At 42.5% G+C, this 245,224-nt stretch overlaps 2 protein-coding genes across 8 annotated transcripts; both read left to right on the plus strand.

The window, feature by feature from the left end:
- The first annotated feature begins 35,240 nt into the window (after positions 1 to 35,240).
- On the plus strand, positions 35,241 to 174,986 carry KLHL3 (kelch like family member 3). 7 transcript variants are annotated; one of them, XM_084884530.1, is made up of 17 exons: positions 35,241 to 35,341; positions 43,337 to 43,456; positions 90,255 to 90,374; positions 96,884 to 96,990; positions 104,643 to 104,764; positions 111,062 to 111,224; positions 123,990 to 124,099; positions 135,658 to 135,774; positions 139,288 to 139,437; positions 155,408 to 155,525; positions 155,785 to 155,982; positions 157,729 to 157,830; positions 160,944 to 161,072; positions 165,086 to 165,226; positions 167,166 to 167,309; positions 170,563 to 170,619; positions 173,967 to 174,986. In XM_084884530.1, exons 1-16 carry the CDS (start codon positions 35,244 to 35,246, stop codon positions 170,589 to 170,591), a joined length of 1,968 nt encoding a protein of 655 aa, XP_084740656.1. In that variant the 5' UTR covers positions 35,241 to 35,243; the 3' UTR covers positions 170,592 to 170,619; positions 173,967 to 174,986. The 7 variants fall into 7 exon arrangements, with proteins under 7 accessions (XP_084740656.1, XP_084740657.1, XP_084740658.1 ...); XM_084884531.1 differs by lacking the exons at positions 35,241 to 35,341; positions 43,337 to 43,456 and adding an exon at positions 75,484 to 75,929 and having other exon boundaries at positions 170,563 to 174,980; XM_084884535.1 differs by lacking the exons at positions 35,241 to 35,341; positions 43,337 to 43,456 and adding an exon at positions 76,441 to 76,490 and having other exon boundaries at positions 170,563 to 174,980.
- Positions 54,965 to 57,942, plus strand: HNRNPA0 (heterogeneous nuclear ribonucleoprotein A0). Its single transcript, XM_084884658.1, has one exon. The coding sequence runs from the start codon at positions 55,487 to 55,489 to the stop codon at positions 56,387 to 56,389; it is 903 nt and encodes a 300-aa protein (XP_084740784.1). The 5' UTR covers positions 54,965 to 55,486; the 3' UTR covers positions 56,390 to 57,942.
- Positions 174,987 to 245,224: the final 70,238 nt, after the last annotated feature.

The raw sequence follows: 245,224 nt of genomic DNA on the forward strand, positions 1-245,224 counted from the left end.
GATTCATTCTAATGGAAACTCAACCACTAACTGAATAATGTGGGAAAATGTCAGGGAGAGTAAGTACTAGGAATAGAATATTCCTGAGAAAATCCATCTGATTAAATTTTTGTCTTTGAACTCATGAAGAGAAATCTTAAAAATATAACCCAAATTAGTACTAGCTCAACCCCAATCACCTGCCTCTTAGACATATCTGTTTTCTGTACTAGATTATGTGTTCCTTGAAAGCAGAGATTACACTTTATTTCTTGACTTCTAGATTTCTGTAGCTTTAGTGCTTAGCATAAAAGTTCTATATAGAAAGATTTTATGAACTGACATAAAAATTATCATTGCCATGGTAGTTAGATTTAATGTTAATACAGTGATGGCCACTGTGTGATAGGCACATTTCCTTCTTGGACAGTCGACAATTTGGATATTTGATGTCAGGATACCTCCTTACTGCCTCTGTTGCATAGTTCACGAGTCACAAATACTATGCCAACCAGAATTAGAAGAATTCATGCTCTATGACGTTCAGACACAATGGCCAAGAAAGGAACCTGCCCATAGTCTCTAGTCAGGAATTATATGTTGAGTGAATGAGTAGATGAATAAATGCACTTAAATAGTCTAGTTATCTTGCTTCTTCTGTGTGTCAGTTCAAGAGTTGGCACAGGGTAGCTTCAAAACTGCTCATGAAGGCAAAAGTAATTTAGGACACAATGTGTTCTTAGATACTAATTTTGGCTTAGTCACTTATCAAGATGTTGGAAATTTGTACTTACCAGGAATGGGTGATAAACAAGCTTCTGAAAGATAAAACAAGAGAATAGAGAGAAAATTTAAATGGTGACAATTAATTTATTTGGGAAAAGGGGCCATATGTATATGAGAAAAAACTTGAAGCAGTAATCTGGAATCAGAGACTATAAACTCTGGAGAGACTCATAAAAAGTGCATAAAGGAACAGACACTTTGCAGGGTGCTGGAAGAATTTTATTTTATCCTGTTCTGCCACGAAATTGCTCTGTCACTCTGTGAAAATTACGTTACTTCTTTGGACCTTTGTTCTTTATTTCTACCGTGAAGGTAAGACCAGGTAATATCTTTTCGCTGAATGTGAACCATTGTTAAAACATTAATTCTGAGGTGCTCTCCTTTTCTCCCAAGAAAACCCTTTTCTTTTAATATCTTTAAAGTTAAACACATTATAAAAATACTGTAGTAGCATTGTAGAAAAATACAATACATAAAAGTTAGTTTTCTCTGGATGGTGAGAAAATGAGTAGTGTCTTTTTTATGTTATTATAGGTTTTTTACATTTATTGTAATAAATTTGTGCCCTGGCTGGTGTGACTCAGCTGGTTGAGCATTGTCCTGTGTATTAAGAGGTTGCAGGTTCAGTTTCCTTTCAGGGGCACATATCCGGGTTGCTGGCTCGGTCCTCAGTAGAGGGCTTGTAGAAAGCAAAATGTCATATTGTGTCATACAGATGTTTCTTAAATATGATATGCAAATGTTCAGTTATTTTGACTTAACCTTTTAAATGCATATATTTCCTTCACTTGGTTCAAGAACTATTTTGACTAAACCCTGGCTGTACCATTTACTAGCTTTGCGACCTTGGACAAGGTGTTTAACATTTCTGATGTTAGTTGTTGTTTTTTTAACTTATAAAGTGGCAGTAATAGCACATACCTCAAAATGTTGATGTGAAGATTAAATGAGAAATTGTTTATAAAGTACAAACTTAGTGTTTAGCATGAGTGATATTGTCATGTCTTCACCCTTCCCTAAGTTAATTATTCTATAGAACACTTCATAATAAAGTATTTAGAAGTTTATATATCAGTTTTCATTTGTCTTATTCTTTTAAAGAATATTTTTATTCTCACATTTTTAAAATTGTTTTTATGCCAAGAACTCATTGGCAAGATAGTTAAGATTAATTTATGAAAATCAGTTCTTTCATAGCTATTAAAATTATAGTTTCATCAATTTGCTATCTTCTTTCCTCCTTCTTTATATTAAAGCTGGGGACAGTGAAACAAGGAAGGGCCTAGGATAGAAGAAGCAACAGGAGAGAGATTAGACAGGGAAATGAGTTTAGATTTGGCTTCTCTAGCTCACTAAGAAGTCAGAGAAAAGGGGGCATTGAGGATAGGTTCAGGGATGCTCCTTGTTTTCTGGTTGCAAGTCTCATAGAGTCCCTTACAGTTTAGGAGATGCATGCCCATGGGGGGAGAAAGAGAGGAAGGGAAAGGTGTAGGCATGCTCCTGGGAGTGAGAGCACGCCTTCTTGTCTTTTTTGGATGTTTCTGTTGAGGAAACATTTGTATATAAAATAACAATTAACAATAGAAATCTCTGAGTCTATAATAAATCAGCTGTTAAACTTTTAAACATGAATTAGACTTCAGGGTTAATTGGAATAAAAAGAAAATTGAAAATCTTATTACGATACTTTTCCTTAGAATCCGAAAGTCATCTGAGTTTGCTATCTTCTCTTTCTCTCTGTACCAGTGAACTTGTACTGTGGCTGTGGCCTGGATTTGGCATTCAAACACAACAAATTGACCTCTGGTTGTAGAGATGTCTTGAAGATGCTGAAGAACACAGAATCACAGAATGGAAAGAACTTGTACTATATTCAATGATTTGGGATATAAGTTACAGTAAGTGTGCATACTTTTTCATTGTAATTATTGACAACTGACTACTTTAATCAAAACAAGGAGCTTCTGGGCATTCTTTTGTACTTTATAGTATGCTTTATAGTCAGGTATAAATTATTTTTATCTTAGTTTTATAGAGTTGTTTTAATAAGAAAATTGTTATTCATGTCCCAAGAGCCATTTTTTAAAATAGAAAAAAGAGTAGTTGAAAAGTCTTTATTGCCCTGCCCAAGTTGGTTAGAATGTTGTTTGATAAACCAAAGTTGTGGGTTCGATCCCCGGTTAGGGCATATACAAGAATCAGCCAATGAATGCATAAAAATAAGTGGAACAACAAATCAATGTCTCTCTCTAAAAATAAATTTTAAAAAAATGTCAAAAAAGAAAAGTCTTTACTCCATTGTGGCAGCAACATGGGCTGGGATCTCAGGCCTATATGGCTGGGCACCCCCTCTGTGCGATCACCCAATCAGCGGCGGCAGCCTGGGCTGAGGTCTCAGGCAGGCAGGGCCTAGCATCCAAGCTGATGGATACCCTGGCCAGGGTGGCAGCCTCAGCTGGGATCTCAGGCCAGCAGGGCCATGCATCCACGTGGCACAATCTTTAGGCCAGCTGCAGCAGCCGCGCACCAGCACTGCGCTATCAGCACTGCGCTATCCCCTGGCCGAGGGGACAGCTTGGGCTAGGTCTCAGACCAGCACTGGGCCTCTAATATATATATTTTCATAGATTTAATCTTTATTTACTGGTCAAGTAATTTAATCTTATTTACTGGTCAAGTAGCTTGGGCAGTTTTATAATTTGTTAAGGATTCTGAACTTAGAAGACTTGAGCCAAAATCTCAACTCTGCCTCCGTCTGGTTGAAGCTGCTTCTAGAAACTTGGAAGACTCTTAATCTCTGTGGCACTCACCTTTTTTGTTTGTTTGGCCCCTTGAGTGTGGCTTGGCGTTAGAACCACTTCTTCAAAATAGACTCGCCCAGACCAAAAACCCACTTCTGGGCATGGGCCACAAAGTTTCAATTGCATGTGGTATTTTGTGAAAGAGACACACTCAAGGGGCCAAAGAGCCACATGTGGCTTGCAAGCCACGGTTTGCCGACCACTGGGCTAGGGCAGTACTTATTAATGGCATTACTTTCTATGTCTCTCATCCTGTATGTGGTACAGGTTAAGTCCCTAACCATGCTTCTCATACTTTGGGCCAGCAATGGGCAGAAAAATGTTCCAGTTCTGTCAGGTTTGGAAATTGGAAGAGGATTTCAAACTTAGTTTGGTTTGACCTAGCTGATTAAATTTTGCTGTTTTCAGTAGGTGATAGAGGAATCTTCTCAATCCTGATTTCAGACTGTGACCAAAGCAGGAAATAGATACTGCTTTGCATATTGACTTCTTCATAAGGGTGTCTTATAGCTAGTTAGGAGAACCTGATAAACCTGGAGGAGAGAGGATTGCTTGGAGAAAGGATTGCCTTCCAGAGCTGGAGGATTGACAGAGCAAAAGCCTAAGAGCACAGGATAAACCTTGAGTTGCTCTGTAAAAGTTCACCCATTCTGGAACTCAGATTTTTCATATACAAAATAATAATAATCTCTGAGGTCCTTTCTAGTTCAAATTTCCTTCTTTTTACCTCTTTGATAATACCTACAATTTATCTATAAAATCCAAACTCTATCCTGCAGTATGGATAAGTTACCTTGGTAAACACTGGGGCCACAACACACGTGGGTTCTGAAAGGCTGCTGCAGGGACTCTGCATCTGGTTTAAGAAATAGAAGAGACACTATCATCCATATCATCAAGGCCCTGAAACTGAGGTGCTTGGTGGCTGTGAACTAATTGCATCAGTTTTAGCTGCTACTAACCACACCCTAAGATTACTTTTGAAAAGGATGCTTCTTTTTAAAAAATATATTTTTGTTGATTTCAGAGAGGAAGAGAGAGGGAGAGATAGAAAACATTAATGATTACAGAAAACCATTGATTTGCTACTTCCTGCACACCTCCTACTAGGATCAGTCCACAACCTAGGCATATGCCCTGACCGGGAATTGAACCTTGACCTCTGGTTCATTGGTCGGCATTCAACTACTAAGCCACATCAGAAAGGGTGGCTCATGCTTCTAATTTAGTCACTTTGGATGTCTGATCCAATGCCACCTTTTTATCTCTCTCCTCCAGCATTCCATTAGATGAGATGGTGAAATAGAACACTGGGCAATTATATATGATAAATGAATATTGGTAATTATTTAGAGGCTGTATATTAAAAGTTTCTAAATTTTACTGATTAGATTTTTTCCCTTCCTCCATACAGTTGTTCTTTTATTTTTGAAGTTTTTAAAAAAGCATCTCCTCCCACCCCTATTTTTTTAAATAGGGAATTCATTCCTCAGATAGTTAGAATACTCTTTATGGTACTGAGCTCCTAAAAACCAACTGTCCCTTTTGGTCTGGCACGCAGACAAATGGCCAAACCACAGAACCACCATGGAGTTATTTCTGAGACCCATGGATTTCTTTATTGTTGTTTCTGAGATCATGCAGCTGGATGTTCTCCTCATGTCTACTACTTTTCAAGAAAGTTGCATTGATCCATGCAACTTCTCCTCTGGGCCTTGGTCTCCATTACTAGAACTCCTTAGAAGGCTTTTAAAACCATACCTACCCTCTGAGGGTCAATACACAATGGTTGAACTAAGGTAGAATAACTTGATCTGATGTTGGAGGTTTCATTAATCTGGGAACTGATGGTAAGAGAAACTCTAGTGGTTTTCTTCTTTATCCTGTAGAAGAAAGCAAACCAAACACAATCTAGTGAATGAAAGATTAGAGGTGGCTTTGATAGAAATGCCTAATTGTATACATTTGAATGCATATCATTTTTTTTGCCTAATAATCTTTATTTTTCTTTTGCATAATAATTTTAAGTTTTTTTCTTTTTGACCAATTATTAGGGGAATATGTCTCCTAAAGTTTTGTTTTAAACTTCCTTTTTCTTAGTTCAGTAGTGAGTGGGCTGTTACTAACACTTAATTTATGCACACGAAATAATGTATAAAGCAAATAAAAATTTCAAAGTTTGGTAGTTTTTGGTGTATTTTTTTAAGAAGCAGAAATCCTCTTATATTCATATGCAATAAATGCTCATTCGTACTTACTCTGACATTCCTGCATATTCCAAACACCATCCCAGAGATAAATGTTTTCTTACTTCCCTGGGTACCTACACGAAAGAGAAAAATACTCCTGTCTAAATTTCACTGGAATTTAATAAAATTTAGTTCAACTGACTGTATTCACTCTAGGACCAGCAAGTTGTTAGTTACAGGCAGTATGTCGATCCAGAACATCTGCATTCTTAACTAAGTTGGAACTACTTTAATATTTTCAGTTTAAAAAAATCCAGATGTTTACCTTTATAGAACTATAGCACTTGCACTCAGAAAAGATACTGAGTTATTTCCAAAAAACATCATTTCAGAGGGTGTCTGTGAATTCGTGTTTTGGTCTAAAGTCTTTAGAATATTTGATGTAATAAGAAATTGAATAAAACAAATTGCTGCGTCTATTTTAAGGAAGGATAATGTCAATGTTTGTATTATCTCTATGAGGACTTAGTAGAGAAATAGATCTCAGTTCTTAGTATCATGAATAATTGGGCTTCTCTGAAGTGAAGCCCAATTATTGTAGGTACCCAGGGAAGTAAGAAAATGAACTGCTAGTTTAGTTTTTCCTCACAGATACTCTGAACCTTAATATTGGTTGTATTTCTTGTTGTGTTAGCTACTTGAAAGTTTAAAGCTCACTTTATAGCCAATGATTAAACAGAGTCTGGAGTCAGTATCTTCTACATTTATAACCTGATACTTAAAAACAACAACTATATCTGGGATGGTTTATTTACCCAATCCAACATTTAGGACACATGACTCCACAAAGGTGTATATTGCTTTATGCTGTTTCCCTCAACCCCATCCCACAAATAAAAGCAATTGATACAGAAGGATTCCTCTTTTTCTAACCTTGGCAGTAAGTCCTTACACTACACTGGCCATCTTAGGTGAAGTTAAGCAATCACAGCATTGCAGACTAAGGGAAGATATGAGAAATTTTGTCTAACATCTTCAGACAACAAAAATAAGGGACATAGCGGTTATAATATTTGTTCAAGGTCATGTAATCTATTGGTAGAATCAGAATTAGAATCCAAATCTCTGTCTTCTAGTGCTATCCAATAGGCCTCTTGCAAATGAACTCTGTATTATTATATACATTTAATAATTAAAAAATTTGTTTGAATAGAGACTATAGTGATTATTTTTCCTTTTAATGTGCATTTATGGTTCTGAATTCATTGGGTGATGGAATAGTCCTTTTTGTATGTAAGCTCCGTGATGGCAGAGACAATGTTTGTTTTGTTCACTCTGATATCCACCATGTGTAGAATAGTGTCAGGCACATAGAAGATACTCAGTAAATAGTTGTTGAATGAATTAATTTGCTTTATTGGCACTATTGTCTATAAGACTTTAGTGGAGAATGTTTGTGGTTTCTAGAGATTCTAACCTTTAAGTATTAGACTCTGGAGAGAAACCCTATAAACAGCAGGGAAACTCTGACTGTAACGGGAAGATAAAAATGAAATGCTTCCCCTCATGGGAAGAGAAGGATTAAATGAGAGAGTATGCATGAAACTTCTTGGAAGAAACATAGCTTATAAATAAATACAAGGCCAGTTGGTTCAAGAGGCTAGAATTTCCTCTAAGCCCCTTGGCATGTCTCAAAGGAGAAACTAGAAAACAGCAGAATTGTTATGGTGGTGGATGAAATTCAGGTTTCCCCCCACATTTAAATTGTTCTATGTCCCTAGGCTAATAAGAAGGAAAAGAGAAAATCCAAGCCTTATAAAGGGAAGGTCATACTGGGACCTCCTAACATTCCAGATGCTTTCTAAGTATGAACAATCAAACTTCATAGGCAAGATTTCCAGTCAGGGCACAGTGCTAGCATTTAAGCCATGGGGTAAGGAGGATAGGCAGGACTTCCCATCTCCTGTGACTTACCTTCCAACCAATGAAAGGAGACAGTGATAACTAATGGAACCAACAAGTGCTCTGAATTTTACTTTGGCATACGCCGCTGGTTAGCATGAGTTAAAACAGTCCGTGTCTGAGGATTGTATAGGAATGGACAGAAATATAGAGAGGACAGGTAGTGTGAAAAGTGGATAATTAGCTCAGGATTGAAGAAATCTAGATTTTGTTTCTAGGTCTGTCATTAATTAGTTATATGATCTTGAGCAAGACCCTTTGGGATCTTAGTTATCTGTGAAAAGTGGAATGGTCCCTAAGGTTTCTTCTAGGTCTTGCTATTTTTAAAAAAAATATTTTCCACATTTTAGGGTCGGATCATACTTTAAAAATCTCTGATTTACATAATTACTACAATAGATGAAATTCCATGAGAGGATAAGGTGAAGATAAACATTGGGCTAAAAGCAAAAGCAGTCATTATTTAGGGCTGTGGCTTAGATTGCCACTCTGGAATGTAGAAAAATGAGCTCAGTTTTATTTTTATTTTTATTTTTATTTTTTAGCTTGATTTTAGACTTACTTAAACAATTTAAAATGCTATTTATTTATGAAAACAAACCTTTCAAAACTCATTGGGTAAGTGATAAAACATGAGAACCACCTCATTTCCAGAAAAGGAATAATTTATAAAAAGAAAATTACCTCTTAAATATTGAGTTCTTTTGCTAAAGCCACTCTAGTTTTTACATTTGATTCTCATATATCTTCCTCTAGGGGTTAGAAAAGGACGTTTAGAAAAATAAATAATAAAAATCCTTTTGCTTGACTGCTATGAAAAAATACCATACTTCAGAGTATTAAAATGAAAATGTGGGTTCAGAATACATGTGACTGTCCTGAAGTGTTCCTTCTTGATTTTAGGTAGCACTGGGTATGTCCTTGAGAGAAAAAAATAGCTAGGGATTTTACTTTGGGGATGAGTTATGCTAGCAGGCAGGCTTCATGTCTCACGTAAATGGTAACCTTTGCTGAGTGTAACCCTAGCTCTTTGTAAAGAGAACAGAATTAGACTCCACCAAATGAAGAGTCCAAGATCTTGGCAATCTTACTCTGGAAAGATGACAGGATACACAGAAATCATACATATGAACAATGATGATGCCCTTATAACATTGCCCGAATAGCTAGGATGTGTGCAGAGTTATGCTAGCTTAATGTATATAATATAGGTTCAGTGGTCTGAAAAGTAGAACACTAGATCTTTTTATTTTATTTTATTTTATTTATTTATTTTATATTTTATTGATTTTGTACAGAGAGGAAGGGAGAGAGATAGAAAGCTAGAAACATCGATGAGAGAGAGTCATCGATCAGCTGCCTCTTGCACACCCCCTACTGGGGATATGCCCGCAACCAAGGTACATGCCCTTGACCGGAATCGAACCCAGGTCCCTTCAGTCCCCAAGCCGACGCTCTATCCATTGAGCCAAACCGGTCTTGGCTAGATCTTTTTATTTTTTAAGTTATTATTATTTAAAATATTTTTATTGATTTCAGAGGGAGAGGAAGAAATAGGGAGACACATCAATAATGACAAAGAATGATTGATCAGCTGCTTCCTGCATGCCCAATAATGGGGATCAAGCCCACAACCTGGGCCTTGTACCCCGACTGGAAATCAAACAATGACCTTCCAGTTCATAGGTTGATGCTAAACCACTGAGTCATGACGGCTGGGTGGACCCTAATTCTTTATAAAAGTGAACAACTGAAGAATCTGATAGTAGCTACATTAAGCAAAAATTAGGGAAAGAGAAGTGAAGTAAGGCAGATTAGCAACATACATTTCAAATGTCTAAATGTCAAATGATTTTGTCTGTTTTAGATTTATTTAAAATATTTATTTACTATTTGTTAAAAAATGCCATACTAAGTAACCATCATTCACAGAAAAAGATAATTAATTTGAAGTGTCCACAGAGCAACAGATATTATGGAAGACATTTGTTTTTATTTTGTATTATACCCAGCAGCAAGAAGAGAGAGAAAAATAGTTGAGGAAAGAGGTACAAGAATTAAGTCAGAAAAAGAGTTGTGAGTTATGTGCATGTATGATGATTTTCATCACTTTTTGAAAAAGTCGAGAGTTTCTGCTTTCTATGGCACAGGGGTATCAGTTTGCAAAAATGAATGAATTTGACTTGTAAACATATTCAAGGGGTTTGAAGAGAAGATGATATTTGACATCAACTGAGTATTTTGATGATGGTTTTGAAAAATTCTTAAGGAAGTTTTGGTACATGAGAAATTCTAAACATGCACCTCACTATTTCTTCCCCAGTTTATCTAGAACATTTTTTTTTTTTTTAAGCAACAGTAGATTTTTAGTTTTTCAGATCACTTGATTTTTATTTTATTTTATTTTTTTTACCATAGTGCCTTCATGTTTGACTCTTTCTTTTGTTCTTTCTCTCTTGCTTTTCAGAAAACAAATCACCTTTTTATTTTAACACATTAAGCTAATGTCAAGGGTGAGCTTTTGTTTTCTAGGTAACTAGAAATTTTATCTGATCAACTGGAGATTGAACCTGCAACCTAGTTATGTGCTCTGACCGAGAATCAAACCACAACCTTTTGGTGTATGGGACAATGCTCCACCAACTGTACCACCTGGCCAGGGCAATATCATGCTGCTTTAATGATCATTACGCTACAGTCTAATTTAAAGTCCAGTGGTGTGATACTTCCGGCTTTGTTCTTTTTCCTAAGGATTGCTTTGGCTATTGAGGGTCTTTTGTGGTTCCATACAGATCTGATGATTTTCTGTTCTATTTAGCTAAAAAATATCAGTGGGATTAAATCTGTATATGGCTTAGCCGGGACCGGTTCAGTGGATAGAGTGTCGGCTTGGGGACTGAAGGGCCCTGGGTTCGATTCCGGTCAAGGGCATGTACCTTGGCTGCGGGCATATCCCCGGTGGGGGGTGTGCAGGAGGCAGCTGATAGATGACTCTCTCTCATTGATGTTTCTAACTCTCTATCTCTCTCTCTTCCACTCTGTACAAAAATCAATAAAATGTATTTAAATAAATAAATAAATAAATAAATAAATAAATAAATAAGGCTTAGGTACCAGAAGAGACTGATATTTAACCATAAAGCTATTATTTCCATTGGTATTTAACCTAAAATAGAAGAAGAGACTGGCTGGTGTAGTTCAGTGGTTAAGCATCAACCTATGAACCAAGAGGTTATGGTTTGATTCCTGGTCATGGCACATGCCCAGGTGGCGGGCTCGATCTCCATTGTGGAGCATGCAGGAGACAACCAATCAATGGTTCTCTCTCATCATTGATGTTTCTATGTATATTTCTCTCTCTCACTTCCTCTTTGAAACCAATAAAATATGTATATTTAAATTTTAAAAAATAGAAGAGGAAATTTGTCCTTTTTGATGCCACTGGCTTGAATATATGTTTTTATATATTGATGATGGCATCATCAATGTGCATGGCATCATTTTACAAGATGATGCCATGCACACATATGCAGAGTTATTACCAAGAGGAATACTGTGTGCACAGGACATCTAGGACCGCATACTGTCATTAGCTGGGAGTCAGGTTACCCACCACATGGACAGCAACATGTACTAGAGCTATAATATATGTAACTAGACGAATCCTAGAGAGGAGACTCCGTAGCATTAAGCTGGCATTACAAATTAAAAATAAAATAAAATAGCATGCACAATCTTCTCTGATCTTGATTTTTAGCAATTGTAAAGTGAGATTAATTCCCTACATACTAACTACTTTATATGCATTTTCTCATTCTCAAAAATCCAAGATGTAGAGATACTCTTTCTTTTACAAGAGAGGTTACACAAGGTGGAGCCAGGAGTAAATCCACACAGTTCATCTCTAGAGCAGAGAATTCTAACCTCTGTTATAAGAAATATACTTTCTTGACCTTTGCCCTTCTTGGGAATTAGGAGGAAAGGGGACCTGGGTTCTGAAAAAAAAAAAGCCTGAAGTTCTACTTCATATCTAGCCTTTGGTTTTAGAAGGGGCCTTATAAGGATATCGATATGAATGGAAATCTCCACCAGTAATCTTCTTATATACAGGACCCTGGGTCAGAAACTTAACTTTGACAGTGGTCTCTGCTACTTCTCAGATGTATAAGTAAATATATGTGGTGTTGAGGTACTAGTAAGTAGAACTGGACAGTGTGCAAAAAGCTTCTGCAGAATGTGAGAGATGTGTGGTCACTATTGATTCGTTTTGAGAAGTGAAATAGCTCTAGGTAAAAGCCCCACAGACCCACATCAGAGGTCTTGGCAGAAGTGGAACTGAAAGTGTGGTTAGTAAATAAAATATTTTAGACCCCAAAGGCGAATTCCACTAGGTCCAGCACCTTCACTATAGAATGTGATGAATAAAAGAGTAGGGGAAGACAGTGATTAGGGCAGGCTAGTGGGACATCTTTTTCTCCTAACTTCCTTCTTCTAACACGGTTTAGTTTAATTCACTGTCACCTTGGCAGTGTTTAGCTGTGTGAGAGATTGAGAAGATGAGTATACTAATATAGTAGGGGAGAGAGGTGACAAGCTCATGGAGGCCAAGGGCAGTTTGAAATGCCAGGAGACTGTGGGGGAGGTGTAACGATAGTAGATACATGCAGAGCAGGCTTTTCAGGGAGGTTATGGAGAAGTTGGGATTTAGAGAGAACTAAGAGAGGAACTCAGGCTTTGCAGCTTCAGACTTAATCTCAGGGCTGTCCCTACAGCTACAAGTGGGGGAGAGGGGAGGGAGCAGGGGGAGAGCCAGTGCAGAAGTGATATCACCTAGAATCATACACTTATTTACTATTAGAACCCAAAATGACCTTAGAGCCCATCAAGTAAACCTATTCCCTCAGTTTTAGTGTAAAGGGAATTTAGAGCGATTGTTTACTTGCTTCAGAAACAGTTTGGATATTCATGGCAGGCTTTAACTTATTGTTCTTTTGCAATTGTGTTTCTTATTAAAAATCCTATTTATAAATGACCCTGTATGTATATCTGTTTATGTTTGTGTAAGTATGATGTCTATGTTGGGTCTGGTTTTTCAGACAATGGAGTGAAGGATGGTGATTTTAGTTACCATTTTAGCTGCAAAACTGAAACCAACCTAATCTGTAGATTTTGGAATATACACTCAAAGTATTTCTTTGTTTCTGAGGGCTGGACAACATACTTTAGGCACATAATTTAGATAGCCTTTTGCTTTCTAGGCACTCATACCTTCTGTAGAGAGATAAATTAATGATAACAGGAGCCTCTCAAGCACCATGGAAATGCATTGGATAGTTTTAAGTAGTTCTCAAAATTTAACCTGCTTAAGCATACCTGAATATCTTGTTAAAATACAGATCTCCTTTAATAAGTCTAGGTTGGGGCCCGAGATCCTGCATTTCTCACAAGCTCCTAGATAAAACTGCTGCTGCTGGTCCACAGAGCACACTTTGACAAATAGCATGAGCAAAGTCTTAACATTGTTAAAGTGTGAGGCATGCAAAGGGAAAGCAAGTAAGTCGGTGTAATAGGAAAGAGGTTAGTTAGTATCAGATCTCAAAGATCGTTAAGTACCATGGTAAAGATTTACTAGTAGATATTATATGTTGAGGAATTGTTGCAGGATTCTGTACTGGTAATACAGTGACATGATAGGTCCTTACTTAAGGGAGATTTACTTGTCATCATGTATAGGACAGAGGGGGTAGAGGTTTCATATTAGGTATCAAGTAGCAGAGACTCAACTCCTGGCCCTTAATGCCAAATGAGACAACTTGCACAAAGGAGAGAGGAGAGGACTGGAAACAAGGAAGTTACCTGCTTTTCAGAGTGGCCTGGGAGGATGTGTGGTGAGGGCGTTGATGGGACGTTGTTTTGATCATAAATCTCTGTATTCTGACCAAATTCCAAGTGATCCATGCTAATCCCCAGTCTACTTAAGGAAGCAACCATAAACTATATACTTGGTATATTTTTCTGCTAGATCCAATTCAAAAAAAATGTGTTAAGTGCCAGGTATAGTGCTTTGCTATATCAGGTATCTATATATCTCACAAAGTGTCCAATGCAGGGTCCTGCCCTTAATCAAATTAATTGTAATGTTAATGGACGAATGAAAAAATTCATTATTTTAACCTTCCTATTTTAACTTAAGATTCAATAGTATATCCTTGATAAGACTTATTTAAAAAGTAAGGACACATCTCAAAGGGAAGGTGGAGGTGGGTGGGTGGGAAGAGATCAACCAAGAACTTATATGCGTATATGCATAACACATGGACACCGACAATAGGGTGGTGAAGATGAGGGGTGGAGGCAGGCTAGAAGGGGTCAATGGGGGGGAGGGAAGGAACATATGTAATACATTCAACATTAAAGAATTATTAAAAAAGAAAAAGTAATAAAATAAAGCAGAATATAAAATAAAATAGAAAAGTGGCATGAATGTTAATTTATAATTTGCTTCAAAATATGAATTATTATATATGTTATGCACCTGAGTTCATTTATAAAAAACTACATCTATATCCTCAAAAGTAACATCATGGAGAATCCATCCTATTTACAGTGTCTGCCAAAAGTAAGAGAAGGAAATTAAAATTGCCACCTTAGCCTTTATCTGTGGAGTACACCTTTTTGTGCAGTATACCAAAATGTAGATAATTTGAGTAGTTATGTCTAACCTGAGGCTTGGTGAGATCAGGTAAGGCAGTAATCCCAACAAAATATACTAATGTTTTACTATCTAAGTTTCTGTTTCATTTAATAACTTATAGAGTGCTTTCCTACATCAGATCATGCTTGCCTGCCATTTACTCAATGTTACATTTTTGGATTCTTGAACTTGAGGTCAGAGGTCCCATAATAAATTTAATGTCCTCAAAGTATTGTCATACTTAATATCCTTCTGACATTAGATATTATGACATTAAATCTTTTGTAGTCATTAAAATGACACTAAAGTATGAAGAAATATATCCTGGTAGGTCAAATCCATCCTATATAATAAAAGCCTAATATGCTAAGTGTCCAGTCGACCAGTCTGCTGTTCAACCAATCAAAGCATAATATGCTAATGATATGCTAAGGCCACTCAACTGCTCGCTATGATGTGTACTGATCACCAACAGGCAGACGCTCCAACCAGTAAATTAACTTGCTGCTGGGGTTCAGCCGATTGGGACTGAATGTGATGGGCTGGACATGCCCTGTTGCCCTCCTGTGGTCCCACCCTGGCTGGCCAACCTCCAGCATCCCTCCCCGGCCCTTATCTTGCACCAGTTGGGTCCCTCAGCCTGGCCTGCGCCCTCTCACAATCCAGGACCCCTTGGGAGATGTCAGAGAGCTGGTTTTGGCCCAATCCCACAGGCCAGATTGAGGGACAATTCGTGCACCAGGTCTTTAGCCTATATAATAAAAGCCCAAGCAACTGATTTGGTGGAATGATTGGAACGACCAGTTGGTATGATGCACACTGACCACTAGGGGGCAGATGTTCAATGCAGGAGCTGCCTCCTGGTGATCAGTGTGCTCCCACAGGGGGAACACTGCTCAGCCAGAAGCCAGGCTCATTGCTGGTGAGTGCAGCTGCTACTGCGGGAGCCTCTCCTGATTCCGTGGCAGCAGGCGCAGTGGGCCGGGATGAGCATGAGTGGCACTTGGCCCCAGTTCAGGCTCTTCCCTGGCAGCCTGCTGCTTGGCACACTGCTACATCCCCCGAGGGGTCCCGGACTGTGAGAGGGCACAAGCTGGGCTGAGGGACTCCCCACCCCCAGTGCATGAATTTTGTGCACTGGGCCTCTAGTTTTCATAATAAAAGTGATATATAAAAACAGTTCCTATTGTTATCTTGCCTAGTAAATAAAAGGAATTCTGGCCAATTCTGCTGAACTATAGGAATTACCAATTAGAATACAGTAAAATATAGTTAATAATAAAACTACTCTGAGTATAATTTAATTTTTTTGATTTGTAAGGGACTTGGGATGTTCCATACAAAAGAATTTTCCAGAAAATTGAAACAAACTTATGAGTGCCAAAAGATTTTTAAAAATAAAAGTAGTAGCTCAGCTGGTTAGAGCATGATATGCCAAAGTTTTGGGTTTGATCCCCAGTCAGGGCACATACAGGAATCAACCAATCTAAAATAATAAAAGCATAATATGCTAATTAGACAAGATGTCTTTCTGGACATACTTCCTTCAGTACAAAGCCACAGTGGGTGGGGGCTGTGACAGAAGCAGCAGAGGCCCATGGCAGTGGTAGGCGGGGGCCAGGGCTAAGGCCCTTGCACAAATTTCGTGCATCAGGCCTCTAGTGAGTACACAAATGGGTAGAACAATAAATCAATGTTTCTTTTTCTCTCAAATCAATAAATTAAAATTTTAAAAGTAGTAGATTCTTAGGGCAAAATTCTAAAAATTCAGAAAGTACAGAAGGTATAAAGGGAAAAGTAAAAGTTGACCCTTTTCAGTCTCCAATTTCTACTATTAACAGTTTCTTAATATCCTTCCAGATATATAATTATACATACTCATGTAATTATGTATATGACTTTATTTTTCATACATGTAGCCATACTATATATAATATTGTATACCTTACTTTTTCATGTAATATATCTGGGTCATCATTTGATAAACAATACACAAAAATCTAATTTATTCTTCTAAATTCCTACAAAGAATTTTAAAATTGTTTATAATAGTTTACTTAGTTATCTGTTGAAGAATATGTGAGCTGTTAAAAACAATACATAAGTGAGCATCTTTACAAATAGATCTTTGCATACTGTTATAAGTATACCTATAGCAGTGGAATTTCAGGCAGGGGGTGGAAGGAGCACATGCATTTAAAATTTTAATAGTCATGGCCAGATTGTCTTTCTCTAAAATGGTACATTCTCAGTATTTGAGGATAACTTCCTTATAATCCTCAAAATATGATATTTTATTGTTTTGTAGACTTACATGCCTTTAATCATAAATGAGGTGCATCTTTTGTGTGCTTATTGGTCACTTTTGCTTTCTTCTCTTTTAAATTTCCTATTAAGAAATATGGTCTTTCAAACTGAACATAAAACATTCACAATGTATTTTTTTATAGCTCTAATTACACTTAGACTTTATTGAGATTTAGAATTTTGAGATTATTCTTTGTTAGTATTATATTTTTATACAATACATTGTCCACCAAGTATCTAATATCAAGATGATGGCATTTGATCTTTTCTGTTTGAAATAATGAACAGTTGAATCTTATCCAGACTTTAGTCTAATTTGAGCCTCATATAAGTTTGGAAAATTCCTGAAGAGGAAAACTCAAAAAAAACTGGGGAAGGATTGTGATAGTTGATATCACTCCCTCCTTTTTCTGTCAAAACAGTACATACTTTCTTCCCATTTTGGTGAAAGATAACCTTGGCAATAATTTTGTACCCAGGAGTATAATTCTCTGAGTTTAGGGCTTATGCTTTGTTTTGGTTATCTATACAGTTCCTACCACATTGTGGCTGCTTAGGAGATGTCTAAGAAAAAAAACAATAATGCCAGTATTTCGTCTGTCAGTTATGGCTCAGGGCATCGTTGGGAGATACAGCAGAATTGTTGCTGAGGAATATGATCCTCACTTGATTCTAATTTTGTCTTTGTGGTGCAGCTTTTAAACAAGAGGACAGCTGGTGTTGGATAAATCTGTCCTGACAAGCTATATAAGATTGAAATAAAATTTAATATTTGGGGATAAATTCAAATGCAAAAATGTAGAAATTACTAGTTAATCGTTTGATACGTTACTTTTTGCATCTTAGTGAAAAGGCTCTGACTATTCATTGTGAACTCTTGGCAATAGTCCAGCTTGAAGCTTAAAATGAACAGAATGTATGCCCTCACACATTAAGGTCTCACATTTCATGAAAGGTAAAGCAGAATTCTTGCTTTATACCCCATCCTCCACGCTGCTGACAAAAATGATAGGCTATATATAATTGTTTTTGTTAGCAACCTCTCTTTCTTTGTCTTTCTCCCTTGAATAAAAGGTTATTATCAAAATTGTGAGACCCAACTTCTACTTGGGTTGGGATAATTATCCTATGTGGCCTCTAAAAGTTTGCAAATGATGGGACCTCACACTCCTAGTAAATTTTCTTCTCAGTGACTAAATGTCTTGCTGATTGCTAAGGGACAAATAAGGGTAGTGAGCTCAGAGAACATCAGGTTGCTGGCTTTTCTTCAGCTGACTGGATTACTAAGGTAGAAAAGTACTAAAAATAAATCAGGGCACAGATTCTCCTGCCAGGGTTGAGTATTGAGATAACCTGTCTTCTCGGCTGGTGTTGACATCATCCATTCTTCTAATGCACTGTGCAAACAGGAGCAAGAATGAGAAAGAGATTTGGCCATGGACTAGTGTCAGTAAAAGTCTGTAGCTCTGTCTGGATATACTTGTTGGTGCTTCTTGTCAGGCTCAATTAATTAGTCCCTCCAAGTCCTCTGGGGCATAAATACATCAAGGTGACTACTCCAAACCAAACTCAGGGTTAATCTCAGGGAAAAGCACTTGATCTGTTCTAATTTCAAAAACATTTTTGCTAAAGCTCTTCCATGTCAGTTGGGTTTCAGAGTTTCCTCCAAGGGATCAGATTCAGAGTTGGAAAGGTGAAAAGAGCTCTCAGGAACTCAGTTCTAGGACCTGAAGATTTCACAGAGATCCAAGTCACCTGACATGGAGTAAAGGTTTTTATTGCTGAATTTCTGTTTCTGTATTTGGTTCAGATGTCCTGAGCAAAGAGCCTTTGTCATTCAGATTTAATCTATGTATCTCATTTGAACTAAAGTCTTCGTGATGGTGGTGGTGGTAGGAAAATCTATGTAAATCCCTACCCTAGTTTAGTTTTATAGGAAATTGCCTTTAACTGGAACAATACTAGATTAAGTGCTTGACATTCATAAAACGCTTTAACATATTTATCTTGTGACCCTCAGGCAAGTCTGTAAGGAAAGCTGAAATCCCCTTGTTAAGTGCTAGATTCAGAAAATCCAACAGAGCCCTGGCTGGTGTGGCTCAGTTGGTTGAGCATCCTCCTATGAACTGAGAGGTCACTGGTTTGATTCCTGATCAGGGCACATGCCCGGGTTTTGGGCTTGATCCTCAGTAGGGGGTGTGCAGGGGGCAGCTGAGCAATGTTTTTCACATCACTGTTTCACTCTCCCTCTCCCTTCCTCTCTCGATAAAGTCAATAAAAACATACTTTTAAAAATTAAAAAAAAGAAAAAAGAAAAGCCAACAGATCCAGACCTTGGCAGGAATTAGTGTTAAGAGCCCTGGAGCTCTGGGATTTCTAGGTCCACTCAGCAATGCCTAGTCTGACCCAGGGCCCTCTCTCCAAGTCTGGAGGTTTAAAATTTTTAATAAAATAATGTATTTAAATGTTTCTGTAAAAATGCATTATAGAAAACTTGGAACATATGGCAGAGAGGTGAGAGAAATAAAAATCAACTACAGACCCAGTACACAAAAACAAATACATTGGATTTCCTTAGGTTTTTGACTGAATGTGTATGATGAAAGGAAAGATCAAATGGGAATTCAGTAGTGCTTTTCTGTCTCTGCCTTTTCCCCTGTATTTAGCATAATATACATGATAGTTGTTTTAATCCAGCCATCAGGGATCCTTCACAGATAGTTATTGGCTTCAGACCTTCTGAGTTGAGTTCTACAAGGTGAGCCAAAATCCCACTGCCATCTCTGGCAGAGATAAGCTATTTACTATTAGAGATAAGCTATTTACTATTCTTTCATGCCTTCACTTTTTCTATACATCCTTTTCCCTTTCCTTCTGGCTATGCTAATACAATTTATCTTTATTTTTCCTGTCATTTTCAGTCTTACAGTCACCAGCAGCTGATTTGCAGAACTTTTTTTCAAATTATGCCTGGCTTTCCCAGTGCACAGAGTCAAGGGCCCAGGTACATTGAAGAGAGTGAGAGGGTTGCTCTTTCTCTGGCCTCCCACACACCCAGCTTGGCATTTAGAAGGTCTGTCTGACCGACGAGAGGAGTGCTGGGAAGTGCAGGCGCTTTTATAGCTCCAAATATTTGGAGCCAGGAAATATTGAGTTGCAGTATATCTTTGAATTTCCTCCTGTATTTTGCTTAGTGTTAATAAGTGTTTATTGATAAGTGAGTACATTTATTTACTCCTGAGAGGAGTAGAGGTATTGTAGGAAGCCACTATACTAGCTACTTAAAAATTAAACTCATCAGGCTTGTATTATTAGGAATATTTGTTATCATTTGTAGGATATGAGAAAACCCAGCCAACCAGTAGCCTTGGTTTCAAAGGTACTCACAGCCTCCACGTTGTCTGTCTGCTTTTCTGCTCCTGTTGTCCCCACAGAAAGAGCCCCTCAAGACTGGGTTTGTTTGAGGTAGATCCCTGCTGTCTGGCAAGGAGGGACATAAAACTGGAATGACAGCTGTGTGGAAAAAGAGTAGGGTATCAGCTGGAAGGGTTGGGGAAGGGTCTCCCGATTCCTCTCTGGTGCAGCCCCAACTTTCAATTAGCCACACGGCAGGACAAAAATATGTAACCTTGAGTTAACCAGTAATAATTACACATCAAATCTAAATGAAAACTAAGTGATAAAAGGCATGGTAGAAGCCAAAGTCTCATGGTGATCAAAGCATTTTTGTCTGGAATGTAAAGAATTTTGGTATTGGCATTTTGAGGAAATTCAAGCTGCTCTTTTAGTACAGAAGACAGGAGATAGCTACAGTTGCTTGGGTCAGCATTACTACTTGACCGATTTCAGAAATCTAATCTTAGCATTGGATTTGGAGGAGAATATATGCAGGGTTGTAGAATGTTATGGAGAGGAATGTGGAACAAGCCTATTTTTTCTTGGAAGCTTAAGACTTCTGTTTTACACACTTTTGGCAGATGTGCTTTTGATTGTCCTGGTCGATCAGTATACCCTAAATACAATAAGAGAATTTAGGTCTAATAAATAAAGAAACTTCATGTTATCATGAAAACACTGAAAATCTGTGATAAGTATAGCTTCTTACTCTCTGTACCAGCAGATTATATGATAAACAGCAAGCTTTGATTGAAGACTTACCTACTGTGTGCCCAGTGCTGAGCAGCTGGAGAGTGCTATGAAAGAACTAACAAAAGGAAGAAATGAAAATGCCATAATACATTTACAGTAAACTAAGTGTATCCTAAATACAACCTTAGCAATCCTTCATTTCCTTGAGTAAGTAATCCCTAAGTAAGATAGGATTACAGTAATATGGTAAACTAAGTGGAATTGCTCATCCCCACATTATAAAAGTTTTGAAAGCCATTCAACTCAGCCAGTTTTTGTTGTTGTTGTTTGTTTGTTTGTTTATGAGCTGTTATGTAGGCCAACTTTTTTTTTTTTTGCTTCATAGTTGTAGATTACTTCTCTATCTAGATTCAGTCAGTTGTTTAAAAATTAAATGATGCTTGTTGATCATGACAGAAGCTGGGGAAATTCAGTATAATCCTATTTCCAATAGTAATGCAAAAAGGCTAATTGTCCTGAAATGATTCATTAAAAATATGGTCTCTCTTATCAAGGCATGGCATGTTTCATCAGAAAAGAAGTAATTTATGCGATATGATCATGAGTGCAGATGACTGGAAGGTCTCTGTTACTGTAGGAATCTGTGACTCAGCATCTGGCCCCTGGATGCTATTCTTACCAGGCTGTCAAAGATAAAGGCAGCTTTAGGTCATCCAAGCCAACTCCTCCTTGAAACCCTTGACATTACTAGTGGGAATGTAAAATTAGTTCAGTCTCTGGGGAAAACAATTTGATAGAGTGTGGAAAAGTTAAACATGAGAATTGTCATATGATGCTGCAATTCCATTCTTAGATATATAACCAAAAGAATTGTATGTCCATGCATTCTCACAGCAACACTATGCACAATAGCCAAAAGGTAGAAATAGCCCAAATGTTCATCAATAGATGAACAGATAAGGAAATTGTCATATATACATACAGTGAAATATTACTCAGCCATAAGAAGGAATTGTTTACTAATATATACCACAACATGGATATATCTCCAAAATATTATGCTAAGTGAAAAAAACTAATATGAAAGATCACATATTATGATATTTATAGATAACCAGAATAGATAAATCCATAGACACAGAATGCAGATTGGTAGTTGCCAGGGGTTACGGGGAGGGAGGAATAGGGAGAAACTTTTAACCAATAAGGGATTTTACTTTGGAATGATGGAAACATTTTGGAATTAGGCAGAGGTTGTACAATATTGGGAAAGGACTAAATGCCTCTGAATGCCTTTAAAATGGTTAGTTTATAACAAATATTCTTTTTAAAGCCCTGCCCACCATTGCTCAGTGGTTAGAGTGTCAGTCTGTGCACCAGAGGGTCACTAGTACAATTCCGGATCAAGGGCACCTACCTGGGTTTCAGGTTTGGGTTTGGGTTCAGGTTCCTTTCCCACTCTCTATCCTCCAAACCATTGGTTGTATTCGGAAGGCAACTAATCAACATGTGTTTCTCTCACATCAATGTTTCTTTCTGTCTCTACGTTCTCTCTCTCTCCCCTCCCTTCCACTCTCTCTAAAAATCAATAGGAAACATATCCTTGGATTAGGACTAACAAAATAAATAAGTAAACAAAATAAAATGGGTTAATTTTATGCTATATGTGTTTTTTAACTTAATATTTTATACATTAAGTTTTGTTAAAGGATTCTATAATAGAGTTGTCATTTTGGGATATAAACTGGTGAGGATTTGCTCTACCCCCTACATGCCACTCTTTACAAGGTGTTTTCACAGAATATTCCTGAACCTTTCACAGTATCAATCTAGTCCTTGTAAGGTACTCAGAAAAATGTTGCCATAGTGATAATATCTGTGCTTGTGAAACACTGTTATGTGAGCTGTTTAATGCCCCAAAATATTCCTTTTGTAAGATTTGCTTTTTAAATGTAGATATAGCGTACATTTTAAATAACAACAACTAACATTTATTGAACATTTATTAGGTGCCAGACTCTCTATTAGGCATTTTATATGAATTACATCCTTTAATCATAGTATAATGTTAGCTCCTAAGGGTAGGATCTTGTTTTTCTTCTCCATTGTTGTATTCCCAGCATCTAACACAGTACATGCTGCAGAATAGGTATTCAACAAATGTTATTAAATAGCCATTTGATGTAGTTTCTGTTATTATGTTCATTTTACAGTTGAGGAAGCTGAGGCTAAAATATGTAAAATTTCCTAAGTTCATACAGATGGGCAGTGGTAGAGACCACATCAGAACTCAGGCAGCTTGCTCTAGAGTCTGTGCCAAATTGCTTTATAAGCCATAATATTCAGAACAGCACTTTCACCTCTTCCTTCTACATTCTATAGGGTTGTCAGATAGTTTAGTAAAACAAAGAAGCAATTAACTTCATTTCAGTCAATAAAATATTTTTTAATGGCCATCTGTATGTCCAGACATTTTTTGGATATAATGTTGAGAACTAGGAGTTAGGAAAAATAATTCTGTTACAGGATCTGACACTAGCTGGGTGACCTTGAACAAACAGTATATTTTCTTTAGACTTTGGACTCCTCATGTATAAAATGGAAAAGTTGGGTTAGATGATCTAAATGTGCTCCAATAGTCAAATATGATAACTTTAAGAAATGACACTGAGAAGGACACAATGAACTGATTGCTGGGCATAGGAGTGGTAGGAAAATGCCATTGGTTTATATACCTTAATTTTTAATCTAGAAGGAATGAACACAGAGGAAAGGGTAATGAAGTGGTAAATATCTGATGACAATGGTATCTAGACACAGGTGTGGGGAACATCCGACCCTCGGGCCATATAAGGTCTGAGAAATTGGTCTGGCCCTGCCAAGACATTGGGGGTGAGTTAAATGTTTGACCAAATATAGCAGGCTAATTTTTAAGTTTATAACTTTGTATGGCCCTTGAATGATGTTATAAATGTCCAAATGACCCTTGTCAGAGAAAAGGTTCCCCACCCCTGATCTAGAGTATGTCATCTAGACAAGAAAATAAGCAATTATCCAAGTAACAAGGAAGCTTCAGTTCACTCTTAATTTCAAGAAAAGAGATTTACTTCTATTCTAGACCTTACCTTTGAGAAGTATAATAGCCTAAAGTATAATAATTTAACTTTTTAAATGGTTCATCTTTTCCTTTGTGCCCTATTTCTATGATGAGAAGTAGGAAAAAACCAAGGGCTTGGCCAAGGTGTGTAGTTGTCTAGTGATTCTCAATCTTGATTTTTGATACCCGCCGTTTTAGTCTGGAATTTGAAGAATATGTGAAATTATTACTTTTAATGAAATTCATACAAGGGGCTTGGCCCTTGCAGCTGTGGTGGCTTGCCTCGGCCCTCACAGCCCCAGCTTCGTCTGGAAGGTCCTCTGGAAGGACGTTTGGAAGGATGTTCGGCTGTCCAGTCTAATTAGCATATTATGCTTTTATTGTTATAGATTGGTATAGGTAGACTAGAGGCCCTGTGCATGAAATTTGTGCATGGGGGTGGAAGGGTCCCCCCTCATCCCAGCTTGCACCTTCTCCAATCTGGGACCCTTTGGGGAATGTCCAACTGCTGGTTTAGGCCCAATCATGGGGAATGGGTAGGGGGAACAAATGTTTCACAATTTGGGACCATTGGCTCCTAACTGCTCACCTGCCTGCCTGGCTGATTGCCCCTAACTGCCTCCTTGCCAGCCTAGTTACCCCAACTGCCCCCCGTCCCCCCGTCAGCCTGGTCACCCCATGCAGCCTGCTTGTTCAGTCGTTTGGTTGCCCCTCACTAACCCCCTGCCGGCCTGGTTGCCTTACGCAGTCTGTTCAGTTGTCCATTCGGTTGTGATGGTCGCTTAGGCTTTTATTATTATAGATGTTGTGAAATTTTTTTTGGTCATGAGTTATTTTATATAAATGTCAAAGAAATGGGGAACCTGCAAACATTTAGGTAACAGAAAAAATAATAATACTCTAAAAGAAGCTTTTATCATGCAAAATGCCTAATACAACCACACATAGTATGTCCTCAAGAAAAATACAGGGACTCTCTTACTTTGGCCTTTACCTAAATGGACCTTATATATCAAGGCAGAATATGTGTAACTTCCAAACCTGTGTGCCTGATTCTTTTCCTCAGAGATGAATGTATTAGGATGGTGCTCACTTATAAAAAAAATATTTTGATTGTTGCTAGCATTACAGATGTCTCCCATTTCCTCCCTCCTCACTCCCACCCCCATCCTGGTGAATTTTTCTTTCTTTCTTTTAAAAAAAAATATATTTTATTGATTTTTTTACAGAGAGGAAGAGAGAGGGATAGAAAAGCTAGAAACATCGATCAGCTGCCTCTTTCACACCCCTACTGGGGATGTGCCCACAACCAAGGTACATGCCCTTGATCGGAATTGAACCTGGGACCTTTCAGTCCACAGGCCCACGCTCTATCCACTGAGCCAAACCAGTTTCGGCTGAATTTTTCTTTTAAATTCAACTCGAATGAAAAAAAAATGTCAGTTTTTGTTAAGTTTTTAAGAATAAAAGATATTACTTAATAATACAGAAAATAAGAGTGGCAAAACTTCCAAAACAGTGTATCAACTTTTAAGAGAAAAGATCTTACGAATAAAACATTACTGAAGGCTCACTTGTTTTATACTTTAAATTGGGTTGAATGATTATATTTTTTATTTTACAAAGTTTAGCCAATGAATGTGAATGCTCTGAACACTCATCAGATGACTGGTGTGTACAAAGCACTATGCGGATACCTAAGAAAATCAAGATGACCCTAGCCCTTAATGTTGTAAAAATTATGAAACTTATACAACTAATCACAATATACTAGAATATTATGAATGCTTCAATATATCCAAAGTGTTATAGGAAATCAAGAAGATATCCTTTTCCACTATAGTGGTTGAGAAAAGCTTCATGGAAGAGGAGGCACTGGAGCCAAGTTTTGAAGGATGTATATGGGGGTGGTGGTGGAGGGAAGGCAGGAGGGAAGGAGAGAGACAGAGGGGTGGGGGAGAAAGGGGGAGAGGAGAAGAGAGGAGAGAGGAGAGAGGAGAGAGGGAGAAAGGGAGAGAGGGAGGGAGGGAGGGAGAGAGAGAGAGAGATTGAAACTTGTGAACAAGTTTGTACTCTCTGACAAGAATTATTAAAAGATTCCCCCAACAATTGGTTCTTTATATGACTATCAATGTTCCTTTTCTGTTTGTGCTCTACTCCAAATAAAACAAAGAACAAGCAATTAATTCTTTTATTGAACAAATATTTATTGAGTACCTGCTCTTTCCTCAGTGATTTGCTAGGAGCTTAAATTATAAAGATAAACTAGATAAAGGTTTTGCCTTCAAGGAACTTACAGTCTGGTGGGGAAGACCAATTCTTGGTTAGAAAAGGGGTACAAAGTGCCCATTTATTTCTAATGGGGCCACCTTGAAAAAGAATGATCTTGGCTCCACTGGACTGATTGCCTGAGCTCTGTTTTTAGCTCTTGGTAGCAACTTCAGGATGTGTGGCATAGCAGAAGAACAGCTGCATGCTATATTCTGAAATGATGAAAGAGGCTCCTCTGTTTTTTCCAGATCCACAGCAATGACTCTCACCGAGTAGGAGAGCTAAGCTCTTTCTCTCCTGGCTTCTGCTGTTGGGTACATTGTTCCATAGGCTTTTAGAGGGAAAGTTTCAGATTTTTCTGTCTTTGTCCTGAAGAAAGGTGATATGGAGAAGGAAGGGATAGGGAATAATGAATTATAGAGTCCTTTCATTTTAAAAATGTACAGAATTCACATTTTTTTTCTTATGGGCATTTCTTAGATGCAACAAGAGATGATAATAATTATCTCTATATATTAAAAGGTAGCTACTGTAATGGCCATAACGACCTAACAACTAGTTGCTATGACACTCACTGTGGCCAGCAAACTTGCCTGATCGGAGTGTGGGGTCAGCGGCCAATCTCTTGGCCTTTCCCTGCTGCTGGCCTTTCCCTGTTTGACTCTCCCACCTCGATCAAAAGTGGGGTCTGCCAGCCGAATGCCCCCTCCCTTCCCCTCCCAACAGCCATGCCCCCATCAGCCTGCCCCACCATGATAGGTCCACAGCTCCTCCTGCCGGCCTGCCCGTTTCTGATCACCCCCCCCCCCAATAGGGGGCGTGGCTGGGTGGCCAAACTCCTGCAGCTCCTCCTCCTGGCTGTCTCACCCCTGATTGCCCCCCCCCCCCCATCCGGGGCAGGGCCAGCTGGCCAACCACCCATGGCCCCTCCCCCAGGCTGCTGGTTCCTGATTCTCTCTCATCATTGATGTTTCTATCTCTCTCTCCTTCTCCCTACTTCTCTGAAATAAGTAAAAATATATTTAAAAAATAAAAATAAAGGAAAAATAGGTGTAAAACAGTTTGGGAAGGTGAAAGGAATCTCAGGCAAAGAAAACAACATGATCAAAGGCACAGAGAAATGATCAGTTAGTATTTACTATGTATTTCCTAGATGTCAGGCACAAAACTATATGCTTTGCATACATTATATCACTTGACTCTCATAAAAGCCTTTAAAAATAAAATTACTATAATATTCACTTTATAGATTAGGAAATTAAAGCTTGAGGAAATCTCATAATTTACCCAAGGTTGTCTAAAGTGTTAGAGCTGGGATTAGAACAAATATCTATCTGATTCCAAAACCTACGCTTTTATCCTTAAATTACTGAAGAAAACTTATATTCAGAATATGGTAGGGCATCCTGGCTGGGTAGCTCAGTTGATTAAAGCGTTGTTCTGATATGCCATGGTTGTAGGTTCGATGTCAGGGCACATACAAGAATCAACCAATGAATGCATAAATAAGTGGATTAACAAATTGATGTTTCTCTTTAAAATCAATATAATAAAAAGGCATATAAAAGATAAAAGAAAACAAAACAAAAAAACAGGAAAGAAGGAAAAAAGAGCATATGGTAGGGTGAGAGCAAAGTAGTGACAGGAGAGAGGCAGGGAGGGTTTGAAAAGGCCAAGCTGTGAAAGGTTTTATGTATTATACTAGAGGCCCAATGAACAAAATTTGTGCACGGGGTTGGAGGGGTGTCCCTCAGCCCAGCCTGTGCCCTCTCACAATCTGGGATCCCCTCGGGTAGTGTACCTGGCCAGCCATCAGGGCCTATCAGGACTTTCTTTCCTCCCCTTCCGACCCCCCCTCCCCCCTCCAGCTGCTGGCAGCTGTCCCACCTCTGTTGCTGCCACTGCTTGTCATCTGTGTAGCACTGTCCCCTGCCACTGGTCGCCTCCCTCTGCAGGCAGCAGGTTTTGGGTGTGATCGCTTGGCTCTCTGTGGGGCGATGGATCGCAGGGGATGGGGAGGGGGGGGCAGATCCATCGCCTAGTGGAGGGAGGCCCTGCCCACCCACCGTAGCACCACCAGCTGGATAGCCTGGGCCTCTCTCTTTGGGGTGATCAATCACAGAGCACTGCATTGATCGCCCCCACAGAGGGTGGCCATGGGGTGATGGCGGGGCCCCCTGACCAATCGCATTGCACCTGCCTTGGCTGGCCTGGCGCCTGTGCATGTCATAGTGTCATCTGGAAGGTTGTCTGAGTGGTCATTCTGCTGTTTGTTCGTTCAGTTGATTTGCATATTATGCTTTTGTTATTACAGATATCTGTGAAATCATTCTTCATCCACTTCTTTCCCTAGCCATTGACCTATGAAGCAGGAGGCCACGGTTCATAGGTCAAGGAATTTTTTTTCCCTTCTCATCCAATTAATATTTATATCTTACACTTACAACTATATTTTTTTGCTTGTTTTCTGCTATTCACTACTAGGCAACAGTCTTTCATTAGAGGGATTATTACAGTATTCTATTCATTTAGTGAATGTCTATTCAGTGAATGACTGAATGACTGAATGACTGAATGAAATGAAAGGACTACTATGCTAGTGGAAAGTTTAGGTATTAGGCTTTGTAAATTTTTTTCTTTGTAATTCCACAGGAAAAAGGTTATGGTTGCTTTTGACAAATTGGAAATTCTCAGATTAATTTTACTAGTAAGTCATTTCTATATGCCAGTTAGTAAATCATATAACCCAGACATTGCCCCTTCGATTTTGGTGAGCTTGACATCATTATGGCACAAGCCAACTAGTCTTCTCATCAAAATTTATTAGAAAACTTGGGCTGATCCACAGATATTATGAACTATAGCCCAAGGACAGAGCAGTGATCGAAGTAGTTTTTGCTTATTTCTGGATGCTTTGGCTCCCTTGCCTGAGATCCATTTGGTCAGCATTTAGTTACAAATGTCTTCAGCCCTGATAGGTAGGCTGGGGTTGGGGAACAGAGGGAGGGAGAGCAACTGCAGAGACCTGTAGATGTTAACCAAGAATGTGCAAATCAGGAAGGAAGGCAGGAATCCAGGCTTATCTGTATGTCTTTTTCTGCAACCTGATTGTGGCCTGTTGAGTCTGCAGAAGAAATTGAGCATTTCTCTTTAAGCCTCCCTCACAAATTCCTAGAACATACCTAACCCTGTTTTATCCCTGCCCCTACACGGTAGAGTGAATGAATTGTCTGATTTAGAGTCAGGAGATGACTGTGAGTTACTAACTGTGTGACTTAGACAGGTCACATAGTCTTTCTAAGTTTTGGTTCTTTCTCTGGCAAAGAGGTATACCTTCTTCCTGCCGCTTCACAGAGTTGCTTTGAGAATGAAATGAGATAATGGGGTTGAAAGTGTTTTTTGAATTATTAAGCTCTGTGTGACTGTAAGGCCTAGGAGGATGTGGTCTCCTAAGGGAGATTTAGACTGGGGACCCAGATGAAGTAAACCCTTCTTTCTAAGCTGCGCAGTTTGCCACAAGGTGGCAGCAAGATCATATCTTTGCTCTTGTTTTTAGCTTAGGAAAGAAATGTTGCTTTGCTTTATTCTGCAAAGGTGAAGAGGATTTATTCCTTTACCACTATCTACATTTCTCCCCTAAATACTTCAACTCCATATTAAATAATTTCTCAAAGGATTCACATTCTTAAATCAGAACCCCAGGGTACTTCCCCTCTGTGAAATTAAAGCAGCCATGGCAGGTTTCAGTTAATGGTTGGTTACCAACCTATTCTGAGTTTTGGGTATTCACAAACTATTGCCCTCTTGGAATTTTACTGCCAGGGACTCCAAATCCATTTCATCCCCCATCTCCAATCCATTATTTATGTTTTAAAAAGATGTTTGTTTTTAATTGATTTTAGAGAGAGGGGAAGGGAGGAGAGAGGTAGAAACGTTGATAAGAGAAATATCGTTTGGTTGCCTCCTGCACACCCCTTATTGCGGATTGAGCCTGAAACCTGGGCATGTGCTCTGACCAGGAATAGAACAGGCAACCTCTTGTTACTTGGATGATGTTCAACCAACTGAACCACACTGATGAGCTCACTTTCATTTTTATCCTTTAATGAGAGCTCAGTGGACCTGAAAAACCATCTAATTTAACCCCCTATTTTACAGAAGAAGAAACGAAGATGTAGAGAAGAAAACTAATTTGTCCTAGACTATACAATAAATTTATTCAAGAATTAATACTTCAACCAGGTTTCTTCCTGGGCGTTTGGTCCATTTGCAAATGTGAGTATTTTCAAGGTGTTTTTGGAGGCTTGAAGCAGTTTTGTTTCTCCCAGCAGTGAGCATTTTTAGGGCTTTCTGTGGCAGGGGGAAATAGGAGACTGTTGCACACATTTGGAAAATATTTTGAAGCAGCATTGCCAGAAGCACCTGATTAGGAATCCCAAGTATCCAAAAGGAAGGCTTTAGATTAGAAACTCTCAGGTGTGCACATAGAAGAATTGCAACAGTAATGCCCCAGGAGAGAAAATGAGGCCTTATTTTATTTACTAAGAGGTCCAACAGTATGCCATATTGGTGTGAACCATCCTCAAATATTGCAAAAACAGGAAATAAGATTGACTTTCCTGAAAATTTTCCTTGTTTTCTCTCAAAAATTAGTTTTACCCCCACTGGGCCCTTACAACACTTTGTTTATATTTACATTATACCTTCTCAAATAGCTACTTACTGACTTGTGCTCTACTATCTGTCAGAACATAAGTCCTTTAAGGATAAAGACATTCATTAAAAAGTAGATTTAATTCATTTTTTGAGATAAAAATAAACATAAGAAAGACTGTGATTGATAGTTATATCATTAATGACTTTTGTTTCATTAGAACTCGAGAAAAGTTTAGAAAAAAAGATAAAACAGTATTGTAGGAGAATAAAAAATCTTCTCATGAAGCCAGAAAGAATACCATAATATTTAATCATAGTTGGAGATTTCTTTTTTTAAATTTCTTTATTGATTAAGGTATCACACATTTGTCCTCATCCCTCCCATTCCCATCCCAAACCCCTCCCCATTCATGCCCCCTCCTCCCTGTTGTCTGTGACCACTGATTAGGCTCATATGCATGCACACAAGTCCTTTGTTTGATCTCTCCCCATTATCCCCACCCTCCCCTACCTTCCCTCTGAGGTTCTACAGTCTGACCTATGCTTCCTTGTCTCTGGGTCTGTTCTTGTTCATCAGTCTATGTTGTTCATCATTTCCTCTAGATGAGTGAGATCATGTGCTACTAGAAATACACTTATAAGAACCGAAAATGAGACAAGCAATAATGGTTATGCTGAGAGGCAAATGGATCAGTCTGTAGTGAGTTTCTTTCTGGGCAGTTCTTTTGAGTCCCAATTTCAATGTCAAACAGTTCCTTACGTGTACATGTCAGCAATATTTCAGTTCTGGATGGTGGACAAATGGTGGTAATGCAGGTCTGACCCTCTCTGGTTTGGTCCTGGGCAACCTGCAGTGACGCACAGCTGCTGACTGCTAGTATGGCAAGGCGTTGTCAGCATCTTCCATCTCTGGACTGTTTCTCATCTGTCTTCATGGTTAGAGTAGTTAGTCCTGTCAATTCCTCTCTGTTGCAGGAATCCACATGGTCTTGGAGTTGTTTTCTGAAAATATACAAACATATTCTCGACCAAAAGTTAATAAAGGAATCTTTTCTATAAATTTGATTTGCGATCCTTTTTCATTTTTTTGCCCAAATGATTTTCCTTTGGCTTGTTTTGACACCATGTATGCTGTTAGCATTACAAATGAAAGTTAATTTTCTAAAATAAAAATTTTCTAGATGTAATTTACTTTCAGGCTATTTTTCCTTATATGATATTCTTCTACTATCCCCCCTTTTTTGATTTAAATATTAGGAGGCTTTTGGAAATTTTATAATGTAATCTTGATTGCTTGTAAATTTAAATTTTTGCACTAAAATAAGACTGCTTTAGGTTTATTACATGTTACACAATTTTACCATGAGATGAACTACCAATAAAAATTTTAGACAGCTTTTTGTCCAGTACAATTAAATTTTCTAGAATATTCGCTTATTTCAATTAGCCAATTTAAATTAGCCTGAAGACTACTATTTTACTATCAAATTTAATACTCTAACAACAGTCTTATTTTACCCTGTAAATATTAGTGGAAAGGATTATTTGCCTTCTTGAGCAGGCCCTGAGCATTCCTAGAGATTTCTTCTTAATGATATTGAAGGGATCAGGGTTAGAGGATACTGGGTATATGTGTAAGGGGTCAGGAGAGGTGGTAGTAGCAGAGTTTGATGAAAGCTCTTTCCTGCTTTCAGTGGCTTGATCAGAATCATTTTAGTAATGGAAACTAGAATCAATAAATCTTTATCAAGGAAGTAAAATATTCCATTAGTCTTAACTATAGTACTAATCATTGTCTGTCAGAAGAGTTAGAAAACATATCTAGGGAGAGTTGACTGCTTTCTGGTCTAAGTGACTACAGTCCTGTTCCTTTAAGATTCTAAGTTGACACCATTTGAAATTGGTTTTTAGATAAGAGTTTCTATTTGCAGCTAATTTTGTGAGACTGTTACATTTTATTTCATTTTAGTGTCTTGTGATGCTTTTGCTGTTAATTTTCCCCAAAGTGATATAACAGAGAATAGAAATCATGAAGAGAAGAAAAAGACAGATGCCGAAACCGGTTTGGCTCAATGGATAGAAGAAAAAGACAGAGAGAGTAGGGAGGGAGGAGGGGAGGAGAAGAGGAGAGCAAAAAGAGAGAGAGGGAGTGCTCAGCCAGTGTGGCTCAGTGATTGAGCACTGACCAATGAATCAGGAGGTTGGTTGATAGGGACACATACTTGGGTGGGTTGTGGGCTCCATCCCCAGCGCAGGGGAGTTCAAGGGGCGGCTGATCAATGATTTTATCTCATTATTGATGTTTCTATCTCTCTCCCTCCCTCCCTTCCTCTCTGAAATAAATAAAAATAAATCTTTAAAAAATAAGTTTTTAAAAATGGAGGGAGAGAGGGAGAGAAAGAGAGAGATCCTTCAGGAGTGGAAAACATGTAGGCTAATGTGTAAGAAAAAAATCACAATAGAAAATCATAGGTATTCAGAGAAACATTACTTTTTATTCAAAAGAAAAAAAGAAAATACTGTTACATTTTAAACATACAGTAAGCTGCATCTCAAATGTAACAGTATAAGGGATAGTCATCAAAAGATATACTAGTAAAGCTGGTCATGGTTTAGTGGAAGTCACTGAGCCAATGGCTATTTGAACAGTAGCTTAGTATCCTTTTTGAAAACAATATAGCTAATTCTCCAAAATAAGTGACTCTGTGGGGATGAGGAATTTTAAATCTTTGTTACAAAATTTAGCTTAAACTGGTTTGGCTCAGTGGATAGAGCATCAGCCTGCGGACTGAGAGGTCCCAGGTTCGATTCCAGTAAAGGACATGTGCCTTGGTTGCGGGCACATCCCCGGTGGGAGGTGTGCAAGAGGCAGCTGGTCGATGTTTCTAGCTCTCCATCCCTCTCCCTTCCTCTCTGTGAAAAATCAATAAAATATTTTTTAAAAATTTACAAGAGATTTAAAATATTTGGTGCTAATTATAGAAGTGCTACTGGTGACTTCCCTCAAGCCCAATGATAGAATCATAATGACCTCTACTTAATATACATAAAGAATTAAGGGTGGGGATTGGTAAGGTATATACACATATAATATCTTAATAAAAAAAATTTTAAAAAGCCATTCTGAAATAAAGGTTCTATCTACATTGACCATTAATAAATTAGTCAATGTGATTTTTAGTATAATTGGTATCTAAAAGAGTTTGTGGCCAGTTCTAGTGGTGCTAATAGCATTGTTACTGAAGAAAATATGGTGTTATCATAAACTAAAGAATCTGATTTAGTTACTGGGATAAGTGTTAAATTATAATACTTAGGTTAAATATTAAGTTCAAACCATTCCTTTAATTTTCAATCTATACTTATTTTGTTAGCTAATTAATAAATTATTATGGGGGCTTTCTGGGTTTGCTGATTACATGGTTGAAAGTTATAATTTCCATATCTATAAGAAATTGCTTCAACACTAAAGCATTATTTTTACTAGATATATCATTAGTAATGACTCTGGATATTCCATTGAACAATAGTATCTGGGAACTTTGTTCTCCAGCAATTAGTACTGCTTACCTCTTTTGCATTTTCACTTTCATTCTTTCCTATAAATGATGGCAGCTAAATTGCTTGAGTTATTCTCCTAAGACAAAAGGGGTATGGTGTGTGTATGAGAAGGGGTGGGGGGAGGAGGGAGGGAGGAAGGGAGGGAGAGAGGGAAAGAGAAGGAAAGAAAGAGAGAGAGAGAGAGAGAGAGAGAGAGAGAGAGAGAGAGAGAGAGAGAGAGAGAGAGAGAGAGAGAGAGAGAGAGATATGACAGATAGGTAGGTTTGGCCTAAAACAAAACTGGGTAGTATAAAGTTGCTTTTTTTATTATTTGCTTTTGGATTATTCTTTATGAATCTTGCCCTATCCTCATCTATTACCTCTTCATCTCCCATTCAAGAAGGGCTTTAGTATTAAGTGTTAACAATTTTTATATACCTGTTGATGTAGGAGCCAATCTTAATGATCCCTTAGATTCATCTGTGTGCACAGTGGAGATGGCAATATTTTCATATCTTTCCTGAGGTGTAAAGCACCAGCAGTGGTGAATAAGCACCACCAGGTCCTTTTGGAAATTTTTGTTGAGAAAACCATAAAAGAGAGGGTTTATGCATGTAGAAACCATAGCAACCAAGTGGCAAACCACAAACACCACATCATGGTGGCAGCTCATCAACACCTCATGATTCCAGTCAAAGATGACATTGAAGATGTTCAAGGGCAACCAGCAGGCCCCAAATGTCACCACGATGGAGATCAACATTGTGTTAATCCTCTTGTTCTCATTGAGCCGACTCTCATTTTCTCTCTTCCTGTCTACCTTTCCATTTCTCTTATGGAGGCAGATAATAATCTTCATGTAGCAGATGAGGATGAAGCTCAGAGGGAAACAATACTGGAGCATAAACATGGAGGTAGTAAAGAGGAGCTGGTTCATTTTGGAGGGCCAGTTCTCTACACAGGCAACATGGTGAGTATAGAGGTCAGTGGGTAGAGAGAGGTTGTGAAAAGGCATATCAGTGAGGTGGTAGGACAGGAAGAAGGGAATAGACAACAGAAGGGAAAATAGCCAAATCAAGGTGATACCCCAGTAGGCATGAGATACATTGGGCTTCCAACCACGGGGGTTCACAATCAGCTGATATCTTTCAACAGCAATTAACACAAGTGAGAATATGGATACAGAAATGGAGACACTCTGTACATAGGAAGTGAGTTTGCACATGGTATCTCCAAATATCCAATGGTCCATCAGAGTATAGATGACAGTAAAAGGGATGCACATAACACATACCAAGATGTCAGAGAGAGAGAGATTGGTAATCAGTATGTTGGTGACATTCTGAGCTTCTCTCTGCTTCTTGAAGATGATAATGATGAGAGAGAGGTTTCCAGAAAGGCCCACAATTAAGACCACAGTATAGGCTATTAGTAATAGGAGCAAGACTAGAAAAGGGGGTTGACAGGAGTCAAAGTAGAAAAATGTAGAGTTGTTGCTCTTTATATTGGTTTTATTAGGTGCTGAATGGTTTAAAGAAAATTCCATTTTGTCAGGGTTATGAGAAAGCTTTTCTAAGCTTACTTGTTTTGTTGGTGAATACTTTGACCACCAGTTCTTGGGAAGTACTTGCTCTGAGACTTGCAAGGAGTAATTAGGATGATTTAATCTTCTTTGATCTTTATCTGTGCTTGATGAAAATGTATGAATGACTTGAGTATGCTCTGTAAATCCTAAAATATTAAACACAATGCAGAATATTAATGTAAGTTCTTTACAAACTAGACAGTTCTATAGGTGGAACAGTTTCCCTGAGAGGATACAGGTAGATATCCAGAGTGTCTCTCTATATCCTGGCCTTCCTCTCATCTCAGAGTGCTTTATTTTTGTTCTACCAGCATAGTTTTTAGAGCTAATGAATATAAAGATATGTGACAGGATTCTGTCAACTGTATAAGGCAGCCCAAATATACATCCCGATCCCTGTCACCTTCAGTCTTGTGTGTGTGTGTGTTGTGGAGGCCAGAAGCAATATGTTTGGAGTTGAGTTCCAGTTGGAGCATCACAACTTGGTGTCTGTATGACTTTGCCATAAATTAATTAGCCTTTCTGCTCCGTTTTACTATCTGTAAAATGGGGATAAAAATGTCTGTTTGGTCATTGTAAGGATTAAATGAAAACACACAACTGAATTTGTCCCCCACATAGTACATTTATAAAGGAAGCTGACCAATAGTAATGAAAGAGAACAGACTTTTATATGCTGTTTGAAATTACCCTGGCTTGCTTTCACATTCTCTCTTGAGTTCAAAAGCTTAGCAGATTCTTATTGAAAAGAAATAACCTTAAGAATACCTATGTCTATAATGGTTTTATCAATGGATACTACAATGAGGAACACTAAAAATACCACAGATGAAAAGAAACTGTTGATAAAATAATATATTTTATAAAGAAAGACCCAAGGAAATGATCTATGACTCAGATATGGCACAGTGGTAAGTATTTTATTTAAAATAAAAAACAGTGGTTTTTGAAGTGAAGGTTTAGGGTTTGGATGATTCAGGGGTTCAGCAGCCTTAGAGTTTACAGGTATTGGCTGAAGGGGAATGTCAAGACAGATTTAAGTTCTTTATGACAGTGAGTGGACCAGAAATACAAATGAGAAGTAGAAAGCTTTAATTGTTTATTGGATACCTTCTACCAAGCAAGCTTAACTTGGAAGAAAAAAGGAATGAAAAGGAAATAGGAAATAGGAAATAACTACATGTACAGATTGGTAGGCTAGAATGAGCTGGCAGAGGAGTAGTTAGGAATCAATCAGGCTGGCAGGGGAGTGGCTAGGAGGTGATCGGGCTGGCAGGCAGAAACAGTTAGGGGCAACCAGGAAGGCAAGCAGGTGAGCAGTTGAGAGCCAGCAATCCTGGATTGTGAGAGGGATGTCTGACTGCCTGTTTAGGTCCAATCCCAGTGGGTCCCAGATTGGAGAGGGTGCTGGGCTGAGGGACACGCCCCAACCTCCCATGCACGAATTTCATGCACCTGGCGTCTAGTCTTACCTAATTATAGATAAACATATAAATTGACTGTACCTCTGCCACACCCACAGCCAATCAGAGTGGGTATGCAAATTAACCCTAACCCTAAACCTAACCCTAACCCTTTACATGTTTATCTAGGGGAGTGGACCTAAACCATCAGTAGGACATCCCCTGAGGGCTCCCAATATGTGAGAGGGGGCAGGCTGGGCTGAGGGACCCCTCCCTAATGCACGAATTTCATGCACCGGGCCCCTAGTTAAGTTATAATATTGAATACTGCCTATCTGGAAGCAAAATGTTGGGATATGTTTCTATTTTAGGAAAGTTCATCTTTGGTTTATTTGGTTGGAAATGACCAGGACTGTGAGATCTCAAATTACCAAGTGATATTTTACCCAAAAATATGTTTATCATATGGTAGAGGTTGATAATCTTCAACTTTCCACTTCATTGTATGTAGCTCATGAGGCAGATGCCTTGAACTGGCTATTGTACTTTTGTGTAAATGTACAATATTACATTACACATTTTTTGGTATGCTTTGTTTCAAAGTTTTAAGATGACCAAAACTTATATACTCCACCATAGTATAAATAAATAGATGCATATTTATTTTTGTTTCTGAATGTCATCTTGTTAGTGTGTGTCCTTTCTTATGCCTCTATTCCAATAACTCTTTTTGGGGGAGTGTGTAGGGTTAAGGATAGAGTTCATGTATGTCTGTCCTTTGGTTTCTCTGAGTTTAGTTTTTGTTTGTTTTTTTACCTCTCATTGTTTTCTTCTCTTTTTATCTGTTATCTCTTTTCTATTTCACCTTTTCCCTTAATTATCCATAACCCAGAAAAACTAAAGTATATGTTAGATTATGTATTATATTTCATTTGGTGCTGTGGTGTTTTGACCTGGAAGACTACAAGAAATTTCTGTATTTCTTTCTCTTAATATTAAAAGCAAGTGAGTAGCCTGGCCGGTGTGATTCGGTAGTTATGCGTTGACCTATGAACCAGGAGGTCACGGTTTGATTCCAATAGGGGCATATGTCCAGTTTGTTGGCTTAATCCCCAGTGTGGGGGGTGCAGGAGGCAGCCAATGGATGATTCTCTGTCATCATTGATGTTTTTATCTCTCTCTTCCTTTCCCTTCCTCTCTGAAATCAATAAAAATATATTAAAAAAATAAAAGCAGGTGAGTAGGACATTTATATTAAAAAATTCTTTACATAACTTCAGGGAGTCTGTGGCTTTGTGCAAAGTGAAATTTTTTATATTCCCACTCCCCAAGTATGTATGTAAGGGTCCTATACTGCTAGCATCTCCCCCCCCCGCCCCACCAATAGAACTCTTTCTCCTTTTTATAAAACCTCTAAGAATACAGATTCTAAGGTTGTGTTGGTACAAATAACACCTCATACTTGTTTAGAGCTTAATGATTTTTTAAAAATTCTTTATTGTTGAAAATATTACAAAATATAATGTTGAAAATATGTCTCCCCCCCCAATTGTAAAACTTAATTATTTTAAAAATACTACCCCATTTATTAATTCACTCAAGAATTTAAGTACTGACAAGGTGCTCTGTCTTACTTGATCTCTAAGTGGTCCTTTACTTTTGATAGGAATGATACTTTAATTCTATCTGGAGTAGACTAAGTCACTAGCAACTAAGACCCAGCAACTTTCTCATGGTTATGTAGTTAGTAGCACATGCTACTTTTTAAACCACATGCAAAGTAATATTGCTAGTTTATATGATCATTTCATATTAAAAAACAATTAAATTAATATTTTATCCCCCATGAAAACAAATATAACTAGAATCTCTGTAAAGATACATCTTAGAGCCTTCCCTAAGAACAAAGGACTAAATTAACTAACCACAAGAAGCATCAAGAAACAAATGCCTACTCTCTTTCAGCCTTATTAAAAGTAATAGGCCTCATTATTCCACATCATGCAAACTCCTTATCCTATTCAATTGTTCACCCATTCCAAAAAATACAATTTCATGTTTATCTATTGCAGCAGTGTGTGCTGCACACTTGAGATTTGGGGATAACATTAACTCATCTGTTCTTTTATTACATGTACTTTGATTTTCTCTGCTGGAGATAGTTTATCCATTTTTTCCTTGAATTTGACAATTGCCTGAGTTCACAAAAAGTGTTAGTGAAAAATGTATACTTTTCATCTTCCAAAGTCTAATAGTTACTTTTAAAATCAAGCCAACACAGATTGTCTGAATTGGCTTTAATTTTCTAGATTAATGACTGAGCTTACCATTACAGAAATGTTAAGGGTTTTTAATTCTTTAAAAATAATAACACATTAAATGTATCAAGAAGAAGAACTAAATTCTGTCAATGGAAAAAACAACAACAAACCCACGTTTTTAAGTTTACTTAAAAACAGACAAAACAGAAAGTAATTAAAACCCCATTGTGCTAATACTAGCATTTGGTGATTTCCTTTAGAAATAGTGTACTCCAAAGCTATGGCATTGCTTTTCAGATCACATAAATAAGAAGACAGCTGATATAAACAGGCCTGAAAATAGGATAGTTCTAATTTTTAATAATCTTCACATATTTTATTTTATTATTTTAAATCTTTGCATATTTTAAAATGGGGTTGTTTTAATATAAATAAACATTTGAAAAACACATTAGCAAGATTTTTCTTTAGCATTGAAGAGGTTTGTTTCCCAGTTTCTTACCTGTTGGAAATTTCTCTCTCATGCTATTCTTTTCATCTTCTACATGTTTTCTTTCTTCATTTCCATGATTATTTTTCTAAGTTTATTTCTCTTCAAAAGATGACATGCTCGCCACGTCTCCAAGTCACAACATGCCCCTCTTTCTTCTTGGCTTATCTGTCCACCAAATAACATATAGCTTCATCTCAGATGCTGCCTCTTGGGGTTGAAATCATCACACACAGCTCTGGAATCCAGTAGGATCTGAGACCAATGAAAAACAGAAGGGAGGAGTCAGAATCTCAGCCCAATATATTAGATGGAGCTGTTTAAAAGATGTGTCAAAATATAATTTTCAATCATCTTGTAGAGATGATAGAGAGCATTTTGAAAATCTGTGGGATTTTCTGGCATATACAGGATTGGGCAAAAATAGGTTTATAGTTCATATGGAAAATAATATAATAAGAATATAAGAATAAACTCTGTTTCATATACACTGAGTGGCCAGATTATTATTATCTCTGAATATATATATTAGAAGCCCAGTGCATGAATTCATGCATGGGTGGGGTCCGGCCAGCCTGGTCAGGGGGAGGGGACATGGCAATTGGCTGGCCTGCCTGCTGGTCTCAGTTATCTATGTGTTACAGCTGATAGATTATACCAGCGCTTGGTGAAAAAAATCTTCCTTTTTTTTCTCACCCTGCTATAGCTATCCTTACCTCTGTCAAGGACTCTCGCTCTCAAAATCATTTTTAAAATCTTTAAAAATAAATAAATAAAATGAAGAGAAAATATTTGAAAAGGGATCAAAAAGAATTTTCTAGAAATGATGAATAAATTAATAAAAATTCAGTTGAAGGGTTTGAGAGAATATTGAGCAAAGCTAAAGAGAATTAGTGAACTATAGGGTAGATCAGAAGATATCCAGGATACTTTGAAGAGAGATAAAAATATGGAAAATATGGAAGAGTGATTAAGATGTATGGTGAATTCTGGCTGGTGTAGCTAGGTTTGTTGAGCATTATCCTATGCACTTAAAGGTTATGGGTTCAATTCCTGGACAGGGCACATACCTGGGTATCAGACTGTATCCTCATGCAGTAGAGGGCATGCAGGAGGCAGCCAATCTATGCTTCTCTCTCATCCATGTTTCTCTTTCTCACTCTCCCTCACTCTTTCTAAAGTCAATAAAATCATTTTTCTTAAAAGATGTGTGGTGAGTAGGATAAGGGGATTTAGCATTCATTTAATTGGGGTGACATAAGAAAAGAAGAGAAAGAATGGGACAGAGGCATTGCTTGAATATGAAATGACTATTTTAGAATGAATTAAAGAAGCTCAACAATTGGATAGGGTAAATAAAAAGAAACCCACCCATAAAAAAAAGTTGTGGTACATTTACACAATGGAATACTATGTGGCTGTGAAAAAGAAGGATCTCTTACCCTTTGTGACAGAATAGATGAATTTGGAGGTTATTATTATGCTAAGTGAAATAAGCCAGTCAGCGAAAGAGAAATATCATATGATCTCACTTACATGTGGAATCTAATGAACAAAATAAACTGAAGAATAAAATAGGTCCAGTGGCATGGATACATGGAACAAAAATAACAGATTTCAGAGAGGAGGGAGAAGGAGGGAACAGGAAGAGATTAACCAAAGAACACATATGCAGAGCCCATGGACACAATAGTGTTGTGAAGGCCTGGGATGAAGTGGGGACTGGGTGGAAGGAAACAAAGGGGAAGAAAATGGGGGACATTGTAATACTGTCAACAATTAAAAAAAAAAAAGAATTTCACTGAAGACACATCATAGAAACTACATCAAATAATAGGCAATGAAAAATATATATCAGAAGCACCAGAAGAAGCCCAAGAGTTTGGCAAGCCTGAGTAGGGCCAGTGAAGGATGAAGAAAAGACAAAGAATAAGCTGGGTCTAGGTGAATTTTCTGTGCCTGGCTGAGACCACAGAAAAGATCCAGACTGCAAGCTGAGGCTTTATTTTATAGTCAGAGGTAAACAAGGTAATTTACAATGCTCTTATAAGTTTCACTTGTTTTGGCAGCACTTGCTGCACCTCCCACAGCCCATCAGCTATCCAGAAAGATCTAGGGAGTGTCATAAGATCAAGCTTAATTATGTTAAGAGGCTGTGCCCTCTAAACTGGGACTTGTTGGTGGCTTTGCCAACAGGTCAGTCCGAGGCTTAACCCTATAATGGCTCCCTACAGTAGAGTACTTTTAAAGAGAAATAGTTGGATTAGTAGTTGACTTCATAACAGCAACAAGAATGAAGAAAAGAGATTTTTTTTTTTTATCAGTCAGATATTGAAACAACAAGGATGACCTGACGATTTCTGGATTTGGCAACCAGGTTGATGATAGTATTTTTTTAAAGCCTTACTTGAGGATATGTTTTTATTGATTTTAAAGAGAGGGGAGAAGGGAGGAAGAGAGAGGGGGGGAACAGAGGAGGGGGGAGGAAGAGAGGAGAGAGGAGAGAGGAGGGGGGGGAGAGAGAGAGAGAGAGAGAGAGAGAGAGAGAGAGAGAGAGAGAGAGAGAGAGAGAGAGAGAAATTGAGAAAGAAACATCAATTGGTTGCCTTTGTACATGCTTCAACTGGGACTGAACCCAAAACCTAGGTATGTGTCCTGACTGGAAATTGAATCGACCTTTTGGTATTCAGAATGATACTACAACCGAGTCACACTAGCCAGGGAGATGAAAGTATTCTTTTTATATATTTTATTGATTTCAGAGATTAAGAGAAAGATAGAAATATCAATGATGAGAGAGAACCATTGAATGGCTGCCTCCTGCAGGCCCCACAATGGGTATAGACCCAAAACCTGAGCACGTACCCCAACCAGGAATCTAACCGTGACCTCCTGGTTCATAGGTTGACACTCAGTCATTGAGCTGTGCCTGATGGGCAATAGAATTCTTAACTAGAATAGGAACACAAAGAAGAGAGTGTGGAAGATGACAAATTTAGTGTGGGACAAGTTGAATTTGAGATGCTTGAGGGACAGGCAAGTAGGGATGACCAGGAAGCAGCCATTAAGTTTCCTCAGAGACATCAGGACCCAGGCATTTAAAAAAATTTTTTCTTTGTTTTTGGTAGTTTTTAAAGCCAACGTTATTCTTAATTCTTTCTGAACTTTAATTTCCCTATTTGAGCTCATCTTGGCTATATTGTCTTGATATAAATTTTTTTAACAGGTTTCCCAAATATCAGAGGAAAGTTGTGACATTGAAGCCTTTAAAAATGAGATACTTTTCTAAGATGTTTGGATTTGTCCTCTATCCAGAGAGCTGGACTTCTTCAGGTAAAAGAAAAAGGTGTGTGTTTTGTTTTATGTTTTTGCTATTTAGGAATGTGTTCTCTGCTCTTCTCTGCCATCTTGTGGCATGTAAATGGAATATCACATTTGAAAGGAAAAGAATGAATTTGAACTATTTTGAGATAGGTAACTTACCAAAGAGAAGCAATATATGGTTGTGTGTGGTTATGATTCCAAACTTTGAAACTACCAAATCATAGCAATAGTTATAGTACATAGAAGCTTGTCTTTCTGTGGTATTTTCTGGATTTTTACCCATTCTTCTCTTAACTCTTTTGCCTTGTTTAAAAAAAAATCTGGCATTTTCAGTCTTATATGTAGTGCTAAGTAAACTGAATAATCAGTTAAAAATTTACTTCACCACTTCTCTTAATCAACTCATTGTTGGATTTATAACCTGTATGAATGTGTCTTCTCCTTTAGTCCCACTTATACAGTATCCCTAACTATAGTAGCCATGCTGTACACTACATCCCCAAGACTTATTTATTCTTTAAAAAATATTTTTATTGATTTCAGAGAGATAAAGGGAGAGGAATAAGGAGGGAGGGAGGGAGGGAGGAGAGCAGGGAGGGAGAGAGAAAGAGAGAAATATCAATGATGAAAGAGAATTCACCAATTAGCTGCCTCCTGCACACACTGCACTGGGGATCTAGCCTACAACCTGGGCATGTGCCCTGACTGGTAATCAAACCCTGACCTCCACCCAGGACTCAATTATTCTAAAACTGGAAGTTTGTACCTTTTGACCATCCTCACCTACTTGCTGGCCTCTGTCTGGAAACCATTAAAATGTTCTCTGTATCTATGAGTTATGGTTTTTTCTTAGATTCCACATATAAGTGATATGTATACAGTATTTTTATCTGATTAATTTCACTTAATATAATGCCTTAAATTTCATCTATATTGTCTCAAATGGCACAACTTCCTTCTTTTTAATAACTGAAAAATATTTCACTTTTTATATATGTACCACATTTCCTTTATCCATTGACCAACACTTATTAGTAGGTTGTTTTCCATAGCGGTTGGTTGGACTAATTTACATTCCCTCCAACAGTGCACAGAGGTTCCTTTTTCTCCATATTCTCATCAACACTTGTTATTTCTTGTCTTCTTTGTAATAGCCATTCTAACAGGTATGGTTTTGACTTGCATTTCCCTGATGATTAGTTATGTTGAGCACCTTTTCCTGTACTTGTTGGCAATTTGTATGTCTATGCAGATCCTCTTCCCATCAGATTGTGGGAACATTTGAGATCTTGCTCTCTGGTATGTGTCAGAAGTTTACTCAAATAAAGTCTTACAAAAAAATTTTTTTTTGTTTTTTGTTTAAAGTATTACATTCACTGATTGGCCACCCCTGGCCACTCCCACCTTCCCAATATTTGTGTCCATTGGTTATGCTAATATGCATGCATACAAGTCTTTTGGTTGATCTTCAACCCTCCCCCTCCCCTGCCTTCTCTCTGAGGTTGGATGGTCTGTTTAGTGCTACCTTGTCTCTGGATCTATTTTTGCCCGTCAGTTTATGTTAATCATTATATCCCACATATGAGCGAGATTGTGTGATATTTATCTTTCTCTGAATGGCTAATTTTGCTTAGCATAATGCTCTCCAGTTCCATCCATGCTGTTGCAAATGGTAAAAGTTACTTCTTTTTTTACAGCAGCGTAGTATTCCATTGTGTAGCTGTACCACAGTTTTTTAATCCACTCATCTGCTGATGGGCACTTATGCTGTTTCCAAATCTTAACTATAGTGAATTGTGCTGCTATGAACATAGGGGTCCATATATCCTTTCTGATTGGTATTTCTAGTTTCTTGGATATATTCCTAGAAGTGAGATTACTGGGTCAAATGGGAGTTCCATTTTCAGTTTTTTGAGGAAACTCCATACTGTTCTCCACAGTGGCTGCACCAGTCTGCATTCCTATCAGCAGAGCATGAGGGTTCCTTTTTCTCCACATCTTCGCCATCACTTGTCATTTGTTGATTTGTTGATGATAGCCATTCTGAAAGGTGTGATATGGTACCTCGTTGTTGTTTTGATTTGCATCTCTCAGACAATTAGTGACTTTGAGAGTGTTTTCATATGTCTCTTGTCCTTCTGTATGTCCTCTTTCAACATGTGTCTATTTATGTCCTTTGCCCATGTTTTGATCAGATTATTTATCTTTCTTTTGTTAAGTTGTATGAGTTCCCTGTAAATTTTGGAGATTAAACCCTTATCTGAAATAGCATTGGCAAATATGTTCTCCCGTGCAGTGGACTTTCTTGTTGTTTTGTTGATGGTTTCTTTTGCTGTGCAGAAGCTTTTTATTTTGATGTAATCCCATTTATTTATTTTCTCCTTAGTCTCCATTGCCCTAGGAGCTGTATCAGTAAAGATATTGCTACTACATATAAACTGATGAACAAAAAGATAGATACAGAGACAGTAAAGCAACAAACAGACTGTCAAATTATAGCGGGAAGGGTAGGGAGATATGGGGGAGATAAGAGATCAACCGAAGGACTTGTATGCATGCATATAAGCATAACCAATGGACGCAAAACTCTGGGGGGTGAGGGCATCTATGGGAGTGTGGGGGGACAATGGTAAGATATGTACACATATAATACCTTAATAAAAAAATAAAAATAAAGTCAGTGAATATGAAAGAGGGGGGGAAGTTGTTGATATTTTAAGATTGTAAGTTTGCAAAGACTATATAGTTAGCTTCTGGATGTAAAACTTTTATGCACTGTTCCAAAGATGTGAATAAAGAGGACCACAGCTTTGAGGGGAAAAAAAAAAAAAAAAAGATATTGCTACAGCATGTCTGATATTTTGCTGCCTATGGAGTCTTCCCACTTTACATTTAGGTCCTTTAACCATTTTGAGTTTGTTTTTATGTATGGAGTAAGTTGGTGATCTGGTTTCTTTTTTTTTTTTTTTTTTTTTTTTTTTTTTGCATGTATCGGACTAAGTTTCCCAGCACCATTTATTAAAGAAACTGTCTTGACTCCATTTTATGCTCTTGCCTCCTTTTTCAAATATTAATTGAGCATAATGGCTTGGGTCTATTTCTGGGTTCTCTATTCTGTTCCATTGGTCTACTGATGTATGTCTGTTCTTGTGCCAGTACCAGGCAGTTTTGAGAACTGTAGCTTTTTAATGTAGCTTGATATCTGGTATTGTGATCCCTCCAACTTTGTTCTTTTTCAGGATTGCTGTGGCTATTCAGGGCTCCCCTTTTTTATTATTCCAGATGAATTTTTGGACAGCTTGTTCTAGGTCTGTGAAATATGCCATTGGTATTTTATTTTTTATTTTTATTTTTTAAAATATATTTTATTGATGTTTTACAGAGAGGAAGGGAGAGAGATAGAGAGCCAGAAACGTTGATGAGAGAGAAACATCGACCAGCCGCCTCCTGCACACCCCCTACCGGGGATGTGCCCACAACCAATGTACATGCCCTTGACCTGAATCGAACCTGGGACCTTTTGGTTCGCAGACTGATGCTCTACCACTGAGCCAAACCGGTTTTGGCTGCCATTGGTATTTTAATGGGGAGTGCATTGAATCTATAAATTGCTTTGGGTAGTATGGACATTTTAATGATGCTGATTCTACCAATCCATGAACACAGTATGTTCTTCCATTTGTTTATTCTTCCTCTATCTCTTTTTTCAATGTCCTATAGTTTTCCAAGTACAGGTCTTTTACCTCCTTAGTTTATTCCTAGGTATCTTAATTTTTTTTGGTGCAACAGTAAGTGGGATTTTTATTTTTTATTTTATTTATTTATTTATTTACTTATTTATTTATTTTTAGTTTCTGTTTCTGTAAGTTCATTGTTGGTATATAAAAAAGCCATAGATTTCTGGGTGTTAATTTTGTATCCTGCTACAATGCCGAATTCATTGACTAAGTTTAGTAGGTTTTTTTTATGGAGTCTTCGGTGTTTTCTATGTACAGTGTTATGTCATCTGCAAATATGATATAATACATCCAATTTAGATGCCTTTTATTTCTTCATGTTGTCTGATTGCTATGGCTAACACTTCCAGTAATGTATCAAACAAGAGTGGTGAAAGTAGGCATTTCTGTCTTGTTCCTGTCCTTAGGGAAAAAGGATTTAGTTTTTGCCCACTGAGTATGATGTTGGCTGTAGGTTTGTCATATAGGCTTTTATTATGTTGAGGTATGATTCCCCTATTCCCACTTTGCTGAGAGTTTTTATCAAGAAAGGATGTTGGATTTTGTCAAATGCTTTTTTTTTTTTTTTGCATCAGTTGATATGATTATGTGATTTTTGTCTCTCAATTTGTTTATGTGATGTATCACATTTATTGATTTGTGGATATTGTAATATCCTTGCATCCTTGAAATAAATCCCACTTGGTCATGGTATATGGTCTTTCTAATATAATGCTGGATAAGATTAGCTAGAATTTTGTTGAGGATTTTAGCATCTTTGTTCATCAAGGTATAGTTCTCTTTCTTTGTGGTGTCTTTATCTGGGTTTGGAATTAGGGTAATGCTGGCTTCATAGAAAGAGCTTAGAAGTGTGCCTTCCTCTTGAATTTTTTTGAATAGTCTGAGGAGGATAGGTTTTGGTTCTTTGAAAGCTTGGTAGAACTCCCTTGTAAAGTTGTCCAGACAAGAGCTTTTGTTTGCTGGAAGATTTTTGATTACTGCTTCAATTTCTTCAGTAGTTATTGGCCTATTCAGGTTGTTTTATTCTTCCTGATAGAATTTTGGAAGCTTGTATTTTTCTAAGAATATGTCTATTTCATCTAGGTTCAGTTTGTTGGAATAGAGTTATTCATAGTATTTTTTCATAATCCTTTGTATTTCTGTGCGGTCGGTTGTTACTTCACCTCTTTCATTTCTGATTTTGTTTATTTGAGTCCTCGCTTTTTGCTTCTTGGTGAGCCTGGCTAGAGGTTCATCAATCTTGTTTATCCTCTCAAAGAACCAGCTCTCAGTTTTATTGATCTTTTGTATTATTTTGTTTTGTTTTGTTTTTTTGGTCTCTATGTTATTTCATCTCTAATCTTTATTATTTCCTTCCTTTTGCTTGCTCTGGGTTTTTCTTGTTGCCCTTTTGATCAAGATTTTTAAGGATAATCTCTTAAATTTTTAACATTTACCATCCTCAGGAAATTTTATTCATGCTTAGGTAGACTGAGCTAATGAGTAAATGTATTTAGAATAATGGCAACCAGGTTTTTGACTGTCAGAAAAAAAAGATATAAATATGGAAATAGAAATAAACTAGAATGAATTCTGTGGTATTGGATTGGAATTGGAGGTAGTGGTGTGAACCAGGGGTTTGATTGATAGGTAGATAGATGTAAAAATAAATGTAGATGTAAATGTGTAGATTATATACATGTAATATACATGTATACATAATGTACTGTATAAATGTGTACATACATATATTCTCTTTCTCTGCCTGGGAGCAGCAACAAATAGTAATGAACACATAACTTGGTTTCTAAGTACCATTATTCACTAAAAAGAACCAAGACTCCTTGGAAAAATAACTGATTCCAGGGCAGGGAAGGTCCAAGATGAACATGAAATATCTTGTTAGGCCAGCAAGCAAAAAGTGCTCAGTGAATTACAGGGACATATCAAAAGAACAGAGAAGTCAGCTTGCATGGCCAAATCTGGGCTACTTAGAGCATCAAAATAACGATAATAGCAAATTACAACCCACTAAAAAAGTAGAAATCCATGAGTCCATATTGATATAAAAAATGCACAAATAATTGGGGGAAAGATAATAAAGATAGAAGGGATAATTGATTTAGAAATTTTTACTATTTCAAAAACATAATAGTAATAATTCAGCCAAGAAACGTCAATGAATACTAAAAACTAGTGGATGAAAAATTGATGAGGAAAGAGGTATTATGTAATCTCAAAATACTCCGACAAAACAGTAATGAAACAAATAGAAATTATGTGTCATCTGATAGAATATAATATCATCCAAAGATACAGATTTACAGAAATTATACAAAATAACTGGTTTTATAATCTTCAAAAGAGTCAAGTTCATCTGAGTCAAGGAAAGATTGACATACTATTATAGTTCAAGAAAACTAAAGAGACAAGACAACTAAATTTAACATGTTATCCTGAACTAGATTCTTTTGTATTCTTGGGGCCATTATCAAACTTGAATAGGGCTAGTGTATTAGTTGATAATAATGCATCAATTTTCTGGTTGTGATGGTGGTATTATGGTTATGTCCTTACTTATAGTACTTATTGACTAAAGTTTTAGTATGGGCACTGGGGCATCATATGGCAATTTACTTACAACTTTTCAGGAAAAAAAGTTATTTGTACTAGTGTTTAATAGTACAGAATTCTGGCAGCAAAATAAAATAGATTTCAGGTAAATTAGGGTGCGTATATAGCCAATCCCTAACCACTTCTATATACACTGAGTGATTCCAGCCAGTGATTATCATATAGAATAGGTTTCTCAAAAAGCATGTGATTCTTGGTTTCATAGCTGATAATCTCATCATTATACTTGCTCATATAAATCTTGGCTAATTTTTCTATTGTTTTCCTACTTTTAGTTGGAAAAAAGATGTGCATAATTTTCTTTCTCATTAATATGCTAAAATTACAGTAAATATAATTTAACTTAAAATGTTTAGATCCTATGTAATTCAGAAAGGCTTTGTACATAATCTGAACTTCCTGAACAACTACAACTAAGTATTACTCTTGAAACTTATAGAATAAGACTAACCTATTCTTTCCTCTGTTTGGTATGTAATTAGAAATGAAGAAGGACCAGATTCCTGAGCACTCAAGATGTATATGGTAGTAAGAATGTAGCTTCACTCACAGATAGGAGTATAGAACACTTTACAAATTAAATCTTACTTTGAGTTGCTATTTTTTTAGGTTGATGGATACTTGATCTCAATCAATGTAAATTTTTTCTCTTTTCTGTTGTAAGCTTTGTAAATTGTAACTCACATGCCCAACTAAACTATAGTCTGAAACAAGAAATTAAAAATGGATTTAACAGGTAAAACAAGATGAAAAACTTGATTTTCACATTGATTTGCTAAAGGAAATACTCAAAAAAGTTGAAGTTCTTATTGAACTAAGTAAAAACAATGCACTGAAAACAAACAAACAAAAAACAAATGAAAGCCATAAAATTCAAAACCAAAAGTTAATTTATGTAATTTAAATGAAAAAAAAATCCTTATTGTTTAAAGTAGTATTACATTAATTTATGTAACTTTAAGGAATGTAATTCTGTCACTCTGTTATGAAATTCATAGATAAAATCTGGTGTAATCTTGCCTAAAGAAATCCAATGAAGTCTCATACCTCTGAATATAGATACTGAAAGCACTTTTTTTCTAGGTGGAATTAATAGCTTGCCAGCACTATCATAACAAAGTACCACAGACTGGTGGCTTAAACAATATAAGTTAATTTTCTCACAGTTCTGGAGGTTCAAAGTTTAAGATAAAAAGTGCTAGCAGGGCTGGATTCTTCTGAGACCTCTGTCCTGGGCCTGCAAGTGACCAAACCTCTTGCTGTCTCTTCACATAGTCATCCCTCTTGTGCACATGTGGCGCTGATGTCTTATCCTCCTCTTCTACTTCTTCTTCTTCTACTACTACTACTACTACTACTACTACTACTACTACTACTGTTTTCCGGAAAATAAGACATCCTCCAAAAATAAGACCTACTTACAGGTTTCCTTCTGAGTGAAATATAAGGCATCCCCCTGAAAATAAGGCTCCCCCCCCAGGCTAAACATGAGAGATTTGGTCCACTGATTCTGAAAGAAATGGAGTCACAAGAAATTCACCAGGAAATTCAGGAATTAGATTGTTATGATGATGTTCCAGAAGATGATGACATGATTGTCATTGAATAAATGAGTAAATTCTTGATACTGTAGGATTCACAGTTTGTCTAGTTTGTGTTGACAACTACCGTACTACCGTACCGTATACAGGTAATAAATTTCCTTTATTTTCATTTAACAATAAATGTGTACCGTATTCTTCTTCATGGAAAAATAAGACATCACCTGAAAATAAGACCTAGCGCATCTTTGGGAGCAAAAATTAATATAAGACACTGTCTTATTTTCAGGGAAACAGGGTACTACTACTACTACACGGGAGCTTATTTAAAAATTTTTTTAAAAAAAAATATTTTATTGATTTTTCACAGAGAGGAAGAGAGAGATAGAAAGTTAGAAACATCAATGAGAGAGAATCATTGATCAGCTGCCTCTTGCACACCCCCTACTGGGGATGTACCCGCAACCAAGGTACATGCCCTTCCCCGGAATCGAACCCCGGACCTTTCAGTCCGCAGCCGATGCTCTATCCACTGAGCCAAACCGGTCCCGGTTAAAAATTTTTTTCAATTGCAGTTTACATTCAATATTATATTGTATTAGTTTCATCCTTTTCTTATAAGGACACCAGTCCTATTGGATTCAGGTCATACCTCAATGGTCTCTTCAGATACTTTATCTTCAATTACAGTTACATTAATTAGAATTTAGGGGAAAGGGAAACACAGTTCAGTCCATAACAGGGCCTTAAATGCAAAAACAAAACATTCTTGGATGTTATGAAGCATTGATTAAAAAAATAATTGTTTCTTTCTGGAAATATTGATGGCCATAGTTTTCCTTTTCTCCCTCAATTATTTTTTTCTCCAGTTCTTTCTTTTTTTAAGTATAATTTAGGAACATTAAAATACAACCTTTTAGTGTGAAGTTCTGTGAGTTTGTAACCACCACATTTAAGGAGGTTTTTGTAATCAATCTTGCAGGAAGGATGAAAACCAAATGTTGTCTAAATGTCAGTTGATTTTTACATTTGTGTGTGTGTGTTGGAAGGCTGACACACCTATAAGCAAAGTCAAGTCAAGAAACAAACTCAGGCAATGATTTAAAAGGTAAAGTAGGTAAAAACAAGTTTGTCTCCCTGAGTGATCTGAGGGGAAGAAAACTGACTTCATTAAGTGTCCCTACCTTTACCAATCTAATCTCTGAAAAGAATTTAACATTCAATTATCTTATATTTATCGTGGCTTCCTGAATATCTCTTCTATATGGAAGGCTTATACCAGACATACACCTCTGTGAAGCTTTCCTACTCAAGATAAATTAACTCATAATGGATCCCCAATTAGGTGATGTGGAAGATTATTTTTAAACAATGTGGGAGAAACTGTTACTTTATCTTTATTTATTTGTTATATATATATTTTATTCATTTCAGAGGAAGGGAGAGGGAGAGATAGACATAGATGACGTGAATCATTGATCGGCTGCCCCCTACTGGGGATTGAGACCTCAATCCAGGCATGTGCCCTTGACCGGAATCAAACCTGGGACTCTTCAGGTCAGCAGGCCAATGCTGTTACTTTAGAATTTACAGATTACATAGGAAAATAAGTTATGGCCTTATTTTCTTTTCTTCAGAATTCATCTTTTATTGCTTTAACATTTTTTGGATGATTCTAAAATGTATTCTCTCATCTGTAAGGCATCCCAGAAAACATTGCACCATGAATATCAGTGTCCCCTTAAACATTTATAACTATGCTCATCATCTTCCCCACTTCCTCCAAAATAGTTTATTGTCTTAGATTTTTTAGTTCTACCATTGCTGTATTTTAGGCTTCCAGATTCCAATCACTGGAATGGTTTTATTTCCCTCATCCTTTATCATTATCATTTAGCAATCCTGACATATATCTTTTTTTTAAACAAGGTAATAGTTTCCTATTGTCCTTCTCTTTTTTCTAGTGACACAATTTTTTAACATGCTATATACCATTCTCACCGAAACCGGTTTGGCTCAGTGGATAGAGTGTCGGTCTGCGGACCGAAGGGTCCCAGGTTTGATTCCAGTCAAGGGCATGTACCTTGGTTGCAGGCACATCCCCAGTAGGGGGTGTGCAAGAGGCAGCTGATAGGTGATTCCCATCAATGTTTCTAACTCTTTATCCCTCTCTCTTCCTCTCGGTAAAAAATCAATAAAAATATATTTAAAAAAAAGAAATATATACCATTCTTTATTGTCTGACTCTTCCTGATAGAACTTAAACTTCTTGATGGCAGATTTTTGTCTATTGTTTACTGCAACATTCTCAACACCTGGCATATTATTTGTTACAGAGCCCTTACTATGAACCAGGCAGGCATTGGGCTCTTTGCCCCCAAACCTTATTATCCCAAATGTAGATAGCCTTTTTATATACACTTGGAATAATATTTAAACTCAATATAAAATTCCAGACATTCATAATATCAAGAGCCCTCTATCTTGTATCAAAACCTGCTCCAAACTGGTCCCTTTGAAACTTACGTAGCTTTGTCTCCTCCGGAATTTGTTCAAACTCCCTATAGAAATCTTTAGTCGTTGACTCTGGAATTCAATGCAACTTCCACCTCTTTCACAAATCATTCCTCTTCAGTATTTACCACATGGTTTGGGGAGCTCTTGGTCACATAACGCCTCATCTTATGTCCCACTCAATGTATCTTGTTTGGCACACAAAGGTTCAATAAATAGAAGCCATTATAATTTTCTTGCATTCCCATCTTAGTGAGGATCTGTAAGGCCAAGTATCAGGGGTGCGTGATATTTGTATGTAATGTTCATGTGTTCAACTCCCTCAGCTTTCAGTCTGGTATTAAACACCTTTAAGAAGGTAACGTTTTAAAAAGAAAGCAACGTATATATAACGTAAACTAAACATATAAAACGTCTTCACTTAAAGTGAAACGTCTTCTGTGGGAGTGCGCGAAGGAAGGCAGCGAAGGGCGTCGCAGAAGGGCTTCACGGACTGCCAAGGGTGGCCTGGGCGGTACAGGCTGAAGCCCTTTGGCACGTCGCTCTCCTCCTCAGCGCCTCAGGCTCGCTTCCGCGCAGGGCCACGTGCCAATGTTTAGTTTAACTGCGCGTCGGGCCACTGTAAACGGCCAATAACCGCCTTTCCCGACCAGGCCTCTACCTCCCATCTTTGTGCGGATGGGAGGGGCGAGGGCGCCAGGTGTAGCGCGAATACATCCAGGCCCCCAAGTCCCAACAGTCAAGTTTTCAAAAAACCCGCGCGTGGCGCCCCAGGCCGCATCCGTTGGGAACGGCCCCCAGAGTGCCTCCGCGCATCGCCCCTCCCAACCCCCTGCCAGCCCGGGGCGGAGGAGGTGTGAGGCTGCTGCAGGCTCCGCACGTCGGGGGCGTCGGGGCCGGCGCGCTCCGGGGAGCGCGCCCGTCCAGCGGCTGCAGAAAACGGAAGTGGGTGGAAGCGGATTACGGTGATTGGCTGAATTGACTTGTCTCTCAAGGGGCTGGCGCGAACGCCACTGCGGAGTTGGGCGAGGGGACACGGCAAGGGGAGGGGTAAAATCACTGGGAACAGCCGCGGTGCTGGGTGCAAATGAATCGCGGAGGTGCGGGGAGTGCAGGGGGAGTCTCTCGTCAGGGCACAGTGGAGAGCTCGGAAGTAAAAGCGGGCCGGTAGAGGCAAGGCAGGAACGGGGCAGGCCGTGAGCTGGGATAGATCGCGGAGGGCGGGGAGTCTGCGATCCAGAGCGGCGCTGCGGCGCGGTAGGCGGGACTAAGGAGAACCAGGCGGGGATTGGCGGGTAGCCCTGGGCTGCCGTACGTCGGCGGTGACGCACGTCTCGGGGAGGGTGCGCGCGCGTTCAGCGGCCTCTTTGTGTGGTGCCCTGATAGGGGATCGGAGGTGGCGGTAGCTGCGGCCTTGGTTGTCTTCCAGTTTCCTCGGCTCGCCCTCTAGCCGGCATCTCTCCCCTTCCCTCCCCCTTCCTTTTCTCCTCCTTCCCTCCCCTTCCCTCCTTCCCTTCCCCGTCGGCGATCGGCGGCGGCGGCTCCGGCAACGGCTGGGCCCGGTCTGTGAAGAGGCCTTAGCCAACGATAACGGCGACGGCGAAACCTCGGAGCTCGCAGGGCGGGGGGAAGGCCCGGGCCTTGGAGATGGAGAATTCCCAGCTGTGTAAGCTGTTCATCGGCGGCCTCAACGTGCAGACGAGTGAGTCGGGCCTGCGCGGCCACTTTGAGGCCTTTGGGACCCTGACGGACTGCGTGGTGGTGGTGAACCCCCAGACCAAGCGCTCCCGCTGCTTCGGCTTCGTGACCTACTCCAATGTGGAGGAGGCCGACGCCGCCATGGCCGCGTCTCCCCATGCCGTGGACGGCAACACGGTGGAGCTGAAGCGGGCGGTGTCCCGGGAGGATTCGGCGCGGCCCGGTGCCCACGCCAAGGTTAAGAAGCTCTTTGTCGGCGGCCTGAAAGGAGACGTGGCCGAGGGCGACCTGATCGAGCACTTCTCGCAGTTCGGCACGGTGGAGAAGGCCGAGATCATCGCCGACAAGCAGTCTGGCAAAAAGCGAGGCTTCGGCTTCGTGTATTTCCAGAATCACGACGCGGCAGACAAGGCCGCGGTGGTCAAGTTCCATCCGATCCAGGGCCATCGCGTGGAGGTGAAGAAGGCCGTCCCCAAGGAGGATATCCACTCCGGCGGGGGCGGCGGCGGCTCGCGGTCGGGCCGGGGCGGCCGGGGCGGCCGGGGCCGCGGCGGTGGTCGCGACCAGAACGGCCTGTCCAAGGGCGGCGGCGGCGGTTACAACAGCTACGGTGGTTACGGCGGCGGCTACAATGCCTACGGCGGCGGCGGCGGCGGCTCGTCCTACGGTGGCAGCGACTACGGGAACGGCTTCGGCGGCTTCGGCAGCTACAGCCAGCACCAGTCCTCCTACGGGCCCATGAAGAGCGGCGGCGGCGGCGGCGGCGGCAGCAGCTGGGGCGGCCGCAGTAACAGTGGACCTTACAGAGGTGGCTATGGCGGTGGGGGTGGTTACGGAGGCAGTTCCTTCTAAAAAAAAAAAATTTAATGTCTGGGATTGACTTTAGGGGTAGCTGTTTTCAATAACCCTAGGGTCAACTCCTGAGTTCCGTTCCCTCCCACCGCCTTCCCCGTTTTGCCCTTGGGGGAGCCGCTTCTAAGGCTGCTTACCGTTAGGGGTATCGCCCTGTTTGCCTGCCACCTCTCGTCTCTCCCTTGGAAGATGACTCTGCCCCACATACACATTTTTGTGTTAGTTATTGATGGACTCTATTTTTTTATTATTACTTGGACCTTGGTCGTTTTTATACTAGCAAAATGTCTTGTTTTAATTTGTGTTTTTTGGGGAGGGAGGGAGTGAACTTGCTGATTCTGTAGCAACACCTGGGTGGGTGGGGGTTGGGGTGGGGGGTTAGTTTACTTTGTTGTAAGGACTTGATACCTGGCTACAGCGTTTTCTATGAAATCTACTTGGATCCCATGCCTGAAATTTGGAAGCATATGTACAAAAATCATTTTTACGTTTTATTTTTAATAAATCATTGTGTTTGACCGTACATGTCTAACATTTTTTTTCTAGGATCCATTCCGTACCGTTTTAAGGGATACTAGTTGAAAAATTTTCGTGTTAATTCTTAATTTTGATGTGTACTTAGACAAACTTTTAAAAGGTCCTGTGGTTTTTATTTTTTTCTGTTGCCCTGCTAGTGACGTGTTGAATTTTATCCCTTTACAGGCAAAACTTTTGAAATGGTGGATGCGGCTTTTTAGGATCTTTAAAATTTCTGTGCATCCATCTCTTGTACCTAAAGGATTTGCATATCATCTTGACATGATTGGTTACTTCTTTCTATGAGAATTTACTTCAAAGTATGTACTGTGCAGTTCTAAAATATTGTGTTAAGCATGTGTTTTCATTCATATAAACTGTTTAAAAATTTTCAGATGGCCTAGTTTCATCCCTCTTATTGGTTTGTCTGAAATGAATGGTTACAATAAGGGTTATATTTTACCCTCTAAAAATGCATTTTTGTATTTTCAGTGCAGGTTTAAATGTTTTTATCCTGTAGCTGCTGGCCTCATGGAAATCCTTTCCCCAGTGTTTGTAGCGCCATCTACTGACAGGATGGCATTATGTGGGCAAAATTTGTTTAAAAACTTGAGTTTAGGACAATTGCATCAGATTTAGAAGTTTTGCCATCAAAAATCTGTGCAGACTTGGTTACACATTTACTTGTAACTAAGGTGGGCTTTATAGGAATGTAGTTATGAGTCCATATTACAATTGCCCTTTTTACATGAGATTTGAAAATGTAAACTGCTATGCATAGCTTGGGCAATGGCCCCAAATTGCTATGACAACTAATGAACCAGCTACTGTACTGGTATCTTAGATGCAAGTTGTAAAGCAAAATATCTGTATTCTGCTTGGTTAACAAATGTATATTTGTAGCCCTTGCAATAGATTTCAAGTTGTTGTTTATAAAAAAACAAAACAACGATATAGGAGAAAATTATCTTCCTGGATAGAAATATAGAATAGTAGCAACGTTTATGGATATAACAAATAAAGAATTCTTTACACGATGGAGTGAGAGTATGTATAACCTGGTGGGTGGGTTCAGAATACCTGTTAATCTAGTACATTTAATTTAATGTTATAAAGTACTTGGCTTCAATTTTGCTGCCAAAAGCCCAGCTAAGAAGCTTTGTGAAGGAGATTATTGGACTTAAAAGGATATTTTAACATCTGACCCCTTTTCTCTTCTAGTTCTTGTCACTATATATATTTTTAAGATGCTTGCCAAAATTTCCCCCCCTTAATTATCAGTGCTCTACTCTCAAGGGGAAGAAAGGTCAAGATTGCTAAGATAGGTTATGGCTGTTCGGTTGTCACTTTAACAAAGGGTAGCTGATACTTGGTATAAATATCTAAGTGTATTTCTATGGCAAATAGGATAGATGTTTTTGTACATGGAGTAAACAAACACAAGGTATTTTGCTCTCAAATGTTTCTACAGGGTGGTTTTTTTTTCTCTTCACTTTCAGTGAATCCCTACATGTGGGCTTTATTTAGTTATTTGGTCTAGTGTTTTAGAGTTCTGTAGGGTACAGAGAATGATATGCTTAAATTGTTTCGATTGTCACTGTTCATCTTTACTCAGTTTTAGTGGAAGATCTATTTTTTTCTGGGAAAGACCATCTTTTGGAGGGTTTTCAAAAGTGATAAGATTGTTGTCATTTTGAATTCCAATATAGTGACTTCTAAAATTGAATTATGTTAAAGTAACTTCTGTTTGCTAGGAAAGCGACTTAGTGTTCTGTTTAAGGTATATTAATAGTTAGCTATATTGTCATGTGTGTGCCTTTACAAATTCTGACTGGTATTTACTCTTCAGAATTCCTTTTGTCAATTTTTATGCAAGCATTTTTGGCATGTGGGACTTTTATTGGGAGAAGGGGCAACCAGTTGTATGTTTTGATTTCTTTGAGTACAATTTGTTTTCCTATTGTGGAAAACTTGTGTATACAGTATTTTTAGTATAAATTCAGTGGTAGTCATTAGTTAAAAGTGGTTTAAAAGGTCTTTAAAAATTGGTAGTAATTTCAAATTTTAAGCTTGCATTTGGTATTATTCATAGTGGTAACTATCAAATTAGAATGATAATGGATTGTTTCCTATAAATTAGTGATTTGGGAAAAGATTTCATATTGAAATATTTCACCATACATTTTTGTTTTTAAGCAAGGTTAAAAGATTGAGGATACTTGAGAATTTGGTATTTATGATTATTTAAAGACCAGAAGTAATTAGTTATTACTTAATTTGTAGCCTTATTTACTTTTAACTGCTAAATTTTCTGAAATTTAGGAATTTGCATTTAAAAATGCCTGTGTTTTTGCTGATTGAAAATGCATGTTTGGATGTTGGGTTGATTTGAACAGAACTGCATCTAGACATTATGCATATTACCCAAAAAAGCAGCATTTGTACTTTGGGTAAGTCTCTTCCATTTTAACTAGTTTTCTGAGTCGGAGAAGATTTTGATCACTAGGAAAAATTGCTTCTATTTCCGTTTCAAATGCCCTATTTTGTTTTCTTCTGAAACAGCCACGAAGATCATCTCTAAACCAAGGGAGGACTAGGCTTTTTTTCTCTTCTTAGTATTTTACTAAAGGTTAATTTTTTTAATGTTTTTAAAAATATATATTTTATTGATTTTTCACAGAGAGGAAGGGAGAGGAATAGAGAGCTAGAAACATCGATCAGCTGCCTCCCCCTGGGGATGTACCCGCAATCAAAGTACATGCCCTTGACCGGAATTGAACCTGGGACCCTTCAGTCTGTAGGCTGACGCTCTATCCACTGAGCCAAACCGGTTTCAGCTAAAGGTTAGTTTAATGTCCCTTTATCTCATACTTTTTATTAAAAGTGGATATAAAAAAATTACATTTTTTTTCCAATTAAAAAGTCCCATGAAATAATAAAGCTAAAAAATATACTTTCTGCTATATGCTACAAAAGTGTTGCATAACATTTGGATTATACTTAAAGTCACAGAAAATACCAGCATTACAAGGAAATAGGGAATCCAAAAATCTTACTGAATCTTGGGGCTCTGGTATATTTTTGAAAATAACTTAGAATTAGCTGCTTATAAACCAAACTAAAGTGAATAAAAATCCTATCTATGTGAGCAAACCTTCTCAAGGATAATTTTTGTTAATAGATACATATATTCAGCTAGATCTTTAATCCTCCTCACCTAAAGATGTGTTTTTATTTTTTAGAGAGGAAGGGAGAGAAAAACAGTGATCAGTTGTCCCCTTACATACCCTTCGAACCCACAACTTAAGTACAGGTATGTGTTTTGACTCTGAACCCACAACCAGCCACCTGGCCAGGCCAGCTAGATATTTTTGTGTGCACTGAGGTTAATTTAAAAATAAGTTTATATAGTCCAGTTTATGTGTATTCTCCCATATATGTCTGTATACTGTTGCATAATATAGTTAAAACACAACTTAGAACATTCCTTTATTGATGAATAAGAGTTTTCTTCCATTGCTGCTAGGAATAATGCAGTGATTATCATCAAATATATACTTGGTTGATGAAATAGCTACTTCAGAGTTAAATGTGCTAGATAATGCAGCAGTTGTCTGGTGTAAGTATTTTTCAGTTCTCAGTATACATATAGAAAAAGGTACATACTCATTTTTTAAAGCTTTAGGGTAAATTCAATGAGAACATTTTACTGAAAATTGTAAAAGCAGATTATATATGATAACACAGTCAATGACTTTTGTCTTCCCTTTTTGTATTCACCAATGGTTTTACTGCAGAGATACTTCCCAGTTTTTCCATATGATGTCTGCACATAAGACTTAGATAGCATTATTTACTGTGTTGGCTATATGCTTTGCACTGTTAAGCACTTTGCAAAGCATCATTTCATTTATCTTAGAATAATTCTATGATGAGATCCTAATATCTGTATGTTGCATAGTAGCTACAGGCTTACCTAATTGAAATAATTTGTGTGAGATCATGTAGCTATTGAGAACAAGAAATGGGCATCTGTGCTTGCATTTAAAAAGCACATTGTAAGGTAAAAAACAAAACCTTGTTTTCTCCCAGTACCCTATAACCTCTATTAAGTTATCTCTGCGTACTTCTAGATCTTTTTATTGGCACCAATACCATAATTTATTAATTAACACATTTCCAGTTTTTCCTCTCATAATTTAAAACTTCTGCAGGTCTTGTTTTGCCATTTATAACGTCAAAGAGGAACAAAAGTATAGGAGCCTGGCTAAAGACATTGGTTATATAGATAACCAGCTAGTCCTCTTAAATCTGCTAGGGCCCTGCAAGGATTTGTTGGATATTTTACAGTTAAAATACCAATTTTGCTTTGACTTTTTTTTCTTCTGATTTTTGTTTTAGTTTCTTATGAGAAATACTTGATTAAAAAATAAGTAATTCATCTTTTAAAAACAAGGCTGCCCTAGCCAGTCTGGTCAGCAGCCTGCGGACCAAAGGGTCCAGGGTTTGATCCTATCAAGGGCACGTATAGGCTCCTCCCTGGCCCTGGCCCTGGCTCTGATCAGGACTCCTGTAGGAGGCAATGAATAGATGTGTTTCTCTCACATTGATGTTTCTATCTTTCCCTCTCCCACTATTTTTCCCTAAAAATCACTGGAAAAATATCCCCTGGTAAGGATTAACAAAACCAAAACCAAAACACCAAACAAACAATAAAAAGCCTAAGTGCCCTTTATTCTGAAGGTGCTATATACATTGAGTTTTGGGATTATTTTGTAGCAATAAATACGCTGTTTATTGCTCTTTGGTTTATCCTACTTAAAACTTACAGCATATTTCAGTTGTGTGTTAATAGAGGATTTTTACTATAGAAATCGTCTTTAGTTGAATTTTAAGTGATTTACCAAATACTTAAGCTAAAGAGGAGAAAATAACGGAAAGTGTATCCTGGGGAAGGTTTGCTCTGGATCCTTGCTGGGCAATAATCCAATTGAAATGTGAATTCAGAGCTTACTATTTAACCTTGGTAAATTAAGTTATTCGGACTTCCTATGTGCATGAAGACTATAGTCACTTGAATTCTAATTTGAAAATGTTACTCTTTTCATCATATTTGGTTATTATTCAGTAACAGCCTTTAAGAGGAACCCTTAGATTAGCTCTGATTTGAATACTTGAAAATTTATTGAGCATGACCTAGCTAAACAATCAATAAGGAGCAGTCCTTGCTCACAAGGCACCCACAGTTTCGTTGGTGTGGTGGAATTTAAGGAATTGTGATAGAGTGGGCATTTCAGTCAGAGAGAGATGAGCCATAGTGGGGACCTTCTATGTGGGTCAAGGAAGATGTTAGACATTAGGACTAGCTTTGAAATTTGAATGGAAGGGCATTCATCCCACAGCTTATGGCAAAGTTCATAGCATAATGTATTGGACTCCTTTATTTTTAATTGTTATATCACAAAGACCCTTAAAAGTACATCATCCATTTTTATTTTGCTTTATTTCATGATTCGTGATTTTTGGTAAGTATTAACAAAAATCACCTTAAGGGAGACAACTTAATCAGTTGAGATCCTAAATTGAAAAATGATAATCATTATCTATGTACATATAAAAGGCTAATACATGAAGTGTCCCCTTGGGAGCCTGGCCAGGAGACCAGGAGTTCAATCACTCCCTAAGATGTGACCACCAGGAGGCAGTGTGGAATGAAGGCAGGCCCCGGCTGGTAACTGGGGAAGGGAGACACCAACTGGCAGCCAGGGAAGGAAGGCTGGCCAGGCCTAGGGACCCCTGAGCACAAACTTCATGCACTGGGCCTCTAATATATTAATTATATAGTAGGCCACTGTTAGCATTGTGCTCACCATCTTTGCATTGTCTTACGTCTTTGCTATATTTTGACTTATTAGCTGACTTTAAAATACAAATTTTTTCTTAAAATACAGTTTTGTTAGGAAATAACTTTTGCAATCATTAACACAGTTTTTGAAGAAAAAGTAACTGCATTTGCTATAATTGAAAGGTTTATATGTGTCCTAAATTTTACTTTAAAAATAAAGTTTATAGCCTTAGGTGGGTTGGCTCAGTGGATGGAGTCTCCCTAAGGACTGAAGGGTTCCTGGTTCGATTCTGGTCAAGGTCATGTACCTTAGTTGCAGGATCCTCCCTGGTCCAGGTCCTGGTTGGCATGTGCAGGAGGCAACCCATCGATGTGTTTCTCTCACACTGGTATTTCTGTCTTTCCCTCTTTTGTTCTCTAAGAAATCAGTGGAAAAATATCCTTGGGTGAGGATTTTAAAAATAAAGTTAACAGTTGTATAGTTTTGGGGGAGGTGGGGTTAGTTTGAAAAATTAGTGGACATGAATCAGCCTCAAGTTAATTTGAATTTAGCACATTATGAATGTTCTTGATGCTTAAATTTAGTTTTTTACTAAATATGTGTGGAAGTGTCTTACTTGGGAAATAGAATTTATTATTCATTTCAAAGAGAAGCACACAACTGGTTTTGGAAAATTAGTCTTTGGCATTGGAACTGGCTTTGGGTGAATGAATCCTGCCTAAATTATAATATAAATGTTGCAGATAAAACATTTATCTGAAAAAGGAAATAATTGAAAACTGCTTTTAAAAAGGACCCCCAACCCCCAAATAAAAAGGAATCCCAAAGTTGGACGGCTAGAAAGGAAATTGAGTCATGTACTGCTTCCACCTACTTTTTTACTTGCACTGGAGCTGGAAGATTTGAATATTCAGAGAGGGAAAGGATTTAAAAAGATACTTTGCCAGGCATTCTACTCATAGTTGTGTGCTTTCTTTTCTACTCAAGCAGATTTTCTTTGGCTCCATTAATTTTTCTACCATTTTATATGGTTTGCTTAAAAAAAAAAATACCTGAAATAGGTTTGTGTCCATATCCTGCTCTAAAATTCTCTGATATGAACTTATACCGTTTAAATAGTATGCCTATTTCCCAGTGGTTACCATCTATTTTATCAGGTATTGATTACCTTCTTTTTGCAAAACACATCTGGGATCCAGACATACATAGCAGTGGGTTCCTGTCTTAAAATAGCTTGCATTCTGGTTGGGATTCTATTTCTTTTGAAATTATGTATCCATTCTTTTTCAGCGTTGTAGCACCATCTCATATTGTCACATCATGCAGACAAATTAGAGTTAGTCTTGTTGTTTAGTGTACATTTTCTGATTACTTGTTCAGTTAACATAAATGATGCATTTTTTTTTCTTTGACGCATATATTGTGAAGAAATTTGCCTCAGAGTAGGCATCTGATTTAATATTTTATAATTCTTAAGGACATACATCTTAGCATCAATAGACCAAGTTCCACCTTGACCGGTGTGGTGGTGTGGCTCAATTGGAGCCTTGTCCCATATAGGGAAAGGTTATGGGTTTGGCTCCTAGTCAGGGAACATACTTAGGTTGTGGGTTTGATCCTTGGTTGGGGCACATATGGGAAGCTACCAATTGCTGTTTCTCTCTCCCTTCCTCTTTAAAATCAATGAATGTTATTGGTTGAGGATTAAAAAAAAAAAAGGACCAGGTTCCATTCCTGACCCTGTCACTTTCTAGCTCTATAATCTTGAACAAATTAGCCTGAATCTGTTTTCTTTCTTTAAAAAGGAGAGACTACTAATAATGTCTGTGTCACAGGGTTGAACAGATTCAGTGAAAATTCATTTAAAGTAAAAGGTCTTACTATTGTCACTGATGCATAGTATTGCTAATATTAGAACCTCCAATAAGAGGTGTGATTGACTAGCACACCTCATCCTCATCCCATCACATAGTATTTGAATAACTCTTGAAAAGAGTAGTGATATAAGCATATGTAGTCCATATAGCAGTCTTAGTAACTGAGATTTGGTTTTTAATCTAAGCTTTACTAAACCCTGAAGACTTGCTGGGTTAGCTTGGATGTGGGGACACCATACCTCTACTGCTTCAACTTTAGTGGAGATATCAACCATTTAGCTCTCTGTGTTTAAGTACTTGCTACTATAAGGAAGATAAAAATAATGTGAAGGTTGAGGACTGGTGACTTCCAGGTAGTAAGAAAGATTAAGAGAAGCACTGTGGATAGATAGAGCATTTGACCTAAAAAAATTGGCCACAAAAAGGGGGGTGGGGAAGAGGTAATTTTAAGTAGATGGACAAAAAGGCAGAGACATGGAATATGTACAGAGAAGTATGTCTCCTATGTGCTAAACACTCCTAAGTACATTTACAAATGTTCTCATTGGTTCCATTCAGTAATCCTCTTTTCATAGATTAGGTACCCGAAGCTTATCTCAGAAAGGGGAGGTAACTTTCCCAAGGCCACTTGCTGGTGACGTGATTGAGCTGGGGAGGAGAATCCAAGTCTGACCAATTTCAATGGTGTACACTTTCCAGTAACCTTCATTTGCTTCCAAATACAAGTGGCTAATCTGTACTAAAGTTAAAGGAGAGTTGTGGGAAATAAATTGGGAAAAGCTGAAACTGCATACTTAAGTCTTTGAGTAGTACGCTAATCTGGCAGGCAGTGGAAGTCACTAAAGGGTTTTTTCAAGTTTCTTTTTAAAATATATTTTTATTGATTTCAGAGAAGAAGGGAGAGGGAGAGATAGAAACATCAACGATGATTGGCTGCTTCCTGCACCATCTCCCCTCCCTCTACCCCCGCCCCCATTCCCACCCCAGGAGAACAAGCCCACAACCTGAGCGTGAGCACTGACGGGGGAATTGAATCATAACCTCCTGGTTCATAGGTCAATGCTCAACCACTGAGCTATAGCAGGTGTCACTAAAGGTTTTTGAGCAACAATAGTGGTAGTGAAACTAATTTAGAAAGATTAATCCAGTAGCATAGGTGTCATTTGAATGTTTTAGGTGGCAAGACGGCTAAGTTAAACTAACAACTGATATTAACCAGTAAGAAAATGAAAGCATGTACAAACAGGCAGAACTGGAAATGGACTGAAAGGGAATTTGAGGGAAGCTGTGAAAGTATAATTGGCAAATGATTGGATATGTGGGGAATAGAGGAGGAGGAGTTGAATCAATTATTGTGTGAACAGAAGGAAGGGGATGCCATGGAGAATGGGAAGAGATTTAGAAGGAAGTTTGGACATAGTTGACAATGCTGGTAAGCACATTGAAGCATTGTTTCTTTAAATCCTCATCCAAGAATATGTTTATTGATTTTGAGAGAGAGAGACATGGATGTGAGAGAGAAATATTGATCAGTTGCCTTCAGTACATACCCCAACTGGGCATTGAACCAAACCTAGGTCTGTGCCCTGACCGGGATTGAACCTGCCGCCTTTTGTTTCGTGGGATGATGCTCCAACTGGGTCACCCGGCCAGGTCCAAAGCATTATTTCTTTTGGAGATAGCTTTACAAAGTGGTTTCTATGATGAAGATTATCTTTTTTCTTCCTGAGCTATTCTCCACTTTCCTATTCCTTGCTCTGTGTTAATAACTGGGCACTATTTTCTCTGGCTTCATTTTGGGTTTGGACAGTGGGAGCAACTAGCAGGAGATTTGGAGAGGGAGAAAGGTAACATCAAGGTATTTGTTTCCTGTCCCCAAATATATTCAGCAAACAGGTTATCAGTGGCCACATTTTTGCTCCAGTGGCTGTCACAGCTCTGTCTTTTGGTAACTACTCCCTTTTGCTACTTTAGGCTCCCTGTTGCTGGCCCCCAGATGGTTCTCCAAACAGTGTTTCCTTGACTGTGCCCACACTCTTGTAAATAGTTACTTTTATTAAGATTTCAGCAATCCTTTTGAATGTGCCAAAAGTTATCATCTCTTCAGTGCAAAAAATTTTAATCCCCTCCACAATTTTCTAATGACTTGATCTCCCAGGCACCACCATGCCTGAAGAAGACCTATTTTCACCCTAGCCAGCTTGACTCAGTGGATAGAGCATCAGCCTTCAGACTAAAGGGTCCCAGGTTCAATTCAGGCCAAGGGCACATGCCTGGGTTTTGGGCTTGATCCCCAGTAGGGGGCATGCAGGAGGCAGCCGTTCAGTGATTCGCTCTCATCATTGATGTTTCTCTCATCCCTTCCTCTCTGAAATCATTAAAGAAATATATTTAATATATATATATATCCTCTGCTTTAAAAAAATTATATATATATATATATATATATATATATATATATATATATATATATATATATTATTGATTTTTCACAGAGAGGAAGGGAGAGGGATAGAGAGCTAGAAACATCCATTGAGAGAAAAACATCGACCAGCTGCCTCCTGCACACCCCCCACCGGAGATGTGCCCGCAACCAATGTACATGCCCTTGACTGGAATCTAACCTGGGACTCTTCAGTCCGCAGACCGACACTCTATCCATTGAGCCAAACCGGTTTTGGCTATCCTCTGCTTTTAATAATAAAAAAAAGACCTATTTGCACTATGTTACTCTCCTCACCTATCATAAATTTTCTCATTTGAAATTGTCTCCCTGTTTTCCTATGATGTCAGGTTAAGTTTATGACTCTTATGCTTGATGATTCAGCTGGAAATAGAGCAGTGCCCTGGCCACCTGGTCGGGGTGTGTATGGGAGGCAGCTGATTTATGTTTCTCCCTTATATCAATGTTTCTCCATCTCCTTCTCTCTCTAAAGTCAATAAAAACACATTTTAAAACATATATAAAAACATATATAAAACATGAACGTATATTTAAAAAGTCCCTGCCGTCAATGGAGCTGATATTTATTTATTATGAATTTATTGGGGTGACATTGATTAATAAAATTGTTTCAAATGTACAGTTCTACAACACATCACTTATATATTCTAGTGTGTTCACCACCCAAAGTGAAGTCTCCTTCCATCACCATTTATACCCCTTGGCCCTCTCCTACCTCCCTTTCCCTCTGGTAATCACCATACTGTTGTCTGTATCTATGAGTTATTGTTTTTTTCTTAATCCCTTCACCTTTTTTAGCTAGTCCCTAATCCCCTTCCCTCTGACAGCTGTCTATTCTTTGTATCTATGAGTCTCTTTTTTAAAAAAAATTTGTTCATTCCACATACAAGTGAAATCATATGATATTTGCATTTTTCTGACTAGCTTATTTCACTTAGCAAAATAATCCTCAGGTCCATCTTTGCTGTCATAAAAGAGAAACATTGATGCGAGAGAGCCACATTTATTGGTTGCCTCCCACACATGTCCCAACCAGGGCTGGGGATTGAGCCTGCAATTGAGGTCCTTGGGCTGACGCTCTATCCACTGAGCCAAACTCTTGTAATAGAGTTTGGTACAGAGAAGATGAGACTTGGGTTACATAGAAGAGAGATTGTGACTAAAATGCCCATTTGACATCTCAATTTCTTTACTCCTAACATCAGAGTCACAGAAAGTTCCCCTCAAATCTCTCGGTCCATATATCCATGAACTTGAAGCTTTTATTTTCAATTGGTGGAATTGTTTGTACCTTCCAATTGATTCTAATCAAAGTTTTATACTTTTATATCAAATTACAGATACTAATTTCATCATCAGGCTGGGAAAGATGATGAACGAGGAGGATAAATATGAATCTATTTAGTGCGAATCAATAAAGTATTCATATCCTTTGACTCTAGGACTTGAGTACTAGGAATTTAACCCAAAAAACACAATTTAATAAAAGGAAAACAGAGTTTGCACAAAGGCAATCATAACATTATCTGTAGCAAGAGATTGGAACCTGTAAATGTCAAACATCAGGGAAATGTTTACTAAATTGTGCTCTGTGAAAAGGTAAAGTATAAAAAAATGTTTTCTATCAACAGATGGCTGGATAAACAAAATGTGATATATACATACAATGGAATATTATTCAGCCACAAAAAATTAAATTTCATTGCCAATGTGTAGACCTTTGGGGATGAAAAGCCTTACGGAATGTGAGAAGGGCGGCAGGCACTCTACTCATATTCATAAAAATTGAGGTTGGCCCTGGCCGGTGGGGCTCAATTGGTTAGAGCATTGTCTCGTGCACCAGAAAATCACAGGTCCGATTCCTGATCAGGGCACATACCTATGTCAGGACATGATGGGAGACAATTGCGCGCTCTCTCTCCCTCCCTCCCCTCCCCCCCTCCTTAAAATAATATTTTAAAATTTGAGATTGGTCAGGTCTAAATTCATTGCCGACATTGGCAGTAGAGAAAGTGAGTCTGACTAGAAGTCAGCAAGTTAACATTACTCAAGGTAAGTAATGGGAATTGAGGTGCTTTTGATCCTCGTCCCACTGGGCTTAGATTTCTCCCAAACTCTACTAGAAACAGGGACTTCCCAAAGGAACCTGCATTGGTCATCATCACTCACTGGAAGTTGTATAAATAAAGTAGAAGTATTAAAAAATAAAAGACATCTCTTGGATGATTAGTGGGAAAAAAATGAAATTTTGATACACGCTACAACGCGGATGAACCTTAAAAACATTAGGCTATGCCCTAGCCGGTTTGGCTCAGGGGATAGAGCATTGGCCTGCGGACTGAAGGGTCCAGGGTTTGATTCTGGTCATGGGCACTTGGCGGGCTTGATCCCCAGTAGGGGGTGTGCAGAAGGCAGCCAATTAATGATTCTCTCACATCATTGATGTTTCAGTCTCTCTCTCCCTCTCCTTTCCTCTCTGAAATAAAAAATAAAAACAAAACATAATGCTTAGTGAAATAGGCCTGACACCAAAAAATGACAAATATTGTATGATTGTCCTTACACGAGGTACTTAGGCAAGTTCATAGAGACAGAAAGTAGAATTAGAGGTTACCAGGGGTTTGGAAGAGGGGAGAATGAAAAATTACTATTTAATTACTATTTACTATTCTTTGGGGATGATGAAAATATTCTGGAGATGGATATGGTGATGGTGCACAACATTGTTAATGTACTTAATGTCACTTCTTTGTGCACTTAAAAATAATTAAAATAGTAAATTTTATGTGTATTCTACACAATAAAAATTATCCTCTCCAATAAAAGAGAAACATGCAAATTAACCATACCTTCGCTACACCCACAAGCCACAACCACCAGCCAATCAGGGTGAGTATGCAAATTGCCCCAACTAAGATGGTGGTTAATTTGCATACCCAGGCCAGAGTGAAGACTGAAGACACGTAGAAAGAAGCCAAGCACTGCAGAAAGGAGCGAAGCTGCAGAGAAGCAAGCAAGCGGGGCAGAGGAGGGAGAGAAACATTGATGTGAGAGAGGCACATGGATTGGTCATATTACTCTAAGAACCTCAGTTTTCTCACATTTATTTTTGTTCAGATGGAGCTGCACCAGTCTTATGTTAAGTCTTAATAAAAATTTTTTAACATCTGGGTTATGGAATGGTTGTTGGGGTTACGCATAGAGATCTAGTCTCTTGATACAACTCTATGTTCGAGGTTTGTGGCCTGGGCTCCAGGTTGGCCTTCTCGGCCCCACCATGAATGTCTGAGCCCTGGATATAGGTCTGAGTGCTCGAGGAAGGTGTGGTCACTGGCTTCCAGTATGTTTCCCAGGTATGGCCTTCTGGCCCTCGCCATAATGGTCTGTGACCAGGATGTAGGTCTGAGCCCCGGATGGAAGTTGGGTCCTGGGAGGGCCTTTGGGGCCAGGGAGGGACATCTGGGCTCCTGGGGGTGGTCTGGTATCTCACCGGGACTTCTGGGTTATGGAAATGGTGGTCTGGGTTACAAATTGAGAAGTACACCCCTGATACAAGTCTGGATTCTGTGTTTGAGACCTGGGCCCCGAAATAATCTTCTTGGCCCCGCCATGATAGTCTGGGTCCCGGATGTAGTTCTGATCCCTGGATGGAGGTCTGGGTCCTGTGAGGGCAGTTCAAGCCCGGGAGGGAGGACTAAGGCCCAGGGGGTGGTCTGGTACCTCACCTGGAAATCTGGGTTAGTTTGCATTTCGCATTGAGATCTAGTCTCCTGATACATCAGTGTTCAGTGTTTGTAACCTGGGCCCCGGGTTGGCCTTCTTGGCCCCCGCCATGAAGATCTGGAACTGGGATGTAGGTCTTGGACCAGGATATAGGTCTGGGTGCCGGGAGAGACGTGTGGTCACTAGGGGGCGCTATGTGCCCACAAAGGAGTTTTGGGTAAAGGGCAAGACATTGGGATTATGAATTGGTCGTCAAGAATTGCCTAGATATTTAAATTCCAATAAAGGAATAGGCAGTGGGTTCAAGTCTGTGTCCCCGGAATGGCCTTGTGATCCTCACCAATAATGGTCTAGGACCTGATTGTAGGTTCTGAGTCCCTGATGGAGGTCTGGGTCCTGGGAAGGCAGTTCGAGCCACGAAGGGACTTCTGGGCTCAGGGTCTGGCCTGGTATCTCACTTGGACATCTGGGTTATCGAATGGTGTTCTCACAAATGGAGAACTATACCCCTGATATAAGACTGGATTCTGTGTTTCAGACCTGAGCTTCTCGGACCTGCCATGATAGTCTTGGACCCCGATGGAGATCTGGCTGTCTGAGGGCAGTTCGGGCCCAGAGAGAAGGATGAGCCCCAGGGTCAGTCTGGTACCTCACCTGAACATCTGCGTTATGGAATGGTTGTTGGGGTTACACATAGAGATCTAGTTCCCGGTTACAAGTTTGTGTTCGAGGTTTTTTACCTGGGTCCAGGGTTGGCCTCTCGGCCCCGCCATCATCAAGGTCTGGGACCCGGATATAGGTCTGAGCCCTGATATAGGTCTGGGTGCTCGAGCAAGGTGTGGCCAGGGGGCACTATGGACCCAGGTGGGAGGTTTGGGGCAAGTGCAAGCCTGGGATAATGAAATGGTGGCCAGGACTATCCTGGATATTTAGATTCCAATCAAGGGAACAGGCACTGGCTTCCAGTAGGGTTCCCTGGAATGCCCTTCTGGTCCTCACCCATAACGGTCTGTGACAAATAGGTAGGTCTGAGTCCTGGATGGAGGTCTGGGTTCAGGGAGGGCCATCTGGGCCCCTGGGGGCGGTCTGATACCTCACCTGGACATCTGTTGAGGTTCCAGGTACGTATGTATACAAATACATATCTATCAACACAATGAATCTAAAAATCAGGTGAGGGGGAGGATCCAAGATGGCTGCACAGGAAGTGGCCAACAGTGGTTGAGCTGTCCTGATCTTCCTCAGTTTCTGCTTTCAAAGTTGCCCCAAATAAAACACAATCTTTTTATTAAATAAATAAACAAACAAACATAAATAAATAAATAATAAAAATAAGAATCAGGTGAATAAAAAAATCTGATAAACAGAATAAATTAGTGAATATAATAGAATCATGGCTATAGAAAGGGAGTGGATTGACAATTCTCGGGAGGAAACGGTTGTAGGGGGTGTCGGGGTGTCCAGAGACTGGACAAAAATCGTACACTTTAGTTGAGGACAGTGGGCAGGGAGTGGGGGAGGAGGTAAGGGCAGAAGGTGCGGTGGGAACCAGGTGAAGGGAAGATATAGGGGAAAAAAGAGGAACAATTATAATAATCTGAACAACAAAGATTTATTCAATTAAAAAAAAAGTTTCTTGTGCCTTTTGATTCTCTGATGCCTATAATATTTGTCAGCTGGTTCTGCTGCATAGTTAGGTGTGGGATCACTATACCACATTAAGGTGCCTGCACATGTAGGGAACTGAAGTCCTGGAGAAAGATAAAAGCAAAAAAAGAAGAAGAAAATATACTTAAAAGGAAGAATGAGACCAGGAGAGTATTATGCTAAGTGAAATAAGCCAGCCAGAAAAAGACAACTATATGATTTCACTTATATGTAGAATTTACTGAATAAAATGAACTAACAATCAAAAGAGAAACAGACTCATAGATAACAAATTGACAGCCGTCAGAGGGGAGGGATTGGAGGACTGGGTGGAAAGGTGAAGGGATTAAGCAAAAACAAACAAACAAACACACAACAAAAAACCTCAAAAACAACAACAGTATGGTGATTACCAGAGGGAATGGGGTGGGGAGGTAGAAGAGGGTAAAGAGGGGATAAATCCTGATGGAAAGACTTAACTTGGGGTGGTGGACACACAATACAATAGGCAGATGATGTGTTATAGAATTGTACCCACGAAACCTACATAATTTTATTAACCAATTTCATCCAAATACATTCAATTAAAAAACTTAAGAATGTTTGGTCTTCTCATTCTCTCCAGATAAACTATGCTGCACTGACTACTTGTGGTGAGATAGAGTGTATAGCAGAGAACTTTCTAGACCAAATCCACAACAACAAAATTTCTTCTAACATGGTTCTTCCTGAGCTGCATAGAGCTGAAGGATCCTGAGCAAAGCTGCTTTGGATGGAAAGGTGAGGCCACTATTGGTAAGCCGGGGGAGGAGGCTTGACTATGGGAAGGTGAGCTGAGAAAGGGGTAAGGCACTATTGCGAGGCCTCTTCCTTTAGGCAGACACTACTTTGGTGCTTTTATCTTTCCTCCACTGCAGGAATTCATTAGCAACTTTTCTTAATCCGAAGTCCATTCCGGAAGGCTACCCTGGAGCAAACAGGTTCAGGTTGTGGCCCAGAAAACATTTGGATAATGAGGTAGAAAATGTAAACCCTAGCCCACACTGGAGACGATTAGGGCAGGAACTTTGTGCCAGCAGTCTGGAGACTAATTCTTGACTTAGCTTTGGCCCTGGTTTTACTAGATAGTTTTTTCTTGATTGCCTTCTCAGAATTGTGTGTGTCCTGTGTACTTCTTGTAGATAGAGTGAGCGGTGTAGATGGTAGTGGTATGGTTTCAACACATACATTGTAGTGAGTTAGCATGGCAAAAGTGGATTGCAAAGAAAATTCTGTCAAGTTTTAAACTGCCCCTCAATAGCTGTAATATTGAAACATGAATATGTTCAGCCCTTGTATATTTCCTTTCCTGGCCTTTTTCTTTTCTTTTCTTTTCTTTTCTTTTCTTTTCTTTTCTTTTCTTTTCTTTTCTTCTCTTCTCTTCTCTTCTCTTCTCTTCTCTTCTCTTTTCTTTTCTTTTCTTTTCTTTTCTTTTCTTTTCTTTTCTTTATTTCTCTCTGGTTTGTTAGATGTGATGTTTCCCTCTTTTCCTGAATGGTGAAGTTGTGAATGAGGGCATGAAGTTGTAAAAGAGAGACTCCTCTTATTTTCATATCTTTTTATTTTTATTTTTATGAATCACCCATTTGTCTTCCTGGTGGATGTCTGCACTTCAGTTTCCTTATTTGTGATGCTAGCTACTCCTGGTCTGTGTGCTTTACTTCAAGAGGAAATATCTGGAGTAGAGCCATAAGACTGATTAGAGGAGGAAGAGACATACGGGCAAAAGATGAGAGGAGTGTTGTGAGACGAAGTGGTGAAACAGGGCTGATGGGTGTAAATAAGACCAACTAGGTTTCTTCTTATTTGAGAAAGAATGAATTTGGGTTATGGCCTAATCTAAGAAGGCCCTGACATATCAGAGATAACCTTTGAAAATAACATCCTAGCCAGTTTGAGTTCAACAGACTAAATTAAGTTTAAGTTACTCTTCGTTTGTATTACCTCAATGCCCCTCCCTCCTGCCTTGGTTTTAAGCTTTTAGCAGTGAAAAAATGCCTAAATTATAACAATAATAGATTTATTGAGCATCTCTCATACTTTTCCTGGAGCATCCTACAAAAAATTAGAGTCCAATAAGATTTTCTCCTTAAAATAATCTCATGGGTTACTCTAATGAGGAAAAAAAAAAAATAGAACATTAAGACATTTTTTACACTTATTGTGATTTTAGAGGTGAAAGGGACTCTTGAGATTGTCTGGTCTCATTCTGAGATGAGAGACTGAGGTCCACAGTGAAGAAAAGACTTGCTGAAAGTCACTCAGATAGCTAGTGGTCTTGCGGATCCTGAGAAGAACAGGTGTGACATGGGGAAGGGGTGTCCAGAATAGAGATGCCCATGTGTGATTTCCTGAGGCATCAGGGAAGCTTCTAAACCCATTTTTGTGCAGAGTCAATCATCAGTGGCTGCCTTAGTTACCTCTAAGCCTCTAGGCTGTGGCTAGGACACAGACTGGCCTCCTGCCTCCCCAAGATTATGTTTTAGAGTTTAGTCAGTGAGTCCCAACAGCTGGAGTGAACAAGGGTGTGAGATGCTTATGCTGGAGGTGGGGAGTCAGTGGGAGACACAGCTTAGTCAAATTTCAATACGACAGACTCTGGGAAGCTATTTTAGGTTTGTGCTATGAAATTTGGCCTCTTGCAGTAAAATGGGGTTTGTTTCATTTTCACCTATATATCTGCCAGTTTCCTTTCCTAATTTCTCTGTGCATTCTTCTCGATTCTATCAGGCTCTCTCCCACTAACTATTCCTTATCTATCAGACTCCCAGAGCTACCGTAGGTTTTAGGAGAAGGAATTGGAACATGAGCTGTGACCTACAAGTCAATTTCCCCAGGTGGATAAACTCCACTGCAAGCCTCAGAGGGAGGGGCCTCCTCATTCCAGCAATCTGGCCGGGCTGCCAGACTCGTAGCTTATGGGGGCAGGGGAGTGGGTGGGGGCCGGTATTTCTTGGGCTTGTGAATAACTGCCCGAGTCGTTGCAGTCTAGGCAGATAAGACGCGAGTCCTTGGGGTGGGCAGGTCGCCTGGGCTGGGGATGCCTGGGCAGATGTGGAGGCAGTGGGGAAGGTGGCACCGCAGTTGGGTTGCTGGAGCTACGCTGTTCCTAGGAGACGGAGGAGCGGCAAGCCTGCGGGGGAGGGGGAGCAAGTGGGTTGCTGCTTTTAGCTGCTGAAAGGACTGCAGGGAGCTCTGGGTAAGACATTTTCTGTTGCTGCTGCTTCTGCGGTAGAAGCTGCCGCTAGTAAGTCAGAGGAAGGAGGATCGAGAGGGAGGAGGTTTCATTTGCAGCCATGCTGAATCACTGTTGCTGATCAGATCTGCTGGCTGGCTGCGAGAACTGATAACAGAGCTAGGATCTCTGGGTGCATGCACAATTCAGCAGCTGCCACCCCCGCTGGGCCTCGCACAATGGAGGCTGAAAGGTATGTATGTGCAAGTGTGTGGTGTGTGTGTGTAAGTGAACGTGTGCTCGTGCGGCAGCCACCAGCTTTTGTGTTTGCATTAGCTAGGCAGGGTCGGAAGGAAGACCTGGCCATTGATGGATCCCAGCGGGAGGCCGGATAGAGCAGGGAAGCCCTTTCTCCAGAGATTAGCTTCCATAAAGGCAGGTCTGGATTTGCTGGGCAGCGGAGCACCCTGAGAGAGGACTTCCTGGCTGGTGTTTGGGAATAGTTTCAGCATGGGCTGGATCAGGATTGCCTTTCTCATGGCATTTCCCTTTTCTGGCCACTTTCCCCGCGGTGTTTTTTATTTTTTTAATGTGATAGCAGGGCTGGCCAGACATAGAGTGATTGCATTTTTACACTTACATGCTCAAATCTTCAGCAACCATGTTATGGTAATGTCGTTCCAGAAAGTGTGTGTGTGTGTGTGTGTGTGTGTGTGAGAGAGAGAGAGAGAGAGAGCGAGAGCAGAGAGAGCGAGAGAGCTTGTCTGCCTGCCTGCCTGCCTGCCTGTGTGCCTGTATACGAACACAAATTCAGGTAAGGAGAGAAACCTATCAGATGACACTCACTCTGATCTGACTTTCATTTGCATTGAAAAGTTTATAAATGATACTGGAAGGTGTGTTCTTAAGAGGAACAGTTCCTTGCTTCTTTCACCAGGGGTTTCTTATGAAATAGGAATCAGCAATTTGTCGAGCAGGATCTAACTAGTAAGGGTTTATTTCCTGGCAAGCACATGTTTGTAAATTTTAAACTATTATCTGGGGATCTGACTCTTTCACTGTGAAGGTGCCCAGTGCAGTGCACGGCGGGTCATTCCTCTGTGTGCCAGAACATCTCGTTGTGCCAGCCTCTTTCTGTGCATCTGCAGCTGGTGGAGAACAAGGCTTGTCATTTTCCTCTAGGTGAGACGGCAGCAGGGAGGGGTCAGGCCATGCAAGTGCACCACTGAGGGAGGGCTGCTGCTTTGAGTTGCCAGTTTGATGCAGATGGTAAGCTGCTGGTTAAATGATAACAGGTTTAATTAAACCCACACTGTCTGGAGAGTAAACACTTCCTGTGCACTTCCTTGAGGTACAAGATTGCCCCAACTCTTGTACCTCAAGGTGCAGAGTGATGTCATTAAACATCTCTAGACCTCATCAGGCCTGACAGGATTGCTGGGTGTCCTCTTTTCTGAACAGGCCTCAGGGGTTCTTGTTCTTTTTCTCTTCTCTTCTCTTTTCTTTTCTTCTTCTTCTTCTTCTTCTTCTTCTTCTTCTTCTTCTTCTTCTTCTTCTCTCTCTCTCTCTCTCTCTCTCTCTCTCTCTCTCTGTCTGTCTCTGTTTTTTTTTTTTGTTTTTTTTTGTTAATCCTCACCTGAGAATATTTTTCCCATTGATTTTTGGAGACAGTGAAGGGAGAGAGGGAGGGGAGGAAGACAGAGGGAGGGAGGGAGTGAGGGAGGAAAAAAGGGAGGGAGAGAGAAACATTAATATGAGAGAGATACATTGATTAGTTGCCTCTTGCACGGTCCCCAACCAGGGCTGGGATTTGAACCTCCAACCCAGGTACATGCCTTTGACTGGGAATTGAACCCATGACCCTTCAGTACATGGCTGGAGTTCCAATCACTGAGCCACATCTGCCAGGGCAGGACTGTGTTTCTTGATGTGACTTCACGAGTCTGGGACTTTTTGGACGGAGTATGCTGCTGATCTATCCCTGGATGCTTTTTGCAGCAGAAGCATCGTGTTGGACTCCATGTAGCCTGTTTCCTACACTTGGGGCCCAGGTGGCAGTGTCTTTACCTTTCCATTGTATGGTATCCAGCAGTAGGGTGCGGTGATGTGAATGGAGGTTAGGGGTTCTGGACCAGGCCTCTTTTCTTGACTCACGGTATAATGGGCTGAAAGGTCCACCTGAAACTAGCAGCAGCAGATCACAGGACTGCTTCCCAAGCATGTTTGGGCACCTAATGTGTCCCAGGATTGTATTAGGAAATGTAAGGGGTTCGTGCCCTCAAGGAACTCTCTTGTACTTCAATATTCAGTGCCTTTCAGCCGGCATGGCTGATGTCATTTGCTTTATAACACCTGGTTTTTGCATATGTTCTTGTGCTTTTCCCGTACTGGAGACAGAGAGTAGCGAGAAATACAAACTGAGCATCTTCCAACATTCTTCAGGTCATTCAGCTCATTATATTTTGTTTCTACTCCAGGACCGACTTACCATGCCAGGCATTTGTCTTCTGAAACCTGGTTCCAGTCTCCATTTCTATTGCTCACCGTATGCCCAAGGGATCTATTGGTGTCTCTTGTGATTGCTCATCCTGTATTCCATCCAGACTCAGATCCTTACCTTCAGGCATTACTTTTGCCTAGAATACTTTCCCTTTCCTTTTCTCAAGAAGTTTTAAAATCCCACTCTATCCGGGAAACCTCAGCTTTTCTGGTCCCAGTAATGCTCTTATGAATTCCAGTATCTCTAGGTATCTCATAGTTGGGCACTGAACAATAGATCCAGCCACCAGAATTTTTGTGTTTTTGTTTTTTATATCTGATAACTCCCCAAGTTTGGAGACAGGTCCTCAAGGACAAGGATGGTGCCTATACCTCGGAAAAGTCCTCAGTGACTGCTCTGTGCCTGCGTGTATAGCAGGTCCTGGATAATAATTTACTGATTAGTTGATTACTTTTGTGGGAAGCTCTGATAATTAAAAAGCAAATTGGTTAGAGAGGAGATTTAAAACTTTTGGCCAATAGGTTCATCCTTGGATATCGGCCTTATTATCTCAGTACGGGTAATTGACCCTGTGGAATGCTTTGAGGTAGGGGAGAAGCGGGGAATTGGTCTTGTTTTACAAGTTCCCTGAGAAACTCAGGGTCAGAGAAGCTGAGTGACTGGTCCAGTATCACATGTCAAACCTCCAGAGACTGGTGGAATCCTGAATGTGGGGCTTGTTCCACACTTAACCCGATGAAGCTTAATTGGGGCTATTTTTAAGCATTAAACATTTTCAGCCACGAGATTTTTAATGAACAATTTTCTTTCTTTGCCATAAGGGTATGAAAATAACTCTACCTTTAAAGGCCACTAATTGAAAACATGGGCTTTGGAGTAACAGAGATCTTGCAGTAAATCTACTTCATAAACTGTGTGACCTTGAGTGTGTCACATTTCTTTAGAAATAATTTTTCTTTTTGGTGCAAAAGGAGTACAATAGTATTTATGCCTCATGGAATTGTTGTGAAGATCAAATGAGAAAAGATGTAGAAAGCACCTAGTCAAGTTTTTCTGGCACAGAGGGAAGTACTCAGTAAATGGTAGTTGCTGTTATCATTGGTATTCATTTATTGCCCTGTTGAACCCCATGACACTAACATTGCTTATTTTAGGGCCTTCCTATATTTGTCATCCAAAGCAGATTATGTGGGACCATTCCCATGAGAAAATTAGGGAGAGCTTATCAGGCCAGGATTTTTTACCTAAACTATCTTCTCGTAGTCAAATACAGGGGTTGGCATTTTTTCTTCTAGTTTCAACAAGACCTACCTCAGTCTTCTTTTTTATAGACACCCTGAGATTTGGAACCACCGAATACACCTTTGTTCAGGCCAAAATATTAAGAAGAACCTGTGAATTAAAAAAAAAAATATATATATTTTATTGATTTTTTACAGAGAGGAAGAGAGAGGGATAGAGAGTTAGAAACATCGATGAGAGAGAATCATCGATCAGCTGCCTCTTGCACACCCCCCACTGGGGATGTGCCCGCAACCAAGGTACATGCCCTTGACCAGAATCGAACCCAGGACCTTTCAGTCCACAGGCCAACGCTCTATGCACTGAGCCAAACCGGTTTCGGTGAAGAACCTGTGAATTTACACTCATTTTTGTTGCATCCTGCCAGCTCTTCAGCTGTATGTCCTTCTGAAGCTGTTTCCCATCTCTCTGTGTGAAGAATCTCTGTGACTTGGTTTGTCAGAGGAAGATGATTCTGTTTTCTATTTTGCAAAGGAAAAGGCTCTCAGTTACTACAGTGATAGTGTGTGTGTGTGTGTGTGTGTGTGTGTGTGTGTATGCGCGCGCGTAGAGCAGATGGACATTGAAAATGGCAGTTGCTCTTGCTATTGGGATTTTATTTCAGTTCTGGAAATCAGGCTTATAGATGAATTAAAATAAATTTCTAACATATGAAATTCCTAGAGTAGTCAAATTAATAGACAGAAAGTATAACGGTGGTTGCTAATGGTTGGGGAGAGGGAGGAATGGAGAGTTATGGGTAGAGTTTCAGTTTGAGAAAATGAAAATGTTCTGGAGATGGATGGTGGTGATGGTTGCACAATTAAATGTACTTAATTGTCGGGGTTCTTTTCTCAGCCTTACAAAGGGTTCAGCATTCTGGAAAAAGGGGCTTCACATAGTTGATTAAGGAGTCCAGAGATGAAAGATAATTTTGAAAGGCATTGGGGGGTCGAGGATTTTCAGCTGAAGGAGCTAAAGACTCCCTCTTTGACCAAGGACCCTGTGCTTTTATTCAACAGAATTTGTCCCAAGGCAAGGCAGAGATATACACTTCAAAGGGCAAGGTATCAAAAGGTACAGAAGCATTGTCAGTTTGGGGAATAGCCTACAGCTGTTCAGGTGTTTGGCCAAAAGGAGGCAATAAAATGCCCTGAGCTGTGTCTGGCAGTTAACAATCCTATTCAGGTTTGGGGGAAGTGCCATTTAGCAGTTTCAACAAGTAAACTACAAATGTGGTTCACCCTTGTTGAGCCGTCCAAGTTTCACCAACTTTTTTGGTGAAACTCTTGTGATTATTACATGCTGGTATTGGTTCCCAGCACTTAATGCTGCTGAAATGTACAGTAAAAGATGGTTAAAATAGTACATTTCATGTTACATATATTTTGCCATAATTAAAATTTTATTTTCAGACCTAGTCTCTGGCATATCTGCAAGAGTTGCAGAGAACCACAACTTTTGAAAGGAACATCATAAAAAGGGGAAGTTGGTTGTCCATTTTTCCTAAAATTGTGTTTTTTTTTTGTTGTTGTTTTTTTTTTTTTTATCAGAAGTATCAGGATGCTCCTGCTTAAGGTGGGCCTCAGGCACCCAAGATTATGCCATGAATTTATGTGAACAGTCCTCATAGGGAGAATAGCTCATCTTTACTAAGGAGAGCCTGCTCCTGGACCTTGGGGAGCTTTAGAACTGGATGGAGCATGTCTCTTTGCCCTTGATCCAAGAACAGATAGACCATGTTTTCTGAGAAGACACCATTTAGAGAACTGATGCTTTCTCAAGGCTGGGTTTTGTGATGCCAGGTAAAAAATGCTGTCAAGATCCAGGGAAGAACAAGTGTTGAGTGCAGTGCTTTAGCTTTTTCTCTCTTCCCACGGCACATTGCTGAGTCCTCACCTGCCTCAGAAGTCATGGGTAGGAGCTTTTAAATACATTTTTGGACATCACTGTTGCCTGAAGCAGATGTGCATTTCATCCATGATAATTGAGATACAATTTTCCATTTTGGAAAAACTTTTTGGTGAAGTAAGGTTTCAACTACAAACCCCACCCCCACCCCCCTCCCCCAAAACACACACACACACACACACACACACACACACACACCACACAAACCACAAACAAACAAACAAACAACAACAAAAAAACACAAAAAAATAATCAATGACAGAAACCACTTTGTTTCCCCATACTCAGGTTTGGGTTTTTAGGATTTTGCTTGCTAGGTTTTAGATTGTTATTCCAGATCCAGACAAAAACATTGTTGGATTACTTTTCCAAAGCAAGTTCTTTATTTGATGAAATTTGCCATTATAAAACTGACCTACTTTTTTTTTTTTTTCCCCCCAATTGCTAGATGAACCCTAGAACTAGGTTAGCCTGAAAAGAACTTTAATAAAGTATTAAAAAATAACTTGAACATTCTTTGTTCTCAGATCCACCTCCCCCCCGCCCCCCACCCCCTTAAATAAGTTCAGTGGTTCTCAAGCTAGGTATCTGTAACTTTTTTTTTTCTTTAAATTTATTTTTTTATCATTTATAAGGATTTTTAGAGTCTCAGCACAAATTTCCTGGACTTTTCTTTTTAACTTATGAATATCTGTTGTAGCCTTTATCAAAACTATACACATGGAAAAGCTCAGTTTTCCTATTCAAACCAAACAGAAGTTTGACTTCCAAAATACCACATAACAAGGGGTGTGCTTTCTTTTAGTCTTCCTTGCTCCTTGTCTAATTCTGTCTGAACTCAAGCGTTTCTCTTGTGTTTCACATTTTTACACAGCACACTTAAGAGATTTTTTACCCCTGGGTTTTGAAGGAAGTGGTCTGTGAATCGGACCCTTAGGAATGTGATTAATAACATACCTGTTCTTGAGCCTGATTATAAGAATGGCAACAGCTGCTGGTTGGCTTTGATGAATTATGATGGCCTTGTGTGAAAATTCCAAATTCAATACAATGAATAATACTGTCTCCAGTAAGCGCTGCCGTTTCCCGCAGTCCGTGGGGTGAAGTAGCGCTGTGTCACAGGTCCTAGAGGATCCAGACTTCTTTCATTTGGGCTGGTTTGGCCACACAGTGAAGAACCTCAGAGAGTAGGACATAACTAATGAGCCCCCTTGGCCTTTTAAGCTGTGCACATTATCCCAAGTCAGTGGGCATTCCTTGAACTTTAGGATTGGGAAACATGCCAGATCTGCAGTTTGCCCAGAGCCCCGTAGGTTCCCAAATCCTATCTTGTCAGCGTTCTGTGGCTGCCCAGACTTGGAGAAGCAGAGTTAAGCTGATGAACTCGCAAGAACCTGGTGTACAACAGTTTGTTAATTTGCTGTGAAAACAGTTCCTGGCAAGATGCTTCTGAGGGCCTGCCACCACGTTTCTTGCTTCCTGAAGGAGAACCATGGGGGAGGCTAATTTGGTCAAAAGGCTGCACAGTAAACGGGGAGCTAAGTTATGGCACTTAAGCTTCACAACAGGGATCTGACCTGAGGCTGAACCAAATGACTATGTCTGATAATTAAATCATTTTCCTTCCTGGATAATGTGGGATGAGTGGGACCGAGGGCTTTCTCCCTCTGATTCTTATTTTTTGGTTTCCGTTTCTAAAGAGTACATTTATTTTATTTTATTTAAAAAAATATATATTTTATTGATTTTTTACAGAGATACAGAGTAGAGAATTAGAAACATCGGTGAGAGTCATCGATCAACTGCCTCTTGCACACCCCCTGCTGGGGATGTGCCTGCAACCAAGGTACATGCCCTTGACCGGAATCGAACCTGGGACTTTTCAGTCCGCAGGCCGACGCTCTATCCATTGAGCCAAACCGGTTTCGGCAAAGAGTACATTTTTTTTTTTTTAAATGAGGGATTTTTAATGATTTGGCACAGTTTTATTTTTTCAAAAATATATTTTTATTGATTTTATAGGGAGGAAGAGAGAAGGGGAAAGAGAAAGAAGTATCAATGATGAGAGTAAATCATTGATTGGCTGCTTCCTGCACATCCCCTACTGGGGACTGAGCCCATAACCCAGGCATGTACCCTGACTGGGAATTGAATCATGACCTCCAGTCGACTGGTTCATGGGTCGACTTTCAACTACTAGTGATACCATGCAGGCTATTTTCCCCCTTCTCTAAGCGACTTTGCCATTTTTCTGTCTCATCTGTAGCCTGAATATAATGTGCCTGGGCTCTGTGTATGTTGCCCAGTATCAGCACACTCTCCCTAAACTGTATTTGCACCTCTTGAAGCCTTTTACCGGCTATGTAGTTCCTAGCCTCAGCAGCATTTCTAAGGCTACCCTTTCCTCTCCTCCTCTTTCACACCCTGCATGCTCTGGAGCTCCTCATCTGACAGATCCCCCAAATACCTCTGCACAGTCAGCCTGCTCAGAGGCTTTTCTGTTTTCTACTTTGCTGACATGCTATCCAGTGTCTTTTTCTTTCAATTCATTGCCTGAATTTTCCTCAGCGATGGAAAGAGCCTAAGAATGAATGCAGTAAGCAACAACACCAACCATTCTTGCTGTTTCCCTTTTCTCTAGTTGATGCTGGCTTTCTCTGCCCCCCATTCTCCTGATTCTGTATCACCAATGCAGGGAACTAGACAGCTAAGAAATAATTCCTCAAATCCCCCAAGGGGAAAGAAGGAGGGGAAGTTAGAGGAATAAAGCCATAATTATTTTTATAAGGGGAAGTGAAGAAAGATGGAATAGTTGGTAGTTATACCTCATTTACTTACCCATTCCTTCATTTACTCAAATAATCACTTATTGAGCACCTGTCATGTGCCAGAGGCTAAAAATAGAGAGGGAAATAAGACACCATCCTGTATTCCATGGAGCTCAAAGTTGGGTGAGCAGGGTTGTGCTTGAGCCAACAATCATCCACTTGCAAAAGCTGCTTAATTTTAGGAATTTTATGAGTCAATTTTTTAAATACAACTTTTATTAAAAATTAAATTATGTAACCTAATTATATTAAAAACAAGTGTAAGAAACACTCAAAACTCATCATTTCCCATTTATTTTACTATGATCTTTGTCTCCTAGACCAGCGGTCACCAACCAATGGTCCGAGGACCACTGGTGGTCCACGAGGTCTGAAAGATTGGCGACCATTGCCCTAGACTATGTCTCTTATATCTGTATAGTGGAAATACTATATGGTGATATAATAATGTGCTTGCTGCACATTTCTTCCCACCTCCATATACTCAGTGACATTGTGTTGGTAGATTGAATATGCTGTGGTGGGAGTATTTACACCATGGAAATTGGCAAATGTTAAAAATCAGGGCTCCGTTCCTTGAAACCAACTGTTAAACATTTCCAGCACATATTGTGCAGGGGAGATAGAGAAGTAAGAGGTAATTACATTATTATAAAGAGGGAGGCATAGAGTACCAAGGGAGCAAATAGGAAGGGAAATCAATCTAGTGGATAGTGGAGGATGATAGGAAGATTCCAGTAAGAGGCTTGAAGGGCTGAAAGGAATGAGCTAGACATCAGGGAGAAGGAGGATAGGGCAAAAGAGCCTGGTATACTAGTATTTAGGCAGTTGCAAGTAACAAGAAGTCTTTAGGGAAATGATGGATTATGAAGGGCCAGGCTAAGTCTTTGAGACTTGTTGAAGATAGAACATGCCATGCTTACACTGACATTCTGTGAAGAACATTCTGGAGTCTGGGAGGACTTTACCATAGTAATAAAACAAGAGATCATGATGGCTCAGGCTGAGGTTGTAATAATAATGACTGTGAGAAGGGAATGGTGTGGAAAGATATTAAAGGACATAGAGTTGATAGAACTATGGCTGTATGTGAGGGGTGTGCAAGAGAGAGAGAGAGGGAGGTGAAATCAAGGATGACATCCCAGTTTCTGCCTTGGATAGGTGAGTGGGTTGTTGATTATGCCTTGGTGATAGAAAACATAGAAAGAAGAATAGGCTTGAGGGAAAGAAAGTAAGGAGTAGGCTGAGTTTGCACAAAGAAGTGTAGTGTGTGTGTGTGTGTGTGTGTGTGTGTGTGTGTATGTGTGATTTTGGCTGGGTCTGGATAAAGTGAAAAGTATGGGCAAGAGAGGAGAATATACATCAATATGGTTGTGCTTCACAGGTGGAGAAGGGGAATGCACCAGACTTGTCTGGTATCAAGAACTGAGCATGCTGGAGATTGGGCCTTGAGAAAGTGGAATTGGGCTGTTGGGGATTAATTAGTTAAAATCTGTATGAATGGAGGGAGAAAGGTATAAGGGAGGGAATGGTAGGATCTAGCAACTCTGTCTGAGCATGTGATTCTGGGCTGAGGCATGTGTGTGTGTGTGTGTGTGTGTGTGTGTGTGTGTGTGTGTGTGTATATAAGCGTGTGCACATACTTATGTACTATATTGCTGGAGGGCATGAGTTGTAGTGGAAATAACTTGGGCTGATTCAAGTCAAGGACACCTGAGCTCAGATCCCATCTCTGCCACTTATTATCTGTGATCTTGTGCAAGATTTTTAACTCCTCTGAGTCCTTAGGTCATCTCTTTACTTAAGAAGTTACTTAACTTCCTACTCTCTGGAAGACCAGTGAGTTGCCAAGAATCTTGTGTTTTCCACAAATGAGAGATACCACTCTAGACTTCCTGTGTCTTCATACCCAAGGGGAGAAAGGAGTGATAGAGACCAAGGGATGATTTGGTTCCTTCTGATGTCAAGACTTGCTTTGGCATCAAGGGTTGAATGGGGAAACCAGATGTCATTTCCTTAGCCAGCCCTGCAGCCATCAAGTTGTTCTTTTAGGGAAGCTTCAGTGTGAAATGCATTTTGTTGAAATTAAGTCCTCTGATAAGAGAATCTATGTTTGAGAACTTTGGTAAATACAATATTATTTTTAAAAGAGATATATCATTATTAGGCTATTCTGGAAGGCTGGAAAGTATAAAGAGCAACAGAAAAAGGAAGAGTGAGCCATCTTTGTCTCTATTTGGTCTACACCCACTCCATGTGTGTGAAATAGAACTAAAATGTTTGTCCACTGGGCTTTTATTATCATAGTTCCTGTTAAAAACCTTCAATGGTTCCCTGATTGATACCAAATGATAATTTCTCTTCCTGGCTTTTAAGTCTCTCTACAATTTGAAAATTATAATGAATATTTGTGTAGTGTTTTATAGTTTTTAGATTTATCCCAGGAATTTAAGTATGGTTTAGTATTAGAAAATATATTACCACATTAAAAGAATAAAAGGAAAAATCCATATAATCATTTCATTAGATTTACAAAAACATTTGATAAAATCCAATATATCTTATGACTCAAGAACTGTAATATACATGGACATTTTCTTAATTTGATTAAGAAAGGGTATCTACAAAAATCCTACAGCAAACATACACAATAGGGAAACATTAGAAGCATCTTTAATATCAGGAGGATGAGAAAAATATTCATTAGCACACTTTCTATTCAACATTGTGTGACCATCCTAGCCAGTGGAGAATTTCTTGCAAAAAGAAACTAAAGCCCTCAGAATTGGAAAGGAGGAAAAAATCTCTTGCATTATATGCAGGCAATGAGGTTGTTAAAATAGATCACCTAATTAAATCTTTAGACAAATAGATAGAAATAATAGAAACAGTTGGTAAGGTGGCTAGATATAAGATCAATTTGCAAAAATCAGTTGCATTTTATAAGCCATAATAATCAGAAAATATACTTTAAAATGAAACACAATTTCCATTATAAAATAGCAATAAAAATTATTAGGTGAATAAGTATAATTATATAAGGTTCCCCATGCAGAAAAATATAAAAGTTGGAATGACATTAAAGAGGAGCTAAATAAATGGAAAGATATGGAATCTCTAATAAAGATGATATTCTAGCCGGGACCGGTTTGGCTCAATGGATAGAGCGTCGGCTTGGGGACTGAAGGGCCCCGGGTTCGATTCCGGTCAAGGGCATGTACCTTAGTTGCGGGCATATCCCCAGTGGGGGGTGTGCAGGAGGCAGCTGATCGATGACTCTCTCTCATTGATGTTTCTAACTCTCTATCTCTCTCCCTTCCTCTCTGTACAAAAATCAATAAAATATTAAAAAAAGATGATATTCTATCTTCCATGTTCATTGAATAGAAGATACAATATCAGAAAGATGTCAGTTCTATTCAAGTTGATCTATAAATTCAATGCAGTTTTTTATCAAAATCCCATCAGAGTCTTTCATAAAACTTGACAAACGATACTAAAATTTGTATGAACGAGTAAAGAGACTGGAATGATCAAAACACATCTTAAACATAATAATAGGATTAGGGACTTGCTCTATCAAATATCAGGCCTTATTATGGAGCTACAGAAATAATGTATTACGGGTACAGAGGCAGGTACACTGACCAATGGAATAGGCTAGTGTCAAGAAATAGATTCCTGTATGTTTGGAACTTTGATATCGACCTAAGGTGGCATGACAATGACAGGCGAGTGGGAAAAATAAGAAGTAATAAGTGGAACTTATGGGAAAAATTAGATCCCCTTTTCACATCATGACCCAAAAATCAACATCAGATAATATAAGGTATTAAATATCAAAAGTAAAAATGTTAGTAGAAAATAAAAACGATCTTTCTGGCCTTGGAGTGGGGAAGTGAGGACACTAACAATCAATTATACTTGTGGGTTTTCTTACATGAAGTTTTTTTTTTTTAATCTTTACTGGGTACTCCCTCTTCCTGATCACATTTTCAGCTTTGAGATTTTCTTTATCTCTTTAAACACATGACTCTGATCATCTGCCTCTGTGCATCTCTCTATATTTATTGTCCTGGGCTCAGCTCAGTTAATTTCTTTGCACTCAGAATCCAAACAGTCTCACAGTTCAGGTGCCTGTGGCTTACATTTACATGCTGAACTGAAGGTAGGGAAAGAAGCCAAAGGAGGAGTCAGATGAGCTACGGGTCTGGGGCATGTTTGATTGTATTTGAATGTTAACAAATCCCAGTGTGAGATCTATGGATTCTCAGGTCTCTGGAACATTCTCTTAACCACAGCATTCCCTTTCTCAAGAATTTTCAGAGCTGGGAAGTAGCGTGGACAGAGGCAAAGGGAAAGGCAAAAGAAAGTACTGCTGTCCTGGAGTTGGAGTAAACTGTGGGTCCCTAAATCTACTCAAGTGGAAAAGGTCCTGTTTTCCTACTAGCAAAGCAAAGCTTAGCCTTGTCCAAACAGAGGTAACTCCGAGGTTCCAGACTTGACCGTGGAGCTAAGTAGTTTCTTTAATCTGGGGAGAGTGCTTTCCTTACTCACTCTTTTGGTTCTTTCTCAGCCGCCATAAAGTTTTGACATGTTGCTTAGAAGTTGTTGGGATTCTGAGTGGGATTTCACAAGGATTTAAGTGTTTTGTCTTTGGGACAGGAGTTTTGAAACTATGAGTGACTTGCTACAACCACCTGCTCATTTAGCTCACATAGATAGCATTTCTTTTCATAACAAATTACAATCTCTTGTCTTTGTTTGGGATTATGGTTTCCCCAAAACTTCCACTTGTGTCACCATTCTCTATACTGTAGCCAATGTGATCTTTCTGAAGCACAAATGTGTTCACCAGCTTCCTGCTCCGCTTCTCTGCTTAAAACCTTTTGATGGCTTCTCATGGTTAAAGAATGAAATCCAAACTCTTTAGCTTTGCTTATATGACACAATATTGTTCAGTCTAATAGCCTGAAGTTTTACTGAACACACTTGAATTTTTCTCCAGATCTCTGTGCATACTGCCCTCTGAATTCTTTCCACCTTCCTTTTTTACCTGGTTAATGGATGCTCTTGCTCAGCTTCTAGGAAGTTTTCTCCTTATCATACCAGCATTGGGATTGTTGCCCATCCTTTGTGTTTCTCTAACCGTTTCTTTTTATTGTTTAAAGTATTACATTTGTCTCCTTTCCCACAACTGTGTTTCTGTAACTCTTACCCCATATAATAAAAGGCTAATATGCAAATTGACTAAATGGCAGAATGACTGGTTGCTATGACGCACACTGAACACCAGGGGGCAGATGCTCCATGCGGGAGTTGTCTCCTGGTGGTCAGTGCACTCCCACAGGGGGAATGCCGCTCAGCCAGAAGCCCAGAACTGGGTTCATGACTGGCAAGTACAATGGCGATGGCGGGAGCCTATCCTCCTCCGTAGCAGCACTAAGGATGTCTGTCAGTTGGACATCCCCTAAGGACTCAGGCCTGGCTGAGGGATCCACCTCCCCCCCGCCCCCCCTCGCCCCCCAGTGCACCAGCCTCTAGTTGAACTATAATACTTAAGATACAATAGTTAAATGTTTACTTGGCTTTCTCCTCCACTGAACTCAAAATTTTGTAAGAGCAGGGTCTGTTTCTTGTTTATTGTTGTGTTTCCCTTAAATTTCATTACAGTGCCTGACACATAGTAGGCTCCATTAGATGTTTATTGAATGAACAAACATCCCTATGAATTGAATGGTATAGTGCTTAGTTTCCCCTCACTTTCCCCATCTGGAGAGATGGAAGTTAAGCACTCCCACAAAGTCACAAAAGTGCTCAGTGGAATAAGCTGAGATAGGATCCATCTTCCATCAGAGGAATGCACTTTGTATTGGGAGATTCTGCAGAAATGCCTGACCCAATGCATTCTTTCCCTGTTGGGTTTGTGGTTAAGAGAACAGGCTGACAGGGATGCCCCTGGTGGGTGGGCAAATGCATGCATTTGTGCAGTTGGGTGAATGGGTTTATCAACATGTGATCCTCTTTTTCCTCCCTCCCACTTCCTTCCTGTTCACAGCACCAAGCTGAGCTCCCAGTCCTCGATTCAGGCTGGGGATGATGAGAAGAACCAGAGGACTATCACTGTCAATCCTGCCCACATGGGGAAGGCGTTCAAGGTTATGAATGAACTGAGGAGGTACATTTCCTATTTTGCCTGTGCCCTTTTGGAAGCAACTTGCCTGGTGAGCGTTATCAGGTTCTATTAAGTTAGGACACCACCTCCTAATGAATTCTGACTCTTCCCCACCCACTCTCAGTCACGTGGCTTCCCCTTTCAAACTCTGATTGAGAGAGATGTCTTTCAGAAATTTCTCTCTTTCCTTTGTATTTAACACCTATCATTTTAGTACTTAATCACAGTGGAGAAATCCTGTATGGTTACAGAAGTTCTGTTCATGGACTTGGTTTCCAACTGAACCAGCTGCTTGAAGTCCAATAATAGAATGATTACAACACCTACACACAATTGCAGATTAAAGATTGTGGATGCCATGCATTTTCTTTTGGCCTCCCTCTCATTCCTTGGTTTGAACTTAGCTTGTTAGACAGCCATATGAATGGAAAAATACCTAGCTTCTAAATGCAATTTAACTCCATAAAGAAATAAATGAAATGCAAATGCACTCATCCTCATTTAGCTAAATGATGATGGGCGTGCAGGCTACTTGTAAAGCCAGTGTGCATGTTTGATGAGCTTGTTGCCAGACAGGTTCAGGACACTGAACATGCTTTTCTGTACAAAGCTTGTGCACATAATCTCTTCCTTTCTAGAGAACTCAGAAGCTTTTTTTGCCCATGCCATTATTCATCCTGTTGTGAGCTGTAATTGTTTATTTCCTCTTTTCTATGTAGCTCATGAGTTTCCTGAGGCAGGGGCAACTTCTGAATTGTTTTGATGTCTAGCACCTAGTTCTTCGTAGGAAATGAGGCAGTAGCTAGACTCTGGGATGGGTGAGTTGGTGTAAAAAGTTAAATAAATAAATAAGTCAATGAAAATTATATTCTGTAATACAAATAGGTATTTTGTGAGGGTGCTAAGGAAGCAAGTATGCCAAACTACAAATTTGGAGAACACTTCTTAAAAGGGATGATGCTTGAGGTAAATTTTGAAGGACAAGTAAAAGTTAAAGAATGATAAATGGATAGGAAAAAGTCTTCCAAGCAGAGAAAATGGCATGAGCATAAGCATATATAGCTGAAGATATGTTTGTTGAGTAAGGGGTTGAACTACTTTTTAAAAAAAGTTCTACCTGATTTTATATTTATTTCTTCATTTTTCCTTTTTGCAGGGTCCAGTCTTTGGCATAAAAACCAAGTTAAATTAAATTTATCTTATGCCCTATTGCTCAATTTTTATTAGGCCTCCTGCCAAATTTCCTGGAAGCTCTGTTCATGTTTGTCTTTGGCAGTCGGCGTTGCTGATGTTTGTGCCTGTGTGCATGGTTCTCTTGTCACTGAAGAATTTGTGTTGTGTTCCTTAGACTCTATTGAAGTTCTTCGTATAGTTCCCTAAGTTGGCTAATTTAAGACTCCTATAAACCGACAGTAGGACATTGTTTGAGGGTTCCCAGATGGAGAGGGTGCCAGCCAGGCTGAGGAACACTCTCCACCCCCCAACCCCTGCATGAATTTTGTGCACTGGGCCACTAGTATCTCAATAAAACTGAAAAAAGAAAAAGAAATTTCAGGTCTTTCATTAGACCCTATGTTGCCAGATGTAGCCAACTCCAGTCACTGCTGAAAGGGAGAGCTCAGGGAATAGATATGTACATAGACTCCCCCCTCACCTTTCATTACTAGTATTTAAAAATTTTTTAAAATAACTTAAGAAACTCATCTTGCTATGTTCTTATTACTTCTTTTGCAAGTTACCACGATTTTGCATCTTTCCCTAAATGCATCTACTTGGATTTAATATCCTCCAACAGTCCTGCTTCCTGTCCTCTTGTATATTTTAGCATTTTCCAGTGAACATTTTCTCAAGATGCTCTGTGGGGGAAAAAGAGCTCGGAACTCAAATAAGTTTGAAAAATGAGATATGAAACTGCTGTGCCCCACTCTGAAATTCATAATGCATACAGGCTTTGAGAAGTCCTATAAAAAATTTGTCTAAGTAAGGGTTTCCCACATGTGTTTGACTACAGAACCCACTTTGATGATTGTTATTATGTATAAACTGACTGTTTAATGAAATTTGTTTTGGAAAACACTAGTGTTTTACTGAAATTTAAGTGAATAATCTTTGTATTTAAATGGCTCATTTTAAGAACTAGAGTGGAATGGGGAGGCTGACAGAAGGGCCTGGATAGACTTTATTGATCTGTGGATCTGTGAGAGTTTTATGGGAACTGGAGTTCCTGACTATTTTTCCCTATTGGAGTTAACCTATTTCTATCTTTTATCTTGATGAAACCTGGGTAAAGCATCTTAACCATTCAGGGATTTAGCTAAGGAAAAGTTACACAATGCTCCAGGGGTCTAGGGTTATTTCTGCATTGTTTTCACATTCCCCTCCCTCAATTTTAAGTTATTTTAGTTCAAGCACAAATGTTCTTTGCCATTCATGAATCACACAGTTCATGAGTTTCCTGTTCTTTTTACTTCCATAGTGGAGAATGGACTTTTGGCATAGTAACCCTCCAGTCTTCCTCTTTCATAGCTCTGTTCTGGTCAGACCAGCAGCTGCTTCTGGAGCACTAATGGCTCTTTGGGTCCTGACCATCCAGCTAGCAAGAGGGGATGTAGTCTTTATTGGAATAGCACACCCTGACCAGATCTGAAAAGGAGATCTAGGTCATCTCGACAATTCTAACCTCTCATTTCACCATTGCAAACAGTTCTCTGTCCTCATCTTTTTTTTTTTTTTTTTTTTTAATCTGCCACTATGCCTTTAGAACTTGTAATAACCATCTTAGCACATTGATTTCTTTCTTCTTTTTGGTACCAGTTTTAGCAAGATATAATTTATATGCCATACAATTCACACATTTAAAGTGCACAATTTAATGGATTTTAGTATATTCACTGTCATGCATCTAACAATCAATTTTAGAACTTTTTTTTATCACCCCCTAAAATTCTATGTAATATCCCCATTTTCTCCTTCCCATCTCCCCCAACCTTAGGCAATTGCTAACCTACTTTCTGTCTATAGATTTGCCCATTTTGGAATCATACAATATATGGGTTTTGGTGACTGGCTTCTTTCACTTAGCATAATCTTTTTAAGGCTTATTATGTTATCATATGTCTTAGTATTTCATTCCTTTTTATTGCTCCATAAGATTTGATTATATGGATAGACCACATTTGGCTTTTGACAATTATGAATAATACTGCTGTGAAAGCTCATGTACAAGTTTTTGTGTGGATGTATGTTTTCATTTCTCTTGGTTATATACCTAGGAGTGAGATTTCTGGATCATATAACTATATGTATAACCTTTTGAGGAACTATCAGACTGTTTTCCAAAGCAGTTGCACCATTTTACAATTCTACCAGTGGTATAGGAAAGTTTCGATTTCTCTATCCTCACTAACACTTGTTATTTTGATTATAGCCATCTAGTATGTGTGAGGTAGTATCTCATTGTGGTTTTGATTTGCATTTTTCTGATGACTAATGTTGAGCATCTTTTCATGTGATCATTGGCATTTCTATATCTTATTTAGAGAAATGCCTCTTTAGATCCATTGCCCATTTAAAATTATATGTTTACTTGTTATTGAGTTATAGTGTTCAACTTATTTATATGTTTTATATACAAGACTCTTATCTGATACATGATTTGAATTTTTTTTTCTTTCATTTTGTGGGTTGTCTTTTCACTTTCTTTTCTTTTTTTCTTTTAATATAACCAGCTTTTAAAAAAATATATATTTTATTGGTTTTTCACAGAGAGGAAGAGAGAGGGATAGACAGTTAGAAACATCAATGAGAGAGAAACACTGATCAGCTGCCTCCTGCACACGCCCCACCAGGGATGTGCCCGCAACCAAGGTACATGCCCTTGACCAGAATCAAACCCGGACCCTTGAGTCCCCAGGCCGACGCTCTATCCACTGAGCCAAACCGGTTTTGGCTCTTTTCACTTTATTTTTTAAAAAAATATATATTTTATTGATTTTTTACAGAGAGGAAGAGAGAGGGATAGAGAGTTAGAAACATCGATGAGAGAGATACATCGACCAGCTGCCTCTTGTATACCCCCTACTGGGGATGTACCTGCATCCAAGGTACATGCCTTTGACCAGAATCGAACCTTGGACCTTTCAGTCCGCAGGCCAACACTCTATCCACTGAGCCAAACCGGCTTTGGCTCTTTTCACTTTCTTGATGTCTTATTTGTGTCATTTGGAGCACAAAGTTGTTAATTTTGATGTCTAATTTATCTGTTTTTTGTTGTGCTTTTGATGTCTTATTCAAAGTCATGAGTATCCCTATGTTTTCTAAGAGTTTTATATTTTAGCTCTTAAATTTAGATCTTTGGTCCATTATGAATTAATTTCTACATGTGGTGTGAGGTAGAGGTGTGCAGACCACTTCAGGGTGAGGTCCTGCCCCCAGGTTTTGCCTCTTGGTGCTCACTGATACACTATTTCATATGTTAAACCTTCCCAGAATCCCCCTCATTGATATACTATTTTGTTTGTTAAACCTTTCCTGACCACTTTTCCTTATTGGAATTAACCTATTTATGTCTTTTTCCATACAAGTGTCACCCAGTCATGAGACATTGTGGTATTGTACCTGGATTTAAGATTTGTAGCTTTGGGCCACTTCTCTAAGCCAATTTGCAGCTGCAACCTTTTCAGGCTTTATGATTCTATTACTCTGATAAGTGAACCTGGACTAATGTCCTAGAGGTTGTCAATGGTTTAATATGATACACCAGGGATGACAAGTATGTGCCTTCTCTTCCATTTATCAACCATGGCAAATTCACTACATTCATCACTCTCACATGGGACCCAGTCATGACAGATTTCTCAATCCACTATAGTGTTCTAATTAACTGTGACCAATGGATCACAGTTGAAATATGTTTGCCCTGCCTGTCTTTCCTCCCACCTTTACACCTAGTGCTTCGGTGTAAAGGAGGGACTAGTGGTGACGGAGGCCATAGATGTTAGGAGCATGGGTTCTGGGGCTCAGCAGCCTGCGTTCAAAGCCTATCTCCACTGCTCTCTTTCTGTGTGAATTTGGGAAAGTTTCTTACTTTCCCTGGGCCTCAGTTTTGTTGTTTACAATGTGGAGCATAACAATAGTCCTACCTCATATGGTTGTAGAGGACTAAATAAAGCAATACATCCAAAAAAGTGCTTAGAACAGTGTCTGGTACCTATAACTCCATTATTGTTAACCATTATATTAATAACTAGAGGCCCGTTGCACAAAGAGATTCATGTAATAGGCCTTCCTTTCCTTGGATTCCAGCACCAGTTTTCCTCCAGCACCCGGGACCCAGGCCTTCGCTCTGGCCAGTCTGCCTTCTTTGTCTTTGCTGCAGACTCCAGCTGGAGCCTGCCATCTTTGTCTTCACTGCAGACCCCGGAGCCTGCAGTTTTGTCTTTAATGTGGCACTCCACTTCTTTAGATCCCTTCACCCCCACCCGCCCTCTCATAGCAGGTGTCCTGCTCCATCTGGCCACTCCCTGCCTGGAGCAGCTGGGTGGCTGCCATCTTTGGTCTTAGAATTTTCATACTCATTCTGATTGGCTATGGGTGTAGCGGAGGTATGGTCAATTTACATGTTTGTCTATTATTAGGTAAGATAGGCATGGTAAGAAATCGGAAGGCTGGTAGAAGAAAAATTCTTCAGTTGACAGGGCTTTGTGGTACCCTTTTAGCCTCCAAAGTAGCCAAACATCTATTCTATCTATGAATGTGGATTGATCCCATTTCAAAATTCATTCATTTATTTGGTAAAAATTTAGGACCTACTGTGGGCTAGGGATTCAGCCAGGTGTCTAAGAGTTACTAAGACATATCCCTTTCAGAGTCCATAGTGTAGTGGGAGTGACAAATAAATAAAAAGGTAGTTACAGTAGTCTTAATTGCAATGATTAGCATTTGCAAAGGGTCTTTAGGGAGCATAGTATGCAGGTAGAGTCTTCTTGGTGATAGTGTTGAATCTGAGTGGGAGGAGAAATATGTGAGTCCTCTAGATCTGGCTGGCCTCTTAACAGTATTACTGAGGCAGTGGATTTCTTGGTGAATTGTTAATACTTGTTCTCGCTGGTGGCACACCACAGAGGCATGCTATGCCCCTCCGCATTCACGCAGTCACTTGACTGACAGCCCCAGACTTTTCCCACTGCTCCCTGAGCTGCTGTACTCCTGTCTCAGTCCAGGCTGATGGAGTGGGGAACAGAGAAGTGAAGACACATGAAAGAACTCTGAATTTGCAGCCCCAGACTAGTTGGATCACTCTGTGTACCTTCAGAATGCATGAATGCCAGGCTTATTGGGGACTTGGAAAAGTTGATGAGTCCATCCCGCTGCTTAACTCAAGATAGGGCAGGTCTCAATGACAACCTTATATGGTGATAGCATGGAAAAGGGTGAAAGGAAAAATACTCTTGTATGAGAGGGGTGGGTGTTGGTGCTGTGATTCATCTTGTCCTCTCACTGGTATCTTACAGTAAGAAGCTGTTGTGTGATGTGATGATTGTGGCAGAAGATGTCGAGATAGAAGCCCACCGAGTGGTCCTGGCAGCCTGCAGCCCCTACTTCTGTGCAATGTTCACAGGTATGGTGAAGGGAAACAATAACAGTGATTGGGACAAAATTGAGGGTGATGGCATGAGGGGAGGGAGGAAAGAGAAGGCTGCGACACTCACCATGAACTTCTTTGTGCCAGATACTGTGCTTTGCACCATGGAGGACTTGTTGAAAACATAATCTCTGCCAGGCCAGTAGAACATGCAGCCCCTTGTCACCAGGAGGCAAAGAGAGTAGAATTCCTGTAGTCCATTAATTCTCAAACTGTGGCATGAATCATAATCATGGGAAGCTTGTGAAAAACATAAACTTATGGGCTCATCTCTAGGCCTTCTGATCTCTCATTTTGCAGATGGGGAACCCTGAGGCAGAAAGAAGGGGAGGGACTTGCCCAAGGTTACCCAGAGAATGAGTGCGACTTGGCTTCTTGATGGCTGGCCCAATGCTGTCATGGGCCTCCTTTGGGAGAGGTGATAGTGGGACCTGGGGAGAGTAAGACAGGAATATTCACTATTGGTCATTCATTCTCAGCATCTTTGCCAACTTTCCAGGGAGTGCCTCTTCCCTGAGCATGCCAAGTTGCCTTGCCCAACTGTTCACATGTGTTTCTTCTGAAATAGAATTCCTTTTTTTTTTTTTTTTAATATATTTTATTGATTTTTTACAGAGAGGAAGGGAGAGAGATAGAGAGCTAGAAACATCGATGAGAGAAACATCGACCAGCTGCCTCCTGCACACCCCCTACCGGGGATATGCCTGCAACCAACGTACATGCCCCTGACCGGAATCGAACCTGGGACCTTTCAGTCCGCAGACCGACGCTCTACCACTGAGCCAAACCGGTTTCGGCTGAAATAGAATTCCTTGAACCCATGTGTAGAGCTTCTGGTGTGTAGAGATACACCGTACCTTCCCTGAACTAGGAAGGGTAGTGCTCTGTAGGTAACTGCTGACTGAAGGCCCACGGGGCTGGGTGAGACAGAGACTGGATCAGTGTCCCTCCCCGACGCTCGCCAAGTACTCTGTGCTTCCTCTGAGTGCGTCTGTTTCCTGGTGTCTGCAGTGCCTGTGCTCTGGCATCTTGTATGTTGGCTGCTCCTCATCCTCCAGTTTACAGGTCTCTGCTTCCTGGAGGTCTCCTCTGACTACCCTAGCTATAGTTCCCCATTAAGTCTCTTTTCTATCCCATAACTTAACTCTATTTTTTTTTATAACATTTATAACTATTTGAAAATCATATTGGTTAGTTGTTTATAGTTTTTCACCACTCTTTCCTCATTAGACTATAAACTCCACAAAGTAAGGGATCTTGTTGGACTTGTTACTATATCCTGAGTACCTGGTACACAATAGGACTTATGTTTTTTAAATGAATGAATGAAATATCTCTCACATTTGATTGTGAGCTTTGTACACTTGGGGACCATGTCTTGTCACTGTTGAATCCTCCGTGTCAACCATAGGGCCTGATATAGTTCATAAGTAATGACCAAAAGAATGAAAGATTTGCTAAGAATAGGTGCGTGCAGGCACATTTTTGCTTGAATAGGCTCTGACCTTTCCCTAATACAGTACACAGCCTCTCCTGGGCATGAGTGGTTCCTGTTGGGGAAAACTTGGCCCTTAACATTTTGAGAGTTCCTCACATGTGTGTTCCCCATGGCTGATCATGTGAAGGAGCTGGTCTCAGCTCAGAGCTATCTCTGCTAAGTGGACCAAGCCACTCACACCTCACTTTGAACCTTAGGCTATGAATTTCACACTGTAGCCTGAAAAACCAGATAATTTCATTACTTGGACATTTTGAGCCACATTCCTTTTAGAGTAATCTTAAACCCTAGTAGTAATGTTATAATTTTTCCCTTCTCTTTCATCAGTCTCCTTTTAAAAATATAATTCATTTTGTCTGCAATAAATACTTTGCCAAAATTTTAATAAGTATGTCAGTCATTCTGTGTGTGTGTGTGTGTGTGTGTGTGTGTGTGTGGTTTGGAAAGTCCAGTGTTGTGATAAGAATCTTTTGGGAATTGCATAACTTTAGAATTGGCTCCACTTTTTGCTAATGAACTTGCTCTCGGGTAGTGAAAGTGCCTAAGCAAAATTAAAATGATTTTAGAACTGGACAGGAAAGATACTTTTGGGGTAGTCTTAGATTCTAATAATTGAATGGGAGGAAAGACTCAGAGAAGAAAGCAATTGCCCTGGCTGGCATGACTCAGTTGGTTAGAGAATTGTCCTATACACCGAAGGATTGTGGGTTCAGTTCTAGGTCAGGGTGTGTGCAGGAGGCAACCAATCGATTGATGTTGATTGATGTTTCACTCTCATCTCTCTCTCTCTCTCTCTCTCTCTCTCTCTCTCTCTCTCTCTCTCTCTCTCTCTCTCTTTCCCTTTTTACTTTCTTCTCTCTCTTCCTCCCTCCCTCCCTCTCTCCCTCCCTTTTTTCCCCTCTCTCTTTCAAATCAATGGAAGCATGTCCTTGGGTGAGGATTTAAAAATAATAACAACAAAGAGAAGAAAGTAATCTAATGCCAGCCAAAGCCTTTCATTGAATCTGGTTGCCATCCATCTATTCATTTATCTATCCACCCAATAATCACATATGTTCATTGAAGAAAAAAAATAGAAAATGTGAGCAAGTAAAATGATAAAAAATTACATGTAATGCCACATCTAGATAAGATTATATTTTATATTCTTTAAGGTTTTATATTTATAAATATATATGTATTTATGAATATAGATATGAAATATATTTTATGAGTTCATTTTATATATACAGAGTTGAATAGCCTTTCTTGATGTGTATTCACCTTCCTGAAATGTTCTTCCTCCCCGCCTCTTTGCCTGCCTAACTCCTATTCATCCTTCATTACCACTTAAGCATCATTTCCTCAGGAAGGCTTTCCATGATCCCCTTGGATTAGGTTAAATCCCTTTGGTTTACTTGTGGTGCCCTATGCTTCTCTTTAGTATTCTAATCTCATTATTTCTTCAATATTTGACTTCCCAGTTCAGTTATAAGCTTTATGAGGGTAAGAACTGTACCTTTTAAATGTACTGCTATAGCCTCCCTGCCTAGCACAATCTTCTATATAGCAAGCGCTCAATGAAAATTTGCTTAATTGAACTTAACAGAATTTTGTGAATTTTTTTTATAGTTAAATCACATCTATCTCATAATTTTAATGGCATCTTAAAATTCCATCATAAGTACCCTATTGAAAATGCATTTCCTTACTGGTTGGAAATTATAATTCTTTCTAATGTTTTGCTGCTGTAAATATCATAATGGGTATCCTTGCATCTTAATGTTTATTTGTATTCCTGATTATTTCCTTAGAATGTATTCTAAGAATAAGAAATATTTGGTTGAAGGGTATCCACATTTGGAAGACTTGTGAGACATTCTGCAGCTCTACAACTCTAGGACAGTTGAACCAGCTTATGCTTCATCAGCAAAAATAATATTTGTGTATTTTTTGAGGCTGGTTTTGCTTAAAGTTTGGTAAACAGGTACAAAAAAAGTAACATTGCAACATTTTGTTGTAATTGTCAAGTTCAACTTTAAAATGCATAAAATTAGTAATGAAAAGGCCCAGCTGACTCATGCAGAGTCCATTTCTGTCATCATCTTTAAGGCCAAAAAGAAAAGAAAATACGTGTGACTTTCTTCTGATTTGATTGATGTAATTATAATCTTTTGTTCAGGCTTAAAGTTTTTTATTTTATTTTTTGTCCTCTGAGTTTATATTGCCCAACTGTCCTGTGGTAGTTCCAATACTAACTCTACTACTTGACCATGTCCTGCTCACAATAATCTACATTAATAATAGCTTGGTAAACAGGTAAAAAAATATGCAAATTGACCATACCTTTGTGATGCCCACCAGCCAATCAGGAGCAAGTATGCAAATTAACCCAACAAAGATGCCAGGCTAGTTTGCATATACAGGCGCCCAATGGCAGAGGGAGGGGCCAGGATACTTGCATTCTGCACTACCCCAGCTGCTCCAGGCCTCTGTACAGTGTGGGAAGGCAGAAAGGAGGCTCAGGCGGAGCGAAAGGCGGTGCGGGCAGCCAGGGGAAAGAAGGCCCATTCTTGCATGAATTTTCATGCATCAGGCCTCTAGTTTTGCATAAATGTGAAACAGGTCTGAATGCCCACAGAGTGTCCAAAGGCAGCCAGTCTGTGGAAAGATCTGGGATGGGAAGCTTAATGGTCCTCTACTTCTTTTGCATAGTGTGATTGGAGAGGCCAGTAGTGATGTGTTCTGCCCATCTTTTCCCTGTGAGTATGGAATCTTTAAGATCTGTGCCTGTCCATCCACCTCCCCATCTAGGACCTCTATCCCAGGGGAAGTTCATTTCCCCAAAACAGCCTAGTTAGTTTTTACCCCTCTTTTTATCATGCCCTTTATTATGGGTTCTGTTGACTATAGATATTTGTACTCCATATAATCATCTAAATACTTTAAAAACAACTCCATTTTACGGTGTTAAAGGACATGAGATCTAAAGACCTCAGGCTTAGGGTCTTACATCCATCATCAGAGGTGCAAATATGTTACAGCTCCCATCCCAAATGAAGCCCCTTGAGTAAGCTGTCCTGTCCTGGTTTTATATGCAGAAGCTGATTAGAGATTATTTTTGTTATATATATATATGTATTCTAATTGATTTTAGAGAGGAAGGAAGAGGGAGAAAAAGATAGAAACATTAATCATAAGAGAGATCATTGATTGAGTGCCTCCTGCATGCCCCACACTGGGGATCGAGCCCCTAACGTAGGCATGTGCCCTGACCAGGAATCAAATCGTGACCTCCTGGTTCATAGGCCCATGCTTAACCTCTGAGCCACGCCAGCTGAGCTGATTTTGTTTTTTAAAGGAGTTGCCATCCAGTTTTTACTAGATGTAGGCTGATGTGTAGCTAGTATCTTTAGTGAGTATAATAGAAATAGGGAGGAGAGACAGGAATGTGCTGGGGTAAGAGGCAAGGGCTTAGACATTGAGTGGACACAGACCATCACAAAGCAGAACAATGATGGCCCAGCTTCCTTACTCACCTCCCAGGTATGCACACAATCCACAGAACCTCTGTTTCCATCCTTTCATCTGCCAGACCCTGACAGCCCTGACCCTTGTCGGTGTTCTGTTTGCATGATGTAGCAATGTCTTTGAAGATCTTTATGGTAACTTGCAGCTTAACAAGATTTAATCCAAGGCAATGCGGCTAGGAGGGAGGGAGCACTAGAGAATCCTTCCCTTGGACTAAGAAGACTCAGTGAAGTTGTAGAGGAGGAGGAGGAGGAGGAGTAGTAGTAGAAGGGTCTGTTCCTGAGGGTTTTGCCCCTGAGGAGTCAGGGATTAGGTGCCATAGCTCAGAAAAAAAAGATTGGAGGCTGCTTGGGATTAAGGAGGAATGGCCTTATCTTCCATGTGACCTGTCTTTTAGTCTGGGCTGAAGCTTACAGTGACACAGGGTTTCTTCTTCCTGTCCTTAACAAATCACATCAAGTCCAGGCATCATCTTCTGGCTAAGAGACCCAGATTTGAGGATGAGGGGTACAATAGTCTTGTCTAAAAATAGGTTGCTCTTGGCCTGGCTTGCCCTGGCTTGTTTTGCTCAGTGGTTAGAGCATCAGCTCATGGACCGAAGGGCTGAGGTTTGATTCCTAGTCAAGGGCACGTATCTTGGGTGCAGGTTCATCCTTGCCCCCAGTCAAGTCTTGTGCAGTAGTAAACTCAAGAGAGATTGTGAGCACCTATCTTATGGGTAGAGGAAAAAGCCATAATCTTTTCTGTTTCCTCATTGCCTCTTTGCCCTGCCTCAAGGTTCTTGGTGCTGAGGCCTTTTGACTGGCTTCCACAAGCAGTCAGAGAGAAGAAAGATCAACGTGGAGGGTCTCCCGTCTGCCTGATCTGGTATGAAGAGAGCAGGCAGGGTTTAGAATGGTTCCTCCCTTCCCTCCCTGTTCCAGAGTCATTCATATCTAGAACTCTGTCAGGGTGGGAACTGCACTGGGGGAGGAATCCTGTGCAGCCTATGCAGCCTGGAGGTAGGTGTCACTACCCACACGCTGTACTGTACTTGTTGTCTTGGCTCCGATGTCCAAATCCCACGGAGAAAAAACAACCTCCCAGCTCTGTTTCCACACTCTCATGACAGCTTCTGAATCCCAGTTTCTTGCAGTCAGGTTGCCCTTTATTTTATTCTACAAAGACACACGTCTTGCCTGCCTTTTCTTTCTGAAACCGGCAGCCCTTGTGGGATGACCCTGGCTCTAGACTGACCTCTGTGCTGTATAGAGAGGGCAGGCCGAAGTAAAGGGCCTCAAGACTGTGCAAATGTGGTGCTGCTGCTGCCCTCGTTCACAGGCCTAGGTCCTCCCTTGTGGATTATTATGAGGGTCTTCCAGCGGTCCTCCCTGCCTCTGATCCAGCTTCAATAATGCATCCCAAGTTTCATTCAGAAACACCCCTCCTTAAAACCTTTTAATGGCACTACTGTTAGCATAAAGTCAAAATTCATTTGCATTGCTTACAGGGTTCTGTAAGTTACAAGTCCTGGCTCCTACCTAGTTCTCCAGCTTCCTTCCTCACTGTTACCCTAGGTACAAGTCATACCGGCCTCTCACTGCTCCCAATATTTTCCTTTGGCATTTTCCTATCTTTACACTTATAGTTGCTGCATCCAGCTCGTCTTTCCTCATGAAAGGTGTCTTTGGTGCCTGTGGAACACTCTATTCTCTAATACCCAGCTCAGTAGTGACCTACTTGGATGCCTTCCTGAATTCCCTGGGCAGGGTTTCTTCTATCTTCTGCATTCTTGGGATTTAATATAGTATATTGATTACAAGAATAGGCTCTAGTGTCAGAATCCTTGGTTTCAACCCCAGCCTGGCCCCTTTCTAGAGTTGCCTCAGTTTCTTCATCTGTAAAATGGGGTTAATATTAATAAACATCATAATAAAAGTACCTAAGACAGTGCTTGGCCATAGTTAGCAGTAAATGTTACTTCTTTAAATTGTTGTTATGGTTACTTTGCTAAACCTCTGCTTGTTCTTACCACCTCTGTTTAGATGTATTTTTTTAAAATATATTTTATTGATTTTTTTTTTTGTACAGAGAGGAAGGGAGAGAGATAGCAAGTTAGAAACATCGATGAGAGAGAGTCATCGATCAGTTGCCTCTTGCACAACCCTTACTAGGGATGTGCCCGCAACCAAGGTACATGCCCTTGACCAGAATCGAACCCGGGACCCGTCAGTCCCAAGCCGACGCTCTATCCACTGAGCAAAACCGGTTTTGGCTGTTTAGATGTATTTTTATAAGTCTCTACTAGACTAGAACATGTGTTCTTTGAGGACAGGTGCATACTTTTTTCACTTCTTCTGGTCTACTCTGTAGAAGTTTACAGTAAATGTTGGTTGAATGAATTATTGCGCACAGATTTGCTTTCAAAATGGAAATGGGCAACAGATAGAGTGGGGGATGCTTAAAGAATTAAAAGCCTGGGTGACTCTGCTTTGTGGATGTGACCTGATGTCAGCTGGGTGACCTTCCAGAGTGCAGGCAAGTGCTTTATGTTACCCATATGGGGCAGGAGGCATGTGAGAAAGTTAAGCATACTCTTGGTGCCAAGTTCATGTTCATTTTGTTTTGTTTTGAACTGTAGGTGACATGTCTGAGAGTAAAGCCAAGAAAATTGAAATCAAGGACGTGGATGGGCAAACACTGAGTAAGCTGATTGACTATATCTATACGGCTGAAATTGAGGTGACTGAAGAGAACGTCCAGGTAAACTCAGACCCAGCTACTAGCTCACTCCAGGCCCACCATTCCATAGCATCCTTTCATTTAACCCTCACAACAACTTAGTTGGTAACTGGAGAGGAAACCAAAGTTCCAAAGAGGTTAGGCGATTTGCCTAAGTCACAAGGCCAGTAGGTGGATGAATGACCCTCAAACTCATGCCTGCCTGACCACAGCACCCACACTCTTCACCATGAGGCCATAAGACCTCAGAGCAGAAAGTCTTTAACTCCTGTTGGTTCAAAGGAAGAATTAAAAGCCTGGGTGACTCTGCTTCTTCCCAGTCATCATCTCATCGCAGGGATTTTGAGTATTGGATTGTAAGGTTGTTAAAAATGTCTTCCTGTTTCAACATTAGTCAATTGAATGCCTCTGCACATGTAGGGTGTCAAGCATCAGGGCCAACTCTCAGCAGGGTTGTTGGCTGTGATATGTGTTGCCTGTGCCTTTTCCTCCTTTCACTGCACTGCCCTCATCCTCAGCATCTGGATTTGGAAAAAAGGAATCAGAGAACTTGTGCCAGGAGACAATATAGAAGTCCTTTTACCAAGGAGCACATGGTCTGAAGCTGGACCATGGTTGAGCATAGGTGTCCTATAGACTGGTAGGGGCGAGGGCGGAGGTACCCAGTAAGCAGGCAATGGTCATCGCCACCTTGAAGAGGATGGTAAGAGTAGGCCTCTCTGAAGAAACATTGTTTGGGCCAGATGTTGAAGGAAGACTGGGAGGTCAGGCCTGCGTCCTCTGCCCACCAGTCTGCATCCTCACTGGTGTGTGTGTCCTAGATGGGCCTGCTATTCATCTCTCGTGTGTAGGGTGGGAGGGGCCAGCCTGTGCAAGGGCTCCCCTGGGAAGCACAATGTGGAACCCCAGGGAACTTCATTGTTTGGAATCAATGAGATATACTGTTTCCCTTTTCCTCTCCACTTTAAATTGTGGTTTCTCCTTGGGGGAAAACAAAACAAAACAAAAAAGGTTGAAAAAAGAAAGTTTGGATCAAAATGTGGCTGCTTCTTCATGCTGTTACGAATCTTCTGAGGCTGTTGCTCACAGCTGTCTATGACATCAATATTTGAAGATTTGGTGCAGTGAGAAGGTGAGCATGGAAGCATTGGGACTCTCCTGAAAGTCTTAGAAACAAGGGTCAGAAATTTGGGGCTTGGTGAGCTATACCCCTAATCTCTTCCCAGCCACACATACTTTGAAGATACTGAGTTGCCCTCCTGTGGTAGAGGTAACAATTGTTATAACTTGCATATAATGCTCACAATAAGCCAAATAGGTGTTGATCATTTCACATGCATTATTTCATTTAGTTCTTGTAAACACCAATGGGATGTTCACCTATGATCCTTCTTTTATAGTTGAAGAAACTGATGCCCAAAGGGGTTGCATGAGTCATACCCACAGTCAATTATGTAGTGAAAGATAGAGTTGGGATTTGAAACCAGCTCTCTCCAACTCATTGTGCTTTGTTGATGTGGTGAACTTGAGTTTCTTATTAAATGATCAGAATCTTGACTTCAGATCAGAATTAATAATTATAAAAACTAATTTAACTGAGCACTGTTAACCGCTTTAAAAGTACTATCTCATTTGACCCTCATAACAAGTCTTTAAGGCAGGACCATTATTATCTTCCTTTTATTGTTGAGACAGAGACACAGAGCGCTTAAGTAATTTGCCTTTAGCCACATAGCTGGTAAGTGAAGTCAAATCCAAGCGAGACTTTTAATCACAGTGCTATTCTGCTAGCTCTCTTGTTCACCTATACCCACTTCCCCTCCCTCCCTCCCTTTTCTTTTCCTCTTTTCCCTTTCAAGTTTCTTCTTTTTCTCAACAGATTTTTAATTTAACACTTTCTCTGCTAGGTTTCATGCCTGGTGCTGGGAGGGACAGACCCACAGTGTCACCTGGCCCTCTGGCTGGTGCCCTCCTTTACCCATGGCCCTGCCTCCCTGAAATTCCAGGAGTAGGTGCTTTCTGAGGCAGGGCACTTCCTTTTGTTTTTGTTAAAGGAAGTAAACTCTGTGACGGGATATCCTCTGCTGTGTTTTCATGTTATCCGAGGGTGAGGAAACACAAAACAAGCCTCACGTAAAAAATGGAGGAGGCATCCGCAAGCTGGAGGGGAGCCTGTAACTCTTAGCTGAAGGTCAGGTGGAGAGAAGCTAAGGCTTTCAACTTGGGGTCACCTTCCATCCCTGTGGTGGTTCCAGCCAGCCACCACTTCTCCCGTCTCGGCCTCCTCCGTCCAGGGGCCATCAGAAGTGCCCTAGTGATTCCACCAGGACAATCCTGCTTCAAAGCTGAGGATCCAGGCCTGGCCTCTTGTTCACAATCTTGTTACTGCTGCCACCTGAGGGAGTCGAGTTGCAGGCAAGATAAGAGAAGAGGAAATCCTCTGAAAGCTCTTGCTGATGTGGTGAGGGAGGCGAAGACAGCCCTTCCTGGATGTGTGCTCTCTTTTCTTTCACAGGGTCTGGGGATGTTTGTTCTCATGTGTACCCCCTGAACCCCATTGGACTGGGGCCCAGCTTATCCCTGAGACTCAGAGGCTAAGCAGTGATACATCTCCTAGTCTCCAACCCCCCTCAGAATTCTGACTTCCTTTCCTCTCCTTCACGCCTTCCTGTAGAAAGCAAATAGTGGGAAGAAAAGGGCCTTTGACTCAGAGCTAATCTCAGTGTAACATCAAAGAGAGGGAAGGAGCAATTAGAGAAGCCACCAGCCCCATTTATTTTAGGAAGTCAGTTTGAGAATGCTTTTCAGCAGGAGAGGACCCAAACAGGATGGGGGGTAGGGGGTGGGAGGTGGGGTGGGGAGAGACGCGCGGAGAGGTGAAAAGCCTTATAATTTTTGCTTACTATGTGGGTTTTGTGAACAGTAGGGAAGTTGAATACTATGTAGGTAGCTCTGTCCAGGGAGGTTTTAAAAACTGAAATTTATAACCTAAGGAGTGTGTTCAGGAAATATTTACTATCTTATATTTTTGGCTGGTTGTCATGATCTTGAGAATTTAAGCACCAAATTGTGCTGCTGCCCTCTTGGTGAAGAAGAGGGCAAGGGGGGGCGGGGCGCGCGGCAGGACCAGGTGAGTGTCCCTGGCATGATCTCATTTTGGTTTGGCTGGGAATGCAATCTTGGGGGCAGATAGCACTTCTCAGAAATCCTTGTCTTTGTAGCTAAAGGGCTGCTATCCCATTCCTGCCTCTGGTCACCCCTGACTCTTGAGGCTTGCCACAGCATTTGATTGCTCCTCTGCACCAGGGCTGCTTAGGGTTAGAAGTTCCCCTGCACAGGTGGACACCTGACCCTGGGACATAGGACTTTTAGTGCTAAAGCTGACACATTCACAGCAAACCAGGATGGCTGGTCAACCTCTGGCCCTAACTGCAGGGTTTGCAGCTGGTGCTGGTAGGGGTTGTCATGGAGGTCATTTGGGAATTTGGAGCAGAGCCTTCCATTCCTGGTATGTATTCAACAAGAATGGTTAATGGTTCTCTCCTTAACTAGCAGGCAGAGACTAATCTGGTTTGGAATCTGTTTGGCCAGGCTGAGCAAGCCCACAGCTTAATTGAGTTTCTCAGTTTATGGCTGCTTAGTGGGGACAGTGGCTGCCTGGTGAGAATGGAGCTTAAGCGGTCAGATTTGGAGCCTGGCTGTGTCCGCTTACGATCTAAAACTCAGCAGTGGGTGATCGCCCCCCACCCCCTCCCTCCCTTGGGAGTGGGTGATTTTTATCTTTTTCCTTCTCTGGAATGAACCAGGGTTTGGGAAATGCCAAGGACACAATGCTAATTTACTGCTGTCCTGCTAGGGACATGGGAGAGGGGAAGAGAGGGGAAGGGGAGAGGAATATGTTTTCGAGAACTCAGCCTTGTGAAGAGGATGTTAATGAGCTTGTACCCGGAAGGGCTTTCCTTGCTGAGAGCAAGCGGGGAGCTTGGGAGCGGAGGCTCTTGGTGGTTTCCGCATGTGGACAGGGATGAGAAAGGGCGACCCACTGTCCCAGTGTAAACATAGAAAGCCTTGTGTCCTGGAAACCCTTGGTCCTCGGCGAACCTGGATGACTGGGTGCCCTAGTGGAGGGAGAGGCCCAAGGCAATGGGCCGAGTGGGGCCTGTGCACAGGCTGGTGGAGAGCTGGAGCTAAGGCCCAGGACTGTTTTGGGAGATGGTCAGGGGGAGAAAAAGACTTTTGTAGAGGCCCGAGTCAAGAAAAGAAATGTGCCCACAGCCCTTGGCTTCCTGGGCACACCCTCGCGGATGGGAGCAGCTGGAATCTGGCCGGCCCAGACATTCCCTGCGAGCCGGGGGAGCAGCTGAGAGCAAGCCCAGGACGTGGCGGTTGTGTGGGGTGAAATGGATGCCGTGGGTCCTGAGCTAAGCAGCCTCAAATCAAACTGTATTTTTTATTTCTTTCTTAATTCTTTTTTGAAGGACATGCTCACACTGTTGACCTCCTCCACAGGGCAGGGGGGAAAGAGAAGCAGAGCTGGGGTCAGGTAGGACTCTGGCCACGGGTCCAGGATATTTGATCCAGAGGGCAGGCTGGCCAGTGTGGGAAAGGCCTAGGGAACTCGAGCGGGGTTGGCAGTCTGAGCACCCATCTGGCCTGCTCAAGCCAGTTTTTCCTGGCCTTTAGGAAAAACACATGCAGCACACCTGAGCAGGAAATTTTTCTGTCTTCCAGGAAATAGTGTGAATACTCATGTGTCCTGAGACCTTTTAAAAGGGAACTCAGCTCTCCTTTCTCTGAGAACGTAGCTAACATGTTCTCTTTATCTGTTGGAAGAATAAAGTGTGTTTATCTGAGCCCTGAGGGACCTGGGGGTGACTCCCTTATTCCAGTAGATTACATTCTCCATTAGAGCAGGGTCTGGCTTATCATGCTTACCACTAAATCTTAGAGTCGAGACCAGAGCCCGGCACACCGACATTCAGTAACTGAGCGGTGAATCAGCTAGTGAACAATTCAGCAAGCACCTTTCTGTGTGAAGGCAGTGTGCTAACTGCTGGAGGGCAGTGATTCTCCAACGTGATTGTTTGTTAGAGGTAACCGGGGACTGTAGAAGCACCTCACCGTCCAGGCCACACTTCATTCCTCTTAGGTTAGAATCTTTGGGGTGAGACCCAGGCACCAATAATTTAAAAATCCTCCAGGTGATGTTAATGTGTAGCCAAGAATCAATCTATCTCACTCCGCTTGGGATGCCATAACACAACACTGCAGATCGGGGGCTTAAATTTATGGAGTCACAGTTTTGGAAGTTAGGGTTCCAAAAGCGAGATTCCAGCTGATTCAGTTCCTGGCTTGCAGAAGGCCTCCTTCTCCCTGTGCCCTTACTTTGGGGAGGGGGGGGAAAGGGGGAGGAGAGAGAGAGAGAGAAAGAGAGAGAAAGGGAGGGGGGGAGGGAGGAAGGGAGGGAGGGAGAGAGAGAGAGAGAGAGAGAGAGAGAGAGAGAGAGAGAGAGAGAGAGAGAGAGAGAGAGAGGGAGAGAAACACTGAAATTTCTTCCTCTTCTTGCAAGGACACCTTAGGGCCCCATTCTTATGATCTCCTTTAACCATGTTACTTCTTCACAGGCCCTGTCTCCAAATAAGTCACATTGGGGGTTGGGATTTTGACATATAAATTGTGGAGGTGGGGCACAGACATTCAGTTCTTAAGGTTCTTTTTAAAAAATATATATTTTTTTTATTGATTTCAGAGAGGAAGGAGGTGCGGGGGAGAGAAACATCAATGATGAGAGAAAATTATTGATTGGCTGCCTTCTCCATGTTCCCACTGGGGATCGATCCCACAACCGAGTATGTGTCCTTGATGGGAATCGAACCTGGGGCCCTTTAGTCAGTAGGCCGAAGCTCTACCCACCAAGCCAATCCAGCTAGGGCTCTTAAGGGTCTTGATACTCAAAGTGCAGCCTGTTAGAAATTCAGGCTCTCAGGTTCCACCCTAGACCTGTTGTATCAGAATCTGCATTTTAATAAGACCCCTAGGGAATTCATCCAGACATTAGCGATTGGAAAGCACTGCTGTAGGCTAAGGGAAACAGAGAACAGGCTAGTGCTGAGACTCCATGAGGTGCAGAGTGGGGGGAAATGAGGCTTGAGCTGCCCTGACAGCCAGACCAGGTGGTTTGTTTGGACTGACCTGAGCAGGCAGTGGAGAGCCATGAAGGATCTCGAGCATGGGAGTGGTATGATTAGAACAGCGTGGTAGGGAGGAGAGGCCCTGCTGGAGGGATCCAGTGTCTCAGAATGTCCCCTTCTCCTGCAGGTGCTGCTCCCAGCAGCCAGTTTGCTGCAGCTCATGGATGTTCGGCAGAACTGCTGTGACTTCCTTCAGTCTCAGTTGCATCCCACCAATTGCCTGGGCATCCGCGCATTTGCAGATGTGCACACCTGCACCGACCTTCTGCAGCAGGCCAATGCTTATGCAGGTAATGGGGACTGGGCTGCCACACCTCCTCCAACTTTGTGGATTGAATAACCTGGTCACCTGTGGACACCTCAAAGATTGTGAGAAGTGCACTCTGCTGTGAAGCAGCTATAATTCAGTCAGGGTCACAAGACACAGATGGGAAGATCATTAGCAATAGAAGAATTTAGCTCATTGCCAAGTATAATATGATTAATTGTCAGACGGATATCAGAGACAGTAATTTTCACAAGAGAAGAGGAAAGAGATCTGAGAAAACTTCATGGGGAAAGAGTAATTTGAGCTAGGTTTGAAATAAATCGTTTCTGTTGTTTAAGATGATTTCTATTTTTAAAAAAATATATATTTTATTGACTATTTTACAGAGAGGAAGGGAGAGGGATAGAGAGTTAGAAACATTGATCAGCTGCCTCCTGCACACAGCCTACTGGGGATGTGACTACAACCAAGGTACATGCCCTTGACCAAAATTGAACTTGGGACCCTTCAGTCTGCAGGCCAATGCTCTATCCACTGAGCCAACCTGGTTAGGGCAAGATGATTTCTGTTTTGATCAGTGTTCTTTTAACAGGAGCTTAACAGGCAAATACTACTGTAAGGCCTGTGATGATAAAGAAGAGTCCCCAGCTCTGCCTTTCCACAAGTCTTGCTCTCTAGAGCCACTCACTTCAATTCTAAAAAGAATGAAAATGCAGGCTCTGATTCAGCTAAAAGCGGTTCCATCTACTCTTTATCTCCACTTATCAAAAACAATATGTTTACATCACTTTGGTTGGAATAGTTTTAGATATTATCTGCTGACTTCTCACAGAAGAATAAGATTGAAATTTCATAGACTTTCCCCGCATATACATACATCCTTCCCCTCTCTTTATTCCTACAATCTTATTTCTATAGCTGAACTAAGTTATGTATTATAATCATAGTTTCTTAAATATGAAAACTTTTCTTTTTTAATCAGAAAGGCAGTAATAATTATGTTACTATTTTTGAGATACAAATGGGACCAGTTAAGATGATCCTGATGATGATGATTTTTGTGAAGGACATTCTCCAGATGCCCCAATTCTGAATTCTGCTGACTCTTCCTGGCTCTGAACCTCGACTCTCCTGTTTCTCTGCTGTGTTTCCTTTGCCCTCTTTTCTCTACACATTCCCCCATACCTTGCTGCTTTTTCTCAGGAGCCTTTCCTCTGTGGAGAGGGCTCCCCAGCCCAGTCCTTGTAGAGACCACTTTCTTAAGGCTTTGCTTCAGCAGGAGCCAAGAGCTTGGCAAGACCCAGGTGAGCTCATGAACATCTGCTGGTGCAGTGACAAAGGAAGAGCGCTTAGATGCCAGGAATTCCCTGACTCCCTTCCTGGTGTCCCTCCCCAGCCCCTTCCTTCCACACTGTGTGTGCCTGCATGCCTGCACGCCTGCACACACAGCACATATCCCAGCCTATTGTACTCGGCTGAGAGGATCATCTCAGGTTTGGGGAGTGTACTGAACCCTCACCTTTAACAAAGGCTCTCAGGCCCTTCTGGCTGGCTTTTCTCCACTTTCAAAATCTGTGTTTTCTCCCTTTGCCCTTTTCATTGTCTGATGGGGTAGGAGACTGGGGAGGATGCATTTGGGAGTACAGTGTTGTGTTGGTGCTCCATGGTCCTCATGTTGTCACAGTGATTGGGACCTGCCAGCATTGTGTGAGTGTGTGTGTGTGTGTGTGTGTGTGTGTGTGTGTGTGTGTGTATGGGAGGGTGTGCACACACATGTGAATGCAGAAATCCTGGTGAATTATTTCTAGCTAGTATTTATTGAGCTCTCACTTTGGGTCATGCTCTATGCTAACCATTTTATGTGTCTTCTTATTTAGTGTGTACAACAGCTAAGGAGTCTAAGGCATGGGCAGGTGAAGTTATTTGTTGGAGTCACACAGCTGGTAAGGACAGAGGCAGGTTTCAAACCCGACAGTTTGACTCCAGAGCCAGTGATTATAACTACTGCATACTATGCTTGCCGGCCCTATCTGGACATAAGGCAGCCCTGTGGATCGCTAACTGAGGAGTATGGGTGGCTAGAGCTGGCATTTTCCATCAGAAGTGTGAACCTGGAAGCCTGTGCCACATAGACAGATGCCAACAACCAGACAGTGTAGACAGACGACCAGCTGTCTCTGCTGGACACGGGCTGTTCAGCCATCTTCGTGTGGGAAGTGAGACGCGGCTGTCTTCTCTTCCATGCTGGGAGGTGGCCCCCTCACTGCATGCGTGAGCCCTCTCTTTTCCCTGCTCAGTCAGTGTGACGTCAGGCTGAGAGCCTTCCCTGTCTACAGGCCTTCCCGGGAGCCTGTGGCCATGTCCTGGCTACAGGTTTCCTTGCAGCCCGCAGGGCAGTCATGGAAATGCAGAGGTGGTAAGCCCGTGATGAAGACATTAGAAGAAGCAGTGTGAAGGTAGATCGTACAGTGTTAGAGAAGGAAGTGTATAAGGGTTATCTTTGCTTGCTCCCTCAGTGGTTTGCACCCACCCACTGATGTGGGCTGCTGTGTGTCTTTGAACTTGCACTTCCTCACTTGAGGTGGAACCTGGCACTCTCTCCCCTCACTGCCTCTCGAGAGCTGCCGCCTCGTCCCACTGTAAGGGTGCAGGTGTGGGTCACATAAAAGGGGCAGTGTCGGCCCTTGGAGTCACCGGCTTCTCTGGCCCCCTGCCTCACATTAGTGGGGGTTTAAGCCAACCAACTACACGGAGACCCTCCAGATCAGAAGTAGGGGTCAGATCAGCCAACACTGGAGCAACCCCTACGCCTGTTTTCTCCATATAATGGGGGAAATACATCCTGCTCTGTTTTCAGGATGGTTTGGGATTGGGCAGGAGAGCCTCCTGCAGTAGTAGGCACCACCCAAGGCCTTCCTGCCAGCCTCACCCTCCGCAGTGAGAGAGCCCCGGAGCTGGGTCTTGGCAGAGAGAGGGACTCCCTGGGTCATCGCCGCTGCTGTTGCTGTGGACATCATGCACTTTGGGGAGAGGACCATCTCCAGAGCTTCTGATTTTGGTTTCTCTGTATCAGGTGCACAGGTATATCCTGCTTTCCCACCTTGCCTAGTCTCTGGTTAGCTGGCCTCTGCCCTCACTTGTTCATGGTCCCAGCTTTGCCTCTGAATTCTGTTCCTTTTACTTCTCCAAGACAAACTTTCTTTTGCTGTTATAATTATTATTGCTATTGTTATTGTTATTGCTAGCTAATAAAAAAAGAACACACACCCATACTTATTACAGAAAATGCAGACAGGCAGAAAGAGCAGGAAAAGCACCACAATCCTACCCAGAGAGATCCATGGGCAGCACCTAGTATATAGCTTCCTCAGCCTTTTTTTACCTGTTGTATCATGTGGATGAACTATAATTTATGTAACTCCATTCCTTGATTAATGGGCATTAATGTTAACTTCTTTCTTTTATATAAAATATTGAGTGATAATTTATTTTACATAATATTCTGGAGTACACTTGCTAATATGTAAGTAATGGTAAGATTATACCTGTAGATTACCTTCTTAGTGGCATAAAGTAGCTCAAAGGGAGTATGCATTAATTTTTTTTATAGATATTGCCAAATTGTTCTTTAAAAATTGTAACCATTTTAAAGGCAGCTCTTGCCTTCTGGTGGTTAGTCCTTAGTTCCTAGGTGAAGGCATCGAGAGACAGACAGCAGTGGGACTCTGAGGGGCAGGAGCGCCACCTCTCCACCCAGAGTTCGCTTTCCTGTTTGGAATGGCCTTGGCTTTTCCCGGGTCTGGTTTTCCCTTCAAGGTTATGCTCCCAAGTGTTTGCTGTGATACATTATTCTGGGGTGGGGAGGGTGGCCTGGGTTTAGAAGCTGACCACCCAGACTCTTGTCCCCAGCTGATGGTATCAGAGTTCTCCTGGGTAGCAAGTACCGTAGCTGGGAAAGGGACCTGAGTATTTTGCACAGCTTGTTTCTTAAAACTCATTATTGTTTCGAGGGACAGCTTAATCTTTAACCTCAGAGGCCAGGACAGGTTTATGGGGATGTTGTTGTTTGGTAATTGGACGGCCATACACTGGGCCATCAGCAGAGCTGGTTGGGAGGGATGTTAATGAGACCCCGTTAATGAAACGGCAATAAAAATTCCTTGGGCATGTTGTTTACATCAGTCTGCCCAAGCTGAGCTGAAACCCTCCAGCCATGGGATTGAACACGTTTGTGGAAAGAAATGGCCTTTTTTTTGATTGATTGATTGAGTCTTTTGAGATCATGGGATGAAGTGATTAAACTAAGGGCAGCAAAAAACTTTGACAAATCATTTAAAAAACACAAACCTCTGACTCAGTGAGGGTTTTCTAAATGAAATTGCTGCCTTCAACTTGGCATCATAAAATGATGATGATGATGATGATGATGATGATGATGATGATGATGGTGGTGGTGGTGGTAGGAGTTTCTGCCATTTCTGAACACTTGGCTAGGTTGTCATTGAGTGCTGTGAGTTAATAGGCACAGAACTATGAGAGAAACTAGTTCTTATTTTCCCAATTTAAGAAACAGGAACTCCAGAATGTTTAGTAACTTGTCCAAGATCACCTAGTTTGTAAGTGGCAATGGCAGGATTCATGATGAGGCTGTCTGAGGCAGAGCCTGTTCTCCAAGCCCACTACTTACTGTCACATCCACCAGGCCAGTTCAGCCTCATTCCTGCTCCCCCTGATTTTCTGCCTCTAACTTGAAGGTGGCAAATGAAGCCTTAGAGCAGACACAGGCAGTCTGTGTTGTAGGTTGGTCTCCTTGTTGGGATTTTAGGAAGCTTCCCTTATCTTCCTATTGTCTGGGTAACAGGGAACTCTGGTGTTGAATCAATAACACTGATGACTAGGCAGTTTTGATTCAGCCCTTTGCGCGTGCTTGCGCTCGCTCGCGCTCTCTCTCTCTCTCTCTCTCTCTCTCTCTCTCTCTCTTTCTCTCTCTCTCTCCCCACGTGAGTTATAGAGAAAGGAACAGGGACCACATATAGATATATTTCTGGAATTAAGTCAGTATGGTAAAGAGCTCATGTCTCATTATCCTCAGGGAGGGTGGACGGAGTTTACTTACAGGATATTTCTCCACTATTCCCCCTTTTTTGTTTTAACATGCAAGGAGCACACTTTTTGCTTGCTGTACAATATTTTGGCTTTTGGAAATCCTGCAATGCAGCCTTGATAGGTTTTTAATTTAATTCTTTACACAGAAGTATGACTGGTCTGGATGACTTGGTCTGAATTCATTACATGATAAACAGCTTTACTGTGAGATGAATCATCAATATACAATAGTGAATGTTCCAGGAATAGGTTCCTGCGTGGTACAACTAAGTTCCCCTGCATATTCACTTATTTCAATTTGCCAATTTAAATCAGTCTGAAATAAGGCTTATTTTCTAACTTTATTTGTCTTTGGGTGTGGACAGTAAATGACACTAATTGGATTTCTGCTATCAATCTTTGAGTATATTAACATAAGCTTTGCTTAAGGAGGCAAAATGAAAATTATTTACTTTCCTTTTTGAGGCCTAACACATTGATTCTTTTTGTTTTGTTTTAGTTTTCTAGATATTTGAAGGGAATTTCCCTTTATTATTTCTCTCAGAGTAATTTCTAGGCCTCATTTAGAGAGTCTTTTAAAAAACCTTTTTTTCCCCTTTAAATAGAGCAACAAACTTGATTGCCTTTCAGAAGCTGGTCAATACTGTAATGCACATGTGTCAAACACAAGGCCCGCGGGCCAAATCCAGCCCGCCAGGCCTTGCAATGTGGCCCGAACCGCGCTGTCATCACTGCACTCCGCTGTCAGTTTATGACATTGTCAGTTTATGACTGTTCAGTAAACCATTCGGCCCTCGATTTAGGCTGGATTTTAGATTTTGGCCCCTTCTCTGATTGAGTTCGACACCCCTACTGTAATGGATACATATCAAGTAAAAGTAACTCTCTTTTTATTTATGATGTCTCATTAATGGTGAGATTTAATGCTTGAATAATAACTTTTAATTTACTTTGTAAATAGTAGTGGAAGAGATTTTAAAATTTCTCCTTTTCATTAAGCTTAGAATTTACTTTTAAACAGCATTTTTTTTTTTCTGGCTAGTGCTCATTTGCATACATATGCAAATATTTTACTCTGGCCTTTGTTAAGATCCAATTACTTAAAAATATTGGTTTCTCATATAACTGAGTTTATATGAGACCTTGGTTATATTGTAAAAAGATAATTTATTAAGTAACTAAAGTAGGCATCTTTATTGAAAAAATAAAGTAAGCAAACTTATACATTTGGCCTTTGAAATACAAATGCGATCCCCTCCCCTAGCCTATTTAAAGAGCAGGCTATCTGAGGCTTTTTGTCTTAAAATTCCATTGCTGAATAATCTGGTTTTGCTTAAGAAGTATTTAGCAACTTTGGCCTGCTAAGTTTAGAGGTTGAAATCTTCATAATATTTAAAATATATGTATATAAATAAAATATAGTTATTAATTTTTATTTGATAAAGCTTCCCACATGATTACAAGTATATTAGATTGGCCTAATTTAGTTCAAAAATATTTTTTTTAAGAGAGTAAATCCTCAAATCACTTCAGGGCCCTTGAAATGTCCCAAGGCTATCTCTCTGTTCAAGTCTTGACATTTAACTTGGAAAGACCATCAAATGTACATAACCCAAAGATTATATTATATACTCTTTGTAATTATCCTAAAAGATATTAATTACATTTAAACTGGTTTTAATATTAAAAATTCGGTTCAGACTACATAATTAATTCTTTTTTATTTTTTTATTTTTATTATTTTTAAAAAATATATTTTATTGATTTTGTACAGAGAGGAAGGGAGAGAGATAGAGAGTTAGAAACATCGATGAGAGAGAGTCATCGATCAGCTGCCTCTTGCACACCCCCCACTGGGGATATGCCCGCAACCAAAGGTACATGCCCTTGACCGGAATCGAACCCGGGTCCCTTCAGTCCCCAAGCCGACGCTCTATCCATTGAGCCAAACCGGTTTCGGCTAATTCTTCTTTTTTAATTAGACCATATAAAATATTATATTCTAGGTTGAAATTGTACCACATGTAGTACACATAAGGACCGTAATATATTTTGTACTACTAATTTCTCTAGAGAAAATACAAGAATTATTTTTCTCAAAAATAAATTTCTATACTTTATGCATTTTGTTATCCCAACTATATAATTTCTCCCAACTTAATTTGAACTTTAAACTCTTTTTTTATGAGCAGAAAATTACAGTATATTTATTATATTTTATTTATTTATTTAAATTTATTTATTGATTAAGGTGTTACATATGTGTCCTTATTCTCTCATTACCTCCCCTCCCAATACCCTCCACTCATGCCCTCACCCCCTGTTGCCTGTGTCCATTGGTTAAGCTTATATGCATACATATAAGTCCTTTGGTTGATCTCTCTCCCTTACCCCCACTCTCCCCTACCGTCCCTCTGAAGTCTGATGGTCTGATCAATGTTTCTCTGTCTCTGGATCTGTTTTTGTTCATCAGTTTATGTTGTTCATTATATTCCACAAATGAATGAGATCATGTGATATTTATCTTCTTTGACTGGCTTATTTCACTTGGCATAATGCTCTCCAGTTCTATCCATGCTGTTTAAAATGCTAAGAATTCCTTCTTTTTTATCGCAGCATAGTATTCCATTGTGTAGATGTACCACAGTTTTTTAATCCACTCATCTGCTGATGGGCACTTAAGCTGTTTCCAAATCTTAGCTATTGTAAATTATGCTGCTATGAACATAGGGGTACATATATCTTTTCTGATTGGTGTTTCTAGTTTCTTGGGATATATTCCTAGAAGTGGGATCACTGGGTCAAATGGGAATTCCATGTTTAGTTTTTTGAGGAAACTGCATACTGTTCTCCACAGTGGCTGTACCAGTCTGCATTCCCACCAGCAGTGCACGAGGGTTCCTTTTTCTCTTCATCTTTGCTAGCACTTGTCATTTGTTGATTTGTTGACGATTGCCATTCTGACAGGTGTGAGATGGTACTACATTGTCATTTTGATTTGCATCTCTTGGATGATTAGTGACTTTGAGCATGTTTTCAGATGCTTCTTGGTCTTCCTTTTGTCTTCTTTCAAGAAGTATCTATTTAGGTCCATTGCCCATTTTTTGATTGGGTTGTTTTTCTTCCTTTTGTTAAGTTGTATGAGTTCCCTGTAAATGTTGGCGATTAAGCTCTTATGAGTGATAACATTGGCAAATATGTTCTCCCATGCAGTGGGCTTTCTCATTGTTTTGTTGATGATTTCTTTTGCTGTACAGAAGCTTTTTATCCTTAAGCATACAAGCTAACACTTTACAATGATATGTTGCCTTTTACTCAAATTCTTCCCCATTATAGCCAGGCTTGAAATAAGAAGCTGCCGGCGGTGGTGGTGGTGGGTGTGTGTGTCGCTGAGTGAGGGAAAGTTTATAGGTCTTTTACCTGCTTATACACGTTAATCTCTTAGAAGACTTAAATTTTAGGTGTGAAGTTAAGTACTTAGCAATTCTTATATTAATACTACCTTCACTTTTTAAAGGATATATATAAAATAAAATATAAGACATATATAACTAATAGATTCAAATCTATCCTCTAGATTTTCATACGAGGCAAACTCAGATTAATATTTCAGTATTTTGTCATTTTAAAATACCTAGATATTTAATAATTTTGTATTATCTAATTAGTAAACTGCAGAGCTTTAAGTTGTCAAAGAGTTTGGAAGCAGGCTTATAGCCATTTGAAATTTAAAACCACCACATTCTTCCTTGGGGATAACATCTAAGGTTGCTGCTGAGGGAAACGTGGCTGGTCTCCACTGGATGACTGGACCCTCACCATCAATATACCTATAATTATTACTGAAAAGCTCTGCTACATCCATCCATCTATGTTTCAACAATTTTGAGATTCTAAAGCCAATTATTATTATCCAAGGCATTTTCTTTGGAAAATTCTGTAACAGAGATAACTTACTTTCAGTAGCTTTAATGTTAACCTTGGAATGCGGTCCATTATTACTTAAGAATGACCCTTGCCGAAGCCGGTTTGGCTCAGTGGTAGAGCGTCGGTCTGCGGACTGAAAGGCCCCAGGTTAGATTCCGGTCAAGGGCATATACATTGGTTGCGGGCACATCCCTGGTAGGGGGTGTACAAGAAGCAACTGGTCAATGTTTCTCTCTCATTGATGTTTCTAGCTCTCTATCCTTCTCCCTTCCTCTCTATAAGAAAAATCAATAAAATATATTTAAAAAAAAAAAGAATGACCCTTTATTATGAAAACACTGCTCTTGTTGCCTAAACCCAACCTGTATATTTCCCTTGTGTCATTTTTGCTATCAAAGAAAAATGGTCTTGGGTAAAAATGCCGGGACCGGTTTGGCTCAGTGGATAGAGTGTTGGCCTGCAGACTGAAAGGTCCTGGGTTTGATTCCGGTCAAGGGCATTTATCTTGGTTGTGGGCACATCTCCAGTAGGGGGTGTGCAAGAGGCAGCTGATCAATGATTCTCTCTCATTGATGTTTCTAACTCTCTATCCCTCTCTCTTCCTCTCTGTGAAAAATCAATAAAATATATTAAAAAAAAAAAAAAAGAAAAGAAAGGAAAAAAAAGAAAGAAAGAAAAATGGTCTTGGATATATTCTATAACATCCATAAAGAGATGGAGCTCAAGAGGCCACCCAAAATTGGGTGGGGCGCGGCTTCTCTTAAGCTAGCCTTTTTCTCTTTATGGGTAGAGAAATCCCAGACGTATCCCTTAAATTGTGAGAAATGTCTCATCTATCTAAATTTCAAATGATGGACTGGGAAATAAAAACATGGTGAAAATGAGACTTTTAATAGCACTCTCGAGAGTGGGCATCCATTTTACAGGATCAGTAAAGACTTAGTAATTAATGGGCAGGGGCCTTTTTAGTTATCTCTGCCTTCTTTTGTCTCCTAGGACATGTACCATCGGCCACATGTCTCCCTACCCCCACATCCTGTTTGCTCTGGGGAAATTCAGTAAATGGCCTGACCACCTAGGTATCTTTTCTTATTAAATTAAATTAAAGGCATACTTAATAGACTAACAATAAACAACAAAGACAGATAAAACAACAATCAACAGACAAGCACCCATAACATATAGACAAGACTTAATAAATCAGAGTTCTTTTCATGAATTTTTTTCAGATGTTTTACATTTGCCTGGGACTTATAGCCAGAATGCAGCCTAGATGTTAGTCCATTGTTTACAGGTCTTATTCTATTCTGCTTTTCATTACATTGACTGGTGTCTAAATATTTTTAGCTAAAATCTGCCTGTCCCAAGGCATCATATGTAATTTTCAGAAAAGCATTAAGGAGTCCTTTTGTGAGAGGACTGATAGCCCCATTTTTTCTAGCTGTTGAGCCTTTCCACATTAGAGGTGGAGGTTCTGGGGCCTTAGGTATTATAGACTGTGGATCCCCAATATGAATTAGGCCTAATGCAGTTTGAACAAGAGCCAAGAGTACCTCTTGACATTTTAATTTTTTTATCCTTAAGCATACAAGCTAACACTTTACAATGATATGTTGCCTTTTACTCAAATTCTTCCCCATTATAGCCAGGCTTGAAATAAAAAGACGTTCCTGCCCACTTATGGATCACAACTTCCAAAGCTGGTACAGGCTTTGTGTGCAGTGAATCTCTCCACCTTTCTGGTGATCCAACCTTTCCAGTGAATTTCCTTTTTTCCCCCTGCTCCGGCGAATCTTTTTCTTCAGATCCCTGTTTCGAGGTGCCAGATATGAATGCCACATCCATTTGCTGCTAAAGTTCAAGGTCTGGAGAAGGGGCTACATTAGACAAGAAATATAAATCTAAAAGGCATGGGGGAGCCAGGTGGAGGCTTCACTCTAGTGGAGAAATTCCTTGAATCTCCGGACCCTTCAGTTTTTTATTTACTAGAATACACATTTGCCCTTTGGCAAAGCAAACAGGTATATCAATGGTAAAGTTTGGCAAACAATAAAAGGATTATTAGGTTAGGGCAGTGGTCGGCAAACAGTGGCTCACAAGCCACATACCCCTTTAGCCCTTTGAGTGTGGTTCGGCATTAGAACCACTTCTTCAAAATAGACTCGCCCAGGCCGAAAACCGACTTCTGTGCATGGGCCACAAAGTTTCAATCGCACTGTACGTGTGCACCTGCACGTGGTATTTTGTGGAAGAGCCACACTCAAGGGACCAAAGAGCCGCATGTGGCTCTCGAGATGTGGTTTGCTGACCAAGAGTTAGGGGATTGCCTTCAGTCATTCAGCCAGCAGCAGTGTAATACAATGCTGATTTTTAGCCCTTGATGAATATCAAAGACTACCAACTTTCTAATGGACTTCTTGCATAATTATGCTAACTACTTATTGGTCTTAGCCTGCAGTATCTTTGGACTTCAAAACAACTATGAGACCTAGGTCAGGTATTATGGTCCCATTTTATCCACAATGAAGCCAAAGTCTGTAAAGAAGTAACTGTAAGAGATGGAGCTAGGACTTGAGCCCAGGTCTTCTGACTCTTAGCCAAAGCTCTTCACTACATTTTCCTTTGGTACAATAACAACAAAGCAAAACAAACAAACAAAAATCCCCAAACAACCAACCAGCCAGTGTGAAAGGTAGAAGCTGATTCTCAGGGAGGTGTATATTCTGGGAGCAGAGGGGTTCTTTCTGGGAAGCAGCTGGGAAGAGGGCTGACTTGAGTGCAAAGTCTTCTGGGGAGCTCATGTTTTCCAGGAGAGGGAGTTGGTCAGAGCATCCTTGTCCTGTTTTTGTTTGTTTGTTTTTTTCTATTTTGTTGTTTCTTGAGTGTTGCTATCAGAAAGAGGACTCTAGTTCCCCAACTCTGGGGCTTAGCCCTGTCTAGCTTCCTTCTTTCTGAAATATACGCTCTTTCACTGACATTTCACTGCCTCTGTAATAGCAGGATGGTGGCCCAGCAAGTGTCAGGGTAGGAGTTGTACTTGGCATTTTCTTTGTGTGGACCTTAAGCCTGACTTGTTCTAGCTGTCCCCAAGTTTCCCTCCATTTTAATGGCCTCCACCAACTGGATTGTTCCCAATGGCAGTGGGACCAGCTGTGTTGCCACCACCCTGGAATGGATTCTTAGTTGGGCCTCCCTGTGAACCAGAGGTTCACTATAATAGACTTGACATTGGACGATAAAGGATGACTTCCTCGGCCAACCTTTCTAATGTTGACTTTCTACCAGAACCCTGGAGACTTCCAGCCACACAGCAGTTCTGACCCACTTTAGTTTGAATGAGCTGCTGGGGGCACTGTCTGCAACTCTGCCAGCTTTAGCCTTGAGGGGAAATGAGCTCAGTCAAGTAGGCAGGTCCCAGTGAGGCTTTTCTGAAACACCAGGACTAACCTTGTGGCGCATGGAAAAAATATAGCCTCATATCTCTCTGCCCCATTTTCATCTCTGTCGGTGTTCTGGACAGAGGATCACAGGGGGATGCTTTTGCTGCTGAGTTAAAAGGCTAGTTTCCCTCCAGCCAGGATGTGCTGTCTTTCTCACTGCCTCTCTGTCTCACCCTCTGCTTCCATCCTCCCCTCAGGGCCCCTAGGACTCCAATCTAAATCCTAGATATTGTCATGGAAGGGCAGGAGTGTTTTATAACTTTATTTTCTGAACTTCTGCTATCCTTCTTTTTCTTTTTCTTTTTTTGGAACAGAGCAGCACTTTCCAGAGGTGATGCTGGGGGAAGAATTTCTTAGCCTAAGTCTGGACCAGGTGTGCAGCTTGATATCCAGTGACAAGCTGACTGTTTCTTCAGAAGAGAAGGTATGGTGTGGCCCCTTGGTGCAATAGGAGTCTCATGTGTGAGGTAGTCATGGGAGGGACTTATGGTTCAGTGAGAGCTTATTTTTGTCACTTTTTTTAAAAAAAGGTCTCCTGATCCTTGACCACTAACATCACTTTCTAGACCCTTTAAAGAAGAGATAGGTGGTGGTGACCAAACTGCCTTCATTAGCCGAACATTTACAGTTTGCCAAGCACTTTGCTAAGTGCTTTATAATCTTCTTTCCACTCATCCTTCACCACAGCCCTGTGAAGCAGGCATTGCTGATGTGCCCACATTACAGATGAGGAAGAGTGAGACTCTGGAATTAATTAGCTTATCCAAGGTCACTGTAGAGCTAGCATCTACCTGTTACCTGGTCTTAATCACTGTGCCACATGGCCTCTTGTGAATGTCATTGAGTATTCATGCCAGAGCAGACTCTGGGAATATCTATTCCAATAGGGGTTTGGAATTCTCTCTGATGATGAAACTGAAGCCCAGATAGGGGACAGGAATTGCTGATGGCCACACAGTTAGTCAGTGGCCATGCAAGGACTGGAACCCAGGGCTCTTGACACCCCGTCCCCTAACTCATTGACCACACACATCCTTTGTGTTGGAAGCTTGACTTCTTCCCAGTGCTCTAGCTCACCTGTGACTGATCATTATTCCTATTATACTTCAAGGCCTTGCCCATTACTGACCCTCTGATTGGAGTATTCTCCCCATCCATCTTTACTTGGTTAAATTCCAAGCCAGTTCAGATTCTGCTATTACCAGGGAGAATTTCTTTATTCCAGGAGATGTAGTCTTTTGCACTGAAAGGAACATAAGCTTTGATGTTGGCCACCTGGGTTCAAATCTCATCTCTGGTATTTACAAATTACTTGTGTTACCTTGGGTAAGATATGTTGTTTCTATATATGTTTCCTCATTTATAAAGTAAAGATACTAATAGAATGTATTCCAGAGGATGGTTGTGGAAATGGTATAAGGTTTGTAAAATGTCAGGTATCATATCTGGTACCTAGTAAGTGTTCCATCAGTGTTAGCTGAGTTTATTATTGATCTTGCTTCTGGAATTAAGTCCTTTCTATTCTATGTTCCAAGATAGCACTCACCTTGTTCTGCTTTTTATTGTACTTAGTTCTGACCTGGTCTTTCCTCCTTTCCTCAACTGAGTTTTTTGATGATAGGGGCCACATTTTATTTATCTCTATATCCTCAGAGATGTGCAATACATGTCTCTCGAATTGTCCTAGTCCCACTCTTAGTGTCTAAACTTGAGGTCCTTTCCGAGGGAATATTTAAGGAAAAGCCCTCGAAAAGGATTTTACATTGGAGATAAAACTTAGTCCAAAAGCTTATGTCCAGAGAATGGGGTGAAATTCACAAGCCCCTGCCTGCCATTTTGCAGAAGTTTGATCAAGGAGAAAAGGAGTTCAGGACTTTAGAGAAGGTGGCTGGCACAGTAATCTAGATGCTTCCTTAGGTTCAAAAAGCCCTCTGCTTCCATTAACTGGTGTGAAATAGCACCTTTGGGGAAAAAGAATGCCTCCTACCAGGCCAAAGACTCCTTCTTGCCCCAGCCTCAGCTACAGAGTTGACTCTCTCTTTTCTTGCTGTTTAATGTCTTCTCTGGATTGTGCTACCAAACTGTCATAGTTGAAGGAGGGAACTACTTAATCAATTGGCTGTGTGAAAGTTGGGGCAGTTGGTCAATTTGTGGCCTGCTTGAGCATGTTCTCAAGCGTAGTTTGAAAAAAAATGGAAGCAGTCATAAAACAGCAGGATTTAAATAAACAGGGTTATTTGGGCTGAGAAGGGGGGACACTGCTACTTTGAATTCATACTGGCTCCTCCTGCCCTGGGCCCTGGGATCATAGTAAGTTTTTTTCAGGTGAGGACTTATCTGCTTGCTGTACCAGGGCAGGGGTGGAGCAGGGTTGCTAGTAGGGAAAGACAACTGATTCCATGCTTGGCTTGATGCTCACTGGTTTTGACCTTGAGAAGTCACTGGGCTCTTTGAACCTTAGTTTCCTTACGTGTAAAATGGAAATATAAAATTGTCATGAGGATTAGACATAATGGGTATAAAATAGCAAATAGCAAATACAGTGTTTGGCAGGTGCTCAATAAGTGGCATTTGTCATTGTGATTACCATAATTTTGAGGCACCATTCAGAATGGTAAAATAAGCCACGAAGTTAATTGCATATTCCCAGAAACAAAGAAGCATGACATTCAGTCTGACACATTAAAGTTTGTCAGTAGCAGCTCTTATTGATTCATATGCTTACATATGAGTTTCTCATTCTGTATAACCTGAGTTTGGAGTGTAGGAATGGTTCACATTAATGAAGTTGTGTATCATTACTGGGTTCTCTGAAGTTTTGTGTAACTCCTGAGTTATGTGCTGCTTTTCAGAAAGCAGGTTACTCTGATCTTTATTCCTTAGATACCTGTAAGGCTGGCAGTATAATTTTGAGGCGTATCAAAGTATAGAGGGATTTGGCTTGCATTTTCTCTTTGGCAAAACCTATGGTTTTATTTCTCCTGAATAGAGCACATGTTGCTGGAAGTTAAATGACTGGAAGCCTTTGACAATTAGATGTTCATCATTTGATTAGGTTCTGAAAATTCTGTCATCTGTTCTAGGAGGTTTGCTCATTTCTACTCCTTTTCATTATATTGCATACAACAGACAATCTATGGCACGCACAGTAGCTTTTTCTTTCAATATTGCATTATAGGGACCCTATTGGAGTGCATTTGAAGTAATATCAAGGATCTTAATTTAAGCTAAAATTCAATTGCATTTAATGTTAACATTTGTGCAAAACCCAGCTGAGTCAGTAATCAAATAACCTGTATTCAGTGAAATCCACACTTGAACAGCAATATTTAGCTGTACCATGACTTTCCTCTTTGTCTACAAGCATACAGGTTTCTTTCAATGTTTATTATAAAATACAGCCATATTTCAGACATTAAAATGTGAAGAAACTGTGTGTCTTATAATAGAGGAAATGCGGTATTTTAGTGTTGATGGTTAGAAATGATAATCCCTGGGCCCAGGCAGTTTGGGATTTTGGAAGTATAGGTTCTACAAGTCAGAGTGGCTGAGTTGGAGTCCTGGCTCCATTGCTTTGGCAAGCTTTTTATCTCCCACCAGAATATATGCACCAAATATGGCCGAGTCATGGATCTTGTCTGTCTTAAGGTCACTGCTAGAGTGGTATTGGGTCCATAGTATATACATACAAAAATATTTGTTTGCTTTGACTGGGAATCGAACAGTGGCCTCCTGGTTCATGGGTTAATGCTCAACCACTGAGCAACACTGGCCTGGCTTAGCAATACTGTTTCCTTTTCTCCTTTCGGGAGAGAAATTCAATAAGCACCGAGGAGGAGAATACCACAACATTATGATCCAAAAGCTACCTTGAATGCTCACTGTTCTCCGGGTACATTTCACACATCATTAAAAAAAAAATGTGTTTGTATTGAAGTAAGTACATATACATGAACAAATAAAAAGTGCACAGCTCACCTTTTTACAAAACTACATAACTAGCACCCAAATCAAGAAACAGAACCTTAGAACTCCCAGTCACTACCCACCCCAAGAAGCAAAACCACTATTTTGGCTTCTCATAGATTAGTTTTGCAGTTTTTAACTTTATACAAATGGAACCCTGGTGTATACTAGTATCTGTGTTTGTGCTGACTTCTTCTGCCCAGCATACTGTTTCACATGTCATTTCTAATTCTTACAAGAACTCACAAGGCAGAGGAGAAACTAAGGCATGTTAATAATAGATAACTTCATGGATTGAAGCTGATGGTGTCTGCTTCCCAGGTCCCAGCTCTTTATTAATGCACACCACCCTGATGGGGAGGCAGAGGTGAGTGACACTTCGTCATTACTATTTAAGAGTCTGGTGGTCAGACAGACCCAAGACATATATCCCTAATGGCTAAGAGAAGTGGCTAAGAGAAATAGTTGCCTATAATCAGAGTTCTAGGAAAGCAGCTGGAGTATGTTATTCCAGATGATTGTGTGGGGAAGAACTTAGAGAGAATATTTGAGTTGTGTGGGGAAGAACTTAGAGAGAATATTTGAGTTAAACCTTGGGGAGTGAAAGTAGGATTTTTGGAAAGCTATTCAGGTTGAAGGATTGAAGGAAGTTGGAAAAACATTGTACTTTGGGGGAAAGTAACCTGTGTGATGAGAATCAAGGGTCTTTGAGGGAGGCTGTTGGAAGGTGAGGCTGAGAATGAAGGAGGGGTCTGTGGAGAGGGTTAGGAGTGAGGACTTTATTCTCTAGGTCAGTGTTTACTGAACTGTGTGCTGCCAAACTACATTGCTGTGAGATATTTATTGGTGTTGAGGTTAAAAAAAGTTTTCAGGTTAGACACGACAGATAGTGGCTAAACAGAGGAACCAGGTTAAAAAACTGCAGGACTTGTCAGAACTTTTATATGGTAAGGAACTTGGTAATCTCTAAAGAGGATTTGGGGATATGTATGCATGTATATGCATGAAGTATTCCCCAGGCTCATTTGGTGCAAGGACCCCTTTACTGCAGAATGCCTCCTGTCCCTAGTATTCTCAGGAACACGTTAAGAAGAAAAGTCTTGAGGTCGCCTTTCTTTGGTTGTCCAAATATTCTACAATGTACTGCACCTGTTGATTTTCCTTTGACAGTTTGTTTCATTACTGATCCATAATTTTTTACTGCGATGCCATCTTCAGAGGGTGTTAGAATCATGGGAGTCTGGGTTGCTCTGGGCTGTGGAAGTGCCCCTATAGCACAGGTTTACTGGTTTAGAAATAAGTGTTGTTGGGATTTTTTGTATTATTATTTTTTTGTCTTGAGTATCCCCTTTTCCACCGAATAATGTCAGTTCAAATCCCACACCTGTATGTGGCTTGAGCCTGGGATTCTGATTTCTTGAAGATGGAATTTCTTACCCCCAAGGCCACAGGAGATGGCAAGCTTCCTTCCCCCTTCCCATAGCAGATGGATGGACCTCCAGTTCCAGTGCTACAGCTGGGGCAGCTCGCAACCTGATGGCACACCAGTTTGGACATCAAAGCCATGTCTGCATTGTACGAGCCTGTGGGCCATTTTGGTCTCAGCTTCCACTCAGCTCCCAGACTTGAATTCCTTTTGATTTAAAGCACTTGGGCATTTCTCTTTTGCTTTGGAGTGTGGCTCAACTCTTCATATTTTGGTAAGAAGTCCAGTTTCATGTGTTTGGAGCTTTGTGGAAGATTCTTTCCATGTCAGCTCTCTCTGTCAGATTGACTGGAAGGCATTCTCCATCTCTGTGCCGTGCTCCCGCCGTGATAGGATTAGTTGCCCTGAAGTAATATCTCAGCTTGTGGGCATTTCTGTCAAACCAGCACTTCAGTGTCATGTGCTGGCTACAGGCAGCCATGGAAACCTGAAGAGCAATTTCCAGGCAAAAAATGCTATTGTTTTTGTTTTGTCATCATTTTTGTTGTTTCTGTGAAGTCAGATATTGGCAGTGTGCTATTGTAGGAAGAGAACCATGCACATTCCTACTTTGGTTAACCTACTCATCCTCTCAATAAATATTTATTGAGTGCTTTCTATGTGGCAGATAGTGTTTAGTCACAGGAGAGACATTGGTAAACAGATAAACACAAGGTCCCTGTCTTCGTGGAACTCATAGTGTCACGAGGGAGACATATTTTATCCACTATGTACACAAATAAACAATAGCTACAAACTGGGAATTGCACTATGGAGGAAGCGCACAGGGTGCTGTGAAAGTGTGGACTGGAAGCCAGTGGTTCTAATTGCTGCCCTGTCACCCATTTGCTGGGTAACGCTGGGCAGACCACTTTCTCACTCTCCGCCTCACTTTCCCCTTTGTGAGGGCCTCTGGCGGCTTCACAGGGCCCTCGTGAGTCTGAAATGAAGCAACTCTAAGAAAGAGCTCTTCGGTGCCCTATAAAAACTCCAGATGCTGATGCTGTCAGAGCCAAGAGTGCAACTAGCTAGGTTTTCTAGAATCCGGGAGTCTTCCGACCAGGAAATCTAGCCAACGGTGGGCTGGTAAATAACAACTGCCGCTCCAGAAAAATGCTAGAAGCCCTGATTTGTTTGTGGATTCATTTGCTAATTTCCATGTTGTAAATATTTCCGCCAAGACTCGTTCCAGATGACCAGTGTGATGCCACTAAATGCTGGGCCGGGAAGAAACACACAGGACGAGCTCCAGCGCAGCACATCACTGCTGCCAGCTGTCCCCGTGTTGTATGTGACAGGGGGTGGGGATGTGATTAACATAACTCTTGTTAAGCTTTAGTTTAAGAAACAACAGAAATCCGACAGAATCATTCTTGTGTCTAGAAGTGCTGTCTTCTTGATTTAAAATCACATCAGTGGGTGTGGCAGATGCTACTGGCTCAGTGCCTCGGAAAGAAAAGATTACCTAGAGGGGGTGTCCTGGGAGGGCGGAGAGGGTGTGATTAGGATTATGGGTTTAGGAATGTAGTTTCTCAACTCAGCAAACAGTCTGCCTAGGTTTTTCAACTAATTGTGCCTTTGGGATGCAAAACTACATAATGTTAGAATTTGGATTTTGGAAGTAGAGGTGAATTCACATCCCAGATTCACTATTTCTTGGCAGTGTGACCTTGGACAAGTTGTCAACCTCTCTGAGGCTATTTCTTCATCTATAAAATGTGAACAACAATACCCATGTCACTGGGTTTTGGTGGATTAAATGTGATCATGCATGTAAAATGCCTAGCACTGTGCCTGTTAATGGTCAAGTTAGTCCTTCTCAAATCTGAGTAACAAATGAGGTGCATGTGTAGAACCCAGTTTTTTCTCTGATGTTGTCACAACTAGCTTCTTTCCCCCTGTTTTGTGTTTTGCCAAGTCACTCCCCTGCCTATTTTAACTTGAGTTCCCCTTCTTGATTCCCAGAATGCATTTTGAAAGCAGGGGTAAGTGCCCAGGCTCCCTGCTTTACTTGCAGGGTGCAGGTACCGTCCGGTGTGACTGGGGCAGGGGGCAGTAGGAAGATAGCTCATCCGGTGCTCTCTGGCCAGGCTTGTGTGCTTACTTAGCGGTGTAGTGAGCAGCGGATGACAAAATCCGATTTTCTCCATGTCTTCCCACAATGCAGTCTTGTAACACTTAATTAATTGGCTTTGAATACAAAGCAGGGAGGAAATGATGCTATTTCATTGTTTAAAAGTGAAACCCTAAGCTTGCCTTGTGGCATCTTATTTCATCATGGGACCATGGAAAGTATTTTCATCTGAGCACATATCACCCTGTTCCATGACTGAAGCCACAGATTTCTCTATAAAGAGCCAGAAAGTAGATATTTTAGGCTTTGTGGGCCATAGAGTCTCAATTTAGCTCTGCTGTCGTAGTGCGAAAGCAGCCACAGACAGAACACAAACAAATGAGTGTGGCTGTGTTCCAGCAAAATCTTATTTACGCAAACAGGTGGCAGGCTGGCAGGCTGAATGGGCCTGTTGGCTTTTGTCTGCCAACCGCTGTTGTAGATGGAGAGGCAGCGAGAACAATGGTGAGAGCGTGAGCACTGGAGCTGGGTACGTGCGGACCCCGGCCCTGCTGCTTCCGGGCTCTGCACTTGGGCGAATTCCTTAATAAGGGGCAGGAGCATTGGCTCATCGGACTCTCATGAGAGTCCAGGAGACGGTGTCTCTGAAGAATGGGGCACAGGGCTGGCACTTGGTGAATATCGGCTGCCCTTACTGGTTCCCCCTTGACTTGGCTAGTCCCCTGATTTTTTTTTTTTTTTTGGAGGGGGAGGGGCTGTTGGGAATAATTTTAGGCACATTGAAGGCTAATGCTAATTGGAAGTTTATTTGCTTGTTTATGTTTCTAGCATGAAGTCTAAATGAAAAAAAAAAAAATGTGGCCTTCTCAAGCTGCTGAAAAGGTCATTGGTGTTGCCCAGTGCTGTACCTTTCACAGCTGAGTAGGTAAACAGTGCAGCTAAGTGGAACCAGTTGGACAAGTGAAGCCAAAAATAAAGATAAAGTTAAATATCGACTTCATCAGACTAGCTTGCTTTTCAGCTTTTATAACAAAGACTGAGCTAGTTGATGGGGAAGGGCATGGCCGGTAAATGCCACCTACTCAAGGACTTGCAGTTCATTCTTTAGCAAAGCTTTCTCAAGCAGCCACCTGTTCTGTGCCTGGCAGGGCGCTAGGCTCACTCTCCTCCTGCCAGAGCTCACAGTCTGGTAAAGGGGAGTAGAAGGATAATCCCCACACAGGCAGAGGGGGACTGTGGCTGCTCACTACCTAACCCAGCAATGCCAGATTTCGCCAGCATTCTTTGGTCTGTGTCCTGGCCCTGCCTTCTCCACCAAGATTCCCTCCCCCACCTCCCAGTCCTGGGCAGGTTCCACAGCCTCCTTACATTCTGAACTCATTTGTCTGTTCATCCATTAACAAAGTATTTGTGTGTGTGTATTATGTGCCAGCAAGTAACACAAAGTCCCTGTTCTCATAGATCTTAAGGCTTAGTTGGAGAAATACAATTATTCATAAAATAATGCTATGGTGGTGAGCAATGTTGCTCTATGACAGTTAATAATTTTTAAAAATGAACTAGACAAGGAGGATTCCCATGGGTGTATCTGTGTGAGTTTGTGCATATGTGGGTTATTTATACATATCTGGGAGCAAAATGTACATACATACTGCTCCTTCTGTTCCATTTCTCTTCCTTGTCCATTCTGATTCCTTGATCAGTTCAATATGCCCAGCCTGACTTAAGTAGTAATTATGTGGAAAATATCAACATATAGGTACATACAAAAAATATAGTTAGGTTAAGAAAAAGTAGAGTCCCCTCTTGCTCCCCCTCCCCCACAACCCGGGGAAATACAGTTTTCATTACAGCTTCATGTCACATTGTAAATTTTGTTGCAGTGTTTTCCCCTTTCCCTTAGAATTTATTTTCTTCCATCCACTTTAAAAAAAGTATTTCAAACTTATTGTAAAGTTTGAAAGAATGAACATTCATATGCTCTTTACCTGAATTCACCAGTTGTTAACATTCTTTTTTATTTGCTTTCTTTTTCTCTCTTTACATATTTAATTTTTTATTTTGTTGAACCATTTGACAATAAATTGCAGACATCATGACACTTTACCCCTAAATATTTTATCATGCACATTCTAAGAACATGCTAAATAGAAACTTTCTTTTCTAGCCATAAAACCATTACCATACTAAAGAAATTTAACACCGATACATCATAGTATCTAATATGTAGTATGTATTCAAATTTCCTAATAGTCTCAAAAAAGTCCTTTATGATGGTTTCTTTTAAATCCATGATCCAATCAAGGATTGTGCACTGCATCTAGTTCTCCTGTCTCCGGTCTCTAAATTCCTTAATCTAGAACTCTTTTCCTCTCCCCTTTCATAATATTAGCAGTTTTGAAGAATCCAAGCCAGCTGTCTTATAGGATGTTCCAAATACAGAATTGTCCAATTGTTTGATTGCTATTAGATTCAGGTTAAACATGTTAGGGAGAATATGACTTAGGGCAGTGGTTGGCAAACTCATTAGTCAACAGAGCCAAACAGTGCAACGATTGAAATTTCTTTTGAGAGCCAAATTTTTTAAACTTAAACTTCTTCTAACGCCACTTCTTCAAAATAGACTCGCCCAGGCAGTGGTATTTTGTGGAAGAGCCACACTCAAGGGGCCAAAGAGCTGAATGTGGCTCGAGAGCTGCAGTTTGCTGACCATGGACTTAGGGAATACTGTGTCCTTCCCATTAAATCACAATCAGGAATATAATTAGTTTGTCCTACTATTGGTAGTGGTAACTTTGATCTCTTGTTAAAGGTGGTATTGGTCAGCTCTCCTCATTTGAGGTTCTCCTCCTCCACCCCATATAATTAATCAATAATCTCCAAGGTGCTACTTTGATAACTGTGAATATATTTTGTTCCTTAACAACTCTTCACACAATGATTTCAGCATCCATGGATGACCTTTGCTGAATCAAATATCACACTGATGGTTGCAAGATGATGTTTTTCTAATTCTATCATTCCACCTATTGATACTTTTATTAGCTGGCATTTTTCTGTGAAGATGAGCCGTTCCCACATTTTTTGTTTGTTTTGTTTTTAGCATTCTTATGGACTCATGAATTCTTTCTTTATTCATTATCATCCATTTACTATCGTTTGAACTAAGAATATTTTAAATTGAGGCATGATTTAAGCATAGTGAAATGTGTAGCATTAGTGTACAATTGATTAGTTTTGACAGATGCACATGTTTGTATAACTGCCACCCTGTCAAGATATAGGACATATCTATCACTACAAAAAGTTTCCTTCAGCCTCTTCCCAGTCATCACCTTCACCTCATTCTTGCCCAAGCAGCACTGATCTGATTTCTTCATTTTTCTCTTTTATGTTTAAATTTCTCCAAATGTTGGCAGTGAAAACCACATCTAGTTAGGCGTTGTCTATGTCCATCTGTCATGTCCCCCTTAATCTTTGATCACTTTCAACATGGTGTTTTGTTTTATTCTTTCTAACAGCTGAAAATACCCCATGGCATGGTTACTAGTTTAATAATTTCTCCACTAATAAACGTTGTGTTATTCCTTCTTTATCCTATTAAGAAAATGTGCAGCAAACATCTTGGAACACATTCTTGCACCACTTTTGTGTTTTTGTAGGCTAGAGCTTTATTTTTTTGGTCAAAGAATATGAACATTTAAATTTTTTGTTGATATTGCCAAATTCTTCTCTTCCTTTAAAAAGTCTTGTTAATTAAGTTTCCACAAACGGTTCTGGTTTCCCCACAGTCTTACCAACATTGATTTTTATCTGTTTGTGTGGTGCAGAGTTTGAATTTGGACTTCTCCTTGAATAAGGCAAACACCCAAACCATAGTCTCCTTCTTGGTTCCAAGTCTAGTTTTGATTTGTGTAGAAATGCAATCTCTCTTCATAGAAGCGGTCAAACCAAAGGAGAAATGTTTGCTATCCAGTGTCAGAAATTCTCTGTCATTCAATGTCACATTCACTATTACCACCAACTTTTGGCAGAGGGTCTTCTTATTGTTTTTATTCTGTCTTAACCGAGGAGAGATTAATGAGGGAGGGTGTGTGTGAATGGGGTGATGGATGACAATGCCTTCAGGGCTTTTAGTCCTCTTGCGTAGTCTTTATAAAACTTTGTTCAGAGTGACTGCTTTTTATGTCTACTCTTAAATAATGATTGGAACTGATTTTTATTTTGCAGTGAACTTGATGATTCTACATTTGGGATAACAGTTTATAATAACTTACGTGTGTATGTGTGATCACTCTCTTACATCAGCTAGTAAACAGAGACTTTCTACTTTTGTTTTATTTTAAATATTGAACTTTAAGTCAAACACATTTGTGGATGACTTTTAACTCCCCCCCCCCCTTTTTTTCAGGTTGAGGAAGTTGTTTGAAAGCTATTATCTTTCTGGTAAAGTTATCTATGCTGACTTTCTTTATAGGTATTTGAAGCTGTGATTTCGTGGATCAATTATGAGAAAGATACTCGTTTAGAGCACATGGCAAAGCTGATGGAACATGTCCGTCTCCCTCTTCTACCTAGAGATTACCTAGTCCAGGTGAGTCCTGTGTGAAGAATAAACCTCTAGGGTTAGCATGGGTTACCCTGATTGTCTGGAGTGGTTGAGGAGTTTTCTGTACTGGTTGAGGACATTAACCCATTGAGTTAAGTGTGAGGTGTGGTAGCATAAGAGCATTGGTTTGAAAATAAGACAATTAGGTTCCAGTCCCTGCTCTACTATTTGTTAGCTTGGAGTTTTTATTTAACCTCTTAAAGTCTTGATTTCTTCTTCCATAGAAGGGAAATTATAGCAAGAGCCCAAAGGGTTGCTGTGGGACCAACGGAGTTGTAGATATGTAAGTTAGGTGGTTAGCATGGAGCAGGGCCAAACAAATGTTCAATAAATTAGCCACTTTTATTGTAGAGGATCAATCAGAAGGGTTATTCCCATAACATTGTTTTGTTCCCTTTTGCCTTAGCTTTAGGCCACTTGAGGCCCAATTTGGGATTGATAAATCAACTCTCACAGGTGCCTGGAATGCATATTGCATCTACCTCCTCTAAAAACAGGGTGCCAAATGTTTTCTCATTTAATTCTTACAATAACCCCTGAGCAGAGATTATAACCCCCTTTGTTACAAAATCTGGCTCTAACGCACACACCTTGCACGAAGCGGACCACCATCTTTAATGCTCTCTATTCTGTTAATCTATTACATGACTTATTTTGTACAGCAAATGACATTACATTCTCTTACAAGTAGGAGAGTTTAAAACTTAAATATATGAATGAAACGAAACTCCAAGGCATTAAGCCAGCCCTCAGCTATCCCTGACAAGTCTCTGGAAGGAATGGAAAGAGTGAAGGAAAGATAAGAGGTTGCTCAGTAGCCCAGGAACCTAGCTCTATCAGATCTCAGCTATCTCAAGCCGGAGAAGTACTCAACTTTTCTCAACCTCAGTGTTCTCTCCTCTGGTAAAAATGGCAACCGCCTGTGCAGGATTATTTGGGGTTTGAATGAGACCATCCATGTGAAGCCTGCGGCTGTGCTGAGTGAATCCAGCTGAAATATGTCCTCACAAATGTAAAGTCCTCAGCTCATGACACTGTAGTCGATAGGCCTCATAACAGGGAAATGCGGTCTGAACTCTTAACTTCAGCCCTCTTCTCAGGTGCTGAGCCCTGAATTTTGCACGTTGAATGGTACCACTGCCATCTGGTGGCAGCATATCCTTCCAGTAGAAAAGGTCCCCTAATCAGAGGGACTGAACTGCCAGAGCTTGCAGTGTCAATCAAACCTCCCAGTGTCCTGGGGGAAACTTATCAAAGATAGAAATGGACATTTAGCCTCCAGCACAGTCTTGCTTCCATAGGGAGGAAAGACAGTCTGTGGACCTGGGTTCCAGAGAAAGCTCAAGGGGCCTTAGAGACCCCTAGTCACATCCTCCAGCAAGTGTCCACAACCAACACTTAACAAAGACATTAAGACATAGTTCCCAGGATATTATGGCAGAGTAGGGTTCAGATCTGGAGAAGAAGCGGTCAGAGGCAATGAGAACTGTTGTGTAAGATCCCCTTTTACAAAGGGCTCTTTGCAGAACACCTCTGGAAGAAGAGGATATTTCAGTAACACTCATTTGACCTTGAAACTTCAAACTGGTGTTTCCCATTGGGGATGGATGATCGTTGAAGAGGAGGAGGAGGAGGAGAAGGAGGAGGAGGAGGAGGAGGAGGAGGAGGAGGGGGAGGAGGAGGAGGAGAAAGGGAAAGCCCTGGGAAGACCTGCAGCAACACTGTCGGACTTCTCTGGGAGGTGTTTCCTTGTTTGTTTGTTTTCAATAGGTAACATTTATTAGGCTTTCATTAAATATTTAAAAATATTGTTCTAAGTCTGTAACATGCTATATCTCTAAAATAAGTTTTTATTGTGATTAAATATATAACATAAAATTCATCACTTTAACCATTTTAAGTAGATCATTTAGTGGTATAAATTTCATTCATCATGCCATACAACCATCAGCATATCCATTTCTACAACTTTTCCATCATCCAAAATTGAAACTCTGTGCCCACGAAGCACTAACTCTCTAGGGGAGCTTTTCATGCAAGCTGAATGAGTTCTTTGGGATAAATGCTTTTTATGCGTTTCTCTTTCCCCCCAAGGTTTTTTGGAGCTCCTCTCTCAACCTTTTACTTTTTTTAACTGACCCCAAAAGTTTATTATCTGTCTCAACCTGGTTCAGCCCCTCAGTGGGAGGGTGAAAAAAAACCTTCCCAGAAGACAGTGTTTTTGGAAGTATTCTTGGGATTCATCCCTGGGGAAGGAAGTTCCCAGATGTGACAGAGGCCCTTTCTTACCCATCCTTCTTTCCCTGCCAGATCCAATGCTGCCCAGCAGGTGATGGCTCTGGCCACATTTCCACTCCTAGTTACAGGTGGGGACCTAGGAGAGGCTCAGCCAGGCCTTGTGCATGATCAGCTTGAGGTGAAGATAACTAAGGTGGGGAGGCCCTTCTCATTCTCCAACTGGGCTTGAGCACCTCAGGGTCGGAAACCTTATGTTGTTCATTATTGCTGGGCTGCCCAACTAGAATCGTTCAATCAGTTAGCTGTTGAATGGAATTAACCTATCCCAACAGATTCCAAGCACCTCAGCAAAAAAAAAAAAAAAAAAAGAAGTGGCCTCCAGAGACCACACTGCCCCTTTCAGATATGCCACATAGCAGTCTGATCTGGACCAAAACGGTAGAGGTTTGAAAGAGCACTAGGCTGATTGCATCCTTGGTCTTGCTCAGGAAACATTTAGGATCATTTTTGCTGGGCACCTGCTTAGGCCCATAACTCTGGAATCAGAGGCGAAGAAGCGATTATCCCAGCTTAGATGGGGTCCAAGGTGAGGTCAGTAGGTGGGACTTTTGTGCAGGACATTTTTTCTACTCATATCTCTGCTCCGTGAGAGGGTGTCTCATTGGCCAGTTTTATGCTTATGATTTCACTGAACACTATGGATATGAATTCTTCTCATAGTCACATTATTTTATTTCATGATTCCAAAGGTTGGCTGGTGGATCCCACCCTCTTCCTCTTCCTCACTTTCCTCTTATCAAATGTTTGACCATTTATCATAAACTTTGTGATACATTCAAACAAGGTGGAATGTGGAAAAAGGCTTTCAGGACCACTAATTGTCGTTGTTTTACATAGTCTCATTTTAAGCTTCAAAACAAACAAATGAAGACACAATTAGGTTGTGGGTAATTTTAATATGCTGATTTTATAGATGAGAAAACTGAGAAAACTGAGGCTAAGAAAAATTAAGTGGTAGAGCTGGAATTTTTTTATCCTTGTTGGTTTGATGCCTGAGTTGAATCACTTATTCCACAGTACTCTTGAAATGCAAGAGGTGACCACCAAGTTATAACTATGTGGACCTATCTCTCGAGGTCTGAGATGCGGTGCTGTGAGAATGAATGAGTGTGGGAGTGCAGAATGACTCAGTCTGGAGTGACCACGTGGCAGATGTGGCCAGGCTCTGCTCCTGGATCACCTGTGCTTTATTACCTCTAGACAGTCGAAGAAGAAGCTTTGATAAAGAATAATAATACCTGTAAGGACTTCCTCATTGAAGCCATGAAATATCATCTGCTCCCTTTGGATCAGAGACTCTTGATTAAGAATCCCAGGACCAAGCCCAGGACTCCAGTCAGTTTACCCAAGGTAAGCCCCAGCCTAGTCACTGCCAAGAGTTGGGACTATGCCCAGGGAAGGTGGCCTTCTGTTTTTTTTACAGAGAGAAAGGGAGAGAAACAGAGAGCTAGAAACATCGATGAGAGAGAAACATCAACCAGCTGCCTCCTGCCGGGGATGTGCCCACAACCAAGGTACATGCCCTTGACCGGAATCGAACCTGGGACCTTTCAGTCTGCAGACCGATGCTCTATCCACTGAGCCAAACCGGTTTCGGCTTGCCTCCAAGTCTTTCCTCAGCCATGGCTGCCCTGCACCTTGGTTGTATTAGGATCAAAGAGATGGAGCCTGCTGGTTCCTCTTGAATCTGCTGGTACCTCTCTTTTTGGGGCTCTTCCTGTCTTAAGAGTTTCAAGGTAATCTCCAATGTCACCAGGACGATTGAGAATACCTCAGAGCCCTTCCCTCTACTCTTCTCTTGTTTCACACCACGGTTTGGGCTACATTGCTTTGGAAAGCAGAAGAATGTCTGTATTGGTTTTGACTTAGTGATGGCCATAGCAATCCTCTTTCTAGGCCCTTCCTTGAGTCAGAACAATTCTAGTATGGTTCCTTCCATTACCACAGAGCCATAAAGGACAGTTAGGACCAGAGGGGAGAAGGCACTTAAGAAGTCTGATAGGTAATGAAACAGGGAATAGAAATGGGAAATGAGACATTGTGAGGGGCAGGAGGGGGCAGCCAGAGGAAGGAAAGGGTGAGCATAGGAGGGGACCCCATGATCAAGAGTCTGGACAGGGTTCTAGATGCTTTGCCTCCCTGCAAGTCTCCTCCCTTCTCTAGTTCTCAGGGTCCTCATTTGCCGAACGAAAGATGATGCACTAGATGGTCTCTAACATTCTTTCTGGCTTGGCATCGAGTAGCCTTCCTAGGATGCTGACATGGGCTGGCTGGAACCCATGGGCTGGAGGTCCCTTAGCATTTAGGAGATGTGTGCCTGTGGGGGAAGAGAGGGGAAAGAGCATGGTATGGGCTACTCCCCAGAGGAGAGAAGGAGTTGGGTCCTTTGTCTTGAGGCTTTTATCTCTCATGTAGGCAGGAGTGTCAGGGGAGGTTTCAGGGGAGGGCTTAAGCAGAATATTTATCAGTTTTTAGGTGTGCTCCCTTAGGGTCATGGTCTCCACTGATGGGTCAGGGTCAGGGCAGGGGGTCATTGGTCATTGTAGCTGGTCCTGGTGTCGCCCACCTGGTTTTGCTGCCTTTCTGGGTCTGGAGCTGAACTACAACTGAGACCTAAATGTTCTCTCTAGGAGGTGGCCTGCATCTGCTGTAGAGTGCTCTGCCAGCTTGTTCAGCTCTGTCTCAGCTTCCCTGTTCCCCTTGTCTGGCCCACTGGCCTGTCGCAAACAGCTAATACGGTGAAACCAGTGTTTGACTTGAGTCTTTCTCACCCTCCAAAGCTGTTCTCTGAACCCATGACAACCTGCACCTCAGTTCACCATTGTAAACCTGAGATTATGTTTGTGCCTGTCTTCCTCCTGCTGTCTTGTGCTGGTTACAAAGGGCAGCCATAGGGCAAGGGCCTTGGTCTGAGTGACCATTTGCCTTACTGCATATTGACAATCTTTTGTTTTATTTTGTTGAAATTGGTCATTCAGGGTTCTTCAGATTTTTCAAAATGAAAATAACTTAGTTTTCTTTAATGATAGGAATATGTGCTCATTTTAGATTATTAAAAGGATACTGCAATTTTGAAATAAATTTTAAAAATCTCCCGAAAACCCTCCACTCAGAGGCAATCACTGTGATCATTTTGATGAATTTTCTTTCAGACATATCTCTGTGCACTTATCACAAATAGATAAAAATGTACACTTTTAGATAAATGGAATCTTGCTACATAGATTAAAATCTTTTTTCCTCCTACTCAACCATATTTTACAGACTGCTTTAAATGTGTTATCAGTAGAGGTAAAATCAGCATTTAAATTGTGATAAGTACATGGTATTTAATTATATATATATATATGTACCATTATTTAACTGTCCTGTATTGATGGATTTGCAGATATTTCTATTTTTAAATGTTATAAACATTTCTGTGTCAAACATCTTTTAAAAGCTGGAATCTTGTTTTGGTTTGCATTTCTTTAATGGTAAGATTAATCTTGGTTGCATATGATTATTGGCATTTGTATTTCTTTTCTTTTTTTAAATTCTCTATTCATGTCCTTTGTCCATTTTCCTATTAAACTGTATGTTTGTTTGTTTTTTTTATCAATGGGTTTAAGGACTCTTTTTTTTTTGTTAAAGAGATTAGGCCTTTGTATATATTTAAAACATATTTTTTTCTTAGTATGGAGTTTGCCTCTAAACTTATTTATAATGTTTTTGAATCCTCCAAAACAGTTTTTTTTTTTTTAAATATATTTTTGATTGGCTGCCTCCAGCATGTTGGACTGAGCCCGCAACTCATGCATGTGCCCTTGACTGGAATCGAACCTGGGACCCTTCAGCTGATGCTCTATCCACTGAGCCAAACCCGCTAGGGCCAAAACAGTTTTTAAGTAGTCAAATTGATCTAATTTTTACTTTATAGCTTAGGTTTTGTATTAAGCTTATGAATGCTTTTTCTACTCTGAGATTAACATGAATATTCCCATGTTTTCTTTAAGTACTTTTATGATTTTTGTTTTATATTTGATGCACTTGATTAATGCACTTACAGTTTATTTGTGTTAAGGAGTGAGGGTAGGAATACAGCTTTCTTTATATTGCAAATAATGAGCCAGATGCTCCAAGTTATTTTAATTAACCAATCTCCCTCTCTCCCATCGATTGGAATACTGCCTTCATTTTGATGTAAATTTCCACAGGCTTTGTGTCTTGAGGTTATTGATTCTTTTTTTAATTAAAATTTTTTAAAAATTTTATTTTATTTTATTGATTTTTTACAGAGAGGAAGGGAGAGGGAGAGAGAGTTAGAAACGTCGATGAGAGAGAAACATCGACCAGCTGCCTCTTGCACACCCCCTACCAGCAACCAATGTACATGCCCTTGACCGGAATCGAACCTGGGACCTTTCAGTCCGCAGACTGACGCTCTACCACTGAGCCAAACCGGTTTTGGCTGAGGTTATTGATTCTAAGGTGCACTGTTGTTTTACATGGAGGAGGGTTTTTCCATCCTGGGTTTTTAGCAGGCCTTGTTGCGATGTTCCTTGTTTGTGATGTTTCTCTTTGGAAACTGAGGTTCTCATGCTATGTAATCAGTGTAATGGTATCTTTTCCTGGGTAGGGTATTCTGGAGCTAAGGAAATGCTGCAGAGCTGGTCCAGTTTCTTCTTGTGGAGGATATACCAAATGACCTCTCCTTTCCTAGACCTTGCATCTAACTTTTGCCACAATACCCATAAGAAGATGGATTAAAAAAATCAAAGCCAATTTTGTGTCTGAACCTGGACTCAGCGAGCTGAGCCCCCCACCCCTCCCCACTCCCCACTTTCCCAGAGTCTGTAGTTGAGAAGAGTCTGCCCCTTGTTTCATGAGCTCAACGTTCCCCCCTGTGGCCTGTGCTCCCCACTGTGAACCATTTATTTTCAGAATGAAAATGTTTAGATTCCTGGGCACATAGCCTTCTGCAACTTGAAGTAGGACTTCCTTTGAATCTGTTGAAGGAATTAAAAAAAACACACAAAAAACCTTGCTGCTCTTTGCCCCATTGTTCCCAGACTTTAGTCCATGAATGATTTAAGGTCAGACTGTTCAACCTGCTTCTCAAACTCTATTCCTGTCACCATTGTTTGAGCTCTTAAATTAATGAGGGGGATCCCCATTGTGGGTTTGAGGAATGGAGTATGCGAGGAAAACTCTCAGATTGTCATTAAATCATCACAATAATCTGCATATCCAGGTTACATTATTTGCCCAGTTACGTACTAGTAATTGCAGGGCTGGGAGTTGAACCAATGTCTGTTCCACTCCAAAATCTGTGTGCTTTTCCTTGTACCAAACTGTCTTCCAGGGACAAGTTTTGAGGTTTTGGTGGCAGATGAAAAGGATTCTTTCTTTTTAATTATAAAAATCTCCTTTAATTAAAACATTTCATTCATCTAATTAATAGATGCATTGCCAATACATTTGCTTCTTTTTAAAAATTAAGATTGCTTTTCGAGCAGTTTTAGGTTCACAGCAAGATTTTCCATGCACCTCTGCCTGATACATGCATATCTTACCCTTATTCTGAACAGCCCAGGCTGTTCTCTATTAAATGCAGATTTATGAGGAATAGTAATTTTATACATGTTTAAAGTCACTCTTTTTAAGGGTGTAGTTTGATGAATTTTGATAAATGCATACAGTCATGTAATCACCATTCTAATAAAAACAGAGAGTATTTTAATCACTCCAAAAAGTTTCCTTGTGCTATTTTGTAGTCAAGCCCTTTTTTCCACCCCCAACCCCCTGGCAACTATTTCTGATTTCTGTCCTTGTACTTTTGTCTTTTCTAGAATGTCATATAAATGGAATCATGCTGTAGATAGCCTTTTGAGCTTGCCTTCTTTCTCTTAGCATAATGCTGTGAGATTCATCCATGTTGTTGCATTTATCAGGAGTTCATTCCTTTTTATTGCTAAGTAATGTTCCATTATATGGATGTACTCTAATTTATTTATCCGTTCACTAGTTGATGGACATTTGGGTGTCCAGTTTTGGGCTATTACAAATAAAGCTGATTTGAACTCATACTTCCAGATTCATTTATAGATCTTTGTGTGGACATATATTGTAATTTCTCTTGGGAAAATACCCAGGAGTAGGATTGCCCAGGTTGTATGGTAAGTATATGTTTAACTTTATAAGAAGTTGCTAAACATTTTTTAAAAGATGGCTGTACTATTATGTATTTCCATCAGCAATGGTCGAGAGTTCCAATTAATTTATAGTTCCCCCACTACTTGTATTATCTATTTTAAAAAATTTTAGCCATTCTAGTAGATATGTAGTGATATCTCACTGTGGTTTTAATTTGCATTTCTTTAATGACTAATGAGATTGAGCATCTTTTCATGTGCTTATTTGCCATCCGTATATCTTCTTTAGTAAAGTCTCTGTTCAGATCTTTCCCCTTTAAAAAATTGGGTTTTCTTATTGATTTGTAAGAATTCTTTATATATTATAGATATGTCTTTTATCATATACACTCAGTGGCCAGATTATTATGATCTCTGAACGCATAATAATCTGGCCACTAAGTGTATATCCTATATAATAAAAGGCTAATATGCAAATTATCCCCTCGACCAGGAGTTTGACCAGCAGGCAGGCTGGCCAACCGCTCATGTCCCCTCCCATGGCCAGGCTGGCCAGACCCAACCCATGCATGAATTTATGCATTGGTCCTCTAATATATATATTAGAGAGAGAGATAGAGAGAGAGAGAGAGAGAGAGAGAGAGAGAGAGAGAGGCCAGATTATTATATATATATTGAGTGGCCAGATTATTATGTGTTCAGAGATCATAATAATCTGGCCACTCATTGTGTGTGTGTGTGTCTATATATATATATATATATATATATATATATATATATATATATATAGCAAATATATGTCTTGTCTTTTCATTTTCTTAGCAGAGTCTTTGGGAGAGCTGAAGTTTATAATTTTATGAAGTTTTTTTATGTTATAATTTATGTATTTTGTGTTCTATCTAAAAAATCTTTGTATAATCTAAGATCACAATGATTTTCTTCTATTCTTCTAAAAATTTCAAAGTGTTAGGTTTTATATTTAGGTCTATGACCTATTTTGAGATAAAAATGGTATGTGAAGGGGTCACGATTCATTTATTTTGCATTTGAATGTCCAGTTTTTCCCCACAGCATTTACTGGAAACATTCTCCTTTCTCCACCGAATTACATTGACAACTTTGTTGTAAATAATTGACAATATATGTGTTGGTCTATTTATGTGCTCTATTCTGTTCTTTGTACCTATTTGTCTATCTTTATAGTAATACCATGTTGTCCGAATTACTAACTTTACTGTAAGTCTTTAAATCAGGTAGTGTGAGTCCTCCAATTTTGTTCTTCAGTGTTGTTTTGGCTGTTGTAAGTTATTTGCATACCCATGTAAGTTTTAGAATCAGCTTATCTATTTCTACAGAAAAGCTTGTGGGGACTGGTGGGGATTATGTTGAATTTTTAGATCAATTGGGGGAATTGATATATTAGCAATACTAAATCTGATTCATGAGCACAGTATTTAGCTCCATTTGTTCATGCCTTCTTTAATTTCTTAGCAATGTTTTATAGTTTTCAGTGTATAGGTCTTGCTAGGTTTAACCCTAGGTATTTCATAGTTTTTTGATGCTGTTGTAAATGTTTTCTTTTAAAATTTAAATTTCTGATATTTATTGTTAATATGTAGAAATATAATTGGTGGGAAACCTTATTTAATGGAGAAAGAGCAGTCAGCTTAATGATGGCATCATTCTTTTCTGGAAAACGTGCAGATGACTGAGGGCCCCAGGCTGACACTTCAGGGAGGTGTTTAGGGTTCCCCTCCAAGGTGTTAGCTTCTCCACTAAACTGGCTCCATGATTTCAGGCATTATTCATCTGTGTCCTTGGCACAGAGCCTGTATGTGGCACAGAGTAGGTGAGAGTAAAAGTTTTCATGAATGAGAAATATTTTTAAAGAAGAAATAACCTTGTGGAGATTTAATACTGACCATTTCTATTACCCATAGTTGTTTCCAATGCTTTCAGCATTTAGACATGTGGCTTTGCATGATTGTTGTGAGGATATGTCCTACATCATATCCTGTTTTGATCACTAATGTAGATCGACCCTAGAACATTTAGTGCAACCCACAAGTCCAATATTGATTAATCCTGTTGTCATTCTAGAGAGATAGATGTTGTAAACCACTTAGATTAAAAAAAGCAACACTGGTATTTAACCATTAACTATCATGCATGCATTAACTCATTAATTTATTAATCCATTTATCCAACACACTTCCATTGAGCTACTAATTGCCAGCCACTGGGTTAGGTACTAGAGCCCCAAAGACTAACATGAGCCGGTCCCTTCCCCAGGGTGCTCCATACTAGGTGGAGGGGCGTTAGATGTTACAGTGGACTCTGTAAGTACCACGTGGAGGAATGGGCAAGACACTTTATGAACATGGAAAGGGGTAAGGGGCTGGGGAAAACTTTCTGCAGGAGCTGAGGCCTGAGCTGTCTCCAAGGTCAAATGCAAGTTGTCCATGGGAGTGAACAGCCAGAAACTGGTTTAGATGCCTGCAGGGGAGAACTGGCTCACACCATCTGACAGCCCTTAGAGTAATTTGTACTGTGCTTCCCTGGGTCGTTGTCGTTATCACCAAAGGCATTAATAATGATATAAGCAAGATTGTCTAAATCCATCTTCCTTGTGTTTTAGACAAAGCACTTTATATATGTTATCCTGTCTTTTAAAAAAATTTAAAAATATTTAATATATTTTTATTGATTTCAGAGAGGAAGGGAGAGGGTGAGAGATAGAAACATCAATAATGAGAAAGAGTCACTGATTAGCTGCCTCCTACACATCTCCTATTGGGGATCAAGCGCACAACTTGGGCATGTGCCCTTGACCAGAACTGAACCCAGGACCCTTCAGTCCGCAGGCCAATGCTCTATCCACAGAGCAAAACCAGCTAGGGCTACATTATCTTATCTTGATAACAACTTGGGAGGTTCTAATGTTGGGGAAAAAGCAAGATTCAGTGAGATTGAATGGCTTGCCCAGCTAAGAGGCAGCATGAGGGCTTGGATCTAGGTCTGGCCAACTCAAAGCTTATGCTTTTGAGCCCAGTGATGATAATAGCAGATCCCAGATGCTGAGCACTTAGCATGTACCAAACATTGGGCTAAGCAATTTACATTTATTATCTCATAGGATTTTCAAAATTGTAATTACCCTCATTTACACATGAGGAAATTGGATCTTGGGTTATGTCACCTATTCATTATGTTTTAGTTACAAATTTCTGCATCACAAATTACCCACAGCAAATGTTTGTTATCTCATAGTTTCTGTGGGCAGGCATCCCAGAGTGGCTTAGCTGGGTTTGTCCTGGACAAAGGCCTCTTATAAAGGTGCATTGAGCTATTGGTTAGCGCTACAGTTACCTCCAGGCTTGTTTGGGGAGGATCTGACTTTAAGTTCACTCTTATGGTTACTTGTAGGCCTTAGTTCCTCACCCTGTGGCCTCTCAGTAAGCTGCTTGCATGCCCTCCTGGCATGGGAGCTGGCTTCCCACATAGGAAGTAATTCTACCACAGGAAGAGGTTGAGAGAGCATGCCTGAGACAGCAGCTGTAGTCTTTTCGTATCCTACTCTCAAAGGGATGCCCCATCACGGCTGCTGTGTTTTATTTGCTAGATATGAGTCACTAAGTCCAGCTCACACATGGGGAGGGGAATTAAGTTATATGTCTTGAATGGAAGAGTATCAAAGAATTTGTGATGTATCTTTAAAGCACAGCTAGTAAATAGCTGAGCTGAGATTTAAGCTAAGGATGACAGACTACAGACCTTGTGCTTTTTAACTGTACTATTATATTACTTCCACATTTCAACAAAGCATTTTAGCTGGATGCTGTTTGGAAAGAAACCCAATTCCTGCCCTCTGGGGACTTGATTTTAAGAGGTCCCCCTGAGAGAGTAAGGTAGAAATATATAAGTAGCCAAATAGGTGGAGAAAGAGGGGTTAGGAGATAATTGGGCTAGTTGGCAGAGCAGCCACAGGAATTCCAAGGGCTGCCTAGGTTGGGCTTTCCCAAATTCAGTCCAGATAGGCTTGCTGACAGAGCTGACTGAGAAACAAGGTGGTGGCGAGGTGGTGCATTGTTCTCAGCAGTGAACCTGTTTGCCAAACCCTCTCCCTTAAAGGAGAAGGATTCTGCCTTGAGATAGCCGCAGAGGCTACTAAGGATGTTTTCTTCTGAGCCATAAACACCCCATCATACTGACACATTCAAGCCGGAACAGCTAATGGCATCATCTGGGCTCCCACACATTCATTCTCTGCCCAGCACTTTCCCTGAAGCTAGGTTGCTATGGGCAACCAGAGGCTGTCTCCCCGCTGCTTGAAACACTCCTACTCTGCCTTGTTCCACACATTGCAGTGGAGAAATGAAATTCCAGGAAGGTGCAAATGTACCCTTTGGAGATGTACTGAGCTTGGCACTTTTCACTGTAATTTCAGTTCAACTGGCATCTCTATTTAAAATGACGCCATGCCCTGGCCAGTGTGGCTCGGTTGGAGCATCGTCTGGTACACCGAAAGGCTGTGGGGTCAATTCCTGGTCAGGGCACATACTTTTGTGGTTTTGGTCCCTGGCTGGGCATGTATGAGAGACAACCAATTGATGTTTCTCTCTCTCCCTGTCTCTCTCGTTCTCTCTCCCTCCCTTCCTACCCCTTCCTCTCTCTCTCAAAAAATAAAATAAATAAATAAAAATAAAGATAAAATTAATAAACACCCTCTGGTGAGGATTGAAAAAAACAAAAGACACCAAAAAGCTATTGGGGCTGAAAGTGGGTGTGAGCTGTCCTCTTTCAGTAGATGGCATTGGGAATGAGGCTGCTGGCAGGTGGCTGGGATGATGTCTCACCTGGCCAGGCCCCTGGGTTGGCCCTGCGGCTCTTCCCTATTGACCCTTTAAATGGACTCAGGCCACACCTGGAAAGCACACTGAGGTCTTGAAAAAGCCCCATCATCCGCCCTGAAATCAGTGGTGATGCTCATTCTCCCATTTATAGATCATGCGTCCTCTTCTACCGTGTATTGGGAGCTGTTCTTTAGCAATTGCTTTAACAGTAGCGGCAACGGAAATGATTTCGGTGTTGATGTGATAAAGCTGACAGTGTGTGCCATCTACCAAGCACTGTGCTAAGTACTTTATACCATTTAAGCCTTTTGACACTCACAGGAGAGACATTCTATTATCCTGATATTATAGGTAATGAAAGTGAGACTCAGCAAGGGTAATGCCTTGCCCATGGTCACACAGCTATTGGGCTGTTGGGCTGATATATGACGCCAGATGTGTCTGACTCCAAAGCCCATTTCCCATCCGCTCTTCCCCTGTTTTGTTCTCCCCTATTGCTGGTTCTCTTCCCTACTGTCTCTGCACCTTGGCTGTCCATCCTTACCTGGAGCACCTGTTGCTCAGGAACCTGCTGGGACAAGTCTTCTGCCTCCACCTCGACATGCTCCTTCGGATGAATTTTTGGTGTTAGCCCTGCGGCCCCACGCACCAGGGTAAGAGAGAGTCTCATTTCCTGCCCTGGCCCGAGGGACCGACTGGCTGGGCCTGCCTTCTGCCCAGCTCACCGGTCATGGAAGAGAGTTTGGACACACATTCTACTCTTGCCTGATGAAAAAGTGTGCAGAGCCCAGGTGGTTATGCTCATCTTAGTGGAGTGTTTAATGACTGTGGGATTAGGGTTAGGGTCTTGGTCCACAATGGGGTGGAAAGCTCTGCTCTTTACCTAGTGCTCCTTTCCCTGACTGGTCTCTGGTAACTAATGGCTCTTAGACACAGAGTCGCTGTCATATCATGAGGAAGGACCAACATGCCTTCACTCCCACAGTCTTACTGGTAAAGTCAGAATCATCCATGTGAAAGGGAGCATTTTATATTTATTTAAAAACCATCGTGTTATGCTGGGAGTGAAATGTCCTTCCTGAGGAATCAGGTAGTCTTTCCATGGTCTCACTCGCTAATCTCCCTAAAGTAAATGGCCATTTGACTTCCTAAAATGAGCTGTTTTCCTTGGGAATTGTCCAGTAACCACCGCGCCCCCCCACCCTCCCAATGCACAGATGAGTCGGCTTACCCATATTCTGTCAATCAGAACTCTCCATTCACCAAAACCTCTGCAGCCTTCAACACAGTGTCAGCTGAGACCTGGGAGGGTGAGGGGGGGGGGGTTAGGGGGGGCTGGGTGCCCTGAGAGACCCCCAAGTGCATTGCAATTCTTGAGCATGATTAAATCATAATCACTAGCCTGGAACCGGTTCTTTAGTTTATTGTGATTCCCATATGGCCACTGGTAGTTCTTAACTCAGGGTTACCTTGGAAGATAAATGTTAAAAGTAGGGATCATTAAATAGGCTGATTTGAATCAGTAATTGCTATTAAAGGCATTACAAATATTCAGTAAATTGGGATTTAGGGGTGTTGGGGAAAGAAACAAACATATCTATGAACTCCTTGGGACTGAGATTTTCTGAAAATGTAAAATGAAAGTTTGCAATTAGAGAATGGTTCAGGGCTCTTCTCGCCCTGCTATCTCATGGTCTTAAATCATTAGAGGTTTGCCGAAACCGGTTTGGCTCAGTGGATAGAGTGTTGGCCTGCGGACTAAAAGGTCCCAGGTTCGATTCCGGTCAAGGGCATGTACTTTGGTTGCGGGCACATCCCGGGTAGGGGGTGTGCAAGAGGCAGCTGATCGATGATTCTCTCTCATCGATGTTTCTAGCTCTCTATCCCTCTCCCTCTCTGTAAAAAATCAATAAACTATATATATATAAAAAAATCACTAGAGGTTTATAGTTTCAGAGATGTAATGCGTATAGATCTTGGTGAGTACTCCTTTTTGTCTAATTGGTTGCTAAGATCAGGTATCTATGGAAACAATCACTCATTATTATTTTAGACATTTCAAAAATTCAGGAAATTTTTTCTTTTTTAAAAAAAAATATATTTTATTTATTTTTTACAGAGAGGAAGGGAGAGGGATAGAGAGCTAGAAACATCTATGAGAGAGAAACATTGACCAGCTGCCTACTGGGGATGTGCCTGCAACCAAGGTACATGCCCTTGATCGGAATCAAACCTGGGACCCTTCAGCCTCAGACCAACGCACTATCTACTGAGCCAAACCGGTTTTGGCTGGAAATTTTTTCTTTTTATTGTGCACAATTACATGATGATGAGTGTAGTGTTCCTTGTATGATGGCTTTTTTTTTGTAAGAGCTGCCATAGAAACTGGATTTTTTAGGAGACAAGCAGAAAGATACTTCTCTCTGCTTTGGGCTACCTCCACATTTTCAGAAACTGATGGCCTATTCCACAAAACCCCATAATTACTCTTTCCAGATCATTGCACAAGTTTTGGATATTAAAAATCTTCTCTCACCAGTGGTTGTTATGAGCTCAAAGGCAAGTTTATTTTGAAAACCTTGTCCTGTATTATTTTTGTCTTTCTACTCATGTTTGATTGGCACATTGTATTTTCTATAATTCTGTTTCTCTGTACTATGAAAACTCTCAGAGATGGATGCTGGATTTTCTTCAATGTGAATGTACCACCTGGTACCCCTGGGGGAAAGTGGTTTCTGGGGATGGTCAGCTTTCCTGAAAGCTTTGCCTTTTTAATTTACAGCTTGTACAAAGAATGAGACATTTCTTCTGATAATTGAGTCAAAAGATGGAAAAAGCTCTCTTTCTCTTTTTATTTGTTTTTCCTCAGCGTCCCCAAAATTGTAATCAGGTGCTTAATATGTCTTAACCCAAGAAAATGACTTTCTGGCCTGTGTATTTTCCCCCTTTAACTGTGTATGTCTTCCATTAAACTCTTTGCATGTGCTATTTGCTATTCATTCGTTCTCTATTCTAAATAAATATTTGAGTTCTCTCTTTGACATAGCACCATAAGACCCTAGGATTATCTTGGTGACTGAGGTGATAAATTTCCTGTCCTGGCAGGACTCACTTCTAGGAGGGAGACAAGGTCGCCAGACAGTTCAAGTACAATGATGGGCAGGGTTTTTTTTTTTTTTTTTTTTTTTTTTTTTTAAATATATTTTATTGATTTTTTTAACAGAGAGGAAGGGAGAGAGAGAGAGAGCTAGAAACGTCGATGAGAGAGAAATATCGGCCAGCTGCCTCTTGCACACCCCCTACTGGGGATGTGCCCACAACCAATGTACATGCCCTTGACCTGAATCGAACCTGGGACCTTTCAGTCCACAGACCGATGCTCTACCATTGAGCCAAACCGGCTTCGGCCAATGATGGGCAGTTTTAATGGAAGAGCACAGGGCATGTGTGATCTCAAAGAAGGGACATATAACTCAGATTTGGAAGTCAGAGAGACCCTTTTGGAAGAAGTGACTTATAAACTGAGACCCAGAAGAAGTGTGTGGAAGCAGAGGGATCAGAAGGGAAGAGGAATGTTTCAAAGAGTGGAAACAGCACATATGAGTGTGTTGGGTGCCTGAGGTCACTGGGGGGAAAGATCTTAACACTGGTCTGATTCTCACTGAACTCCCCAAATTAGATTTCAAAGAAAATCTTTGCAATGATTTGACTTCATGTTAGCTTTATCAACTCAAATCTAGAAGGACAAATGCAAGTTCTAGGTATGTTTATGAATGCAGGGCAAGTCATTTGGCCCTGGATGGTTTGGGTATTGTCTGAAGTTTGTGGAGAGGCTTTGTTCATTAACACCCCCTTAAACTGTTCATGCATGCCTTTCTAAGAGAACAATGGCAGGTGGGAAGCAGTGTTGAATTCAGCTTCCCTCTGAGAAAGGGCTGCTCTTGACAGAGAGCATGGGCCCTTTGTGCCTAGGCACGAAGGAAAGTCACGTGAAGAATGTTTATTTCCAGAAGCAGCTGCAAATCTAAGCCTGAACTGTGTTCTGGGTTCCTTTGGGATGTTCCAGAAGTCAGAACTAAATTCCGAGTTGTTGAACATAGGTCATCCATTTGGCCCCAGACATCTGTGGACTAACTCTTATGACCAGTGATGGACTACACAGGCAGTGGGTGAGCCTGAATCTGGAATCTTGGGGGAAACAGGCTTGATATTTTGGGCAATGGTTGTCTGCCTCCTCGTATTGCAGATACTGTTCACCTGAGGGATGCATCCTACTTCTGTGAACTCACACAGATTTTGGTGATACTTCTCTCCCCAAAAATAAATTGTGGAAGAAGTAAAGAGCACTACAATAATTCATAATGGCAAAAATTGTTACTGGCACATCACCAGGAAATCCCTGTGGTTTATGGGTTAAAACAATGGTTATCAAAGTATGAATCTTGGAACAGCAGCAGCATCAACTGGAACTTGTTAGAAATGCAGACTCTCTGTCTTACTCCAGACCTACTGAGTTATAAACTCTGGCAGGACCCAACGATTAGTGTTTTAACAAACCCTCAAGGTGATTCTGATGGGCCTTGAAGTTGAAGAACCACTGGAATAAATAAGACATGCTATAGGTAATGAGAAAATTCTATGACTTATATTGATTAGTTGCTTATGACTTCCACCCCATTTTCTCCTCTTATGAAAGTTTCTTGGAGCCCAGCTGATGTGGCTCAGTGATTAAACATCGACCCATGAACCAGTAGGTTATTGGTTTGTTAAGATCAGGGTACCTGCCTGGATTGTGGGCTCGATCCCCAGTACGGGGCGTGCAGGAGGCAGTCAATTGATGTTTCTATCTCTCTTACTCTTCTGTAAAATCAACAAAAAATGTTTTTTTTGTTTTTGTTTTTTTTTAAAGAAAGTATTTTGTGAATGAGAGTGATGTCATTATGAAGACAGCCATGAATTTGCACAAATTTATTAAAATATTTAACATATTATTAACTTTGATACCTTAATTTTTCTTATTAATAACATGTAACAAAAGTCACAACAGGGATACCACAGTTAAGTACTGCAGTTCTATTACTGTGGCCAGAAGAATGGCATTTATTTATTTATTTATTTATTTATTATTTATTTATATTATACCTTACACCAGGGGTGGGGAACCTCTGGCCCAAGAGCTGTATAAGGCCAGAGAAAATAATTTGGTGTGGCCCTACCAAGGCATTGGGGGTGAGTTAATGAAATGTTTGACCAAATACAGCAGGCTAATTGTTAAGTTGATAATTTTGAATGACCCGGAAATGATGTTACAAATATCCAAATGGCCCTTGGCAGAAAAAAGTTTCCCCACCCCTGCACTACACTAAGAAATATGCTTGAATTGCTCTCCAAGACACATATGTGTGTATAACCAGGACAAATATTTCATGCAATAATACCCTTACTATATTTTATGTACTGTTTATTAAAAGTATGCTTGTTGCAATCCACTAAATTGATCCCATGGCCCACTGTTGAACCATGACCTGCAGTTTGAAAAACATGGATGTGGTGAGCTATCTTTGCATGGACCCTGTCTGTAGAGCAGGAGAGGGATGGGGCTGGCCTTACCTCTGTGTCAGGTAGACTTGACTTTTAGTCCCTGTTCTGCCACTCTTAGCTCTGTGACCTTGGGCAATGTACAGTAGTTCTCTGAGCTTTACTTTTCTCACCTGTCAATGCAGTTGATAATATCTACCTCACAGAGTTGTGACAAGGGAATGACAACATATTTCATACAATGGCTGGCAGTGGTAGCTACCACCTTACTTTGAAATGGTACTGTTAGCACTGATTTTCAGATCATCATCAGTTACATACATTTTTGTGCTAACCACCACAAAGCAGTGTTTCACAAATATTTTCCATACTGCAATGAATAAGTACTCCCTGTAGTCTATGCATTCAGAAATATTGTAAAGACAATGTTGTCTTAAAAATGCACCCGAATTCTGCACTCTATTCTAAAATATACTCAAATTTTGATATGTATATTTTAGAATATTTTGTTTTAATATAAGATTTAGTACTCTGAATATAGATAGCCCTGCCAGTGGCATCTGGGAAACAGAGACCTTATGGTTGTATTTCTGTGGGAAGACACTCATTAGGCTTTTTTGAATAGTCATGCCTGTTGGTGATTAGAGGCGGCATCTTCATATATGTGGCTCTATAAACTGGCATCTCAGGTTACCCATGGACCCCGGGCACTTAGCACGTGAAAGCACCAGGGACTGATCACCCTTGAATCCGATGTTGGGGAGACCCAGCTAATGTTCACCTGTCTCTCCGGAGGTCATGATTGTGGTCGGTGGCCAGGCGCCTAAGGCGATCCGCAGCGTGGAGTGCTATGATTTCGAGGAGGACCGATGGGACCAGATTGCCGAGCTTCCTTCCAGGAGGTGCAGAGCAGGTGAGCAGCACCGCCTCCCGCCTGCCCAGTTTCTAGCTATCCCTTCTGGGGTCAGTTCTTAATGTGTTTAGGGACTTCAGCTAAAATTCAAGTATTTGCTTGAATTAAACAAAATTAGCAAAGCAAAAATGAAAAAAAAAAAAAAATCCAATGAGTTCCATAAGGACTTCCAAATGTCTAAGGTTGGAGATCATCTTCTGTGGCGAGTTATTCACATGCCTGAGACGATCTCAGTGTGTCTTGGTTTCCCGTGCCTCAGGTGTGGTGTTCATGGCTGGCCACGTGTATGCTGTGGGCGGGTTTAACGGCTCTCTGCGTGTGCGGACAGTGGATGTGTATGACGGTGTGAAGGACCAGTGGACGTCCATTGCCAGCATGCAGGAGCGCCGGAGCACACTGGGGGCAGCCGTGCTCAATGACCTGCTCTACGCCGTGGGGGGCTTTGATGGCAGTACTGGTAGGTCCTGGACATGGTCCCCCCCTGCCCCAGCCTGGGACACACCCTCCACAACCCTGGTTTGCTCAGCCAGTTCTTGGGCCAACCCTTCTGTCCATCCATATTTTCTTCCCTAAGAACCTACCCATCCTTTCTCCAGCTTGGGTGCCAGATTCAGGTCTGGAATATGTAAAGAACATGTAACTGCCATGTGCTGTCATTTCTAGGGCTCCAGGAAGGACCCCATAGTCAGAAGAGGGCCCATTCTCCTTTCCAGTGGCTGGGAACCATTTATTCAGAAGATGAGACTTAGAAAGAGGTTGTGCTTACCTAGAAGGCATCTCGGCACTGTAGTCTGAACCCACTCTTGGACAGATGAGGGAGCTAAGGTTCACCCATAGCAAGAGACCTGGCTCAGGACACAGCCTGAAGCCCCACTGAATCTTTGCGAGTTATGCCACTGCAGGAATGTCCCCTTGCTCCTGGTTGTCATCTAGCTTCAAAGTTAGAATCAGACATGGACTTGGAGAAATTATCTCATTTCTCCTCATGTCTCCAGGTGGAGTCTCTGCAGACAATACCTCTATTAAAATAAAATGTTATCTTTGGCCCCAGGATTTGAAAACAATATTTTTCACTTCTCTAAATTTTCATGTGTGTCTTTACAAGTTGGTGACCTTTACCAGCCTTCTCTTAGCCTCACTCATGTAACTTCAGGGTTTGTAGTGCTCATAGTAACAGGACCTGGGAATAAAGAGAACAAAAGGGTGTAGGACATTGTGTGTGTGTGTGTTTTTCAGAATTCTTTTAGGATTTTCTTTTGGTTGTAATTAGAAAAACTGAGTAAACTGTGGCTTTAAAAAAATGAGAGATTTAAAAAAAAATTTCTTTATTGATTAAGGTATTATATTCCCCCATCACCCTCCTTTATCCCCCCACTCATGACCTTACCCCCCTGTTGTCTGTGTCCATTGGTTAGGCTTATATGCATGCATACAAGTCCTTTGGTTAATCTCTTCCCCTTACCCCGACCCTCCCCTACCTTCTCTCTGAGATTAGACAGTCTGATCCATGATTCTCTGTCTCTGGATCTGTTTTTGTTCATCAGTTTAGGTTGTTCATTATATTCCATAAATGAGTGAGATCATGTGACATTGTTCTTTCTCTGACTGACTTATTTCACTTAGCATAATGCTCTCGAGTTCCATCAATGCTGTGAGATTTTGTTTTCCTCATGAAACAAGAAGTCTAGAGATTGGCAGTTACTGACTTGATCCAGTTGCTCAACAATATTGGTGCCAAGTTCTGTAAGAGACTCTTGGCCTTATCCTCATGATCACAAGATGGCCATTACAGCCAATATGTGTGTGTTCCAGGTACAAAAAAGCAGGAGGGCTATTTCAGAAATCCCCATCAGACTTCTGGGTAGGTCATATTGATTTGGTTACCCCTAGTTGCAAGGGAGTCTGGGAAGGCAAGTGTTCAGCTTTTCAGCCTCTAAGGTAGAAGGGAATAGGAGTGTTGGAATTGGTATGTGTTCAGTGAAGCAGCCTCTGGTATTTATTCTATTCTGTAGATTTAACAATTTATGTTTGCAAAGCAGTACAGTTATAACCCCTGCCCTTGCAGATGTCTTTTGGCAGGTGCTATGGGCCGAGGCAGTGCTGAGCCATACACTCAGGTCTGTACTCTTCCCCACCTCAGTTTCCCAGCACGGCAGGGTGAGGCTTGGTACCATGGAAATCTCACAAATCTCTCATCTCCCAGGCCTAGCATCGGTGGAAGCCTACAGCTACAAGACCAACGAGTGGTTCTTCGTGGCCCCAATGAATACACGGCGGAGCAGTGTGGGTGTGGGTGTCGTGGAGGGTAAGGAGCAGCAGTGGGTATGGCCTGGCCCGGCCCGGCCTGGGCCTTCTCCTGGTTCTCTGGTTCTATTCCTTTCACTACTGCTTTGAGTCAGGTACTGGAGTCCTATTTTAACAGAGGAGAAAAGGGAGACTCAGAAGTGAAGCTACTGGCCCAAGCAAATAAGTCAGTAAACTAGGAGGAGCCGAGAAGGGAAATGCCTACTTTGGCCACTTGTTAATAGCGCTGCTACATGTTGGGAAGGGACAGGAATCCAGAGTCAATATGTAGAGGGGGTGAGAGTTAACTCTTTAATTAATTTTGTCCTCATGGTGAACATTAAAAACCTGAGTGTGGTGGGCACCTCTTCCCAGGTCTGATTAGTCCCTGCAGGGCAGGTTGGTGGCAGACGCCTGCTCCAGTCAGGAAAGGTGTGTGGGGTGGTGTGGGAGGGAGTGGGCAGATATGGAGCTTAGTTAGACAGCACATTGAAATTTGTAAATGGCTTTCACATCCAATTACTGCCCTCCCGCCCCCCCCCCCCCAACCCTTCTGAAGGAGATAGGTAAGATTTAGATTTCCTCCATTCTGGCCAACCGAGTCCCAGAGAGGGGGTAAGTGATTTGCCTCTTGTAAGCAAATAGCACAGGGAGTCCTTGAACTCAGGTCTAACTTCTTAACCCAGAGCTCTTTCCACTGTGCTACTCCTTCAGACCATTAGAAAATGCTAATGGGGGTTTTTACAAATCTGTGTGAATTAAAGCATAGCATATTATTTGGGCTAAAACGTTATACTTTGCAGAACAACACTGATTTATTAGCTGTCCCGAGGTGGATTGAGCTGTGATATCTGGGCATTCAGATATGTGCATTTTCTCTCTCTCTCACAGACACACACAGACCACTCTGTGCAGAGTGTAATGTGCAGTGAATTAGACATCAATAGAAGGATTCTCTTTTCTCATTGCATTTCTCACCCTGTACAGTATTGTGTAGTTTAAATTTTCATATTATTCTAAGACCTGGACAGGTCATCTTAGTGAGCGCAAGTATTTTGTCCTCTGCAAAGATAAATTATTTCTTGCAATCTCATCCTCCTGGTGGAACAGAAATTGATTTGTCTGCCAAATCTAAGTGCTTTGTCTAGCCACCTTCCCATTTCACCCCTCGTTCCTTAGCCAGGAGTACCAAACAATCAAGTAGGGGTTTAAATAGCATATCCCTGTTAATGGATTCAAGGAGAACTTTGAGAGGGTATTTTCCAGCTGACACAGGGTCGGAATGGTTGATGGGGATTACAGGAGGCACCTCCATGGCTGTCATTTCAAATACTCCCTTTGACAGGGGCTTTCGGGAGCACGTTGTGTTATGTGGAAGAAGGCTGTCTTGTCTCATGCCCTGTGGGCATTTGTCCACCTTGTCCATCCTGAGTCAGAAGCTCTTTTGGCCGTGACTGATCCTGGGCAGCAGAGTCCTTAAAGGGAGGATCTGTAGTGGACTCGGCTTCCCGGTGGCCTTGTCGATGCAGCTCTCCACATGGTCTCCACGTGGCTCCTCCCTCTCATCATCCCCTGACCATGGCTATGCAGGCTGAATGACACCAGAAAAAAACAAAGAGTGGAGATCAGGATCATTTGCTACTGGCTGCTTAGAAGAATTCCTCCTTAGGAAAAGGGACAGTGAGGCTCAGAGATTAGGCAGAAGCTCCAACGGAGCGGAGGTCACGTGTTTTGGAGAAGTAGGTTTCTAGGAGATCACCTGGGCCCCTCCTGCCTCTCACCTGGGGTTGCCCTCCAGAGCTTCTCGTCTCCCTCACACCCAGGCCTTTCTCCTCCCTGACATTAGGCTTTGACGAGCGGCGGGCAGCTGGGTGAGCAGGTGGTTGTGTCCGAGCCAGCACACACTGAGAGCGTGGCCTGGACCCGGAGGAGCTGCTGACTCAGTTTTCTCTCTCTTGGGCAGAACTGGGGAGGAGGTGCTCCTTTTATAGAAGGGCCAGTTGGGAGGACTGTGGGGCAGAAAACAACACCAGGCCCAAGGACAGAAGAAAAAGCAATTGAACAGATTTGAGTCCCTGCAGGGCAGTTGGTGGTAGAATCCTGATATGGCAAGAGTCCTGATGCTAGAGCATCGTTTTGAGCCTGAGAATCTTTTTCTAGCGTAAAATAACGGCAGATTTTCACACACTGCAGAAGTTGTACTCTTGGTATTTCTCTATTAAGGAAGCACAAGTTGACAAAAATATTTTAAATAACTCTGTTAAGTAGATTTTCATCTGGTGGTGGTTACTTAGTCTACAGTGTTTAAGATCTTTGTTATAACTCCATGGTCCCCCTTAGGTTTGGGGTCTATGGGTAAGCTGGGATTCCAGGTAAGCCCCCATCACACACACACACACACACACACACACACACACACACGAAACCCTCCTATTATACTTTATTCTAAGACTACATGTTTAGCCCAAAATGTTTCAACCCCTGCTCTGGGAGAAGTCAAATAATGTCCTTTTCCCAACCTCATCCCCATCTCAGGCAGAAATGATGCTCTTAGCTAACAGCTTGTGGTATTTTTATTTTACAAGTCAGTGATTTTGCTTCAGGGCTCAGAGATCACAAGGGAGTGTGCAGACTCATTCTAGCCACGTCAGCCCGGCATGCGCACCGAGCCCTCCACTCACATGCTCCACCCGTGAGAGTTGGGGACAGAGCACAAACCATGGCTAAGACAGAGTTTGGGTTCTTACCAAAGAATATTTCCCCGTATTTGTTCTGTCTGCCAGTGTGAGCATTTAGCCAGAGAACCAGCCTGCCTGCCTGTAGCTGGGGCCCTCTTGCTTTCTACCTCTCAGTACCTCATTCTGGAGAACACCTGACATGGTTCACCAGTAAGAATATGCTAGGCCCCAGCAGTGCTGAGCCATACACACCTCTGAGCTGTGAGGAGCAAGGTACACAGGAAGAAGTCGAAGTCTGAGAAGTGTGTGAAGGAGGCTTATCCTGGCCGGGAAGTGAAGGGGTCCTGAGCTCTGATGCAGATGAGGGTGTCCAGTGGGTTAAAGGTGGAGTTGCAGCCACTCTCTGGTTTCATGCCACTGTCCCGGGCACCATCCTCAGCTACTCTGTCTGTTCCAGGAAAGCTCTATGCTGTTGGCGGTTACGATGGGGCTTCCCGCCAGTGCCTGAGCACCGTGGAGCAGTACAACCCGGCGACCAACGAGTGGACGTACGTGGCGGACATGAGCACCCGCCGCAGCGGCGCAGGTACGGGGGGAGCCTCAGGGCGCAGGCTCTGACTGATCTGCTCACAGGTGGGTCTGGAGATCAGCAACTTAGCATCCTATCTGTTAACCCCCCTCTTCCTTCCTTTCAGTGTACATAACCCCCGTTAACCTTTCCCTGGGGATCACTTTGCTAGAAAATAGATGAGGCAGTATTCTCTTCATCATCATCCCTCCATCCCATTTCTGTTGGGATGCCTGCCTCTCCTGAAAGCAGGGCTTGGTATGTGCCAGGCTCTGTCCTAATGACTTTCTATGACTCAATTTATTTAATCCACTCCACAGTCCTATGAGGTAGACACAATATTAATTTCACTTAACGGATTAAAAACGTAAGCCAGCCGGGGACTGAGTAATTTGCTCAAGGTTATATGTCCTTAGGAACTGGCAGAGTCAGGATTCCCACTCAGACCTATCTTACTTCAAAGTGAGCCTTTTGGCTTCCAAATTATTAGCATCCCAATCTTACAAAGTAGTAGGACAAGCACTATCCTGTCTTCAGTGGAAAAGCTAAAGCTTGCCTGTCCTGTGTCTGTCTCGAGGACTGAAAAACAACCTGTGAGATTCATACTTGGAGATAAACTTGGGTCGCCCCTGCTCGCTTTCCCCACTTCACGCCTCCCCCACATGGGAAGAGAAGGGCTTCCCACTTCCACTTCCTGCGGGAAGACCAGGAGCTGCGTGGCCCTTCAGGATTTTTCAGGAAGTGGAACAGCGTTCCCTTCTTCCCGTTTTGTCTACCTCATCATCTTAGAGGCTCCAAGGAGGGGACTTGAGAGGCCTGGGGCGTGGGCACTGATTTCTGTCCCAGTTCCTGTGGGGAATGGGGACCGATGACCAACCTGGGCCTGGTGGGAAGGTGGTGTGCCTTCTGGGAATAGCAGCAATGAGTGGGCATTTCCCCCACAATGCTAAGCCTTTCTCTTTTTTGAATTTATGAAGATTGATTTGTGATCTCATTTTATAGTATTAAACATATGACCACTTCCTCAGCATTCTTTAAAAATGATGCTATGTTAATATCTGTTTGCTGGTTAGCAGAGAAAAGCTGTGCGATTCCCCTCGGGACGCGCTATGGTTGACATGCAGTTTTCAGGGAGCTTTGCTCTGCTGATCCCCACGGCTGACACTTCCCAAACATGCAGCAAACGATGGGAGTCAGCAGGCCCGGGCTGGGTCTGCCCGGTCTGCTCCTGCTGGCTGCGGACCTCAGGCCAGGTCCTCTTCTCTTCTGGCCTCCGGTTCCTGAGATGGGAAATGAGTGGGCTGTAATGGATGTTCCCTTGGGGCCACATCAGTTCACCAGTCCCATGGTTCTTCTGCCTCATAGAGCTCTTTTAGTAATTTTGGAGTCTTTTGTGTACTTCCTAAAAATCCTCTAAGAGACTTGAGGGTGAGAGCAAGTGTTTAAGCCCAAGGAAGTAGGGACAGCTCAGCAGGAGTGAGCAGCACCCACCGAAACATGTGGCTGCTTTTAGAAACGTCCCGAGCAGGAAGTGAAGAAGGGCCGCCCCGTGTGGAGCGGAGGACGCAGACCTGCCCTAGGATGCAGGCTCAGCTGTGCACAGAGCTGCCTTGGAGGCCTCGCTGCTCCCCTGCCGGGCTGCTCAGGGCTGTCGCTGAGTGGCGATCACTCGGCCGCTCCTGCCTCTCGCCTGGTTGGGAGTCCTGGACGGTTACAACGCTGCTGTTCTGGGGAAGCAGGGACCGTGATTTAGGCACTGGTCTCCCCTCTGGCGTTGGGAACCCCCCGTGTGGGTGTGGGTAGTCTTTGGTGGCTGAGGACCCGGAGGCCTGGCCTCTGGCCGCCTGAGGCCCTCTGTGGTGCCAGGAGCTCCCGTGGCTGTAGGTCCAGGAAGCCTCTGTGTGAATGTTTACGGAGGCGGTGGCACAAGGGCAGTGGTGCCCCGAGCCTGGGAGGCTGCCTGCTCCCTCAGCGGGCATGGGCGACTGCCAGCAGATGGCTGTGGGAAAAAGGCCATTTTGGTCCTGGTGTGTGGAGGGGAAGGTGAGGCAGCTTTGGGATACTGAATTTTATTATCCTGAGCCAGTTTCCACCGTTTCATCTCACCACACACAAACTAATCACTAAGATTCTATGGCACACCAAAATTATGTTTTTTGCTAATCCGCAAAAAAAAAAAAAAAAGGTATAATTTTGATTCATTCACACTAGATGGCTATTGTTGTGTTGGCTCTTGTCATTTTTTTATTTCACAATCTAAGGGGAAAGAAATCAGTGCCTCTAAATAGTCAAATAATGCGCGTCTTCCAATTATTGCTGCACACCAGTTGAAAAATCCCTGTCCTAAGCCCATTAGATTAGTCATTGCTGATACAACACTACCATCTGCTGTTAGGTTAGGGCAACTGCAAGGAGCCACTAGCCAACCAGCATAATTGCTGAAGGAAATTTTATGTATTCTGTCACTCAAACAATATTTGTTAAAAACCTACCTTCAGGCACAGGGAGACACGTGAAAGACCTGGGTCTGTGCGTCTAAAACCTGGCTGCACTCCCCATCACCTGAGGCACTGACTCCCAGCCAGGCTCTCCGGGAGGGAAGCCTGCAGCCCTCTGGTTCAGTGCAGCTTGTGGGCTGGAGTCTGTGGGGCACTAGCCCAGTGGTCGGCAAACTCATTAGTCGACAGAGTCAAATATCAATAGTACAACGATTGAGATTTCTTTTGCGAGCCAAATTTTTTAAACTTAAACCATATAGGTAGGTATCTTGTTATTAGTTAGGGTACTCCTAAGCTGGCCTTTGCTAAAAACTCAAGGGGCCAAAGAGCCACATGTGACTCACGAGCTGCAGTTTGCTGATCACTGCACTAGCCCATGATCTAGTCCTACCCCCTTACAATGGGATCCCCATCCCAGGAAAGGGACGTTGGAGACCTGGCCAGGACCAGGTGTCCTAGCCACCAGGTTGTTCTTTCTAGACTACTGCACCACCCTCCTCCTCTCTGGCTTTGATTTTCTTGACTTTTTAAAAAGATTTTTGTTTTGTTTCGATAATCTGCTCCTGAGGATTCCTCCGCCCCCACTGTTTTTTAGAGAGTGGAAGGAGGAGGAGATTCAGAAATATCAATGTGAGAGAGACGCATGGATTGGTTACCTCGCCCACGTGATCATGTGCCCGCACGTGGGGGGCAGGTGGGGGGGTGAGGCGGAAGGAGAGTTAATCCTGCAACCAAGGTACAAGTTCTTGACCAGAATTGAACCCAGAACCCTTCAGTCTGCAGGCCACTGCTCTAGCCACCCACCCAAACTGGCCAGGGCTATATTAAAGGATTTTTAACGGTTATATTAAAACTTGTGAAGAATGCAATTCTAGCCCTCAGCTGAGGCCTGTCAACACTGTGAGTGATTCGATGCCCTTCTCTGCCATCTAGAGGAGAACGGGGGTGGAGGGAAGGGGTGGGGGGTGGGGGGTAAGGAGTAGAGAAGGGCTTCTGCTGGCAGACTGGCTTGGAGATCTGCAGTAATGACCTCAGCACTCCTGCTGTGTGACTGTTTCCGTCTTTAACTCTTTCTGTCCGACGGCTAAGAGGCTGAGTAATGAAAGTGATACCACAGTGAAGGAAAACTAAGTGAGGGGAGAAGAAATACAGTTTTACCACTCAGAAATAGCCACTTTTAATGTTGTGGAGTTCTTTCAGTCCCTCCCCCCCCCCCCTTTTTTTTTTATATGAACCTCCATTTATTTACACATGCATACACATATTATGCATATGCACATATAAAATATATTTTTGTTTTTTTAAGTAGAAGTGGGGTCATATTCGCTTTTTATTTCGATGTTTAAAGGCTGACAACCATACGAGGCGGCAGGGTATTGCATTTGTCTCCCAGATGAGAATACGGAGGGACCAGGGGATAAACCAGCACTCCCACGCCACCTGCTGGTGGTAGCTGTCAGCACCGGATGCCAGGCCTCCTGGGTTCTGGTCCCTGCAGCCAGCCTGAGGGGGGCACTGTGCTCTGCCTTTCAGGGGTCGGGGTCCTCAGCGGACAGCTGTATGCCACGGGAGGGCACGACGGGCCCTTGGTGAGGAAGAGCGTTGAGGTTTATGATCCCGGAACAAACACCTGGAAGCAGGTGGCCGACATGAACATGTGCCGGCGCAATGCAGGTAATGCGGCCGCGCTCTCTGCCTCCCTCCGGGTGTGGGTCTTTTCTCCGCAAACCCTGGCTCTAAGGCTCCCAGGCTGGGCCTGAGCTGTCTCATGGACAGGGAGTGTCCACTTGCTGGTAGGCTCTGGGCTACTGGAGGGAGAGCTTGGAACCCCAAAAGCTAGCCACAGGGTCCCCTCTGAGGTGCAGAGGGTGCCTTCCTCTCAGTGAAAGGTGCTGACTTTCAGCCCACAGAGATGGACAGCGGAAGAGCCCTCTGGGTGCCATCGATGCTCCGAGGACATGACTGGACAGCAGCACTTAGTTTTATATTTTCTATGCCAGGACGTGGCTCTGAGAACCTCCCACTTCCCGCCTGAAACCAGTCAGCTTCCTTTCAGGGGCACCTGTGAGCGGATTTATGATTCATTCTCCAAGAGAACCACTTCCCGTACTCCCTTCTTCCTATTTCTGTCCCTTCCCTACCCTTTCCCTTTCGTACAGAAATGACTTTCCTTCGAGTGTTTGGGTTTTTCTTCCTGGAGCCTAATACCCCCATTAAACTGTTATTAGAACTTTGCCCTTTGGGCCATGGCCTGTGTGGGCATGTCTGCTTTAAGCCTCCTTACTCTATGAAGGTTGGCTTAACCCAGCTTCTCAGGTTAGAAAGACAAACAGGTGACTTCCAGGCAGGTTTATTTCCTTTAATTCAAATCACCTGTTGGTTAAACCCATTTGTAGCTGACTTGTTGAAACTGTAAACAGAGTTCATTAATTTGCTCATGGTCTAAGCCTGCTGTGATATAACTTGTCCTTTAAGCCACCTGAGTGAGGAATTACAGAACCCGCAAGACAGCTAGTGTATCTGCAGTCTGAGGATTAATTTAGATGGAAACGCATATATGTACACACATTCACATATAGACATTTCTATTTTTTATGACAGAAATTGAATCACTCTAATAGTGTTTGTTAACCAATCTTTTAAATTCACTTTATAATCTTTTATGAATATCTTATAAATATATTGACATGAAATTACTTAAATGCCCATATAATAATTTAACAAATTCCCTAGGGGACATTTTAGATTATTTCCACCCTTTCTGTAAGTAATGCTTTGGTTATTATAAATTGTCCTTCTAGTTAACCGATGCATACATATGAAATTATTTTTTAGAATAAAAGGCCAGAAGTGCATTTTTGAGTCCGAAGGGGCACATGTGCTTTCGACACCACCCGGGAAGTGGGTGCAGTATTTTAGAGGATCTTCACCAATATGGAGAGTTACTATTTTTTGAGCATCATCAATCGCCTATTCTAATTTTAAAAACACACAGTATATTAGACTATGGCTTTTTAAAGACTGGATGAGCAAGGATTATTTTGTCTTACATTGAATTCCCGCTCATGACACCCTGCTCCCAAACCAGCTCCCTGTGAGATGAGGGTGGGTGAAGCGCCACCTCCCTGGGAGCCGTGTGTGGACTCAGACCCAGTGATGTGAAGGGATCAGAGACACCGTCCTGAGCTCCACACGGTGCGAGTCTAATAGGGTGTCTCAGGGAGAAGCTTCCGAGAAGCGCAGGAGCGGGGTGCATGAAATTCCTTGAGTTGTCACCCTGCAGCTCAGGCTGGGCATGGGAGGTGGGTGCACCGGTGGGCAACACTCCGGAAGACGGGCCTGTCCCCTTAGTGCTCTACCTGTTTATAGAGTCGGGGACAGGGAACGATTGCAAGACCATGTAGTCTGAAAGCTCCCCAGTCAGAGCAGTGACCTGGTAGAAAGGGGATCCCAGAGCCAGTGGCTGCTTTCAGTATGTGCTTTTGCCAGCTCTCTTTTTTGCTGTCATGAAGTGGAGAAAGAGCCTCCAGGGCAATCCAGATTTGTCGCGTGTGTATTCCGATCCCTTGTGCTCCCGCTGTCACATTTCCCATGGTTTCTGTTTGACATCCAGGGGTCTGTGCGGTGAACGGGCTCCTGTATGTGGTTGGAGGGGATGATGGATCCTGCAACCTGGCTTCGGTGGAGTACTACAATCCCGCCACTGACAAATGGACGCTGCTGCCAACCAACATGAGCACTGGGCGGAGCTATGCAGGTCGGTGTGCCCCACCCCACGCTAGGGGTTCAGAGGGGCAGGGGGTAAGCTTGCTGACTTAGAACTGAGAGCCTCTTCCAGGGATGGCCACGCCTTCATTCTGTGCTCATCACAGATGCCCACAATTAGCACTTGTTTCCCCAGCAAACCTGAATGTAAGTTCCCAAGTCTTTCCTTTTTCTTTCTTTTTGCCCCCCTTTGTATCTGTAACTAAACTTATCCCTAGGCCCAGCAGAGGCGGTCAGGGCCCATGAGTCAGTGTGTCTATGGCAGCCTCCTGGGCCAGTACCTGCCATGATTGGGCGGGCACTGAATTTCACACGGCTGTGCAGAAGTCTTAACATAGGCTCTAGGGCAGTGTTTCCCAACCTTCTCTCATGATGAGAATCACCTGGTGGAGTTGTTAAAACACAGATTCCTGAATCCCAACTAAGAAGTGCTAAACTAGGATTTTTGGGAACATATAGGTAAAATTGTATACTTAACTAGTGCTCTAAGACAGATGTTATATACAGAGCACTAAGTTAGGTATGCAATTTTACCTATATGTTCTCAAAAATTCTAGTTTAGCACTTCTTAGTTGGGATTCAGGAATCTGTGTTTTAACAACTCCACCAGGTGATTCTCATCATGAGAGAAGGTTGGGAAACACTGTTCTAGGGAGCCTCTTCCGATTGATGGAAGTCATTAGAAGAGGCTTTGGAATGTTATTGCCATTCCTGGTTTGTTTTGTGCTGGTCTTCTAGGTGGAATAAGATGCAGTTCTTGCTTTCCAGAAATTGGAAGTTAAGATCTGCCTACACAAAACAGGACACACAAGTGATGCACACATAAATTCCGAGAGGAATGCTCTGTACAGGCGTTAGGACCCGGCAGGTGAGAGCTGGCAGTCGGAATAACTGCTGAGGAGATGGAGCTGATTGAACTTTGAGGGCAGATCAGTCACGCAGGAAGCTGCCCTTTGCCGGTGCCTCCTCTCCTCCCTGTGCCCTGTTAGTGCAGCGTAGATGTTTTCAACAGCCCTCTGGCCAAATGTTACATGATGAAATAGATTTAGAGGGCTTGAGTAACCTGCTCAAGACCACGCAGCTAAAAAATGGCAAAGTCAGAATTCAAACCAGATCTGACTTTCAAACCATGCCCCTTGTACGACCCCAGCTCCGAGTTGGGGGGAAAAAGCATTCCAGGCAAAACACTGGGGGAAGGAATACATGAGGTTATTCCTGGGAAGTGTGTGATGGGTTTGGTGCAGGGGCAGGATCAGAGTTGGTGTTGCTGAGGTCAGGGGTCAATAGATAGACAAGCAAACATGTTTCCATCATGTAGCCCAGTGCCTTGTATCTGGTTCTCCAGAAACTGGAATAATTAGAGCTAACATGTGCTTATTGAGCACATACAATGTGCCAGGCATCATCCTAAGTATTGGAGGACCCTTATCTCATTTAGTCCACTTAAGGACGACGCTGGTGGTATTCCCATTTCCTTTCTCTGTTAGAAAGTCCGTTCATTCACTCCTCCTTGTTTGGATTTCAGGGCAAAGGAAGATTGGGTGTGCCAGGCTCACCTCTCACATGCTGTCCACATAGGGCTTTAATTGCAGTGAACTTACTTTACTCTCATTCACTCATTTAGGATTTTTCTCTACTCAGTACAAGAGATTTTAGAGGTATTTTTGTTCTAGAGTGATTCTCTTCCCAGGGTTAATTATTAAAACTAGGGTGTCGTTTTCTTCTTGAAGTCACAGTGGGACAGGGAGGGCATTTTCCAGCAGGAGGCAGTGGGGCCCGCGAGGGACACTCCGTGGCTCCACGCATGCCTTAACCAGAGTGGAAGGCTCAGGTGTGAGTGCTTAGAATTACCTAGCCCTGGGACTCTGGGCAAGGTAATCAATCTGGCTGAACCTCTGTTTCCTCATTTGTAAAATGAGAACAAAATTATACCAAGCCTCTTAGGGCTGTTGTGAGAATGAAATGTGATTATTGTTGGAAAGTGCTTAGCACATGGAAACCACTCAGAAAATTATTGTGATTATATTAGAAGCCAGGAAATATTCCAAAAAGGTAATGGTGATTCTCTTTGTAAGAAGGGACTCAAGTTCTTTTATGTTGTATTTGTCTGTACTTTCCAAATTTTCCATAATGGGAATACTTTACTTGTATAATAAAAAGAGAAAGTTTATATTTAAAAAACAATACAGGAACATGCTTTTAAAAAAAGCTACCTTGTGAATGAGAATTGAGAATGGGGTGCAGCGAGATGTCCTCAAGGTCAGGCAGCATATCGGGTCTGAAGACTCTGGTTCTGATACAGCAAAGCTTTTATGACTGTACCTTTGTCTAGAAATGACCATGAAATGGATTTCTTAGCAGAATCTCACCATTGGGGTATTCTTTTTTTTTTTTTTTAAGCAATGCTTTATTAATTTCACCTTCAACCAGGAGATTTTATAGTCATGGGAATATATTAAAATAAGGATCCAGGTATCATCATTTCTGTACACCCTACACGTAAGTTAGGGCTTTGTTCAGCTGCAAGTACCAGAAAAGTTTACAGATACCTGTAGAAGTATGAAAGGATTGTGTTTGTCTCGGGGAAGAAAGAAGTTAAGGGCAGGTCTGGAGGTTCAGACTGTGATTGAAGAGCCAGGACTTCCTCTTTTCTGTCCTGCTAGCTTCATTAGTAGCTTCTGCTGCAGCCTTGGGCCTTGGGTGAGCAATTGAAGCAGGACAAGGGACAAAGCCAAGGTGATAGCACGGGCAGACTTGCATTCACAATGGTGTTGGCCAGGACTGGGTCACATAGCCCTTCCAGCTGAAAGAGAGTCTGGGAAGCTGGGCTCCTAATTGCTGGCCTCTGTATAGAGGACAGAAACTTGGGGGATGTTGGCTGAACCAACCTGCACAGTATCTGCTATGTGGCTTCATCCATTGCAGAGGGGTGCAGGGTCATACACAGATTTACAAAGTTTGCTCTTGAGAGTGTGGTTCAACTTGGCTAAAACTGCACCACATATGGACATTCTGGAGTGTTTATCCAAGGATAGAACTTAGCACTGGGGGAAGGGCATTCAGTTAGATGACACTGAGTAATATTGGAATGGAGTCTAAAGAGGTCAGGAGGTGACAGTGTAGCTTGACCCAGTGGCAGAGGTAGGATTGCAATTTAGTTTTCCCTTGCTGCAGTTTAGGATGTCTTATATTCATGGACTCTTTGGAGGGACTGAGATGATAATGTTCTCCTCCTTTTATCTTAGGTGTTGCTGTGATTCACAAGCCCTTGTGACCCCTACCTCCCACTTCCAGGACGTGGGGTAAGGGAGGGGTGCTGCCTGGGACTCAAAAGAGAGGGGTCACGTTAGCTGGATCACACTCGCGGGGAGAGTCTGCAGCGGAGTGAGAACCGTCCTCCTCTGACTTGGCAGAGTGGAGTCTGGAATGAAGACTGGGGCCCCACCTCCTGCACCTCTGAGGGTGTTTGGCCTCTGCCCGAGCCAGGGGTTCTGACAGCTCTGGGCTACAGGGAGAGCGTGTGTATGAGGATGTGTGTGTATGTGTGTGTGCCTCAGAGAGAGTGTTGTGTGTGTGTGTGTTTAGAACAGGATATCTCACTAAGTTGGGGGCGGGGTGTGACAGTCTACTGGATTTCTGTACTACTGATCCTTCCGCTGTGCTAAAAATCAAATCTCAGAAACTCTCTTCCTGTGGGCACCTTAAGACTATGGCTGCCTCTGCCTCCAGGAGGTCCAGTTGGACAGGGATGTCAAGAAATGACTGGCAAGGAGGCAGTGCTCTGATGCCCACATGCTGGCTTGACCCTGGCTCTGAAGAGATGAGCATTCTCAAACTGCACCGTGACCTCTCTGTGCTAGAGCTAGGAGCAAACGGGCTCTTCCTTGGTCTCTTCTGCAGGAAACACACAAGAGCTGCTGTCTTTGGACCACTGGTTTTTGATGTCATGAATCCCAGGTTTGGGAAGTTTGTGTCTCTTCAGCTAGCTCTTCAGAGAAGCCCCAAGTAACACACTAGGAAAAAATACATGAAAAACAAAAACAAAAACACCAAAGTGGAAAGGCTTCAGTCCCTGGCCACAAAGGTCTCAGAGAGAAGCCTACTTCTGGATTTCTCCAGGATATGCAAGTCCCCATTATATTTATTATCCAGAAGTAATTATTCCCAACATCCTTTTTACCATCGAAAGTGTTCTGATATGGAGGATAAGTAAGAGGTCACTCTACCTCCCACCCACAGCCTGGTTTGTCCTGCATCGGATGGGGTCGCATGTGCTTCAGACGTCGTGGATGGAAGGAATATACCAGCTGGGCTGCTCGTTGGCACTTCATGATGGTGGTCAAGTCTGTTTCAGGTCCTTGTCTTCCTTTCCTTGTGCTCTGTACCCTCTCTCCAGCCCTCAGAACACTCCCCTCCTCCTCACTTCCCCTGTGGAGATGGAGATGGTAGGCTCTGGATGTGTGCTCTCTCTCAGGGGGACCTGCATTTTAAGAGAGGAGCTAAAGAGAATTTTGCTAGTTCACAGGTAAAAGTTATTAAAGACAATTTCAAGAGTCTGCAGGGAGGTATTTGAGGGTGCATAGAGTCATTTGCATTAAAAATAACCTTAAAGCTATGCTGTTCCTAAATTAGCAAGTTGCTAACATTGGGATTTCTGGCATAAGGAGGGGAGGTCTTGTGTCTGGGGTTTAACCTTCCATGATGTCAGGGTCCCCGCAGAGGGAGCCGAGGGGCTTATGAGCCTGACACTGGACTTCTGATCCATCTGGGCTCCTTCCAAGTGGATGCTGAAGGAGACCAGCATTCCCTCCCCCTCACGCTCACAGTCGGAAACCCAGGATCTTCCCCGGCTAGTTGGCCACTTTGTGTATTTACAGTATATTGTGCACTAACCACTGGACTCTCTCGAAGATGAAACTTCTCATGTTGAGCAGATGTCATTTCAATGAGAGATCTGGAGAGGACCAAGGCACCCAGAATTTCTAGATTTGGGAAGAGGCCAGAATACCAGCTTTGGTGGGACCGTGAGAAATGCCTTCAGGGGAGTCGGGGCACACTTCCAGTTGGTGCTCTGCTCTCACCAGCACGGAGACACAGAGACACGGAGACATGGAGACATGGAGACATGGAGATGGCTAGTTTTAGAGCCCTGTTGGCGCTGGGTTGGAAGCTGATGGAATGAGCTTTTTGTTCCTAATGTTCTTCCTCCCTCTCTGCGGAAGGTTTTGGACTTAGTTTTGGGGTGTGTGTGTGTGTGTGTGTGTGTGTGTGTGTGTGTGTTGGGGATGAGGGTGAGATTGGGTCTGATGTGTGCTGTTCCCACAGCTGGTTTCAGATCCCATCCCCTCCCCTCCATGTAGCAGCTGGACTTCCACGCTTGTGTGGGAGAGGCTGCTGTTTGTATGTCGTCTTCCCAGCGGGTCCCTTCCCTGAAAGCTAGCCATCTTTCTTGCTTTTGGGCTTTTGCTATTAGCTCCCCCTCATGCCTCTCCTCCAAGGAAGCACCGCCCCCTACTGGTGGTGCCACTCAGGCCACGTTCATTTTCTCCTTGTGCCCTTTCTCCCCGGGACTGGGACACTGGTATGTCATCACTAAAAAGCCAAACTGCTCTAACTGCCCACAGATGCCATAAAAACTAGATGCCTCTTTGTCACCAGGTACTATTCTCTCTCCACTGTGGACAAGCATACTTATTTTCAAGTCCATGCTGGTCACGTGGTAGACGAACCCCCAACCCCCATGCAGGTGGCCACAACTACTTGTGAATGCAGCTTTTTGCCAGTGATGTGTCTGAAATCCCATCACAGTCATGAAATAGAATTGTGGCCCAAGGTAAGAAGCAGCTTAGATGCCACTTGGATATTGATTTGGACTACACAGAAGCCAGACTCTGAATTCCAAAGTAATTTCTCATACATACCCAATGGCATCTCTCCACCTAAAAGTTGCAGTATTATGCAAATGAAAGTGACCTCATTTTCTCTATGCAATAAGAACACTCCATTTTGTTTCATGGCACACCAGTTGCAACATCCCTTAAAATGCTTTTTGAGCTGTCTTACTTTTGATATTTGTTGTGTGATGTTCGTATATTCCTGAGCCAGATCCTTTCAGAGACTGCCTTTTTATAAAATCAAAGCTATAGCTTTCAGGCAAAAACTTAATGTAGGTATTTTTATAAGATAATTTTTCAGGATATTTGAATTGCTTTTTGTTGTCCATGATAATGAAATGTTTTGTTCTGTCCGTCAGTCACTCTTAGTCCATGCCTATAGCAATCTTCCCTACGTTTCTCATGTTCCCAAAATGGATTTTCAGAAGATTAATTCTCATATGTCTTCAGATGATAAGTGTTTTCTTTTTAAGATCTCCTGGATAGGATCTGGGTTCCTTTGGTCTCTGTTCTCTGGCTCCAGGTAGAAAACACAGTCACCACCGGTGTTTCCTGAAACCCTTGGGACTAACGTTAAGCCTCCTCAGCACTCATCCACCTGCGTCTGCTCTTTTGGAGCTTGCTTCCTGCAGTGGTGAGGCTGGTTGGTCACTGTGGCTTAGGGAAGCCCCAGAAAAAGGCCTGCCCCCCCAGGACCTGCTCCCAGGGGAGTCCTAGGTCCAGTAGACCCATCCTCATCTCTTCTGTTTCCTCAGTCTTCTGAAGCTTCCAGCAGCTGAAGGCCCTTGCAGCCAGGTGATGCCCCTTTGGAAGCCTGTTGCCTGTGATCTTACAGAGGGTCACTCTCATGACCCCAGGAAGAATGTGCCAAGCATGTGCTTCCTGGCTGCTCACACTACACTTACAAAAGTACTTGTTTCTTGGGCTGTGTCTACACTCTAGGTCTCTTTTGTGTATTTATCTGCCGTTAGCCTCATTAAAAATACTTTATTTTTATTACTATTGGGACAGGTGCCATTTGAATTGCCTCCATGCTCCCCATTTGCACCTTGTCGGGTCAAGTTGGGAGGCTGAGCAAACTCATTCCAGCCAGCTGGAGTTTTCAAGTGTTTGCCTAGAGAAGCAAGGAGGTTGGAATGTATTTTCTTTAAGTGTTTGCACTATTCAGAGTTCTAAGCCCTCATGCCCAGCTGTGCTGGGCACCTACTGACCATCAGGGGAGCTGGCAGTTCTGCCAGCATCGGGGATGGAGGATCACACCTCGCAGCCTGTGCAGCCTCGTCACGGGACTCACATGGACCAGCCACGGCAGGAGCACATGGGACTGTGGCGTTTGGAGAAACAAATCGCTCTAGTGCTATGTTCTTGCCTTTGGTTATGAATTTAAAATTATCCCCCCCCCTTTCAGTGGCAATAAAGGACCCTCATTGGACTTAATTTGTATATGATATGTAAAATACTTTCTTTGAAAGGAAACTCAAGACACTGAATGTGTATGTCTGTGTGGGCACTCTGTCTGTGATTGTCCATAGGCAGGCAGACTTGACCACTGACCCGTCCAATATATTGCATAGGAAAGACCCTTGTCTGGTGGTTTCTGCTCGGACAGTGGGGACTGTCTATGTTGTAAACCAACACTCATCACATGCTGGATCAGTTACAGTGCTCTCCGAAGAAACAGTTCCTTGGGTGTGTCATTTTAACAGGAATCATGTTCTAGTTTCCCACACTTTGTTACTTCCATTTTAATAAAAGCTGAACTGTGAGAACCTTTCTCTGTCTTGTATTTCATTTCTGTAGTCCAGCCTCTTCTGTGTCTCAGATGTGGAAAAGATGGATTAATTCCTACATGGCTTCAGATTAAAAGTGTTTTCTCTTTAAGATCTCCTGGATAGGGTCTGGGTTCCTTTGGTCTCAGTTCTCTGGCCCAAGGTGCAGGGCCAGACCCACAAAGACCTTCTTTAATCAGGCCCAGCGAGGCCCCTCCCTCCAGTAGGTGCTTGGTGGTGTGGGCGACCGCCCGCTGATCATTGTGAGATGGGTGTGCTGGTCTCAGGCACAGGGAGGAGGAAACAGAGATTCAGCGATCAGCATTGATTTTTAAAAGTTTGTTATACTTAGAGGTTTTTATAAGTATTATGTTTTATTATTAAATATGCAAATATTATTAAATATACAAATATATTTTATTAAAATATACAACTATTAACTACGTTGGCTTATAAGATATCAACACATATGAAATAATAATAGCTAAATTTATTGAGCACTTCCTATGTGTCAGGCATTTTTCCAAGTGCTTTACTTATTAACGATGTATTTAGTTCCCATCACAGTCTACTGAGTTACTATTATCTTTTTACAGATGAAGATATGAAATGCGGAGAGGTTAACCAACTTGCCTCAGGTAGCAATGGCTACACAAGGAGGAAGCCACTCCAGAGTCTGTTTAATCCTGTCACTCAGCCTTGAGGTGAGGGGAGAAGGGTGTTCTGAGGAGCACCCAGGAGAGGAAGGCACCAAGGGCCCCGGGGAAGTGAAAGCATGGTGGGAAACAACAACAACACTGAAGCTCAAGTTTTCAGACCCAAAAGGTCCCATCTTCTGTGGCTGGTAAAATCATTTGTTGCTGTGATGATAGTAGCAGTAGCCTCTGTCATCATTCATTGATTATGTACTTATTTGTGCCAGACATCCTGCTAATGCTGTGTACCTTAGCCTTTAATCCATAGCCTCCTGGGGAGGTGGCACCCCTTTGGAGCTAGATGCATACAAGTTCCTTGATTGATCTCTTCCCACCCCTCCCTTCCCCTGACTTCCCTCTGAGGTTCAACAGTCTGCTCATGCTTCTAGGTCTGTGAGTCTATTTTTGATCATCAGTTTATTTTGTTCATTAGATTCCACATGTGAGTGAGATCATGTGATACTTATCTTTCTCTGACTGGCTAAATTCGCTCAGCATAATACTCTCCAGGTCTATCCATCCTGTTGCAAATCAGGAATGAAAGAGGTGAAGTAACAACTGACCCCACAGAAATACAAGAATGACTTTATTCTGACAAACAGGACAACCTGGATGAAATTGACATATTCCTAGAAAAATACAACCTTCTAAAACTCAATCAGGAAGAACCAGAAAACCTGACTAGGCTGATAACTACTCATGAAATTGAAGCAGTAAAAACAAAACAAAACAAAACAAAAAAAACCTCCCAACAAACAAAAGCCCTGGTCCAGCCAGGATTACAGAAGAATTTTACCAAATATTCAAATAAGAACTAACACCTATTCTCCTCAAACTATTCAAAAAAATATAAGAGGAAGGAATACTTCCAAACCCTTTCTATAAGGCCAGGATTACCCTAATTCCAAATCAGATAAAGACAGGTCAAAGAAAGAGAACTACAGGCCAGTATCTCCAGGGCTTATTCTTGCTTCCACTTGACTGGTGAGAAGATAAGGCTCAGGCCAAGTGAGAGTGGGAGCAGGGTCTGAACCCACATCTTCCGTGGAATTAGTTTTTGATGACTATGCCACATATTTAAGCTCTTAGGTCACTGAGCCCTGTCAGTAAACATGCATAATATAGATGATCTGGTGAATCCTCTAATCGTATGCTCTGTGAGGACTGGAAAATTGCCTTTTTCGTCCATTGCTTCCCTTCCCTTTCTATTCCCAGTTCCCAGCTGCCTCTGAGAGTGACTGCACTGTCTCCCAGTGTTGGAAAGCTTTCATTTCCCTTCACAGTATGTTCAACAAGAAGCTATTCATCCAACAAGAATACATTTTGCTTCTACCCTGTAGATTGTGCTAAGTACTCAAGATGTAACTGCCAGCAAAGCAGATGGTCCCTGAGGACCTGGGGGTTAGAGTATGGTAAGGGACACAGTTGGCAAACAGCGGGTGCACTAGGTGTGCCAGTGTGCCTGGGGTGGGTGAGGAGAGGGAAGCACCCACCCAGAGAGAGAGGGAGCAACCTGCCAGAGATCTGGGAAAAGGGTGTGAGCTTCAAACAAAGCAAGAGAGAGACCAAGAGAAAGTGACTGAGACACAGAGAGAAACAGAGGGAGACATATACATAATTAGAAGGATATATATATATATATATATATATATATATATATATATATATATATATACCATGTGCACACACACACAGCCAGGGGCGAGATACCACTTATGCAGAAATACAGAGGCAGAGACCAGAGACCCAGAGCCAGAATAATTTTTTAGGGTGGCAGGAAACAGGTCAGCCTAGGGCTCCCGGCCAGAGGTTCCGGTCCGGAGGCGGGCTCATGGCTGAGTTCCAGGAAGGTGATCGTATGGCTTTGAGCCGGTAAACTCTGGATGATAACACCAGTCTGGTGAGCTGGTGGAGATGACATGAGAAGGCCCTAAGACATAGAAGGCAGCCACCCTAGACCCCAGGTATGCGGGGTGGGACAGGGCAGCCCCCAGCGTGAGAGGCCTGGTCTCCTGCAGGGCCAGTCAGCCTGAGGACACCCTGACTACACGCAGGTCTCCCAGAGCCAGGAGTGTGAGTGAGGGAAGGACACAGACAGGAGACGAATTCTCTGTCCAGCAACTTGTCTGGGCTGGGGATACATCTAGAATTTAATTTCTGAAAGAGGCCCCTAAGCGGACCAGCACAGATGGACCTGGTTTCCCCAGCAGCCACTTGCCATCTTTCTATTTGGCACAACTGTGTTCAAATCACTTTTGTTTTCTCCTTCCCTCGGTGTGGGATGAGGACATCTTTCTGACCTCACCCCTATTGACTTCAGGGAGCGTGGGATTCAGTAGGCACCTGGGTAGCTCTTACACAACAGCCATATTTGGTTCTCAAAAAGCCCAGTGAGGTGGCCAAGACAGGTATTATTTTGTTCAGTGGTCTCTATAGACCTATGATGTGTGACGGTCACTTTCTCAATGCAGTGGGGATGGTGCCTGCACATAGTGGGTGATTTACTAATGGTAGCGAGTATTACTCTCATCATCCCTTCATACAGATGGGGAGACTGAGGCTAGAAACAGGTTAAGCAGCTCACTGAGATCCACAGAGTCAGTAAGAGCTTGGACTCTATCACCCAGGGCTGTGTTTGGCTTCTTATGACAGCAGCACGACAGGAGTGGATTAACCTAAGGGGGGGCTCTTTTTCCCACATAACCACGAGTCCAGAGGTGGACATTCCACATTGGCAAAGAAGTTCCCTGATGTCATTGGAATCCCAGTTCCTCCTGTCTTTCTCCTCTTCCATCCTTAGCATGTTGCAGGATAGATGCTCCACAGCTCTTCACATCTTCAAAAAGGCATGAAAGAGAAGGGGGGGAAGGTAGAAGAGGCAGGGCCTGAAGCAGGAAGGTAAAACACCCCCAGAAATCCCTAGGAGAATACCACTGACACGTCTTGTAGCATCCCCAGCTGCAAGGGAGTTGTGAGGGCACATTACTGCTTTTTATTGGGCACATTACTGCTTCAGGAGTTCTGCCTGTGAGAGGGGAGGGAGAGTGGGCTTTGGGTGGTAACTAGTGATGCTGGGCAATCGCGGTTCCTGTTAGCCTCCTGCCTCTGGTGCCATGTGGCTCCCTCTCTCCCAGTCAGCTTGGACATGGCCTTCTTGGATCCAAAGACGACATCCTTTTGGTCCATCGTCCAGCACATGCCCCTGCAGTTAACTTGGCTGTCCTTGAGGCTAATGATGCTCCCTGTGTACTTGGCATCTGCTGAGGGGACACAGAGCGGGGGCCTGGGGCAGGGCTTCGCTCAGTCATATTTCTTCCTGTATTGGCACCCAGGGTGGCTGTCCCTCTTGCAGGATGAGTGAGATATCCTAAGCAATGGAGACCTTTTGGAGCCTGTCTTTGAAGCTTTAGGGGCAGCTCATTTATCAGCTGTGAAAGTTTTCCTGAAGCACTGATTGAGGAGGCCTGTCAGCTGCGAGATCTATAACCTTATCTCAAGAATGACCCATGTGTGCAGCACCATAAATCTTCCCAAGCTGAGAACTGGGAGGTGGAGGCGGGTAAGATTTGGCGTTGGCCTTTTGAAGGCAATTTCCCCAACCCCCTTGTCCTCCAGGAGGTCCTCATTTCATGGTGGCCCACCGAGGAGCATCTGTGCTGTGTTGAGCGGGCGGAGGTCATGAAAGGGAGATATGCAGTCTGGTGGCCACAGGGCTGTGCTAGGTGAGGCTCCGACTCCAGCTTTGGCTATGGACAGGAGGGAGAATGTCTGAGCTGGGGAGGTCCGGGTGTTCCTGCCCCGGGTGAGGAGGAGTGCAGCAGCGTGGAGAGGGTGGGGGGAGAACCACCAGAAGATCTAATATTCTCAAAGTGTGGTGTGACAATACTGCATAACAATCAAGACTCCAGCTCTGAGTTGGACAGTGTGGGTTTAAAGCCCTGCCCACTAGTTGCTGCCAGTGTGACCCTGGCAATAAAGCCAGGTCCTCCCCCAGTCAGCATGGCACTGCACAGGGAGGGCATCTGCTTGTCCAGACTTCTTGAGGGCCTGCTCTGGCTCTCGGCCTGACCTCCACCTTCCACTACAGCCCAGATCTGAGGTGAGGGGACCCACAGCGGGAAGGCAAGGCTACAGAGCGTACTCCAAATGTGTTTTTCAGCCACAGATCCATCATTTCAATGTAGCCTGACTTCTTATTTGAATGATTAGCTAAGGAATAGTCTGACTTCATGCCTGTGACTTCTGCAGAGCCCTCATAAGGAAACTCATAATACCATCCCCGGGAAGCCAAAATAAGCTTGCACATGTCCCAGAAAGGGTGATTTGATCTCCAGCAGCTTCTAGAAGAAATTATCTGCTGAGACCTGGGAAACTGCTAGGTATCAGGATCATGTGAGTGCATGAGGATTAGCCCTGGGCTCAGGGAGCCCAGGAGGAGATGGTGGGGTGAGTGAGAGGGCTGGGCTTTGCTGTGGTGCTGACAACACGACACGGGGTGCTGAAGTGGAATCCAGACTCTGGGGCGGCATCAGTGGAGCCCTCCCTGCCGGCCTGGGGCTCCGTACACAGGAAGCCCTGTGCAGGAGCTCACTCTCCTGAGGCCGTCCCTAGTTAGTCACTGGCTTCTCTGGGATGCTTCTGCACTTTGCATAAATTCAATGCATATCAACTCATTCCTCACATATTTATTGAGCTCTTTCTAGATGTCAGGCTCTGAGCAAATCCTCATGGGGTTTGTGCTGAGTTGTGCGAAGTAATGAAGGAATTCTAATTCAGTATGGTCACCGTAAGCATAGGAAAGTAAAGGGGCCTGTGGATGCACACAGAAGGGTCAGGGAAGGGTCCTGGTAGAAGTGATGCTAAGCTAAGACTCTACTTTACTGAGTGATGGATATGAGCTGGGTGAAGAGGTAGAAGGAGACATTGAGGAGAAAGTGTAACAAGTGCAGAGGCCCAGAGGCTAGAGAGAAGGCCTTTTTGAGGAAGTTTAGGGTGGCTGGGTGGTAGACTATAACGGAATGTACAGAGATGAGGCTGCAGAGGTGTGCAGGAGCCATATCACCAAAGGACTTGAAACCATGGGGATGGTCATTCTCTTTTTTTGAGGTCAATGGGAGAGCATTGGAAGTGCCTTGTGTTGGATTCTCCACGCCACCTCCCCCACAAATCCTAAACACTCTGAGAAGCTATGATGCTTATTACTAGTGAGTGCTCTAAGCAATAATACCCATGGAGGAGAGATGGAAACAGGGAGCAGAAGGAAATGTTGACCTACAATGCAGTTGCAGCAGAGGCCTCGGCCAATCACTGGGGAGCTCTGGAGCTGGGGTGGCTTTTCATACTGTCCTGAGTTGACACAAAGGAGTATTAGCTTTTGTAGCTGAAAAAAAAAAAAAAAAAAAGTAAATTGAACTTCATCAAAATTAAAAACTGGTGTACTTCAAATGATACCATCAAGTGAAAGACAACCCACAGAAAAAGAGAACATATTTGCAAATTATATATCTGATAAAGATCTAGCATTCAGAATACATAAAGACTTTTTACAACTGAACAATAAAAAGATAAATGGCCCAATTTAAAAATGAGCGCAGGATTTGAATAGATAGTTCTTCAAAAAGTTATACAAATTACTAATAAGCACATGAAAAGATGCTCACCATCCTTAGCCATCAGGGAAATATAAATAAAAACTATTGATATGAGATATCACTTCACACCCATGAGCATATTAAAAAAGACAGTAACAGGTATTGGCCAGGATGTGGAGAAATTAGGACCCTCATACATTCTATGTGGAATGTATAACCTCTTTGGTAGTTCTTTAAAAAGTTAACCACAGAATTACTATATGTTCCAGTAATCTCACTTCTTGGGATATACCCCCCAAAATTGAAAACATATGTCTGAACAAAAACTTGTACATGGATGTTCATAGCAGCATTACGCCTGCTAGCCCCAAAGCAGAAGCCTCAATGTGCATTAGCTGACGAATGAATAACCATTTAAAAAACGAAGTTCTGATACATGCTACAACACGAATGAACATTGAAAACATTATGCTGAGGAAAGAAACCAGACACAAAGACCACAGTAGGTATAGTTTCATTTATATGAAATCCATGTTTAGGCAATTGCATAGGGACATACAGTAGATTAGTGTTTGCAAGAGTTTGGGGGGGAGGGGATCAGGGAGTGCCTGCGAAGGGGATGAGGTGTCTGGAGTATATTTTGGGTTGATGAAATGTTCTGGAATTGGATAGTGATGATGGCTTTACATCTTTATGAATATATTAAACTCCACAGAATTGTACTTTAAAAGGTGAGCTTTTATGGAATGTGAATTATCACTTTAGAAAAAGGTCATTTTATATGCATGCCCTCACCTTCTCCCATATGGGTCATATAACCTTTTAGGTGCACCAGCTCCCTTTGGTAGACAGAAACTTCTGGAGAGGGGCTCCGCTGTGAGCTGTTAGCAGAAGGCCCCCCGGAGGCTGGGGGTGAGAGCCCCCAGGGCCCCGGGTGACACACCACAGCCTCCAGTACAGAGGGCTTTAAGGGTTTTACCCTGGAGGTGGCACAGGGTTTTACCCCGGAGTTCAACCTTCATGAGAACCCCAAGGCAGGCATTATTACCCCCTTTCCACACACGTGAACTGAAGCTCAGAGGGGGCTCAATAACTTTTCAGGGTCTTGGTAGCAGTGGAAATTGAAAAGGAGCGTGAGCTCATATCTATCAGGGGTGGGCAGCCATGATCTTTGCTGATTCTGTGCTGTTTTGTGCTCATTCACTTACAGATTTGTTTCCCCTGAAAAATTAATTGGTTTGAAAGTAGAGACCATGTCTGAATGGATCCTTAGTACCTAGTACATGGCCTAAAGAAGGTGTTTAGAAATGTTTGTTAAAAAGTCCCCTTTTTTCTAAGAAGTTCCCTTTCTAACTCCCAAGGACACCGTGCCCCTGCTCACATTCAGCAAGGGCCTTTTCCTCCAAGTCACGGCAAAAAACTAATGCAGGGAACGGAATGTTCTCCTTTTAAAACCTGTGCTTGTTGTTTTTAAATACAAATTTTTGCTTATACGTTGACAACGTGTTTGTACTAAAATTGTGTATCAGAAGGCATCTTATTTATCAAAAATGTGAAGACTTTTATCTTTACTAATATTTCAGTGTTCTGTCAGATGCTTCCATACCTACTAAACACATTCCCTTGAAGACACGGGGAGTTATGGATTTCAAGAAAATTGAAGTCAGAGCTGATGGAGATGCAGTTTGACTGATGTTCCTCCCCCATCCCCACCCCCACCCAGGCTTCCCCATGAATCTGCCTCCTCGAGGCTGATGGAGGATCAGGGACATTATCCTTGACGTGTATGCCGCCCACACCTCCAGTCAGCGCTATTTCAAGGCCCTGGTGGCTGCCCCTTGCGTGCACCCTGACTGGAGGAGGAGGGGGTGGTTCCCTTTGGTAGACTTCCCTCCCTGTGGGGAGGCTGGGAGGAGGGGCAGGGGTGGGGCGGCTAGCTGGCAGACAGAGCCCCTGAAAAGGCACTTTTCAGACTGGGTGGCTGTGGGTGATTTTCCAGAACCCAAGAGGACCCTGGGTGCACATGTCACTCTGCTTACTGTAGTCTGAAGTTTCATCCTTAGAGGATTTTGATGCTGTTAAAGTGACAGCACCTCTGCCTGTCAAAGTCAGCAGCCTCGGTGGTTGTGCCTGTTGGAGGGAGAATGCCCGAACAAAGGGCACCGGGGCCCTCAGGAGTGCTGAATAGAGGCGTGTTGAAGAGTGAGGCTCCAGGGCCACGCTGTCTGGGTCACAGTCCTGGCTCTGCTGCTTCTAGGCCATGGACCTTGGCACCATCTCTCCGAGTTTGTTGGCTCATCCTTGAAATGGGGGTAATAGTGATTCTCAACCATATGGTTGTTGGAAGGAATAAACGAAGCGGTGCTTTGTGGCAGGCATCCATGGAGACACAGTCATTTGAACACAGACAGTGCAGCCTCAGTTTCTCTAACAGGGCTCTGATTTTCCTTGCGAGTCTCCCACTTGCTGGCTAAAATTCAGGGGAACCCCTCCAATTTTAGTTGAATCTGGTAAATGTAGTCTTGCCTAAAAATGTAAACAATTCCTTTAGTGAGTTCCCAACCTCACACATCTGGTTTCCTACACCCACCCAGCAAGGCATCTAAGGTGTACGGGGTCCTCGTGGCACTGGAGATGTGGTCCTTGACGAGTCGGCCTTCAGTTGCAGAGAGAGGGACCCACAACAGGACAGGGAGTGGCTTATGCGGGTGCTGGGGATGAGGCGAAGAAACACTCCATGCTGCCGTGGCTCTCAGAGCTGTGCTGCGAGCTCGGCTGTCTCCGGCCCAGGCAGGAAGCTGCAGAATCAGAAATAGCCGTCCCAGCTCCAGGCCAGACAACGCCCGCTCTGCCATAATCCACACAGGAACATGGGCCCCCGCCTCTCGCCCCAGGCCCTTAGAACCCAATCCCTGTTTTGCTTCGGTGCATCTTATTAGCAGAACCTAAATCACACGCAAAATCCCAGCTGCAAATCAGTTCGGGAAATGTGTTTTTCGCCTTTCAGCCCCTGCACTACAGAAGGGGGGTTAGGATGCCCGTTGAGTTACCAGTCCTCATTATTTGTGGCATCCCTTTCATTTGTCTACTCACCATCCATATGTACCCTTCTTTCCATATGTTTAAACAACTACAGCAACAGCTTGCTCCTTTTTAACCTGCAGAAATTAAAACATGCCTACCTTCTGTCCCTGCAGGGGAAGTCCCAGATTTCCTCAGTCATTGCAACTCTAGGTGACGTATTCCTCTTCCAGTTCAGTGACAATTCTGCCTTGATATCATAGAACCTGAAGCCCCAACAGTTAACCACAGGATGTAGGAAAGGCTATATGAAGTGGTAAAAAGGAGAGAAAAGGGATGCTTGGGGTGTGCGTGCTTGCTTTTATGCAGATATGTATGTATGTATGTATGTAGTGTATGTCATGTAGTATTCACATGCACACACATATACTTTAGTTTTTTCTGCATAACAAAGTACTTCAAAACTTAATGGGTTAAAACAATCAGCATCCCCCCCCCCATTCTGTGGGTTCCTCGGCAGGTGTAGTCTGGGGGGGTTGGCAGGTCTCTGCGGGGATGCTCAGTCACCTGGCAGGCCAGCTGGTGGCCGGGTGATCTAGGATGGCATCATTTGGATCGCTGGTGGCTGGCAGGTTGGGGGGATGTCCTATTTCCAGCAGGTTACTGCCTCCTTGATCCCATGGTATTCTCAGAGTTTCAGGCACAGTAAGAGGTCAAGCCCAAGTGGCAAACACTCTCAAGTCTTTGTTTACGTCGCGTTTGCTAATATCCCATTGGCCAACGCAAGCCACATGCTTTGTGACTCAAGGGATAGAGAAATAGACTCCACCCTTTGTTGGGAAATGCTTGCCATGTGTTTCAACATATATGTTCACCAAGACAGACCCTCTGCAGGCCATAAAACAAGCCTCAAGAAATTTAAAAGGATTGAAATCATAGGGTACATTCTCTGACTGTCATGGAAATCAATAATAATAGCATACCTGGACATCGGGGAACAAATATGTGGAAATTAAATCCAAGTCCTTATGGGGCTTAGAGGAGGCTGACAGGGGCCTGTCTCACTTTTCTTCAGGTACAACCTGTTGCCACATTTGCAGATCCCCGCCCCCCCCCCGCAAAAAAAAAAAAAATTCAAAGGACAACTGTGATCAAAACTATTTGTTAAGATGTTATATTAGCATTTTCCAGAGAAACAGAATGAAGGGATATATGTATCTCATATAAACTGGTTTATGTGGCTATGGTACCTGAGAAATCCAGCCATTTGCTGATGTTACTTAGTCCTAGTCCTGCAGTATGAGAATTAGGAGGCCGGAGGTGTACGAGTAAGTCCCAGGCTGAGCCCAAAAGTTGAAAACCTGGAATGCCTGAGCCAAAGGTAGGAGAAGATGGATGTCTTAGCTCAAACAGAGAATGTAGCTACCCCACCCCCTGCCTTCTTGTTTCATTCAGGTCTCAATGGACTGGATGACACCGCCCACACACATTGTTGAGGGTGACCTCCTTTACTGGGTTCAGCCTTCTGGGCATCCCTTAGCCCAGTGAGGCTAGCACAGAATTAACCATCACAGAGGCCGCTCATCATGTCCTGATTGTCCGAGCTTGCTTCCTCCACTTCCTCCCAAACCGTTCCTTTTCACTGAGCACTACACATGGGGGCCTCCTCCCCCTGAGCAGGGCCTCCTCCCCCTGAGCAGGGCCTCCCTCCTCCTGAGCAGAGACTCCTTCCCCTGAGCAGAGTCTCCTCCTCCCTGAGCAAGGCCTCTTCCTCCTGAGCAGAGACTCCTCCCCCTGAGCAGAGTCTCCTCCCCCCTGAGCAGAGACTCCTCCTCCTGAGCAGAGACTCCTCCCCCCTGAGCAGAGACTCCTCCCCCTGAGCAGAGACTCCTTCCCCTGAGCAGAGTCTCCTCCCCCCTGAGCAGAGACTCCTCCTCCTGAGCAGAGACTCCTCCCCCCTGAGCAGGGCCTCCTCCCCCTGAGCAGAGACTCCTCCCCCTGAGCAGAGACTCCTCCCCCCTGAGCAGGGCCTCCTCCCCTTGAGCAGGGCCTCCCTCCTCCTGAGCAGAGACTCCTCCCCCTGAGCAGGGCCTCCTCCCCCTGGGCAGGGTCTCCTCCCCCCTGAGCAGGGCCTCCTCCCCCTGAGCAGAGACTCCTCCCCCTGAGCAGAGTCTCCTCCCCCCTGAGCAGAGACTCCTCCTCCTGAGCAGAGACTCCTCCCCCCTGAGCAGAGACTCCTCCCCCTGAGCAAGGTCTCCTCCCCCTGAGCAGAGACTCCTCCCCCTGAGCAGAGACTCCTCCCCCCTGAGCAGGGCCTCCTCCCCTTGAGCAGGGCCTCCCTCCTCCTGAGCAGGGCCTCCCTCCTCCTGAGCAGAGACTCCTCCCCCTGAGCAGGGCCTCCTCCCCCTGGGCAGGGCCTCCTCCCCCTGGGCAGGGTCTCCTCCCCCTGAGCAGGGACTCCTCCCCCTGAGCAGGGCCTCCTCCCCCTGAGCAGGGACTCCTCCTCCTGAGCAGAGACTCCTCCCCCTGAGCAGGGCCTCCTCCCCCCTGAGCAGGGCCTCTCCTCCGGAGCAGGGTCTGTTCTCAGGCCACCCCTTCTTGCTTCAGCAACGTTGAGCAGAATCTGCTCATTATTCTTGGTCTTCCTAAGTAGCTGGAAAATTAGCACAGAATCTAGTGATATCAAAAGCATATCACGAGAACCCTTAGGTATCCTATTCTGAGCCCAAGGCAGGCAGCACTGATCAATTATGACGCCGCTCACTGGCCCCTGCAGGGCACGGTACAGGCAGCCCCTGCTAATCAGTCTGTGTTGGCACCAGCGAGGAACCTGATTTTTTATCACATTTTTAAGCCCGTGCCCTGCGTTCCTCTGCCTGGGGCAACCCTAATATATTGTTCTGATACTCCAGCTAAGAGGTGCAGGGCAGAAAATGCTATGTCTTAGAAAGATGCTATAATTGTCAAAAGAACATAATAAGAACAAGCCCTGGGTCCTCCCCCAGTAGTGTGAAATTTGCGATGTTTCTCAAGTTGGAAGAATTTTTAAAAATTACCATAAGCAGTGTTACGTGGGGGAGACTTAATATCAAACTGTCTGTGCCCTCCCCAAAGCATTTTTTTCCACGTAAAAAGCTGTCTTCCAGCCTTATTGCCACATCCTAGAGAGATCCTAGAAGCTTTCCCTTTGCCTGTGGAAGGAATTTCAAAGATTTTAAAAGTCACTTCTGTCCCATGACTTGAGAAAATACCTTGCTTGCACACCAGAGGCCCCTCTTTATTTAGAAATACAAATAGTTCCATAGCTACCAGCTGTTGAATCTCTCCTGCATGCCCGCCACTCCCTGGATGATTTGCCTCCATCAGCTCACTTATCCCTCACAACAGTCCCCTGGGCCTGGTATTAGCGTCCCCATCTCACTGGTGATGAAATGGCCCAGAGCGGCCAAGTAATTTGTCCGAAACCCACAGCTAGGAAATGGCAGCATTAGGATTTGAATCCAGGTTTGTCTGACACCAAAGACTTAACTAACGTGTTCTCTGGCCTCCCTCTCAGGGAGCATCGGCTCTTGGTTTTGGGGGCCAATAGGGCCCTCTGCCATTCTTCTTGCTTTTCACCCACCTTTTGCTGAAGCTAAGTCATATGCTTTTTAATTAATCTTCCTCTTTCCCTCCCTCCCTCCCTCCCTCCCTCTTTCTCTCCCTCCCTCCCTCCCTCCCTCTTTCCCTTCATCCTTCCCTCCCTCCCTCCCTCTTTCCCTTCATCCTTCCCTCCCTCCCTCTCTCTTTCCCTTCATCCCTCCCTCCCTCTCCTGCTAGGATGCAAAGGCTGGACTTGCCTCAAATAGGGACGGAGCCTTTCACCACAGGGACCCAGCTTAAAATGCAGGAGTCCCAGGGCCGAGAAAACGGCTGAGAGCTAAGTAAGCCGGGGCATCAGGTCCTTCGGGGAGGGCAGGATTGAGAGAGGCAGGAGGAAAGGCGGTCGGGCGGGAGGGATGGGGATGGAGGAGGTGGAGCGGCGATGTCAAGCCTCTTCCTGTTGGCCTCACGGACTTCAGGCCTCAGACTAGAGATTTACTCATTGTTTATCCGGTCATCAGGCCCTACCTTGAGCACCGACTGTGTCCTACCTCCCGCTGAACTCTGGACACCCCCAGGTGGCCAGGCCCTGACGCCAGGAAGTCGCATTCAGAGAGCACAGGGGCTGCTGCTGGGCAGTGCGGGGAGGCCGGGCAGGGGGCACCGGGGGAGAGAACCTCTCACCACGCCATGCCCATGCCGGAGTTCAGGCCTCATTCGCTGTCTTTCCTCTGCTCTCTGGCGAGCTGTGAAGGCCAGCCAGTCTCCTTTCTGAGGCTCACATGAATCATTGAGCGCCAGGAAGTAAGGGAATTTCTGGTGCTATTCACTGCCTGGTAAGAAACCGCCCGTCACAGGCAACTCCTGCAGGCCGGGCAGTCCCCGTTGGAGACTTGGTTTGGGCCTCACGTTGAACAGTCCTATTTGATTCCTAGGCCTGCAGTGCCTTCATGTGCATGTAAATGCTCACCCCAGGGCTTGTGTCAATAGTTGCACTTTGGTCTCAGCTGCTTTGGGGGAAGAGGAGGGAAACTGAACATATCCTCTTGGCGCTGTCAGGTGACTAGCGTGTCCCTGTGTTTAAGGAATGCTGTCTCACACAGACCCCAACCATAAACACACCTGCAGCCTTTTTGCTGTGCTAAGACAGAGACTTAATTTTCTCTAGAGGCAGACCTCGTCTTTCTTTTTTTGCTTTGCTTTATTGGCGCTTCACAGATTTTACTTTTTTTTTCTCTTACAAATTGAAGGCAAGGTCCTCCGCCAGCATAGAGATTACAGCTCTCTTTATTGTGCTGGTCTGAGCGGAACCCACATTGCAGGTATGGCCGTGTGTCCACACGGAAAGGCATCCTCTGCCCAGTTTCTTGGACTTGAGCTTGTGGAGGAGACGTGCAAACGGCTCACTCACAGGCTGGTTCCAGTGGAATTCGATTCTGGAGGCACCTTGTGGGCTGCCTTCCCGTCCCCCATCTCCTGCCTTTTTCTGCTTTCAGCCCATCGGGGTCCAATCACACGAAGCTTTGCCTCTGGGCCCGTTCTATGCACGGACCCCAAATCAAACGGGAAGGTTCCACCCACCGAACAGAACCGGCTGGAAAGGAGAGAGCAGCGGCTGCCATTCCTGGTAACACGGGTTGCCCTGCACTCCCCCAGGGCTGACAGCCTGGTTTGACTCCCTCGGTGCTGGTCAGGCTCTCCCTGTCCCCCTGTGTGCTCACGCACTCGGCACCTAACGATAGACCTGGTTCTGTGTTATCCGGCAGAGAAGACGGTTGGCAGGACTGGGCAGTGTGGGTGTCTGCATTCCCCCAGCTGCCGCCTCCCCCGTAAACCTGTGCTGACAATCTAGCAGATCCTTCCTTCCTTCCTTCCTTCCTTCCGTCCGTCCGTCTTCTCTTCCTCCAGAAACACTGTCTCTGCACGGCAGGAGCGAGGAAGAGTGCTCCCAGGGTCTCAGCACAGTTTGGTTTTATAACATGGGTTTTCGTTTTGATGGCAACATTATTCTTTTCATGGAAGAAATTATCTTCAAATTATTTAATCTTCCTCTCTTATCTCTGGGGATACGTGGGTATATGGCTGCGGTCTTTACAGATTGCCGGGAAGTAGCGGCCTGTCTATCGTTTCCTCGTCACCACAGACCCACGTTTGGAGAGGGCGAGGGGAGCTCGTTACCACAGAGACGATTGTTCCCTGGAATCACCCTGGACTATCTGTGCTTTCCGGGGGAGAAGCACTCAGCTTCTTTATCTCTCCAAAGGGAAGTATCACCAGCCTCAAGGAGCTGCAGGTTCCTGTCGGGGAGGTTCTGAGGGAGACAGACTCAATTGTCTTCTTGGCACAGCACGTGTTAGCAGGAGCTGCAGGTCCTGGGCAGAGCATTCATTTTTACGGAAAAGAAAGTTTTCTCTTTCGTCCTGGAATGTAAGAAGCTTTAGAAACAGTAGTGGCTGTTGTTGCTGGGAACAAAGCTGAGTAAGCAGGCTGGGTGAAGCTGGGAGGACCTGGAGCAGGAGGGGGCTCCTCAGGGGCAGGTGGAAGGACTCAGACTGGCCTTGCCACACAGGTGGCCCCAGGGCCCCAGATCCCACCCAGGAGCAGCCCTGGAGGAAGATACAAGGGTTTCACATGGACCTGAGACCAAGGCTGCCTGAGCTTCAATGGCTTTTCCGGCCAGAGTCAGGAGCTGAGCATGCGAGGACCACTGTGGCCTGCTGGAGGACAGCATCTTGTGGGACGCCACGCTCACCTTACATCTCTGTTCACTTCCAGCCTCCAGCTGGGCCACGCTGGTTCCCGGAGCTGTATGTGGTCCTCCTGCCCATCGATCGCAGCTCTGCTTGCAGCATGTCCGTCCGTAGACACGTGCGAGCTTCCTCTCAGAGCTCAGGCTCTCCTCCCTGAAGGGCTCCCTGTCCTTCCACCAGATGGACGTGCTCCCTTTACAGCAGGCACTTGGTGAGCACAGGCTCTAGGCCAGGCCCCGTGGGAAGCCACTGAGAATGCAAGCTGTCGGGTCAGAAAGGCGAGACTAGACTCCACAGTCCCTTCCCCCGCCTTCCCACCCCCCATTCCTAGCACTGCGTCTTCAGGCCAGTTACCTCACCTCTGAGCCTCGGATTTCTCACCTGTAAAACAGGGGTCACGGCGCGGCCCGCAGCAGAGACGGGAAGGAAGGACTGGCTATGGAGGGCCAGGAAAGCACTGGGGGCCGTGCATGGCGTGAGGCGAGGGTGTGCAGATGGCAGTGGCTGCTGCTGTCATTAATATCAGGAACGGGAAGCTAACCTTGGTTGGGCCAACATTTCCTTAAATCCCCTCCGCAGAGTGGCTGGTCTTCCTGCTGGGAGGCGTGGAGAGCCGAGGCAGGTGGCCTGCAGAAAGCTGGTGCCTCCGGGGACTCAGGAAGTTTGTTCTGGTTGAGTGTATGGGGCCTCCCACTCAGCATACGGGGCTGCCCAGCTGGGTGCCACATTTCCATGGGGATCTGCAGGCTAGTGGGTTCTGGCCGTTTGGAGAACTGCAGGGATATTTCACCCGGGACAAAAGAAACTTCTGGTTGGTCTGTTGCTTCTCAGAAGACACTTCTCCCTTTTTGGCATGGGAGGGCTTCAGATGATGGGGTTGGACTCGCACCCTGAGGAGAGAGCTGGTGAAAATGGTGGTGGAGGTGATCACGGAGGATGAGACTCGGTGTTCCTCCACTGCATGGTGGAGGCAGCTGCTTTGCTGATCTCGAAATCACAGGTTCCAAGGTGGAAGAGACCTTAGAGATGGTCAAGTACAATCCTACAGCTTTGTGGATGGGGAAACTGAAGCTTATGCAAGTCATTTTGCTTCACTGTGACCCAGTTTCCTCATCTATAAAATGGGGACAGTAACATCTCCTTTGCAGAGCTGGAGTGAGGACGTGCTGTATGCGGTAGGCCCAGCATAGTACTTGCTTACAAGTCAAGCAGGTTCTCAGCAAACTTAATTCCCTTAACTCTGTGCACGGCCCTCTGCTGGATTTCTCTTACTGAACTGAGGTGACAGGGAGTTTTCTGGGGCTGGGATTTCTAATATAATTGTGTGTGTGTGCCTGTGTAAATGTGTAATAAAGAGCTTTCGTACTAGAAACACAAAACCCACATTTGAATCTTTGCTGTTACTATTGGGAATAAAAACCCAAACTTAGATCAGTCACAGAACTTCCTGGGAACTCAGCCTCCTCATCTGTAATCTGGGAATGTCTGTTCTCTGACCTCCTCGGGCTAGTACAAAATTTAAGTAGAATCTTGTACACCAAAACGTGCACAAAATGCCCAAGTGCCTGGCCCCATCTCTCCCTCTTCTCTGTGTTGTCTCCTGTATGCTCTACAGTGGATTTTCTGCAAGAGGAATGAGTTCCTAGGGAATAAGTGATGAGTGGGAGTATGAGTTGGAGTTCAGTCTGGTCCTTGGAATGAATTTCAATATGCAAAGGCCATGCATTGGCCTAATTGATCCCTAGCTGCAGGTTTCCCCACACCTCCTCTTCCCTTTCCCTTGATTTGTGTGAAAGCTGGTCCTTCTCTCCTATTTTTCAGTTCTGGCAATGATCCATATAGCCAAGAGTGAGAAGCTTCTGAATTGGCCAGAGAAATTTCAGGCTTATCGAGTAAGAATCTGATTCCGGTTCATGAGAACCAGGGGTTGAATCCCCTCACACTGGAGATGAGCTTCTGGTTTATTTGCAGAAAAAGGAGGAATTTAATCTGATGCAGGTGATGAGGTTCTTAAAAACAACAACAACAACAACAACAAAAAACACAGCTGTGATAATTGCATCTTTATCATGCACAAGTTAATCACATCTTTTAATATGTTTTCCTGTAACGGAATTTGGTCTTATACTTTCCAGGCATCCTTGGTAAATCCATCTCTTCTTTCCCATTAACATGTTCATTAATCCTCAAACATTTATTGTGCTTTATTCATCAGGTTAGAGAATTAACAAAAGTTGGGATTTGGGGCAATTAGAGTTACAGGCAGGTCAGAATCATAAAGTATAGAATTTCAGTCTGCTGATGGCTTCATTGCCCAGTGTGAGCTTTGAAAATGAGGAAGCTGGAAATGCAGGGCAACTCGAGTCCCACTTTCTTGCTGGCCAGTGAAGCTCTCAGCCCGCCCCTCGGGCACAGGGGGTATTGGTGGTACATTTTTGCTGGCTTCAAACACGTTTGTCTTAGGATACATGTTCCTGAGAGTAATCATCTCAGAGTCCATGTTAGGCTCTAGAATTCAAAAGCAATTACATATTTAAAAATTTGGTTATCTCATCAAGCCTTCTTGAGATTCTAATACTTAGTTTCTTCACATGTAAGATGGAAATGTTAATAATGACATTAGTAATTATAATGAGAGTTCTCATTTATTAAACATTTACTATGAGCTAGAGTCTGAGCTCGGCATTTCCCATGAATTATCTCATTTGATCCCCATACGAACTCAAAAAGAGAGGTGCAAATTCTGTCCCTGCTCAACAGATGAGAACACGGGGCACAGAGAAGGTTATTAGCTTACCCATGGACACGTAGACAGTGAGTGGTGAGCCAGAGTTGCCACAGTGTAATAGGACAGGCACTGCATTGGCTTCAGAGCCATGGATGCCAGCCATGATTATGCACCAATTCTGTGACCTTGGAAATTATGCAACCTTTCTGGGTTTCAGAGCTTTATTGTTGTTTGATTGGAAAACATGGATTATTTAATTCCTCTCTATCTATAACATTCTGGAACACTGAGAAATTATATTGAGAATAAAAAAGACGGAATAGAAGGATCTCTCATGCGGAATGCTCCCGCCGGCCTTGATTTCTCTTCATGACCCCTCTGTGCAGGGAAGTCCTTACCAGGCTCCAAGCAGTTCTCAGCCATTGCACACCCCAAACCCCTTAAACGCTGCCCTCAATTTTTCAGTTTATCCTCATGCATCCTAAAGCTCAGACGGCATGTAAAAACCAGACCCAGAACATTAATTCTGCTTCTTGATATTGAGGAGTGTATCAGTTTTCTGTAATTCCTTGTTACAGAGTGAGCATACATTATAGAGTTCAAGTGTTTTTGAAAATAAGCCATGAAGAATTATTATCTGTGGAAAGAGCTGGCAGTTTGTCAACTTTCAGCGGCCGAGTGGCTGAATATACTCTGTGTGGTGCGGGCTGACAGTGCTGGTCTCAGAGAGGAATGGGCAGGGGAGGAGGAGAACCAGCGGGGAGTGCCCCCCAACCTCTTAGAGAGAAAAGTAATTTAGTTTTTGGATTTGTGAGAGGATTTTCACAAGAACTTGAAGAAAGCTATGTAAATGGTGACACAGAGGTCTCAGTTTGCATCAAGATGGAAAATAAAAACAAAGAAAACTTTGGTACACACAACTCAATCATGCTATCATATCATACTATCCAGCCCAAGAACTTATTTACTTGTATCTACACCAGCCTATCTCGGCATCACTTGGCACTTGATAAATTTCCTACTTTGTTTCAGTAATTTAGAAATTCATGTTTCAGCTATGACTGTTCATGGCTTTTTGGTAGCTACAATTCTTTGAAAAACAAAACCTCCCTTTATCTGTTGGTTAATTAATCTTTCACAGTGATCTCTGCTTTGACAATTGTCTTTGTTTCCCCCTCTCTTTTTCTCCCTCTCACCTTTCTCCCCCCTTCTCTTCTCTCTCACCACTGCCTTTTCCCTTATTTATCAATATATAAAAGTTTTTGGAAGAGATTGTTCAGTGACCACCACAGTCCCAGGTTAGGTGAAAACATTTCATCTTGGCAAACGGGATCAGAACCATGGACAGCACCTGCCCATGCATAGGCTTCTCCGGGGTCCAGTTCCTCCCTCCCTTCCTTAATTTTTTTTTTTTTAAACGAACCAACCAACCAAACAAACAAACAAACAAACAAGCAAAACAAAACAAAACAGTATCATCTTAGGGAAGGATTGAAATTTGTAGAAAAAAAATTATATTCATTTAGAAACCACAGAGCTGAAAGTGGACTACTCTGTCTCCTGATGTTCTGGAAATATAATGTTTTTATTTTGGCCATAGACAAAAATTTTTTTTGCTAGCTTTGAGCAGGAAGGGAGGATGTAATGCCTGGTGAGATAGAAAAAGAAGAAAAAGCCAGAGTTGACTTTGACCAGAAGTTATGAGACTGGAGTTGGGGCTGTGTATTCCTTAGTGGAGAGCAGCTAGTGGTTTGTCTGTGGGCCTTGATCAGCCTGCCTAGGAGACAAGTGAGCATTCATAGAAGTAATAAGAAACTAGTATACATTTTGTTATCATAGGAATGGGGCATCAAATGATATGCAAATCACATGCAAATTGGCTGCCATTCTTTTGCTGCCATTAGCCCATGTAGTTTACAGAGTGTCATGGAGTTAGGAGTGCAATAATCTAAGTATAAAGAGCCTCATCCATAAGTAAGGCAGAATCCAGTGGGATGGAGAATCTTTTTCCAAGTAGCCAAGAATAGGGGAGGTCCTCTGTTGAGGGGCTAAGGCTGAGATGCATTGCTTCCCAGAGGAACTTGTCCAAATATGGATGGTAAAGTAGTGAGAGACACAGGGGTATTATAAGGACCATGGGATAGCATAGATTAAAAAATTATTAATTATTTTACTAATATTTTGAACAGATGGTACATGCAGAAGATGTTGTGATGTTTTCATTGTCATGCAGGATCATTTAACTTTTGGATATTTGACTTTGTCAATCTTATTTAATGGTATCTGGGGTTTGTGCCATAATTTTTGGCTTTAATATTATAAAATTTATAAAATTAAAGTTATAAAAATATGGCCATATATTTTGTCAAGTGATTTAAAAAATATTTTTACTGATTTCAGAGGGGAAGAAAGTGGGAGAAAGAGAGAAACATCAATGATGAGAGAGAATCATTGATTGGCTGCCTTCTGCACACACCCACTGGGGATTGAGCCCACAACCTGAGCATGCGCCCTGACCAGGAATTGAATGGTAACCTCCTGGTTCATAGGTCAATGCTCAACCACTGGGCCATGCTGGCTAGGCATTAAGTAATTTTTTTTTTATAGTTTTATCTTTTTAAATTTATGAAAATTTCAAGTAAGTCTATTTTTCCTGTCTCTGAGCCATCCAGTGTTCCTATCCAAAGTATGATGTTAACTGTGGATATTTTATAAATGTCCTTTATAATGTTGAGGAAATTACCTTCTATTCCTAGTTTGTTGAGATTTTTACTTAAAAGATTGTCTTTCACTATAAAAGTGCCTTTTTTGGTATATGTTGAGATACTGTTTTTTTTTTTTTATTCTCTTAATATGGTTTATTACATTCATTGATTTTCAGATGTTAAAATATCCTGTTTGTCTCTCTGCTATGTTTTAACCTTATTATAACACATTTTGTTATACTCTGTGTTTTCCCACTAGACTATGAGCCTGATGCAGGTAGAGACTGCATTTTACAATAGGTTATTGACATTCAGGAGGAACGCTGAAATATCTGATACCCCCATCCCACCCCTGAAAATACCACTGCAGAAAGGAGAGAAAAATGAAGTTGAATCAAGGTGTATATTCTGGGTAGTCTCTGGGGCCCAATCACCGGGCAAATGCCTCTTTCTTACATACCAGGCTTCAAGCAAGTAATTCAAATTTGTGCATCAGCAAAACAAAAAACCACAGGCCTTCAGGGTCACTCTTGAGTAGCATAAACATCAAATGCTACATTATCCAAGGCCGTAGACCACTGGTGTTCATCTCTGTAGTAACTGGCATGTAGTAGGAAGACAAAAGAAATGTTTATTCACTTTATTATGATTTTGTATCCTGTGCTAGGCATTGGATTAGGGAATGAGGTTAGAGAAATGCATGAAATGCTATATTATAAATACATCATAATTATAACTAATAACTATTGCTTATTGAGTGCTCCCCCCTCTGCCATGCTCAGTGCTAGGAGCTTTATAATATTCTCCCTTATAATCATCTGAGACAGTAACTGATGTCATTTCCATTTTGCAGATTAAGAAGAACATGTGCTCAAAAAAGTTCCTAACTGCCCAGGGCCATGTGGCTGGTAAGTGGCTGAGCCAGTAAATTTTCATTACAATCTGTTGGAATCTAAACCCATGTTCTTGGCCACACTGTATATGCCCAGATCTGTATTTTGCCTCTGAGAGTTAGAACACATCCCCCAGTTCCCTACTCTTCTGCTTTCGGAAATGAGGTTTGGAATGTTCTAGAAGCTGCAGGTGTGTGTCCATCCAATAGCTTTGCTGGAACAGAGCAGGAGGAGTGCAGGCCTGGACACTGCTCCAACTGTACTTGTCATGATTTAACACACACTATTCTCAAAACTCAATTAGGAAAGTCATTGGGAGTGCAAAGGTCAAGGCAGATTAAGAAAGCATTGCTTTAAAGTATTACATATGTCTCTTTCCCCCACACCCCATTGACCTCTCCCCGGCCAATAAAGAATTAAAAAAACAAAACCAAAAAACAAAGACCACCCTTTTCCTCTGCATTTCAGTGTCACCTTTATCACCAATCAGGTGGCCGTCTTTGTTTGGGTATGTTTCTGGACTCTCAGTTGGTCCCTTTGTCTATCATTGTACCATTACCTCACTGTTTTAATTCTTCTAACTTTATAATAAATATCCTTATTTTGCAGTATGAAAAAGGAGAAAGCATTGCTTATTAGAATAAATAAATTCTTGCCTAGAAAATGTATATTCTACAATAATTTTGGGAGTCCTGTTTTCATAAGTTTTTTGAGAGGAGCCATATATAGTTGGGAAAGAGTTTGGAATAGTACAAGTTCCCTTAGGGCAGGGGCAGGGAGGTTTGTATTGAAATGCGATTGAGTTTTCTATAATTCTTCTAGAGAGAATTAGGGGGCTAGATAGGAGGATGTGACCTGCAGAAAAAGGAATGTAGACCACAAGTGCTTGTAGGTTCTTTCCAAGGCCCACAGACATTGTTTGAAGGTCAGATAATAATGGGGTTTTCCTTTGCGAGGGCAGGGGGGCTGCTGGTTCTTTTCATGGGCAGCTGGTAATGGGGGCTCGAGCCACAAAGATGGTTCTTGGGGTTAAGGAACCAGGTATTTTCAGAAGAAGCACTGGTGCAGAGTTGAGATTCAATCACAGGCAATGTTGAGACATCCCTGGATCATGTCAAGGGACAGTGCTGTGACCCCCTGGATTACATCATGGGCGGTGCTGTGAGAACCCCTGCTTTTTGGCACATTAAGGAGAACCGTGGAAAGAGTTGCGGCATATAAAGTTAGAGAAACCATTCATGGGGGTGGAGATGGCTAGCATGTCTTAGACCTAGTGTAAAGCCCTCCCTGAATATTATCCTGTGATAACATCCACCTCATAGGGTGGTCCTCAGAGTCTTGGCTGAGGTTGGGGGAATCCTGGGAAAGCTACAAAACTGTCCAGCCTTCACGGAGCTGCCTCTAAGCCTCGTTAAGGGAAGAAAGGTGCTCAGGATTGTCATGAGGCTAAAATGAGTTTTGTAGTCTATTAAGTCAGTTGTCAACAAGTTCAACAAAGTGGAGGGGGTGTGAAGAGAGGCATGATATTTTGGTCTTTGTTTCAGATTCTTATCCTTTTCTCTTGTGCTGGAGCTGTGCCCAGCCAGTCATGCAAAATTCAGGAGAGTCTGAGTCTGGCCAGCTCAGGCTCATTAGCTTAATCAGGAACATGTTTTCTGGGATGAATTTGGTGTGTGTGTGTGTGTGTGTGTGTGTGTGTGTGTGTTTAGAAGGCAGTTGGAAGGTGTCAAGGCCCATGAGATTCTGTGAGGCTACTGTACTGCCTCCACATGGCATAGGCATCTTCACAACAGGGGACCTCTGTCTTAATTCTGAGCTGCTGGCCTTAAAACCCTCACCCCATCGCACACCCCAGACCTGGATGGCTACCTTCTAGACCAGAGGTTCCCAAACTTGTTTGTGCCGTAGACCCCTTGCCATGTTTTTTGGTTTTGGGTAGACCCCCTACTTACCTGATATTGATTTTTTTGTAAATTTCTAACTGTAGTGAAGTTTAGTGTTAAAATTTAATAAAAAATAATGTACCTACTTTTCTCCGGCATTCTCAAACAAAATAACACTGATTCACTATAATTTGTATGATAAACTACCAGTTTATATTTTTTTAAATATTTTCTCAGCACTTTCCTATTCAAGATTCAGGAAACGAATGAACGTATTTTTCTCACATTCATATTTATAGAGTGACGAATTGAACAAGTCGGTGCAAGTTCAAGAAGCTTTGAGACAAAAATTGGCAAGAATGTTTACTGCGCGTATGCTTGTAACAAGATGATACTGGTATATCATTATGTGCAGGTTTTTATCCTACAACTTACACAATTTTATAAACATATATAATAAATTTTTTACTTCATAGGTACTTTTATAAATAATTTATATGTTTTTATATTATAAGATAATATGATGTAAGTAAATAGGTACTATCAGTGTATGTTGAGATCCACTATCGTGGACCCCCATTTTCATTTCATGGACCCCCCAATTTTTTTTCCGCTGACGTAGACCCCTTGCAGGTTGTCATAGACCCCTGGGGGTCGATATAGACCACTTTGGGAATCACTGTTCTAGACTCATCTTTACATATTCCTTTATTGGGGATTTGGTTCCTCCAATCAATATCTTTAATTCCTCATGAATGATTTTATTTCTTTTTTTATTGTTTAAGGTATTTCAAATAGTAGTACATATGTCTCCTTTTTTTCTCATTGACCTCCCCTCAGCTTCCCCTCCCCCCCGCCCTTGCCCTCATATGCCACCGCCTCCACCAACACCAGTGTATTGCGCCTGTTGGTTGTGCTTATATGCATGCATATAAGTTCTTCAGTTGATCTCTTACCCCCCTAAATGCCCATCAGCAGATTTTCTTATTTCATTGGAATTTGCTAGCTCTCAAAGAAAGCTTATCTGGCATGCCTTTAATACTGTTTAATACTCTAACAGAATGCTACCAACAGGGTCATTATGGAGACATGGTCTTATCCATGGGATAACTCTAAAGATGGCTACTATTGTCACTGGTCAGGCCAGTGGTTCCTTGATAGGAATATCTGGCTGGAGGAGCCATGGGAATAGGAGAGAGGAAGTGGGAGAGAGGAAAACTCCATTATGTGGAGAGTTGTGGGGACGACTGGAGAGAGTGCTGTTGGGTAGGAGATGTTGGCATTTGTGTATGTATCACAGCTAATTAGGAAAACAGATTATGCTACTTTGCTGTCAAAATAGCTGTAAGGAAAACAACCTTAATAGCAGGTTGTGGATGAAAGAAAATGAAATAGGAAAGAAATGAGGACCATTTAAAAGAAAACAATTAGGCTGGAGGTATGGACAGAGGAGGATAAAGCAGAACATGTAAAAAACTTGACAAAACCGGTTTGGCTCAGTGGATAGAGCGTCGGCTTGGGGACTGAGAGGTCCCAGGTTCGATTCCGGTCAAGGGCATGTACCTTGGTTTCGGGCATATCCCCAGTGGGGGGGGGAGGGGGAGTGCAAGTGGCAGCTGATCGATGACTCTCTCTCATCGATGTTTCTAATTCTCTATGTCTCTTCCTTCCTCCCTGTAAAAATCAATAAAATATATTAAAAAAAAAAAAAACTAAAGAAGTGGGCATTGGGTGGCATAAACAATTCTGATGAGCCACAGGGTGAGAGAGCCTAGTTCCATGTCTCTTCAGCCTCACTGTTTTTCATGTTCAAAGCACCAAGGTTCCTAGGGGACAGGAGGAAAGGGGAGGTGATAGGCAACTTTGGGGGTACCCAGGAGGGGCAACTTCAGGTGGCCAGGCTGTGCACTGTCTATGGCCAATTTTGACTTTGCTACTCCCTGGTCTTCTGTACTTTGTTTTCCTCTTTTTATTCTTCAAAGTGAGATTCCTGGTCTTTTCATCCCTCTTAGGGGCTTCCTTCACCATCCCTTAGTGGATGGCTCTCAAATTTGGGTCTTCACCAGATGTGTCCCCTGAGTTCTCTAGCCACTACTCACCCCACCCTGTATTATCTCACCTACTGTGTCTAAAATGGACTCAGTTCTCTCCTAAGGCTGCCCAGACATGCTTCTCCTCCATACTCTCCCCATCTCAGCACCTGGTACCACCATTCATTTAGTTACATGAGCTGGAGAACTGGGAATCTTCCTTGATTCTCCTCTCTCCAGTCAGTCACTGCATTCTGTTGACTCTACCTTCTACATATATCTCAAATCAGCTGAGCATATCTCTTTATCTCATTGGCACTGCCTTGGTCATCACTTACTATACAATTGCAGTGGACCTAGAGTTGCTCTGCTTTATTCTCCACACTTTCCAATCCGTTCCCTATGCAGCAGCCCCAGTGCTCCATCCAGAACACTAATCATGCCACTCTCCTTCCTACAAACTTCAATGTTTCTTTGCTGTCCTGATTGTCTATTACTGCATAAAGTACTACTCCAAAACCTAGTGGTTTAGAAAACAATCATTTTATTATATCTCATAAATTGTAGGTCAGGAATTCAGGCAGGGCTCAGCTGGGTGATTCTTCTGTTCTATGGAGTATCAACAGAGCTTGATGGGCTGCTATAAAGTCATTCATATATCTGGCACTTTGGTGGAGAGGGCCAGAAGGATGAGCTTCGCTGGACTGTCAGTTGGAGCACCTATCTGTGGCCGCTCCAGCATGGTGGCCCTGGGGAGTTGGGGTTCTTAGTAAGAATACATGTTGGCTCATGGCTCCATGGGTGAGAATTCCAGTGAACGAGGTGGAGCTGTATGGTGTTTCATGGCTTTGCCTGATTTCCACAATACTATGTTGATTGAAGCAGTTGTAGGTTTTAAGGAGAGGGGACAAAGATCCTACCTCTTAGTGGGAAGAGTGCAGCCATGTCTTCAAACTACCACCAGGGTGAGAATGGTTTTTGTAGTATGGTATGTGTGATTCTATATATATATATATATATATATATATATATATATATATATATATATATATATATATTTTATTGATTTTGTACAGAGAGGAAGGGAGAGAGATAGTTAGAAACATCGATGAGAGAGAGTCATCGATCAGCTGCCTCTTGCACACCCCCTACTGGGGATATGTCCGCAACCAAGGTACATGCCCTTGACCGGAATCGAACCCGGGACCCTTCAGTCCCCAAGCCGACGCTCTATCCATTGAGCCAAACTGATCTTGGCAGGGTATGTGTGATTCTTTGAGGTTTAGCCCCTGCTGGCCTCTCTGCTCACCATTCCCTAACTAATTGCATTTTATGCTTCAAAGCTCCAGGCATCCTTGTGACTTATAACTCCTTGAGTAGTGTGAGCTGTCTGGCACTGTTGGATTCCTTTCTTTGTTTAGAATGGTCCTTTTCACCCCTTCTTCATCTGACAAACTCTTATTTCCATCCAAATCTTAGCTTAAGTGCTTCTTCCTGCAGGAGTCCTTCCATGAATGTTAGTCTAGGTTAGGCGGTTTCCATGTGGCCAAATAATATTCAGTACACAGTATTGTAATTGCTTGTTAAACAGTCCACATCTCTCACTAAACTGAAAGTCATTAGGGCACAAGACTAGGTCTTGGTCATCTTTTACCTGTGGGATCTAACAAAAGGCTTGGTATATATTAATTACTCAACAGATGTTTACTAGATCTGTTTCCTTATTTGTAAATTGGGAAGGTTGATTAACATAGAGTTTTATCCAAGGTACCATGTCTTAATTGCTTCCTCAGCTTAGAATTGAAAAGGATTCTGAAGCTACCACTAGGCTCAGCAAGAAAGCGGATTGTGATCCATTAGTGATACCTACCCTGGGCATAGTATAGGGAAGAGGCAACCTATATGCCATGCATTTGACATACCTAGATGAGATCACCTCCAGGGCTTCTTCAACTCTTCATGTCTGTCCATAGTATTACCTTGATCCCATATACCTAGAATCCTAGACTATAAGAGCTAGAAGTTTCCCATGGAAACTAATATTCTCATTGCATAGATGAGAAAATTAGGAGTCAGAGGGAAAATAATTCACCTGAAGTAAGAACCTAAGTCCAAGGTCAGATCTAAATTGATGAATCAATGTGCACTCATGTGCACTGAGCAGGAATCGAGGTTTAGTATGTTAGATGGTAGATGCTGACCCCAGCTCAGCATTAATTTTGTCCCTTGTCTACTCTGAGGTTTCAGACAACTTTGTCAGAGACCAAACTGGGCTTGCTCCTGGGCACAGTCACTTACCAGCTGTATGTTCTAGAAGAAATTACTTGACTTTTAAACTCCAGTTTCCATTCTGTAAAAGGTGGGTAATAGTAACATAAATCACATAGATGAGATAATAGAGGGAGAGCACTTTTATCTAGATTATAGTGAGAACGCAAATGTTAACTATTATTAGTGTTAGTATTAATATTATGACCACGTCTACTCTTATCACAGGCGTTTACCTGGCTTACTCCCTGGAGCTAGCACAGAGGCCCGGGCAGTGGACTGTGGGACACAGGTGATCTGAAGTCTCAGGGGTGACTTGTGACCTTGTTAAGGAGAATTTGAAGAGTCCCCTTTTCCCCAACCAGAAGGCTCTGAAACTGAAGGCGGTGACAAATTGTGGCTTGTACCTGGGAAATGTCTCTAGACAACTATGGAAGCAGTGACATTTTAAATCAGGATTTCTGTAAAAGATAGGGAATCTCATTTAACAGGCCAGATGCTTTGTCAGATCTAAAAAGTTTTGCTTTGAGGAAGAGAGGGAAGAAATGGTAAAAGTCCACAGAAAATAATTGACAAGACAAATTATATATACATATAGATGGCCCATTAGAGGACAGAATCAGCTTCCACTAGGGTTTAGAAGTTTGTCCCTAAATGGTGAATAGTAATGAATTAAGGTAAGCTGATTATGAAGTTTAAAAAAATAAATAATTTGGGGAAAACTCAATAGAGAGTAATTATTGCAGAGGTCAGCGCTGGGGAGGTGTGGGAATGGCGAAGTGTTGATCTAATTTCTGGAGGGCTAACACATGAAGCTTTCCAGGCAACAATGACAAATGCACTTCTAATCATCTCCATATTAAATTTAGTGTCAAGGACAGGGGCACTTCTCTCTCTTGAGTTTCATAGGAATATGATTAACATGGATATGAAAAAAAGTTAAAGGAAACAGAATTTGATTTAAACTTCATAGTCTATTTCAGAGTGAAAATTAAGATGTATTTGTAGGGTTGTTTTTTTTTTTTGTGTGTGTGTGTGTGTGTGTGTGTGTGTGTGTATCCCTTTCCAGGGACTCTAAATTGTGATTGAACCAATTCCATCTTGTACTTTTTCTCCCTCCCTTTCCCCTTTTCCTGGAGGTTTAAGTCTGTTGGGAGTGAAGTGAAAGGCAGAAAGATAAACCAAGGAGTGCTGGGAGGATGCCTTGCTAGGCGGGAAGGAAGACTGCTTAACGTTGCAGTGTGAAGGATTCATAGGGGAAATGAGCTCTTTCTTTCTTTTTCTTTTTTAAAAAAATATATTTTATTGTTTTTTTTACAGAGAAAAGGGAGAGGAACAGAGAGCCAGAAAGATTGATGAGTGAGAAATATCGATCAGCTGCCTCCTGCACACTCCCCTCCGGGGATGTGCCCGCAACCAATGTACATGCCCTTGACCAGAATCAAATCTGGGACCCTGCAGTCCACAGACTGATGCTCTATCCACTGAGCCAAACCGGTTTTGGTGGAAATGAGCTCTTTCTTTGCTGGCGATGAACCCTTTGTCAGTTTGAGAATGGGGCTCTCTAAATTTGTAACCAGAAAATTGGACACAACCAAGAAGGAGGATCTTAGAAAAATTATAAACCTGGTGGTCAGCAGTTTGCTCTCGAACTGCCATGTAATAGGCCAAAATTTCATGGGGTTAAGCCTACACTTAAGTCTCTGGAACCAGGTTAGGACAACTTGGAATCCTATTTTCCTCTGTCCTTCTCCTTTACCTTTTGACTAAAACATTTTGATTCGGAGACTGAGAACCTGAGAAGCCACCCATTGGCATCTGCATTTGAAAAGGCCTCTTATCTCCTAAGATTCTCTCCCTCAATTTAATAATTTTGGGGTATAGTGAAGGTTGAAAAAAAAAAATCATGGGGAGAAAAATGGGGCTCCTTGGCTTTGACAACGAAGGCTTTCTTGTTCTATATCTTGAAAACAGGCCGTGCTTTGTAGCTCTCATCCTGTGGTGTTCCAGATTTCTTTTTTATAACAGAGATACTTTTTGGGAGTCTGTGTACAAATTTATCTCCTCCTGAATTATCTCCTTGTTTAGGGAGGGGCCTTCTTTGAATATGCTCTCCCTTTAGTAAGTAAATTTAAGAAACGTAGACCCTTGGTCCGGCTAAACATTAGAAAACAGTGTAATTAAAGGGACATGTTTAATTAGAAAATTGACCCAGAGCCCAATTTAGCCTCATCATCTAGGTCAGTCAGGGCTGGGCTGACGTCAGCAGAAGTCTGGCTGTCTCAGGAGTTGGGGACAGAGCTTGCTTGATTAAGATGTTTCCTGGGAAATGGAATTAAGCCTAATGATTTCCAATGGAAGGGACTGCTAATTGGGGAGGCAGTGCTGCTTAATTGGGACACCTGCAGGTAATTAACGGCTCCCTCCCGGTGGCCTTCTCTGTAGTTATGACTCTGGGAGATTAAGACAATGTGGAGATATAGGCATTCTTAGCCCTGGGCCATGTCACTCCCTTGGCCCTTTGTTCAAGGCCCCTCAACCAGCCACTTTCCTATTCTTGGCAAACAGTGCTTGGAATGAGCCTTCCTGGACTCTCAGGAGCTTGGGTGAGTCTAGGTGTCTGGAGCTAAACTACTGCCAGGAAGTCTAATAAGCTCCCTGCAAATGGGAGAAAAGGCAATAAGGTAACATGGAAGTGCCCTGTGTTTTGATCTTGATACCCAGACCCCAGAGACCTCTGTATCATGTGACTGGCTTAATGGGACATAAGATGTCACCTTCTGCAGGAAGTAGAAACCTTGGAGTAGGAGTTGGAGAAACTGATTTCTAGATCCAAGTCTACTGCCAACTGGCACAGTGACACCTCTTTTAGGCCTCAGTTTTCTCAACTACAAAATGGGAATGATTCTACCTAATTATGAACCGACCCTTTCATTCTAGGTGCTACGTAAGGGAAAGGAGAAGGGTGAAGTTTCAATCTGTTCCAAGGAGCTCAGACTACTAGAGTGGACACATCTGTAAAGCAGCACTTGCTATTTTGTGTTGCAGGTCCTACTGGGCAATGGAGGAGAAGATCAGTTACCAGAGAAGATCAGAAAAGGGCTCAAAGGGAGGCAACATTTAAGTTAGTGTTTGAGAGAAGATTTATGAATGGATAAAGTAGGGGGAGAAAGCAACCCAGGCAGAGAAATGACATACACAAAGGCACAGGCATGTAACCCTGTAGCACATTCCAGGGTTGCCACTGCTGTGCATTTCTGTTCTGTGGGAAAGTTATACATTTTGGGGAAAGAGAATGGGGAGGGGGGGAGGGAGAAATACAAGATAGTGATGGTCACAGGAGACGGGTCAAGAAAGGGAACCTTGCTGGACTTTCTCTAACAGGATGTGGGTGGTTGTTGAGGAGTGGTTGGTGTGGTAGTGACACAGTCACACCTGAGCCTGAGAAGAGGCTCTATAGAAGTAGGGATCCAATCTGGGAGCTGGGTTGGAGGAAGGGCGAGGCTGGAGGCAGAGAGGTTGCCACGATTGTCCAGAAGACAAATGGCAAATCCCTGAATTTGGGCCAAGGCAGTAGAGAGTGAGGAGAGGGAATGATTTGAGTTTGTATTATGGATTTCTTTGTTTGTTGGTGTTTATATTTTTTAAGCTGCTCAGAAGTGTGGAATCACAAGCCTCATTGGAGCCCTTGCTTCCTTTCTCCCAAAAGGCCTTGTTCACACTCCTTTACCTGCCCCAACCCTGGCTCTGCAGAGAGAGGCTCCTGGACTCAACTTTCCAGAGGAAACTTTGGCAAGGTTTGGGCCTCCCACCCAGTGTCCTCACACAAGAGGAGTGAGATAGACAAGAATTTGGAGCCTCCGGTTTCCCCAGGAGCTTTAGGAAAGAGAGCACGGAGAACAGGCAGGAACCCATTTTAGTACTTGCATTTCAGTGGGTTTGGGAAAAATAACTGATTGAAAAGCAGCCTAGATGGGGAGGCACAAAGGTGAGCTGAAGCCTTCAGTAATTGCAGCTTTATTGTGACAGTCATCTCCTGTTCTCTCCTTTCATCCCCAGCAGTTTGGGTAATAGGCACAGCATTCCTGCCTCAATGGATAAGGTAGGGGTCCATTTCCAATTTTTTGAAAAGCAGTTCTTAAGGGTTGGGTCACCTTAAAGGTTCAGTGCAGACTGTTGGCATGAATGCAAGCTTTTGGGACTAAAGCTATCACCATCTATGCCCCATTGAAAAGCATCTTCAGTATTGAGGGTTTTTTTTTTTTTTTTTAAGTGTTCAGCTATGATTCTCTATGTACAGTGCTTCCGTGAATAGCCCGTGTGCAGGGTGTGAGGTAGTGGGCATGAGGTACACTAGATGGAGAATGTCTTGCTTTTTATCTGAACAAGCAGAGATCCACATCTCCTCCTCTTAACTGTTGCAGCACTGACTGTCAGAGAGGATCTCAGACTGAGATTGAAATATGTGTGCATCCACGTGAAAAGTATTGCTTGGTACATTTTCAGAATTCTCATCCCAAAGTGAAGGTTGGTTCCTTCCAACATGTTTTGTTTCCTTCTGATGTTAAAAGAACCCCATTAGAACAAGTACCCCTGTTTGGGGAGCCTCCAGTTGACCGACCTTTTCTATCCAGCCTGTGAGGTCAGGATCTTGTGTTTCCTCCTGCGGCCTCCATGTGCCTGGTAGAGTGAAGCGCTAAGCAGTTCCTCAGTATAAGCATCACCACTGACCACGTGAGACTGATTGGGCTCATGGTGTGGAAGAGTTAGTCTTATTCCCTTGGTATATACCTGCTAAATGAATGAATTTACTTGATCCGAGGAAAGGGTTTCCCTTGAGGAAAAAGCAGGGACTGTGCTATATGTTTCCCCCCCCCAGAACTCTTCCTAAAGTCATAAAAAGAGCAGCCCTGCATTAGTAAGTAACTGCCCCTTGTGCTTAGGATGAAGCCCAGCTCCCTCTCCATGGCCAACCTGGTCTGGCATAGTCCAGCCTCTGTGAACTTCTGTGGGCTCATCTTCCTCTGCTGTCCCCTTTGCTGACTCTATCTCAGCTGCTCTAGTCACCTGTCACACAGTCCCACCCCAGGGACAAGCATGGACCGCGCCTCTGACTGGGATGCTCTGCTCCTCCGTGTCCAGCTCTCCATGTCCTCACAGACCTTCCACTGGCCATGGGAGGTCTTGTCTGACCCAAATCTAAATCAGGCTTCCTCTCTCTGTCATCACCCTACACTCTCACGTAAAGCCTTTATTAAAATGCATTGGGCCATATCTATATGTGAGATTATTGGCTTACACTGTCTCTGTCTACTCTAAACTCCCGAGGGAAGGATCTCATATTCACTGCTAAATTCCAGTGCCCAGCATAGTGCCTGGCACATAGTAGGTGCTTGACAAATATCTTTTGAGAAAACGAATGATTGATGTTGACTTTTAGTCCAGTGCAGCAGCCAAGGTGGACAGAGCTGGGAAGATTCAGCCATAGCGTTGCCCCACCACAAAGACAACAGTGGCCACAGAGCTCCTAGAGCTTTCCTATATCTAAACAAAGAGACTCACACCAGGGCTTCGGTACTTTACACTTGACAGTGGTTCTGCTTTTGCGTCTCCTATCCTCTTTCAGCCCTGAAGGTGCCCTTGGTGTTTACTCTGTCCCTGTAGGGTGCGGTGGACCGACAGTCTGGAAGCCAGGGCAGGAAGGGAGGACGGAGCAGGTCATTTGGCCAGATTGGAGGTGGGCAGAGCAGTTTACTTAGCAGGATGTCTGTTGATGAAATACCTACAGCCAGTTGTGAGAGGTTATTAATCTCAATTAAAACTGCTTAGGACAAGATTGGATTTGGGCTGAGACTGTCCAAGCCACGCTTAGCCCACTTGATAGTCTGCTCAATGGCCTGCTGGTATCCCACAGGCTGGCTCCACACCGACACGGAAAGAGCCTCCGACACCTCTGAGAAGGGAGGGTTTTGGTGCCATAAATATTCAGGCACCCCCACCCGGGGACTTCACAGATGTAGGGGCCTAATTGGTGCTGGCTCCTTGGGAAGGTCACAAAGATGGGAATATTACCTTGAAAAAAGCCCCTTTCATCATCTTCCTAGTGAGATTGCCCTGGGAGAGGGCTTGGTGCTCAGTGTTGAGTCAGGAGAGCAAGCTGGCAGGAGAAGCTTCCAAAACAGGCAGGGGTTTTCGTCTGGCCTGGTGGGCTGCTCAGGGCTCCAGCTGCTGAAAACCATGGCTCAGACGTTGTTATCACAGGGAACAATGAATGGGTCATTAGCATGTGGGCCAGGCAGGGTGGGCCAAGCATGACACTATTAGCGCCAGCCTGGACTCAGAACTGCAGAGGCCTGGGGAGCCATTAACTCTGAGTGTAGGAAAATGTTAACTCTAATCTCTGCTTTTGTTCGTGACACATGCCTGAAAGAATAGGTGAAAATAAAGATTGAATAGGTGCAAGTTAAACACCAGAATTATGCGTTTTAAGAATGCCTCTGTTCTCAGACAACTGAAAGGAAAGCAATTCTTTAAACTCTTAGCATTTAAACATGAGTTTAAATAATATGTTCTGTTTCATGTGAGTTATTTTATTTATTGTTATTTTTAAAGTTCTCACCTGAGGATATGTTTGTTGATTTTTGAGAGAGAGGAAGGGAGAGAGAGAGAGAACATCCATGTGAGAGAGAAACATTGACCAGTTGCCTCCTATACAAGCTGGACTGGGGATTGAACCTGCAACTTAGGTATGGGCCTTGACTGGGAATTGAACCTGGAACCTTTTGTTGTATTGGATGACACTCTGATCAACTGAGCCACCTGGCCAGGACTTATATATGTTATTTTAAAAAATAAAATTTACTTTTATCAAAGTAATATATGCTCAGTTATTAAATTCTTATAATAAAAGTAGCAAACTTCCCAGCCCTCATGCTTTTTCAGTTTGTCCCCAGAGTCAACTACTTTTTCTTTTTCTTTTTTTAAATATATTTTTTATTGATTTCAGAGAGGAAGGGAGAGGAAGAGAGAGACAGAAACATCAATGAAGATAGAGATTCATCGATTGGCTGCCTCTCACATGTGCCCAGGAGTTAAACAGTGATCTCCTGGTTCATATGTCAATGCTCAACCACTGAGCCACACCAGTTGGGCTAAACTCAACTACTTTCAACACACATTTGGTATTTAGTTCCATATTAATAAATAATATGTTAATACTGCAATTTCTTGATTTACTCATTTTGGACATTATTGGATTATTTAATTGGAGTGCAGGTAGATTTAGGATGCTTACCTATACCCTCTACCCTCCTTCCAGTATAACACACACCCTCCCTTTGTCTCTCCCACTGAACTATGAGTTCCTTAAGAGACTCCTATTTGATTTATCACCACATCCTTGCTTTCTTCTGGTAAGTAAACCACTGCCTAGAACATATTAGGCACTCAGTCAGTATTTATAGAATGATTTATAAATAATTATGCCTAAAAATTTCATAGTACATGTAAATTGCAAATGCCTTCATGCTTTAGTCAAAAACAAACAAATGAACATGGGAACCTCTCAAATCATAAATCATCAGGAATTCATGGGTGGTCTTAGTGAATTTGTGAACCTGTTAATGTTGTATGCAAAATCTTGTGTACTAGTACGTTTGCTGTATGTGCGTTTATACCAGGAAGAGTTTTTATAGATATCATTTAAAAGTTTAAGGACAAGAAAATGAGGCTTGGAGCTATGCATAAATACTCCTGAATGTACATTCTAAGGTGGGAAGTGCTATATGAATGCAAGGACTGATTAGGAGTCTTCTGCTGTGGAATATCCATCCTTCTGGTCTGAAATTTTATTGCCATCCTTTCCCATCAACTCCATAGCTTTTGGGTCTATGGGTTACTGGAAACTGATCCTGGAATCTTGGATTCAGGGTTGCTGAGCTTGGTGCATGATCCTGAAGTACCAGGTGACTCAAGATATTTTTATGTTAATGATTAACTGTATTGGGAAGAATATTTTGTTTTACAAACATGAACATAATTAGTTCTTACTTACTTTTAAATTATAAGTGATTATTTAGTAGTTTACCCCTCCTTAAATAAGCTCTTGAAAACATTGCTTTAATGAAAAATAAAACTTAAAAGCAGCTGTGGTATTGGTATATAATGAGTGAAGTATAATTAAGAGTCATAATTACTCATAATTAGACACTGAAATGCCAAAGTAGGAACCCAAATCAACTCAACACAGGCAAAGTAGCTTTAAGCCTGAGACAGGGACAGGGACAGGGACAGGGCACAGGGTAGGAAGGGGTTGACTTGGAGACCCCTGAGCATCCTGGTCTTGTCATGCATGGGGCAACTAGGGTCATAGAAGGACAAGAAAATGAGGCTTGGAGCTATGCATAAATACTCCTGAATGTACATTCTAAGGTGGGAAGTGCTATATGAATGCAAGGACTGATTAGGAGTCTTCTGCTGTGGAATATCCATCCTTGTCCTAACCTTCCCAGGCTCTGGGAGGAAAGAGCCCTGCTCAGGGAAAGACATTTCAGAATAATGTTTCCCTGACTCCCGAATCTTATCCATTTGAGAGTAGACAGACAGCCTGGAAAAATTCCTTTCCTAGTGAAAATGTAACTTACTTGTGGGCATATCAGGGGCCAGTATCCCCTTCCTCTATGGCCTATAGAGGCTCCATAACCTGGTGTAATTCCAGGCTGCCAGCCCTCCTCGCTTCCATAAATTTGTGCTGCCTACTCTATACCTGCCTTCCCCATGTCCCTTCTAGAAACCTTTACTGTCCCCACCTTCTTTTTTCACAACTAACATGACTAGGGTTCCATGTTCTGAACGTGGAGAGCAGTGGGTTAATGTCTGAACCACCTGACTTTATGAATTGGTCCTCCTGATGGTATTATTTCCCATTAATCCCTCCTCCTACAATTGGGTGATAGTGGTACCCGAGCCAGAATGGGATTGGGAGGCAGACCTGAGAAATGGCATGCCTGGTAGACCTGTTAGTTGGGCATACAGTCACATGTGACAGAGCCTTGCTGAGATGTGCTAGAGATAGGTCCCTTATTACCAGTGCATGCAGTGGACTTTGACCCTTGTGTTTTATCTACCAGTAAGTGCTGGTATAGCTCACTGGGGGAATTCTGAGTGAAGAAAAGAACTGGCCAGAGTCGGGATTTGGGATATCTGCCAGGCATTCCGTTTGTGATGAACGGAGAGCAGGCTGGCTGTGGACCAGTGGAATAGGGTTGAGAGGTGTGGGGAGTGTCAATAGAGGAGATCGGGTGCTTATCAGGATGGTATGGGGAATGGGGAGAGGGACTGGTCAGCCATGTTGGGGTTGGAATATTTTGAACTTAGTTCACGGGGAGCATTAAGAAAGAGGGGAGACTGGGTAGTAAGAGGAGGGAGAGAGAATGGGTTTGGGATGAGTCGTATTATGAGAGCATGTTTATTTGCAAGTGTCTAACATGCTAGGAGTATGGGAGTTAGGTTGGGGCTTCCTTGGCAGAGAGCAAAGTGGAAATATAAGAAGTCCGAGGACCCAGTCCCTGGGGATGCCATGCCAACCCCAGGCAGGAAAAGAGCCTGCTCTGAGACATAATGGCTCTCCTCGGAGCACCATCCGTAAGGACTGGCAGCAGCTAAGCTGGGTCTGTAGACTCAATGGGACTGCTGGCTGCCAGGCTTCAATAGGAAGCTGCTCTGCTGGTTAGGAGGCCCTGGAACTTTGCAGGTCTGAGTTCTTGACCTCACTTCCACCACTTTTAGCTGTACAACCTCGGCTAATTCATTTAACCTTCTGAACATCAGTTTCCTCATCTGTCAAAGGGGATGTCCTAGGACCTTTCTCACAGGATCATGAAGCAAATATTTCCTGAGGGACTTTTGTGTGCTAAGCACCATCAGTTTACAGAGGTAAGATGTGACACAGTCCCTGCCCTCAAGCCACTCACCAGCTATCGGACAGAACACCCAATACAGGAACATGCAGGCGCTTCAGAGACAGCTCATGGAGGGTCACCTAGACTGTGTGTGGAGGGTGGGGGAGGGATGGAAGAGGGAGAGGGAGTTTCCTGGAGGCGATTTTTCAGATGAACTTGAAGACAGAATTGGAGTGAGTCCAGTGCCTCTCAACCCTGGTTGCACATGACAATCACGTGGAAGCCAGGGCTGTACCATGACCCATCTGGGGGAGAGGGATTGGGTCAAGGCATTGATATATTTTTAAGGCAGTTTTTGTGGTTTTAGTGTACAATCAAGGTTGAAAACAAGTGGAGTAGCAATAGGAAGAGGGGGGGGGGTGACATAGGGAAGAGAAAGAAAATTGCAGAAAGAATTGCCTGAATGAAATCTCAGAGGGACCAGAGGGAAAGATAATTCAGACGGACTGCAGAAATGGGTTTAGTGTGTTGTTTTACAAACTGTAGCTCATGATATGTTATTGGGTCATGAAACCAATTTAGTGTGTCATGAGCAGCTTTAAAAGCAAATAGAACAAGATGGAATTGAAAACATTGGGGCTTCTGGTATATAGTAGGGATCTCCGTTTCTTGAAATGTGTGTGTCACAAGCCTATGTGGGTGTGTGCACAGGGCCTGCTACAGAAGTCACAGGTTTGTGGGGAACACTGGTTCAGGGGAATGGCCACAAGGTGGAGAGGGAGAGGGAGAGGGAGGCTGGTCAGGACTGTGAAAATTGCTTGAGCTCTGTCCCTCGGGGAGGGGAGCCTGGGGAGGGTTGAGGGTTTTTGACAGAGAGCAGCAAGGTCAAGGCTGCACTTCTGAGTGACCCCTCGCCTGCAGCATGGGCTGTGGGAGGTGAGGGTGCTGCTGTGCCAATGGCCCACATGGGAGGCGAGCAGCAGCGTAGGAAGGAGCAGAGGGGCTGAAATGTACGGAGGACACCAGAGCCACCGAGGAGCCTTTTCTCTGACTTGCTCCTCTGGGGGCTCGTCCCTGCGTCTCTAGCCAAGGCCCAGGGCCCAATTCAGGACCTCAGCATGTTTCCCTTTCATCTCTCCGGCTCCTAGATGTTGCCATCTGGAGAGCACAGCATCCCTTCACGATTCCAGCAGGGAAGAGAGAGGAGCCTCTGGAATCTTCTTTAAACAGAAACCCTGTTTGGGGTTCCTGCTCCCCTAGATGCAAAAATAGCAGGACAGAGATGTAACTGATGCTTTGAGAGAAAGTTTCTTTTGAGCTGGCATCACACATAAATGTTGGGCTCAGAAAGTTCTGGGTTGGAAAACACTGCATTTTATCTCACCGAGGGGTAGGCACTTCCTGGTCTTCCTCTTAGAGGCAGGGTTTGTGGGATGATGGTGCCAGGGGGTCAGGGTAGAGGTGGGAGCAGCCAAAGTGAGCCCCCTCTTGCCCTCTGAGGCTGGGCTGTGGGGGGTAGAGGGGTTTGGGTGGGGGGGGGGTGGAAGTGGAGAGAGGAGGCCACAGAAAGACGAGCAAGGGGCAGGTCCGCTCCTGACACACACAGGTGTGGTAATGAATGGAACATGGTGTGGTGTAGCCCCTCCCTCCACCTCAGCCACACTGGCCTTCCTGCTCCTCTTGGCCAAACGGACTCCAGCCACAGGCCTTTCATGCCCGTTGTTCCCTCTGGGGGTCCATTTTACCCCAAATCTTCACAAAAGTCTCTGCTCAACTGTCATCTTTATCGCAGGTGCCCATCTAATACAGTGTTTCCTCCAACACCTCTTCATTCCCTTCTCTTGCTTAACTTCTCTTGAGCTGCACTGAACCCTACTTGAAGTGATTTTTTTTGACAGTTTTAGGGGTCTTCTCTCTCTACTAGAGGGCAAGCTTTGTGAAGGCAGGGACCCTTCTGTCTATGTCTGCCTGGAGCCCCATTGTATTTGTTGTGCTGGAGCAGCTGCAGGGCATGTGGCATGTGGCATTGAGCAAATGAATGCTAGTGGTGGGCCTCATTCGTTCTTCTTTCCACCATGTGCCAGGGACCTTCCTTGCTGGTGACGGGGGTTTGGGAAATGTGGTCCATGTTTTGGAGCTTTTGGGGAGACAGCCACTTACCATGTGACACAGCATTGTTTTGCACCCCAGTCTGTTCCCCTGCTCAGAGGTGCCCTTCTTCCTGGGGGATAATAGGGGCCCAGGTGCCTACTGAGACCAATAGGGAAATTGCATCCCAATAGCCCCGTGTTTCCTATCCCACCCGTCCCAAACCTGGGACACACCCACACCCCAGTTTCTTCTTAGAGCCTGTAATAATCAAGCATTAGAAAGAGCAAGGGCTCCAGCAGCCGGGAAGGAAGTGAGACTAGGGAGGTTTGGGGAGCTGGCAGAGGGCTCCCTGGAGGAGACCATGGAGCACCATGCCCTCGGGAGGCGGGCTCACTGAGAGAGTGCTCTTTGGGGAGAAATTAATCCCCATACCAGAACAATGCCCAGCTGCCAGTTCCACAGCCGGTATGAGGTGCATTTTCTGGAAGAAAGAGCCAACTTGCACTCTTGAACTCTGAAGGACTTGAAAAAGTGCGCTTGGCTATTTCTGCCTTGCTGTTCTCCCCTGCTGCCAGCCAGGCCCGGCGGAGGTGAGTTTGGGATGCTGCAGGCCCTGGATGGAATTGCCTCTTTTTGAACAGTGTGTGGCTTTGAAATGCAATATAACAAGTTCACCTGTCACAGGCCCCGGCAGTTCCTCAGCTGTCGCTGCCAGCTCTGCTCCCGCTGCACAGGGGCCACATTAGACTCCAACCCTGGAGCGAACGGCAGGTGCTTTTTATAGCTTTCAATCAGGCTTGAGTGGCTCACGGAACTGACAAAACACCTCTCAAGGCAACGGCTTCTCTGGACACAGTGTTTTGAAAAGGATTCAATTCCATTTAAATGATGGCATTTTGAGCATTTTTCACATTCTGTCTGCCTTTTTTTATTTTCTATAGGAAAAGTGCAAATGTGAATTAAAACTGCCCGGAAAAGCCTAGGCATAAATATTAAAACATTTGGCTGCTAGTTGGAAGGAATTTATGTCTGCGTTTTCTCTTTGTTGCAGAAACTTGCTTTAATTTCCGGCGGAGGTTGTTATTGCAGTCACACAATGATCTTCTTGGGGCTTTCTCTCTCCTTGTCTAGCGAGTCCTCTGGCCCTTCATTCTGTTCCCACCACGTCTCGGGGTCTCAGAAAGAAGCACCCATCGTCTGCAAAGCAGGGGATTAGACTCTGTCCACAGGTAAATCAGTGAGTGATGTAGGCTGGCGGCTGAGGGGGACCGGAGGGGACGCGCCTTCCGGAGGGACTGTGACGGCTGTCCCAGCAGATGGTTGCCACAGGAATGCAGACTCATGGTAGCCAGAGCTCCCAAGTTTTCCCCAAAAGCTGGAATTTGGATTTTAAGATGAGATTTCTTAGTTAAAAATGTAGGCAGCTAAAAAAATAGCAGCAAAAACAAACCCACTGTGTGGATGGAATCAAACCACATACCAGACTCAGCCCATAGGTTACCAGTTTGCAGCCTCTGCCATGAATGTGTCAGAAGCTCCTGGCCCAGGACAAGCTGGGGCTCCCTCCCTGGGTGAGGGAGCTCTCCTCTGTGCCCCCAGGCCTGCTGGACCAGCACCTGCCTCTTCGAGGAGTTTTCATTGGGAAGAGTGAGCTTGTCTTACAGAGGGAGAGCCTCAGTCGAGGGGCACAGGATCTGCACTTTTGTTCACATTTTGGAGCTGGGTGATCTTGAGCGAGTCACGGGAACCTGATGGGTCTCAGTTTCTCTATTCTTTTAAATAAGGAAACTTATATCTGAATGACTTGCTAGGTTTCTTGTGAAACCAAAAGCATGATATCACCAACCATGATTTGAAAAGTACCAACGCCATTTGCTGTTCTTATTTGTGTGACGGGCATGTGGTGTGAACGAGTCATGCATCTGGGGACAGTCTGCTTCATGCCTGTCCAGATTCTTAAACCCAAGAGAAATGAGTCTTGGAGCTTTCTGTCTATGTCTGTCAACATGGTTTCCCGGACCCATCATGGCCCAGGCCATGGAAGGCAGGCAGGATGGGGTTGAGTACGGCATATCCCTTCATACCCCACTGTATGTTATGGCTCAGAGCATTTTTGAAAAATCGTGGTTTCACTAGTTTAAATAGGATATTCAAAAAAACAGAAACATTATCCAGGACAGTGTTTCCCAAATTGCTGTTCGAAGGCACACTGCTCTCCCTAGGATGTTGAAAGGAATGAGAAAGGGATTTCATACTGGGAAATGTTGGATTAAAGTTCTTGCAGGACTCCTTAGGTATTAATAATAATATGCTAATATGGATTGTGAGGTGAGAACAAACAGTATTTCTCAAACTTTGCTTATGAATTCGTGCTGACATATCCTTAGACACGTTGGGGCAATGCTTGCCTAGGTCGGGGTCATTTCCTCACCTCTCCACAGATTTGTATTGTGTGCTAGGCACAGGGATCAAGTGGTGAGTGGAAGCAGACATAGTGTCAGCTCTACCCTGGTGGTGTTGACATCCAGCACTAATCAAGTAAGCACAACAGGAGAAAGTGTGCGTAGGAGATGCGGTGCCTGGAGGGGGCTGGGGGTGGGATTGCCCCTCTGTGTGGGTGACTCAGAGGGAGGTTTTGAAGGAGTTGTGGTTGGTACGCAGAAGCATCAACCAATTCGAAAGGCCCCAGTTCAGCAGTGTGGGCACTTCCTGGAGATGGAGAGAGGGTCGGGATGGCCCGAGCTCTGGGCAGAGGCCTGAGGGATCCTGCTGGAGATGGTGGGAGGCACCGGAGCCTCCTGCAGCTCTGACTTGGTGGGGCCTTTGCCTGATGTAACTGGGAGTGCGACTGGGGCCCGTAGGGAGTGTCTTCCTTTTCCCGCCCTGACTGCAGACCTCCATGGACTGTACACATGAAATGAGGAAATTTTTGCTGTTGTGTCTGGTCCCTTGACCTGGGGGTGCAATCCGCTTCCCAAGCAGATGTAGTTTCCCTGGGTGGATGCTGCTGCCTGCGGGGAAACTTGCCATGGGGCCGCCAGGGGGTCACTCAGTTCGCTGCAAGGTTCTTCTTTCTTTTCTTTGCTCTGGAATCAAAACTTTGTTGATTGTGCCTCCCTGGGGACTAATATTGTCCTGAATTTCATGTGTTTTTTTTTTTGGGGGAGTGAAAACCCTGCCAGCACAGCATCAATGTCCTCCATGTATTCACAATTCACAGAGTAAATAGTTACTGAGTGTTTTGCTGGGCACAGGAGCTAGGGAGGTGAACAAGACAGTTGGGACCCCTGCTCTCACCAGGCTCTTCTTTGGGGGGTAGGGGGGTTGTCAGCTAACAAGGCCGAGGAGACTGAGGGCTGTGGGAGCACCTGGCCTCATTCAGAGGATTCAGGGAAGCCTCCTGGGGAAATGCTAGGGGAGCCTGGAGAAGGAGAATGCTGGCAGGCAACGCCAGGGACAAGAGAGGAGGGGAAAGGATGCAGCGCTAGAGACAGTCACAGGGCTCAGTCATGTGGCGGGAGTGGGCCGGGGCTGACAAGGCTGCTTCCTAAGATTTCTACTTCTTGGCCTCCTGGGAAGCTTCTTCAGATTTGTGGGGAGTCCTGAGCCGTCCTGGTCATAGTCACCAGTGCAATCCTGTTTTTCTTCTGAGCACACCTATGTTATTGCAAACTCTTGCAAACACTTACCTCTAAGGAGCCTTTGCACGGATACGCAGAGCCTTGCACCGATGAGCTGATACAGTTGCAGTGATCAGGGCCAGCTCTTTTTCATTTAACGACAGGGATGGGGGTAGCAGGTCTATATTGGCTGCAGTGACCTTTCACGGTAAGCCGAGATACGTCAGTGTTGAAACAATTACTCAAATGCCCGTGGGTACCAGCTTCCTGTTGATAACATGTGGTGCTAATTACCTTGAAGGATTCAGGGCAGATGTTGGTGCCCGAAATTAATTGGCCAGCAGAAGGGCTGAGCTGGCCCAGGACACAAACAATGATGCTAAGGCAGCTTTAGCGTCTCACTTCCCCTTCACGATTGCAGCCATGCTCCTCTCCTCCAGTCACTGCGTTTTATTGCACTCTCTTACCCTTCCCAGTGAACCCATGCTGTAATTGGCTGGCCACTCACCCCTCTCTCTGATGATAGCCTTCTAGACCTGCAGGGGAGGAATAGGATGGCCAGTTAATCAAAAGACTCTGTGTGGAAAAGGTCAGTCTTGGGAGGCTCCTACTATCTATTTCCCCAGGACGGGGAGCATTAACGTTCTGCCTCTGCATTCCTTCAGTGCTGCCAAGTTGGACTATGTGGTCAGGAAATTGTATCAACGCTATGGATCCTTGATGGCTGCCATTTTAATTAAAGAGACTAATGGTGCCAAGACTCATCACATTTCTCCTTCTTCCTATTGGACGGCGTATCTGGAAAGCTGCGTAGTGACCTTGGGACATGCTCAGTGCTTTCCCCGCTGGGAGTTTCCAGTCTGCTCTCTACACACCCTTTTTAACAAGTGTAAATGCTTACGACAATGTTAATTAACCTTCATCTGGGGCCTCATTGTGCCATGCCCTGCACCAAGCATTTCACATGTGTCATCTCGTTTCATCCCCATCACAATCTAAAAGGCTTATTATGCCCCTTTACAGACAGGAATGCTGAAGGCCAGATGGTTTAACCAACATACTCTGGCCACCAGCTAGACAGTGGGACACCAGGACTTAAACTTGGGGGGTTTGACACCAGAGCTACCTCTGTATAATTTTCTAGCCTCCTCCCTCCCCGCACCCCAAGACCCCAAGTTTCAAAAGGACGGAGACAGTGCCTGCCTTGTTAACCTCTATATCTCAGTTCCTAATGGGAGCCAAGCAGACAAGGAGGTTCAGTAAGTGTTAAGTGAGAAAATGAACTTAAACCCCAAACCTTACTTGGGTGCAAGAGCAAAAAAGGTGTGTTCAAGGAACAGAGGCAGGGCCGAGTGTGTTTTGTAGACCTAGTCCTTAGGGCTGAAGTGTGTGAGGGGCCAAGCAGTATGGTGGTGGTAGTAGTGGTGGTGGCAGAGGGGGGTTGAGGGGTTGCCACTCTGTAGAAGCAAATGAAAACAGCTTTGTTTATTCAAGGAAAGCTCACTTTCGCAGAATGAAGGAATGTTCCAGTTAAAGGTAATGAATCCTGTGGGCTATTTGTATCATTCCAAAATCTTTAGCTTTGAAAACTCAATCCATAATAGTGAACTAGCCAAAAATGGGAGAAAATTCTATACACAGTAATTCACTTTTGAAATATCTGTAGCAAATCGTACACTCTGCGTCGTGTGAGTGCATGTGTGTTTGTGTGTGTGAGCACTTCCATTACTGAAAGCATGCTGAGTTTTCTGCAGTCAGTGCTTCCCATTTCCCCCATGTTTCCTGTTGAAAAAGTTAATTGCATATGAAAAACAGAGAAGTAGGAAGGATAAAGTAAAAATTACTTGAAAATGTACCACCTAGAGCTGATTAGATAATTTGGTGAACATCCTTCCAACATTTTTGTGTGTGTGAAATATAATTTTACAGAGAGTAAAAAACTGTAAATACTGTCTTGCAATCTGTAAGTAGATTTTTCTCTACTTAATATACCGCGCAGATCTTTCCAAGCCAATGAATATGGTGCTACATCACTCTTTTTAATGGCTATATAGCACTCTATTGTATGGCTATTTCATGATTAATTTAACCTGTCCCTTATGATGTATGCTTACCCACATTCATATGGCACTATAATTATCCATTTAATCATGTTGTCTCTCCCTGGAGGCTGTGAGTTCATTGAAAACAGGGACATTTCTGAATTCACAAGCATCCAATAGGTGTCCAATAAATTTTGGATGGATGGATGTGTGAATGAGAAGGAGAGAAAGAAGTTTTATTTTGTTGTTGCTGTGGTTCATTTCTGGCTAAACCTATGTTCTGAATGACAGCCTGTTAACCCAGGGCTGGTGAGGGCATTTGAGCAGTTATATAGCTGGACATTTGCCATTCTTTAGGTGTCATGAGTTTAAATCCTGGTGCCACAAGGAAGTATTTCTGACACCAGTCAAATTAAATTCTGCTCTTCTTGAAGGGAAGTCCTTGGTTTCTTAACTCTGCAGGTTACTTTCCATGCAGTTACAGTCTCTCCGCTGCTCATCTCTTCCAAAGCCACATTGGTTGCCCAGGGGAGACACCTCTGACACATTTAGGGAAGCAGGAATTGATTTTTCCAGGGGAGGGACAGTCAGGCATAATGGTTTCCCTCTCTTGTCTTCAAGTTATGAGCTAGATGCTTCAGTCCTATTCCATCACTACAGAATGAGGTAAAAAAAATATATAGATGAAAAACCAAAACCTCCATGATCATGAAAAAATAAAGTTAAAATTCTAGATGATGGCTTCTGGGAAGGGTAAAATATGTTTTTAAGCTGGGGTTGTTAACTGGGGTACATCAAAAGATGGCATATGGATTCCTTTATCTTCTCTGTTAGTCTCTCTAAATAGTATGTAGAATGTTGCATTATATGCATATATACATTATCCTATATAATAAAGAGGTAACATGCAAATTGACCATCACTCCAACACACAAGATGGCTATCCCATGTTGTCAAAGATGGCTGCCCCAATGTGGACACAAGATGACCAGCAGGAAGGGCAGTTGTGGGCAATCAGGCCAGCTGGGGAGGACAGTTGGGAGGGACCAGGCCTGCAATGGAGGGCAGTTGGGGGCAATCAGGCTAGCAGGGGAGGGCAATTAGGGGCAACCAGGCCTGCAGGGGAGGGTGATTAGGGGCAATAAGGTCAGTAGGGGAGCAGTTAGGCGTCGATCAGGCTGGCAGGGGAGTGATTAGGGGGTGATCAGGCTGGCAGGCAGAAGCAGTTAGGGGCAATCAGGGAGGCAGGTGAGCAATTGGGAGCCAGCAGTCAAAACCCCAAATATGGGTTTTCCAGGCCCTTTGCCGGCTTTACAAAGAGCCCTATGTAGATATTTTGCAGGAAGCTTGCAACCTTGAGTACAGCATAACTCAGTCACCTTGAGCATAGTACATGTCAGATAACCGTAGGGCACCTGGCATGGGAATAGCTAGGGGCGACAGCACAATGGCTTGTAAGGTCAGATAGTTGAGCTTATTTTACCTATTATTCAAGCAAGCGTGTTTACAGAAGCCAAGAATAGCAGGGTTAATTCACAGAACAAAGGACCATCTAAGCTTAATGGAAAATTCAAACAGCAGTTTTTACAAAATAGAGGTTACTATGCTTCAAGACAAGGTTTGGTGAGCATGTGGGTGCTCAGTTCCCCCGCGATCATTTTAAGGACCCCAGGTTTGGGAGCCCTCCTGGGAACCACATCTCAGCAGGTGGAGCAGAGGCTCAGACCTTTTACATGTGCTGAAACCTGCCTCTTCCTCTAAGATTGTGAGCTTAGTGCTTATGGGAAGCCTGAAACTGGGAAAAGTGAGAGTATTTAGTAGATTTTAAAAAAATGTATCCCCAACCCACCTGTTTCAATTTTTAAATAATATTTTACTCAGTGACTTGGAATTGTGTGAAAAAGACATTAACCATATTCTTCTCAGCCATTTCCTTTCCAAATGGAAGTGTCTTTACCCAGAATAATCAGCTTGTGGCCTCCTTGGCCTCCTTTGTCGTTTTCTCTCAGGAACTCCGAGCATGCCTATTTAAAAAAGATGATGTATGTGAAGTGCCTAGTCCAGACTCTTTGTTCTCCTCCCTCCTATGTTTGATAGCAGGTTTCAAGCTCACTGGGAAATGTAGCCTTGATCCCAAAGCAAATATGTTCTGGCTTAGCGATGAGTCCACTCAAAAAGAAGCGAGTTATTTAAATTATTGAAACACCTTAATCCATAAGCTCACATAAGTATTGTTTTGAACTAATAGTTTTATGTTCTTCAGCATCTTATAGGTGTTTAATGTCTCTTTCTGTCACATACTTAAAAATTTCAGACTTTTGAAATATTTTTTTTTTGTGTGTGTTAAACTTGCATTGGAGTATTGGATTCCTTGGTTCATTTAAAAAAATAAAAACAACCCACACCTCTTTATCAAAATGTTAAGCTTGGTTAATTTGCATAAAATATTTCCTCTGCAATTTATTCTCTATTACTTTTGCAACGCAAATTGCCTCTGCTGCAGTGTGGGATGGTTGTAACAGCACGCGAGCTATTATATCTCTCAATTCCAGGGATGAACAAGTCTCAGGTTTGAAGCTCAAGGAAATAAATTGGAATCCTACTTCACCTCATTCCCTTGGGTGATCTGAGCTCACCCGCAGCGAAAAAGGGAGAAAAGGGAACAGGGGTCACATAGAAAGGGTTCAGAGGCCTGGGTTAACAATTCAGAAGTGTGAGGTTGGGAGCTGGGTGTGGCTGTGGGCTCTGGTGTGTGCTCAGGGAGTAGCCGGAGGAAGGCGCGCCATGGGTAGTCTCCAGGAAGAGACTCAGTGACAGCAAATCTAATGAGCATACACAACACAGCCTACAACAGAGCTCCCGTCCTGTCCCGAGATTCCTCTGCTCCCCAGCCTTGACTGCCTTTCCACCAGCCAAGAATCAAGTCTACATTCAAAAAGGGAATCAGAGTGGCTGGTGGATGCCAGTCCCCAGGGAAACAAACAAGTGTCAGTTCCCCAAGCGGGCTATTGGGAGACCAGAGGCCTAGAGACTTTCCTGGGAGGTCCTGCCTTTGCCCAGAGACCCCCACCTCACACCTGGGTGTGAACACCTCCCTCTCCTGTTCAGGGTAGCAGAGAGGAGCCTGTGGGATCTTAGTAACAACCTTCCATTAAGGCAAAGCGTTCAGCCACTGATATTCACTAATAGCAGATGGGCAGGCTGTGTTGCAATTAGGCAGCTGCCAGCTTTTAACATTCCCTTTCCTTAGAAAGGGGATGACTCATAGGAAAGGGAGGGATTTCTTGTAGGGAAGGGTCTTCTTTAAACACAAGAAGTTCCTTCGCTGACTCATCCTAGGCCTTTCTCTGAAAGCTTAGAAGGAGGTAAGCTAATGTTAGTAGGAGCAAATGAATGTATTCGATGAAAGGTGGGATTTGTGTGAAAGTGGTTATATTTAGACCAATGTAATTAAAGATCCATTTATGGGTGAGCATCCTTATACAGACAAATATAAAACTCATGAATACCAAATCCTATCTGGGTAACTGGCTGGAAGCACACACTCACATCTACATACTCTGAGCCTGCCTCGGTCTATTCAAGTACAATAGAAGGAAATGTCTCCATCAGCCTCCACTCAGGTCTGATGAGTTTTGAGCCTCACCACTTAGGGCTACAATAACGAACTTTGTATTTTGGACTCCTTTAAAACATGTGTATACTTTTTATTGTTGACAGTATTACAGAAATGTCCCCCATTTCTGCTCCCCTTTACTCCCCTCACCCAGCACCCGTCCTACCTTTACATTTATCCCACTATTGTCTGTGTCCATGGGTTATGCATATGTGTATCTAGTTCTTTGGTTAATCTCTTTCCACCCTCTTCTTCCCTCCGAGATCTGTCAATCTGTTCCATGCTTTCATGCCTCTGGACATATTTTGTTCAACAGTTTATTTTGTTCATTAGATTCCACATGAAAGTGAGATCATGTGATATTTGTCTTTCTCTGACTGGCTTATTTCACTTAGCATAATACTCTCCAGGTCCCTCAACACTGTGGCAAAGGGTAAGAGATCTTTCTTTTATACAGCTGAATAATATTCCATGGTGTAACTATCCTACAGCTTTTTGATCCACTTGTCTACCAATGGACACTTGGGCTATTTCCAGATCTTGGCCATTGTAAATAACACTGCTATGAACATAGGGGTGCATATATTCTTTCTGATTGGTGTTTTGGGATTCTTAGGATATATTCCTAGAAGTGGAATATATCAAACAGCAGTTCCATTTTTAATTTTTTATGGTTTTGTGACTAACATATAAGTCTCTTATCTGTTTAAAAATATTTTATTGATTTTTTTACAGAGAGGAAGGGAGAGGGATAGAGAGTTAGAAACATTGATGAGAGAGAAATATTGATCACCTGCCTCCTGCACACCCCCTACTGGGGATGTGCCCACAACCTTGGCTGGAATTAAACCTGGGACCCTTCAGTCCACAGACCGATGCTCTCTCCACTGAGCCAAACTGGTTAGGACCTGAGATTATTCTTGTGTATGTTGTAAGTTGGTGGTCTAATTTCATTTTTTTTTCTTTTTTTGCAAGTACCTGCCCAAGTTCCCCAACACTATTTTTTGAAGAGACTGTCTTGAGTCCATTATATGTTCTTGCCTCCTTTGTCAAATATTAATTGACCATAATGGTGTGGCTCTATTTCTAGGGTCTCTATTTAGTTCATTTGATCTAAATGCCTTTTCTTGTGCTAATACAAGGCTGTTTTGATCACAATGTTTTTTAGTCTAGGTTGATACCTGGTATTTTTATCCCTTCAATTTTGTTTTTCTTTTTCAAGATTACTGTGAATATTTAAAGTCCTTTTTGATTCCATATAAATTTTTGGAATATTTTTTCTGGACCTGTAAAATATGCCATTGGTATTTTGAAAAAAATATGTATATTTTTATTGATTTTAGAGAGGAAGGGAGAGGGAGAGAGATAGAAACATCAATGACGAGAATCATTGATTGGCTGTATGGAGCCGAAACCCAGGCATGTGCACTTGACTGGAATCAAACCTGGGACACCTCAGTCTGCAGGCTGATGCTCTATCCACTGAGCCAAACCAGCTAGGGCATGCCATTTGTATTTTAAGAGGGATTGTGTTGAATCTGTAGGTTGCTTTGGGTAGTATTGACATTTTAATCATATTAACTCTTCCAAACCATGAATAGGGTATATGCTTCCATTTGTTTGTATCTTTCTCTATTTCTTTTTTCAATGTCATGGTTTGATCACAGGTATTTATCATGTTATTCAAGTTAATCATGAAAAATATATGTTGAACACTTTAAGTATACTCTAGAAATGCATGTACAAAAGATTCTAATAAGTCTGATGCTCAAGGATCTTTCATTCAGCTTAGGAGACAGTTATCTAGTGTGGTTAAATGTATAACAATGTATAATGTGATTAAAGCATTAAACAACACAAGAGAAAATACAATGGCCATGAAACTGAAGAGAAACTTAAGTGCAATATACACAGTTCATAGGAGAACGAGATTTCAATTGCTGAAAGTCCTTGTGTCATTCACTTACACGTACTTTTTAATTTAAAGGGAGGGAAATAAAAAAAATTGCTCATGTTTCTTAATACTTTCAATCCTTTAGACTTTCTATAGATTTTTTTACACTTGATCTCATTTCCTATGCACAACTCTATGAATTCAATGCTATCATTTCCATTTTAGAGACAAAGAAAGGGAAGCAAGAGTTAATAATTCAGTTGCAGACAGAGGACTGTAAGTAAGTGGTGAGATTGGATTCAAACCCGAGTCTATCTGTATCAAACCCTGTTTTTATACCAGACTGCACCCCCCGCCACCCAAAACTTTGGTGAGCATAAAACAAGGTACTAAGCATATCATTATGAATTTCTTTTAACATTTCTTATGATAAAGGAAGGTCTACTTTAGTTAATTCAGTTTTTATTTGCCTGAGAAAGTATTTCTCCTTCACTTTTTTGAAGGATAATTTTGTAGAATACAGAATTTTAGGTTTTTTTTCTTTCTTTCTTTTCTCAACAGTAAATATCCCACCCCATTCTCTTCTTGTTTGAATGGTTTTTGAGGAAAAGTTAGATTTAATTCTTATTTTTATTCCTCTATAAATAAGGTGTTTCTTGCACCCCCACACCCCCTGCACTCCCCGCCCACTGCATGGCTTCTTTAAAAAATTTTTAATTTATCTTTGATTTTCTTTAGTTTGAATATGAGACAGTATATATAGGTATACTATTTTGGGGGCATTTACCATGCTTGGTGGTCTCAGAGCTTCCTGGACTTGTGGTTTGATGTCTGACATTAATCTCAGGCAAATTCTCAGTCATTATTGCTTCATATATATTGTTTCTGTTCATTTCTCTTTTTTCATTTTGGTATTCCATGTGCCATGTATGTAACACTTTTTGTTGTTGTTTTATAGTTCTTGGATATTCTGTCCCTTCTTTTTCAATATCTTTTAAAAATCTTTTTCAGTTTTGGATGCTTCCATTGACATATCTTCAAGCTCAATATTGTTTGATGGATTTAAGAAGAGTTGTTAATATTTCAGTTTGTCCAGCTTTTTACTTGTTAGCACAGAGTGATGACTTCCAACTCCCTATAGGTAAGAAACTGGAAGTCAGATGAGGGCCTTGTAGCATTAAAATGAGTACAGTGCTGGGCAACCAGGGTGGTTTGGTACTCGGGAGTAAAGAAACCTGGGGTCTTATCTTGGCTCTGGTGAACCTTTTGTCTTAGAGCTTCAGTTTCCTTTTGTATGAAAAGAGAGGGTTGACTATGGGCTTCTTTCCAGCTACCTTTTCATTGCAGAGGATCTGATTTCCTTTATGCTGGGTGGTGTTAAGGAATGACATCTGGATTTAAAATAATAGCCTTTTTGGTAGGAGATGACACGTAATTATCTTGTTAACATTTTGGTTTCTTTTGACTTGGGATAATCTTGGTTTGGAATGTACAGTGACCTTGTGCTCACAGGAAAAAGGCTCCCTGCTGCCTTCACCCATTGTGATGTTTGCGCAACAGGGAGTTTTCTTCCTTTGACACCACCTGTTGGACAAGAGAACAGTTCTTTTTTTTTCTTCTTTTAAATATATTTTATTGATTTTGTACAGAGAGGAAGGGAGAGAGATAGAGAGTTAGAAACATTGATGAGAGAGAGTCATCGATCAGCTGCCTCTTGCACACCCCCTACTGGGGATATGCCCTTGACCGGAATCGAACCCGGGTCTCTTCAGTCCCCAAGCCGACGCTCTATCCATTGAGCCAAACCGGCCTCGGCAAGAGAGCAGTTCTTGTTAAAGATAGAAATATGATATTCTGTTCCATTTGGTTGACTTCCACTTTAAGGATTCAGAGTAGAATAGGAGTGAGGTGAAGGCATGGTGTAAACTTCTGTCCCAGACTGTGAGAATAGGACACAAGTCTTAGAATGGCCACTGGTTCATTTCTTTCCAAGAACCTTGTAGTCTCTGCTTCTCCAGCTTTTCCATGATCCTTGATTTGCCCAGTAGCGTAATCAGGAACATTGAGCACATCATTATCTTCCTAAGTCCAGAGCAGAGAAACAGCGAAGACCATTTTTATGAAATTGTAATGTGCCCACTTGAGCACAAAACCTAATTTCCTGAAGTCTAACTCTAGTTTGAAGAATTGCATGATTTATTTTAAAATTGAGCTTTGCTGTTAGCAAAGCTGCCAATACTCACTGCTGGCATTGTTATTTTTTTCTTTACATATTTTAGTCTTAGCTCTTGAGAATAAAAAGCCCTTCCCCTTCTTTCCTTCCACGAACTGAGTTTCAACCGCATGACCAGATTGTACAATTATTCTTGAGTTTAAGGTTTCTCAGGGAAGTGAAAGGTGTTGCTGGCTCATTGTCTCTTTTTTCAAATGACAGATTTCCTCAAGGCAGATAAACACAGGGAGAGGTGAAACAATTCTAAAAGATAGAAAGGGCCTGAAGAGGTCTGCTCCAGCTCTCTATCCACTGTCAGGACTATATTAAAATCATTTCATAAAGAAAAGGGTTTGTCATAATGTCCTTTGGGAATCATTTCATTCTCAAGAGGTTCTTGTAGAAGGTCTTTAATTTCAAGCCAATTTGGTCAACAGCTATAGAGGACAACATTACATAGCAGCTATGATTTCAAGGACTTTCAATACAGCAATGAACAGGGCAGGTGAATACATAAGAACACCAGGCATATGCTTTATCAAGAAAGGCCAAGGGGTTGGTAACAACTTGAGAAGGAACAGTTTGGGTTAGGAAAGCAGTGATACTTAAAATAAGATCTGGATGACAACTCTTGAGACTCCATCCTACAGACATCTTGGAACTAGCAAAGGTTCCTCAATTGTGTGACAATGGTATAGTGTAATCAATAACCTGTTACCACACTAGATAACTGTGCATGTCTTATTTTCTTAAAAGAAACTCTGGCAGGTAACTATTGTTTCCATTTTACACATGAGAACACTGAGATTCAAAAGTCCCCAGGGACCTTGTGCCTGAGGAGAACTGCAGTCCCTGATTCCTATTGATTTCAAACACTGATATTCCATTTTCTTTGCTCAAGTTCACACAGGTAGTCGAAGAAACTGGCCGTTTGACCTTGAGTCAGCTACCTTTGGGACCCGTTTTTCCATCTGGAGGTGGAGGTGGTACCCCTAAGAGACCTCACGAACCTCAGATATTTTGAGTTGGAAATTCATCCTTATACGGGGTTTCCCTTCTAGGCCCACTGGAAGCAGGATGCCTATATGGAGCCCTCTGGCTCACTTTCTGAGTTGTCTTCTCCAGCCAGGTGATGATAAAAATGGGAGGCCATTTCTTCTCCTGTGCGCCTGGAGGAGAATCACAGAAGGCCTAGGGGTCTATGCTGAGATCTGGCCAGCCTGCTCTGGAATGTTCATCCTCTTTGGTGAGCCCACATCCCATCTGGCCCTTGAAATAGAAACCCACACTTTTATTTCTCCCCTCACCACCACCCTCATTAGAGAGGGTTTAATACTGACCTACTAGGCTGTTTATTAAAAGTGATGGATAAAAAATAAATCTTGGTTCATTTCTCAAAAAGTAGGTCAAACATGCCAGAATCTGCTTTCCTGTTATTTAATCTTCAGCTATTAACTCTCATCTATTTTGTAACCTCCCAGGGGGAGCCTGCAATGAGAAGGGATGTTTTACAGCTCGAAATGTGTGTTTGATGATCTTTGCTTCATTAAATTGGTTCAGAACCCCCGTTTGCTCTTCTAATAGATACTTGAACAACACACCATATATCAGCACTCTTTGTTACGGATTTTCATTGAGACACCCAGATAGGAAGAAGTCAGGCTTCTAAGCTTGGTTTCAGTCCCCTGCCCCTGAATGCTGGAGTTTTCTGGGACTGTTTACAGCAGGTGTGGGAGACTTAGCCCTGTGCCTCAGAACAATGGCTCTGCCAGAGAGATTTACAACCCCTCAGCTCCTTTCTTATTAGGGGGGAAGGTGGTGCTTGGTGATTAATTAAAACATTTTTTATTGTAGCAAAATCCAGATAATATGATATTCACCACAACCACCTTTATGTGTACAGTTCAACGACATTAAGTACATTCATATTGTGCAGTCATTATCATGATCCATCTCCATAACTCTTGTCATCTTGCAGAACTGAAACTCTATACCCATTAAATAACAATTCCCAGTTCCCCTTCTCCCAAGCCCCTGACAACCACCATTCTGTTTTATATCTCTATGATTTTGACTATTCTATGTACCTTATATAAGTAGAATCATACAGTATTTGTCTTTTTTGTAACTGGCTCATTTCATTTAACGTGTCCTCAAGGTTCATCCACGCTGCAACTTGTGTCAGAATATCCTTCCTGTTTAAGACTATTGTATATATCCCATTATATGTATAGATCAGATTTTGCTTATCCATTCATCTGTCAATGGACACGTGGGTTGCTTTCACCTTTTGATATTGTGAATACTGCAACCAAGAGTATGGGTGTATATCAGTTTGCATGCTTGCTTCCAATTTTTTGAGTATTACCTGGAGGTGGAATTGCTGGGTTATATGATAATTTTGTTTTTAATTTTTAGGAGCTGCCACACAGTTTTCTAGCTGTATAATTTTACTGAATTTATGTATAATTATTTTTATTACTTCAATTTTAGTGGTACATAATTCATTATATATTCAAATATTTTATGAGAAAATTTCCTTTACCTTAAAATATTCTTTGTAACTTCCCTTTTTATCCTTATCAGTAGACCTTCCTTTGGAATCCTCTATGACTTGTCTTTTGTTCCCATATCCAACAACTACGTAAACCATGAGGGAAATAGTGACAACTCACATATCCAGAAACCTAATCCACTTCTTACCACTTCTGTTCTCCCTAAAACAGCCAGACAGTCCTTATAGGACCTAATCAGATCATATTACTCCTTATTCAAAATTATCCTAAGGGTTTTTTCCATTTCATAAAATCCAAAGCCCTTGCAATGGCCTAAGAGGTTTCCTTTAGAAACTCGTCCCTGTTCTGAACTCACTCACCTCCCTCCCTCCCTCTGCCTCCTGCTGTAGCCACAGTAGTGTTCTTGCTGTTCTTTGAACACACAGAGCATCCTTCCTCAGCACCTTTGTGCTTGATGTTTCTTCTCCTTGGAGCACTTCATTTTTGTTATCCGCCCCGACTCCAGATTCATAATAAAAGCCTAATATGCTAAGGATCTGGTCATGTGGTCATCTGTTCAATCAATCAAAGCATAATATGCTAATGATATGCTAGGGCCATTCAACCACTCGCTATGATGTGCACTGACCACCAAAGGGCAGACAACCAGTTGACTAGTTGCTATGATGTGCATTGATCACCAGGGGGCAGACGCTCCAACCAGTAGGTTAGCTTGTTACTGGGGTCCAGCCGATCAGGACTGAGCAAGAAAGGCCCAACACACCCTTAAACCCTGCTGTGGTCCCCCCCCCCCCCCCCCCCCCCCCGCCGGCTGGCCCCACTCCCTATTGGTCCCCAACACCCTGATCAGGGGCAGGGCTGGCTAGCCAACTGCCTGTGGCACCTCCAACCAGCCATATATATATATATATATATATATATTTTATTAATTTTCTACAGAGAGGAAGGGAGAAGGAAAGAGAGTTAGAATCATCAATGAGAGGTTATCATCGACCAGCTGCCCCCTACACACCCCTCACCGGGGATGTGCCTGCAACCAAAGTATATGCCCTTGACTGGAATCAAACCTGGGACCCTTCAGTCCACAGGCCGATGCTCCATCCACTGAGCCAAACCAGTTTTGGTAAGTCTCCTCTAATTTTAACAATTCCTGACCTTTTTCTTATTTTTAGGCCCCCATGGGGGCAGCTGGCCAGATCCCACCAGTGTGCACCAGGCTTCCAGTATTTTTAATAAAAGCACTGGAATAGAGCTTTGTTGGCCAAGCTTGTGTCAGGTGCCCAGCCTGAATCCCTGCACCATGGTCAGGGACTTATATGCCATCTGATTGGGCTGGGGTCATTTGCCTAGTTCCATCTCAGGAACTAGGGGGTGCCACCTGCCCTCCTGAATCCTGTGGGCTGAGAGAAGGGAGGAGGCGCTTCCGCAAAGGAAAAACGGGACCCATTTAACAGAGGAAAGAAAAAAGAATACGGGGCAGGCAAAAGCCACAGACCTCTGCTCCATTACACACTGGTGTTTACTCACGTGAACCTTTCCCTCTGTGCAAATAAAAGGGTGTCCCATGAATGGCTTATGCCAGGCAAAAACAGCTAATCTTCACAGAAATATAATTTTATTGTGTCACCTTTTATAATTTTTCTACAACCTTTGTACATACCACAAATGGGGAATTATACATGACTATTGAATTTGAGTTCAATAAAGGATTTGTACTGCCTGAATTATACCTTTACACACAAGATAGGATACATTAACTTAATTACTGTTGGATTCAATAACATAGACCATTGCCCTGGGAGTTTATCTTGTATTGTACCAAGAGAGAAACTGGGCATCATTTCTAAAGGCAGTCAATTTCCAATTATCCATGCTAATGGAAGAACACAGCATGTGGAGACTCTAAACACAATGTCTATTTGGTTTAGGGCGTAGACATGATTTTTTATTTTTATATCTGAGTTATTTGGTTTTCTTGGGCTCAGATAGCACCAAAAAGATGGTATCATCAGGGCCTACAATTTCTCTGCCCACCCTACCCCCCAGTTTATAAAATATCTGAAGTATATTTTATTTTTTGAATGCTAATTTTTTAACTTTTTCATTTTGAACTAATTTTAGACTTATAGGATAGTTGAAAAAATAGTATAAAGAGTTTCTTTATATCCTTTACCAAGCTTATGTTAATGTTAATATCATACATAGCCATGGTACAAAACCAAGAAACTAACATTGGCACAATACTGGGAACCAAACTACAGATGTTACTTAAATTTTACTAATTTTCTACCAATGCCCTTTTTCTGTTCCAGAATCTCACATTTATTGTTTATCTCCAGTCTCCTCTAACTTTTTTTCTAAATATATATTTTATTAATTTTCTACAGAGAGGAAGGGAGAGGGAGAGAGAGTTAGAATCATCAATGAGAGGTTATCATCGACCAGCTGCCCCCTGCACACCCCTCACTGGAGATGTGCCTGCAACCAAAGTACATGCCCTTGACTGGAATCGAACCTGGGACCCTTCAGTCTGCAGGCCGACACTCCAGCCACTGAGCCAAACCGGTTTTGGTAAGTCTCCTATAATTTTAACAATTCCTGACGTTTTTCTTATTTTTCATAATCTTGATGTTTATGAGGAATACTGGTCAGTAGTATATAAAATGTTTCTCAACTTGGGTTTGTCTGATGCTTTTTCATGTTTGGAGTAAGGTCATGCATGTTTTTGGCAATAATACTAAGGAAATTAGTTATGTTTTTCTTGCACATCATATCCAGAGTGCCCTGATGTCAATCGGTCTTGTTACTGTTGATGTTGACTTTCATCACTTGGTTAAGATGGTTTCTGATAGGTTTCTCCACTGTGAAGTGACTATCTTCCTTTTATAGTTAATAAGTATTCTTCAGGGAGATACTTGGAGACTATTCATGTCCTATTTCTCTTCAAACTTTCACCTACTCATTTTACCACCCGTGGGTAGATCTCATCTATAACAATGATTATTGTAGTGTTATTTCCTCTTCCCTCTTTCCCTCTACATGTATTAATTGGAAGCCTACTGTAAGGAAGAGTTGTCTATTCTCACTCATTCATATCAATATGGAATCATGGATATTTATTTTATTTTATAAGATAAATCTAATCCAGTCATCATCATTATTATTATTTGGTTCCAAACGTTTTTCCACCTTTGGCCCTTAGGATCTCCTTCAGATTGGACCCTGTTCTTTGGACAAGCCCACATCTTTTTGAGCACTTTCTTACTTCCAAGCTCATCTTCTATTTTCCCTGTTCTAGCCCTGCAATTGGCCACCTTTTAAGGCGACTTAGTTTCTTTTATTGGAGAATAGTGTTTAGAGACCAAGAGCTGGTATTAGATAAGCTCATTGCTACTGGGGTGTGATTATTCTACACCTCTCAGTTAACAGGGCTTGGGAATTTATGTATGTGTCCTTCCTAACCCATGCATTTACATACATCTCTATTTCTTGCACAATAGGCTGATGAATAGAGCGGCCGTGGGGGCGGAGAGGAAGGCTTTTCATAGTCCCAACAACATAGATTCCCTTTCCCTAAGGTTGATTTAGCTACCGCCACAGCTGGATGCTTGAACTTCCCGAAACAGAAATCAATGCTAAACCCTTTGTATGTCAGACCTCTTCCAACTTGGAATGGGCAGCGTTTCGTTCTGACTGGGACTGACACATACTCTGGGTTCAGGTTTGCCTTTGCTGCCTGCAGTGTCTTCGTCAGCACCACCAGCACATATAAGGATCAAATCAGTGTTTGATGTCCTGATATGAGAACCTCGTAACATTGCCTTGGACCAGAAACCCATTTTATGGCAAAGAGCACATCACTATGGGATCCACTGTTCCTATTATATTCTGCACCATCCTGTGCTGCTGGCCTGATTAAAGATTGGAGCAGCCTGTGGAAGGTGTCATTGAGGTATCAATTTAGAGCTGATATCCTGCAAGGATGGGGCAACACCTTTTGGCAGAGCATGTGTCTTTAAATGGCCATTATAAGGTGCTATGGTCCCAGGAAACAGAATATGTGGGTCTGAGAAAAAAAAAAAGTGTAAGAAAGGTCATCCCTGCTCATCATCACTCTCAGTAACCAGTCTGGATAATTTGCATTCCTGTTTACAACTGGGCACCGAGAAGGCGTTCCACTAAATTTAAGCCGTGGCTGCTGCCATGTCACTTCGGTTCCTCATTTCATACCAGAAGGGGACAGCAGGTACAGAAAAGAGTAATTGACCTCCTCATCATGAGGAAGATGATGCTCTGTGACAGTAGTAAGGAGAAGTATGTTTGCATCAGGTGATCCCCTGATATTTCTTGTGACTTCCATGGCCAATCATAACTGTAAATGGTCAAGCACAGCAGGCTGGCCTGGTGATTAGGGGTTTAGACTCTGTATGGCTAAAGGTTCCCAGGCAGGTCACCCACACCTGGCAGAAGTGCTGGCCAAAGGGAAGGGAAGGGCAAGCATCAGTTATGACTTTAAGACCAAGTGCAGTCACTAAAGTAACCCTCCTCTGGTGTGATTACTCAGAGGGTGTAACCTGTCAGAATCCTCGAGAGGCTGTGGATGGATGGGGTAACCTTAACATGAGGAGCAAAGGGGTATAAGTATTTGCCCTTCTCAGAAGACTTACCCACGTCCCATCCAGCAGTCAGAAGGTAATGCCACGGGGAAACAAAGACCAGCCCCTCATGGGGCATCAACAGGGGGTGCACATCTCTGCTCCAGAGCTCCCATAGGACCAGCCCAAAGCTGATCTCCTGCAGGTCACCCTTGCTTGGCTTTCTTTTTCTGCATCCCCCTGTTCCTTTTGCTTCCCTTCTCCCCATAGTACTTTCTTAATGAGTCACTTTCCCAAAATCCTTGTCTCAGACCCTACTTCCAAAGAACCAACCTAGGATAATACTGATCAATTATTTTTATCTAATTAATGCCATATGTTCATGGCTGTTAGATACTCCAAATAACAGATCATTTAATGACCACATAATGTCCTATTATATAAAAGTAGTTTATTTAACTATCCTTCGGTTTCTAGACCAGTGGTTCTCAAGCTTTCTAATGCCATGACCCTTTAATACAGTTCCTCATGCTGTGGTGACCCCCAACCATAAAATTATTTTCTTTTTTCTTTTTTTAAAAAATATATTTTATTGATTTTACACAGAGAGGAATTGAGAGGGACAGAGAGTTAGAAACGTCGATGAGAGAGAAACATAGACCAGCTGCCTCTTGCACTCCCCCCACTGTGGATGTGCCTGCAACCAAGGTACATGCCCTTGACCGGAATCGAACCTGGGACCTTTCAGTCCACAGGCCGATGCTCTATCCACTGAGCTAAACCAGTCCTGGCCATAAAATTATTTTCGTTGCTACTTCATAACTGTAATTTTGCTGCTGTTAATGAATCGTAATGTAAATATCTGTGTTTTCCGATGGTCTTAGGCAACCCTGCTAGCATTTCTCAACCCCGATAGCAGGGTTACCTAAGACCATTGGAAAACACAGATATTTACAGCAGGCTCTACGGCCTCGACCCACAGGTTGAGAAACGCTAGCAGGGTCGCCTAAGACCATCGGAAAACACAGATATTTACATTACGATTCATTAACAGCAGCAAAATTACAGTTATGAAGTAGCAACGAAAATAATTTTATGTTTGGGGGTCACCACAACATGAGGAACTGTACTAAAGGGTCGCGGCATTAGAAAGCTTGAGAACCACTGTTCTAGACAGATGGTTTCCAAATTTTCACTAATATACAAAATGCTCAGAAGAACATAATTGTTGATAAATCTTTGTAAACATTCTTAATAATCTTACCAGGTTAAACTCCGATGGGTAAAGTTGTAAAGTCAAAGGTTACAAGCATTTTATGGCAATTGATATAAATATCATGACTAAGCCTCTAGGAGGATTGTGACAGTTTATCAGCACACACCTGGTGTAGGAGGAGTGATTGTTCTCCATATCTGCCAACTAGAGAATAATGATTTAAAAATATATTTTTATTATAGAATTGTACACTTGAAACCTATATAATTTTATTGAATAATGTCACCCCAATAAATTTTATAGAAAATCAAATAAAGTGATGTTTACTAATATGAATTAAAAAAAAAACATCTTGGCAAAACCTCACCTGCATGTGGGGCCTATGTATTAAATTTGGTTATTTTCTTTTGCTTAAACAATCTTTGCAAATTTGACAGGTGATTTGTTATTTAAAGTATTTTATTTTAGTTACTAGGCAGTTGACTCATATATAGTTTGGCCATATGTATTTCTTTGGTGAATTGCTTGTTCCATTTTCCCATTGATGTATTCTTTCCCTCATTAATTTGTTTGGACTTCCTGTAGTTGTTGGAAGTGTATGGAACCTTAATTGTTAATGTCAAGGGCACCTCATGCTGCCTAAGAGTAGAATGCTGGGGTAGATGTGCTGTAGCCCTCTCCCCTCATGTTAGGAGAGGGAAAATGGAGTATGGGGAATGGCCAGGAAAATATGGTGTTAATTGGGTCTCATGACTCTCAATCTAATCCTCTCTCCACCACCTTCATCAGAAGTGAGGACTGAGAAGAATCAACAGAATAGTCACCTTAACCAATCCCCACCGATGAGGAGGAATGAAGTTCCATAACTTTTTGAGAATACTCATTTAACATTAATTGAGCACTTCGTATGTGTAAGATATGGTTCAAAGCGCTGTGTATACACACGATACTACCTTCTCCAAATCCTGCTATGATTACCTCCATCCTATAAATAAGGACACAAGTATATAGAGAGGAAAACACTTGTGGAAATCACACAGACATTCAGTGACAGAGCTGATGTCCAGGCCCAGGTCTCCCTAACACAAGTATATGCTCTTAATAAAGGAAATATTGTTTTTGTTACATTCTAAGTTAAGATATCTTTGGAAGAAGAAAAAGGATATTACCCACAGTTCTAGCCTAACACAGCCACTGCTAGTCCCTGGTATGTTTTCTTTCACCCTTCCTTCCTGCTGAAACATGCTGTACATACAATTCTATAACTTGATTTTTTTTTTTTAACTCCGTTTCTCCATTTGCATGGGTTTTATAGCCCTCATTTTAATGACCTGCATAATATTCCTTTGTTGGGCAGATGCTGAGTTGAATTTAGTGTTCTCCCACTGAAGATCTTGGGGGGATTTCTGGGGTCCCCTTCTGTCTCCCCTACAGTTCTCCCTGGCTCCATAACTCCCTTTTCACTTTACGACTTTAGTGAAATGATACAAATTTAACTTGCAAATTGCCTGAGGATTCCTTTCATAGTTGAGGCATCTGTAAATTATATGCAAATATGTGTGCAGCCAGGCAAATTCTTCCTAACACTTTGACTTTAAGAAAACTAGTGGAGAGGAGTGTGTAAGTGATTCAAATTTCTTTTCTGAGTCTAAGCTTCTCAGGCTACACAGGGGCGAACTGACCTGCTTAAGTGAGCCTCAGACATGAGACTTTAATAAGAAATCCACTGTAAATTGCAAAGCATCTTATAGGGATGGCAAGGACACTGCCTGTCATATGTTTCCCACTTGCAGATATTAGGCATTGTAAGTTTTACACCCCTCCTAGTCCTCCCCAGAGCCCTTAAAAGGAGTCACACCATTGTTATCGGCATGAAACGGATGCAGCTGACAGCTGACGCGTCTCACAAACTCCAGGGGTTGTTTTAGCCCTTGGAGAACTGGGAGGACATTCCAGGCAGACAGATGTCCGAGTTCTCTTTATGAATCTCCAGGAGGAACGAAACAAATATGAATTCTTTCCAACTGGGCCAACCAAGCTTGTCTCCAGTGCCTGCAAACAGGTGGTGAGGTCCTCCCTGTTAGAATAAGGGCCAGGAGGGCAGGGGCTGTCTGTCCCCTTCCCCTGCGGTGTCTCCAGCATCATCCAGCCCGGCACAAAGGGCCTGCGGATTGTTGAATAGTTAAAGGAAGATTCTGAGATTGGCTTTCCCAGGGCAAACCCCGGTCCCTCCTTCTCATCGCCAGCGACTTTTCACAAAAACATCAGCCCATGATGCCTGGCCACCTAAACTTCACCTGGACGACCACAGAAGTGGGTCAAGAGCTTGTTTCACCAGCAGTCTCGTGAGCAGCCAGCCGGGTTAGAGGGAGAGAAGGCATCAGTACTCGGAGTGAGGGCCAAACATGTGGCCCCTGGCGGCTGAATGCTGCTTTCCATTCCGTGATGATGAGGCTGCATCACCCTCACGGTCCCGGGTCTCAGTAAGTCCTTCGGTACCAGGTCCCACAAGTCACAGTTGTCAGTGCCTTTTGACGCATCTGTACTCAGAATTGTAAATAATTAGTGCGATCTCCCATTTAACATGGTGCCGACAAACCTCACCTTCCATGGAGTGGACACTAAACTTCGTGAGTACAACATACAGTGTGAATAAATGAGCCAGTAACATTATTTACAACATGATTTTCACTGTGGGCAGCTGGGGAGTTGGCAGCAGGTGGTGTGGGGTCCTGGGTCACGGTGGGACCTTTGACATCAGGGAGTGTGGGCTCAATCCTGGCTCTCCCATTTACTCACCGAGGGGTAACAACTACAGGGCTCAGTATCTCCGTCTGTGCAGTGGGACTTATCTGAGCCTACAGGGGGCTGTGGTGAGGGTTACATTAGATAACTCAGGGCTGGGGCCTCTGACACACCTCAGTGCTCTGTGCACATCACCAAAGGTTACTGGTATTGTTACCCTCGGGATGTTTTCTCTGTGGTTAGGAATGCCGCTCCCTCTGCTCTGTCCCTGGGTAGTGGCTTGGCCATTAGGCTTTTCCGATGGTTATTTTTGTCTATTTGTGAAGTATTATTTGCGTAAAATCAATTCTTCCCAAGCCGAGTTGCCCATTTGCCATGGTTCTGCATGGGGGGAAGAAAGCAACAAAGTATGTGTGAGGGGTGTTGCTGGCACTGGGGGCCGTGGGGAGATGGAGTGAGCTCTGCTGAATACACATATGTAACCAATAGGGGAAATCGATGCATTCATAAAAGTTACAGGTCCTGCTGGGTGAGCTGTTCTCATTAGTGTCAAGAAATGCATCTATTTAATTTTCCTCTTGTTGGGGCCAGGATATGTTGCAACATTACCCTCAAACCTGCAGAATAGCCTAGGAGTGGAGAGATCATGTCACCCCACTTTCTATCCATAGTTTTTTGTGTTGTTTTTTTTTTTTGGTTAAATTAAGATACTAGTGGCCTGGTGCATGAAATTTGTGCATGAGGGTGTCCCTCAGCCTGGCCATGCTCTCTCTCCAATCTGGGACCTCTTGGGGGATGTCCCCTGTGGGATCAGGCCTAAACCAGCAGTTGGACATCCCTGTCACAATCCGGGACTGCTGGCTCCTAACTGCTTACCTGCCTGTCTGCTTGATCACCCCTAACCACTCTGATACTGGCCTGCTCTCCCCAACTGCCTCCCCTGCTAGCCTTCTCGCCCCCCAACTACTCCCCTCTGCCTGCCTGATTGCCTCCAACTGCCCTCCCCTCCCGACCTGATCGCCTCTAACCACATCTGCCTCGGCCTTGCCACCATGGCTTTGGAAGGACTTCGGGATGGTCTCCTGGTCTAATTAACCTATTACCCTTTTATTAATATAGATCAACATAAACCTGGGAACATCTTTGCTTCTAAGAAGAGAAGGAAATAAACACATTGAGCCATGAGCATTCACTGATTCAGTCAATATTGATTGTACACCTACTATGTACCTGGTGCTTTTTAAAGCACTGTGTGTTCAGCAGCAAATGAGATAGACACACTTCTGGCCCCTGCTCTTGTTCCCCTGAATGCCTAGTGGGAGATGGACATTACACAGCTGTGCTGAGTGCCATGAGGTTGTCAGGCCAGGAGAGCTTTTCCCGAGGACATGGAAAAAGGCTTATCTCAGAGCCTAACATTCAATACTTATTGAGCGCCCATTGAATGTCAGTCCCTGAAGGGTGAGTGGGGACTGGCCTTGAGAAGGGCAGGGAGGGAGGAGAGCATCCCGACTCCAGGGAGCACCTCACAAAAGGCCCTGAGGAGGAGGGGGCAGGGTGCAGGTGATCAGAGGGGGGTGAGGAGGGGCGTGTGGGAGAGATGGGCTTAGCCGGGTGCACAGATGGTGATAATGAGGTACCTGATGGTGAGGAGAGAGAAGTGACCACATTTGAACCGAGAGAGGGCCACCCTGGCGCCTGGATGGACAATGAATGGCCAGCCCGGAGGCAGAGACCCTTCATAAGGGGCTTTGTGAAGGGCCGGTGAAAGGTGGTGGGAGTAGACTCGACAGGTGGGGAAGAGTGAGTGGAACTGGAAATATTGCAAAGACAGTCTTGGCATATTGGTGATTTATTGAAAGTAGGAACCGAGGAGGAGGCCAGGATTACATTGGCATTTGGGGAGTGGTAGTAGTAGTTTTCCTAAGGCGGGTGTGTGTGTGTGTGTGTGTGTGTGTGTGTGTGTGTGTGTGTGTGTTGAGGGGAGCAAGTTTGGTGAGCATTCAGTTTTGGACTCACCGAATTCAAAGTGCCAGCACGACAGCCACATGGAGAGGCCACGGAGCAGGTCGATATATGAGTGTGCAGCTAAGAGTAAATTTAGGTTGATGACAAGGTAAGTATTATAGGCACCTCTTTTATCAGATGGCGCCCACGGGCGAATTGCATCCTGGCCAGCACTGCATCGTGAAGTGGGGGCCGCCCCTGGAACTCCTACGCCTAGATCCATCTTTTTCTCTTTCTCCGACCCTCAGCAGTTCATCCAACCTTTCTGTGCTCCCCCATCCTCTGCACAGAATGGTGGTGGTTATGTCTGCTTCGGACCACATAGCAGTTCATGCTTGAGGACCTATTAAACCAAAAATAAAACCCGTGGGGCTCTTTGGAAAGAGGGCCTATGTTAAAACAAGGAGTTATTACAGTTCTGCGTTGGCCAATGAAAAGCAGAAATACAGCCCCAAGGCTCAGTATTGATTTTAGTCCCGGGTGCTTCCTGCGGCTGAATAAATCTGACATCTCTCCCCTCAAGTGCTGGCTGGGTTGATGGCAGGCCTCCAGCTCCCAGCGCCTCACCCCGGTCCCAAGGTTACCTCCTTCCTCTGCGCCGGCCGAAGCCAGCTCCCTCACCTGCCCCTGGCGCTCTGGCTGCTCTTTCCCCGTGGTAGGTGGTTACGGGGAAGATTCCAGTTGTAAGGTTGGAGCTTGGCCAGGAGCAGATGCCCTCTGATTAGACGGGGGACAGGCCCTGCCAAAAAGCAACGTGTGGATCTGTAGAACCAGAGATTTAAGGGAAACCAAAGGAAATGTCTCCAGACAGAGTTTTCAAACTTAAGAATGCATTAAGGGTTGTGGAATTAGTTTCATTCATCCATTCAATTACTGGATGCATATTTATTGAGCGCCCATTGAATGTCAAGCTCTGAGATAAGCCGGGGGCTACAAGAGTCAAAAAAGACAATGTGTTTTCCCTCATAGAAGTAATATTCAAATCAGGGAAAAAGAGACAAAAGAACAAATAACTCTTAAGGGAACTACCAGGTGCAAGCATAGAGTAGAGATGTGGCTAGAATGTGGAGGCCCATTTTATTTTTAAAGTACATATTTTTTTTTATTTCAGAGAGGAGGGAAGAGGGAGAGAGAGAAACATCAATGATGAGAAAGAATCATTGATAGGCTGCCCCCTGCATGCCCCACACTGGGGACCGAGCCCACAGCCCAGGCATATGCCCTGACTGGGAATCCAGCAGTGACCATCCTGGTTCATAGGTCAATGCTCTACCACACTGGGCAGGCTGGAGGGCCCATTTTAGATGGGTTGGTGGCTTCACTGTGGTGTGTCATTGGAGTTGAGATCTAACCTGTGGAGAGCAGGAGAGGCCACTCCAGCCAGAAGGCCCAGCCAGGCGAGGACCGGAGGTAAGAACATGCTTGGCGTGTGTGCAAAACCATGACAAGGAGTGGCCAGAGATCAGGAAATGAAAGGGAGGGGAGGAGAGCAGATGGTGTAGGGCACATGTGTCAAACACAAGGCCCGCGGGCCAAATCCAGCCCGCCAGGCCTTGCAATGTGGCCCGCACCGCGCTGTCATCACTGCACTCCGCTGTCAGTTTATGACATTGTCAGTTTATGACTGTTCAGTAAACCATTCGGCCCGCGATTTAGGCTGGATTTTAGATTTTGGCCCCTTCTCTGATTGAGTTCGACACCCGTAGTGTAGGGCTTTACCAGTCATGGGAAGGAGTTTGGGTTGTTGTTTAGTGTCATGGAGAGCAATTGAGAGGTTGGGTGCAGGGAGTCAATTCTGTTTTGAATTTTTACTCTGACCCCTGAATGGTTAATGGGTTGGTGTGGAAAGGAAGGAGTCAAGGAAATTAACCAAGAAGCCACTGCAGCCCTCCCAGTGAGAGGTGATGGCCAGGGGGCCGGTTGTCCCGGTGGTGCTGGTGGAGGGGAGTGAGGAGGACAGACTGAGGGTGCCTGGAAGTGGATGGATCAGCTTGATGATTGACTGGAGTGAGGGGCGAGGCAAACGCAGGGGCTGAAGATGGCTCCTAGGTCCCTGGGTCTCACAGCTCCACGGATGGAGGTATGTTCGGGGGACAGGGATGACTCAGAGCACAGGCTGGGGATATGGAGGAGACGTCAGTCTGCAGTTGGAGGCATGGGAGTCATCAGATCCTCTGGGCTGGAAATACAACTGGAGAATCTCAGCACAGGACTGGCCTGAGCGCCCGGGAAAAGGGTTTAGACAGAAAGAGCTGAGGGTGGAGGCTTGAGCCCCGAGAAGCTCTGGCCCACACGTGGGAATGAGAGTGGGGAGCAGGGAAGCCTGAGGCCGGAGGAGCGGTGTCACAGGAGCCTCGCCGAACTCCTCAGAGGCCACGCAGGGGGAGAGCGAGGGCTGCCCATTGAGTCTGGAGGTTTGGAGGAGGTTGCTGATGGCGACAAGTCATTTCAATTAGTCGGGGAGGATGAAGGCAGGCTGGAGTGGGTGCAAGAATGAATTGGAGAGGAAGAGGCTGAAAAGACATCGAGGGACAAGTATTGGAGAAGTGTTGCCTTCAAACTGGGCAGAGAAATGGGGAAGTGGCTTCTTCCTTGGGTTTCTCTGAAAATAAAAAAATGCTCTCGCCATCATTTCTAAGCCTCTCTTCTGCTCTGACATACCCAGAACATGGCACTAACACATGTATTCCCATGGTAAAAAACTGTGGGTGATGTGTAGTCCCCAGCAGATAGCTGTGGCTCCACTCCCCTTTCTCCCATTTAAGAATGCTTTAGGCGCTGTGGCCAGGTAGCTCAGTTCAGTAGAGCATTGTCCCAGTACGCCACAGTTGTGGGCACGTACAGGAAGCAACCAAATGGGTTCACTGAGTGGAGCAACAAATCGATGTTTCTCTCTCTTTCTCAAATCAGTTCTAAAATCAACCAATAATAACGATAAAAAAGAATGCCTCTAGGAATGTAAATCAGTCAGAGTAATGTTGAGAGAAGCATCTGCTACTTTCTAGAAAGAAACGAAACACAAACCTTAATCCAACTGCTATGCATTAAACTATTTGCAGTACCGCTTACCGCTGACCACAGCACACCCGCTGGGGCATGTTGGCTGACGAGTGTGGTTTCGGACCACGAGTGGTGCCCTTCATTCATTCATTATCTTCAGATAATTTTCTGAGCACTTGCTCTGTGTTAGGAGCTTAGTGCTGGGCACCGGAAGCAGCAGTGAACAAGCCAAGCATGGCCTCTGCCCTCACGGAGCTCCGGCCAGGCGGGGAGCAGTGAGCTCACAGCTGGAGAAGCAGTGTGCTCTCCAGGAGAGCGTTGCCAGCGGGAGTCCCGGCCTGGTCTACAGGCTCAGCGAGAGCTCCCGGGAAGAGGTCCCGAGGAATAAGCTGGGGGGACTGATGAAGCCTGTGCCGGGGGTGGGGTGGGGGGACAGTGGCCCGGCAGAGGTGAGCTCCAGTGCGGGAGGGCGTCCGCCTCCTCTCAGGTCCACGCCAACGCCAGCCTGTCCAGGAAGTCAGGGGAGGAGGGGGTGTGGCATGAGAGGCAGTAGCAGAGGCAGGCAGGGCCAGGGGCGCAGGGCATGGGCGCTCCTGCCAACTGTTGGGTCTTTACCAGGAGAGCAACCCGAAGAGCGTTAAGTGT

The sequence above is a fragment of the Pipistrellus hanaki genome (assembly GCF_964339955.1).
Source record: "Pipistrellus hanaki genome assembly, chromosome: 5".
Taxonomy (NCBI): domain Eukaryota; kingdom Metazoa; phylum Chordata; class Mammalia; order Chiroptera; family Vespertilionidae; genus Pipistrellus; species Pipistrellus hanaki.

Excerpts from the sequence above, each read along its gene's own strand:
- KLHL3 (XM_084884530.1), top strand. The coding sequence starts at position 35,244 with ATGAAGCTCAGAGGGAAACAATACTGGAGCATAAACATGGAGGTAGTA. Across the intron at positions 90,375-96,883 it reads GTTATGAATGAACTGAGGAG|TAAGAAGCTGTTGTGTGATG; the intron begins GTACATTTCCTA and ends GGTATCTTACAG. Across the intron at positions 135,775-139,287 it reads CTAGAGATTACCTAGTCCAG|ACAGTCGAAGAAGAAGCTTT; the intron begins GTGAGTCCTGTG and ends TATTACCTCTAG.
- HNRNPA0 (XM_084884658.1), top strand. The coding sequence starts at position 55,487 with ATGGAGAATTCCCAGCTGTGTAAGCTGTTCATCGGCGGCCTCAACGTG.